This window comes from Chlorocebus sabaeus, chromosome 23, assembly GCF_047675955.1.
Source record: "Chlorocebus sabaeus isolate Y175 chromosome 23, mChlSab1.0.hap1, whole genome shotgun sequence".
Taxonomy (NCBI): domain Eukaryota; kingdom Metazoa; phylum Chordata; class Mammalia; order Primates; family Cercopithecidae; genus Chlorocebus; species Chlorocebus sabaeus.
In genome coordinates this window covers 54,951,725-55,240,082 of record NC_132926.1, presented here as the reverse complement: position 1 = coordinate 55,240,082, position 288,358 = coordinate 54,951,725, and the positions used below count along the sequence as shown (strand labels likewise).

The following is a 288,358-nucleotide window of genomic DNA, read 5'->3' as shown; positions in this document are numbered from 1 at the left end:
CAAGTTTGGGTTTGGCTGAAGCCTTATGACTAAATTTAGAGGAGGTATTTTTGGCAGAAACTTCACAGAATTCTCAGTGCATTATATCCAGTGAGCACATGACGTCAATTTCTTCTCATCTGGTGATTTCTAACTTTGATCTCAGGATAAGGATGTGTTTGCCAGTTTTCTCCACTGTAAGATAATTCTATTTTTCTCTCTATAAGTAAGACTCTATAGGGAGCCACACGTTTCAGATGCCAGGCCTGAGTTCTTCATCTTCGTGGTAGGAATATTAGTGTATATGAGGCTTTTCAGGCCATGACTCCAGCTCACATTCTCATCTGCCCTAACCCCACCTTTACCTGTGTTCTCTGCCTGGCTGGTGCTTCCCCAGCCTCTCCATCCTCAGATTCACCTGCTTTCCCAGCTCCCTGGGCGAAGTTGATTTACACAAACTATTGGAGACCTATAGTGCTTTGCCCTTACTGCTAACCAAGCCGTTCCTGGGCACTGGTGATTTGTGTTTATGTAAATACAGTTTTTCCTTGGCATTCCTGGGGGATTGGTTCTAGGAGCCCCGTAGATACCAAAATCCAAGGCTGCTGAAGTCCCTGATACAAAATGGTGACATATTTATAACCTATCCATATCCTCCCATATACTTTAAATCACCTCTGGATTACATATAATACCTAATACAATGTAAATACTATACAAATGGTTGTTATGCTGTATTGTTTATAGAATAATAAGAAAGAAATCTGTACATGTTCAAAACAGATGAATATTGTTTTCTTTCTTTTTTTTTTTTTTTTTGAAACAGAATCTGGCTCTGTTGGGCTGGAGTGCAGTAACATGATCTCAGCTCACTGCAGCCTCAACCTACCAGGCTCAAGGGATTCACCTCAGCCTCCCAATAGCTGAGTAGCTGGAGCTACAGGCATGCACCACCATTCCTAGCTAATTATTGTATTTTTTGTAGACATGGGCTTTTGCCACGTTGTCCAGGCTGGTCTTGAACTCCTGGGCTCAAGTCATCCACCCATCTCAGCCTCCCAAAATGCTGAGATTACAGCTGTGAGCCACCATGCCAAAGTATTTTCCAAATATTGTCAATCCGTAGTTGGTTGAATTCACGAATGCTGAACTCACAGAGAGGAAGGGCCAACTGTAGTTATGTAATGATCAGTGGACTGCAAACTTCTTGGGGATAGAATTGGGTTTTATTTAGTTTTGCATCTTGGAATATGTTAAATTGTTACTGTTTTCATTTTGTGTTGTGTTTGTTTGTTTGTTTTTTGAGACAGGGTCTCACTCTGTCACCCCCGCTAGAATCCAGTGGTGCAGTCATAGCTCACTGCAGCCTCAGACCCCTGGGCTCAAGGGATCCTTGCTTCTCAGCCTCCCCTGTACCTGGGACTACAGGTGTGCACCACCACATTTGGCTAATTTTTGTTTATTTTGTAGAGACAGGGTTTCGCCATGTTGCCCAGGTTGGTCTGGAGCTCAGGCGATCCGTCCACCCATTTCTGCTTCCCAAAGGGCTGGGATTATAGATGTGAGCCACAGTGTCTGGCCTTTTTGTTTCGTGTTTGTTTGTTTGGATTTTCTGGATGAATGAATACCTAGGTAAGGAGACACCAGCTTATTGCTGGCGGCCCTGAGGAGCCCATCATGGCAACGCCCCCTAAGTGGTGGGCAGTAGAGGCCACGAGGGAGAGAGTGCTGCGCCACAAGACCTTCATCAGTGACATGCTGCAGCGGGACTTGCGAAAGGTGCTGGACCATTGAGACAAGATACATGAGCAGCTGGCCAAATACCTTCGACTGAGAAATGTCATTGAGCGACTCCAGGAAGCTAAGCACTTGGAGTTATATATGCAGGTAGATTTGGCTGTAACTTCTTCACTGACACGGTGGTCCCAGATACTTCATGCATCTATGTGGCCCTGGGATATGGTTTTTTCCTGGAGTTGACACTGGCAGAAGCTCTCAAGTTCATTGATCGTAAGAGCTGTCTCCTCACAGAGCTCAGCAACAGCCTCACCAAGGACTCCATGAATATGAAAGCCCATATCCACATGTTGCTAGAGGGACTTAGAGAACTACAAGGCCTGCAGAATTTCCCAGAGAAGCCTCACCATTGACTTCTTCCCCCCATCCTCAGACATTAAAGAGCCTGAATGCCAAAATAAATAAATAAATAAATAAAAAAGAAGAGACACCAGTGAAAATGATTTGCTTGGGTTTCAATGCTTATATCAGATCACAGTCTCTAGCCTTACAGAATAATGCAGCATAGAAGGAACCCTACTGAAAGATAACAATAAAGATGTAAATCACCTCTTGATTCTAAATCAAACAGTTTACATCTGGAAGAGATCCGATATTCAAATCTGCTATTTCATAATAGAAATGGAGGCGCAGTGCCAGGCGCGGTGGCTCACGCCTGTAATCCCAGCACTTTGGGAGGCCGAGGCAGGCGGATCATGAGGTCAGGAGATCGAGACCATCCTGGCTAACACGGTGAAACTCCCAACTCTACTAAAAATACAAAAAATTAGCCAGGCCTGGTGGCAGGCACCTGTAGTCCCAGCTAGTCGGGAGGCTGAGTCAGGAGAATGGCGTGAACACAGGAGGCAGTGCTTGCAGTGAGCAGAGATCGTGCCACTGCACTCCAGCTTGGGTGACAGAGTGAGACTCTGTCTCAAAAACAAAAAAAAAAAAAAAGAAAGAAAAGAAATGGAGGCGTAGTGAGAGTAAAGAGTAAAGGATCCCCAAGATGAAGCAGAGCTGGGACCACACCTCAAACTTTGTGTCCAAGGCATCTTCACAGGGCTAAATTCTTTTCAGTTTTGATCCAGCCCTTTACAAACCCAAAACAGGATGGACAAATTTCATGACCAGGAAAGATTTTCAGAGATCCCAAATTAAGGTAGTTTTACTCATTTTTTTTGTATTGAGGTAAAATTCACAGAAATAAAATGAACCATTAACCATTTTTAAGTGTACAATTTAGTGGCATTTGCTGCACTAGTTTGTTGTTTCTTGTTCTCATATTAAAAAAATAAAAATTTCACACATGAAATTCCATTAGACCCCATCCCACTTAAGTTCTAGATAAAGAGTTATTTTCGGAAGGAGGGTGGGTGAAAGTTTATGTGGAGAAAGAATGTAATCAGTCCTCTCCTCTCTCATCCCACATAAGACTCCTGGGAAGGGGAGATGCTGAGTTAACCCTTTAGCGAACACTTGCCAAAAACAGTAACTCTTTCTTCAAGTGCACTATTTTATTGGAGAAGTTTTTTGTTTTGTTTTGTTTTCTGTTAGGCTGTAAGGGAGAAAAACAAAACAAAATAAAACAAAACCTTTCCTCGTCGGTTTAGTAAGTGAGGCCTGCAAATTAAACTCACAAAAGACATTAACAGTAGCAAAGGTATATGTTACTTCTCTTTGTTTTCTGTTGCTTAGAGCAGAATATTGGAAACTGGATAACATATAGACAAAAAATATTTTTTGTTTTTCTTTTTGAGATGGAGTCTCATTTTGTTGCCCAGGCTGGAGTGCAGTGGCACGATCTTGGCTCACTGCAACCTCTGCCTCCCGGGTTCAAGCGATTCTCCTGCCTCAGCCTCCTGAGCAGCTGGGACTACAGGTGTGTGCCACCATGCCCAGCTAATTTTTGTATTTTTAGTAGAGACGGGGTTTCACCATGTTGGCCAGGCTGGTCTCGAACTCCTGACCTCATGATCAGGGTGATCCACCCACCTCGAGCTCCCAAAGTGCTGGGGTTACAGCCGTGAGCCACCATGCTCGGCTGACAAAAAAGTTATAAAAGCTGAGAAGTCCAAGGTCAGAGGGCTGCACTTGGTGAGGGCCTTCTTGCTGGTGGAGACTCTCTACAGTGTGACAAGGCAGTGTAGGGCATTGCATGGTGATGGGGCTAGGTATGCTAGCTCAGACCTTTCTTCCTCTTCTTATAAAGCCACCAGTCCCACACTATGCCATTAATTCATTATTCACCTCTTAAAAGCCTCCCCTCCCCGGTAACATTATCACATTGAAAATTAAATTTCTTTTCTTTTTTAAAATTTTTTTGAGATGGAGTCTCCCTCTGTCATCCGGGCTGGATTGCAGTGGCGCAGTCTTGGCTCACTGCAACCTCTGCCTCCCAGGTTCAAGAGATTCTCCTGCCTTGGCCTCCAGAGTAACTGGGATTATAGGTGTGCACCATCATGCCCAGCTAATTTTTGTATTTTTACTAGAGATTGGGTTTCACCATGTTGGCTAGGCTGGTATTGAACTCCTGACCTCAGGTGATCCACCTGCCTCAGCTCCCAAAGTGCTGGGTTTACAGGCGTCAGCCACCACACCCAGCCTGAAAATTAAATTTCAACATGAGTTTTGGATGGGATAAATATTCAAATCATAGCATTTATTAATGTCAATATTTTTATGTGCACAGGGACTTTACAGAAATAAAGTGCAAATCCAGAGAGGTAGTTAGACCTAAGGGCTTATATACCATTTTATTTTATGTTATTTGTTTTGAGACGTAGTCTTGCTCTGTCAACCCAGGCTGGAGTGCAATGGCGCGATCTAGGCTCACTGCAAGCTCCGCCTCCCAGGTTCACACCATTCTCCTGCCTCAGCCTCCCACGTAGCTGGGACTACAGGCGCCTACCACCATGCCTGGCTAATTTTTTGTATTTTTAGTAGAGATGGGGTTTCACCGTGTTAGCCAGGATGGTCTCGATCTCCTGACCTCATGAACCGCCCACCTCTGCCTTCCAAAATGCTGGGATTACATGCGTGAGCCACCGTGCCGGCTATGTACCATTCTAATGAAAAGCAATAAGTGGTAGAGAAGTGACCAGACAGAGGAAAAAGAGTTTGGGCTTCTAAAAGTGGTAAATGGCAGGAAGGTGACCAGGAAATGTATAGCAGATAAGTGTTGCTTAGTAAGCCTTATTATGCAAATAAGAGTCATTTTCCCCTCTCTGATATGGAAAAAGAAAACACCTTTACAAGGAGGCTTTTATGCCCTGCTTATAGGCAGAAAGTGGGAGGACATGGAGTTCTTCTTTCATGTGCTGCTTCCTAATTGCCATCAGCTCAAACTCATCTTTATGCGGAAGTGGCATATTTAGGGGTGGCAGATTCTGATCTCCTTCAATGCCTTGAGGATTTTGTCTTGGGTCTAAAAACAGCAGGGGGCGAAAAGCCTGGCAGCTTTGATGAGAGTTTTAGTTGACTCATCATCCAACTGAAAAGAGTGGGGGTGGTGACTATTTAGGAACCCTGTGTAGGTGGAAGTGGTTGGTTTGTCGTTGTGTCTGACTCTTGCTCAGGCTTCACAGTCGGTGACTACCTCTCACTTGAGGCCCGCCCCCAGATCCCCAGCCCACCAGGATTTCCCTTCAGTGGCGCTTGCTTTGAAGCCTACTTCTTTGGCTCCAAGCACAAAATCCAGGGATTTTTAGTGGGTTGTGGTTTTCTTTTCTTCTCTTTCTCTTTCTTTCTCCTTCCTTCCTTTTTTCTTTCTTTCTTTCTCTTTCTTTCTTTCCCTCCCTCTCTTTCTCTTTCTTTCCCTCCCTCTCTTTCTTTCTTTCTTTCCCGCCCTCCTTTCCTTCCCTCCCTCCCTCCTTTCTTTCCCTTTCTTTCTCTTTCTTTCTCTCCCTTTCTTTCTCTTTCTTTCTCTTTCTTTCTTTCCCTTTCTTCCTTTCTTCCCTTCTTCCTTTCTTCCTTTCTTCCTTTCTTCCTTTCTTCCTTTCTTCCTTTCTTCCTTCCTTTCTTTCTTTCTTTCTTTCTTTCTTTCTTTCTTTCTTTCTTTCTTTCTTTCTTTCTTTCTTTCTTTCTTTCTTTCTTTCTTTCCTTTCTTTCTTTTCTCTCTCTTTTTCTTTCTCTTTCATTCTTTCTTTTCATTCCTTCTTTTTTTCTTTCTTTTTGAGACAGTCTCGCCCTGTGGCCCAGGCTGGAGTGCAATGGCATAGTCTTGGCTCACTGCAACCTCCACCTCCCGGGTTCAAGCAATTGTGCCTCAGTCTCCCGAGTAGCTGGGATTACAGGCACGCACCGCCACGTCCCGCTAATTTTTTGTATCTTTAGTAGAGATGGGGTTTCACCATGTTGGCCATGCTGGTCTCGAACTCTTGACCTCGTGATCTGCCCGCCTTGGCCCCCCAAAGTGTTGGGATTACAGGTGTGAGCCACTGTGCCTGGTTTTTTGCTTTTTTAAAATTTATTTTGATTTTTTTGTAGATATTCAGTCTTTCTATATTGCCAAAATTATTGAGCTCAAGCAATCCACCCACCTCAGCCTACCAAAGTGTCGGGATTACAGGCATAAGCCACCATGCCCACCCTGGTTGTTTTAAAAAATATATTCCTTTTTCAGTCTCTACAACTTCACTGAAGACTCTATATTTGAAATATCTTTGTTTTTTCTTAACATACTACTTTTTATTTAATTCGACAAACATATGTTAAATAAATGTTTTAAGTTCTTTCCCTGTGCATCAAATTTGTCAGATCTGTGTCCAGTCTAAAGTTTAAGTCCACGTGGCTCTTAATCTCTCTGAGAAGAAAAGCCTAGTAGGAAGGATAAATGATATGCTTATTTGATAAATATTTATTAAACTTCCTAATAGCAGGAATGATGCTAGGCACTAGGCATGTAAAGGTGAATTGGTCAGGGTTCTGGTGCTCCAGGACTCACTGGGTGTGATGAGAATTGTCAGTTTCAGTTGACAATAATGTTACCAGCGGAAGAGATCGGAGTCACCCTGAGTTACCAGCCGCCTGTCCAGCCTTAGATCTATATAGGTACGCAGTAACTTTGGTTTTTGCCTCCTCAGAAGAAAGAATTCTACTGAAGGGCATAAGGAGCGAGACAAGTTTCAGAGCAGGAGTAAAAGTTTATTTAAAACGGCTTTAGAATAGGAAAGAAGGAAAGTACACTTGGAAGAGACCCAAAGAACAAAAAGGGAGAGTCAAGTGCCCCCATTTAACTGTGATACTAGGACATTTTTTTTGAGATGGTGGCTCCCTCTGTCACAGGCTGCAGTGCAGTGGTGTGATTACAGGCATGAGCCACCGCGCGGCGATACTAGGACTTGTATAAGCTCACCTCTTTCCCATGATTCTTCCCTCAGGGTGGGCTGCCCGCATGCGCAGTGCCCTCCTTACCCTTTGGAACTGAGCACAGCGCAGTGTGTTTAGGGAGTTATAAGCATGCCCATCTGAGGCTTTCTTCCTTTTTCCGGTGGAGTTTACCTGGAAGATCACACTTCGCCATTTTTGCCTCTTAATATACATGCCTAGGAAGGAAGTTTCTTTTCCCTGGGGCTTGCATTCAATTAATATTTTGATATTAACAGGTGTGGACCATCAGGAAATGCCCTTTCCCTGGCGCTGCCAAATTATCGCACTCAGAGAGGCAATGCCGTAATTGCTGATATGCTTAGTGGGTTGGGGAGAGCCCTCTCCTGTCTGGCTCCTGCCTATCCAACTACCTGTACGTAACAATAAGACTCATTCACTGAACTTAACCAAAAAACCTCTAAGAAATGTTTGAAATTTGCATTTAGAACAGGAAATGTGTGGTCTTATAAGACATCCTCACAATGTAGGATTAAGAGTTCTCTTAAGATCTTCTCTTATAACAATTATTTGAGTAATAAAGAACACTAGGCCAGGTCCAGTGACTCATGCCTATAATCCCAGCACTTTGGGGGGCCAAGGTGGACAGATAATCTGAGGCCAGGAGTTTGAGAGGAACCTGGCCCAACATGATGAAACCCTGTCTCTAATAAAAATAAAACAATTAGCCAGGTGTCGTGGCAGGTGCATGTAATCCCAGTTACTTGGGAGGCCGAGGCAAGAGAATTGCTTGAACCCGGGAGTTGGAGGTTGCAGTGAGCTGAGATTGAGCCACTGCACTCCAGCCTGGGCAATAGAGTGAGACTCCATCTCAAAAAAAAAACAAACAAAAAAACCACACTAATTAATTGGAGTAGAGGTCAACGAAAGGATGTTCGAGTGAGTTGCAGGTTGGAATTCTAACCCAAATCACCATTTGCAATCTTACTCAATACGCCCCCAGTTTCAGGCCATTTCTTTTGGGGCACACCAGAGATCAGACAAATGCCAATAATACCTACCTCTGCCCTGAATGGGGATTTTCAGGTACAGCAAGTACAAGTATTGCTTCTTCCACAAGACGGGGGGTTGGGTGGGAGGGGCAAAATCATACGATTAATTTTCATGATAGAGATCCCAAGAGAGAAAGTGGAGGTGATTACTGTGATTTCAGTTCAATTAGAAACACATCCTGAATGTTAGACAAAACCAAAATTGTTGGTTTCATTTGAACTTGAGAAGAATTGGAGACTATAGACTTAATTATATTTTGCATTATAGGTTAAACAATAAACACCTATTATGTTCTTCCAGAGTTAACTGAGTCTATAACACAATGTAATCCAGTCCAATGAATGTGTTAGAATGGATACTACACATTTTGTGGGTGCTACTGCAGCTTGTATGTGTTGGCAACAGTTCTGCTTTATTTCCTGCTGATTTTTTTTTTTTTTTTTTTGTACCTTCACTGCCATATAATGATTTAGGACTTTTGCTTCCTGAGGAGGTCAGTGAGAACATTTATATCTGATACTTAACTCCAGAAGAAGATTCTTGTTTAGTTATAAGAAAGTGAATGGCTTTAGTGATGATTCACAGAAATCTCCCAAGTGATGATGGAATTCTGAAAGGAAGTATAACGTATTTTTACTTAAACACACACACACACACACACACACAAACTACCCAGGACCAAAAAAAAAGCATATAAGTTAAGAGACTTCATATTTCTCCCCCAGATTCCTTAAATTATTTTCTAAAACACTGCGTTAACTTACCTTCAAATAATTTAAAACACATCAGTTGTAGCTGTTTGGAGTTCTTGTACTTCAGAAAGGACAGTGGGAAGTGGCAGATGATCATATGATCTTTATTTTACCATAAACCAGAAATTCTGTGTTAGCAGTGAAATAATACCACATTAAAGATTTGTGCTGTATATTAAATTAAATATTCTCTGGTCACAAGGGACTAAAAACTAAAACAGCTTAAGCAAAAAACAAAAAACCAAGGGGTGGAGGCGCTACTAGAATACCAGAGCAACTCTGAATCCAGGGAAGAATGGGAGACCATGCCTCAAGGGGACAGAAGCCAGGGCACATCTGGAGAACTCTGTGAGCATGCACACGTGCAGAGACCTCCTCCTTAGAGTGCTGCTTCAAGGGCTTCTTCAAAATGTCTACTTCCTGGAAAAGAGAAGCTAATTGTTCCTTCTTTACTCAGGGATCACCTCTGGACCAGTGAGCCATGATGATGTGATAGGATAGAACTACACAGCAGAAACAAGGCTGAGAAGCATCCACTCCTGAGGACACATCAGGAAATTCTCAGAGAGAACTGGGGGCAGTCCATTGCCAACCACACATAGACTTTAATGTTATAATCACGTATTATAGCCAAAGGCAAGTTTTGCTTATTTTCTGTACTACAGTGATCATCACATTAAATGACATGCTCCTTCCTGACATTCTATTATCCAGCCTTTAAAAATAATAATAATAATAATTGAGGCCAGGAGCGGTGGCTCATACCTCTAATCCCAGCACTTTGGGAGGCTGAGGTGGGCGGATCACCTGAGGTCGGGAGTTGGAGACCAGCCTGACTTACATGGAGAAACCCCATCTCTGCTAAAAATACAAAATTAGCCATGCGCGGTGGCTCATGCCTGTAATCCCAGCCACTGGGAAGGCTAAGGCAGGAGAATCGCTTGAACCCGGGAGGCGGAAGTTACGGTGAGCAGAGATGGCGCCATTGCATTCCAGCCAGGGCAACAAGAGCAAAACTCCGTCTCAAAAATTAATAATAATAATAATAACAACAAAAATTAGCCAGGCATTGTGGTGCACGCCTGCTATAGCAGCCACTTGGGAGGCTGAGGCAGGAGAATCTCTTGAACCTGTGGGGCGTAGGTTGCAGTGAGCCAAGATGGCTCCACTGCACTCCAGCCTGGGTAACAGAGCCAGACTCCATCTCAAAAAAAGAAAAGCAAAAACAGCTTTGTTGAGACATAACTCACATATTATAAAATTCATCTACTTAAAGTGTACAGTTCAATGGGTTTTGGTATATAAAATTATTAATTTGTAAAAATTGTGAAAAATAAAAATTATGGTAAAACATGTGCAACAAAACTTGCCATCTTCAACATTTTTAAGTGTACAGTTCGGTGCCACTACTTACATTTATGATGTTGTGCAACCATTAGCACTATTTCCAAACTTTTTCATCACCCCAAACGAAACACTTAGAATATTGCTCTATTATAACTAGGCCTTTTTTTTTTTTTTTTTTTTTTTTTTGAGATAGGATCTCGCTGTGTGACTCAGGCTGGAGTGCAATGGTGTAATCATGGCTTCAAGGCTCGCTGCAGCCTCGACCTCCCAGGGTCAAGGAATCCTCCAACCTACCTCAGCCTCAGCTGGAACTACAGGTGAAAGTCAACAGGACTGGCTAATTTTTATTTTTATTTTTATTTTTCTAGACAGAAGGCCTCGATATATGTCTAGGCTGTATTTTCTTTCCTTTTTTTTTTTTTTTTTTTGAGACAGAGTCTCGCTCTGTCACCAGGCTGGAATGCAATGGCTGCCATCTCAGCTCACTGCAATCTCTGCCTCCTGGGTTCAAGTGATAATCCATTATCCTGCGTTGGGCTCCTGAGTAGCTGGGACTACAGGTGTGCACTACCACGCCCAGCTAATTTTTGTATTTTTAGTAGAGATGGGGCTTCCCCATGTTGGCCAGGATGGTCTTGATCTCTTGACTTCATGATCCCCCCGCTTCAGCCTCTCAAAGTGCTGGGATTACAAACATGAGCCACTGTGCCGGCCTCCAATTTTTTTTTTTTTAATGGAGGCTTCACAAATTTGCATTATATTTGCACAGGGACCATGCTAATCTTCTCTGTATCATTCCAATTTTAGTATATGTACAGCCAAAGGGAGCACTATAATCAGGCTTAGACTAAAAGAGTTTTGTTTGTAAAAGAGGTAGTCTAATATCCTCATCCTCTGCACATGGCTTTCCATTCCAGGTGTTCTTACAATCCCGCTGCCTGAGCTTGGTACCTGAGCTGACAGCCACAGCCTTGTGGTGACTCCTGGCATGACCTGCAGGCTCCATCCTGCTCTGCTCCTCTCCATGCCCAAAGAACGTGAGGCTGGAGCTCCTTTCTCTTCTGGAGATCTCAGGGACAGAGGAAATGGCAGCAGGCACACGGCCAGAGGCCTTCAGATACAAACCCTGCATTTTGCAAAAGAGTTTTGGGGCCTAGACCTTGATAAAGGGATGAGGTTTCCCTTCACTATTTCCCAACTGTCAGTGAAACCTGCATCCCCCAGCCTGGAGCCCCCTTCTCCTGCCGCCCCTCCCACCTGTCCTCCGCAGCCTCCCTGCTCCCCCATGTGTCCTCCTGGAAACACCTCCCTGGCTTACATTAAGGAAAAATACACACGTAAATTAATGATCTTATCTTCAATTAGATGTCTTTTGTGAGTACTACACAGCTTATAAGAAACTGTACTTCATGTCCTGGTTCCTCTCTCCTTTTAATTATAAGTCACTATTCCAGAGGCTCTGTGTCCCTTAGGGCTCTTTAGAATCAGTAACAGAAACTGATTCTGGCATAAGCAGAAAAGGACAGTACTGAAAACATTTTGGGTAGCTCACGGAATCACGGGAGGGCCAGAAGTCCAAGGTCAAAGGAGGCTACATCCTGGGGTCCCAGATTGTGTCTGAGCAGGTCATTGCTGCTGCCAAGGAGGAGGAGACTCTACAGCTGCCACACTCACCAGCACGTAGGATGGTGCTGTCATCACCACTCCTTTTTTTTTCAGAGATGGAGTCTTGCTCTGTCACCCAGGCTGGAGTACAGTGGTGTGATCTCCACTCGCTGCAACTTGTGCCTCACAGGTTCAAGCAATTCTCGTGATTTAGCCTCCTGACTAGCTGGGATTACAGGCGTGCACCACCATGCCTAGCTAATTTTTGTATTTTTAGTAGAGACATGGTTTCACCATATTGGCTGGGCTGGTCTCGAACTCCTGACCTCAAGTGACCCGCCCACCTTGGCCCCCAAAGTGTTGGGATTACAGGCGTGAGCCACAGCGTCTGGCCCTGACTGACTTTTGAAACTGGGTGTGTCTACCAGAATGGATGTGCCTCTCTTCCATTGCTTTGAGTGACTGACTCCAGAGTCAAAATTCTGGAGCTAGGGGTGGTGGCTCACACCTGTAATCCCAGCACTCTGGGAGGCCGAGGCAACTGGATTGCTTGAACTCAGGAGTTTGAGGCCAGCCTGGGCAACATTTTTTGTCTCTGTAAAAAATACGAAAAAATAGCTGGATGTGGTGATGCGGAGGTTGCAGTGAGCCGAGATTGTGCCACTGCACTTTCCTGCCTGGGTGACAGAGCGAGATCCTATATTAAAAAAAAAAAAAAAATCTGGAGCTGGTACACCTGATTGGCGAAACCTAGGCCTGCAAAAGAAATAGGCGGCTGACATGGGTGGATGGATTTTTAGCATCTAGAGTGGGAGCAGGACCCTGTTTCTTACTAAGACTCAAATGGTGAGGAATTCCTCAAACATAGGAAGACAGTTCAGAGGGTGAGCAGTCAAAAAAATTGCAAATGTCTCCTGTAGGTAGGAAGCATCTGGTATTCTGTTCAGATCTGGGTCACAGCATTATTTCATCTAACTTAGAAAACTATTCTAAACTACAGTCGGTTGGCCTACCTTTCCTTCTGTTATTAAAATCTAAAAAGATACACTTGGACAATTTCTTCTACCAAGTTATTATAGTGAGGTAAAAATTCTGGCATCAAAACTCCATAGTTTTTTATAGTTTGTCTTCTTTTCCAAGTTTACATTGTTGCTTCTGAAATATAACTATGGAGCAAGTCTTTTCATAGTAAGCTTAGCTACAGCTTATCTCTAAGATTCTAATCGGATTCATATTCTAAGCCAATATTTACAGTTTTGAAATTTTCAGAGTTTATTTTCTATTTTCCTATTGCCTTTCCTTTTTAAAGCTGGCACTGTTAAGTTTTTAAAAGTATATGGCTTGTATTACTATGAGTTAGAAAAAGAGAAGAAAGAAGTCAGAACAAGAAAGAAGTATAGGGAAAAAATAACGTGTTGTTTTTTAAAAAAAACTGCATCCTACGTTAGCAAGATTTTTTTTCTTTTTTTTTTCTTTTTCTTTTTTTCTTTTTTTTTAAGTGAAACAAACATCAGTTTATCCAGATAGCATTATTTCTCAGGCAAATAGGATAATCGTATTTCTTGTCTGGTGATAGCTAGTCTGATAGCTAGTCTGCATTTGTTTACTCCTTAGAAAGTTCACTGATTATTCTGTGAAATCTTAAAATCTTAGTCTGCTTAGCTGATGTCCTATTTATTCTACATCTCTTTAATGAGTAAGGGATTTGAGCTGTCACTACTGTTTCAATTAAATGTCCCCTTTCACCATTTCCTGTGGCTTTATGGTGAAATACCCTACATTTACTGAATAATTTGGCATCCCATTTTCTGCCCCCAAATCCTTAAATAAAATTGATGAGAGAGGAATTAGGTACCTAATTCCTACACTGAGGAATTAGGTACCTGTTGATCATTAGACAACTGTCAATTACAAAACAGACTGGATTCCAGACCTATTTTCCTGGATAAAGAGGAAAAGATGTTTTAGGTAAGATAACAGGGATCAGTGAAGGAGAGAGCGTTGCTGACGGAGAGAGGAGGTAATTTATGTAATCTCTTTTCAGTTTTAGAAATTCATAGCTTAAGGTGCTGCTGAAGCCTGTTCTTGCCGCTTCCTAAGAAGGCAAATGTCTCCGACCTCCTCAAGCTAGAGGGTGCAGGGAGAAACTGACGTTGGCGGCAAGGGGTGACCAGCCAGATGGTGGGGCATGGAGGCGAGAGTGGGGGTGGGGTGAGGGTGCTAATTAGCTTTTCTTGCCTCGCCAGGAGCCAGTGACAAGCAGATGGCTGCACACTTAATGCCACCCTTTTTCTGTCTAGCAGGCAGTAGTGGTTGGTCTTGTGGTCATGTAGAGAGCACGCACTTTCTTTTTTTTTTTTTCTCTTCAAAATGTGGATGTGGTGTGGGGACACACAAAGGGACAATCTAGATTATAATATTATGTGTATCTAAGAAAAATAGATCTTATCTCCTTCCATTTTTTGCAATAACTAGGTGCCTGTTTATAGTTTCACAACATCAACTGAAAGTGATTTATTCTTTCTATTACAAAAGTCAATTTAAATTAATCAAACTGTTCCAGGATATGTAAGAAATAATCACTAAAACAATACAACTGGCTATGAAATCCAAACTCAAGCCATAGCGTCTTGTGTTTGGAGAGAGGTTGGGTTACTAACAGTGCAGGTCTTTCCTGGCACACCCTGTTAGTTTCTGCATCTTGATCATTTCATAATTTCTCTAGAGCCGACTATAGTAACAGTAACTGAAAGTCTGTTAAATTGAATCAAGTTATAGTAAGTCAATCACTACACACACTATTCAATATTTGTGTAAATATTGACTCCATGCCAATATACACATTAGTGAGTATGGCAAGGTAAAACAGTTAACATTTTGAAAATGCAATGTGTAACAAGCAGTGATTTTTAGTATAATGCCTTATGGGCTAAATTAAATAGTTCCTTTCAAAATTGGGAAGCAAGGATCCTAATATCTATTTTTGTAGGGGAAGACAAAGGAATAAATATGTACTGAGTACTACCCTTGTGTCAGATACCCTTGGCATATGCTAACATATTCAAGTCTTTCAACATCCCTATATGGTAGTTCTTTCTCTGCTTTTTACAGATGAAAAAATGAAGGTTTGCAGATGTTAAGTAACTTGCTAGGGTCACAAAGGGACTGACTGAGTAGGATTTACACGTGGGTATGTCTGACTGTCCTGCTGTCCTGCTTTTATTTACCTGATCCTCAAAACCTCATTATTCTCTCAAATGCTCCCAGTTTTATCTGTCTAGTGATTGGTAAAATTAGCCCACTGTATCTCCAAAGCATTCTCCACACTTCTTGTTGCTCCCAGTCCAAAGGCCAGAATGAGATCTGTAGCCAGATTTTCTTTTTTTTTTCTGTCCCCCAGGCTGGTATGCAGTGGCACGGTCTCAGCTCACTGCAACCTCTGCCTCCTGGGTTCAAGCAATTCTCCTGCCTCAGCCTCCTGAGTAGCTAGGATTACAGGGGTGTGCCACCACTGCCGGCTAATTTTTGTACGTTTAGTAGAGATGGGGTTTCACCATGTTGGTCACGCTGGTCTCGATCTCCTGACCTCAAGTGATTCACCCACCTTGGCCTCCCCAAACGCTGGGATTACAGGCATGAGCCACCGCGCCCGGCCCAGATTTTCTTTTTTCTTTTTTTTTTCTGAGACAGAGTCTCGCTCTGTCGCCGAGGCTGGAGTGCAGTGGCACGATCTTGGCTCACTGCAACCTCAGCCTCCCAGGTTCAAGCAATTCTCTGCCTCAGCCTCCCCATGCACCCACCACCGTGCCCCACTAAGTTTTGTACTTTTAGTAGAGACGGGGTTTCACCATCTTGGCCAGGCTGGTCTTGAACTTCTGACTTCGTGAGTCACTTGCCTTGGCCTCCCAACCAGATGTCTGAAGGCTTACCTTTCCTACATTCAGATCATTTTTGGACTTTAATGGTGTATTGCCCGTGATCTATCACAGAGCAATAATTCTGTTTCTAATGTGCAATTCTGTAATCTCATTTTACCAGATTCCCAAACCTTCACATTCATCTTGTGCCTGTTAATATGTGATGCAGGTATCTTATTAGCTGTTCATCTTTTAGCTCTAGTAACATGTCTAATGTTAACTAGATTATATTTGAGGCAGCTGCTACATCCATGGCTCGCTCTCTCATTGCTTAGCATACTACACGGTATTTAAAGTATGCATTTTAATTAAGTGGTTGATTTCCTCCAGTTTCTCCATCAATTGTCATGACCAGTTGATGAAACATTTGACATGACACAGTAAACTTGAAACTGAAATAGTCTGGTGGTATTTAGAGACAGTAAGTCTTACATTACATGCTATTATATTTGGTACTATCTGAGCACGAATAGATACATGTTCACTAAAATAAACATTATAGATCAATTTCTTATTTTTAGACAAAAATAACAGGAAATAAGATACATTCCACATGTAATTATTTTTTGTTTTGAAAATGTTTATGTTTTGAAAAGTTTCAAAAGTATGTGTCTCTTGATTTGTGTCCATTACGGTGCTTTACTCAAAGGAAGTATGCACAAGTATCTCTTTGATATGGTAGATTCATTATGAGGAATAAGAGTCTGGTGAAAGATCAGGGTACTTAGATCTTCCATTGTCCTGTGTTGGTTCTACTTGCATATGGGCCCTGGCAGACAGAAAGATGACATCATTGCACCATTGCATTGTCCCCCCGGGAGACATTCTGCTGCCTTAGAGTCAAGATTTAGTTGAAAAGGTAGAAAAAAAAGCAATATGTTGGGTTCCAAATGACTGCTATAGTAGTTCATAGGAAGAATAGCATCTTTTTTTTTTTTTTTTTTGAGATGGAGTCTCGCTCTGTCACCCAGGCTGGAGTGCAGTGGCCGGATTTCAGATCACTGCAAGCTCCGCCTCCCGGGTTCACGCCATTCTCCTGCCTCAGCCTCCCGAGTAGCTGGGACTACAGGCGCCCGCCACCTTGCCCGGCTAGTTTTTTGTATTTTTTTAGTAGAGACGGGGTTTCACCGGGTTAGCCAGGATGGTCTTGATCTCCTGATCTCGTGATCCGCCCATCTTGGCCTCCCAAAGTGCTGGGATTACAGGCGTGAGCCACCGTGCCCGGCAAGAATAGCATCTTAATTCATCTGCAGTGAAGCAGATATTTTGATTCACTGTAATTTAAAAAATAAAAATGGTGGACTGACACTTCTAACTTCATGACTTCCCTTTTCCTTATGACAATAGAGAATTCATTTCTCCATCCTTCACTTTGAGATCAACCCAACTTAAATCTGTTGAAGGAAGTATATAATAAATGAAAGTAACGAAGAAGTTACTATTGGAGAAATGAAACCAATTTCTTATAAATGACAGCAGGTTCCTGAAAATCTTATGAAGAAGTTGATTCAGATTACCACAGGGTGATTTTCCCAAATGAATGCCACAGTGACTACTGAACTTTTCTTTTCTTTTCTCTTCTCTTCTTTTTTCTTTTCTTTTCTTTTTTTCCAAGTCTTGCTCTGTTGCCCAGGCTGGAGTGCAGTGGTGCTATCTCGGCTCACTGCAACCTCCACCTCCTGGGTTCAAGCGGTTCTCCTGCCTCAGCCTCCTGAGTAGCTGGGATTACAGGCGCGTGCAAGCAAGCCTGGATACTTTTTGTATTTTTAGCAGAGACAGGGTTTCGACCAGGTACGGTGGCTCATGCCTGTAAATCTAAAACTTTGGGAGGCTGAGGCAGGTGAATAGCCTGAGGTCAGTAGTTCAAGACCAGCCTGGCCAACATGGTGAAATCCCAGCCTTACTAAAAATGCAAAAATTAGCTGGGTGTGGTGGCAGGCACCTGTAATCCCAGCTACTCGGAAGGCTGAGATAGGAGAGTTGCTTGAACCCAGGAGACAGAAGTTGCAGTGAGCCTAGATCACACCACTGCACTCCAGCCTGGGCAACAGAGCAAGATTCTGCCTCAAAAAACAAAACAAAACAAAACAAAAAAACAAAAAAAAACAAAAAAAAAGAGACAGGGTTTCATTATGTTGGCCAGGCTAGTCTCGAACTCCAGACCTCAGGTGATCCACCCGCCTCAGTCTGCAAAAGTGCTGGGATTACAGGCATAAGCCAATGCACCCAGCCGATGTTTTTCTTTTTAAAGATCTGTTTCATAATACTTTATTCATATTCCAATCTTTCCAAGACAAAAAATGACAACAACCCTCTTCAAGTCACTTGTTTCACTCTTTCTTCTTCTTTTTTTTTTTTTCGAGACAGAGTCTCACTCTGCAGCCCAGGCTGGAGTGCAGTGGTGCGATCTCGGCTCACTGCAAGCTGTGCCTCCTGGGTTCACCCCATTCTCCTGCCTCAGCCTCCCGAGTAGCTGGGACTACAGGCGTGCTCCACTATGCCCAGTTAATTTTTTATTTTTAGTAGAGACGGGGTTTCAGCATATTGGTCAGGCTGGTCTTGCACTCCTGACCTTATGATCTGCCCGCCTCAGCCTCCCAATATTTTCATTTTTTATCATGGTGGAATGTATTGTACATATAGTAAAATCCACAGATCTTAAGTGTACAATTTAATGTCTTGGTAATTGTATGTACCCATGTACCCATGACTTCATTCAAGGTATAGAACATTCCTGTGGTTCCAAAAGTTTTTTTTTTATTTTCTTCTTTTCTTTTCTTTTTAATTTTTTTAAATTTATTTTTATTTTTATTTTTTTGAGGAGTCTCACTCACTCCATTACCCAGGCTGGAGTGGAGTGGCACGATGTCAGCTCACTGAAACCTCTGCCTCCAAGGCTCAAGCGATTCTCCTGCCTCAGCCTTCCAAGCAGCTGGGATTACAGGCATGCGCAAGCACGCCCGGCTAATTTTTGTTATTTTTAGTAGAAACGGAGTTTCACCATGTTGGTTAGGCTGTTCTCGAACTACTGATTTCAAGTTATCCGCCCACTTTGGCCTCCCAAAGTGCTAAGATTACAGGCGTGAACCACCGTACCCGGTCAATTTTTTTTAGTAGGAACGGGGTTTTACCATGTTGGCCAGTCTGATCTTGAACTCCTGATGTCAAATGATACTCCCACCTCGGCCTACCAAAGTGCTGGGATTATAGGCATAAGCTACTGCACCAACCATTTTATTTGTTTTCTTTTTTTCTTTTTTATTTATTTATTTTTTTCCAAGACCAAGTCTCACTCTTGTTGCCCAGGCTGGAGTGCAATGGCACGATCTCCGTGCGCTCACTGCAACCTCTGCCTCCCGGGTTCAAGCGATTCCCCTGCCTCAGCCTCTGGAGTAGCTGGGACTACAGGCGCGTGCCACCTCGCCCAGCTAATTTTTGTATTTTTAGTAGAGACGGGGTTTCACCATATTGGCCGCCTCGCCCTCCCAAAGTGCTGGGATTACAGGAGTGAGCCACTGCACCGGACCTTTATTTTTATTTTTATTTTTGAGTCGGAGTTACCCTCTTGTTGCCCAGGTTGGAGTGCAGTGATGCGATCGTGGCTCACTACAATTTCCACCCCGCGGGTTCAAGCGATTCTCCTGCCCCAGCCTCCCCAGTAGCTGGGATTACAGGCATGCACCACCACGCCAGGCTCATTTTGTACTTTATCAGTAGAGACCGGGTTTCTCCATGTTGGTCACGCTGGCCTTAAACTCCCGACCCTCAGGTTATCCTCCCCACCTCAGGTTATCAGCCCGCCTTGGCCTCTCAAAGTGTTGGGATTACAGGCGTGAGCCACCACACCCAGGACTTTTTTTTTTTTTTTTAGACGTTGTTTTGCTGTTGTCGGCAAAACTGGAGTGCTATGGCCTGATCTCAGCTCACAACAACCTCCACTTCCTGGGTTCAAGCGATTCTCCAGTCTCAGCCTCCTGAGTCGCTAGGGCTACCAGTGCCCCACCAAGCCCAGCTAATTTTTGTATTTTCAGTAGAGATGGGGTTTCACCATGTTGGCCAGGCTGGGCTGCAACTCATGACCTCAGGTGATCCACCCACCTCAGCCTCCCAAAGTGCTGGAAGCCACTACTCCTGGCCTTTTTTTTTTTTTTTTTTTTTAAATAGAGATGGGGGTCTCACCATATTGCCCAGGCTGGTTTTGAACTCCTGAGCTCAAGCCATCCTCCCACCTCAGCCACCCAAAGTGCTGGGATTGTAGGTGTGAGCTAACACGTTGGGCCCAGAGAGTTTCCTAATGACCCCTTCCAGTCAATTCTCAACCCTGTAGGAAATCACTGTTCTGATTTCTTTCACCATAAATTAGATTTATTTGTTCTTAAACTTAAATAAGTAAATCTTACAAGATGTACCCTTTAATACCTGGCTTCTATGGCTCATTATAATGTTTATGAGATTCAACCACGTGGTTGGTGTACCTGCTATTCCTTTTTTTGAATTGCTAAATAGTACTTATACCACAATCCATTTTTCTATTCTCCTGTTGAGGAACATTTGAATCTTTTTCAGTTGTGGCTATGTAGGGAGTAAAAACTTTCCCCTACTCTTAGCTTCTGTGGCTGGGCCTGAGAATTAAACTGACCTGATACATTTCTTCGTGGCGCAATCTCAGCTCACTGCAACTTCCGCCTCCCGGGTTCAAGCAATTCTCTGCCTCAGCCTCCTGAGTAGCTGGGATTACAGGCACCTGTCCCCACACCTGGCTAATTTTTATATTTTTAGTAGAGATGGGGTTTCACCATGTTGACCAGGCTGGTCTCAAACTCCTGACCTTGTGATCCACCCGCCTCAGCCTCCCAAAGTGCTGGGATTATAGGCGTGAGCCACTGCGCCCAGCCAACCTGAGACATTTCAATAGGATAAAAGTATACAAATTTTACTTAATTTTTTTTAGTGTACCAGAGGCTTCATAAGAAAAAACGAAGACTGAAGAAGTGGTTAGGACTGAGAGTTTATATACATTTCTTTTCTTTTCTTTTTTTTTGAGATGGAGTCGCACTCTGTTGCCCAGGCAGGAGTGCAGTGGTGTGATCTCACATTGCAACCTCCATCTCCTGGGTTTAAGCAGTTCTCCTGCCTCAGCCTACTGAGTAGCTGGGATTACAGGTGCCCGCTACCATGCCCAGCGAATTTTCGTATTTTTAGTAGAGATGGGGTTTCGCCATGTTGACCAGGCTGGTCTCGAACTCCTGACCTCGTGATGCACCCGCCTTGGCCTCCCGAAGTGCTGGGATTACAGGCGTGAGCCACTGCGCCAGGCCGAGAGTCTTTTCTACATCTGCTGTAATTCCCAATTGGCTTCAGCTCAAAATAATCAATATGCCAACATATTCTGGGGTGGCATGTTCTGAACCCCTTCAGCTCTTACGAGCAAAGCTACTATAAACTTCTTGTTCAAGTCTTTTAGCGTACTTATGCTTTCATTTGTCTTGGGAGTGGAACTGCTGGACTACAGGACCCATTTTTACCTTTATAAAGAACTGTCAAACAATTCCTTCCTTCCTTCCTTCCTTCCTTCCTTCCTTCCTTCCTTCCTTCCTTCCTTCCTTCCTTCCTTCCTTCCTTCCCTCCCTCCCTCCCTCCTTCCTTCCTTCCTTCCTTTCCTTCTCTCTCTCTCTCTCTTTCTCTCTTTCTTTCTTTCATAGGGAGTCTGGCTGTATTGCCCAGGCTGGAGTGCAGTGGTGTGATCTCGGCTCACTGCAACTTCTGCCTCCTGGGTTCAAGAGATTCTCCTATCTCAGCCTCCACAGTAGCTGAGATTACAGGCACCCACCACCATGCTTGGCTAATTTTTTTTTTTTTTTTTTTTTTTTAAGTAGAGATGGGCTTTCACCATGTTGGTCAGGCTGGAGAACTGTCAAACAATTTCTGAAGTGGTTGTACTATTTTACACTCCCATCAATAGTATATAAAAGTTTCAGTTGCTCCTATACTCTGTATGTAAATTGGAGAAGTCCCTATTTACTTTTCAGTGTCATCTCTTTTCAGAGACTTTAACAGAATATATTTTGTAGCATTAAATTCCAAGTATGTGGGCAACCAAATCCTGGATAATTCTTGCCCAGTTACCAATATAAATTCTCAACATGGCTGGGCGTGGCGGCTCATGGCTGTAATCCCAGCACTTTGGGAGGCCGAGGCGGGCGGATCACAAGGTCAGGAGATATAGACCATCCTGGCTAACACGGTGAAACCCCGTCGCTACTAAAAATACAATAAATAAATAAATAAATAAAATTAGCTGGGCGTGGCAGCGTGCGCCTGTAGTCCCAGCTGTTGGGGAGGCTGAGGCAGGAGAATGGCATGAACCTGAGAGGCGGAGCTTGCAGTGAGCCGAGATCGCGTCACTGCACTCCAGCCTGGGTGACAGAGCAAGACTCCGTCTCAAAAAAAAAAAAAAAATTCTCAACGTACACAAATACAAATATTTCATACAAAATATAGTCATCTCATTTTACATAGTTTTATTCCTGAAAAACTTATACAGCTAATTTGTGTAATTCAAATCATTAACTGAATACATTTTCCCCTACTTCCATGTCCAGTTCAAATGGTCCTCTTGCAGGATGTTCTATCATGTTGTCCTTAACTGAAGTGAGTCCTTCTTTAAATTTTAGCAGTTTCAGTGATTTGACACTTGTCATCAATGTCAATCCCTTGGGCCTTCATAATTTATGGCATCATTGCTTACCCTATTTAATCACATGTAAACATATTTTATTTCCACACACACACAGAAAAAAAAAAAATTCAGTGCCTTCACTGAGGGAAGGAACTATCTTATACATAAAAACAAACAAACAAACAAAACAAAAAACTCCTAGGCCAGGCATGGTGGCTTACGCCTATAATCGCAGCACTTTGGGAGGCTAAGGCAGAGGACTGCCTGAGCCCAGGAGTTGGAGACCAGCCTGGGCAACATGGCAAGACCTCGTTTCTTTTTAAATTTGAAACAAAACAAAACAAAACAAAACTCAATCATCCAGTGGAGTGCCTTGCACATAGGAGGTACTCTAGCATTTCCTGCTTCATTGGTTTTTCTGTTTTTGTTTTGCTTTAGGCAAGGCATAACTGTTATGATAGCTTAAGTAACTTACTTTTTAAAAATTATATGGTAATTTTATCAATTTTCCATTTTTCTTGACTAATGTAAGCCAGGCCTAAATTAAGATTATTGACTAAAATACACTTATCTTACTACTTTACAAATCCCTAGTTTAAAGCACCTCCTGCTTGGTGTGGTTTGAAATAAAACCATGGGGAATTAGAGATTCTGTCTGGGTTTCCCTCTAATTCTCCCTGGGGGCTGTGGGTTGCCATTTACAGCCCTCCACAAGGTTCTGAGTCCTTTTGCCAGTCCCTGGAGGCTGACATTCTTAGAAGCCCAGCTTAGAGATCATCTTGTCTGCTCCCTCCTCCTGCACACAGAAACTTGCTCCATCCTTGACATGCCTACACCGCTTTGTTCATGCCTGTTTAGTACTTGACACTTCGAGGCATAATTTATTATATACATGTTTGCCTGCCTGTAGCTGGGCCTTTGAGCTTCTCCAAGCAGGGATCATGTACCTTAGACATTCCTTGCTTGGCATGTAGTAAGTGTTCAACAAATGTTTGTTGAATAAATGCACGGATTAATGAGTGAGCAAATAAATAAGACACTTTTTTTTTTTGAGTCAGAGCTCTTGTTGCCCAGGCTGGAGTGCAGTGGCATGATCTCGTCCCACTAATTTTAGCCCCGGCTAATTTTTATATTTTTAGTAGAGACGGGGTTTCACCATGTTGGCCAGGCTGGTCTTGAGCTCCTGACCTCAGGTGATCTGCCCACCTTGGCCTCCCAAAGTGCTGGGATTACAGGTGTGAACCACCGCATCCAGCCGGTTTTTCTAAAATATGTGAATCTCTGGGCATTTAGGCCTGAAGGAGACTCGTTTCTTACTCAAGCTCCATGAAGTACATATACATATGCCGTGTTGTTTTTGTTTGTTCAGCCTCTCCTTATCCCTTTTTAGGATGAATTCCTCATTCTTGTGGGAATCCCATCTGGTTTACTGTCACTCGACTCTCCTTCACCCATATATTTTTTTTTTTTCTTTGAGACGGAGTCTTGCTTCATTGCCCAGGCTGGAGTACAATGGCATGATCTCAGCTTACTGCAACCTCTGCCTCCTGGGTTCAAGTGATTCTCCTGCCTCAGCCTCCTGAGTGTCTGGGATTACAGTCGCCCACCACCGCACCCAGCTAATTTTTGTATTTTTAGTAGAGATGGGGATTTGCCATGTTGGCCAGGCTGCTCTTGAACTCCTGACCTCAGGTGATCCGCCCGCCTCGGCCTCCCAAAGTCATGGGATTACAAGTGTGAGCCACCACTCCCAGTCATTCACCCCTATTTTTTTTTTAATTTTAAAATTTTTGTTCTTATTTTCAAAATTTAAAACCCCTACCTATATATATACATTTAAAAAAATAACAATTTTGAGCAGTATAAAACCTTCAGGTGGCTGTTCTATAAGAACAATCCTCTTAAAGATGGTAAATATACTTTAAAACTCCTAAGATTCTTTTTTTAAACACAAAAATCAAAATCAGACTTGGAAGACATTCTGGATAATCACTCAACCTTCTAAAACATAATGCCTACACTTTTATAATAACTGGAAAAAGTACCAAGTTTGTAAAATATATTTAGTCAAACAATCTGTTCCAGGACATCATGTATTCAGTTATTTTTTCATTCATCCATTCAGCAAACATATATTGAAGAGATATCATTTAGCAATTTTTTGTTTCATTTTGTGTCACAGTCCCAGCTATCCTATTTGTTTGCAATGTATACTCAGTTATCTGCCAGCTGTCGCTCCCCTCTCCGGAGACAAAAGTGGGTTACTGCTAAGCTTTCAGTCTGTCCTCCCCCTTTCTTCTCACCCAATCCTAGTATGGCCCCTTCTCCCCAGATGTCTTATGTATCCTATATTTTTCTGTCCCAGATCCAAATGACATACATAAAGTAGGACAAATGTCAATTGAGTTCTTTATATGTAGTGAGGTAGTTGTGGGAGGAGTATGGGCGAGGGAAATGATGGCATGGCATGTTGAGACTTGGTGGGGTTATATATGGTCTAACCAATAATGAGGACATGTGCCCTGACAAGTAAATGGAGGTGTGTAGTGAAAACAAAGGCAGGAGATTTGAAATCACCACTATCCTGGTAAATGCAGAAAGGTTGTCACTTACAAACTTACAACTTGTTTCTTCCAATTCATTGGGGAAACTTTGGAGGGATAAGATTTCAGGAATTACTTGAATAAAGGGAGCTTGACTCACTTAGTATGAGAGTACAGAAGGCCATATTCCAGGTTTAGCTTTAGGTATGGGAAACACCTAGAGAATAAGGAAAGTGTATATTTTGTAAAGTACCTGACCAAAAATGTGCACGACTGTCTAATTCTTGTGTGTGTGTGTTTCTGGTTTTTTTTTTTTTTTTTTTTTTTTTTTTTTTGCTACAGTTTTTTGCTCTTGTTGCCACGCTGGAATACAATGGCGCTACCCGGGCCCACTGCGACCTCCAGCTCCTAGGATCAAACGATTCTCCGGCCTCAGCCTCCCAAGTCGCTGTGATTACAGGTGCCTGCCACCACGCCCAGCTAATTTTTTGTATTTTTAGTAGAGATGGAGTTTCACCATATTGGCCAGGTTGGTCTCAAACTCATGGCCTCAAGTGATCCACCTGCCTCATCCTCCCAAAGTGCTGGGATTACAAATATGAGCCACTATGCCTGGCCACAATTACCTAATGCTAAGGCTTCAAGATTTTCCATTATTTTTTCTTGGTTTTTTTTTTTTTTTTTTTTTTTTTTTTTTTTTGAGACGGAGTCTCGCTCTGTCGCCCAGGCTGGAGTGCAGTGGCCGGATCTCAGCTCACTGCAAGCTCCGCCTCCCGGGTTTACGCCATTCTCCTGCCTCAGCCTCCCGAGTAGCTGGGACTACAGGCGCCCGCCACCTCGCCCGGCTAGTTTTTTGTATTTTTAGTAGAGACGGGGTTTCACTGTGTTAGCCAGGATGGTCTCGATCTCCTGACCTCGTGATCCACCCGTCTCGGCCTCCCAATGTGCTGGGATTACAGGCTTGAGCCACCGCGCCCGGCCTTTTTCTTGGTTTTGACTGGAAACACATGATTACTATTAGTAAGAGTTACTATTTAGCCTTCACATGTTATATGTCTAACGCACTGCATGAATTGTTTTATTAAATCTATACAAATCCCGTGCAAGTAGAAATCATTCCCATTTTCTTTTCTTCTCTTTTCTTTCTTTTTTTTTGTTTTGAGATGAGTTTCGCTTCTGGAGCGCAATGGCACGATCTCAGCTCACGGCGACCTCCACCTCCCAGGTTAAAGCGATTCTTCTGCCTGAGTCTCCCAAGTACCTGGGATTACAGGCATGTGCCACCAGTCCCGGCTAATTTTATAGTCTTAGTAGAGACGGGGTTTCTTCAGGTTGGTCAGGCTGGTCTCAAACTCCCAACCTCAGGTGATCGGCCCGCCTCCGCCTCCCAAAGTGCTGGGATTACAGGCTGAGCCACCACCCTGGCTGGTTTTCTCATCAGTAATTTAGATTTTAAAGTTCCTTTTAAGATTACTTGAATACTTAAAGTCGAAGCTTTTCGATTCTTAAATTCTCAACGAGGTTAAGAAAGGAGGTATTTCATGGCCGGGCGCGGTGGCTCACGGCTGTAATTCTAGCACTTTGGGAGGCCGAGGCGGACGGATTGCCTGAGCTCAGGAGTTCGAGACCAGCCTGGGCAACACGTTGAAACATCGTCTCTACTAAAATACAAAAAATTAGCCGAGTGTCGTGGCGCTGGTCCCAGCTACTCAGGAGGTTGAGGCAGGAGAATCGCTTCAACCCAGGAGGTGGAAGTTGCAGTGAGCCGAGATTGTACCATTGCACTCCAGCCTGGGCGACAAAGCAAGACTCCGTTTCCCTGCCACCCTTCCCCCACCCCCCCCCAAAAAAAGAAAGAAGATATTTCAGGAAACCGGACAGGAAATAGAACCATTAATAAGGAGAATGGTTATAATTCACAGAGTGCCAGAAATTCATCTGTGATGAATATGCAGCTCCCAGTGTTCTTCACTAATTCTTATGTACATGACTTGATTAACAGTTAAAAGAATATCCTGGCCTTCATTTCTGCCATTTTTAAAGTAAGTAACCATTAATTACAGAAGCGTTCCTAACAGTTGGTAAGGTGGCCATCTAGGGTATAGTTAAGGGCCAGACTCGAATTAGAATCCTGGGACCTGTCAAAAGCAGTCCCGTCTGTCGCCTGCTGGGCAGCTATAAAATGGATGGTTTTTTTTTTTTTTTCCAGACGGTGTCTCTGTCACCCAAGCTGGAGTGCAATGGTGCCATTTCGGCTCACTGCAACTTCCCCTTCCCGGATTCGAGGGAATCTCCCACCTCAGTCTCCCAAGTAGCTGGGATTACAGGCACCCGCCATCATGCCCGGCTAATTTTTGTATTTTTGTAGAGACGGGGTTTCACCATCTTGGTCAGGCTGGTCTTGAACTCCTGACCTCAGGTGATCCTCCCACGTCTCCGCCTCCCAAAGTGTTGAGATTACAGGCGTGAGCCACCGCGCCCGCCCGGATGAATTTTCAAATAGAAACAATCCAGTTTCCTACATCACACGGCGGTTGTGTGGATGGGTAATCCATGAAAAGCCTAGTGCTGGCACTGAGTCCCAATAAACGTTAGCCTAAAAATTAGGAACTTTTCAAAGGGATGAAATGTGCTTTCTAGCTGCCAGTGACATCTTGGGAGCCTCTTTTTAAAAGCAAAAAATTATTTCATCTTAAATTTCCACATGTTCAGATTTTTATGCATCTAAGAGTGTGAAACAGCTTGCGCTCGTACTCACCGTCATATGTTAATCGTATCATTTCTGAACTGTTTTTGATTTTACAAACCCTTAAATTAAGAAACAAACGGATTAGGAACCGCCCATTAACACTGGTAGCAAATGATTTAAAATCAGGGTTGCTGGTTTTTCTGTGATAATCTGTCGGCTTCAAGTCGCACGATCTCAATTTCATGGAAAGAAGTTGCCTGATATAATTTTCCACCAGAGAGAAAAATAAAGGCTGGCACTTGGAACCTGCAAGCCGTGCATTTGGAACCTCGGACTCAAGTGCCTATTACGTAATTCCACAGAGTTCCAGCCTCCAAGCCGTTTCCCGAGCCCTCCAGAGAAACAGGGGATAAGGTTACCACGCCCGCGGTGGCCGGGGACTCTGAGTTTCGCGTGTGGCTTTTAGGAACGTTTATATTTGAATTTCCCTGAACCGCCGAGTGTGGGCGGTGGCGCAGATCCGCCCCGGAAACCTCCGGGCTCCTTCCCGCCTTTCGCAGGCCCGGCCCCTCCAAGGGGTCCCCGCGGGGCGGCGGGAGGGCCCGGAGGGCGCTGGGCCCAGGGCCGCGCGGGTGGGCAGTCCCGGGCGTCCTTCCTTGCCGCCCTGAGTCCCGTCCGGGCACCGCCCAGGCGGGCGTGCCGAGAGGACGGTTGCCCGAGGGCCAGATTTTAAATTTACAGGCCCGGCCTCCGGGCCGCCGAAGCACGCTGCCCGTTCCCCATTGGCCGATGACGGTCACGTGGAGGCGCCAGGGCGCGCCGGCCATGTTGGGGTGTGCGGCGCCGCGGCCCGCGCCACCTCCGCCCCCCGCGGCTTGCCTCCAGCCCGCCCCTCCCGGCCCTCCTCCCCCCGCCCGCCGCTCCGTGCAGCCTGAGAGGAAACAAAGTGCTGCGAGCAGGAGACGGCGGCGGCGCGGACCCTGCTTGGCCTCCAGTCACCCTCATCTTGCATTTTCCCGCGTGCGTGTGTGAGTGGGTGTGTGTGTTTTCTTACAAAGGGCATTTCGCGATCGATCGATTGATTCGTAGTTCCACCCCCCGCGCGCCTTTGCCCTTTGTGCTGTAATCGAGCTCCCGCCATCCCAGGTGCTTCTCCGTTCCTCTAAACGCCGGCGTCTAGACGCGAGCTCAGGTCGCGGGTTTGTGCCTTCGGTCCCCGCTTCGCCCCCTGCCGTCCCCTTCTTGTCACGGTCCCGCTCGCGGCCTCCCCTCCCCGCTGTCTCCGCCGCCCGCCATGGCGACTGCGACCCCCGTGCCGCCGCGGACGGGCAGCCGCGCTGGCGGCCCCACCACGCCGCTGAGCCCCACGCGGCTGTCGCGGCTCCAGGAGAAGGAGGAGCTGCGCGAGCTCAATGACCGGCTGGCGGTGTACATCGACAAGGTGCGCAGCCTGGAGACGGAAAACAGCGCGCTGCAGCTGCAGGTGACGGAGCGCGAGGAGGTGCGCGGCCGCGAGCTCACTGGCCTCAAGGCGCTCTACGAGACCGAGCTGGCCGACGCGCGACGCGCGCTCGACGACACGGCCCGCGAGCGCGCCAAGCTGCAGATCGAGCTGGGCAAGTGCAAGGCGGAACACGACCAGCTGCTCCTCAAGTGAGTGCTAGCTGGCTGCCGCGTTAGCGCCAAGGAGGGTCGGGGGCGCAGTCGCGGCGGCCAGTTCACCGGGTTGTGCCCTTGGGAGGGAGTGCAGAGGCCAGGATGCACGCGTCCTTCGGAAGGAATAGGGTCTCGGTCTCCGGAAAGAAAAGGAAAAAGAATCTAGAGTTCATAGTGGGGCAGGGGTCGCGGAGGGGGCTCGAGCTGTAGCGATGGGGGCCGTGATGCCGATTTCTAGGTTTTGGATACCCGCTGGGACGTGGTAAGTGCGCGCCTGGGACTGCTGAGAACGAGCGCCCGCTTTCGCACCTCGAACCCGGGGAGCCGGCGCGGAGAGGCGGCCCGCAGGCCCCAGGTGCAGGGAGCTGGAGCGCGGACGCGCGCTCGAGTGCGCGCCCGGGTTTCCGGCCGGCCCGAGACAAAGCGTCTAGCGGATTTGCAGTGCCGGGATGGCCGGCCGGGGAGGACAGGCAGCCCGCCTCTAGAATGAATGAGCTTCGCGCGGGCAGAGGGAGGAAGGGGAGGGACCTTCCCGGAGCATCCGCGTCTCCTGGGGGTGGGTCCCGCTTTGGCGCGCTCAGTCTTGGCCCTGTGACATTTTGCGAAGGTTCTACGCCTGCTTTGGGCGGCAGAGAGAGGCGGGGCTTGATCCGCGCGCCTCCAGCCCGCCTCAGGGAAGTTAGGTTTGCTAGCTGGTTAGCTTTCTCAGGGGAAAGGTGTCCTGTCTCAGCGGGGATGGTGCGAGCCCTCAGGTGGTTCTGCGCAGGGAAGGAAAGCCGGGTTTGTGCATGTTACGGCCACTGTTCTTCGAGTTGCGGTTTGCCTACCCCTCAGGCAGCGGCCCCCTCTCCCCAGCTTTTGTCGCCTCATAGTATAGTCGGCCTTTCGGGTAGGGACCGTGCTTAGTACCCCTTAGTCCGCCCTTGTGCAGATAGTGTACCAGGGCAGGTGACAGGGTGCTGTGTAAATGCTGAGTGTTTGAGCGAAGGAGAGTTTGTAATTATTCACCTAAGCGAGTGTGAGTTTTCATTCCAGTGCACAAGAATACACTTGCAGACCTTTGCAGGCCTTATTTTGATTTTCTGATAAGCAAAATGGCCTGTCATCAGTAGGCAACAAGTGTTGATGTCATGCTTTAGAGATTTGCAAAATTTGGGTCTGGAATTCGTGCTCGCCATTAGCACTGCCAACTGAAATTTCTGGAGGTACCTTATTCTCACTTTGACACTCTTTGTCCCTGCTTCTTGGATTTACTAAGCCTTGGTTTCATCTTTTTAAATGAGCGGTCAGCTCACTCACACTGTTATTTCCATGTTTCTCCAACTTTTTGCCACTGAATTCCTTCAAGTCTTAGATATCATTGCTTGTAAGACTTGCCATTAGATGTGTACCACTAAGAAGATAAAAACACCAGAACCAACTGTGTAGGAACCATCCTGTTGGACCCATCATGATTTCATAGATATTAAAATGTCACACAGGACCGGGCATGGTGGCTCACACCTGTAATCCCAGCACTTTGGGAGGCGAGGTGAGCGAATCACTTGAAGTCAGGAGTTCGAGACCAGCCTAATTGGTGAAACCCCGTCTCTACTAAAAATACAAAAAATTACCCAGGCGTGGTAGCACGCATCTGTAGTCCCAGCTACTCGGGAGGCTGAGGCAGGAGAATCGCTTGAACCCAGGAGGCGGATGTTGCAGTGAGCCGAGATTGCGCGTTGCACCCCAGCCTGGAGACAGAGTGAGACCCTGTCTCAAATTAAAAAAAAAAAAAAAAAAAAGATATATATATATATCTGGGCGTCGTGGTGGGCGCCTGTAATCCCAGCTACTGGGGAGGCTGAGGCAGGAGAATCGCTTGATATCCAGGAGGCAGAGGCTGCAGATGGTCCACTGCACTCCAGCCTGGGTGACAGAGTGAGACTCCGTCTAAAAAAAAGATTCACACATATCAATTATCTGTTGTGTACCAGTCACCGTTCTATGTTAGAGGGTACGAAGATTTTTTAAAAAAATGAATTACTATTCTTTGTTGCTGAGAGTGTACTGGGGGAGCTATATCCCAGCAAGCAAAAAAAGATTGTCTTTTGTCTGATGTGAAGCATTTTGATGCTGGCGCTTTTGTAATCTTTCCAGGAGTTATCCACAGGTTTTTCACACAGTAACAAGGCTGCCACCTGGCTGACACTAGTTGTAAATGTATGGATTCTAAAATGCATGCTGGTTTCAGTGGGGTTAAAAAATGAGAATAATGTGTATTAGAACCAATGAAATAATGTATGTGATACAGTTTAGGTAATAGCAGATGCTAAGTGAATAAAAATGAAGCAGAGTGAAGGGTTAGTGTGATTAAGGAAGGCCTGTCTGAGGGATTGACAGTATCTATTCTCCCAGGGTAAGTAGTGTTCTGGGATTATATTTTTCTTAGGTCTCTGCTACTGTATGTATATTCCTATTGCCAGGATTAGGTGTACTCTTCTCCCCCCCCCCCCAACATACCATCATTTGCTCAAAACATGCCACGTTTTAGTTTGCTCCTCATTTGAATTATGACTTTTTTATATGGATTTATTCCTCAGTAGCCTTTTGTTTTTCTTGTTAAGAAAAATTTGCCCTCAGTGTGTTTGCAGACTTTTTGAAGTTATCTAATCATATTATCTATCACATGAATCTACTTTCTTCCCTAGAGTTCTCTTTGCTTAAGGTATGCTGTGTACTGATGTCCTGTAACTTTTTTTTTTTTTTTTTTTTTGAGCTGGAGTCTTGCTCTGTCGCCCAGGCTGGAGTGCAGTGGCGCAATCTTGGCTCACTGCAACCCCCGCCTCCTGGGTGCACGCCATTCTCCTGCCTCAACCTCCCGAGTAGCTGGGACTGTAGGCGCTCACCACTATGCCCAGTTAATTTTTTGTATTCTTTAGTAGAGACAGGGTTTCACCATGTTAGCCAGGATGGTCTGGATCCCCTGACCTCGTAATCTGCCTGCCTCGGCCTCCTAAAGTGCTGGGATTACAGGCGTGAGCCACCGCGCCTGGCCGTCCTGTGACTTATTAAAGACAGCTTCCTGGCTGGGCATGGTGGCTCATGCCTATAAAGCACTTTGAGAGACCTAGACAGGTGGATCACCTGAAGTCAGGAGTTTGAGACTAGCCTGGCCAACATGGCAAGACCCCGTCTCTACTAAAAATACACAAATTAGCCGGGTGTGGTGGTGGACGCCTGCAATCCCAGTTACTCTGGAGGCTGAGGCAGGAGGCTTCGCTTGAACCCGGAAGGCGGAGGTTGCAGTGAGCTGAGATCACACTACTGCTCTCCACCCTGGGTGTATTTTCCTTTTCCTTGGTTTCTTCATATTTTGTTGAAGAACATCCTTAAGTAATTTATTCGGAAAGGGTGGCAGGAGGTAAACTTTCTGAGTCCTGTATGTCTGAAAATAGCTTTGTTAGTCTCATGCTTGATTGGCTGTTGGGCTAGGTATAGAATACTAGGTTAACATTTTTCCAGAACTTGGAAAGTGTTATTTTGCCCTATTGTCTTCTGGCATCCAGGGTTGTTAATGTGTTTCTTTTTTTTTGTTTGTTTGAGACAGAGCTTGGCTCACTGCAACCTCCGCCTCCCAGGTTCAAGCGATGCTCCTGACCCAGCCTCCCAAGTAGCTGGGATTATAGGTGTGCACCACGACACCCCACTTATTTTGTATTTTTAGTAGAGACGGGATTTCACCATGTTTGCCAGGCTGGTCTCAAACTCCTGACCTCAGGTGATCCACCCACCTTGGCTTCCCAAGGTGCTGAGATTACAGGTGTGAGCCACCATGCCTGGCCTATATTTAATTTTTTATTTGGAACCAGAGTGTTTGTAATTAAGTATAATCATCATTTAGGTAGATTTAGATTAAGAAAACAGCCTTGAGAGAATTATAGATTCCAAGTTGCTTAGTTTCTTTTTGGTTCCTCAGCACACAAAATACCTTAGAAGCAGAGCATGGAAATGCTTGTTCTAAAGAGAATTTGGCAATAGTTTCCATGCATGTGGTGTCTGAATCCATAGGAATACAGATCTCATATGCAAGGTACAGTTACTCTGATTCAGTCCAAGCCTAGTTATATTTTGCTGAAAGCTTTTTTGGGAGAACAGTTTCCAAGAATGATGATGAATGCCATCACTCAAAACTTTAAACAAAAAGTACAGAGAAATTGACTTGTTTCAGAATTTCACTGTTAACTATATGGGAAAAACAGATGTAACAGAAAGTTAAGTGTTTATATCAATCTTCAATAACTGGTTTTGTGGATTCAGACATTTATTTTCCTTCAGTGATACAGGTCCCCTATCTTCTCTGTAAAACCCTGGGGGCCATGTGCTTTGGAAGTAAAAGCAATTCCAATTTAAGACGGTAATATGATGTACATACTGAATATGACACCCCCAGTGGGGTTTATAGATAGAGTTAGGGTAGATAAGAGTTAGCACTCTATCATGAAACATTTCTGAGGGAGAGATATTGTCACGGCAGGTGGAGAAAGACAGATTGAAAATAGACCTAGTTTCAGGTCAGGTTTTGCCACTAAATGTGTTAACAAAATTTTAGGTTTTCAAACTCTGAAAGTATAGATAAAAGATTATGGATTTTTGTATGTATGTAGGTATTTATTTATTTATTGAGACAGAGTCTCACTCTCTTGTCCAGGCTGGAGTGCAGTGGCACGATCTCAGCTCACTGCAACCTCCGCCTCTTGGGTTCAAGCAATTCGCCTGCCTCAGCCTTATGGGTAGCTGGGATTACAGGCACCTGCTACCACACCTGGCTAATTTTTGTATGTTTAGGAGAGATGAAGTTTCGCCATGTTGACAAGGCTGGTTTCGAACTCCAGAGATCAGGTGATCCACCCATCTTGGTCTTCCAGAGTGCTGGGATTACAGGCATGAACCACCGTACCCCACCAGTACTTTTAAGTCCTTTAGCCTTTATTTCCTCATCTGTGTAATTATGATATAAATAGTAGTTTTCTGAATCTCAGGGAGAGTTAAGAAATTTAGACCTTTTTCTGGCTTGTTATTAGCTGAAATTATGCAACCTACTGATATGTAAATCTGATAAACTATTTTTTAATATTTTTTAATGAAGGGGTTGAGAGTTTATCCTATATTTTATATATTTACTCTGTTGGCTTTCTCCATATTTTGGTCATTCATAGAAGGAACTTTAGGAAATGCCCATAGGTGAAACAAAATCTTCAGGGTTGTTTTAACACTCATGTACTTTGGTTTTCATACCTAAAATAATAAAAAATGCTAATTTTTTTTTTGAGATGGAGTCTCACTCTGTCACCAGGCTGGAGTGCAGTGGCACAATCTCAGCTCACTGCAACCTCCGCCTCTTGGGTTCAAGCAATTCCTCTGCCTCAGCTTCCAAGTAGCTGGGATTACAGGCACCTGCCACCATGCCCAGCTAATTTTTGTATTTTTAGTAGAGATGGGGTTTCACCATGTTGTCCAGGAAGGTCTCCATCTCTTGACCTTGTGATCCGCGCGCCTCTGCCTCCCAAAGTGCTGGGATTACAGGCGTGAGCCACTGTGCCCAGTCAAAAACATGCTAATCTTTTTTAGGAGCGTTTTCTTTGTACATAGGATGAGTAATTGAAAAACAAAGACCTTTGCCGGGCGCCTTGGCTCACACCTGTAATCCCAGCACTTTGGGAGGCTGAGGCGGGCAGATCACTAGGTCAGGAGTTCGAGACCAGCCTGACCAACACAGTGCAACCCCATCTCTACTAAAAATACAAAAATCAGCTGGGCGTGGTGGCACACGCCTGTAATCCCAGCTACTCGGGAGGCTGAGGCGGGAGAATCTCTTGAACCCAGCAGGCGGAGGTTTTAGTGAGCCGAGATCGCACCACTGCACTCTAGCCTGGGTGACAGAGTAAGACTCTGTCTCAAAAACAAAAACAAACAAACAAAAAAACCACAAAAAACAAACCTTCATCATCCTGTGTATTACTATATCTTTTTTTAATGTACTGATTTTGCCCTGTTTGAAGCAGATTGACAGTATACACCCTAGCCTTAATATGAATTATCAAACTTTTATATTTTTATAACTCTTAAAATATAAGAGTTAAAATATAACTAGTTAAACTGCTTTTTATAGTTATTTTATAACAGAGTTATGTTAAATGTTACTTTAATTTTCAAGGGAACACTTGGAAGGACCAAACCCCTAAAACTGATTTAAAAGTCTAGGAAGCAGGTCCCAAATAGTTAAACTGTCATGACATTTCCTTCCCATGCTTTCAAAAGATGTTTGATAAAGCAAGATCTTTTGGAGTTGTTTATTTAACTTAGGGGATGAGACTAGGTAATATTTTGCATACCCAGATTCAAGGAAGTAAACAGGCGGAATGAAAGATAAAGCACTATGAAAATATAATGGGTCTTTTCTTTTTCCTGTCTTTACACAGTTGCTGGTTATATTTATTCTTTCATTTGTGTAGATGGTGTCACCTCTGATATATCTGAGTTAGAAATTCTTTAGACTTTTTTTTTTATACCATTAGTCTAAGTCTCCTTCATGTACAGATGTTGAGAATGAGCCTCAGGTATCAGTTAAGTCATGGGACCCTGTATAGCTGAAGTTCCCAATTATTTTTAGGATCAGGGAAGTTTTTAAAATCAGTTTTAAACCCTTTTTCCAGTGTACCTCTTTGATAAGGAGATTGTGCTTTGGCTGTCATTTGAATTTCTTTTTTTTTTTTTTTTTTTGAGACGGAGTTTCACTCTTGTTGCCCAGGCTGGAGTGCAATGGTGCGATCTTGGCTCACTGCAACCTCTGTCTCCCGGATTCAAGCAATTCTCCTGCCTCAGCCTCCCAAATATCTGGAATTATAGGCACCTGCCACTGTGCCCAGCTAATTTTTTAATTTTTATTTTTAGTAGAAACGGGGTTTCACCGTGTTGGCCAGGATCATCTCTTATCTCCTGACCTTGTGATCCGCCCACCTTGGCCTCCCAAAGTACTGGGATTACAGGTGTGAGCCACCGTGCCCGGCCTAAAAATTATTATTATTATTATTTTTAATAGACTGAGTCTCGCTGTGTCGCCACGCTGGAGTGCAGTGGCACGATCTCAGCTCACTACAGCCTCTGCCTCCCATGTTCAAGCAATTCTCCTGCCTCAGCCTCCTGATTAGCTGGGACTACAGACACATGCCACCATGCTGGCTAATTTTTTTGTTTTCTTGTTTTTTTTTTTTTGTATTTTAGTAGAGACGAGGTTTCACCATGTTGCCCAGGCTTGTCTAGAACTCCTGAGCTCAGGCAATCTGCCCACCTTGGTCTCCCAAAGTGCTAGGATTACAGGCGTGAGCCACGGCGCCAGGCCAAAAATTAAAATTTTTTTCACAGGAAATGTATATTTATTATAGGAAAGGAGAAAACACAAACACCAAGAAAAAAAATTAAAAAATCACCCTTAGGTTGGGCCTGGTGGTTCATGCTTGTAATCCCAACGCTTTGGGAGGCCGAGGTGGGCGGATCACCTGAGGTCAGGAGTTCAAGACCAGCCTGGCCACCATGGCGAAACCCTGTATCTACTAAAAATAAAAAAATTAACCGGGCATGGTGGTGGGCGCCTGTAATCCTGGCTACTCAGGAGGCTGAGGCAGGAGAACCACTTGAACCCGGGAGGCAGAGGTTGCAGTGAGCCAAGGTTGCGACACTGTACTCCAGCCTGAGTGACAAAGCAAGACTCCCTTTTGGGGTGTGGGGGAAAAGATGCAGGAATAAAAGAGCTGATATTTATTTTGTGCCAATTCTGTTTGCCAGGCATTACAGTAGATGCTTTACAGACATTGTGGTTTTTTTTTTTTTTTTTTTTTTTTTTTTGAGACAGAGTCTCCCTCTGTCACCCAGGCTGGAGTGCTGGAGTGCTGGAGTGCAGCGACGCGATCTGGGCTCGCTGCAAGCTCCGCCTCCCAGGTTCAGGCCATTCTCCTGCCTCAGCCTCCCGAGTAGCTGGGACTACAGGCACCCGCCACTATGCCCAGCTAAGTTTTTGTAATTTTTAGTAGAGACGGGGTTTCACTGTGTTAGCCAGGATGGTCGATCTCCTGACCTTGTGATCTGCCTGCCTTGGCCTCCCAGAGTGCTGGGATTACAGGCATGAGCCACCGCGCCCGGCCAGACATTATCTTTTAAGCTTATGATAACTTTTGATGAGTGAGGAAACTTCAGGCTCAGAGAGGTTAAATATTTTGCCTGGGATTACTTAGCAGAGTAATGGAAGCTACAAAGGATGGAGCCTGATTTCTAGCATTGTGATAGGGTTTTCACATACATAACCTTATTTCATCCATACAACAATGTTCTACAGGTATTACCCTAGTTTACCGACGTGAAGCAGGCTCACAGAGCATCATCATCTATGGTTGGTACTTGAAGTCTCAGATAGGATAGTTGATTTTCAGATCCCTTTGGGTGCTACTTTTGGAAATGCTACTAGTTGCATGTTTTTCACGTTGATAGTTTGTAGCCTTCAAGGAAGGTAATTTTGGATTTGTCAGAAGGGTAGTCATCAGTGGTTGAAATAGCTGTTTGAAATACTGAGGGCTTCATTTGCTAAAGAAAGGTGAAGATGAATTACTGAAAGAGATCGCTTTTATCTTTTTTCTCTTCTTAAAAAGCTACTTTCCCACTTTATTCCACGCCTTAATAATTTAAAAGAAATTAAAACCTCGAAATAAATATTTAATACTCATGACAGAGTGTTCTTTCATTTTTTATTCAAGACACATTTTTGTGGAACAGGTACTATATGCCAGGTCTTGAATCAGATGCTGGGAATAGAGAGATGGGATACTCAGTCCCCATTATCAAGTTACTTGCAGTCTAGTGGGGAAGACAGAAAACCAACACTACAGGATTGTGCTACTGTAAGTGCAGTATACTAATAAAATGTATCAAGTGGGGGCCGGGTGCGGTGGCTCAAGCCTGTAATCCCAGCACTTTGGGAGGCCGAGACGGGCGGATCACGAGGTCAGGAGATCGAGACCATCCTGGCTAACACGGTGAAACCCCGTCTCTACTAAAAAATACAAAAAACTAGCCGGGCGAGGTGGCGGGCGCCTGTAGTCCCCGCTACTCAGGAGGCTGAGGCAGGAGAATGGCGTGAACCCGGGAGGCGGAGCTTGCAGTGAGCTGAGATCCGGCCACTGCACTCCAGCCCGGGCTACAGAGCAAGACTCCGTCTCAAAAAAAAAAAAAAAAAAAAAAAAAAATGTATCAAGTGCTATGACACCAGTATCCAGGTGTTGCTGTGGAGCAACAAGGACTGCTACCTAAGGCAGGCTAGGAGCCTTGTGAAATTTTGAAAGACATACCAGGGGAATCTGAGCTAAGTGTTGGGAGGTAAGTAGGCGTTTGCTTCTAAATGAAAAATGTTAGGAGAGTGAGTTGTCCTGAATGTCAAATAATTCATATAACTGGAGCCATATATATGTGTGTATGTATATATACATATACATATATTTATATATATATATACACACACATAGATATTCTTTTTTTTTGAGACGGAGTTTCACTCCTGTTGCCCAGGCTGGAGTGCAATGGTATGGTCTCAGCTCACTGCAACCTCTACCTCCTGGGTTCAAGTGATTGTTTTGCCTCAGCCTCCCAAGTAGCTGGGATTACAGGCGCCTGCCACCACACCTGGCTAATTTTTGTATTTTTAGTAGAGATGGGGTTTCAGTATGTTTGCCAAACTGGTCGTGAACTCCTGACCTCAGGTGATCCACCCACCTCGGAGTGCTGGAGTGTTGGAGTGCTGGAGTGCTGGAGTGCTGGAGTGCAGGAGTGCAGGAGTGCAGTGGCGCAGTGGCGCAATCTCAGCTCACTGCAAGCTCCGCCTCCTGGGTTCATGCCATTCTCCTGCCTCAGCCTCAGCGTGGCCATTCTTCTGCCACGCCCACCACTACGCCCAGCCACTAATCCCAAAGTGCTAGGATTACAGGTGTGAGCCACTGCACCTGGCCTACTGGAGCCATATATATATGTAACATATGGGGTGGGGAAGGGGATTGCATTTTAAGTAATGAGTAGACCCAAGAGTTTAAGGCAGAATTGTGACGTGATCATTCTGGCTATGGTGTGGAGGGAAAAAAAGAGGAGAGGTACAAACAGTAGTAAGAACACTTGGGGAGTAACAAGGCAGCCCTTGAACTGAGGCAGGTGGAAGAAAGGAGAGAAGGTGGATTTAAGAGATACTGAACATAAGGGACTAGGGAGAAGAGTCTAGGGTGACTGCTTCCATGCTTGGGTGCCTGGGTAGACAATATTGCTCTTAACCGAAATTGGTGGAGAAGGAACAGGTTTGGAGGACTCTAAGTCAGTGAATTAGTGGTGTTTGCCAGACTTTAGGTAGCAATGTCAGTTGGCAATTTGAAGTACTCAAGAGATATGGAAAACACGTGCATAGGAGGACTGGTTAGAGAAAGGAAAACCCACAGTGGGGATGATAAGTAATAAAGAGGTGAGGCCGGGCGTGGTGGCTCATGTCTGTAATCCCAGCACTTTGGGAGGCTGAGCGTATAGATCACTTGAGGCCAGGAGTTTGAGACCAGCGTGGGCAACATGGCGAAACCCTGTCTCTACTAAAAATACATAAATTAGCCAGGCGTCGTAGCGCATGCCTTTAATCTCAACTACTGTGGAGGCTGAGGTAGGAGAATCACTTGAACCTGGGAGGCAGAGGTTGCAGTGGGAGGAGGTTGCAGTGAGCTGAGATTGTGCATCTGCACTCCAGCCTGGGTGACAGAGGGACACTTCGTCTTTTTTTTTTGTTTTGTTTTGAGACGGAGTCTGGCTCTGTCGCCCAGGCTGGAGTGCAGTGGCCGGATCTCAGCTCACTGCAAGCTCCGCCTCCCAGGTTTACGCCATTCTCCTGCCTCAGCCTCCCGAGTAGCTGGGACTACAGGCGCCCGCCACGTCGCCCGGCTAGGTTTTTGTATTTTTTTTAGTAGAAACGGGGTTTCAACGTGTTAGCCAGGATAGTCTCGATCTCCTGACCTCGTGATCCGCCCATCTCGGCCTCCCAAAGTGCTGGGATTACAGGCTTGAGCCACAGCTCCCGGCCTGACACTTCGTCTTAAAAGGTGAGAAAAGAGAGTTGAGTCATGGAACAAGAGTTTTTTGTTTGACGAAGCCTAAAAATCATCCGTTGTCATTGGTGTCTTTGGTGCCTTAGGTGATTGTTGACTGAGAGGAGAGCCTTTGGTTAATAGAGGAAACCCCTGGCCATAATTAAAGGGAGAGTGAGAGGAAAAAGATTATGAGTTTAGAACACTTGTTCAAGAGTGTTGGCAGTGAAGGGAAGGATACATGGGTTTTTTTGTTTGTTTGTTTGTTTTTTGAGACAAGGTCTCGTTCTGTGGCCCGTGCTGGATTGCAGCGGTGCATGGTTCACTATAACCTGGACTTCCCCAGGCTCAAGTGATCCTCCCACCTCAGCCTCTGGAGTAGCTGGGACTACAGGCACACGCCACCACACCTGGCTAATTTTTTGTGGGGAGAGGGTTTTGCCATGTTTCCCAGGCTGGTCTTGAACTTTGAGCTCAAGCAATCTGCCTGCCTTGGCCTCTCAAAGTGTTGGGATTACAGGTGTGAGCCACCATGTCTGGCAGGAAGGAGGCATTCTTAAGGGTCAATTTAAACTAGATTCTTACTCAGTGTTTATGTAACAAAACACTGGGCAGGGGACCAGAACTCTTATCCGTCTAAGATTCTGTACTAAAATGTGATCATTTCACCCCCTTTGGTTAAAACAGTAGCTTCTAGGGTAAAGACTAAGACCCTACTAATAGTAGGGTGACCATATAATTTAGCATCTAAATTGGGATACTTTTGTGTGTGAAAGAGGGAGCTGTTAATAATTATGCAGTAACAGCTCGCATAAACGGAACTTGTCCTGGGCAATCTGGGACATATTTGCCCAGGTTATCCTACCTAAAAGTTCTTTCCCTGCATGGGCTGGCCCCCGTCTGACCCTCCAGCTTCATCTCATACCACAGTTGAACTTGTTTACACCTCTTTAGCCATGAAATCCTTTATTCAGTCCCTTTTACTGTGCTCCTCTTAAAATAGGGCCTTTGCATTTGGGGTTTCCTTCGGATATTTTTTTTTTTTGAGAGTGAGTATTGGCTGTGTCTCCTTGGCTGGCGTTCAGTGGTGTGACCTTGGCTCTCTGCAACCTCCGCCTTCCAGGTTCAAGTGATTCTCCTGCCTCAGCCTCCTGAGTCGCTGGGATTACAGGCACCTGCACTACACCCAGCTAATTTTTTTTTGTATTTTTAGTAGAGATGGGGTTTCACCATGCTGGCCAGGACTGGTCTTGAACTCTTGACCTCAAGTAATCCACCTGCCTTGGCCTCCCAAAGTGCTGGGATTACAGGCATGAGCCATCGCATCCGGCCTCCTTTGTTTGGATTTCCGTCATCATTGGGTTACTTATCCCTCAGGTTTCCTCTCAATATTCATTTCTTTAGAGATGTCTTCCCTGACTTCCCTGATTCAGAGTTTTCTAATATGTATGTACCTTGGGAAAAAAACCAAAACCTATAACTTTCTAGCAGTGGTTGTGTGTGTGTGTGTGTGTGTGTGTACACATAATTTAAGGACTCAAGAGTTTTCCAAGACTGCTCATGAGAAGAATTACTTTCAGCTATTTTCAGTGCTCCTTTGCTATTTATTCTTGTATCTAGATGATAGTGCGACAGTGTTGCCTTTGTACTATGGACAGCAAGGAATTGAGCTCTTTTATTCTATTGTCTTCATAACACATTTTTCTTCTTATCCTCCCAATAGTCATATATTACATTTTAGTTTAGGTCAGTGTTTGGTATCTAAAGTATTGATTCAGTGTGTTCTGAAACAAATACTTCTATAATTAGCTCATATGTGACAGGTAAATAGAGAGATGATATTATTGTAATTGGAAGTTGTATTGCATTATATGTGCCTTGTCCTAGTAAATCCTAGTAAAGGTGAGCCAGAATAGCTAGAGTATAGTATTAATCTTCAGAAGGAAAGACGATCCTCAGCTCTGCTTTCACCTCTGTTTTAAGAAAATTAAAAGTGAGTGCCCGTGCCCAGGGTTCTGTCCCCCAGAGAAGTACACCTCTAGCTTTGCTTTTGTAGCCAGTCTTATTCTTGTGTTCAGAGCTCTGTTTCTCTATTGTCTAAATTTTTCCAAACCAGCATTTCCACTCTGTTGTTTTTGTGCATTTTATTTTTTATTTTATTTTATTTTGAGACGGAGTCTTGCTCTGTCACCCAGGCTGGAGTGCAGTGGCGTGATCTTGGCTTACTGCAACCTCCACCTCCTGGGTTCAAGCGATTCTCTGGCCTCAGCTTCCTGAGTAACTGGGATTACAGGCATGCGCCACCATGCCCGGCTAATTTTGTATTTTTAGTAGAGACGGGGGTTTCACCATGTTGGCCTGAACTCCTGACCTCAAGTGATCCACCTGGCTCGGCCTCCCAAAGTGCTGGGATTACAGGTGTGAGGCACTGTGCCCGGCCTTTTTTTGTGTATTTTAAAACATCTTTTGACGCAGCTCTAGCCACACTAAACTGACTGCCTGGGCTGTCCAGATTACCTCCTGGGATACTAATTCTTTTTTTTTTTTTTTTTTTTTTTTTTAGCAGAGACGGGGTTTCTCCGTGTTGGTCAGGCTGGTCTCGAACTCCTGACCTCGGGTGATCCACCCACCTCGGTCCCCCAAAGTGCTGGGATTATAGGCGTGAGCCACTGCCCGGCCGAAATACTAATTCTTTGTTATTGCTGGTGCTCTGTTTCAGAGTGCATAGGTTTTGAGTGATCTATTTATTTCAACATTATTTTTTCTACTTGCTCTGTTATTTTTATTTTTATTTTATTTTATTTTGAGACGGAGTTTCGCCCTTGTTGCCCAGGCTGGAGTGCAATGGTGCAATCTTGGCTTACCGCAACCTCTACCTCCTGGGTTCAAGCGATTCTCCTGCCTCAGCCTCCCGAGTAGCTGGGATTACAGTCATGTGCCACCACACCCGGCTAATTTTATATTTTTAGTAGAGATGGGATTTCTCCATGTTAGGCTGATCTCGAACTCCTGACCTCAGATGATCCGCCTGCCTCAGCCTCCTACAGTGTTGGGATTACAGACATGAGCCACTGTGCCCGGCCTTATTTTATTTTATTTTATTTTTGAGACAGTCTTGCTCTGTTGCCCAGACTGGAGTGTAGTGAGTGGTGTGATCTCTGCTCACTATAACCTCCACCTCGCAGGTTCAAGTGATTCTTGTGCTTCAGCCGCTCCAGTAGCTGGGATTACAGGCGTGCACCACCACGCCCTGCAAATTTTTGTATTTTTAGTAGAGGTGGGTTTTGCCATGTTGGCCAGGCTGATCTCGAACTCCTGACCTCACATGATCTGCCTGCCTCAGCCTCCAGAAGTGATGGGATTACAGATATGAGCCACCACATCTGGTCTGCTGTGTTATTTTAAATCTGTACAGAATGCAAGAGTTGTCAGAAGCACATATGTTATAGCAGAAATACTTATAAATACAGTCCCCAGCAAAACTCAGTCATATACTGTGATTAGTTTTTCTTCCCTATCACACCTTTTGATCACCTGTAAAAGTAGTGTTTTTTCCCACTTTTTTTTTTTGTATAATTATATAGCGTCTATGCCAGTTGTTAAAACATCAAATCATTTAGGATCATTTTTTAAATTAATTTTATCTCATTAAATAAATAATTACCTTTGGATACCTTATGTTTTTTTCCAGTCTAGTTGTATTGTATAAGCATTGATAGTTTGGGTATAGAATTCTAGGTGATAAATGCTATTTTCTTAGACTTTTGAAGGCATGTTTTGGCTGAGGCGGGTGAATCACCTGAGGTCAGGAGTTCATGGTGAAAGAGAGAGAGAGAGAGAGAGAGAGAGAGAGAGAGAGAGGAGAAAGAGAGAGAGAAAGAGAAAGAAAATGAAGCCATGTTCTTTAGTTTTCTAGCTCTCATTGGCTACAGAAGTAATGATGAGTGAAAAATTTAAAAGCTTGTAGGATCTTCTTTTGGTCCGGTTCTAAAATTTCACAGGGATGTTCCTTGTTGTAGATCTCTTTTCATCCATTGTGTTGATCATGTGATTAATTCTTTTGATCTTGAAATTTATGTCCTTCAGTTGTTGGAAATTTTCTTGAATTATTTCCTTCTCTTTTATTACCATATGAAACTCCTGTTACTCAAATGTTGGATCTCTTACCAAATCCTTTGGTTTTCCCTTTTTTAAAAAGTATTTAAAAAAATATTTTAAAAAATATTTTTTCTCTACTAAGAGATGTTCTCAATTTTGTTTTCCAATTTTTGCTATTGTATTTTAAATTTCTAATGGCTTCTTTTTATTCTCTTTCTCTCTCTCTCTTTATTTAAAGATAGGGTGTTACCCTTGCCCAGGCTGGAGTGCAGTGGCATGATCTTGGCTCACTACAGCCTCAACCTCCTAGGCTCAAGTGATCCTCTCACCTCAGCCTCTGGAGTAGTTGGGACTAAAGGTGTGTGCCACTACACCCAGCTAATTTTTTGATTTTTTTCACAGAGACAAGGTCTTACTATGTTACTGGTCTCAAACTCCTGAGCTCAAGTAGTCCTTCTGCCTCAGCCTCCCAAAGTGTTGGGATTACAGGTGTGAACCATCGTGCCTAGCCTTTTTTATTCCCTTGATGTCTCTTTTTTTGTTTTTGAGTCTGGGTCTTGCTGTGTTGCCCAGGCTGGAGTGCAGTGGCGCGATCTCGGCTCACTGCAACCTCTGCCTCTGCGTTCAGGTGATTCTCATGCCCCAGCCTCCCAGGCAGCTGGGATTACAGGTGCCCGCCATGACACCAGGCTGATTTTCATATTTTTAGTAGAGACGGGGTTTCACCATGTTGGTCAGGCTGTTCTCGAACTCCTGACCTCAAGTGATCCGCCTATCGCTGCCTCCCAAAGTGCTGGGTTAACAGGTGTGAGCCACTGCACCTAGCCTATTCTCTTGATAGCTCTATAGCATTGTTTTCGTCTAAATTTGATGGATTTGGTACTTTTTTTTTTTTTTTGAGATGGAGTCTTACTCTGTCGCCCAAACTGGAGTGCAGTGGCATGATCCCAGCTCACTGCAACCTCCACCTCCTGTGTTTAAGCGATTCTCCTGCCTCAGCCTCCTGAGTAGCTGGGATTACAGATGCGTGCCATTATGCCTGGCTAACTTTTGTATTTTTAGTAGAGATGGGGTTTTGCCATGTTGACCAGGCTGGTCTTGAACTCCTGACCTCAGGTGATTCGCCTGCCTCCCAAAGTGCTGGGATTACAGGCGTGAGCCACTGTGCCTGGTGAATTTGATACTTTCTCTTATCCTTGCAGAAGTCTTCATTGTCCTTCATAACCCCTCTTTGCTAAGTTAATTTCTTTTTCTGTTCAGGTCTTTGTGTCATCACTCAGTGCAGGGAACAGAAAGCACTAGGGTTTTTTTTTTTAGATGGAGTTTCACTCTTGTTGCCCAGGCTGGAGTGCAACGGCGCAATCTCAGCTCACCGCAACCTCTACCTCCCAGGTTCAAGCGATTCTCCTGTCTCAGCCTCCCTGGTAGCTGGGATTACAGGCATGTGTCACCATACCCAGCCAATTTGTGTTTTTAGTAGAGATGAGGTTTCTCCATGTTGGTCAGGCTGGTCTCAAACTCCCAACCTCAGGCGATCCACCTGCCTTGGCCTCCCAAAGTGCTGAGATTACAGGCATGAGCCACTGCGCCTGGCAACACTTGGGAATTTTAAGCAGAAAGGGAAACAATATGAGATTTAGGTGCTTAGAAACTATTTTTAGAGAGGCTGGGGGAGCAGTAATGATGCTCAGAACGTTGTAGAACTGACCTTCTTTGGGAGTTTTTATGTGTGAGGCCACCAATGGAACCAGTGAACTGTTTTAAAAACAGTATATAGCTACTATTCAGGACCAGGAAGCTGCCACTTCTATTGCTTTAGGAATAGCTGCCTTATAACACCCAGCAAACTGGAGAATGGATATTGGAACACTGTTTCAGAAATATTTTACACCCAGGTCAGTGCCTAGCACATTGTGGATGAGTGACAAAGGTAGTGGTTATTGGTTTTTCTTTTTCTTTTTAAATGAATCAGTCATTTTAATTAAGACTTAATCTGTAAGAGTCTGCTCCACACTCCTGTGCCTGTTTATGTTACAGTGAATTTTTTGTTTGTTTCAAAGAAGTGATTTTGTGGTCCAGTTTCAATCTCATTTAGCATTTTTCCTAATTTTACCTGAGTTTCAGCTAGGGTTTGCCTGAGTCTGATTAGGTTGTTGCTAATTCATTGACAGATTAGTTTATTCAGTGAGTAGCAGTGTTATTGACACTGGAAACTATCCTTTGTAGCTTTGAGTTTATGCAAAAGCATAAACTCTTAGTCTTTTTGTATATGCCAGAGGAGACCCTTGTTGATAGAAATTGTCATCACAAGGCCGGGCATGGTGACTCACGCCTATAATCCTAGCACTTTGGGAGGCTGAGACGGGCAGATCACCTGAGGTCAGGGGTTCAAGACCAGCCTGGCCACCATGGTGAAACCCCGTCTCTACTAAAAATACCAAAAATCAGCTAGGTGTAGTGGCAAACGCCTGTAATCCCAGTTACTCAGGAGGCTGAGACAGCAGAATCACTGGAACCCAGGAGGCGGAGGTTGCTGAGATCGCACCATTGCACTGTGGCCTGGGCAACAGGAGTGAAACTCCATCTCGAGAGAGAGAAAGAGAGGGAGGGAGGGAAAAGAAAAGAGAAAAGAAGAAAAGAGAAATAAATTGTGATCATAAGACCTTCTAGAGTTTTTGTGTAATTTTTTTTTGAGATGGAATCTCGCTTTGTTGTGCACGCTGGAGTGCAATGGAGTGAGCTTGACTCACTGCTACCCTATCTCCCGGGTTCAAGCGATTCTCCTGCCTCAGCCTCCCGAGTAGCTGGGATTACAGGCATGAGCTGCCATGCCCAGCTAATTTTTGTGTTTTTAGTAGAGACGGGGTTTCACCATGTTGACCAGGCTGGTCTCTAACTCCTGACGTTAGGTGATCTGCCCGCCTTGGCCCCCTAAAGTGCTGGGATTACAGGAAAGAACCACCGTGCCTGGCCGAGTTTTTGTGTATTAAGTTATATTAATTTTAATTTTGGGGAAGTTCATTACTTTTCCTTAGGAAAAATACTGTGGATCACATCCTTTTTCCCTTTGGAAGGGACGTTAACATGAGGACAGTGTTGAAGCTGATGAGTGACTGTTGGAGCAAATGCATGCTTGACATGTAGTTTGAGCCTGTTATGAAATAAAATTACCAAGTTTTAGGACAAGGTTTTTATGTGGGCATATTTTACTTTAAATTGAAAATAAGGTTTATTTTTTTCTCTAAAGGTCTGGAGCATGGCTAGATGATAAAAGACATGGCATATTGATGCTGAGCTCTGGGTGTGAAGAGATCCCCAGACACGGATTTGTGTGATAGTCACTTGAATACTGCACTATAGTGGTGTTGAGTTGCTACCAGACAGCTGTTCAGAAGAACCTTACAGTATATGAAAGCAGGAACAGAGCCTAGCCAGCTGGGCTAATTGGCTTGGCTCTCTATATACAGTGGGTCTGTTTTAAGGGATTTAAAAATCCTTGTTTTGTGGCTTTGATTAGAAATAACAGTTTTGTATAGAATGATTTCTGTTAGCTGATTACACTTAAAAAACTAAATGGCTTTTCTCTTTCATCTCCTATAATATATTTGTTTTTCTGAATAAGCATGGGCCTGAAGTGAAATGTTAGGGATAGGTACTGATGCACACTGACCGAGAGAATGTTAACAGGTGGGCAGTAATTTGCCATTACCCAAATTAATTAAAACTATTCTGTAATGAGCTTCAGATTATGTTGTATTTGTCCCTGCAAGTTTACTTATTGATTTGTTTCACACTAATTCTTTGTTCCCTGTTTAAGTGTACAGTCTTAATTTTTTCAAGTGTTTATGGTTGGAATATGCTTACTAATTCCCTTTCCTTTTTTTTTTTTTTTTTAAGATAAGGATCTTGCTCTGTTGCCCAGAGCGATAGTGGCTGGAGTGCAGTGGCACGACCATAGCTCACTGCAGCCTTAACCTCCCTGGCCCAAGCAATCTTCCCATCTCAATCTCTCTAGTAGCTGGGACTACAGCCGCAGGCCACTACACCCAGCTAATTTTTGTATTCTTTGTAGAAGTGGTGTTTCACCATGTTGCCCGGGGTGGTCTTGAAGTCCTGGACTCAAGCATTCTGTCCATTTTGGCCTCCAAAAGTGCTAGGATTACAGACATGAACCACCGGGCCTGGTCCCCTATTTCATTTTCAAGTAGTTATTGTTACTGCAGGCCTGGAATGACTTTCTGCATGTTATGTGTATGGTTTGAGTTTTAGAGATTATAGAAGCATCCGTTATTAATATTTTTTTCTTCTTGGAAGAGACATGATATTTTATATAGGATGAAAAAAGAGAAGTTGTGTGTGTCTGTGTGTGTGATTTTTTTTCCTTCCTGGGAATGACATGATACATTTTACATAGGATGAAAAAAGAGAAGTTGTGTGTGTGTGTGCGTGTGCACTTGTGACCTTTACCAAAATAGTCATTATCTGAATTTTCTGTGTAGAAGATGTAGGAATAATAAGTCATGGGCCTTGCCCTGAAAGGGTTTTCAGTCTCTTGAGGTAGCTCAGCACGTCCTCAAGTAAGGGATTTGTATGATCAATACACTGTAAGTGCTGTATATGCAAGAGGTAGAGATAGTAGTCAATTCTTCTCTCTTTATTAGCCACTTTATGAAGTGTTGACTTTTTCACTGTTAATATTGTGGCCTAAGGAGGAAGAGGAAAAACATGAACGCAGGACAATTTGTTTGTGGAGTTAAAGGGCTCACGATGTAAGGACAGCTGCAAGAACTGTCTGCCCTGAGCTCCCAGTGCAGGTAGCCTCACAAGTCCCTTTTCATCAATTTACTTCAGCATCTGCAAGATAAGCCTTTATGCCACCTAGACAGCTACACACATGTGTGGTGACATGGCCTAGTGCCTAACCCTGAGCAGTAAAGATACTGAGGGTCCAGAAGAAGGAAGGGAAAAATGAAAAAATGCACTTAGCTGGGACCCTGTCTTATTTATTTATCTTTCTGTTTCTGGTAGTACATAGTAGATACTCAGTATTGTCTGCTGAATTAAGTAAATATATCTCAAAATTAAGGACCTGGGCTGAGCCTCTCCCCCTGTCCCTAAACTCCTGTGCACTTGTGTATAAGAGTGCATATAAATGCCACTGTACATTTGTGTGGGTTAGAAAAAGCAAAAGTGTGTTCATAACCTCCTATGAGAAGAGACTATAAATTACTTTGCACCAAGGACGGTAGCTGACTCTTGAATTCTCTTCAGTGCCTGGTACAATGCCTGCCGCCCACCTGCTTGTGAAGGCTGTGGTGGCTTGCACAGGCATTGCAGGGCAGATCTAGATTGACTGTTTGGGTCTCAGAATAACCTTGGTCCTCTATAACAGAGGCTGAGTACTTATCTTTTCATGAGTTGTTACACTAAAGTAAAATTGTAAGTACTGCTTTCCTGTGGTTTGCTTCTTTCATTTTTTAACACAGAATTTTATTGAGTATTCCCACCCTATACCAGACATTGTCAAGCACTGAGGATCTGAAGGTAATCTCATTTTACCCACATTCCAGTGTAGGAGACAGACTTGGAATCTTAAATCTTAGAAAGATGTATGTACCATGCACCATATGAGAATGACGCACAAAGTGCTGTGGAGCCCAGAAAGGTAAATGACTTTTTTCTGCTAGGAGAGGTAAAGCAGGGAGCATTATAGAGGAAGGATGACATTTGTTCCATCCTTGGTCTTAGTTTTGAATGGCAGTTGGTTAGGAATTAGATGGAGTTAGGAGTGGGAATAGATGGCATGGAGCAGGGGAGAGTGAAGTCCCAGGCTCAGAAGGTCTTTAGCACTTAGACCTGAAGGGCTTTGTAGGGGGACATGCCATGCCATGCCATGCCAAGGAGCTTGAATATTGCTTGATGGTCAGGAGTTTTCAAACTGTTTTGCAGAAAACTAGGACTGTTGGGATGGGGATTGATGGGATACTGGACCCTACACTGTATCTTCTTTTGAGACGAAGTTTCACTCTTGTTGCCCAGGCTGGAGTGCAATGGCACAATCTCGGTTCGCCACAACCTCCGCCTCCCAGGTTCAAGCAATTCTCCTGCCTCAGCCTCCGGAGTAGCCGGGATTACAGGCATGTGCCATCATGCCTGGCTAATTTTTTATTTTTAGTAGAGACAGGGTTTCTCCATGTTGGTCAGGCTGGTCTCAAACTTCTGACCTCAGGTGGTCTGCCTGCCTCAACCTCCCAAAGTGTTGGGATTACAGGTGTGAGCCACTGCAGCTAGCATATATATATATATATATATATATATATATATATATTTTTTTTTTTTTTTTTTTTTTTGAGATAGGGCTTCACTCTCTCACCAAGGCTGGAGTGCAGTGGCACAATCAGGGCTCACTGCAGCCTCGACCTCCTGGGATCAAGTGATTCTCCCGCCTCAGCCCCTCTAGTAGCTGGGACTACAGACATGTGCTGCCACGCCTGGCTATTTTTTTTTATTTTTAGTATAGATGGGGTCTCACCATGTTGCCCAGGCTAGTCTCCCTTCCAAAGTGCTGGGATTATAGACGTGAGCCACGGCACTTTGCCAGGAAATAATTTATAACAGAACAATTTATATTTTCATAGAATAGTGTTTTACGTGACTAAGAACTTGACATAAAATGAACAGTGGAAGCATTAGTCTTGACTGAAATTAAAGCTCCTATGAAATTTCCACTGGCATCATTGGGTGGCCTTCGGGGTACCACAAGTAAATACTCTCTTCATCCCCTGTCCTTATCTTCTTTGGTTTTTATTTTTATGGAATAAATCACCATATTCTAGTCATCTGGGTATACTGCCTTGGATTAATTTTTGACTTCTTGTGTTTTCTGCACTTCACAAGATGTTGCCCACAGTATCTTTCACTTGGTAGTATGACATCCTGAGTTTTGAGCTGTTTGCTTATATTACCTATTTAAGTCTGTGAAGTCAAATAAACAAGAACGATACTGCATAAAATATGCCAATTTTACAGGTTGCTGCATACAATAACTTGTAAAGTTGACATGCTGTTTTATGCAGTATGATTCTTGCTGGACCATTTTGGTCCCTGGAAGGCACAGGTCATTCTCCTGCCATGAGGCAGCGTGACATTGAGAAGTACCACATTATGACCTGAGCTTTAAAAATTACTGTTTGTAATCGTTAAGTAATTAGTTTTGAGTCAGTAGCTTTTGTAAGTATTGTGTAATACTGCATTTAAAATACGGTTTCATTTTCAAGCATATGTATTGTGACATATATCCTAGCCCATATGGTAATTTTATAGTGGGACAAAATAGAGGCTCCTTCACAAGTGTCAGTTCATTCCTGTGGAGACCCAGCAGTAGTGTGAACTAGGCATTTTGATTGTAAATTATTACAGTATGGGATTTTTTTTTAACAGTTAATTTTTCCCTCTTCTAGACTAGTCTTCAGTTAAAGCCTGCCATCTTGTGGTGTTTTAAAGCATGAGATTTAAGCATGTGACATGACTGCTGAGCTTTTATGATGAGTAAAAAGTGAAAGCTATTAAATCTTTTCATATGTGATTGTCATTTGGCCAGTTTATTTCTTCACTTTATTTTAATATTACAATATTATTTTGAGATTTTTATTAAAGATTCCTCCTTTAGCCAGTCCTCAAACATCAGTAAGTAAAAGTATTCTTCTACAGTAGCAGTTTTTTTAGTTAAATCCTATTTCTCCAAGAAAAATACAATAGCAGTTTTAAGAACAGGTATTAATAATTTTGATATTATTATTATTTTTTTGAGACAGAGTCTCCGTCACCCGGACTGGAGTGCAGTGGTAACGATCTCGGCTCACTGCAACCTCTACCTACTGGGTTCAAGCAATTCTTCTGCCTCAGCCTCCCAAGTAGCAGGGATTACAGGCACGCCCCACTATGCCCTGCTAATTTTTGTGTTTTTTGTAGAGATGGGGCTTCACCATTTTGGCCAGGCTTGTCTCAAACTCCTGACCTCAGGTGATCCACTCGCCTCGGCCTTCCAAAGTACTGGGATTACAGGCATGGGCCACCATGCCTGGCAATAATTTTTGATATTATTAAGGCTTCTCTGTGTAACCACTGTTAACAATTATTTGGATGAGAGAAGTACTTTAAAATATAATTATTGGGCAAACTATATCTAAATGAACTATAATTTTATAATGTAGAACTCCATTTTAAAAAAAGTGATATTTAGACGCTGGGTGCAGTGGCTCATGCCTGTAATCCCAGCATCTTGGGAAGCTGAGGCCCGCGGATCACTTGAGGCCAGGGGTTGGAGACCAGCCTGGCCAAAATAGACAAACCCCATCTCTACTACAAATACAAAAAATTAGTTCGGTCTAGTACCACATGCCTGTAATCCCAGCTACTTGGGAGGCTGAGGCATGAGAATCACTTGAACCCAGGAGGCGGAGGTTGCAATGAGTGGAGACCAGCCCCACTGCACTCCAGCCTAGGTGACAGTGAGATGCCGTCTCAGAAAAAAAGTGATACTTAGAGAAAAAGAAACTTCAATTTGAACCTCAGCTTGTTTTTTGTTTTTAAGACTGAGTTTTGCTCTTGTTGCCCAGACTGGAGTGCAATGGGCACAATCTCGGCTCACCGCAACCACCTCCTCTTGGGTTCAAGTGATTTTCCTTCCTCAGCCCCCCTAGTAGCTGGGATTACAGGCATGCGCCACCACGCCTGCATGCCTTTTTTGTATTTTTAGTAGAGACGGAGTTTCTCCATGTTGGTCAGGCTGGTCTTGAACTCCCAACCTCAGGTGATGCACCTGCCTCGGCCTCCCAAAGTGCTGGGATTATAGGCGTGAGCCATCGTGCCCGACCTGTTTGTTGGTTTTTTTGAGACAGGGTCTCCCTCTGTCACCCAGGCTGCAGTACAGTGGCACGATCTCGGCTCACTGCAACCACCACCTGCGAAGTTCAAGTGATTCTCCTGCCTGAACCTCCCGAGTAGGTGGGACTACAGGCGCCACCATGCCCGGCTTAAATTTTTGTATTTTTTGGTAGAGTCGAGGTTTTACCACGTTAGTGAGGCTGGTCTTGAACTCCTGACCTCGAGTGATCCGCCAGCCTTGGCCTTCCAAAGTGCTGAGATGACAGGCATGAGCCACCCCTCCCAGCCCTGAACCTCAGTTTTTTGGTAGTTAGTTGTATAAACTGAAATAATTTTTATGCAAAATATTAGGGAGGCCATTATTTATTGTTACCTCTATGTAACAAAATGGGAGGTACTTGCAAGCTTGGGGTCAATTAGTTCTTATTAATATCAAGGAAGTTTCAGTATCATGCATTGAGTTATAAAATTACTTTTTAGAATAACATTTTCTTCTCATTTAGTGTAATTTAATTTTCTTTCTTTTTTTTTTTTTTTTTTTTTTTTTGAGACTGGGTCTTGGTCTACTGCCCAGGCTGCAGTACAGTTGTACAATCATGACTCACTGCAGCCTCAACCTCCTGGGCTCAAGCGATGTTCCCACCTGAGCCTCCCGAGTAGCTGGGACTACAGGTGTGTGCCACTGTGCCGGGCTGTTTTTTTTGTGTGTGTGTAGAGTCAGGGTCTTGCTATGTTGCCTAGTCTGATCTTGAATTCCTGCTTTCAAGCGATCCTCCCTCATCGGCCTCTCAAAGTGTTGTGATTACAGATGTAAGCCACTGTGCCTAGCATGATATCCTGACTTATAGTTCCTGTACGTTTTGGCTTATAATATGCTTTGTATTAAAAAATAATGAATTTGCATTTTTTCAAAAATATTCTGTGTTAGTGTGCCTCTTTATAGAACAAGAGGGATGTGTAGTCTCACTCAGGGACAAGCAGGATTCTGGTACATTAGTCTTTATATGGACGTCTTTGACCCATAGTCATTAGTAATCACGTGACATTGAAAGAGAATGTTAGCCAACAAAAACTCTACATCCAATGCCTGTTAATCGCTTCTCTAATTTTGATAGGTGATGGGAGCCTTTATTTAAACTACTTATTTTGTTTGTCCCTTCAGCAGAGAGGGAGAAGACCTCAAGTCATCAGTATGGTTTGATATCTTATGCTTTTAAAATCTATTCCAGCTATGCTAAGAAAGAATCTGATCTTAATGGCGCCCAGATCAAACTTCGAGAATATGAAGCAGCACTGAATTCTAAAGATGCAGCTCTTGCTACTGCACTTGGTGACAAAAAAAGTTTAGAGGGAGATTTGGAGGATCTGAAGGATCAGATTGCCCAGGTAAGGTCAAGCCTACTCTTGAGCCATATGTGGCAGGTTAATTGCCTCATCTGCCTTAAGCCATAGTTTATTTGATTGATTGATTTTCAAATGTATTTTCTTTTTGAAATTTTATTTATTTCTTTTCTGATGGTTTACTTGAAGAAAAGTCTTGAGGTAGCTAACATGCAAAACATTGTCACCTCTCAGGCGTTATATCTGGATTGTCCAGATCTTGTGGCTCCTTTCTTCTTCCCTATTGTACGCACACTCGTTCTGTCTCTGCTGTCAAAGCCTATTTTGTTAGGAAATAAGTAAGAAAAGAGATGCCATAATGCTGCTGTCCACACAGGAAAAAGTGAAAGTAGTTAGCTAAAATAACTAGTTTGATTTTTGAAATGTGAGTGAGTCATACGTCTCTGTTCTGTTCCCTGTTGCCAATTAACAATTTGACGGGTGATTTGGTATGATACTCTGTGGGTGGGGCCAGCAGATGAACACCCAGTTCTGTGATAAATATTAAAATTAAGTAATTATACATTGATAAATTTATAGGAATTTTAACACTTGATTTGATCCATAGATATCTTAAGTTCATTATTAAATGATTGCCATGTAATTTTTATCACAATTCTTTTTCCTTGTAATAGTTGGAAGCCTCCTTAGCTGCTGCCAAAAAACAGTTAGCAGATGAAACTTTACTGAAAGTGGATTTGGAGAATCGTTGTCAGAGCCTTACTGAGGACTTGGAGTTTCGCAAAAACATGTATGAAGAGGTAACTATATATAATTTTACTTTGTAAAGGAATGGAGGGGTTCTAGAATGACTTTGTCATAGCTAAACATGTAATTATATTTTCTTTATGATTTCTTTGCCACAAAAATATATCAAATAAAGAAATAAGGCCAGGTGCGGTGGCTCATGCCTGTAATCCCAGCACTTTGGGAGGCTGAGGCGGGCGGATCACAAGGTCGGGAGATCGAGACCATCCTGGCTAACACAGTGAAACTTCGTCCCTACTAAAAATACAAAGAAATTAGCCGGGTGTGTTGGCATGCGCCTGTAGTCCCAGCTACTCAGGAGGCTGAGGCAGGAGAATGGTGTGAACCTGCGAGGCAGAGCTTGCAGTGAGCTGAGATTGTGCCACTGCACTCCAGCCTGGGCAACAGAGCCAGACTCTGTCTCAAAAAAAAAAGAAAAGAAAAGAAAAGAGATAATAAAGTTTGGGATGGGGAGAAATTTTGCAGGTAGATTATTCAAGCTACTGCTGCTAAAAGACCACATTTAAGAACTCAAGCTGTTACTGTAAACAGGTGTGATTTCACTTCATCTTATTTATTTATTTTTTTGTTTTTTGTTTTTTTTTGAGACGGAGTCTCGCTCTGCCGCCAGGCTGGAGTACAGTGGTATGATCTCGGCACACTTCAACTTCTGCCTCCCGGGTTCAAGCGGTTCTCCTGCCTCAGCCTCCCGAGTAGCTAGGACTACAGGCATGCGCCACCACGCCCAGCTAATTTTTGTATTTTTAGTAGAGACGGAGGTTTCACCATGTTGATCAGGATGGTCTCGACCTCCCAAAGTGTTGGGATTACAGGCGTGAGCCACCGCGTCCAGCCTCACTTCATCTTAACTTATAAAGGCTTGGTCACAGCAGCTAATTACTGTCAACATGTTTAAGCATTAGTTATCTATTCCTGCCTAACAAATTATTTCCAAAGTTCATCAACCTAAAACCAGAGACTTGTATTAATTTCTCAGTTCCTGAAGGTCAGAAATCAGAGCTGCTAAACTGGGTGGTTCTGTTTCTGGGTCCCATGAAGTTGCAGTACAGCTTTTAACCTGGCCTGGAGGAATGGCATCTGAGCTCATTCACAGGGCTGTGGGCAGGACGTGTCAGTTCCTCACCTCATGGTCTTCTCCATAGGGCTGCTCATGATATGGCCCCCCTAAGGGTCAGTGATAAGAAAGAGAGAGAGAGGGAGGGAGGGAGGGAGAGATGGAGCGAGCAAGCGAGAGAGAGAGAAACACGAGAACATCAATATATGCTACCAGCTACCAAGGCAGAAGCCACATTGTCTTCTATAAGCTAATCACAGAGGTTATATACCATCACTTTTGCCTTCTCCTATGGCTCACATCTGGAAATGTGGCTACTCAGCATTTATAGGTGTGTTAATTTTTTTTTTTTTTTTTGAGACGGAGTGCCGCTCTGTCGCCCAGGCTGGAGTGCAGTGGTGTGATCTCGGCTCACTGCAGCCTCTGCCTCCCGGGTTCAAACTGTTCTCCTGCCTTAGCCCCCCAGTAGCTGGGACTACAGGTGCATGCCACCACTCTCTGCTAATTTTTTGTATTTTTTTTTTTTTTTTTGAGACGGAGTCTCGCTCTGTTGCCCAGGCTGGAGTGCAGTGGCCGGATCTCAGCTCACTGCAAGCTCCGTCTCCCGGGTTTACGCCATTCTCCTGGCTCAGCCTCCCGAGTAGCTGGGACTACAGGCACCCGCCACCTCGCCCGGCTAGTTTTTTGTATTTTTTAGTAAAAATGGAGTTTCACCGTTTTAGCCAGGATGGTCTCGATCTCCTGACCTCGTGATCCACCCGTCTCGGCCTCCCAAAGTGCTGGGATTACAGGCTTGAGCCACTGCGCCCGGCCTAATTTTTTGTATTTTTAATAGAGACTAGGTTTCAACATGTTAGCCAGGATGGTCTTGATCTCCTGACGTTGTGATCGGCCCACCTCGGCCTCCCACAGTTCTGGGATTACAGGCATGAGCCACCGTGCCTGGCCCACTCATGTGGAAATCTTAAAATATCAGTTACAAGCCTTAACTGCTGTGGTCAAGGGACAGGGGCAAAACTGTTGTCAAACAAATAAGTAATAAAATTGAGGAAAGGGGAATGTATATTTCATGAAAATTGGAGTGGGTTGGAATCAACTCATGGGGGAAAACATGCTGTTAATCTGCTAGGCTTAATGTTTTTAGAAGTAGTGTAATTTTGAAAACAGTCACTAATAATAAAATAGGAATTCATTGTAGCAGTTAGCGAACCATTTTTTTATTTGGAGGAAAAATAATAGAAATCTGATTATTTTTTAAAATGACAAGCTTTAAACAAAATAGGTATTAGTACAAGGTACACCAGACAAGCAGTCAGACCTTGGACAACTCTTAGCATCAGTTTCTTATTTAAAATGAAATACTGATACTGCTATTTTTTTCTTCAAGGAGTGGTGAGGATCACAGTGGAATACTGTGTGTGAAAACTCTTTGGATACTGTAGCAAGTGCTGTCGTGTAATTGTTAGTAGTGTTGCTTTGTGAAAGCAGATATTTTTATATTGAGTTCAGATTGACTTGCATTTTTGTTTTGTTTTGTAAAAATTGTGATTTATCATTATTTGTGTTGTGTGTAGACAACCAGAAGTAGGGTATTTTTTTCTTTGTAAGGTCACTGGTTCTATATAAAAAATAGCATCAGTAAAAAGTAATTTAATATTTTTAGAGTGTTTGCATAGCATCTTTGAATTTTTGGCTTTTGCCTTTTTGAGAATGGATGTTAAAACAGTCCTCTTAAATTTTTTTTTTTTTTTTTTTTTTTTTTTTTTTAAACTGCTTTTGGAGGCAGAGTCCTGCTCTCTTGCCCAGGCTGGAGTGCAGTGGTGTGATCTTGGCTCACTGCAACCTCCACCTCCTGGGTTCTAGCGATTCTCCTGCCTCAGTCTCTGGAGTAGCTGGGTCTACAGGCACGCGCCACCATGACCGGCTAAGTTTTGTATTTTTAGTAGAGACAGGGTTTCACCACATTGACCAGGTTGGTCTCGAACAGCTGAACTCAAGTGAGCTGCCTGCCTCGGCCTCCCAAAGTGCTGGGAATATAGGTGGGAGCCACCACACCCGGCCTTTTTTACTTTAAAAAAAAAATGTAAAAAAATTTTTTTGAGACAGAGTCTCACTCTGTTGCCCAGGCTGGAGTGCAGTGGTACGATCTTGGCGCCCTGCAACCTGTGCCTCCCGGATTCAAGTGATTCTTGTGCCTCAGCCTCATGAGTAGCTGGGATTACAGGTGCACACCCTCACAACTGGCTAACTTTTTTTTCCTCTTGTTTTTTAGTAAGTTGCACCATGTTGGCCAGTCTGGTCTCAAACTCCTGGCCTCAGGTGATCCACTTGCCTCAGCCTCCCAAAGTGCTGGGTTTACAGGTGTGAGCCACTACGCTGGCCTTAACTTTTTTTTTTTACATTCATGATATATATTCAGTAATAATATCTAACTTCCTTATTATGAACAGTTGGGGGAAAAAGGAAGGAGAAAGACAAAAGAGGAAGGAGGAGGTAGACAAAGAGCAACTATTAGCAGTTGCTCTCTTCAGTGTTTTCATGATTTAGGTATTATTTGCTTCATGAAATAGATGTGATCTCTGGGAGGGTGATATTAGAACCTTCCTGATTTTTCTGATTTTGTCAAGTGCATACTTCTGTGTAGTAGTTAAGAGAAAGACGAAGAAATGCACAGGAAAATACCTGCACTAACATATACAAACAGCAACTTTGGTGGGTTATACTTCCCTCTTGTGGCTTCTTCAGATAATGCCATTCTTTTTTTTTTTTTTTTTTTTTTTTGGAGACAGAGTCTAGCTCAGCTCCCCAGGCTGGAGTGCAATGATACGATCTTGGCTTACTGCAACCACTGTCTCCCGGATTCAAGTGATTCTCTCATCTCAGCCTCCCTAGTAGCTGGGATTACAGGCACTCTCCATCATGCCTGGCTAGTTTTTGTATTTTAGTAGAGATGGGGTTTTACCATATTGGCCAGGCTGGTCTTGAACTCCTGACCTCAGGTGATCTGACTGCCTCGGCCTCCCAAAGTGCTAGGATTACAGGCGTGAGCCACCACACTCAGCCTTCCATTCTGATTTTATTTAGACACTTCCTTAAAACAGAGTAAAGGATCATGACAACTACTTCTATTCTTTAACGGTAAATTTTTCATATATAAGTCAACTAATATTGTTAATAAGATCCTGTGTCACTTGATAATGATAGCTTAATACCAGCTTTTAAAGGAATCACGTAAATTAGCTTGTCCTGCCTATTATTATGTCTAAGAAAATAGTTTTATGGCTGGGCACGGTGGCTCACACGTGTAATCCCAGCACTTTGAGGGGCTGAGGCCGATGGATCACCTGAGGTCAGGAGTTTGAGACCAGTCTGGCCAACATGGGGAAATCTCATCTCTACTAAAAATACAAAAATTAGCCGGGCATGGTGGTACACACCTGTAATCCCAGTTACTAGGGAGGCTGAGGCAGGAGAATTGCTTGAACCCGGGAGGCGGAGGTTGTAGTGAGCTGAGATCACACCGCTGGGTGATAGAGTGATACTCCATCTCAAAAAAGAAAAGAAAAAAGAAAATAGTTTCATTACACATAAATCTTTATTTGAATTTATCATGACTGTTAACTTCCCATGTGCTGTTTTTTCAGAGATGTTCTTAAGATTATCAGTGAAACAATTTAGAAAAATAATTTTTGCTTAGTGTTTAGTATTGTTTACTGTCTATAAATCCTTGATTGCATGGTAGTTTCAGTAGGCCACCCAGGCCTTTCCTTGGCTTCAGAAAAATAAATAGCTCTGCTCCTCAAAAGGAATAGAAAGTTCCTAAGGCTTGAGATGCTACCACTTCTGTCATTAGTTCCATTTCAAAAATCTTCTGAACTGAAAACTAAGAGGCAAAAAAGTGTTTATTCAGATGACTGCCTGAGGACAAACAGGAGGAGGTTCGTGTGTGAAACTTCAGATGGCTGTGATGTCACTCAGATGTGTACCAGTGCAGCCATGGTAAGTAACTTGGCTTTATGTTTTTTGTTTCTTTTTTCCTCAGGAGATTAACGAGACCAGAAGGAAGCATGAAACGCGCTTGGTAGAGGTGGATTCTGGGCGTCAAATTGAGTATGAGTACAAGCTGGCTCAGGCCCTTCATGAGATGAGAGAGCAACATGATGCCCAAGTGAGGCTGTATAAGGAAGAGCTGGAGCAGACTTACCATGCCAAAGTGAGCACTCTTCAGAAGATTCTTTTGAACACTTAAAATCATTACTTCACAATTCCCATGATGAACATGGCTTGATGTTTATTTTTTTCTAGTTTTTAAAAATGATTCCCCTAGTCTCCATGAAATATATAGAAAATTGGCTTTTTCTAAAAAGTGCCGTTTCTATAAACCGAATGTTACTAAAAATTACTAGAAGAATGTAGAGTTGTTCCAATTTTATTAGAGGTAAGGTTTTGTCTTTTTGTCCCAAGCCATGTGAAATAACTTTCCTCTAATAAGTACTTACTGATCATGCTGTCCTACATACACATCCATGTAGTAGTGAATGAATGTCAGACTGCATTAGATCTTATTTTCATGTCATCATTGTGCGTAGATTGAGACTACCACACTTCGGGCCTTTTTACATAAGGGCCAAATGGAAAAGTCTCTGCTATTTCTTCCTCTGTCACTATTATTCACTTAAAAAAATATTGTAGAAACTTCCCACTTACATTAGCTGACCATGAAAGAATTCATAAAAATCACCAACAAGTACAGGCTTTCTCTGGTAAATGATTTTGCCTCATGTTTTAAATTTTATATGATTTGATTAAAAAGACTTTTTCGTGGCTGACTTAGAATAGTAGAGTCACGGAGTTATTGAAAATTTTCATTGCATGGCCTTAAACTGTTCATGTTGCTTTTTATCTGTTGTATGAAGTAGTAATTAGTGAAAGTGAAAGATCTTATTATAAGCAGTAACTTCAGTTGTATAACATTGAGCTAAACAGTGAAGGAGCTAAAGTAAGGATCAGTCACAGTCTGTGGCCTCACAGGGAGCCAGGGAGGAGACACACATACACAATAGTGTTATGGGATTTGTATTTTACTCAAGGAGCTATTTTTTTTTGCTTCTGAAAGGAAGCATTTCTATCTGGTTTGAATGAATCTATAAACTAGTATTTTCTGCTTGTTGGTTTATATACTATATTGGATTTGGTGGGTTAGGGATATGTGATGTTTCTTTTCTTTACAAACATCACCACAGTCGAGTTGCTACTACTCAGTCTCCTTATCAGTGTTATCTTAGACATTAAAGGTTTAATAGATGAAATATTGAAGTAATAAGCTTTGGGTAAAGGCCTAGGTATATTAGCATTCTTAAAGCTCGTTATTTAGGAAGTGACTCTAGAAGTCACACAGAATTACCATCATTCACACCATGTTAGCAAACTGCATCATGCTTTTCCTGTGTTTCATCAACCAGTTACCAGCAGGAGTTAGGTTTGAAATGCCTTGAGGTGAATCATGCTTCCTTATTTGTTTCAGTTCTAGATAAGACTGACTATGCTTTGCTTCTTCTTTTAGCTTGAGAATGCCAGACTGTCATCAGAGATGAATACTTCTACTGTCAACAGTGCCAGGGAAGAGCTGATGGAAAGCCGCATGAGAATTGAGAGTCTTTCATCCCAGCTTTCTAATCTACAGAAAGAGGTAAATAAGCATCTTGATGTAAGAAGTTAGACTTGAAGGCTACCTTCTCCATGGGCACCTATCTGCTTTGTTCGGGCTGATGTCACTCCTCCCTCTCTTTGTCACAGAGGATGGTGTCATCCTGCGCTTTGGTCTTCACAGTACTTTTCTAGATTTGTTCATTTTGCATTACATAAACATCCTTTGAGTAGATACTGTTGCTCCTAATTAGTAGATTACACAGGGCTAAGGGACTTGCCCTTGAGGAAGGAGCCTGTTAGTTTATTCACTGGACTTACCCTAGGACCTGGGTCTTCTGACCTGTCTAATAGCTTCATCTCTACAGAGTTATTCTCAACACATTCCTTTTTTATATCATTTGAAAACCAAAATGAAGAAAAACATGCAAAAATTCTTTGTGGGCGGTGAATGCTTTGTGTTTCTAGACAAATTGTGTAGTGCTTAAAGTATATAATAATTAGGATCCAGGAAAGTAGCTTTAATTTGCATATTCCAGTAAGAATTTAGTAACTCATTCATTCGTTGGTATGCCTAAGTGACAAATGGGATTATTGCTGACTGTGTTGCCTGGCTGCCTACCAGGGTGTGATGGTGTGCTTCAGGTGCTGCTTAAGCAGGCATGGATACTACTTCAGATCAATTTTAGCCTAGGGTGATGTCAGTGTGGACACAAAGTACATATACTCCATATACTGCATTCAGAATGATTCAGCAATTAACTTGTCACCTTAATTGTTTTGGAAATAACTTCAGCTTCTGTTTTCATCAAGGGAGAAAATCTTGTTTTGAATTTTCCACATGAGAATCAACTTTATTTTACTCTTGATTAGGCTTTTCTTCCTTCCTTTTTCTTTTTACCATTTTTAGTAAAATATTTTTCTAATTATAAAACTGATGACATCTATTGCAGGAACTTAGAAATAAAGCAGAAAATGGCTGGGCGCAGTGGCTCACGCCTGTGATCCCAGCACTTTGGGAGGCTGAGGCGGGCAGATCATGAGGTCAGGAGATCAAGACCATCCTGGCTAACACGGTGAAACCCTGACTCTACTAAAAATACAAACAATTAGCTGGGCATGGTGGCGGGCGCCTGTAGTCCTAGCTACTTGGGAGGCTGAGGCAGGAGAATAGCATGAACTTGGGAGGCAGAGCTTGCAGTGAGATGAGATTGCGCCACTGCACTGCAGCCTGGGCGACACAGCAAGACTCCGTCTCAAAAAAAAAAAAAATCAGAAAATGAGTCATATAAAATGGGGTGATATAAAATAATTTAGTTAACATAGGGGCTTTTACATTGCCTATCATGTGCTTTGTTACTTACAGCACAAATTTTTAAATTATTTTAAACCTATTTTGTGCTGATAGTGTTTTGAAAATTTTCATGTAATAGCAGAGCTGGGAGCACCTCTGAGTTCATGCCATGTAACCACAGATCTAGGTGAGTTTAATGACTTGCCCAGAGGCTGCAGACTGATAAATGGGTTTCTCTGCTGGTTCCCAGTTTTTCCTTTTATACCTCATTCTCTTCGAAGAAGATTTACTTTTAGAAATTTAACAGATAATCTTTTTTTCCATTGCACCCTCTGTCTTAGTCCTTTTGGGCTGCTATAACAAACTACTATTGGTAGCTTATAAACAACAGAAATGTCAGAAATTATTTTTCACAGTTTTGGAGGCTGGAAGTCCAAGATCAAGGCACTGGCAGATTGGGTATCTGCCTGGTGAGGGCTGTTGCCCGATTTATAGACGGTGCTTTCTTGCTCTGTCCTCACACGGTTGAAGAAGCACCCAATCCCAGTCACTTAGGGCTTTCCTCTCATGATCTAATCACCACTCAAAGGCCCCACCTCTTAATGTCATCACCTTGACGGTTAGGATTTAAACATGAAATTTATGGGAACACAAACACACAGACTGTATCACTGTATTTTTTTTTTTGAGATGGAATTTCGCTTTTGTTGCTCAGGCTGGAGTGTAATGGCGCAATCTCAGCTCACTGCAACCTCCGCCTCCTGGGTTCAAACAGTTCCCCTGCCTTAGCCTCCCTAGTAGCTGGGATTACCGGCATGTGCCAGCACACCCTGCTAATTTTGTATTTTTAGCAGAGATGGGATTTCTCCATGTTGGTCAGGCCAGTCTCGAACTCCTGACCTCAGGTGATCCTCCCGCCTTGGCCTCCCAAAGTGTTGGGATTACAGGTGTGAGCCACTGCACCCAGCCTATATCACTGTCTTCACAGGTACTTTTCCAAAAATGGCCCTCTCTGTTCTTATACTGAGTTGGCATTTACTACTCTTTTCCATTTACTAATAGTAAGTTGTCTACTGGTTACTGTCTCTCCCTCGATTTTATTTTTTCCTACTATATATTTTTTTTGGCTGCTGCTCAATCCATTTGATTAGTCCAGATCTTGTCTTGAGGTTGATCTTCACTGTACTTTGGATGAGGAGACTGAGAGTAGTCTAGTGTTATTAATAAGTAGTAGTGGGCTCTGAAACTTGGTAGCTGTGTGTTCTGACCCAGGTTCAAGGCTGTTTCCCTGTTTGCCTGTTAATTGAATTCCCATTTTGCAAGTGTTTTTTTTTTTTTTGAGACAGAAGTTTGCTCTTGTTGCCCAAGCTGGAGTTCTATGGCGCGATCTCAGCTCTCTGCAACTTCCGCTTCCCAGGTTCAAGTGATTCTCCTGCCTCAGCCTCCTGAGTAGCTGGGATTACAGGCACGCGCCGCCTAGCTAATTCTTTGTATTTTTAGTAGAAATGGGGTGCACCATGTTAGCCAGGCTGGTTTCCAACTCCTGACCTCAGGTAATCTGCCCACCCTGGCCTCCCAAAATGGAAGGGATTACAGGTGTGAGCTACTGCCTTAAATGCTGGGATTACAGGTGTAAGCCACTGTGCTGGCTGCAAGTTTTTTTTTTAACCTTAGTTTAGTGGTTTTTAAGTAATGTTAGGCAGTGCACTGGGGGTTTCCAGGAGCTAACTCCTTAGCAGATAGTTCAGCCAAAATAGTTTTTAATTTCTCTTTCTGGGGGTGAATCTTTTCCTCTGTTCATTATTGGTAACAGACTTTATGGTAAACAATATATTTTGAGGAATATTTTTATTAGTTGGTAAATTTTAGCCTTAGAAAAATAATCAAAAAGAAAAATGTTATCTTTTTGAATATTTTCCTATTGTTTAATCATGTTTGTTGCTGAGTCATATCAGTTTCATCATGCTGCCTATTAAGCCAAAAGAATTTCCTTTTGGTTAAATAACTCAGGTTAGTAAAGTACTTCTTAAATTTTACTTAAAATTGACATGGCTTTTAAAATACTGGTTTTACAAGATATATTTAAATAATATATAGATGGTACCAGTGTTATGTTTTGGAATTAAAAATTTTACATTGCTTATTGCATTTCTAGATTTTTGACTTGGGGCCAAATGAATTGGTTGTTTAGAGTCTGCTTGCCTTAGAGAAAAGTACAGCATGGTACTTAAAAACACCTCTAACTTTTGTTTTTCTAACACCCAGATTCTGGAGACTTTGGTTGCAGCTAGACCTTAGTAAACCAGTACAATGATATTACATACTACAAAAAAAGTTAACCCCAAGATCATCAGAAGTCATAAAATTCAGGGTTAGTGGCAAGATCTGAGAGATAATCTAGTTAGTTAGATCTCTTCATTTTCCTTATGTGGAAACTGGTTTAGTGAGGTTAGTTATAGCTTGCTCATAGGTAGTTAATGGCAGAATTCGAAAGGAGAATCTAGGTCTAACTTCTCATACTGTGTTCCTTATATCTTACTCTACAAGCATAAGTGCAGCTACTGAAAATAGAATTTAAATATTTCTATTTAAAATATAGAATGATTCAGAGTAACTTTAAAACTTCTATACCTAGATTTTGATTTTTCCGTCTTAAAGAGCTCTACAACATCAAAGGCAGTCAAATGGAGACATCTTTGGGTTTATAAATCTCAGCTCAGGTTATCTGTGAATCTTGGGTAGTTTATATCTCTCATCAACTCTCCTTTAGATTCTACCTTTTTGCCCATTCTGTCTTCTACTTCTGATATATGAAATAAAGCAAAGAGATTGAAGGGAGGCATTTTGAACTTACATGACTTTTTAAATTTTCTTTTGGAGAAAAAGAAAATACAAGGAACATGGTAGCGGGGAAATGGATTTCTCCATTTATAGCATGATTTTTGCAAATGCAGTTAAATGCGAGTTCTCTGAGGTTCAGGGACTACCTTTGTAATATCCATCTTAAGAGGAGTGCCTGTCTAAATAGAATGTCAAGTTATATACTACTACTCTGGAATTTAATTAATTGATTGGTCAATTTTTTTTCTTTAAAAATATATTTTTGTGTGTGCACGTGAACCAGGGCACCCCTCTGCCCCCAAATAGGTTTAGAGTGACTCTTGATTATTTTTAAAATAACCTTGTTATTTTGGCATAATTTTAGATTTACAGAAAAGTTGGCAAAGTACTATAGACAGTTATTGTTTTTCTCTCACCCATTTTCCCCTATTGTTAGCATCTTATGTATTTGTCAAAACTAAGAAACTGACATTGGTCTATTACTGTGAACTCGACTCCAGACTATTTCGATTTCACCAGTTTTTCTGTTACCCTCTTTCTGTTCCAGGTTCCACATGCCTTCCGGGGTCTGTGACAGTTTCTTGGGCTTTCCTTGTTTTTTATGAGCTTGAGTCTTGAATAGGATTGTCCAGGTATCCTGTAGACTGTTTCCCAATTTGGATTTGTCTGGTGCTTTTCACGTGATTGGACTGGGGTTTGGGGTTTTAAGTGCCCGTTTTGTCACATTGTATCAGGGATTGCACATATGTGATAACCACATGACATCACTGGTGGTGTTTGGTTTAAGATAGTGTTTGTCAGGTTTCTCCACTGTCAACAGCGCTACTATTTTTCCATTTCCATACGCTGTTCATGGGAAATAGGTCACTAAGTCCAGCCTACCCTCAAGGGTGAAGGGCAGGACTTAAGCGCCACATTCTGGAGGGAGCACTTTGTTGCTTTCTGGTACTATAACATGCTCTAGGCTTATCTTGCATTTTCCCTGCTCCAGTCCTAGAATTATCCATTCTCCAAGGAGCCCTGTTTCTTGTTATTGGAGAATGGTATATAGAAATTAAGATCTGGGCACTGAATGTGCTTACTGCTTCTTGGCCCTCTCACTGATAAAAGTGGGTAACATTTTATGTATGCTAACCCATGTGTATGCATATATTTATAACTTTTTCTGTCTAATCATTTGTATTAAGATAAACATGAACTCATACAGATGTCTCTGACTTGCATCTAGTACCACGGGATTCATTTTTGGCTTCCTTTCTGACGTACCTATATCTTTACTCTCTGAGAGTGAGAAACCTGGTTTTTATCATCTGTTTACTTAATTGTTCAGCCCCAGTATATGTTAAAGCAGTTTCAAAATTTTGAACCCGTACTACTGTGAAAAGTAAATTTACCAGCAAGAGTGTAGTTTTTATGTATTGGGTAGTTCCTTTTTATCTCTAACCTTCTAGATTTAGTTTTTGCGCATTAGGTGCCCTTTCTCTCCTGCTCTGTTGCAGGTACTTGTGATTCTGAGGGCCTACGCTATCCATCAGTCTTTTTGAGTTGTCACTTTCTGAGGCTACTGAGATGAATTCTGTCATGGAGAAACACAGAAGAGTAATTACCAGCGAGCCACAAGATTTCTAAGATGAATTTTCTGGTGTAGGATGTGTGATTTTTAATTTTTTTATGCCAAATATACAACTTCTGTATTCACAGTAATACTTTACAAATCACCCTATATTGTAAGTCCTTTGTGTGCTAACTGAACATGAGATAGCCCAGCAATCCTAACGGGACAGTAGGTAGTGCCTTCCGCATAGCAACCAGAGTCCCTTTGCCTTGGTTTCTGAATATTCCTGAATATTAGCAGTCTGCTGAAACATACTTTTACCCACTCTTAGGTTTATTTTGTCAGTCAGTGTTTGTATCTTTTTAAGTTCTTTATTTAATTTTTACTTTAGGAAGTAAAGGCTTTATAAGGGAGCCAGACTTGACTTTTACCAAAACCACAGCTTAAAATTTTTTTGGCTAAGTACAGAAAAATCATATGTGTATTTACAGAACTTACATTTATGTAATAGTCTTTTATTCTTTTATCAGCCAAAACTCTCCTGAAGTCTGTGTTTTGTATTTGAGGAATTTTGGGTTTTAATTTCTTAAAATCTCTTGAATTCTAGTGAGTTACAGATTCCATAGGGTCGTACTTGTTTTCCAGTCTAGGAAATGGTTTAAAATAGCTGCCTGGTGCTAATGTTGGAATGTTCCTAGAAAGTAAGTGTGTTTCCTTGTATCTTAAGTCTAGAGCATGTTTGGAAAGGATTCAAGAATTAGAGGACATGCTTGCTAAAGAAAAAGACAACTCTCGTCGCATGCTGACAGACAAAGAGAGAGAGATGGCGGAAATAAGGGATCAAATGCAGCAACAGCTGAATGACTATGAACAGCTTCTTGATGTAAAGTTAGCCCTGGACATGGAAATCAGTGCTTACAGGAAACTCTTAGAAGGCGAAGAAGAGAGGTAAGGAACTTAAGGGTCACCCTACCTTATGGTCCACTTTTTGCCCCTCACCCTTTTTATTTAAATAAAAATAAATAGCATTTTTAAAAGAACTTTATTTTCTTGGTCCTTTCTTTTAACACCTAGGTATAGAGGTGGTAATAGATCATATTTCTACTGCAACACAGAAAATGTTGTTCAAGTACTCTTAGTTTATTGTTATTACTTTAAATGCTGAACTGCGTCAGGATGGATTTCCTTTGAGATTTTAAGTGTTTTGGTGATTTAATGTATTATAAAATACCAAATTGGCTGAAAGAGACTTTACATTTTATTTATTTATTTATTTTTGAGACAGGGTCTTACCCTGTCGCCCAGGCTAGAGTGCAGTGGTGTGATCTCGCCTCACTGCAAACCTCCACCTCCTGGATTCACGTGATTTTCCTACCTCAGCCTCCTGAGTAACTGGGATTACAGACGTGTGTCACCACACCCGGCTAATTTTGTTTTTAGTAGAGACGAGGTTTCACCATGTTGGCCAGGCTGGTCTCAAACCCCTGACTTCGTGATCCACCCGCCTCAGCCTCCCAGAGTGCTAGGATTACAGGCATGAGCCACCTCGCCCGGCTGGCTTTATATGTATTTTAAATCTGGTCAATGTATAAATCTTTTTGACGCCTGTTCTCAGAAAAGAGTTCCAAAAGGGCCAGGTGTGGTGGCTCATGCCAGCACTTTGGAAGGCTAAGGCAGGTGGATCACCTGAGGTCCGGAGTTCAAGACTGAACTCCAGACCTGGTCTGGTCAACATGGTGAAACTCCGTCTCTTCTAAAAATACAAAAATTAACTGGGCATGATGGTGGGCTCCTATAATTCCAGCTACTTGGGAGGCTGAGACAGAATTGCTTGAACCCGGGAGGTGGAGGTTGCAGTGAGCCAAGATTGTGCCATTGCACTCCAGCTTGGGTGACAAGAGTGAAACTCTGTCTCAAAAAAAGAAAAAAAAAAAGTTCCAAAAGGAAAGTGGCTGATTTAGGATAAAAAGCCAGATAATTTTAATATATATCCATTGTGATAATAAGAAAATACAGGTATGAAAAAATACAGGTACACCAACTATAACTGGCTGTGGTGGGTGGCGGTAGATCAGATGACTGTTTACCCATTTACCAGACTTCTTGCATTATGGTTATATTACTTCTGTCCCTAGAGAAAACATTCAGATTGTTATTTTTTTAAAAGGAAAATTGATGATGGGCACCTTATGAAGAAGCTTACATTAGTTAAAGTAAACTTTGGCTTTGGCTAACAGATTGTACGTAATATTTTGCTTTAGAAATGCATGGATGGGATATTATTATTCTTATTATTATTATTATTATTATTTTGAGACAGGTTTTCACTCTGTCACCCAGGCTGGAGTGCAGTGGTATGATCTCGGCTCATTACAACCTCCGCCTCTGGGGTTCAAGCCATTCTCCTGCCTCAGCCTCCCGAGTAGCTAGTATTACAGGTGCCCGCCATCAAGCCTGGCTAATTTTTGTATTTTTAGTAGAGATGGGGTTTCACCATGTTGGTCAGGCTGATTTTGAACTCCTGACCTCAAGCAATCCACCTGCCTTGGGCTCTCAAAGTGTTGTGGGATTACAGGCATGAACTTCTGTGCCCAGCCCTTGTTTTTCTTTTCTTTTCTTTTCTTTTTTTTAAAGGCAAGAAGGGCATATGTGTTTTAAAAATGAATTGTTTTATTTTTCCCATATAGGTTGAAGCTGTCTCCAAGCCCTTCTTCCCGTGTGACAGTATCCCGAGCATCCTCAAGTCGCAGTGTACGTACAACTAGAGGAAAGCGGAAGAGGGTTGATGTGGAAGAATCAGAGGCGAGTAGTAGTGTTAGCATCTCTCATTCCGCCTCAGCCACTGGGAATGTTTGCATTGAAGAAATTGATGTTGATGGAAAATTTATCCGCTTGAAGAACACTTCTGAACAGGTAATAAAATAGACCCTTTTTTTTTTTCTAGCAAGGCTTTGCGGATTGCTAGGTTCTCTTGCAATTGTGATAGCCCCTTAGTTTTTGTTTGGATTCATTTAAGTCTTCATGGAATAAGCGTTTATGTCTTTTTTACTTAAATTCATAAAATAAAATAAAAATTGGAATAGGAGGAAGAGGTGGGTACCCTAGTAGTTTAAAGATTTGCTTCATTAACCCTTCTTAAGAGGGTCAGAGCTTTTTTGAAAAGCATGTTCCTTTTATCACAGTGGTTCTGAGGATGAATTGTTATTATTCTCTGCCCTAGCCAGATTTGTGAAGAAGTTAGAGCAACTGGATGAAAATGGTGGATATTCTTTCAGTTATTAACTTAATAAAAACCTTACTGAATGAAGGAGATAAGAGCCTGGACTCAGATATTAAGGGAGTATTTTTCCCTGCAAATAAATAAATGAACAAATGCTAATACTTAATATGAAAAATAGCGTGAAGCCTTATTCCGAAATGTTTAAAAGTAAACATGAAGTATTCATAGCAGAGATTTCTGAAATTTAGGGCTGGGGCTTTCAGGAGCTCAGTAGTGTAGGCCTTCCCTAGCTCCGCATCAAGGAACTGGAGGCCACGATGGATTATGAGATGATATTAGAGGAAGGCATGGTCTGGGAGCTTGCAGGCAGCAGTGGGATGGATGTCACTTCTTGAAACATACGTTCCTGAAAAAATTAATCTTATCACAGTTACTGAAACTATCTTGCATGTGGATGAATACATAATTTGGATGAGTGAAGCACTAACAAGCACTAACAGTTTTGATGCTAAAGAGAATAAGCTCTAAGGTCTCTTTGTAGCCTTTTGTTTGTTTTTTTGAGTCTCGCTCTGTTGCCCAGATCGGAGTGCAGTGGCATGATCTTGGCTTCTCCATCTCTCGGGTTCAAGTGATTCTCCTGCCTCAGCCTCCTGAGTAGCTGGGATTACAGGTGCACGCAAGCACGCCTGCTAATTTTTGTATTTTTTCATGGTTTCACCGTGTTGGCCAGGCTGACCTCCAACTCCTGACCTCAGGTGATCCACCTGCTTCGGCCTTCTGAAGTGCTGGGATTACAGGCATGAACCACCACGCCCAGGCCCACTGACCCTTTTTTTGAGCCCCTTATGCTTTCATGTATGAGAGTTGAATGTGGCCAGAAGTGGGACAGATGCAGAAGGAAAATGACAGATTTTCTTCTGTTTCTAAGCTTATGTGTCTATTTTAAAAGCTTGAAGTAATCCAATGCTCAATGTTTAAAATTGTGATTATGACAGCTAGATAGTATTGTAAATTTGAAAGACCCACCTTATCTAGCAGTGAATTTGACAATTTAATTTGGTTCATACCCTTTTTTTCCAGTTCTGTCCTCTTTAAAGTTAAGTACCTTACTAATTAACTCGTAGTTGAAGTTACTGTTTGACAAAATGACAAAATCATGTTTTCTTTTTATAGTAGGAAAACCTGAAACGTGGGAAGATGACCATAAAGCGGTCTTAGTTTAACTGCCTGTATGGATTAATTTATTTGATTATTCCACAACTTTCTGTATTTCTGAAGTAACACCTTCCCTCCCTCCTTTCTGTGTGTAGGATCAACCAATGGGAGGCTGGGAGATGATCAGAAAAATTGGAGACACATCAGTCAGTTACAAATATACCTCAAGATATGTGCTGAAGGCAGGCCAGACTGTTACAGTAAGTGAATCTAGTCATCATTTAATTTAACTTCATTGTGTTAACTAACAAAGTAACTCAAAAAGTTTTTTGGCTAAAAGAGAAACATTTTAGAAATGGCCATTAAAGCACTTTTTATATTATTAGGTCATTACAAGTGCTATAAAAGATTTTTAAAATTCTGTCTTACTGAGAGTAGTGAAGAATTGACCTTTGAATTATTTTTATCTTGTCTGTTCCAGGAGATATAAAAGCTATCTCTTGACTGATAGTTGTAGCCCAGTGTCATTCAGGAGACACTGCTTGGCATAAAGAACTGTTAAGAATCTAGCATTAACGTATGTCTATAACAGCAATCTCCAGCCTTGGGTGAGCTTCAAAATCATCTGGGTAGTATTTTGGTGTTCAGGCCCTACTTCACCCTTAGCTATCTTTGGGGTTGGGGTAGGAACGTAGGTTTTGAATAAAAGTCCTTAGATTATAGGCACCCTTGTAAATTATCACTAAGTGGCATTCTGAGTCTTGATTTCTAATTGGTGTGTTCTGAAATACTGCATCTTTAATAGTTACTGAAATGTTATTAGCTTACTTTTTAGAGAAGTATGTTTCATTGAGTAAACAAAAGATTCTTTTGCTTTTACTTAGTAGATAGATTTAGCTAATGATAAAATATGCTAACTTTGGTATAGATTTCAAAGAAGTCACTCTTTTCGTCCTAAAAGAGTGTAGAGGTGACTGTCTCTTTCCTTTTATATATTCTTCTTTAAAAAATATTAAACATGTGTTTTAAATGTGTTTAAAATTTTATGTTGATACATACCTTACTATTGACAATCAAAGGCTCAGACTTCTCTTTCAAAAGGTATATTCGGAGAGCATGATGCCACTTTGTGAAAATATCAGATGCTAATTTGTTAATAATGGGTAAAAATAGGATCAACTATCCTAACTACAATATCCTTTCATCTCTTTAGTAATCACTATAGTGAGAGAAAATTGCTCAGTCCTATTATATGTCTTACGGAAGTTGTATACTGTGGTAAAAAGAATCTGATATTTTAGTTCAGAGGATTCAGAATTGAGTGTGCTCTCTATCTCAAAAGTAATAATATGGAAGCCTTATGCCAATCATCTACTTTTTCTACTGGGTATACTACCTCAGGGACTAAATACATGGATTCTAGAGGTCTAGTGGAGAACTCAATTATCATATAAAATAATGTGATACTTTTTTTCTTTAGCAACTGGCATTAAATGTGATAAGCAGCTCTTTGGAACATGGTAGTGCTAAGTGGTCTTTCTGTAAAATTGCAGAGGCAAAAGCAAAGATCAGTTTAAAATTCTAGAATAGAAATATGAGAACCACATGTGTAATTTTAAATTTTCTTACAGCCACATTATAATAAAGACATGAATTTTAGAACTATATTTTATTAAACCCAATATATCCAAAATATTGCTTTAACGTGTAATCAGTCTAAAAAGTCAGATATTTTTACGTTCTCTCTTTTTTTAAATTTAGCTAAGTCTTCAAAATCTTCTGTGTGTTTTACCCTTACAACACATTCATTCCAGGCTAGCCACATTTTAAGTGCTAATAAGCCACATTTTGCTGCCGTATTAAATGACATGGCTATAGGACATATTAGTTTTAGGTTAAATTAGCCAGCAAGGATATTGACATTTTATGATGATGATCATTAACATAAACCAACTATTTGATTACATATAGGCTAGTGAGAAATAATGCTTACAATAAGGAAAACACTAACATTCCACATCATCTAAATGTTGGACCAGATTCAGTTCTTTTTTTCAGTTTCATCCCAGTTAATATCTTGTGCCCCTTTCCATTTGTAATGCTGATGAAAGATCTGGATTCTTCAGGTGAACATCTTAAGAAGTAAGGGCTGTCTCCTAATCAGTAATTCGTAGATTTTTCTCCTGTTACCACCCCCACTCCCCACCCTTTCTTTTTTTTGATAGAGACAGGGTTTCACCATGTTGCCCAGGCTGGTTTTAAACTCCTTTGTTCTAGTCATCTGCCTGCCTCGGCCTCCCAAAGTGCTGGGATTACAGGCTGGAGCCACTACACCTGGCCCCCATTGAAATATACTTGTCTTTGCCATCTTCAGCTTTCCTTTTGCAGTCATAAAGTCTTTTATGTTATATAACAATGTATGAATTACAAACTTTTCTGTTTCTGTTTGTTTTTAAATGATCTTTCTAAAAGATCAGGGCTAGTAGTATCCCTGTAGCTAGAGGCATTGAGCTTCCTAGAGGTGTAGTGATTTGTCCATAATTCAAACCTAGGCTTTCTGACTGCCAGGTGTTCTTTACTGTATCCATTCTTTTTTGTCAGTAGATATATAAAAAGAATTTTCATGCTCACGAGAAGGAGAATATAATTTCTTTGTTTGGCCTATTTCAACAGCAATTATATTTTCCCTTGAACAGCGAGTGATGTATCCATTTCCAGCATTCTTTTTGGAGTGCAGCCTCAGATACTCTAGGGTATTGTGACACTGTCTCTGTTTGGAGATGTACCAGTTTCCATAAGATTATTCTAGATAGGCTGTCTGCTGCAGAAGGTCTCTTTATTTCTTGCTGTAGGCAGCCAGAGAACATTATTAGAGGGAGTCACAGAAGGCTGTCTAACATGGAAGGATGGCCCATGAAACCCACAGAGTAATAGAATGCTGAGAATACCATTCACTGAGTTAGCCAGCCACTGAGTGTGGGTTATCACTTGCTCTTTTCAATAATTCCACCTGTTACAGGTGCCATTTCTGCCCTGTTTTATGGATGACTAAAGGAAGGTAACTTGCTCAGGGTCAGCTGGTGTGTAAAGGAACTAGGATGTGAGTGTAGGCAGTTTTACTTCAGGGCCTTATGTATCATCCTCTTATCAGATGGGGAAGCTGAGGCCTTGAGAAACTCTGTGAGTTCTGGCCACATAGCTATGTATAGCACTCTGTAGCGGGGGCATAGTTCTCAGACTTTTAGAGTCAAGTGTTTGAGTCTCATTGCATTGCTGTCATTGGCATGTGGGAGAGCTGGGTTCTGGGTGTGCTGATATCCTTTGTTTTTTACAGATTTGGGCTGCAAACGCTGGTGTCACAGCCAGCCCCCCGACTGACCTCATCTGGAAGAACCAGAACTCATGGGGCACTGGCGAAGATGTGAAGGTTATACTGAAAAATTCTCAGGGAGAGGTATGACCAGTTTATCAGGACCACCACAATGTTAATTTCACTTGAAAGTTCACTGTGCAAGTATAATCAAGATCAGATTGAAACGTGCAGTAACTGATTGCATAAACAGACCAAAGCTGCTAAGTAAATTGAACTGAAGCTGTCTTTAAATTTTAGGAATAAATAGGAGTGTATTATAGATTACGGATTATTAGCACAAGCTCCAGAACAGATTGTCTATGTCCAGTTTCTGTTTTCACTGCACATTAGCTTTCTGACTTTGGGCAAGTTACTTCACCTCTCTTAGATTTCTCATTTAAAAGTGGATATTAATGACAATATCAATGAGCTAATAATAAGAATGAGACAGTACTTGGGAAATGCTTGGAATAGTGTCTGGCATAGTACATTTATCTAGTAAATGCTTACATTATTAATCTTGTTACTAGCTCTCAGAATGTTCATGAAACTGTGAGTTTGAAGACTGTGGAATGTACATCTGCTTGGAGTGTGTGTTTTCAGTGTGTCAGTCTTAGAATCCTTGTCAGAGTACCTTACCTTCCCCACTGCCATGTAAAGACACTGCATATACCCCTACCAATAGTAGTCTGAAGCAGCTAAAGTGTGCTTTGAAGCTAGTAAAACATGGCTTCCTCCTTGTCTTTCCCTAGCGAATCACCTTATCCAGGTGCTGTACAAAGCATTACTGAGCCTCTGTTTAGAGTTTGTTGCGATTGCCATAAACAAGTTAATGGAGCTTGTGTTGTGAGTTCAGGATGGTTTGTACTTCTCATTTTCCTTTTAGATGTAATACTGCTTTTTCATCTTGCCTACCATGAGAGCTGTAAGTTGCCTTGCAAGGGAGCCATTGGTCATAACCTTGTTCTGACATGCTTACTGGTTCTGACCTTTTCACCCAGTTTCCAGGCTGGTAGGCTCTGCTATTTTGTACCTTACAACCTGACTGGGTATGCATTTCAGTCTGAGTGGTGCTGAAAGGAGATATGTAGTGGGAATGTTAGGCTGGCAAACCTGGTAGGGAAGCTAAGCATATTTACAAGTGCAGGGTTATTCATTTATTTGGAAAATCCTGAGTGTCTGCTATATGCCAGCCACTTTGTGTTAGGAATAAGCAGGAAAAAAGCCACACGTGGTTTCTGGCATCATGGAGCCCACATTCTAAAGAGAGTAAGGGAGCCAGGGAATAAGATAAAGTGACTTTCTGATAAATGTAACAAAGATAAACTGTGGTATCAGGCCCGGTACGGTGGCTCATGCCTGTATTCCCAGCACTTTGGGAGGCCGAAGGTGGGTGGATCACCTGAGGTCAGGAGTTAGACACCAACCTGGCCAACTTGGTGAAACCCCGTCTCTACTAAAAACACAAGAATTAGCCAGGCACGGTGGAGCGTGCCTATAGTCCAGGCTACTCAGGAGGCTCAGGTTGTGACGAGCTGAGATTGCGCCACTGCACTCCAGTCTGGGCGACAGAGCAAGACTGTCTCAAATAAATAAAGTAAATTACAGGACTTGCTGAATAAAGTTCCTCAGAAGAGGGTCCAGAATTGAGCCCTAGAAAATAGTGACATTAGGAATAAGAGCAAAGGAGGTAGTAGATGAAGCCAGTGAAGTCAGAGGAAAATGGTATGTGATGCCAGGAAAACCAAGGGAGGAAAGTGTCTGCGAAAGATGGAGTGGTCAGTGGGTCAAATCACAGCGTCCCCTTAGGGGTTTTTTGTCTGCTTCCATAGTGCACAGGCGGGCCTCTAACCTGCGTGGTGCTCATCACATTGTTCTCGCTCACTAGAGGAAGCACACTGAGGGCAAGGGCCTGTTCTGGTACATCCTGGCATCATGCTTGGCACATAACAGGAATTCAGGAAGCATTTACTGGATGCATTTTTTTAAAAAAATCAGACATGGACCATGACTTATGTTCCGAGAAATAAAGCAATAGCAGCATTCATTATAGGAGTCTGAGGTGCCTGCATAAAAAGTTCTGTTCATGGCCATCTTCCCGTCTATCCCTTACTGTAAACATGTCTCTTGCGAAACATTGTTAAGAGTAGTGATTTGCTCAGATAAGACTGAAAAGCACTGTTATAAGGGGTACATGGCAGATTAAATGAACTTTCGTGACCCATGGAATCTAGTCATTCTTTCTTTTTTTTTTTTTTCTGTGTGAAAGTGTGTTCCAAGTTAGAGACAATGTTATAGGAGGGTATTTGGAATGGAGCAGTAGGATTAAATGCCCCAAAAAACAGATACAGTGACATGAACCAAGTAGCAGATATTATGACATAAGATGCATCTTCAGACAGTATTACTAGTATTACTAATGACATATTAGTAAAGCTAACTGAAGCTTAGCTCCACTTCATAACTCAATCATTGAATATTAGATTATTTGATTGGTTGCTTGGTCCATTCTTTTTTTTTTTTGAGAAGGAGTCTCAATTCTGTTGCCCAGGCTGGAGTGCAGTGGTGTGATCTCGACTCACTGCAACCTCCGCCTCCCAGGTTCAAGTGATTCTCCTGCCTCAGCCTCCTGAGTAGCTGGGACTACAGGCACGCACCACCACGCCTGGCTAATTTTTGTATTTTTAGTAGAGACGGGGTTTCACCATCTTGGTCAGGACGGTCTCAATCTCTTGACTTTGTGATCCACCTGCCTTGGCCTCCCAAAGTGCTGGGATTACAGGCGTGAGCCACCACGCCCGGCCAAGGTTGGTCCATTCTTTTAACAAACTTCTACTACCTTTGGCTTGCGAGGCTCTGTTTTAAGTGAGTTCTGTCAGAATTGAGGAGAGAAAGTATTATGAATACAGGTCTTATTTCATTAGACATTATTCATTTAATTCAGTAAGACCATATTTGTCAGTAGGGACCAGACCACATTAGCAACAATCTATAAACAATCCCCGCCATAAAGACTAGTTTGCTGTAAGATTATTGGTAACTGGCTTAGTCAGTTTTGTTTTTTATGTATTTTTTCCTCTTGCTGGGGCATTGGAAATATCAGAAAACCCAATTAAACTGGCTTAGAAATAATGGGAATTTTTGGGGCTCACATAATAAAAAATTTAAATAGTGGACCTGATCCAGTGGCTCACAGCGTGTCCCCGGGGATCTGTCTGTTGTCTCTCTTCTGGTTGCCTCCCTTGAGGACGCAGGATAGCTGCCAGCTACTCCCAGAGGTACGTCTTTTCTATTTGCTTTTTGTGGGAAGGTGCTCTTTCAAAAAAATGGTCTTTATGGTGGAGTTTACAGATTGTTGCTAATGTGGTCTGGTACTACTGACAGATAAACATGGTCTTACCCAATTAAATGAATCCATACCAAAAGTGACTGTCTAATGAAATAAGACCTGTATTTATACCACTTTCTCTCCTCGTTCCTGACAGAACTCTCTCACAACAGCCTAGCAAGCAGAAGGCAGTAGAAGTTTGTTAAAAGAATGGGCAATCCAGTCCACCAAACAATCTAATATTGAGTGTTTGGATTATGGAGGGAAGCTAAACTTCATCCCCTGTGAGGCACCCATCCTGGGCTTCACTCACACTGGACTAGGGTGGGTCAGGTGCCCGCCTCTAAACCAGTTTCTGGAGTTGGGAGGGTGGAATTAGAGCTGAAGCCTTCTTCCTCCCCTTTACAGCCACATCGCACTGGGCTGCTTGTAACACACATGTGCTCCATGGGGGGGTGCACCCAGGTAAACCGAGGGGCTCTTACCCAGGAGGGAAGGGGCACTGGGTAGTTAAAAACAGCAAATGTCACCATGGCAAAAAAAGAAAAGATGTTTTTTATGAGAGAAATAAAAAATTAAGCAGTCCTTCCAAACTTTCCAGAATATAGATATAATGGAAACTTTTGTATATACAAATGATTACTTATATATGTAGGGATGTAATATATAAAATATAAAAATCAAAATCATCTTTCATCCACATAAGATCGCCCTGATTTGTAGCATTTGCTGATTTCTGTGGTGTAAATACTCCTACCATGGCTGATGCCAGGCTTCCAGCATTATATGACTGAGCACAGAGCTGTGCAGGGATGAGCAGCATCAGCAGGTGCAGCCGGCTCTGGGCACCACTGCACAGATCAGAGCACCTTCAGGTGCCCAAGGCTCTGAGCAGGGGCAGACCAATGCTACATTTTATAGAGAGAGTAACGCCTGTCATATAAGATCATTTATGTGGACTTTTCAGGACACGTGGGGTAAACACATTTATTTAGTAGCATCTTGACTAATAACAATTTCCTTGGTCTAAACCTCCCAACAGCTTTTTGGTTCTAAATTATTATTATTTTTCTACCTAGATTTTTAGACATTAGCTCACGCATTTTTTATACAGGCTTTCTGTATTAGATTAGTTGGTTTTTGCATGTTTTCAAATGAAAAGTGCTTAACAGCAGAGTTACACTTAAATTAGTTATGTTAAGGTAATTCATAATAATGAAGATGGGCAAGTTGCTGTTTTTTTGAGCTTCTCATTGAGGCTAATAGTCTTAAGTTACATCATGAGCCTTAAGAGCCAGTGTTTGCATATGGGATGTATACCACGAGCTTCTAGTAGCTGGAATGTGGTAATTTTGTTATAGAAGATTTTATTTGACTCGTTCCTCATTTTAAGATGAGCTGAGAAAAGCTGGGTACTCTCAGAGTTTTTTAAGAATTTATTTTCTGCTTTATATGCTGCTGTCTCCTAGTTGATATCATGAATGGTGGTTGATCTAGGAAATCACATTTTTTTTTATTACTAATTTGGTTAAAACACTGATATTTTTGAAATGGCTATTTCTGTTTGTAAAGATAGACCAGTTTCACAAAATTGAACTTACTGGCTAATTGAGAGACTCAGAATGGTCCATCTTCCTTGGTCCTGCAAGAGTAATAAAAAATCCACAAAATACTACTCTGCCATCTTACTTTATTTACAAAACACATTCTTGGGCATATTTCAAATCGAAGTCTCATTTCTGTGACACTGGGTTTTGGTTTTCTTTCTCTGCCATTGTAAACTAGTTGATCTGAGTTAGATAAGCTTTTACTGAAGTAATATTGTGTCTTCCCCTGTAGCATTCTCTTTCTTGAGTGACCTTAGGACAGGGCACAGAATAAAATTATATGCTCTGCAGCACTCTTGAGGACACACTCATTTACTTGCTGCCAGATCGTCAGGTTAGCCTTGTACTTAAGCAAAAACACTGCTGCATTTGTGCCAAGTCAGCATTTTCCACAGGCAAGTAATCTGTATTTGACCTTTTTAGTAGAAAATGGAAATAGTTGCTTTCTGTCATACCTTTAGTGAATGATAGGAGACCTATTTCTGTACAGAATACATGGAAACCTCACTAGTCCGTTATTGGTAAATAGTGTACAGTGTTCATCTGTCTTGATTTTGTTTCATTCAAGAGGTATCAGTTGCTGAAAGGAATGAAAGGACCTTGTCCTTTCTTCTCATTCGTCAGGTGGTCCTGTTGCTGATGGTCCCTGAGATCACAGTTGGCTTCCAGCTTCTCCTAGTTGATACCTTGAATGGTGGTTGATCTAAGGAATCACATTTCTTTTTATTACTAATTTGGTTAAAACACTAATATTTGTGAAATGCCTATTTCTGTTTGTAAAGATAGACCAGTGTCACAGAATTGAAGTTATTGGCTAATTGAGAGACTCAGAATGGTCCATCTTCCTTGGTCAGCATTTATTTAGCACCTTCTCTTTGCCAGGATCTAAAATCTTTAAGCTGAATTAATGTTGAGTTGTATAAAGAATTTAGAATGTCAAATAATTTGTAGAATTCATAGTAACAGAATAGGATAAAAAGCAGTGGAAACTTCTCAGCAGGTATTTCACATTAGATGGCACTTCCTCCCCTGTAGGAAATATGGAAGGTATAAGAACTGCTACTAGTTATGCAGAAGTTTCAGTTCAATAACCAGAAAGTTACTGATATACTGCTCCCCCGACCCCTCCCCTTTAAAAATAATAAACAGGGGCCGAGTATGGAGGCTCATTCCTGTAATCCCAGCACTTTGGGAGGCTGAGGTGGGTGGATCACTTGAGGCCAGGAGTTCAAGATCAGCCTGGCCAACGTGGCAAAACCCCATCTCTACTAAAAATACATAAAAATTAGCTGCACGTGGTGATGCATGCCTGTAATCTCAGCCACTGGGGTGGCTGAGGCATGAGAATCGCTTGAACCTGGGAAGTGAAGGTTTCAATGAGCCTCCAGCCTGGGTGACAGAGTGACTGTCTCCAAAAAAAGGGATGAATAATAGTAATAATAATAAACAGAAATGCTGTCTCTTTTTGTTTTCTCTTTTGAGACAGTCTTGCTGCAACGCCCAGGCTGGAGTGCAGTGGCGCGATCTCAGCTCACTGCAATCTCTGCCTCCTGGATTCAAGCCATTCTTCTGCCGTAGTCTCCTGAGTAGCTGGGATTACAGGCACGTGCCGTCATGCACGGTTAATTTTTGTATTTTTACTAGAGACAGGGTTTCATCATGTTGGCCAGGCTGGCCTGGAACTCCTGACCTCGGGTGATCTGCCCGCCTCAGCCTCCCAAAGTGCTGGGATTACAGGTGTGAGCCACTGTGCCTGGCAAGAAATGCTATCTCTTAAGCAAAGAAAAGGTCCCTCTTCCCGCACGTGGTGATTCTAAGTGTGTTTTTTAACTTAAAATTAAACTACTATTGTTTTTAGGAGGTTGCTCAAAGAAGTACAGTCTTTAAAACAACCATACCTGAAGAAGAGGAGGAGGAGGAAGAAGCAGCTGGAGTGGTTGTTGAGGAAGAACTTTTCCACCAGCAGGTATTACTTTATTTATTTAATATATTTATTTTAAATTTTATTAACAGAATTACATGAAGACCAAGAGTGTGGTTGGGTTTTTCCCCTATCAGTTGATGAACCAGAGCAGTTATCTACCAAGTGGGGTTTGTATTCCCCAAAGGGATATTCAAGGTGATACTTTAGGGTACGGGAAGAATATGTTGACACTTTTATTTTTATTTTTTCTCATATTACCAAATTTCAGTTTTGTCTTTTGTTTTCTAATGTGCATTATGTGTTATAGTAAAACATGTCTATGGATTGGATGTTTTGCCCCCAAACTTGTTTACTCTGTGGGGTTCTATGATTAAAAAGTTCAGATCACTAATTTAGAGCAAGCATCTGCATATAAACTTTAAAAAAACAAAGGAATATTCAACTTCAGTGTGAAACACAATTCCTGCTCTATTAAGTTCCTAATCATTGTCTAATTGCAAGATAGATTTTAGCTGATGGTTGGGCTTTTGAGAGCCCTTGAAATAAAGAAACTCCAAACTTGGTTTTAATTGTAATTAAATTGGAATTATTAATAACTAATGAGCCTTCAGTTTATATTCTCAAGCTGTTTGAGTCTGATCATTAATCAAAGTGTCTGCCCTTATCCTGAGAAGACTTTGTCTCCATGGCTTCAGATTTTTAGTCTTAAGTCTGCTTTGCTTCATTAGCCTTAGTCCTGATCTAAATAAACACTGTCTCATGTATTTAATCCCCAGGGTTGAGAACCACTTGAGGTGGGTTGCATGAAGTAGCATGAATTTTTTACCTGGATGCCTTCTCGTACATTTAGGAGGAATATTTTAAAACATACACATTACACTTAGCTTACAAGAAACAAGCACAAGTTCCATTTTCTGTGCTTAAATAGGAAACATCGTAATTACTAGAAGTAAAGTAATTATGTAAGAGATAACTCACAGCGCCAGACAAGTGGCTCAGCATGAGTTATAGCATGTCAGATACTAGAGGAGGTACTCCAGGCCAGCAGAGTAGTTGAGAAGTCTGGGAGGTGATGCTTGTCCACTAATTCGAAGGATGGGTAATTATTTGAGTATTGGAGAGAAGGCAGATGATGGTGTTGTGAAGATGTTGGGATTATCTGTTGCTTCACTAAAAGACCACCCTAAAGCTTAGTGGCTTAAAACAGTTGATTTCTGACTTCCCATAATTCTGTGGTTTGACTGGGCTCAGCTGGGCAGTGTTTCTGTTCCACATGCTGCACACTGAACTCAATCAAGCAGGCTGCGTTCAGCTCAGAGGTTGACCCTGGGCTGGAATATCTTTTAGGTCTCTTTCTGTGTGGATTTCTACGATTTAAGAGTTCAGCCAAAGCTGCTTTACAGCATGGCAATTGTCTAACAGAGTAAGTGGAGAGTACCAGCTTTCTTTTTTTGTTTCTTTGAGACATAGTCTTGCTCTGTTGCCAGGCTGGAGTGCAGTGGCACAATCTCAGCTCACTGCAACCTCTGCCTCCCAGGTTCTAGAGCTACCCCTGCCTCAGTCTCCCAAGTTGCTGGGATTACAAGCATGTGCCACCACGCCTGGCTAATTTTTTATATTTTAGTAGCGATGGGGTTTCACCATGTTGGCCACGACAGTCTCGATCTCAAGAGAGTACTGGGTTTCTTAAAGGTTGGGCCCTTTGTCCCTTCTACAACATTCTCTTAGTCAAAGTTATGAGGCCAGTCCAGATTCAAAGTGGGGGTAAATAGTCTCCCCCTGTTGGTGGGAGGAATGGCAAAGAATTCATGGTGATCTTTAACTCACTACAGAGGGTGTGTAAAGACTTAACGCGGCCGGGTGGTGGCTCAATGCCTGTAATCCCAGCACTTTGGGAGGCCGAGGTGGGCGGATCACGAGGTCAGGAGATCGAGACTGTAGTGAAACCCATCTCTACTAAAAATACAAAAAGTTAACCGGGCACGGTGGCGGGTGCCTGTAGTCCCAGCTACTCGGGAGGCTGAGGCAGGAGAATGGCATGAACCTGGGAGGCGGAGCTTGCAGTGAGCCGAGATCGCGCCACTGCACTCCAGCCTGGGCTAGAGCAAGACTCTGTCTCAAAAAAAAAAAAAAAAAAAAGAAAGACTTAATGCACCAAGCATATCCATTCATTCAGTTATTTTGTAGGGTTTATGTGAGAGATAAATGAAGTTGAAAGATTGGGATTAAACTGGCATAGTCTGGAATGCTTAGGGATGTAGCTTCTGTATAATTTGGAACAAAGGAGAAATTAAAGACTGCATTTTAAAATATCACTGGCCAAGCTGAATCAGAGGGACTAACTCTGGAGGGGAGATTCCAGAGGCACTGAGGGAATATATAATGGAGATTTATTAAGGCTTAGTGACTAAACTTGAGGGTGAGAGAAGAAAAAAAATAAAGATATATGAGGTTTTTAGCTTGTGTGATCACAGAAAATAATGATACCAAGGTTCATAAGAGGGAAGATGGAAGGGTGGAACAGGTGTTTGAACTTCATATTTGAGAATGAATCCAATCGCGTTTTGAATTGATTAGAAGTATTTTGGTGACCTTCAAAAAACTAGTTTTAGTTCAATCAGTGGTGAGTCACAAGTCATATTGTGAGGTTGTACGAAATTAATGAGTGATAAAGAAATGGATAGAGGCGCCACGTTGACTTCAACTTGGAGGACAAATCCACTGCAGATGGCTTGGGGTGTGTAAGTTCAGGATCAAGCAAGCCGTAGTCTGCGATGTGGTTGTTAAAGCTGATCCACTGATCTCCTGTTTCTTAAGTTATCAAAGGAAGTTATTGAACAATGGTTTTCAAATTGAGCTGCATATTAGAATTACTTTAAAATTATATATAGATAGCTACCCTTTCCCAGTAAAGTGAGAAATTCTCATTTGACTGATCAAGGGACCTAGATCAGAATTTTTTGTTAAACTCCTCAGGATCTGAATATGTAGCCAGAGTTGACAATTACTGTTCTGGAATTTGTTGGAGAGGGGGTGGGTATTCTAGAAAAAAGTCCAAAAAGAAGGTTAGAGGCCAGACACGGTGGCTCCTGCCTGTAATCTCAGCACTTTGGGAGGCCAAGGGCAGGTGGATCACTTGAGGCCAGGAGTTCAAGACCAATTTGGCTAACATGGTGAAACCTCGCCTCTACTAAAATTATAAAAATTAGCTGGGTGTGGTGGTGATACACACCTGTAGTCCCAGCTGCTCGGGAGGCTGAAGCAGGAGAATCGCTTGAACCCAGGAGGTGGAGGTTGCAGTGAGCCAAGATCGCACCACTGCACTCCAGCCTGGGCAACAGAGTGAGACTGTGTCTCAAACAAACAAACAAAAAGAAAAAAAAGGTTAGAAAAGATGAGAGATGATAAAGGGCCCTTTTGAGGTTAGGTAATGGTTTTGTAGCATCCCTGCAGTTAAGTTTTTGTCTTATTTTAGAATACTGTCATCTGTTTCTTTAATATTAATTTTTCCTTCTATTTTCCTCATCAGGGAACCCCAAGAACATCCAATAGAAGCTGTGCAATTATGTAAAATTCTCATCAACTGTCTTCCTCAAAATAAAGAAGTATGGTAATCCTTACCTGTATACAGTGCAGAGCCTTCTCAGAAGCACAGAATATTTTTATATTTCCTTTATGTGAATTTTTAAGCTGCAAATCTGATGGCCTTAATTTCCTTTTTGACACTGAAAGTTTTGTAAAAGAAATCATGTCCATACACTTTGTTGCAAGATGTGAATTATTGACACTGAACTTAATAACTGTGTACTGTTTGGAAGGGGTTCCTCACGTTTTTTGACTTTTTTTGTACGTGTGTTTTTTCTTTTTTTTTAAGTTCTGATGAGGAGGGGGGGGTGAATAAACCACTGTGAGTCTCGGTGTAATTTGAAGATTGCTCCATCTAGACCAGCAATCTGCTCTTCATTATTCTCTGCTATATATAACGGTGCTGAGGGAAGGGGAACGCATTTTTCAATATACTGAACTTTTGTACCGAATTTTTTTGTAATAAGCAATCAAGGTTACAATTTTTTTTTAAATAGAAATTTTATAAGAAGGCAATATTACCTAATCACCATGTAAGCACTCTGGATGATGGATTCCGCAAAACTTGGTTTTATGGTTACTTCTTCTCTTAGATTCTTAATTCATGAGGGGGGTGGGGGAGGGAGGTGGAGGGAGGGAAGGGTTTCTCTATTAAAATGCATCCATTGTGTTTTTTAAGATAGTGTAACTTGCTTAAATTTCTTATGTGACATTAACAAATAAAAAAAGCTCTTTTAATATTGATGTACTGTCCTTTTTAACTCTTTAAAAACAGATTTTGAGGGGAGAAAAGTATTGTTTCAGTTTTGCGTTTGATAAAAATATAATTTGACTTGTTTGAACTGGATTTTTCTTTAAGTCTTTGCCAGTTGAGGAAGATAAGCTATTTTAGTTATGATTATTGCTATGACATTAGCAATAATCATAACTAATGTTTTTGAGTCAGATATCATGCTCAATACTTTATTACAGTTTTTAGCTTATTAACAATAAGGCCTTTTAAAATTTCTTCAGGAAAACCAAATAGGGACAGTAGAAAACACTGAGGAAGACATTCCTTTTTTTTTTTTTTTAAGACAGAGTCTCACTCACTCTGTTGGCCAGGCTGTAGTGCAGTGGCATGGTCTTAGCTCACTGCAGCCTTGGCCTCTCCTGGGCTCTGCCTCCCAAGTAGCTAGGACTATAGGCACACACCACCACGTCCAGCTAATGTTTTTGTATTCTTAGCATTTTGTCATGGTTTCCCATGCTGGACGTTCCTAGTAAAAGAAAAAATGGGGAGAATATTTTAGAATATAATTCTGTCTTTTAAAATAGGAAGGGCAGAGAAATTGATTAAAAGCCACCTTTTAGAGGAATAACATGAATACTATGAAATACAAGGGTGTTGTGTGTGCGGTAGCTTTATTATGTATGGTGCTCATTATGGTGTCAATTTTGTGTGGATTTGGGGAGGTTTTGTTTTGATTGCTTTAGTTAAGTGAATACATCTTATAAGTGCAGATACCTGAACCCTTCCTAGAATGGGCAGATTATATTTCAGAAGCTAACCCTAGTCAGTGTTTGTTTTTCTCTTAAAATATTCCTGCAGTAAGCTGCACAAAGACGACCAACTTTCACTTGAAAATAACTCACAAAGCCCCAGAATTACTGTGCTGCACAGATTTACTGCATACTTTGGTGCCGTTGCAGACACAAGATAAATGCTGGGTTAGAAATTCTGTCTGGTAAAGCAGATAAAATGATAACTTCTCAACGCAGATTTATCTTCAGAGTGAGAATGGGAATACAGTACACAGCCAAACTCAGCTGTGAAGCATTTTGCCACAAGATGGGGTTCTTGTCATCAAAATACATTCTAGGTGCTTTTATTGCTGGACAAATTAGGTTATAAAAGCCAACACTTTAATTAATTTGGGCATTAAGAAAAATTGGCAGTTGTAACATAGTAGAATAGTGTGTATGCTTCGAAAATTGAGAGTACAAACGCAGGGCTCAACATAGTTTAGTGCCCCTGGATGTGTGGCAGTAGTAGATTCCTGAGTCTGTTTAGACTGACAAACTTTGGACTAAATTGAGGTTTTCTGAAATTGAGCTGCACCTAAGCCCATTCCCGCAGAACATGAGCGAGCCAGAGGGCACGCTGCCATTCCGTGTATTAAAATCAGCATCTCTGCATGAAATTGACGTTAGGCATACAGCATATGTACACGTTTTTGGATTATTTAACTATTTGATAACAGACATGATTCACATTTTCCCCTTGTTTTGTCTTCAGTGTTTGTTTTCACCTCTGTTGAGGTATGGATTTATTTTATTTATTTATTTATTTATTTATTTATTTATTTATTTATTTATTTATTTATTTTTGAGACAGAGTCTCGCTCTTGTTGCCCAGGCTGGAGTGCAATGGCGCAATCTTGGCTCACCGCAACCTCCGTCTCCCAGGTTCAAGCGATTCTCCTGCCTCAGCCTCCTGAGTAGCTGGGATTACAGGCGCCCACTGCCACGCCTAGATACGAATTTATTTTTATTCCCTTTGTTTAGGTCTCATCTCTGTGTTCTTCATTAAGAAAATTTTGGATGTTCTTATTTTGTTGAGTATTATTTCATCCCCACTGTCTATTCTTTTCTTCTGGGGTTTCTTTTATACCTATGTTGAACCTGTCCTGTTTCATATATTTTAGGTTTCTCCATGCTATATTCTCAGTTAACTTCTTTGTATTTATCTCACTGATTCTGTTCTCAGCCCTGTCTCATCTGTTTATTTCAGTCATTGAGCTTTTTAGACTTTATTTTTGTTTCCGAAGTTATCTTTGATTCTTTCTCAAATTTATCTTTTTCATACTTTTTTATTATAGTTTTTATATTCTTTTATGAATCATTTTAACCATATTTATTTTATAGTCTCAATTCTATTTTCTTGAGTTTTGGGGAATGCTAATTTTTCTGTTAGCTGTGTCCATTGATTCTCCTAATGATAGTTGGCTTCCTCATGGAGTTTTTAGGGTTGTGAACACATCTCTAGCAAGGGCTATTTTGTGAGTGATCGGTGTCCCAGGGTTTTGATGGTATTGCTGCAGAGGAATTTGGGAGTTTCCTGTGCCAGAGTCCCAGGACCATTTTTGGGTCACTTTCGCACCTCATGGTAATACAAATCTACTGTGACACTTACGTGCATGGTTCTTCTGTTTTTCTCGTAGCTTCCTCATCCTGCCGAAAAGCGCCGCGCCCCTACCCCACCGGTAGTTTGTCTTTGCTCTGGACTGACAGGCAGTATTCTGGTAGTGTGAGGCTGCAGGGAGCAATGTAAGGTTCTGTGCTTTGTTCAACAATCTTACTTCTGGGTTTCTAGGTTCACTCCCTTGCAAGAACCCAAAGCTGTTTCCTATTTGCAACTACCAGCCCTTAAGGCCTATATTCCAGATTTTGAGTTCTTTGTGGCACCCGGACATTTCTTGTTCTTTCTTTAAAGCTTGGCTCTATTAAAACAAAAATTTCGTTCCATTTTCTCAATCTTGTCATGGGAGGAGGGGTTGTCCATGTCATTTTAATCTGCTATCATACATGAGTGTGTCTGTGTCTGTGTATATTTTTAAGAGATAGGATTATTCTAAATCATGTTCCTCCTGAGTTTCAATCTTACCCAGCATCCTTTTCATCATATCCTAAATTACAAAGACATTTATTTGGATGCCCCTTCTTGCCAAAACACATGATAAAATGAGAGAAATTGAACAGACTCTTTAAATAATCCATACCTTCTGGATCATTGGCTTCTAAACAAAATGCAGATTGTTTCTTTTTAATTCCATTGCATGAAGTAACAACATGGAATCTTAGGAGGTGCCGCCAGAGGGGAATGTTTCTTAGGGTTCAAACTTGTGAGTCCCTGAAGCAAGGTTCTTGGATCTGCTTATACAGGAAAACCCAGAATTCTGAAGTTGGGACTGACTGTCCTTCCTTGTCTACCAAATTAGGGGGAAAAAAAATTCCATGGAAAAAAAAGGTACTGAAGGAGGTAGTTTTTAGAATTTTGTGTTTCTTCTATTTGGCTGCCTTACTGGAGGGGACATTCAGAGCCAGATTGATGAAAATGAGGAAAATACGTGGCAGAATACATGCAAAACTCACAGAAGTCATATTTCAAGTTCTCAGGGAGAGAGCTTCACATTAGCAGTATTGAATGGGAAGAGGAATTAACGGGGAACGGTGCTGGAAGTGGATGCTGCTTTGCTGTCCTGGAGGGTCAGAGTGAGTGAGGACAGAGAACAATCTTAGAGGCAGATCGGTAGCCAGTTTGCCCTGGAGCCACGCATCGGATCTACACTCTGGGTCTGATGTAGAATCCCCTCACTGCCTACCTCCTACCCCTCACTTCCACAATAATGCATTTGCTTTCACTTTTAACAGCACGTAAATCCTGTCCTCTCCTGACATTTCTCCAGAGACAAAATACACCTCTCAGTTTAGGGAGACAGCCTGCTCAGTAGCTTCATTACTTAATAACAATAAAACACATATTCACCCAGATTTATGATGTGAGTGCTTCCTCTACCAATCTGAATTGGAATTCTCAGTTTAAATGCCAGCCAAGTTTGCTTTTAGAGAAATGCCGCTTCTGTTCCATTTTGGGTTTTTAAATACTTACTTTGGCTGTGTATTACTCCAAATGAGCTGCAGTCTGTGAAACCGGAAGATTTCTCTGCATTTATATGTCATTTTCTTAAATACTAGTGTTGATTTTTTTTTTTTTTTTTTTTTGATGAAAAATAAATTCCCACTTGCCTTTTAAGACTTATCTTGTGACCCACTTGGCTTCCAGCTGGTGGCCCTAATCCTCCCACTGCAGCATCTGCTGCTTTTCTGCGTGGATCTGTCTTTGGGGGCAGACCTCACTGTGTCACTGTGGTAGGGTGGAGGTCCCTTTGCTAGTGCGAGGTTTTCTTCAGTGCTTTGTGACTCAGTCTGGATAATGACTCTCAAATTGTCTGGTTTGGTCTGTTGAATACATGCGGATGTTTCCACAGCCCCTTCTCTAGTCCTGTGTCCCATGACTTCAGTTTAGCCACAAGTGCTAGTTAAAGTGTCCACTGTGACCAGAGGGACACAAATGTCTGAATGTGTTTCTCTGGCTTCCTAACGCAGTGGTTGAGAGTGATCTTCAGATGACCTGTTTTTTATCTAGTTTCACAAACAGTCCCAGATCACTTGTTTTTCTCTTCTGATTTTCTCTCCATTGTCCACATTTAGGCCAAGGAGCCTCCCTCTCACCCTGCCCTTTAGCAAGCAGTGTGACTATGACCCTGGCAGCTAGTTCATTCTCTTCCCAGGACTGGGGTCATGACCCAGCTTTCCTCTTCACTGCCAGCTTTCACTCCCTTGTTACGCTGCCTCGTCCAACCAGCAGACGCCAGGAAAGGACTCAACCCAAGCTCTTTCTGGGATCATAGAATTTTCACAGAATTTTCCTATGAACTGTTTTCCCGGCTACTGAATCAGATCATTTCTCTTTAAAAAATTGTTGTCTTGCTAAGAGGAAAATTGTTATGAAATTTGAACTCTGCAAAAAAAAAAAAAAAAAATCAGGAACTGAAAACATTCACACTGTGTCATAAAAGAAATAGTAGGCCTGGGTTCCACCCCGAGACATGTTGCATTTCATTACCAGGAAAAGTAACGCGTATTATCACAATCCTACTAGGTGGGGCCCTTCCCTGGAGAAAGAAGGGCGTGGGTGCTAGAGGTGAATGCATTGGGTCACTCAGGCTGACCTTATACGAGAAATCCCAGAGGGGACCTGAAGCTGGGCCTTTACCGGACCTTACAGCTGGGGAACACTGGGGACCTCACTGGGAGAAACCAACAGGGGCAGGGTCTGGAAACGCAGTGCTGCTCTGACATGTGAGGAGTACACACCGGCCCGTGCTGGTCTCTGACACATGGGACACTTTCACATAGGAGGGCAGAAAAGCAGCATAAGACCCATCGAGAGGAAGCGGGGTGGAAGGAAAGGGGGCAAACGTTTATTGAATATTCACTCTGCCTGAGTTGTCACATCACACGTTACCTTACAGCTCACAGTACTGTGTTATTAGTATTGCCCTTGTTTTGTAGATGGGATAACAGGCCTACAGGTTGTCATTTATTCACTTGTTCATTCTTTCACCAACCATTCACTGGGAGATTTAGTTTTGCCAGGCACTGCCGAGCAAGGCATCAAGAATACCAAGATGAGACGACAGCCAGTTCTTTTCTTGAGGAACTCAGTCTGATCACGGTTCTATTATCCTTGATGACTATGCCTATTCTGCTATCCCAGGCAGCTGTCAGAAAATAATTTACATAGCCAGTTTACTAATGAAAACGGTGCTATTCATTGTCGAAATGAATGGGAACAATTCCAACTGTCGGATAATCCCCAAATCCCCATTTAAAATCTCTGTTGTTTCTAATGTTCTTCAAATTAATGGCAAATGTAATAAATATTGTTTTCATGGTGAGGTTTAGAAAATGCTTTCTTGTATATTAGCTGATTTGCACCTCTCAGTGTATGAAGATGGACTTAGGAGCAGGAAAAAGATTCCATTTTCCACAGCTCCAGCTCTTGCTCAATCTGCCTTCCTCCCACTATTGCATCGTAAGCTCTCAGATAAGGCGGAAAGCCACAGCCCTGGTAGACCTTTCCTAAGCTGGCTGTTTGAGGATGCACTTTCCCTGACATCAGGGAGGTAGTTAAGTGTTCCGATTTGAAAGTCTCCTCTGGGGGGCTAGTCACCATTAGGTAAGCTAACACATGCCCCAGCAAGTAGGTGAAAGCAGTTTGGCCCCCAGTGATGCAATGTGTTACTGTGTCTAGGAAGTGTTGAAAACGACCCAGAGGGTATGCAAGTACATCCAAGTTATCCTGGTGGGGGGAGGGTGGGGAGGCTGTGAATAACAGGAATTATTGGAACTGGTGATTTAGCTTTGATTGGAAAGGCGATAAAATAAATGATTTTTTAATGATAGAGAATTCAATTATAGTCATGGGTTATGTCCCAAATTTGTACGTTCCCACATAGATGGGCCTTCTGCGTAGAGAGACTTCACGTAGAAAGAATAAACTGCGCATTGTTTCTGCCTTTGAACTAGTTCTGTGAATGGAAAACGCCTGATAAGAGAAGTAGTTAATGACACTAAGTTGCTGTCACTTAGTGATGTGAGCCTAAAAAAGCTAACATTCCTGCATCTCAGTTTCCTTATCTACATTGGAACTAAAGATCCTATTACAAAGACTAGATGGTGGAATAAATGAGGCCATGTAAGACGGTCATACCGACATAGTAGGTTGTAAAGAAACAGGAATTTAAAACTGATTAACTTAAAAATTTTTTGATGAGGGGAATTAAGATGGGAAGTCAGGTGAAGCTCTCCTGTTGTAGAATGGCAGGGCTGTTAATTATTGCTGGTTTCTGTAAGTCTACCAGCAAAAATAGTGCCAGTCAGAATTCACATTTTTCCTGGGTTTAGTCAACTGAGTAGTTAAACAAGGAAGGCCGTTGAGAATACTGGAAACACCACATTTTACTCATTTTATTAATAAATAGTAATATTAATTAAACTTTTTCTTTTTTTTTTTTTTTTTGAGACAGAGTCTCACCGTCGCCCAGGCTAGAGTGCAGTGCAACCTCTGCCTTCTAGTTTCAAGTGATTCTCCTGCCTCAGCCTCCCAAGTAGCTGGGATTACAGGTGTGCGCCCCCATGCCCAGCTAATTTTTGTATTTTTAGTAGAGATGGAGTTTCACCATATTGGCCAGGCTGGTCTCTAACTCCTGACCTCAGGTGATCCGCCCACCTTGGCCTCCCGAAGTGCTGGGATTCCAGGCGTGAGCCACTGTGCCTGGCGCACAACAAACATTTAGAAATGACTTCTTAAGTGCCATGCTGTGCACTGGCAACACAATGGTGAGTGAAAAGAAATCTCCGCCTGACCCTGGTTGGGGTGGCAGGGGCATCAATCAAATATTCACACAGATGTGCAGAGCAACAACTGTGGTCAAGTGCTGTTATAAAAGGAAGGCACCACACAGCAGGCTTCAGGAGCACTGGTCTCTTATGGGAAATGGTCCTTAGGAAAGAATTGTCTGGTAGGAGGCTGAGTTTCAAAGGTGAAGTTCTCACCTTTGCAGTCATGACAACAGCTCCGGGGTTGTGGATGTTAAGGGGGAGGTCCAAATTAATTATTTGACTTCCCATTAAGACGATTTGAGCTTATTAAAAACTGGCCATCATCAATCAGAGCATTAGCTAAGGGATACAGCTGGTGGTCCTGATAGGCCATTTTGCTCTGACCTTGGAAGAATCCGTCCAGACTCCAGCCAGAACTTGATTTCAGATAGAACAGTGGGGGAAGAGGGGCCACAATCCTGCAGACTCAGTCTGTTTCCCTGGTCTCCCTGAGTGGTCCTGGTTACTTACAGGCACCCAAACTCAAGAGTCCAGGTCAGTCCAGGGTGCTTTCGTGGAAACAGCATGCTGATGTGTGCCGAGACCATTGCTCAGCCAACTGCGTGGAATTCAGAGTTCCCCTGAGGTTCCCTGAGACTTGGCTCTCTCTGCTCTGATGGGGTTTGGGATAGAACGTGGGAGTGCCTGGTTAATTTGGAGTTTGAGGGCCTAGTGCTTTCAAAGAGAGATCCCCACCCGAGGGAATCATAATTCACATCCTCTTCCACCATATACCTGGTTTGGACAAGTAAAAGCAACACCTAAGTTAAATAAATGGCAAGATCTGCTTTTTTTCCTTTTGAAAATTGAATATGATATGAGGGACAATGACTATTCCCAGCTTGATGCTTTGGAAAGTGCATTTGGATTTTTCCATTTTAGACAAATGTCAGCTTTCCCCCAAAGTAGCCTCCATCGTGCTTGTTTGTTCCAAATCATTTTTCAATGCTGTGATTTCCCTTCTTTTTGCTTTAAACACTCAGTCACGTGGCTTGTCTCCACCGTGTGGAGGTGCCGGGTGCCTGTTGGGTCCCTCTGCATTTCTGGCAGGAAGGAGGCATTTGTGAATACTGTCAGTACCTGAGACAGGTGGGTCACATTGGAACCTTTGCCCCTGTTGTTAAACTGTGACTGTGGAGGTGCCCCGTGTGCTCAGCGCTCAAGTGGGAAGTGGAGAAGATTCCCGGAACGTGTTTGGCAGTCACTTCTGAGTTTTCCATTGAGACCCAAACATGAAGAAAATCTTCTGGCTCCTGCCAGTTGGCCAACCTCTGTCCACCTTCCCCAGCTCACAGGGCTGCACGGGGCTGTCCTCTGCTGCTGGAAAATCCCGCCTGTGCTCTGCACAAACACTGAACACTGACCCTCTGCGTGATCCATGGAACCAAGATGACAGGATCTCCTGCCTGTTCTTGATGATGGCTGTAGTTTTATTTCAGATTTTCATTTAAACAAATAGTTTAAGGCCTCAGCTGGGACTGAAGCATCCCCAGCGGACAAAGCCTCTGGCACGCCAGAGCAACATGTGACCCAGCCCGAGTTGGCTTTCCTCCCTTCCCCACCCAGGTTGCTGGGAGAAATAACTATGGGTTTTTGGCAACTCTTTCCCAAAATGCACAGTGGAAGGTTGGGAAACACTGAATAATGAAATAAAGGAAGGCGGTTCCTTTTGTCATCCTTGGCACCTGAATCCTAAACTACGGTAATGAGATCAACCCCTTAATGGTGGACTCCAGGGCACCTTGCTCTTAGGCAATTTGTTTTTCTGTGTGCGCTCTTCAACAGACTCTGGAGGAAATGGATGACCTGATGCAAATGACTTTTTGGTTTTGTTTTGTTTGAGACAGAGTCTCACTCTTGCCCAGGCTGGAGTGCAGTGGCATGATCTCAGCTCACTGCAACCTTCACCTCCTGGGTTCAAGAGATTCTCCTGCCTCAGCCTCCTGTAATCCCGGGATTACAGGTGCATGCCAGCACGCCTGGCTAGTTTGTATTTTCAGTAGAGAGGGGGTTTCACCATGCTGGCCAGGCTGGCCTTGAACTCTGACCTGAAGTGATCTGCCTGCCTCAGCCTCGCAAAGTGCTGGGATGACAGGCGTGAGCCACCGCGCCCGGCCTGATTTTGGATGGTTATAGTTGGGAAATAAGTTAGTGCGTGGATACTGTCTCTGGGGAAAACGAGGAAACTGACAGGATTCCAGAAGGCTGCTGTTTGAAGGGGCTCATTCAGTTCCAAGAAGAGATGGGAGAGGCAGGAAATGTGAGCATATGTGCTGCCTGCCCTCCGTTGATTTGTTTCATAACAAATTGACCCTGTCTGGGCTTGTGACCCTCTTATGTTCAGAAGAGCTACTGGGGGGTTGTAGAGACAAATGAGTCTTTTTCTCAGCTCTACTCCTGACCCGAGAGGGGCATGTGGCCACTTCTCCCCGACTTCTCCTGGGGGTGACTTGCTTCTGACACCTGCCGCCTTATTGTTTTTCCTCCTCAAGCAAGCTTGTTGCAGGCACTTCTTTACGTGGTGCTGAACTTAGCCACAAGGAGCTGTCATCAGGGGTGTGGGAGAGGGAAGAGAGGGGATCGCAGGGGTTTCAGAGGGCTCACTTAGACACTTGCTGAGACTGACAACAGAGTTGACCTGGCCCAGGATTCTTCTAATGCTGCGTGTGACTGTGTGTCTGTACCACAGGAGGTTTTCAGTGTGGATGCATGCATGATGTATGTGTGCGGGGTGGGGGCGCGGGAGGGCAAGAGGGTTATTTTCTGGGTCAGAATAACCTTTAAAATGAAGTTTTTAAGTTTTTAAGTTTAAAGTTTTTCACTAGGAGAGGAACCACATTTTGCTCATCTGTCTAGATGTTTTTCTTCACCTGGGCCACGGAGGGCTTTGTTTCACAAGCTTTTCTCCTTTTTCGTCGTTTGGGTGGCAAAGGACTCTGCTCCGCCCTGTGACACAGGGTCCACCCTCCATGTCCCACGTTGGGATGGATTGCAGAGCATGTGCCCTCCTAGTGGCCCCCATCAGCCACCAGAGTGAAGTAGATGCTTGGGTGCTATGAAAAATTGGCAGGACAGTCATGGTGTGGACCCGGGGAAGCTTTGGTCAGGGCTGACCTGCCCACAAGCAGCTGCTCCTGGCAGTCTGAGCGCCTTTCATATTTCCTGTATTAACCTTGTGGTGCACAAAGACAGCCTCGAGAACAAGCTAATGAGAATCATCCCTCTCATCACAGAACCTGCATCCCCTGCCTCAAACTAAGCCATGTGCGCACGCACACTTGATAACAGCAGAATCGAGGCTTCAGAGGATCTGTTGACATTTGTCTTCTTTTTGTTTCTAGAGTGTGGTAGGATGCCTCCATCACTGTAGCACTGTCAGATGGGTGACAGCCTCATTGGCACCCTCCAATCTCAGCAGGATGTGAGTTTTCTTTTTTAACGGGATGCTCTGAAGCCCTTCTGTCCGTGACCAAAAGCATCATTCTTGGCACTGAGCCTGAGGCCCCTTCTCTGACCTCTGCTTCCCTTCCCCTACCTATAGTTACTGCACAGTCAGCCCACTGCCTTACTGTACTACCCTGATCATGTTTGACTTCATATACTTAACATCTCTATGTAAAATGACCAGCCTTGAGCCTACAACCTGTGAGCTACAGGCTCCGCTCTGCTCAGCTCCCTGTCCCTGCAGAGCAGTGAGTTCTTTTACAGAGAACGTGTATCAGGCAGTGGTGCCCAACTCTCTCTCTCTTTTTTTAATACAAGTGACTTCACAAATGGAAAACCTAAGCCTATGTGAAACTGGAGAGTAGTATAATGAACACCATATACTTATCACCGGAATTCAACAATTACCTCATATGGCCAATCTTATTTCATCCATACTTTCACCCTCTACTCTGTCATCCACTGGATTATTTTAAAGTGAATCCCAGACATAGCATTATAACGTGACTTTTTTTTTTTTAGTTTGTAATACAATTTTACTCTTCAGAATATACTAAAGATAATATTTACATATGCGGTGTATGTCACATAATATTCTTTTTTCTCCCATTCCCTTTATTGAGGTATAACGGACAAAAATTAGATGTATTTATGATGTGAAACGTGATGTTTTGACCTGTGTATACATTATGAAATGATTACATCAAGCTAGCTTTCTTGTGGTGAAAACATTTAACATCTACTTTTTAAAGCAACTTTCAAGTGCACAGTACATATTTTATTTTATTTTATTTTATTTTATTTTATTTTATTTTATGCTTGAGACAGAGTCTTGATCTACTGCTGGTGTGCAGTGGTGAGATCTCCACTTTGAGAACAACCTGAGCAACATGGCAAAACCCAGTCTCTACACACATATACACACAAAATTAGTCAAGCTTGGTGTTACACACCTGTAGTCCCAGCTACTCGGGAGGCTGAGGTAGGAGGATCACCTGAGCCCAGGAGGCTGAGGCTGCAGTGAGCTGTGATCTCACCACTGCACTCCAGCCTGGGCAACAGAGCAAGACCCTGTCTTTAAAAAAAAAACCAAAAAACCAAAAAAACCGAAAACAAGAAAACTGAAGTCCCTTGTCTTTTGCAGACCATGGCTGAGACTGATTCTTAGTCCTTCTCATCTGGGTTGAAGCAGATTTACTAACAAATGTTAGATTTTTTTCCTTTTCCTCCTAATGCCAAGAGTCTGTGGAGCTGCAAAGGTTGACCCGGCCAGAGCTGCCCCGTGACCCTGGCGTACTGTCCAGAATGGTGCATGCTTTTGGGGAATCTCTCCTCACACAGCAGACCTCCTAACTCAGGACTGCTAATTTTGCTGTAAGATGTTGCCCACGAGGACTGAGTCCCGGACCCTCACACAGACTCTGGAATAGAGCCACCAATACCCAGATGATAGAGACTTAGATGGCTTCCCTAGACTCTCCTTATCTCATCTCCATGTCTGGGCCAGCTCAGCCTGGTCTCTCTGGGGTCCTAGTGGCTGAGAGGTCCTTATAGAGGCAAACCTTGAGTGAGCAGGGCACCTACTATGTGACATCTTATGGACATGGCTGAGCCGTGGGCACCCTCAGCTGCCAAACCAGAGGCATCTAACAAAGTTTCATCCCTGCAGTTACCAGACAGGGGGAGTGACAAAGAAGGTCAATGATGGAGAAAACCCAGTGACATTTTATACGTTAGCAAAGTTAATTGCGAAGTGCTCAAAAGCCTGTCTGAGTGTACTGTTTAACGGCCAGGAAAACACAGTCCCAGTTCTTACATTGTAAAAGTAATGCAGCTGACCCTTTGCTGGGGACATCCCCACCGCAGGCCTTCTTGCCGCCTGCCTGGCCTCCCTGGCACCCGCTGCGCTGGGACCGGTGTTCTGCAGAGCTGCCCTCACGGTGGCTTCCAGACATTGTCTCTCACAAATCTCAAGACTGACTTAAAAAAAATTCCTAACATCAGCAGTCTTTAAGCCCTATCTGAGAGTAAAACACAGTTCAGATGTCTACTGAGCGTTACTTATTTGCAGCTGGGTGAAAGTCAAGGCTGCCTCCTTTCTGGCACTGGGGAAGGGATGCGAGCCAGGAGAGCTGTGTGGGTGTCATTTTTATGTAAGACAGACCCGTGCGGTGCAGGCTTTTTCCTACCAAGCACTTCACTGCCTTTTGGTAAACACAGAGTTCCCATGAACCAGGGAGCCAGATGAGGCTACCTAGAATTTTAAAATAAAAAAGGACTTAACAAATTTCAACATTATCATTTTTAAGAGCGCAATCCTTTTCCTCCCAATGAAATCTAGCCCAGATCCCCACTCTATAAAGCAGAGAGAAACTGGCTGAATGGGGCTGAGGCACCAGAGCCAAGGTTATTGGTCTCTTTCCCATGGCCTGTCCCCATAGCAACTGCAGGATTCCAAGAAGGACTTTTGGAGAAGTGCTGATGGCAGAAAGTATGGCAAACTTACCCTGACTTTTGGCCCCCTTCCCCAGTCACCCGTGCAAGCGCTGAATAAGTGAGATAATGGTTGGTGAGTCTGAGAAAAAAAACCAAACAAAAGAGGGAACACGGGGGCTACAGAAGGTGCGGGTGGAGAACAGGACACCACAGCCAGGGGACGGTATGGGCAGAGAGCAGCGTCCTCGTCTCCCTCCTGTGAAATGCTTCTCCGTGGAGGCATCACACCCCAGAAAACAACAGATAGCAACAGCAGCCCGGTAGCTTCCGGGCAGTGGGGTAAGATTAGGGCTGCATTCCGCGCACACTCGGGTAGGTGCATACAAAATATGTGCAGGCAGATCTGCCAGCCGCACGGAATTTCCTCTTCCCCAGCCTTCTCCTCTTCAAAGGCGAGCTGACTGCGATTCAGGGAGATGGAACTTCCGCCAGGATGGAGGTATGTGGAAGTTCCCTGAGGGCAGGGTCACGTGCTAACCTGTGGCAAATGGGGAGTGGCTGAGTCCAAATGGCAACACCAGAGGATCTCCCACCCTCGGTGGGTGCCCCGCCCTCCCTGCTGATCCACCAGGGATTCAGCTCTTCTCACCGTGAACACTCATCACTAGCCAAGGTAGTCAAGATCCCCAGGAGAATATGAGATCACAGGGAAAATATGAGACATGAAAAAAGGTGGTAGTGGGCAGGGCGCGGTGGCTCACGCTTGTAATCCCAGCAATTTGGGAGACCAAGACGGGAGGATCACTTGAAGTCAGGGGTTTGAGACCAGCCTGGCTAACGTGGTGAAACCCCGTCTCTACTAAAAATACAAAAATCAGCAGGGTGTGGTGGCAGCTGCCTGTAATCCCAGCTACTTGGGAGGCTGAGGCAGAAGAATCGCTGGAATCCGGGAGACAGAGGTTGCAGTGAGCCGATTGTACCATTGCACTCCAGCCTGGGAAACAGAGTGAGACTCTATCTCAGAAAAAAGAAAAAAAGAAAGAAAGAAAGAAAGAAAAAAGGTGGTAGAATTAATACCAACATGATAGTAAAATAAATGTAAGTGGATTAAACTCATCAATCACAAGACAAATATTTGCCAATGAAATTTTAAAAATAATATTTAACAGTATGTTGTCTATAGGAGATTTAAGAGGTTATAGAAATGTTTATTAATTTTTTTCCTAGTATTCCTTTATCTTTTTTTATTTTTTATTTTTCCATAGGTTCTTAGGGTACAGGCGGTGTTTGGTTACATGAGTAAGTTCTTTAGTGGTGATTTGTGCGATTTTGGTGCACCCATCGCCCGAGCAGTGTATTTGTAGTCTTTTATTCCTCGCCCCCTCACCCTTCCCTGCAAATCCCCAAAGTCCATTGTATCATTCTTACACCTTTGAGTCTTCATAGCTTAGCTCTCACATATCAGTGAGAACATACAATGTTTGGTTTTCTATTCCTGAGTTAGAAAGGTTATAGAAATATTTAATATTAATATCAGACAAAACAGAATTTTAAAACATCAAAGTGGACAAGCAGAATATTAGGATATTGTATTTTGGTAAGAGGAACAATATGTCAAGAAGATATAATAATAAAGATAAACACATCAATATAGCTTCAAATACATAAAGTAGCTACTAACAGGACTAAAGGGAGAAATAAATAAATCAGCAATTGTAATCAGAAAATGTTATATGCGCCTTTCAGAGTTTGATAGATAAAGCATGAAAAAAGTGAAGATAGATAAAGCATGAAAAAGTGAAGATGTAAACTACCCAATAAACTGTAGTTTATTTATAGACACATATATGTAGCATATATAGTATATATGCATATATATGTAGCGCATATATTTGCAACAATCAATCCTGTATTAAGCCACAAAAATGCCATACTTTCAAAGAATCTACATCATAGAGATCATAGTTCTTTGATCATCGTGTAATAATTAAAATAATTAAAGCACGAAAGAATAACATCCTCCCTTCTGTTCATTTGCTGGACGCTAAAAAACTCGCTACTAAAGCATTCTTGGGTTAAAGAAGGAAGAAAGACAAACTTAAAAAACATACTTTGAACTAAAATTTAAACAATGAAAACTTTAAAAAATTGTGTGAGATAAAGTAGTACTTAGAAGAAAATTTGTAGCTTTAAATCACTCATCCAAATGTTAAAAAAAGAAAGACTGAAACAAGAGTGAATTAAAAGAAGAAAGGAGGAAAACATAAAGATAAAGCTAAAATCAATGAGATAGAGGACAAAAGAGGGTGAGAGAAAGAGAAGATTAAGAAAGTTCTAAATTTACTCTTCAAAAAGATTAGTGGCTCCACCATTAATCCTCCCCTCCTAGACAAAAAGTAAAAGAGAGGATGGAAATAAAACATCAGATGAAGAAGAGGATAACTGCAGGCTGAATGAAGGTGAGGAACACTCACTGGGTGCTCCAGAGTTGGACTGGGATGAGGAGGGTGTCCTCATAGTGGGTTGGGGGTAGCCTGGTCAGGGTGTCAGAGCTCGAGAGCGGTGAGGAGGCCTTCTGTGCTGGGGAGGGGATGGCTATGAAGCCGGGCGATGGTTTACACACAGAGGAATTGATTAAATAGGCAAGTAAATCAAAGACAATGAAAGTCAAGTTTTCTCACTGTTAGGAAAAGGGGATAGAAATACGGAAATGGCAAAAAAGTTCACTTTTGTGGTATTGAATTGGAATTGGTGGTGTCACTGTGAACTCTTGGTTTTCCATATATGAATATAGATAGATGTAGAAAATTTTATTAAGTAAGATTTATCCAGGAATGAAAGGATGGTGCAATGTTAATGTATCATACTACATTGGCAAATGAAAAGTAGAGAGTCACACAACTTTCTCAATGTTTTGTGAATTATACATAATTGATTATAATTATACAGTTGTATAAACAGCTATTGATTATACATAATAATTATTATTGAATGTTCTTGAAAAGAATTTTTAAAACACAGAGTATTAGAATACAAAGGAAATAGAATATAGGAAAAATGAAAAAAAAATCACACTGGCAGAGAAACAGAACACACTCTTTAAGACTGGAAAACCAGCAAATACAACTGCTAACTGGACAGCAATGGGAGAGCTGTGGAGAGCCTGGTCACTACGTTAACACAGGAGAGAGCAGACCTAGCCGGGTGTAAACAAACTGTCAGGATCAACAAACTATGAGACTCCTGCAGAGTTCAACAAAGATACAGCATAACTAGTGTACATCTACAATGGCACTAACTAACTAGAAAATGTAATGGAAGATAGATATTATTTATTTATTTATTTAGAGATGGAGTCTCGCTTTGTTGCCAGGCTGGAGTGCAGTGGTGTGATCTCAGCTCACTGCAACCTCCACCTCCTGGTTCAAGCAATTCTTCTGTCTCAGCCTCCCAAGTAGCTGGGACTACAGGCGCATGCCAAAACACCCGACTAATTTTTGTATTTTTAGTAGAGATGAAGTTTCATCATATTAGCTATGCTGGTCTGGAACTCCTGACCTCGTGGTCCGCCCTCCTCGGCCTCACAAAGTGCTGGGATTACAGGTGTGAGCCACCGCACCCGGCCAATATCATTTATAATAGCAGCACCAACTATAAAATTTGGGAATCAAGTTAACAAAGAACACACAAGAATTTTATTGGAAAAGATTAAAACGCTATTACAGGACACAGAAAGCAGTTGAATATGTGGTGATATGCTATGATCATTATATGGGATTACTAAAAATTGTAAAGATGTCAATTTTAATGAAATGAATTATAAATTCACTACAACGCCAATAAAAATTCCATTAAGACCTTTTCAACTACTTAACAATTCTAAAATTTATACACAAGAATAAAAAGCTTGATCATAAATAACTAAGTCAATTCTGAAAAAAAGAAGAGTGAAGTTGTAACGGGGTTGGGGAGGAGTTGGTCACTCCACTAGGTACTGAGACATGCTGTAAAGCCACAGTAAAGGCCGGGCGCAGTGACTCACGCCTGTAATCCCAGCACTCTGGGAGGCTGAGGTGGGTGGATCACCTGAGGTTGGGAGTTTGAGACCAGTCTGGCCAACATAGGGAAACCCCGTCTCTACTAAAAATACAAAAATTAGCTGGGTGTGGTGGTGGATGCCTGTAGTCCCAGCTACTCCGGAGACTGAGGCAGGAGAATCGCTTGAATCCGGAAGGCAGAGGCTGCAGTGAGCCAAGATCACACCACTGCACTCCAGCCTGGGCAAGACAGAGGGAGACCCCGTCTCAGGAAAAAAAAAAACCAAAAAACAACAACACAGTAAGATAAATGGTGAGATAATGCAGGAACAGACAAAAAAGACTGAAGCCATAACTGAATGCTCAAAAAGAGACCCATGTTTATATGGAATTGGATATATGATACAGGTGACACTACAAATGAATGAGCAAAGGGTAGATTGTTTAGTGGATGATAATGAAAAAACTGTCTGCTTTAGGGAGATAACAATGGATCCCTATCTTATACCATATACAAAGGTGAACTCCAGACAGATTAGAGGCCTAAGGGTGAAAGATAAGACTAAAGCTAAAGGAAGAAAATATGAGAGAATAACTTTGTGCTTCAGGAATGAGAAAAGACTTCTTAAATTTAAATAAGACTACCCATAGTACAAACTACATAGCAAAACTCACAATTGACTATGTCAAAATTAAGGATTTCTGTTCAACGAAGAATACCATAGACAAAATTAAGAGAGGGTTGAACAAATGAGAGATGACTTTGTCTGACATCAAACTGACTAGGGAGACTAAAAAGGAAAGGATCGGGAACCCAACAGGAAAAAATCAGAAATGTAAGTTTGAACAAATAAGCGATATAACAATAAAACACAGATTTATACTATCAGATTGGCGACAATGAACAAATAAATAATAGCTTGTGCTGGAAAGGATATGGAGACAAGGGAAAACTCAGCTACTACTGCAGGGAGGGGTGTCTAAAGTGAAATACTCCTGGAGAACAATACCAAAATAGTGAAGTTAAGTATGTCTGCGTCCAATAACCCAGCACTCCCACTGATGGATACTGATGCACTGAAACTCTCTGACAGGCTCATATGCTGATGAGTACGAGGATGTCCATCACAGCACTGCTGGCTGGGTCAGGGAGCTGGAGGTAACATTAAGGGAATGGAAAAGTAAAATGGAATCCCAAGCAGCCATTAGCAATGAGGTAGTACACGCAGCAACATGGAGGCATCTTAGAAACACTGTTCAGTGAAAAAAGATAGTTGTAATATCGTTGATGTAAATTAAGACATATACTCACAAAACAATACGTTTTGCAAAGATGCATACATATTCAATTTATAATATCAAACATATTAGTGGGTGCCAAATGGAGGAAGGAAGGAGATAGGAGTGGAGATTAGAAGTGAAAGAGAAAATTTTTAAAACTAGTGGCTGAGTCCGTGCTCTGATTGCATGGGTCTGAATCCCAGCTGTGCCTCTTACTAGCTCTGTTACCTTGGGCAATTAGCAACCTCTTTAGCTAAGTGTCCCCGTCCCTAAAATGGGCTGGTAACTGACAGACAAAGACTGTCTCCAAAAAATTCTGTCCCGCTCTCTCTGCATGTAGCTCCTCCCACAAGAGGCGGGCCTGTGACTGCTTTGACCAATAGGATACAGAGTAAGTGCTGCCCTGGGACTGCCTAGTTCCGTGTTTAAGCAGGAGCCCTGGGCCGCCACAGCCGTTTCAAGGGATCCTAGGAACAGATGCCACGTGGAGAGGCAGGCCACGTGGAGCAGCACTGTGCCATCGGACTGTGTAAGACACCTGGCAGAGGCACTGCCCAGCTGTGGCCAGATCAACCCATGGAATAATAAGATACAATAAAGTGGTTGTTTTGGACCACTAAGTTCTGTTACGTGGCACTAGATAAGGTTATGAGGATTAAATAAGGTAATTTTATTTTTTTCTCTTTTGACACAGGGTCTCGCTCTATGAACCAGGCAGGAAGTTCAGTGGTGCGATCTCGGCTCATGCAGCCTCGACCTCCGGGGCTGAAGTGATCCTCCCACCTCAGCCTCTTGAGTAGCTGGGACCATAGGTGCGCACAGACACACCTGGCTAATATTTGTATTTTGTGGAGAGCCGGGGTCTCACCATGTTGCCCAGGGTGGCCTTGAACTCTTGGGTCAAGCCATCTGCCTACCTCAGGCTTCCAAAGTGCTGGGACTACAGGCGTGAGCCAAAGCGCCTGGCCAGGAGGTAATTTTTAAAGTGTTGGATAGGGCTGGGCTCGTTGGCTTGCGCCTGTAATCCCAGCACTTTGGGAGGCCAAGGCGGGCGGTTCACGAGGTCAGGAGTTTGAGACCAGCCTGATCAACATGGTGAAACCCCGCCTCTACTAAAAAATAATACAAAAATTAGCCAGGTATGATGGTCGCGCGCCTGTAATCCCAGCTACTCAGGAGGCTAAGGAAGGAGACTTGGGCCCCCATAGCTGTTTCAAGGGGCCCTAGAAACAGATGCCACGGACTGAACCCCAGAGGTGGAGGTTACAGTGAGCCAAGATCCCCCCACTGCACTCCAGCCTGGACGACAGAGCAAGATTGGGTCTAAAAAAAAAAGAAAAAAAAAAAATCAAAGTGCTGGATAGTGCATGGCTCATGGGAAGGGCCTGGCACTATATACGTATTTGTGGAATAAAAAACAAGGACCTAATGGTCACAGAAATAGTGTCATGACCAAGAATGTAAGATTAACTTAATTCTTTGCACATGATGTTCACAGATAAGCTAAAACCTCTGATAAAGACTCATACATTCATTTCCTTGATGGGAAAACTATGGCCCTGACTGATAGATGAAAAGTGTATTCCAAAAAAGAGAGTGTCTCATAACGAAGCAGGGCTCCCTGAGCCAACTCTCCTTCTGTTGTCTTTGTGCAGAGAATTCAGAGCCTCAAGAAAGCACTGGATGTATGAGCTCAGTGACTCACGAATGTCTCATTTCTGGGAACACAGACAACTGATGGGCTATATTCGTTTTCCTCTGTAGCACTAGACCCAGAACTAGTACATTTTTATCTGTAATGAATTCTCAATTAACCCTAGGTCTGGGTATCAGGAAATACAAGGAAAACAAAAATCTACCCATAATTCAAAGATCTCAATCAAGTCAGTAATTTCAACCTCCAGAAAAGTTATCTTAATAGTTCTTTTTATTCCCAAGCACAGTACACAATAAGTATCGGCTGATTATTTTACATTAATCCCACTTCCTTTTGAATAAGAGTTAAAACAATTTGTTTATGGTCTTTCAAATTGATTATTGAAATTGTTCTTTGAAATCCTGGCTAGGGCAAAATAACCTAGACGGTAGCAATAGTGAGTGGAAGGATAGAAAGGGAATGGCACCACTGTTCATTTGTGAAGGGGGAGCTAAGCCTTGTGAATCTTACAAGGACTATATGAGGTAGATACTATCCCCATTTTACAGAAGCAAAAACTGAGGCTTAGATAGATGGGGTCACTTGTACACAATCTGCAGCTGGGACACTGTGGAGACAGGATTCAAACTCATGTAGTCTTGGCTGCGCATGGTGACTCATGCCTGTAATCCCAGCACTTTGGGAAGCTGAGGCAGATGGATTGCTTGAGGTCAGGAGTTTGAGACCAGCCTGGCCAACATGGTGATACCCTGTCTCTAGTAAAAATACAAAAATTAGCCAGGCGTGTTGGTGGGCACTTGTAATCCCAGCTACTTGGGAGGTGGAGGTGGGAGAATCTCTTGAACCTGGGAGGCGGAGGTTGCAGTGAGCCGAGATTGCGCCCCTGCACTTCAGCCTGGGTGACAGAGCGAGACCCTGTCTCAAAAAAAGCCACACAAAAAACCTTCATGTAGCCTTACTCCCTAGCTGGTTCTCTTCTACTCTATCATGTTGGGAAGAGGAGCCAGGATCACCCCAGAATGACTGAAATAGCAAGAGGAAGGCAAAATGTCCTAAAGCCAATTCCTATACACTGAGACTTTTGTGAAACCATTAAAAAAAAAAAAAAAAAAGAGTGTATCATCTGAGGGCATCGATAAAAAAAGAAAAATCCCAGCACTTTGGGAGGCTGAGGTGGGCGGATCATGAGGTCAGGAGTCCAAGATCAGCCTGACCAACATGGCGAAACCCTGTCTCTACTAAAAAATACAAAAATTAGCTGGGCGTGGTGGCACACACCTGTAATCCCAGCTACTTGGGAGGCTGGGGCAGGAGAATCGCTTGAACCCAGGACCTGGAGGTTGCAGTGAGCCGAGATATCATGCCATTGCACTCCAGCCTGGGTGACAGAGTCAAAAACAAACAAACAAAAAAAGAAAATAACAAAATCGGTGGATCGTAGCCCATGTATTTCTGCAGAACTGACACATTTCGAGAGAGTTAGCAGCTGTCCAGATATCACAAGCCATAAGACCAACTTCTCATGACTCCAACCTCAGCAGCACCAGACTTCACGTGGTCCGTCTGCAGAAAGCAGGTCCTCATATGCTTGGCTGGGAAGAATGATGTCAAGCCAAGTCCATCATGTTCCCTAACTTCTTGTCCTAAAATAAGCCTGAACCTTGTCCCCATGCACTGGCTCAACTCCCATTCTACTTCAGGCATCAGAATGACAACTCTACATTTCTCATCTAGCACTAGGGACTACAAGTTGTGTGGTAGACCTTCAGGCAGCTTCTAGGAACACTCTGGATTGAAGTGGAAAGGAAGCATTTCCTGATTTCATTTCTTAGCTGTCTTTCCTTCTCAGGTTCTTTGGGCCATGGGGCATTTCCTAGTGTGGGCAGCTCCATAAGCTGTGTGGAGTGTCAGGCAAGGCTGAGGGGATTCAAATATGGGAGAAAGATGCACGGTGCAGGCGCAGACCCAGAGCCCAGCCAGGGTCAGTGTCCCGAGGGGTACGATAAGGACCTAGGAGGAAGTGGAACCAGAAGCTGGCTGCCTCCCCAAGTGTGGGGTCATTTGGGCTGCGATTTCAATTCCGTTTTCTCCTTTGGCTCCTCCATGCCCCAGATGAATTATTTTCACTGAAAATGAAATGCCTATGGCTACAGCCCCACTGAAAGTGTCAATCCATGGCAGGGCCCAGGCACTTGGGGCAGGGGAGACTAGGACAATGAAAGACAAATCAAAGTAACTTCCAAATCATGCCATTTATTTTTCCTTAATGGATTTTACAGCTCATCTGAGTCTCTGCTCTGTTCTCTGAGGAGCTGTAGAATTTGTGTCGATGCCCTGTGTCCTCCGTCCTTCCCCAAATGAGCACACATGCAGGGCAGGCAAGAGCATGCTGGATTTGTCTTAGTTGTTAATTCACCTTCTGGCTTCACTGTGACACACATTTATCTCTACATGATATTCTCAAGAAAAATGATTAGGACAGAATCACAGCAAGGAGTATGGAAGAGAGGGAGTTTAAAAAAAGTCTGTGGAAGAGAAGCAATGAACAACCAGGGCCCTTTAGGTAAAGGACCCCCACTCCTCATCTCTTCCTCTTCATTCTTGATCTTTCAAAAAGAAGTACAGGAAGAGGTCTAGGCTAGCAAGGGTGCTGGTAAGCTGCACCGTGCCTCTGTACCCATGAACAAAAGGCACCCCTTCCTGCAGGAAGCGTAGCCCTTTCCATGGGGCATGGCTTGGAGGGGATGAAATATCCTCCAAGAGTTCAGAATCCCCTATGGGCCCTGATGCCTATGGAGATCAGAGCCTCTCACAAGGAGGTCCCAAGCTGGTGACCTGGGAAGGGAGGCACTGATGCTCTGCCTGGCTGCCAGGGGTGTCCTGCCACCATCCCACATGCAATCTACTCCTTGCACCTTGGACTCTGCTTTGCTTCATAGGGCAGGGATGCAAACACGAAGGAAAGAGGTGTGGCACAGGCACAGTATTAATGTGCAAACCCTTCCTAACGCAGGATCCCCACTGACTGCCTGGGACCTGGCTGCCTTTGATGGTGTTATGTCTCATCTCATGAACCAAGATGGCAGGAATTCTCTGCAACCAACCTTGACAGGAAATCATACTGGAAATCTGCTGCTTCCTTAATTCATGGAAGAAGCAGGGAGGAGAAGGGAGATGGTCCTCTCATGAATGTTGTGCCATTCAGTTGAGAGGCGTCACGGTTCGTTCACCTGACAGTTCAGGGACTAAGGCTGGGTGGACGTCATTTATCAAGTATATTACAGGGCTGCAATTCACCAGCTACCAAGCTGGACTCTTTGCTCTGGAAATTTAATGTGTGGCAGCTGTGTGCAGCCGGTGGTGTCCAGCATTTTAAAAAGGTCAATTAAGAAACTGTTGGTGGTGATGCAGCTAATGACAGCCCAGGGGGGTGAGCAGGGCGGAGTAAACAGAAGGGCTGAGACGTATATTACTGGAATTGAAGTGTCCAAGTGAAGCGTGGTGGGGAGGAAATCTATTGTCACAAGCCATAAAGCACATCTGAGTTTTGCAGCGGAGAGCAGTACAGCTGTTTCCCTCCCCAGGCAGCGCTGGGGGCAGCCAGTGAATGGAGGGCTCCCCGACAAAGGGGACACCTGCATCAGCTCCATCAATTTGCAGACAAAAATCGCTACCCTCCTCGCTGCCTGTTCCTTTGCACTTCTCGTTTTCCCACGTGGGGAGCACAAGGCAGATGCTGGAGTGATACTCAGAATGTGGGTCATGTTCTAGAATTCCATATTTTAAGCATTCCCGAAGCAGGGCTCCGCCCCTCCTCGCTGCGTGTGGGCGGGCGGACAGCCGGGAGCCTGAGAGTCAACCCCGGCCAGCGCGCTCCTCAGAAGACATCCGCTCCTGCCTCGGCGCGCGCACAATGCAGGCTGCGGATCAGACCCTTTACCCTGCGACGGATAAAAGAGGGACGCGAAACCCTTAGAAAAAGTCTATTTCGGACTGTGACAGAATTGGCTCATGGTTGGGGGAAGGCACTGTGTGGGGCTCTTTTTAAAGAATCAGACAAAGGGGTCTTAGAATAAGTGCAGGGCTGCTAGGACAGGCTTTTTTTTTTTTTTTTTTTTTTTTGCCACATCTACCTGTCAAGCTAGAAATTCAATAGAGCAATGGGAATGCTAATTGATATGCAAAACAGGTCTAGGGTTCCTAGAAATGTCTAATGATCCTCCAATTCATTATGAATGCAGAATTAAGACATGCACTAAATGAGATGGGAGTAAGAACACCAACCTTTTTGCTTTTCCTTTTAAAACCTGCTTTGAGAAACTTCACAGGTTTTACGATTTAAAAAAGAGTATTGCAATCAGTGGGTTTTGTCTTTCACACACTGGATTATTTATTATTAGAAAATAGCTTCTATCAGCTGTCAGTACCAAACAAGTTGAAAGGAGTGAGCGTCTCACCATATTTTTTTTCTCCTTAATGATATTTAAATAAACAGCTCACTATGTGGAGAGTTGCCACGCCTTTTTTCCCTTTAAAAACTGAATAAATGAAGTTTAGTAGAAAACATTCTTCAAATAAGACTTGTTCTGCATCTGTTATGCTGTCTCCTTGAGTAACGGACGGAAAAAGATGACAAAGACCACTCAGGCTACCAAAGTACTCCAAAGAATCCATAAGAGAAACTGAGAAACAAATAAACTAACTCAAATAAGACCCAACCAAACCAAGAAACCAGTTTTTATGTTGGCTTTTTGATTTTGATTATCATCTAAGTTTAATATATATATATATATATATATGTATGTTTGAAATAGTAATAAAAAAGGAAGAATTGAATTGCATCCGTAGCAGGACAACCTTCCTCATACGTTAAAGAGGTGTTCAGAAAATTCCATACAGTATCTGCTAAATAAACATGTTTGGCAGCTTAGCAAATATCATATGATTGCAGCATCCATGATTTGAAGTAAAACAGCATTTGCTTTCTTCTGGCGGAGGTCGTTGCTCGGGGCAATGTGCTAACGCGCTCTGGATGTTCTCAGACCCACAGGCTTAAGGAAGGGCTTGGGGGTGGCTCAGTGCATGACCCCAGGGCAGACACTTCCAAACCCCAAACAATGAATCAACCAACCAACCACACAAACGTCAAACAACTGTCTCCTTCGAGTTCCTCTTGACCGAATGGAGGCCCAGCAAGGACTGCTGGTTAGAAGGTACACTGACAGACTTTGGAATGAGGAGAATCACCCTCTGATTGGTCCGACGCCACTCATTGTACAATCGACAGTGGTACCTAAATGACACCTGGGGGTGGGAGAGGAAAAGGAAGAGAAAAGAATTCTGGTGAGCAGAAGTGGATAATCAATACAAGAAACAAATACGTCATTTGAAAGAGCTTCAAAGAGCTGGCAGCACTAAAGCAGGGCAAGAACCCTGGGCAAAATGGCTCTGGCATGCAGTGAGTGTTGAGAGATTGGGCAGCAGCCAAAGAGCACCCTATGTGTGGACACATGGGCAGGGCTTGCATGGTGGCTTCCTTTGTTCCTCCTCATACTGGGTAAATTCAGGATATAAATGGGAAAATGAGGTTCTTTCTGAGTTTGGATTTATTTTTGGACTAGTGGTGGATACAATGCCAGCCCTTGCCCAGCTGTGTGACCTCGGCAATGTGCCTATCAGGTGCCTAGGTTCTTCTCCATTAAATGAGTGGGATGCTAGGGCTTCACGTACCTTCCTGCAAGTTAGACTCTGCATAACTCAAAGGATCCCATTCATACTATGATATGAAGAACACCCTTTGTACTGTCCTGTGGACAACCTGCACAACAGCTTGATGGCCCCAATAGGTGATTCCTGATTGCATCCAGCTCTAGCATTCTACAGCTTCCAGTAAGGAAATTGCAGCATGGGCACTAACTCCCCTAATAAATCTTCTTGAGGGGGTGGGGCATGACTCCCTTGGGTGCCCACTGTGCCTCAAGCTTACCCACATGGCACTGAGTGTCCTGAACAGCACCGTGCATGTTTTTCTTTCCCCCTGCACTAGAAGCATCTTGAGAGCAGGGGTTGTGTTGTGTTCATCTTTGCATGCCCAGCACCTGTTACAGTGCCTGGCACTTAGGAAGTTGCTCAAAAGAGTTTGCTGAGTAAATGAATGAGTGAATAAGCATCCTATATTTTCTGATTGCAACACTGCTTCAAACTTAAGCCTCTCCTTTTTTCTTTTTCTTAGATGGAGTCTTGCTCTGTCACCCAGGCTCGAGTGCGGTGACATGATCTCAGCTCACTGCGACCTCCGCCTCACAGGTTCGAGTGATTCCTGTGCCTCAGCCTCCTGAGAAGCTGAGATTACAGGCATACGCCACCATGCCTGGCAAATTTTTGTATTAGTGGAGACGGGGTTTCACCATGTTGGTCAGGCTGGTTTCGAACTCCTGACCTCAGGTGATCCACCCACCTCGGCCTCCCAAAGTGCTGGGATTATAGGTGTGAACCACCGTGCCCGGCCGAGGTGCTCGCTTTTTATGTACATACATTGGAATGAGATGCTTAAACCTGTAGTCTGTTTTGGAGAAGGCCGGCATAAAACACTGATGGACTGTCCAAGAAATTCAGAGTCTGATGTGTAGGTAAGTGCTGGAAAGCAAGGAGCCCATGAGCTTGGAGTGACAAATCAGGTCTGGGCTGTTTAATTATCTGGGAGTGGATGGGTTGTGTTGATCCCACTAAAGGTCTGTGGTGGTCAGAAAGTAGGCTGGCCTGATGACTTGGGCTCGAGTTTCTGGAAGTAGATGAAAGTGCAGGCCCTTGATCAGAATGGGCTTTTTAGTCTTCATGGCAGGGTCATGAAATTCAAGGCCCCTTATTCAAATTTCTGAGGCTAGAAAGCAGATGTCATGGGCTGAGTGCCAGAGAGAGTTGAGTATGAAAATATACGCTTTTAAACTCACACAGATGTGCTTTTCTTCAAAAGTCCCTAAACATGCCAAAGTGGATCATTTTGGTTTTTTTTTCAAGCTTGATTCTCTTGTATCTATTCTGTCCTGCTGCTGCTTGGTGTCACTCACGAATGTAGGAGAGGCAGGCTGGGAAGCCAGCTGTTCAGGGCCAATGGCAGGAAAGAGGTGGAATGCAGACAACTATTATACTAATAAGGAACTCTGGCAATATAAGAAGTCTGGAATCTGGGAACATTACAGGAAAGCTAGATTTCAAATAAAGAGTCCCCTTTTCCATGATGCTGAGAGCTGCGCACACTGGCATCAGTAATTGGAGAAGTAGCTATGAGTGCAGGCCGCAGGCTCCAGAGCCAGGCACACGGGCCTGGAATCTGCATCCTCTACTTAGTGGTTGCATGACTTGGGGAAGTTATTTGCTGTCAACAAGCTTCAGTTTCCTTGTTTGTAAGATGTGAATAATGATACTTGATGTAATGCATATAAAACACCTAGCACAGGGCACAGAGCATACATTTTAGTGTTCTTGGGCTGTTATTTTGTGTGTCTTAAATATAAGAAAGAATTTTGTGACACCCTTTAGATACAGGGTAACAGAAAAAAAAAGAAGAAGAAGAAGAAGAAGAAAAAGAGAGACAGAGAGGGATTGGGCTATTTTCTTTAAGGCTCTGCTCTCAGTGTGGTCCTGGACCAGCAGCAGGCTGCATCACCTGGGAGCTTGTTAGAATATCAGAATTTCAGGCCCCACCCAGACCTAAGGAATTAGAGAGTGCATTTTAACAAGATCCCCAGGTGATCTGCATGTGCATTCAAGCCTGAGACGCACTGCTTCAAGGAACACAGGGAGTCAACGACTTAGCAGGTCTCCTGGTTCTTTGGCCAGGAAATTTAAAACTTCAGCCCACTTGTGTAGACAAACAGATGAGATCTTATTATACATTAATCTATTTTAATTGTGCTTAATCACCACAGTCTACAGGCAAATTCAATCAATAAAAAGCCAGCATCATAAGAAGACGCTTCTTTGTCAGGGAAAATAAAGGCAGTTGAGCACAACGCCAAGGAGACCACAGGTTTGCATTGCCCTGGGTTAATGCTACTTCTCTAGATGCTCCAAGACGCTGCATCCCTGCAATGCAATATAATTGGAAAGAAAGGAGGTCTAATTTAGAAGAAGAATAAGGCAGCGAGGAAAAAGAAAACATAAAATAAAAAGATGCTAAAACAATAATGTCAGGAATTTCACTTAGATATTTCTTAAAGTTTTGAGTTTAGGAGAGAGGAGGAAGAGAGTATAGGCCCACTATTCTAAAAATACTACTTATGGGATGGGCTTCCTGAAGTTTCTTAGTTTATTCATCTCACTAACCTCCTATCATGGGCAAGTCTGCTGTACAAAGAGCTGTGATTACATGAATATTATCAGAAGGGTTAGAAAATGTTAGCATCTACTCTTACCATAAGGGAGGTGACTGCGGCTGGGGCAAAGGTGTGCTATAAAGTCACAGCAGGCGGCCGGGCGCAGTGGCTCACGCCTGTAATTCCAGCACTTTGGGAGGCCGAGGCGCGCGGATCAGCTGAGGTTGGGAGTTCGAGACCTCCTGACCAACATGGAGAAACCCTGTCTCTACTAAAAATACAAAATTAGCTGGGCGTGGTGGTCTATGCCTGTAATCCCAGCTACTCGGGAAGCTGCGGCAGGATAATCGCTGGAACTCGGGAGGTGGAGGTTGCGGTGAGCCGAGATCACGCCACTGCACTGCAGCCTGGGCAACAAGAGCAAAACTCCCTCTCAAAAAAAAAAAAAAAAAAAAAAAAAAAAGCCACAGAAGGCTTTGGGATATCTGATTACATATTTTGATTTTGCCCTTTCTCTCTGGAAGTGATGGTGTGACTTAGGGATGTAGGGATATCAATGGGACGAGGCCTTGGCAAACGGCCTCCGCAGCAATGTGCCCAGCTCACCTATCTATCTCTGACTGCACCGGGGAAAGGAGTATAGGAGTGAATTGGTCATGGGGAAATACCGCTGAATACCCTCAGGCTGCTCGTAGGCCTTGTGGGGGATGTGTCTAAAGCAGCCCCACAGTGAGCCTTGTTGGGACAGCATTCCATTGGCGGTTCCCCTTTTATAAGAAGAATTTAAACAATCAAACCATGGGACCAGCAGTCAGCCTTTGAGGAACCAGGTTGCTCATTCATTCCCTTCTGTGCTGGACACTGGTTGCACCAGTGATGCAGTGAGTGGAAAGACTTCCTATACACGGTGCCTCAATTCTCCTCCAAACTCCAAACTGGGGCTAATACCAAGTCCATTACCGACAATTTCTTCATGTTTAATGTGGACTCAGTTCTCAGCCAGCTGTCTTTGTGTCTGTCCACGGGCTTCAAATCACTTGTGACATGGACAGTGATGTTTCTGGGACGCCTCTATCTGAGGTCTTAGGGTGGAGCTGGCCAAGGCCCTGGCCTCCTGGGCCCAGGTGTGCTCCTGGAACACAGCAGGTTCCAGAAGGTGGGACTCCCTGAGGGTGTGTCAAGGCTGGACCCGCATCGCCATGTGTGCCTGCGAAAAACTCCGAGGCACTCTGAGGTGTGCAGCATGAGCGCTTGTCCTTCTTCACAGTACCAGGGAGGCCCTTCCAGGAACGGCTCCTCTGAGGAGCCAGGCTTGGACTGACACCGTGTTTGTTTATCTAAGACATTTTCACAGCATATTCTCCTTAAGCTTGACAGCTTGTTTACAATGGGTTTCTGCTGCAGGGCAGTTTCCAAGTGCTGTCAGCTTCTGAATTACGGCTCTTGCCAGGGCTGCTCAGTACAGCATTTATCTGGGATGGAGTTATTCTATGTTCAGTAACCTATTGCTGAGCTGACTCCACAGCACGTTTTTCACACCAGTCAAAGGGGAGAGATGCCTTCTTTCCCTGCCCTAACTTTGCATTCTATAAAGGCAGGGGGAGGGTGGAAGCTGGCAGAGCAGGGAAGCCGCAGGAAGGAGCCTGGGGTCAACACTCTGCTAGGTGCTTGCACGTATGTTCTCAGACGTTATCTCACTTACTCTTTGCAATAACCCATTGACCCAGTGGTTATCAATTATTTCCTGTATTTTTTTTTTTCGTATAAGAGGAAGGATGAACAGAGAGGTTAAGTATCCTATTTGAATTTACACTGTTATTAGGATGCTAAATCTTGGGTTTAAACACAGGGCCCTTGGATTCTAAATGCATGCCTAGAACTGCCCGTGAGAAATATTTCTGGAATGAAGTATGTTACCATTTTCCTGAAAGAGCCTAGTCTAGGTACCTTTTCCACCCAAACCTTTCTTTCACCTGAGATGGGAGATGAAACAAGGTCACATCCATTTTTTCTCAAGATAACCTTCTTTCTTTTCTTTCTTCCTTCCTTCCTTTCCAGCCACCTATCACCCTGTTTCTTTCTTGTTAGATAAGTGTATGCTTTACAAAGCAGGATTTCAGAAAGGCCTTACATTGGTTTTGAAAGCCCAGCATTTAAGTTCACTTCATCCATCCTTCATCATAGGCACTCTTCTAAAAAAATTGTAGACTAGAAAACCTCTAAACATGGCAAGAACTTGTATTATTCTCCAAAGTACTTTCCCATATACACGTTGACTTAAATCTCATAACACCAGGGGAATTTGGCAGGATGGGCATTACCAGTATTTCCACTTGACAGATGAGGACACTGAGCCTCACAGAGGTCAGATGACTTTCCCAGGGTGGTGCTGTGGACCAAGAGTTAGATGGTGCTGCTTAGACTCCTTCATTTCTTATTTCTAACCCTCCTTCCATCACAATGGAAGCTTCTGGAACAGCTTCATTGCCTGATTAAAAATGAACCAGGACGTACTTTGGAAGCATAGACTTTTTTTTTTTTTTTTTTGAGGTGGAGTCTCACTCTGTCGCCAAGGCTGGAGTACAGTGGCATGATCTCGGCTCACTGCAACCTCTGCCTTCTGGGTTCAAGCAATTCTCCTGCCTCGGCCTCCCAAATAGCTGATATTATAGACAAGCACCACCACACCTGGCTAATTTTTGTATTTTTAGTAGAGACAGGGTTTCCCCATGTTGGCCAGGCTGGTCTCGAACTTCTGACCTCAAGTGATCCGCCCACCTCAGCCTCCCAAAATGCTGGGATTATAGGCATGAGCCACTGCGCCTGGCCGAACTGTAGACTTCTAAAGGAGGCAATAATAGTTTTACTTGGGGCTTCATTAGCCTGGGAACAGAATGTCTAAATCAACCATAAGACTCAGGTAGGTTCTTAGCATGAGAACACTCCCTCTTTACTGAAACTGAAATGTATCTCCTTACTGTTTGAACACTCTCACTGGAGGGGAGGCGCAGAGCTGGAAGAGCCATATGATGAAGAAGAGGGAAATGAACAGGGTCTTGGGAGTGGCAGCTGGAGGAACAGGGTCTGGGAGACAGAGAAAAGGAGGAAGTGTATGCTAGAAGCAGCTTCCACATGCTGACGCTGTGCTATGGGATATGGGAATGTTACATTTTAGACAGGAAATACATATTGAATAACAATGGAACGTGCTCAGATTAGAAATGAGCAGGCACAGGAGAGTAATGCCAGGAAGCAGGGGGCCCAGCTTCTGAAAATATTCTAGGAGACTGTGATGTCCTTCCCTGCAGCTCCCAGAGGAAAGCATAAAGAGAGAGATCAAATGTTGCATTTTGTGGGTGCTGTCAACTAGTACTCAAGCAATCAACCTACTGCATGAAGTTAAAAGTTAAAAGGATGTAAAAAGGGATATTTAAAAATTCTTCCTCATACACAGCGAGAACAATTATTGGGAAATGGCCTTTCTTTGGTGGCAGCTTCTCAGCTAGATAAATTAGTGCTTTTATGGGCAGCAGAGTCAATATCCCAACACACAGAATAATCATCAGGCAAAGTGCGCCTCCACGTCCAACAAAGACTTTAGGCTGTGTCAGGACGTAAGAAGAAAATAACCAGCAGGGAGGATTCATGGTCTGTGCAGGCAGTGACAGCAACAGCGGCCAAGTGCATCATTCATAATATACTACAATCCCAGCAAAAGTGAGAAATATAAACAAGAGAAAGAAAATGCCATGCCTCATAACAGATGGAGTCCTAGAGTACTAGAGGAGGGAAACGTCCAAGGTGTGTCTGTGTCTTTGACTGATGGACACCCAGAAGCTGAGCTTTTTCTTTATGTGATCTGCCTTAGCATCACAGACACACACACAGACAAAGGCACACACACACATAGTCATAAACCAAATCTCACGCTCCCGCCAGCATTTGAAGGTCTGCTTTCTACCAGGCAGGTGAGTGTGTTACAGACAAGAAGAAAGGCCTGTGCCAGCGGTGAGGCTGCCAGCTCCAAATGGCCTGAACCCCAGCCACGGCCCATACTTACTAGTGTCCAAAAGAGGTAAATAGTGAAGAGTGCGACAGTGAGTGCAATCAGCCCGACGGCTTCTAGCCGACTACTAAAGTGCAGGTGGTCCACGGCGCCCCGCAGGCATAGCCAGCCCGAGATGGTGGCCAGGGGAGTTATAAACAAGAAGCACACCATGTCGCCAAACAGAGTCCGCTTCTCATGCTGGGGGCCAGGATTTCTCAGCCACTGCCAGGTAAAGGGAGACAGAGAAGAGAAGGGAGAAGGTTAAATGCCAGTGTGGAGTGGAGAAACACTGCTCTGAAGTTATCTTTGCCTTCAGAACCTTGGGAAAAGGCATTTCTGTCTTGTTATGAGATAACAAGGAAGCGTTCAGGGCTCATTCCTATGCCCCACCCCCTGAATAATAATGGTATGATACAAATAACAATAATAATTTATAGTCTCCTTGCTGTAGATGACCTACTTTTTGTGAAAATAGTCGTTACTATTCTGAATCACAATGATCCCATGTGGAAGGAAGAGAGAATGTTACTGTTGGAAGGTAACAGCTGAGGTAGGATAAGCTCAGTCATGTGTCCAAAGCCTTCCAGTGTCTTGACCCTGGGAATGTGTGCAGGAAAGGGTTGGGTTGCTCAACCCCTGCACATTCCCAAGACAGGCCTATTTTTAGGACTGGCTCTTGACCAGCTCCTGAGAGATGAGCTTTGAGTCCTAGTAATATTTTGCCTCATAAGAGTATTTTGCATGCCAGAGGCCTTGGGCCACAATACTAGTATGATCAGATACTTTATGTCAACAATGTGATTTATGGTGAACACCTATTTTTGCCCTGGGAGGCTGGAGTTTGAGTAGCTGAGGTCAGTCATGCAGATATTGCATGTCTGTGTGACTGATCCCAGTCAAAACCCTGAATACTAAGGCTCAGGTGAGCTTCCCAGATTGGCAAATACTTCGCACACGTTGTCACAAATCATTGCTGGAAAAATTAAGCATATTTGTTTGACTCCACTAGGAAAGGACACCTGGAAGCCTGTGTCTTGTTTATCCTGGACTTCGCCCCATGCACCTTCACCCTTTTCTGCTTTTAATCTGTATCCCTTTGCTGTAATAAACCAAAACCAAGAGTATAACAGTTTTTTTCTGAGTCCTGTGAGTCCTTTTAGTGAATAACTGAGCCTGAAGATGGTCTTGGGGAGAGCCAACATAGAATAAGACTCACCTGACGCCATGAACTCATTAATGCCCTCTCTTGGCTTTTGGATCCTGAACCTCCTCACTTAGGAACATCTCTGACATCTTGATTATGCTACCATCTTGACTGAACCAATCCCCAAAAGGATGAGGAAAACCTCATGCTTGTTGAAAGACTAAAGATAATTTCTACAGTTAGGAAAATAGGATGGCTGTCCTCCCATTTGGGTACCTGCTTAATGCCTGCTATAATGCTTTCCAAAATCCATTCGACAATATATTTAATTCAGTGCTTACATACTGGTGTCAATTCACATGGGTAATGAGGCCTAATAGCTTTTCTTCAGATTAGCATTGAAACACTCTACAGATAATTTGACATTCCCATCTCACTGTTCCATGTAGTAACAACAGAGGCCAAGTTGTCCAGAGAAGGAGTGGGGTCAAACACAGACGATGGGGCTGGGGTGAGGAGAGACACTAGCACACTCTGTCTTCCATTTTGTCCCTACCAACAAACAGGGACCTAGCACTGACTGTCTGCTGATGTGTGCCCAGCAGTGCCACACAGCTGGCTTGCCAAACAGGAGCACTGGCCACCGAGGAGACAGCCCAAGCGGCCAGGGCAGCAAATCCTACAAAACCACCGGGAGGAAGGGAAGGGCCATGATGGGTGAGACAAGAGTGGGTGGGGCTGACAGGAGAGGGAGGGGAAGGCCATGCTCCAGGATGGAAGGACAAAATAGAAAAGCTGCAAAGAGGGAAACAAGTTGAGGAAAGAGCAGTGTAAGACCTGGCAAAACCCCAATGACTGAGTAAAAGAGGCAGGTGGTAAAAGGCACCAAAGAAGGTTTTCTGGGAGGTGTCCTTCCTCAAATGTTTGCATGAATCCCCAACATTCCACATTTCAGAGACAATCCACCTTAAACATGGGCTGAGATGGTGAATACAGTCAGTTTCACCTCAAAAGTGGACAGAAATAACTATTAAAACATAGATAATGGGGAGCTAACTTGTCTGTGAATTTAAATACTGCATTATAAATATTTAATGTAAATACCAAAGTAAGTGCAGATGATATTAATCCTGCATGTGTTGTCATGCCACCTCAGACATCTCAGCAGCTTCAAAGAAGTTCAAAGAGCTCTTATTAATTAACATGTTCTTGCCTAAGTACTGGGAATATCACTATCAAGTGGAGAGTAGAAATAGGGCATTATTGTATCTTAATTTTACAGAGGCTCAGTAAAGTTAAATGTTGGTGCCAGGTGATTGAGAAGCTGAACTGAGAAGAGGATCGAGATCTCTACTCTTATTTAGATGTTAGTGAATATTCAAAAATTAAAATTGCAAGACATTCAGACATCCAGATTCTTAAACAATGGTGACCAAATTATAGCAAACCAACCCAATTCTCCTCATGGTTTGGGTTTTCCCTGGAAGCAGATAGACATCTGGTGTACTCTTCTCTGTACCTCCATTTTGGAACAGTAGGCCCTGAATACATACGCTACCTATGTACACAGAAACGCTGACCTCATTAGCTAAGACTTCCCTTCCTTTCTTTTGCTTGGGAATTCTAGATGCATTTTATTAAAACTAATTCAGTACTTTACTTATTTATGTGGCCCTTGACATTACCCAATGAAATGACTTAGATATGGAAGGAGGGGAGGAGGTAATTATGAATCAATGTTTATCTCTGCCTGATGCAAAATAAATGTGCAAAGACAAACTAGAGATTATAATTGCTTGTTCCCAGTTTCCTGTTTTCTAATTGTTCTTTGATCTTCCGTATTTATGTGCCCATGATCACCCAATAAGATGAATTCTGCACCTTGTTAACTCTAGTTTTGGGGAGTTCAGCTTACTCTTTGTGCTGTTTGCTGCTGGTTGTATTTAGGTATGGAGTACTTTACATGGTACTATTATGTTAAATTATGTATCTTCTGCAGAGCTCCAAATGTTATCTATTATACAAAGGCAGGTTTGTGAGCGAGATCAGTAGCAATCATCCATCCTCATCGAGGAAAAGAGAAAACTACCCTTGGCTATGGTAAGAGCCACTAAGTATTCAGATATATCCATAAATCAACATAGAATATTAATATAAGCAAAGTTTATAACAGAGAAAAATTTGAATACAGTTTATGTTTCTAGCAATATGGAATTGTCTAAATAAATTATGGAATTTACTTAACATAGAATACTATATATTAATAGCAATTTCAAATGCTAATGTACATTTTATATTTACTGGCATGACATATTGCTGAGCAGAAAAAAATTCTAGTGGACAGAATGTATAGTATGATCCTATATATGTAAGACATATTTACACAGAGACAGACATTTACATTTACACACACATAGTGTATTCACATAAAGAACAGGGGGACACCTAGCAAAATAATAGCTATTCTTGGTGGTGGCACTGTGAGTGGTTTAAAATTTTTTTTGTACATTATTTTCTTGTTTTTGTAAAATGAACATGGATTCCTTGTATAAATATATGTGTATATATTACTTGTGTACAAAACAGGGAGAGAGACAGACACACACAGAGTGAGAGAGAGGGACAGACAAGGCTGTCAGGGGAGGTAGATGTCTAGCTAGCGCACAGCAAACTAAAACAGCAAAACAGCTATTACTGAGAGAAGGCTGGGGCAGGCTCAGTGCTGCAGCTTGGAGTTTATTATGCAATATCTCACTGAGTCCTCACAACAGTCCTATAGTAGGTGATAACAGTATCCCCAGCCCATAGATATAAACACCAGGGAGGAGAAAGTTTAATAACTCACCTAAGGAGAGATAGCAAGTGGGTATCAGAGGTGAGATTTAAAGACATGTGAGGAAGAGCCTCACATGTGTCTTCCTTGTTTTCCTAGTAACATTTTCTTTTTGTACCAAATGGCATTTGTGTGTGTATGCTTGTGTGTGCAAGGTTTTTTAACTTTTCAGTTAGGTGGGACATATTTAAGTCCTGCTGTTTTATTGAGTACATCTGCTAACTGAATGTTTATTTGGCTGGCCAGGATGTGATCATGGTACTTTTAGAAAATTTTCTTAGGCTCTTGTTCTGGTCTGTGTCAAATCTTTTGCCAAACCACGATGAGGTCTAATTTCTGGGTGTTTAATCTCAGCTACATTATCATGCATTGTGACCTAATTCATAATAGACAAGGGGTTGACCTCCTCAATTATTGTTCTATTGCATTTTTGGCTCTTATACCTTCTACCTTTCTTATCAGTTATGGGGTATATACATTGACTATTATACCTGTTCTGTAGTAGTATCCTCGTCTCCTAAGCATTAATAAAGAACAGGAAGAGGCAGAAGGCAGGCTTGTTCATGTGTCTGTCTTCCTATTCAAACTTACCTTTATATCACTGGTGTCTAGCACAGGGCCTGCCTCATAGCAGGCACCTCATGCTAAATGAGTGAGAAGAGCTTATATCTCTTCAGCCCCTACTATATGCCAAGCACTATCTTATATGCTACATCTAATAATTCATTTACTCCTCAATAATCTTAGAATCATTATCATTGCCATTTTATAGATAGGGGAAATGAGACACAGAGAATTTAAATAACTTACACAAGATTGGTCGTGGCTTTGGTTCATGAAGTCTAGCTCCAAAGACTGTGCCCCTAACTATTCTATATCATAGTTCTTAGTAAAGCATGGGGTCAGGAAGTAGCTGGATGGAAGGGGAGGAAAAAGGTTACACCTTAACTGTACTTATCAGTACAAGAAGGAATATTTACTTACCGAAGTTCCTCTGGTGTGAGATACCAATTAACTTATCCTGCCCACTTGTGGACAGCTTTGGCAGCTCAAATGCCATTCTTGAAGGGTCTTAAGTTTGATCTTAGTCCTTGGCTTATACTTGGTGGTTAACTATATTTTAAAAGGCAAGGTCAATGATTGAGACTAGTAATTTTTGTGGCATTTTTCTCTGGGTGGACCCACCCATACGGCTGCCAGGGGTTCTGTGGGCAGCCAAGGGCACCCTTCTGGCATCTTGTTCTCTGGTTCTATCAAAACCATGCAGTACAGAGATCATGCTGTTGAAAGCCCCAGCAGCTGCCTATTTTTCTGTAGAAATCTCATTCTAATCATTTAGCTTGTTTCTGAACCATGAGGTTGATCACTTCTTGGAAATAAGTACAACAAATAAACCAGAAAGCCCTATCATAATCAACACTGAAGGGCCTGAGACAGAAGAGGGGATTAAAGCAGCACTCTACTACCTTGCCGCAGCATCATTCACTGGCTGTGAATGTACATCTAAGGTAAGCCAGGTACCAGTGGCTACTTTCAAGGTGGGTTAAGTGTGGATTTGGATTTAATTACAGTGTCAATATGTTAAATCCCCTACTGGTTGGTGGGCAAGAGGGGGTGCTGGAGGTTCTGAGTTATAGAACTTTAGACTCTGCCTCCCAGGCTCTGAGTTAATCAGCTTAAATCCCAAAGGTAGACAGGACACTGTGCAGGTCAGTTTGTACTAGAACCAGATTACACTCTGGTGGCTAATAGCTCTGATCGATTACAACCTTCCCCATGAATCTCCTTAATGAGAAACCACCACAAGAATGAAAGAAACTGATAGAAAGGAAACCATAATAAATTTATGGAGCTGGAAGAAAAAAAAGAGAAGGCATGGTCTCACAATGTTTACTCACTTGGGTTTATCTGCCCGAGTCTCCTGTTAAGCTGACACTTGGCAGAGTTATTAACCTTGCCTTTCTTGAGATGGGTCTTATTCTGCAAGCCCAACACATTCTACACTAAATTCTCGCTTATCTGGGGAGCCGGAATGTGAGGGCGGCAGTGTAACGATCAGAAGGTAAGTGATAGGTCTCTTGCATGATTTAAAATTCAAGATGAAAGATGAAAATCATGCTTTACAGTTAACTTGAAACAAAGCAGAGAATAAAAACAAACTCCTACTAGTGTTTTAAATCCCTGAACTCCACAGTCTGTCAATGAGTTTCCAGGACAGCTGAAGACGCACAGAAGGAAATTCTCACTCCAGGGGACCTTAGGAGATGCATGCTTCAGATGTCCATCAAACCAGGCTTATAACAATGCATCTCAAAGGAGAACTTTACAGAGTATTTGCTCATGCCTTGGCCTCTCTCCAAACCTCTAGACGTGCACATTCAATGACCCAGTCAACATCTCTGCTTAGATGACTAATAGACAACTCAAACTTAATCTGTCCAAAACAGAACTCCTGATTAGCACGTACCTCGTAACTCCGTTCCCCTAAGTCTCCTCCATATCAGTAAATGACCATCCACCCCCGCCGCTTAGTCATCCTGTTCCATTCTGTGTCTTTCCTCCTGGGCTAAGGGACTTGCCCAGGACATGGTAAGTCCTATTGCTACTGCCTACAACATATACCTGGAATCTGGCTGCTTCTCTCTGCCCCACTACTGACATCCCAGGCTAGGTCACCATCTCCTACTTGGGAGGCAATAGCCTCCCTGCTTCCACTCTGGCCACCCTACTGTCCAGTCCCAAAACAACAGTCAGGGTGAGCTTCTAGAAATACAAATCAAATTAGGTTGCTTCCTTGCTCAAAACTCTCCAATGGTCATAATAAAATCCAAACTGTCTACCTGGTGCTATAAGCCCTGACTTCATCCCTTCCTACCAGTTCCCATGTCTCCTGCTATCTCTCCCTTCATTTTCAGCCTTTGTGCATATTCTTTTTCAGCTTCTCGTTATTTAGGACTCAGCTCAAACGGCACCTTCTCATGGAAAACACTCCCAGTACCTGTGAATATTACTCAGCTATATTTTCAAGAGCACAGAACGCTCTCTGAAATGATGCTATTTCTTTAGTTGTTTATTTGGTTGCCCATGTATTGCTACCCACTTCAATTTTGTTTATTTTAATATGCCTTGATCTAAGAACAGCACTGGAACATAGGAGATGCTTAACAAAAATGAATGAATAGGCCGGGTGTGGTGGTTTATGCCTGTAATCCCAGCATTTTGGGAGGCTGAGGCAGGTGGATTGCCTGAGGTCAGGAGTTTGAGACCAGTCTAACCAACATGGTAAAACCCCATCACTACTAAAAATACAAAATGAGCCAGATATGGTGGTACATGCCTGTAACCCCAGCTACTTGGGAGGTTGAGGCAGGAGAATTGCTTGAACCCAGGAGGCGGAGGTTGCAGTGAGCTGAGATTGCTCCATTGCACTCCAGCCTGGGCAACAAGAGTATTGATTTTAAAAAAATCTTGATTTAAAAAATAAGTCTTGATTAAAAAAAGAAAAATGAATGAACAAACATCTGAGATGCTACTAGGCCTGACCAGAAATGATCTTACAGTATTAGTTAGACTAGTTAAACTGATTGGAAAGAAGAAACTTTGTTGGCATATAAACATCAAATTGTCAAGCTAATTGCTTTTAGCCTTCTAGACTAGAGATAGCATTTCTTACATATTGCTCTTCTTAGGTTCCCAAGAGAAATATCTATACACTGTTTTGTTGCTACAAGATGAAAAACCTGTAGTTTCGATGCAAGCTTTTTTTCCTAAGATGTAAGTAACCATGGAACATCTATTTTTCCATAGGTCATGAAGTCATATGAGAAACCCAATAAATTATTCAAGACCCCTTGTGCTGTTTTAGTCACAATTACTATATATATATATATATATTTTTTTTTTTTTCTAGAAGAAACCTACCTTGAAATAATTGAGAAGTGTACATACCACATGTCCTCTTAAAAGTTATACAACTCCAATTCAACCAATTCGACCACTCAGTACATTCAACAATATGTACTGAGTGCCTATGATGTACCAGATATTTGTACTGAATTTGGTAACACCAGGTGTTGTTATTGTTCCCATTTTGGATTAGGATATGAAGGCTCAGTGAGGTTAAGTTCCTTGTTCAAGGTCACATGGTGAGGAGCCAGTATTTGAAACCTCTAGCCTAATGCTCTTTCAATTCTTTCTTTTCACTTACTTTCACACTACATAAAATCTTGATCCCAATTTTTGTTCCCTTCTGCAACGGATAAAGTTCAAGAAGCAGCACCTTGCTGGGGATAAGATATGGGCTCGGAGGCAGGGGACAGGATACCACTTCCAGTTGCCCCACATTCTGGTTCCCCCAAATGCTGTGTGGCTTTATGAAGTTCTTTAGCTCTGTTGTGGAGTCAAAAATGGGAGTCTACCTCAACAGAGTAAGCATGCGGTGGCTTTATGGAGTGGTGAAGCAGCCTCTCTTGTTGTCAGAGCAATGCTATAGAACTCTTAAGGTCTCATTTTAGTTCAAAACATCAGGCTTAACTAAAGGATTTCAGGTCAATCCTTTTCTAGGCTTCAAGTTTGTGTGCCCAGTTGCTTACTTGATATGTCTCCATTTGTGCAGCGAACATGACAAGCTTTACAAGATCCACCGCAGAACATGAGATTCACCATCCACCATTCCAACTCCCCCACAAACAGATTCCTCTCTCAGGGTGGCCCATACCAGCATGTGGGAACACCAACACCTGGTGGCTCTCATAAACAACCTCAGTCCCATCCTTATTTCTCCCTTTCTTCATTCCTCTTCCCCCTATATCCAGTCTATCAGCAAATGCTGTCAATTCTTCCAGAATACATCTTGAGTATGTTTGCATTGCTCTCCCTGGTCACCACTATTCCCTTCCAAACCCTCCTCATTTTTTACCTAAAAGATGGTACCATGTAATAGTCTCCTTACTTTTTCACCCTTCCACTCCTGTTATCCTAGAATCCAGTTTCTATAAAGCAGTAAATCATGACACTTGTCTAGTTTAAAATTTCCCAATGGCTCCCCATCACCCTTACCTAACACCTTACCATGGCCTACAGAGCCCTGTGTAATTTAGCCCAGGTGTTTGTACCCTGGAGTCCTATCCACAGATAGGATTCACAGGATCTATGGTTTTGAATGGGAAATAAGAATCACGTCTTTATTTTCACAAACTCTAATTGAAATAGAACATTCCACTGAGCGATGCAGAAAATCTAGGTGGCATCAGCAGTACCTGCGACTTTGTCACTGGTAGAAATAGAAATATGGATATTTCATATCACATTACAATTGTTGCAGATATCTTGAAATATCATTATTTTAATGTTATTAGATCTGCTACAAAACATGCTAAAGCATCATTTACATTTTATATTACAACTGTGTCTTTTACATATTTTGATACCTGTATTTTAGTGTAAATGGCTTCCTTTGCATTCCTGTGTATTTTATCTTATGCAATTAAGAACATGATTCTGAGAAGGGATCCATGCGCTTCAACACATTGCCAAAGGGTCCAGAAAAGTTTAAGCACCTGGTGCCTAGCTCCTCTGTGCTCTCATGCAATGCTCTCCTGCAGTGTTTCTTTCTGCCTCAGAAACACCAGACTAGCTCCTACATCAGAGCCTTTACAGTGGCCATTCCTCTGCCTGGAACTCCTTTACCCATGGCAGGTTCCTTCTTATCAGCTGTACCTTTGCTTGAATGACACCTCTTCAGATGGGCCTTCACAAACCAGCACACATAAACCCTCACCCCAGTTCTTCTTTGCCACAAAGCCTCGATTATTCCTTTATCACTTTTACCACCACTAGCAGAGACAATCTTGTTTATTTATTCACTTGTTAATTCTGTTCCTTCCTCCCCAGCAGGGAAGCTCTGTTAGTACATGAGATTCTTCTGGCCTGTCCACAGCTACATTCCTATTTCTTAAATATCTAATTTGTTCTTGATAAATATTAGCTGAAGAAATACACAAATCCTTCTAAGCCAGAGGATCACTTTGGGTAGACATCAAATGAATATAACTGAAATGCATATATAAGACCATTTGCTTGGACTCTTCCCATTAAACACAGTAATTTTTGCCACACACATGTGCATAGCAGTTACTTTGGCACTCACAGCTGTGATCTGGCTGAAGCATAAAGTCATATTCAAGGACACCTTAGAGATTTGTGATGCTCCCTGGAGGACTTAGGCCAATAAGCCAATTAATAGGCTATAATGCTCCATAAATACTATGCTTATGCCTGGGACATTATAATTTGGCTCTGACATTATTTAAACAATGCTACACACACTCACACCAATGGTTTATTTTTCCAAAGATTAAATCAGTGGCACAACAGGATTAGATGGCAAATAATTTTATATATTCACTTGTAACTTCAGACATACACAAAATAAAAATAATCTCTCTCTAATTATTTTAGATCATTACAGCATAGGAGTGATCAACAGCCAAATGGAGATTGCTTATCTGAAATATGAGAAGATACTTCAGAATTATGTGGCATATCTGATCAATGTAAAGCAAGAAACATGAGATAACCAAGATAGAATGGAGAGTAAGGAAACAGAAGTTTTTAGAAGAAATTGATAAAATGCATAGTACCAAAAGTAGATATTATTTATTTTGGGAACAACAAATTCATACTGTGTGGTTTTTCTTTTTTTGAGATGGAGTCTCACTCTGTCACCCAGGCTGGAGTGCAGTGGCACAATCTTGGCTCACTGCAACCTCCACCTCCCAGGTTCAAGCTATTCTCGTGCCTCAGCCTCCTGAGTATCTGAGATTACACACATGCACCACCACGCCCGGGTAATTTTTGTACTTTTAGTAGAGATGGGGTTTTGCCATGTTGGCCAGGCTGTTCTTGAATTCCTGACTTCAAGCGATCCACCTGCCTTGGCCTCCCAAAGTGCTGGGATTACAGGTGTGAGCCACTGTGGCTGGCCCTGTATGGTCTTTTATAAACACAAATAGCTCTCATTCCCCTGATCTTGCTTCATTTTAATTCTCACTGGCCTCCAGACTGGAAGGTTACTGTTGTCTAATGACCACTCTGTCAGACTGCTGTTGGAGTCTGGGTTTCTGAACATTTGAATAATTACTTCCAGCAGAAGTACATGATCATGGGATACACTGTACCAGGACAGTGTACCAAATAAGAGCTCCCGCTGCAGCACTAGACAAAAGATGAGAATATGATAAATAACAGGAATATGAACAATAAATTTCTATTTTGATAATATGGATGTTTGAAGGAATAGAGAGGAAGAAATAACATTCAAAACCAGGTTTTCAAAATGGTACTACACTTACATATCTGTGTCCCTCAGGTGTAGTGAGAATGTGAGTAAGAAAACTATCCAAGCAGAGTATGGTGGAGGGATTTCAAGGAAATACAATGCACATGTAAAATAGACGACAGAGCAGACAATGTCACCACATGCTCCCAAAGTAAGCAAGAATGGGAACACTTTGAAAAAGGGGAAATTTCTTCTAAATAGAAGGACCATGAAAACAGAGGAACTCTTGGATTTGCAGTCCCTGTAGTCCAATGTTTTGCTGCCTAAAAGGGCTCTACATATTTAGGAGGGCCTGGCTGACTTGGCTGACACTAGATACATCCCAGCAACTAATGGAATAGGAATCACTCAAGGCTCCACTTGAGGCAGTGGCTTAAGTTCATGCACCACAATGGAGGAGATTAGAAGAAAAATCTCCTCATTTTTGTTCTAAACTCTGTCTTTGAATTTCAAAGGGAGTCTACCACCATTTAAGTAATTTGGAATGTGTGAGGCACTCCCTGTTCACATTGTCTAAGCTGTTCATGATTTTCAAGATTTCAGACATGCCCCTCAGTAGCATCCTCACATCTAGATTAGTAGCATCCTCATTATCTCTCACTTTCTGTCCAGTCATCTGTGCTTACCACTCCCCTGGACATTTTGGATATCTTTCACTGGGTATGGGGCCCAGAATACCAGATTACCAGGTGAAGACACCTCGCTGTGTTATCTGAGCTGACGGCAATGGTCTCTATTTTGCTGGCCTTACTTCCTTTGATTATGTTTAATGTTTGTAGATCACTTTGCTATAAAACAGACTTGTCTTCAGAAAAGACATTCTTAAGGGGTAAGGGGCAACAGCTCAAATGACATGATTCATGACATCAGGGACTGGCATTTATAGAAGGGCAGGCAGGAAACCAGCTGGATGAATAGAGTTGCGGTCTTTGGGAAAGCTCTACTCCAACTGGGAAACACATACACAGTTTTAGCTTGAGTGATCCTGAGACATGCAACCCCTAGGTGTCCCTATGGCAGTACCAAGCCAACCATTAAGGAACCCAAGTTAATAACTAGCCCAGTGTCTGTATATATGTATAACTGAATCACCAGCTCTCCCTTTAAGACTAACAAATCATATCCACTGTCATGGTACCCACAGAAGTACACTATGGCCTTCTCATGGAAGAAGGAAAATGCAGTGAAGTGTTGAGACCTTCTCTCACTTTTCATACTTAAGGCATTTTAAGAGTGCAAGAGACACTTTTAGAAAAATCTCTGTTTTATAGTTTACATAATTACCTTTCTAGGTTAGGGGTACTCGACTTAGGGTATAGGCCTTCAGAAAATCTGTGAATCAAAATCCCTTTGAACCCGTATTTGGACAATGGATGTGTGTATATTTTGGGGGAGATGGTTCAAGCTTTTATCAGATTCTCACACATATCTGAGATACAGGAAAGGGTAAGAGGCACTGTTCTGGAGCATTTCCCTAAACTGCCTTGAGACAATCCTTGGTTCAATCGAATTTCTGAAGTTTGAGAATTTTTTTTTTTTTTTTTTGAGTTTCGCTTTTGTTGCCTGGACTGGAGTGCGCAATGGTGCAATCTCGGCTCAACGCAACCTCTGTCCCCCAGGTTCAAGCGATTCTCCTGCCTCAGCCTCTCGAGTAGCTGGGATTACAGGCATGCACCACCATGCCCGGCTAATTTTGTATTTTTAGTAAAGACGGAGTTTCTCCAGGTTGGTCAGGTTGGTCTCGAACTCCCAACCTCAGGTGATCTGCCTGCCTCAGCCTCCCAAAGTGCTGGGATTACAGGCGTGAGCCACTGCACCTGGCCAAGAAATTTAAGAATACAGACACGGTTGCCTTCTGAGAATCATCATTTATCCTTAGACCCTGACCTTCTCCTTATTCCTCAAATAAAAATAAAAAAATCAACCTTGGGTGCAAAATGTGAGATTAAAAAATTAACTGTATAGTTTTAGATAACACAGGACAGCAGAATCAAGAAAGCATCCAAATTAAATTAATGGGCTTAAAGGAAGGAGAGGGCTCTTACTGAGCAAGAATGGCAAAAATTCAGATAATATAAAAAGTTCAGTGTGCAAATGATATCCATAAAAGAAGAAAGTAAAAGATGAACAGTGATAGGGAGAAAGCCAAAGTTTAAGAGGGGAAGGAACCATTGACACCTCTGGGTGAGCTTCCTCATTTATATCCACAAATAGGAGACCATTAGAGCACCCAGAACAGTGCACAGGGTAAGGCCTCAGGAAATAATTACTAGTAATAGTAGTAGGAGGAGTATATTAAGGTAACCAGGATGTTGAGGAAAATAAAATCAGAAATAAAAAATATAGCCAGGAAGGTATACCTTTTCTATAAAATCTGAGACTGGACCTTGTAAACATTATGTTAAGTGAAGGAAGTCAACCACAAAGGTCCACATACTGTAGGATTCCATTCATAGGAAATGTCCAGAACACGCAAATCCATAGAGACTGAAGATAGATTAGTGGCTGCCTAGGCTGGGGGTCGGGGACATAGAAGGGATGGCTGGAGAGTGAAGGCTGCAGTGTATGAGGTTTCTTTTTGGGTGATGAAAATGTTCTGAAATCAACTGTGGTGACGACTATACAACCGTGAAAACACAAAATACCATGAAATTGTACACTTTAAATGGTGAATTGTACGGTATGTGAATTTTTATATCTCGATAAAGCTGAGACTGGAAGACCCTTTAGTTAAGGAAAATCTGAAGTATCCTATAGATTTCCCTAAAGAAACCCTCCATCTTGCATAGATTCCCTTATGTAGGTATTTCCTTTATCTTGCCACATCTTCATCTAATAGAGTGATTTTTCAGATACATATAAGGCATGTCTTAGAAACAGCTGAAGTAGGTATATTTTGATAAATGAATTCAACATTAAAGTCATAGATTTTTAGCAGATAAATCAGTGTTTAGAAAAATATTGGAGCCATTTATTACCTCCATCTCTCATGCCTATTCTCCCATCACCTACCAGCTACATAATGCAAAGAGCAAAGCCTTTGGAAGTGGTGAATTGTGAGGAAGGGCCACCTTATTTTCTAGGATGGTGCATATTTTCCCTTCATCTCCCAATTTCTGCTTTACTGACTCTTCCCAGATGTAAGTCCTTAAATGCCTATAAATTCTATTTTACAACTTTCCTGCTGCTCCTACGTGCCAGCATTTCATATAAGCTCTATTAGCCATTTTCCCTCAGAGCCCTAAAAGACTTTGAACCTCACTACTTATTCCAACTTTCTATTTATAATAGCATCGCTAGAGGTGAAGCAATGATGAAATAATGAGTAGAAAACATTTCATTTTTTTCTTGTAATCTGACCTCAATCTTAACAAACAGATCTTTATACATTTTCATAAGTGGCACATCTAAGAATTAAACTTTTTTTTTTTTTTTTTTTAGTATTCCAAACTAAAAGCTTCAAAAGCATATTTTTTCTCTTTCGTGTTATACAAGCACAACATAACCTTCTTCTCATATATCCATCACAGTGTAAATCTATCCCTCTAACTCTGTAATAATGGGTTGCAAAGAAACTGTTTTATCCCAAACAATCTCACAGGGTTCCTATCTCTTCAAGAAAGGAGGCGGGCAGTGATGAGGCACGCCACAGAAACACACATTCCGTGAAGAATGAGGAGGAAGGCAAAGCCTGAAGACCTGACAGGGGTCTTTTCTTATCTTCCCCCAAATCTGCTGCACCTGTCAAAAAAAGTGAAGCAAAGAATTGAGGGAAAGCCACAAATAATTGAAGAGAAACATCAATGTTTTCCTTTATGGGTTGCAAAATAAGGTTTACCAATCTGAATTATCTTGATGGTAGTTTTTAAAGAAATTTGTCTCACAAGTGTGTACAGCCACATGAGGACTGATTAACCTTCACAACCATTCGTGAAAAGAGGGAAAGGTTTCTGATAATTTTGGGTTAAAAGATTCCTCCTAAGGAATTGGTGACATAATGACTCAGTAAAATGAAGACTCAGACGCAGAGGAAGAGTAACTAAATGAGAAGAAAAAAAGAAAGGCTATGTAAAGTCACTTGGAAATGAAGAATGATTTTTCTGGCTTCTGATAGGGTGCTGTAGCCAAAAGCTTTGCTTTCCAACTAGAGTACAAAGAGGCACAGGAAAGAAGTGCCACTCTACTCTTCCAGCACTTGATCTGGCACAGCTCAGGGTGTTTTTTAAAACAGACTTTATTTTTCAGAGCAGTTTTTGGTTCACAGAAAAATTGAATGGAAAGTACAGAGGGTTCTCATATATCCCTGTCTCCCCCTGCCCCCTACAGTCCCCTCTACTGTCAGCAGCCCACACCAGAGTGGTACGTGTCACTAGCGATGAACCTACCTTGACATATCGTCACCAAAGTTCATAGCTTACATTAGAACTAACTCTTGTGTTGAACATTCTATGGGTTTTGATAAACGTATAATGACATGAATCCACCATTATGGTGCAGACTGGTTTCACTGCCCTAAAAATCCTCTGTGCTCCACCTTTTCATCCTTCCCTCCCTGCTAACTCTCTGACTTAATAGACAAATCTGGTGTCAAGAGGAAACAAGGGCTTTACTCATAATTTTTTTTCCATCTTCCCCCTTCTGAAGCACATCTAGTTTCTTGGAAAGGCTGGGTATTGGCAAAGAAACCCTCAGCTCTGTGTGTGCATAGGTTCATACCAATGAGCAAATGAAAGAAAGTACTTTAGAGCCAGGAAGGAAGCCAGGTGCAATGGTCTGAATGTTTGTGTCTCCCAAAATTCATACATTGAAATCCTAACCCTCAAGGTGATGGTATTAGGAAGTGGGGCCTTTGGGAGGTGATCAGGTCAGGAGGATGGAGCACCCATGACTGACAGTTGTGCCCTTACAAAAGAGACTCCAGAGAACTAGCTCTTCCTGTCTACCACATGAGGACATAGTCAGAAGTTGGCAGTCTGCAACCAAGGAAGAGGACCCTCACTAGAACCCAACTATGTCGGCACCCCGACCTCGGACTTCCAGCCTCCAGGACTGTGAGAAATACATTTCTGTTGTTTCTATGCCACTCAGTTTATGGTATTTCGTTATAGTAGCCAGAATGGACTAGGACACTAGGTGTGGTGGAAAGAATGTGGGCTTTGGAGACAGACCTGGATTCTTCTTGAATTTTTTTTTTTTTTTTTTTTGAGATGGAGTCTCACTCTGTTGCCCAGGCTGGAGTGCAATGGCACGATCTGGGCTCACTGCAACCTCAGCCTCCTGTTTTCAAGTGATTCTCCTGCCTTAGCGTCTCAAATACCTGGGATAACAGGCACGCACCACCACACCCAGCTAACTTTTGTGTTTTCAGTAGAGACGGGGTTTCACCATGTTGGTCAGACTGGTCTCAAACTTCTGACCTCAGGTGATCCACCCGCCTCAGACTTCCAAAGTGCTGGGATAACAGGGGTGAGCCACCGTGCCTGGACCACCTGGATTATTCTTTTGCCTTCTCCGCTTACTAGCCCTGAGGCTGAAAGTATTTAAGATCAATGAAGAGTGACCTAGGTCTGAGTTGCAGCTTCCTTATCTATAGAATAGGATAATATCTGCTATGAGAAGGATACCTGAGACATTGAAATAAGATGATTATATAAAGTGTATACAAGCACAACATAACTTCCTTCTCACATATCCATCACAGTGTAAATCTACCCCCCTAACTCTATAAAACTAGATTGCAAAGAATATTGCATGTAATATTTTTCCTTTGCCTCAGAAATGGGTAAACAAAATTTAAGAAGAAGAAAACTCCAGGGTGTGAACATCTTGATAAACATAGATGGACTCACATTAATAATGCCACTGGACTGGAATCAAAATCTGTGCCTATTCTGGAAAGTAAAATTATTTGCACAAACAGGCATAGCAGGTCTCATTCAGTGAATAAACAGCCACTGATCTCCCTGTGCCTAACTGAAGATACTTCTCTCTGCTCAGTCGTTTACAACTGATCATTAGGCGGTGTGAGGGATTAGCTATAATCATGTATTGTTCACAACATTTCACACATTATTCATTTAAAACTATGTATTCTTTCTTTGGAGTTAAAAGTCAGTTGTCGACACTTAAAACTGAAGATGCTTGTGGAGGGCTGGCAGGAGCCCCCAGCAGGGAGCATTATGCGTATTCTATAACTCTGCTTCTGAAATCTGCACCAGGCTTCTGCAATTTATGTTTCCCTTCAGCTCAACCAGGTGCCTTGTACCCAACACAGGGCAATTCCTGAGAGTTAATCGCGCCTTGTTATTTCAGCAGGACTTAGGATAAAGGTGATTACCAGCTGTAGTTATTCAGCGACATTTCACTTCTCCTCTCTCAGACTCTCCTTTACAAAGCTTTCTGCCAGCAGCCCATGACACCTTCACCTCCACCATCCCAACTCCCGTGGAGTAACTTCTAATTGTGTGCCTTTCAAAGAAGTGAACTCCATAGCTGTCAATGTTTGCTGTACTAATTGTTTGTACATTTGGAGTTAGCTGAAAGGGTCCGGAATCTTGCAAGATGATCTGTCTCTTTTGTTAACTTCCTCTCATTCTTGGCCCAGATGTGCTTAAGGAAAACCTGGCTGAATTTCCTCTCCTATTTGAGAACACCTAGGGATGAATCGGTGAAGACCACAGTTTTCTTCCTGGCCCCAACAGGCTATTCCTTTGAAGGGTATGTCATTCACAAAATGCTAATGTTTGTTAATTCTGCATAGTGAATACACACCTGTTTGTTATATTATTCTTTGTCCTCTTCTGTATTTTTTAAAACATAGATTAAAATGAACATGTTATATGAAGCAATTCTTGGTGTTTTGCATCTTTGTGCCTCTGCTCATAGAAGTCCTCGCAAAGACGAAGAGGGCTGCTATCAAGGTGGACAGAGGTCCTCTTGAGAATGTGGGTTCTCATTTGTATCCAACCCAAGTTCACGGCAAGGATCAGAATCATTGAAAATAATAGAATCTGGTCATGTAATTCTTTTTATACACAGAACTGGATTTTCCCTCCAAATTAATCCTTTACCAGCAGTGGATGGGCTGAAAACACAGACACTGAACAGTTAGCTCACTTCCATCTGGCACGGCCATGTGAACACTTCGGTTGGCTTGCTTTTTTAATGAAGTGATTTTTAATGAAGCAAGCTGTGAATTTAATGGATACCTTCAAACAGCTTCTTTGTATCTAAGCTTTAAGTAACAAAGCAACTGCCAAATTAGCCACCAAAACAAGAAACAAATTCGAGACTGGACGACTGCAGGGTCAAGGATTGCTGGGGTGTGGTCATCAGACATGTCATCTCCACTGCTGGCACAATGTATGGTTCCACGAGTACACGTGGAGGCAGGTGGCCCGAGGGATGGCCTGCTCAGCGACCTTGTCAGAGGTCAAGAAAGTGCTTAGCTGACACTAAAGCATACTCAGGTGCAAGATGTTATAATTGTACTCTCACCACCGTACATGCTGGTACACCGTCTCTTAGAGGTTCATTTCCCTTGTGATTTTGAAACAATCATTTCAGCTCACTTATAATGTGGGCACAATGGGAAGGAGATCATTAGGTTTGGTCTATAATACCCTGAAAGGAAGATGAGGTGTTGGTAGAAAGAAATGCACAGGGTATTAGAGAACTCTTTTATTTTTTACTTATTTATTTTTTTTTTTGAGACAGAGTCTCGCTCTGTCGCCCAGGCTGGAGTGCAGTGGCCGGATCTCAGCTCACTGCAAGCTCCGCCTCCCGGGTTCACGCCATTCTCCTGCCTCAGCCTCCCGAGTAGCTGGGACTACAGGCGCCCGCCACCTCGCCCGGCTAGTTTTTTTTGTAGTTTTAGTAGAGACGGGGTTTCACCGTGTTAGCCAGGATGGTCTCGATCTTCTGACCTTGTGATCCGCCCGTCTCGGCCTCCCAAAGTGCTGGGATTACAGGCTTGAGCCACTGCGCCCGGCCGAGAACTCTTTTAAAGGTGAGAAAAGTCACCCAGTCCTGGAACCTCAACTGTAAATGCAGGAAGGAATGCAAGATGGTGGAGGGCTGGGTGTGTGCAAGCAAAAGGCAAGGCCTGGGGAACTGGAGAGAGCACGTCCCATCCAAAGGCATTCAAATTTCTCAATACAAGTACTGATCCAATACAATGCACTTATGACATGCTATGATACTGGTCCAACTAACTCACTAGGCTGCGTTAATGGGTTAGAATGAACAAAGGGGCTTGTCTGCCTTCATGTAAAGAATGGAGTGGGGTCCTCATGCCTATAAATCTTCTTGAAGCACTTTATATCCCTTATGACATAATTGCCTAATTACCCCAATGCCACAAGTGTTTGCTGATGAAAGTGAATACTCTGAAACCAAAACTCGTATTTTTACTTCAATGAATATTAAAAATCAAAACCAAACCAAACTAACTATAATAAGAGTCCAGCAATGTCCCCACCTAAGTCTCATGTGTGTACATATATGTGCATGTGTATATATATATAATCTCTATATAATCTATCTGTATATATTAGGAGCTAAGTGAATTCTTGAATCTATTAAATAGCAAGTGCCAAGGTACAAAGTAGTTTCTTCATATCTCTTCAACTCTGCTCCCCATGGTATACCTGGAGATTACGCTGAATCCTGGGCACACTTTAAAACCATTGTCCTCCAGTGACTTCATAAAAAAGATTAACAAATAAATAAGTTTGAAAAAAAAATCCTTAATCCTCATCTCCCTAGCTTTATATCTCATTATTCTGGGTAACTGCTATGTGTGAAAACATGCTCAGTTTCAATTTAGCTAAACCTCTGACTCACAGGGAACAGCTTTTAAATTGTTCATACAATTCTTAACAATCAACTGGTTGTGTGTAAAGGAAATAGGAATACGGAAACTTAATCACTTTCACTGTGAAAAATCACTGTGTCTCCCTGATCAGAGGAAAATCAGATCCTAGAAGGCCTTTTCTCCAGATTCCCACTATTTCCTGGCTGTTTCATTTAAATCACAACATTGTTGAGCTGATCTATAACTTCATGAGTTTTCCGGGCAAGGGTGGATGTTATGAATACATGTCTTAGGAAAGCCTAGTGGCAAATATTCCATCACTAAAAACTGACGTTATATGCATGCTATTTGCTCGTTGTAAGATGGGCTTCCTTGGCAAACTGGTCAATCAGAAATGCATTAATGGCAAAAGGCTGGAGTCAAAGCACATATTTCAGGGGAACAAGTCATGGTATGTTTATGTGTGTTACATTTGCCCTTCCTTTTTGCTATCTTTTTGCTATCTACATTTTGAATGCTTTTCTTTCAAGCTTTCTGTGATTGGACACAGACCTTATGAGATTTGCATTAGTTGGACTTTATCAGAAACTCATCCACATCTGACTAATATAGATGATTGCAATGTAGTGTTCTTGGGTTGAAACTAGGTCTTGTTATACTGGCTTACCTTGCACCAAGAAAATATGAATAATGATCCAGTAGAATGTAGTAAATAGATATCTACTAACCATGAAAGGATTCACCAATATTTAGGGTAAAAGAGACTAAAAGATTTAGACTGGCCATGTAGGTAGGTAGGTAAGGTAGGTAGAGAGGTAAGTAGACACATACAGTCAACTCACTGAGGTCTAATTATACGTCATACAATATATCCATTTCAAGTGTAGAATACACATTTTTTGAACAATAACTTTTAGTCTTAAATAGAGACCAAAAGATGTCATGGAGCTCTTTGCTCACTCTCTTTCACAGGGAAGCTCAGAGAAGTTGAACCAACCCACACAGATGGCCAGTGGCTAAGTGAGGAGGGCATGCCCAGTTTGGAGGTTCCAATGAAAATCAGCCTATTGATTTGCCATCATGAGTAGAAACTCACCCTTACGGGCAGAAAAAAAGACTTCACATAGCAGCCACTGTATATACAACAGCCCTGGGTTCCTGCCCAGTTAAAAATGAATATCCAGCTGTGGGCTGCAGAGATAAGAAAAGGAAGTGAAGAAATGTCTTAGGAATGGTGGCATGAAGGGGGATGAACAGTTATGCAGAACGAAGGACTGAGAGGGTTTACTGACAACTGGAAGTCTGAGGTGTTAAAAGTAATTCCAACCAACGTTAGCGTTTAGATGCTGACAAATAAAATTTATAAATGACTTTTTAAACTGCCTCCTCGAGCAACAAGAGCTGTTATTGTCACATCGATTTTGAAATTAAATGTTATGGAATTTCCTTGCTTTAATGAGAAGGCAGATCCAACTGGTAAACAAAGTAATGATTAAGCAATTAAAACAGTAAAACTGAGAAATAAAGTAACACTACTCCTAATCCTTAACCCAAATAGGCAGGTTTTGCTGATTCGCTTAAAAAAAAGATGCATGTTTATCTTGAGGTGAAAGTATTGAGAAGAGATGCTCACTAGGAATAAACTGTCCTCTGATAAGAGGGGAAAAGTCAATTAGTAATGTCATTTGTTTAAAACCCTGCCTGCACCTGGTTCTCATTTGTCCTCCAGCTGAGAAACCAAAGACAACTTCTTTTTATTGCTTGTGGTCAAACAGCAAGTTCATTTCGCCATGGGATGATCAAACGGCCAGCCTCCCCCAGCTTGGGAAGGTTTGCCTTTCACTTTCAACTTGTTCAATCATCATTAACTCTGAAAATTGTCACATTCCATTTGTGCAATGAAAATTTCATCACTGGTGACCGTTTGGGTGAAGTTTTTGTAGGCGAGGCCCTGAATCTTGTAGAGCACCTCACACATTCTCAAGGTCATTTGCCTTGTTTCCTTGTTTAATGGCAGTTGCCTAAGATCCAGGAATGAGTCTGTGACCTGACATCAGCAACTCTGAAGACCCCTGTGTGTGGGTACATGTTACCCTCTCTGAGACTGAGACAGATCACTGGGTGATTTGCCACATGGATTTCATCTGAGAAAAATTAGGGTATGTACATGCATGTGTGCACACACAGATACACACACACCCTACTTTGTTATATATTGCGTGCATATACACTGGGATTTTTACCGGGGAAGTGCTAGTTAAAAAGATTGCTGGATGGAGTCTATTTCAAAGCAGGGCTTTCTCACTCTGGGAAACCAGCTTCCCTGCAATATCAAACTGGGGAGGTTCCACAAAGTTTCTGGAAAGGAGAAATAAGCTTCTTTTTACTTTTGCCATTAGGCTTGAGAAATCTTCAACTCCTTTGTTTATTATTTAATTATATTTCCCCCTCTGCAGATAAGTTCTAAAATGTTAAATCCCAATGAATCTGGCACAAGGCCAAATTCCCCACAGGCCCTTTCTGAATATGAATTTCTGAAAGTGGATGTCAAGTGGCAAGATGGCTAAATTAAGAGGTCACTAGATCCCGACTCTTAAGCAAAGCATGGAGTGTACTGGGGAAAGTCAAATAAGTTTTGTGCCATTTGCTAAGTAAGTCATAATAGCTAAAACAGGCCCCGGTTACAGGTCTTGATTTAATTTTCAAGGTCAAACCCAAGAGAATGTATATACAGAGCTACAGAGCTCTCTAGCATCTTAAGCCTGGGCACTAATACACTTATTAAATAGTCCACAAGAAGCACTTCTTGATTTCCAGCACTAGTTTTCATTCCAGGGCTTCACTGAGTTAGCTGTTGAAATAAGGAGGTTAGGAGCAGGTCTGAAACATAGACACAATGTCTTGGCTCCCTTTAGCTATCTCTGGCTCATAATATATTAAAATATTTACTGTTGCCAATATCCAACTTTTTTTTTTTTGAGGTGGAGTATTGCTCTGTCGCCGAGGCTGGAGTGCAGTGGCGTGATCTGGGCTCACTGCAAGCCCCACCACCTGGGTTCATGTCATTCTCCTGCCTCAGCCTCCTGAGTAGCTGGGACTACAGACACCCACCACCACGCCCGGATAAGTTTTTTGTATTTTTCGTAGAGACAGAGTTTCACCATGTTAGCCAGGATGGTCTTGATCTCCTGACCTCATGATCCGCCTGCCTCAGCCTCCCAAAGTGGTGGAATTACAGGCCTGAGCCACCGCACCTGGCCAAGAGTTCAATAATATTAGGTTATTGGCTGAAAGAAGTTTGTGTGTAATTTCCCAAGTGAGATATTTTTATTCAAACACTTGCATATGTGCCCTGTATTCTTTTAAGTGTTTTATAATATTAATTCCTTTAATCCTTATAGTAATTCCAAGAGGTAAAGTAACAAACCCGAGATCACAGAACCCAGAACGTCTAGGTCTATATCCATTAAACTACAGAGCTATACTTTTTCATGAAGACTTCTCAGGATATGCAACCCAAATGCCCATTTATCTGCTGCTTCAAGTTGGGCAGATGGTGTACAAAGAGAAAGATGTTTGATCTGTTTGTTCCATTTCACGGGGATTGAAAAATTGAGATCAAGTCTCTAAACTGGCTGTTTCTCCTTATACTGATTTCTTCTACTTTCCTTCTACTGATGGATCCCAAGTGAGCTAGCAAGCTCTCCCTTCTCCGTGTCTGCTTACATTTCTCTTTCTCAGACACACACACACACACACACTCACATAGCTATTACCGTGCTTCAGTAAAGCTGTAAAGCTGTACAGGGCTTGTGATCCAGGCATAAAAACAGACATCATTTGCTCATTAGAGCTAAGTTTTCAGGACGTGCCCCACTTACTGACCTCCACTAACGGCCTGGGTTTGCGCTCGACTGCAAACCTGAAGTGGCAGAGTTCACAGTAGCTGGTGTTTGAGGATGACAGCCAGTGCTCCAGGCAGCTCCGATGAATTGTCCCCAAGGTCCCTGTACATTCACATGGAGAGAGCAAGTCCTCTTGGCTGCTGCCCTCATGGCAGATCCTGCACATCGGCCGGTCATTGAAGGGGCTGCAAGAGAAGGAGGGGCACCTGCTGGTCACAGGGCTGGAAACCTCCACCAAGTGGATGGCCCTCTAGCTCTTGTCCTTTGGGCCCTCTGCAGAGGCAGCTGTTTTAGGACCTCTTAGATCTACACTTGACCTTGGCAGTGGGGCAAATGGTTCTGGGTACTCTAGAGCACTTGGGTCATCTACTTGTGACAACACAAAGAAATAGGGGATTGTCAATATCAAAGTAGCTGGGTGTGGCCCAGGATCAAAAGTGAGTGAAAACAAGCAATGGATATTTTTGCCTTCAATATAGATGTAGTTCAGGTCAACTACTAATCCAAAAATCAGAACCATCCTTCATCATTAAGAAGAGAAATTGTTTGAAATGCCAAATGGAATCTTTTGGACCAAACCAGGACACGTTTGTATACCCTGAGGTTCTTTTCATTTCTCTTTTCGATAGGGTGGGAAAATGAGAGGAGGGAAGTTAGCCAGCAACCAACCCCGCAGCCACTACACAGAACTGCAGTCTGAGCCACAGTACAAAGCCGAGTGGTGGATTGTCCTTTGAGCTTTCACAGGATGCTCTATGGGATGCCAAAGATACCAAACTGAAAGCTAGTAATGAGTATGTCCTACTGAGATAGCCTCAGTCTAGAGTTCTGCCTTTAATTTGGAAAAACCACTCCTATACATTTCATGAAGGCAGCTTAGTGTAGTTAGCGGTTCATGGTGCAGGGCTGGGTGGCTGGGTTCAAACCTTAACTCTGCTGTCTATCACCTGGATAACTTTGGGCAAGTAACTTCACCTCCCCGTATTTTAGTCTCCTTATCTCTAAAACGTAAACAAAAATGGTGCCTTCCTCATATGGTGACAGTGAGCAGGTGAAAAGATAGCCCAGACTGGAAACTGAGAATAGGGACCAGCATACAGCAAATGCTTAGTTAATGCTAGCTACTGTCTCTCAAGGAAAATCTCGGGCCAGAGAAAATCAAATAACTTGGCCCTTATCATGTAAGTCAGTGGCCAATGGAAAGATCACACTAAGATAGCCTCACTTCTTGGGAGGTACCCTGCCCTGGGAGAGGACCATGCCTCTCTGATGAATGTCTTATGTTGCTTCTGCTGTTCTTCATTGGGCAATAGATTTTAAAATGCGTCCTCATGATATGTGACAATCCTAGGACCAGACTCTTTACCTGCCCTCCCTTACCTCTCTGTGTGCCCCCCAAAGATGACAGTGACCCAGGCACATGCCCCTTCATCCTCCTGAACACTATCTTTGGTCCAAATGGAAACAGCCATGGAAGAACTGCTATTTCCCAAACTGCTATCTCCCAAACTGCTTTCCGAGAATGATCCTGGGAATGAGTGAAGGCCAAAAGGAGATTGAAAAAGGAAAGGATCTTCCTCCCACTAGCCTGAAAGGCCTACTTGTGCCCAGGAGTGGGAAAAGAAAGTTGACAGGTTTTTTTCAACTCATGATTCTGGGCTTCCTTCATTTACATTGAGCCTATAAAACTCTGAAACCTGGTTTACAGTACTGCATGGTGGGAGAGCAGGTAAAAATACCTGACAGACAGACAGACAGACACACACACACACAAACGGAGGCTCACAGGTCTCAGCCATGTCAACCATAGCCTGATCTTCCTGATCAAGTGAGCTGTTTGATGCCTGCAAGGGTGAGTGGGGCACATCAGTCACACAGTTTCAGTTCACAGAGGACCAAAGATAGTCACTGCCTCATCCTGAGTCCTAACCAATTGTTAAAAGTTCTCCAAGAGTCAGAAAATTACATATCAAATGTTTTTCTAGTTTTTCCTTTGCACTAGCAGCACAGATTTTAAATGGAGGGCATATGGGCAATGTTCACAACATGCATCAGAGTGTGATTCCATGTCTGGGGGCCACCACGCCCAGGGTGGGATGCCACTGGTAGTCCTGTTGCGGGCACATGGATCTGTGGGCCTGTGTCTACACCAGAGGGGTTGACTGATCACTCAGACAGAGGTAAGAGAATAAGGTGTGAATGACTGGTCCTATGTAAGAGGTCAGAAGTGTCAGCACTGACACTAGGGGGCAAGTTCAATGTTGACCCACTTTCTAGGTGCACAGGTTAGAAGTCCCACTTACCCATTCTGAGAAAAAGCTGGAGAAGCCAAGGAGTTCCTATTAGCCTGGAAGCCCATAGCTCCCTATCCAACAAGAGCACAAGAGGAGACAAAGTGCTGGTCAGGATAAGTGGTCTCCAAGCTGCTCAGAGCCTGCTCTCTGGCTTTAGTTCATCACTTGGGAAGGCTCAGGAGGTTTTCACAATAGCACTTCATAAGGCAGAGTGTGTGTGAAGGGTCAGGGATGGGGGACCATTGAGGTTGAAGGAGGGGACAGCAGAAGAGACCTCCAAGTGATGAGAAGATACATGTCCAGGAAGTAGCCCTGGACAGCGCTTCCATCAGGCAATCCCAGTCCACATGCACACCAAGAATGTCACTTCAAAAGTTTTGCCCACAAATCCAATCACTTTGACTCAGTTGCTTGAAATCAGATACCTTCTTAATCCTGTTCCAATAGGACTACCTTTGTTACCTACTGGAGACAACAAGAGAGCAATTACATAACAATGTCAAAATAACAACCCCATATCTTGTGGGCTCCTTCCCCTCCTGGCTCTTTGTAAGTATGACTTTAAGGGGAAATCTCGATAAGGTGAATTTTAGCTTTATATTCTATTGCTATAGAAACGGCAATGACAGAACTCGTGTAGTCTGTTTTTTTCCCAGCACCTCCTCTCACCTGACACAAAGACCTGAGCACTAATTACATTCCCGTTAGCATTTTCCATCTGACAAAGAGTTCTCTGGATCAATTACAGATTCATTTATTTTAATTGTGGTACTACCTCTGGGTGGCAAGAGTCCGCACTACTGTTGACAGCAGCTGCCCGTCCTTGGCTGAAACTTGCATGACATACTGCGGCTGCCCATTCACTAGGCTGCCACAATCCTCCACCGTCTTCACCACGGGCGCAGCTGAGCTGGTGCAGTCTGGCAGGACTTCGGGCAGGTGACTGCAGCGGCTGGTTGTCATGGTAACAGACAGCAATTACTCTGCTAATGGCTTCCACATTCATACAGGATTTCCATCTAAGAGAGATCAGAAAACAGTTTACTTGGGCAGGGTGGTTAATAGAAAATGGAGAATTATGGGCCACCAACATCATCATCATGTCATTATTTAATATAAATAACAGGGGTAGCCTAGATGTGGCACATTATCTTGTTACCATTTAATACAAGTGTGCACACACATACACACACACACACAGAGCCCACAAGAAACAGCAGATATGGTATGAACAAGACAGCAAGCATGTTGGTGTATATAAACATTTAGGAGCCCTGCTTTCCACGAGGGGACAGAATGATGATTCTGAGGCCCAGATCTGAAGAGAAGATAAGCAGTTCCCTGCTGTGTGCCAGAGAAGCAATAAGTCTTTGTTGACACTCTAAAAGTTACTAAAATCATTACTAAAAACATTCACAACTATTTTTTCTGGTAAGCAATTTATTCTCCATGCAGTTTCATTCTGAGATACTAAGATTAAAAAGAGAGAGAAAAAAGGAAGAAAAATAAAAATGAATTTGGCCAAGTATTAATAGTATGTTCCAGGACAATATTTGCCAAACATGAATCACGCAATGACTGTACCACCTTTCGACTTTTGTCATATCTGTTGCATAATAAAATTTTCTACTCAATACATCTTGAAATTAACTTCCTTTAAAAATGGAACCTATTTTAGCTTTGTCTTCCAGTTATTCATGAAATGAGTTTAATGAGCTTTTATTTTCTAATGAACGTGACAATAAATACATTAGCACGATGTCTTGTTTGTGTACTACCTAAAATGCAGACGTACATGCATCATTATAGAGAAACACATAGGAGAGCGTAAGAAAGTAATGAATGAAATCTCTATCACCAATTAAACATAATCCATTACTAATAAGGGCCTTACCTCCTAGGCACATGGTTTATCATATAAACTGCAAGGAATTCTGCTCCCCATCTGTGTGGTGCAGGCTTGGGTCATGACCTCAAGTTCAAAGTAGTCAGACCCACTTGAGTGAGGAACCCCACTGGATTCAATAATAGGTTTGCAAGTGACACATAAGAAATACAGGTTTTTGCCAGGCGCGGTGGCTCACGCCTGTAATCCCAGCACTTTGGGAGGCTGAGGCGGGCGGATCATGAGGTCAAGAGATCGAGACCATCCTGGCTAACACGATGAAACCCCGTCTCTACTAAAAATACAAAAAATTAGCCAGGCGTGGTGGTGCGTGCCTGTAGTCCCAGCTACTCAGAGGCTGAGGCAGGAGAATGGCGTGAACCCAGGAGGCGGAGCTTGCAGTGAGCTGAGATGGTGCCACTGCACTCCAGCCTGGGCGACAAAGTGAGACTCCGTCTCCAAAAAAAAAAAAAAAAAAAAAAAAGAAATACAGGTTTTTACAGAAACTTGAAGGAAGAATTCTGTCCAAAGGTGAGATGACACAGTTTCATGGCTAGGAGTGCTAGCCTGCTCACCTCAAGCTCCTGGGCTCGACATGGCCTGGGCTCAGTAGACAGCAGCAGGATTAGTTGATGGACTGAGCTCACATCAATAACCCATTTAGGTGGTCAAGGCTCAGACTTAAATGAATGAAATATCTTGTCATTTGCACAACCCCAAACCCCAAGAGGATTCCTGTAATTCCGCAAGGGGTTGTTTTCTCCCAGATATTTGTCTCTACTTCTTACATTTTCCTTGATCCCTGTGGTTCTGGAAAACAGGATCTTCCCAATTTCAGAACAATGTGCATCAACTGTATGTTCTCAGGGCAAGAATGCAGTGTTTCCTGATGAAACTGACAGTTTCCGTCCCAACAAGCACATGTCAAGCAGGCTCAACTGTCCAAAGCAATCGGACGTGACCGTCATCCCTTCCTTGCTGCCGAGGTGTCTGGCTGACCTTGCACCAGCAGCCTCCCTTTCCCACCCTCATTGGCTGCCTGGAGTCCTCTCATGGTCTGCGTCTGCCCTTGCCCAGCAGCCCTTCTGAACCCACAGTGGGGAGATGGCTGTGGACTCCAGTCCTTGTCTGAGACCTGATGTGGGGGCACAGGCAGGGGCTGCCCCACTCATGCCATTTTCATGAGCAGCAATACTGAACATTCAGCACAGTCAGTTAGTTGGTATAGGGTATAGTTTTGCTTCTTAAATAGGATTTTTTGCTTTTTTTAAAAAAAATCACAGTGCAATTAGTATACGGTATGTTATAAAAACTATGGAAGAACACAAAGAAGACAGTAAAAGTCACTCATAATCCCACCATTCGGATAACCCCAGTAAAGTTTTTGGGTAGATATCTTTTTATATTTTTGAAAGGGTTGGCAGGGTGGAGTTGATTTGTGACTGGGGCCAGACAGTTGTTTTGTTTTGTTTTTAAAAACTGAGATATGGTAGCTTTCAGACCGAAAAACAGAGATGTTAAAAGACCGTCCTCTTCTAAAACTGTGCATAACTCCTCTCCTCTGGCCTGCCCTTACAAAACTCCATTGACATAATTTTAAATTCTCATAATGCTTCACAGTCACAAAGTGTAACTTCCTGGCACAACTCTCTTGCTTCACAAGGCAGCCATAGATTAAGAGCCAGGGGTGTGTTGGCAGGAAAAGCAGACACAGTGACCTTCTTGCCGCATGGAATCATTATGTCTAGAAGAACTCTGAGAGTCTATTCTCGGGTTTTGCATAACTCCAGCTCAGAGGGCCAAATACTCCCTCCCTATACTTGATGGAACTGGAAGACGGTAAGGAGGGGGTGCACAGAGTAAATAATGGGACCCAGGGCTGCCAGTAGTTAAGCTACCCTCAGTGAATTGCCTGTCACCCAGGCACATAATAGCCCCAAGTTCACACACTTGTAACCTAGATTAAGTCCTCGTCAAAGGAAGTAGTTCTAAATGTGTGACCTAAATCCACAATAAAATGCCCTTAAAAATATTCTAGAAGCAGAGCTTCCCTTAAATTCATTTTATATATGTAATTTCACTTCTGGATGATTTCATTTCTTCTTTCACAGGTAAAAGGGATATTATCCACCACCTGATCAGTTTATTCCATTCATAGTGGGTGCTGGGCACTGAGTTTAGCATAAAAGAACAAAAGGAACCTCACCTTGCCTTCTTCTACAAGCAAGCCCTGGCTCTTTCTCTTGTGCCATATCTGCAGAACCCTGCATTCAAGATTCTCTAAGCCCTAGTTCAATTTAGGACCTAACTAAAATGATAGTGCAGTTCAGCATTCCCTGAAAAATATACCAGCATGTCTTATGTATACCACACATCAGAATAACCTTAAGATTCTAAGACTGGCATGCCAGCAATGAGTCCCATCAGCCCTGAAAGACCGTGGACTTGAATTAAAAATGGGGTAAGAGGGATTACACAGAGCATTAGCACTCTTGATCATGGTGAGGATGGCTGAGTTGGTTCTAATCTCAGAAGAGTGGATCTAATCACCTACTCAGAAGGAGGAGGAAGAAAGGAAGCACACTCTGCCCTGATCTCAGTGAAAGGGAAGCCCAGAGGCCTAGATGCAGCATGGCGCAGGCAGGAGCGGGCCTCACAAGCTGCATGCACCAATTGGCATGCATATGTTGCACCTGGGGCAGTGACAAATGGCCCACTGCATTTTCCTGTCTAGTTCAGAGCCACCTGGGAAAACAGCAGGCTGTTGCCGAGAATGCTAGAAAGAGCTGAGCTGTTGGTTTGCAGTCGAGCACTGGTCTTCTACTGAGCTTTCTGCAAAATTTCAAGCACTATCTGACTGCTTTCTTATCAATGCCAGTGCCCTGCTCCTGTGGTAAAGTACTTCCCAGTCTATACAAGAATTCTCTCTGGGAGGGAGTGGTGTACGTGTAAACTTAAAACATCAAATGGCACTGGTGGGATGGGTCATTTGCTGGCCAGGCTTGACACCTTGCATAATTTCTTTCTCAGGCTGAGAATAAAACATGATTTGGCACTGGCCAAACTCAGCTGCACACAGTGGGAGGAGCAGGAGTAGGTGGATGAGAGGGAGACAGTGAAAACAGAGCGGGTGGGCAAATAAATGAAAGTCTGATTAGGGAATTGTTAAAATAAAAAGTCTTGTCTGTTAAACTGCGACCCCTGAAAAGGACAGGATACAGGTTTCACAAAAGCAGGAGACCTAACCAGGTGGCAGTGATTCATTGCTGCATTTCTGAATAGGTTGCCACCGGTAAGTGATTTCCATGGGAACATGGCTGGCATCATGAGGATGCGGCCACAGGTCATGGGGGAAAGGAAGGAAAGCAGGTTCTGCTCACCTCTGCAGCCCCTCTGCCTCAGCAGCCCCAAACCTCCAGGAGAATCATAAGTTAGGGAAAAAGCTCTGTTGTTGGAGGCACAACATCAAAGCCTACACTCTGACTTTCTACTCATCAAAGTAAATCACTCAGCCTCTCAGACTTTTCCTGCGATTTCCTGAATATTTGAAATTAGGGTACTAATATATCCTGAGCCACCTCATCTGGTTGTTTGTGAGGTCTAAAACAAGATAATACATATGAATTCACTTTGTAAGTAGGAACATGCCATGTACAGAGAAGTTTGAACTTTATTATTATGTTAACCTTCACTTCTGCTCTTTTTCTAGCCTGGGATACATCTCATTTCTGTCTTTTAAAACTGTCTTTCCTCATGTCTGGTCAACCTCTGACGTACCTTTTGCATCACACCTGAACTCTGACATTGACCATGCCATCTCTCTTGGCTAGGGAGAACAGAGGGAGCCTCATCCTTGCATGCCCACTTCTCATTTTCCCTGGCCCTATCGCCTTCAGATCTGGAAGACAGGTTTCCTTCTTCTGTGAAAATGCTTAACGAAGATATATGACAGGTGATGGGATGATCTGTGCAGCAAACCACCATGGCACACATTTACCTATGTAATAAACATGCACATCCCACATATGTACCCCCGAACTTAAAATAAAAGTTGAAAAAAGAAAAATAAAGATATATGAGGAAAACCTGCTATGATGTTGGAGATACGTGGGTCTATTTGTTAGAGCAGCTACCATTATCTTAACCTTAACTAATCTAGCATGTGATAAATACACTAGAAAATAAAACACACAGGCCAATTCCAAGGCCCTTTTCAGGCCTACTTGTATCAGAACTACATTTTCAGTGCCAAGTCAACATTAGTCTCTTAGATGGAGGTCAAGAAGTGAGAGAAATCTGTTATATTGGCACTTCTGTTTAGGTAGGAAAATGACTCAAAAGGTTTAAAGGTGAAAATGAGAGCAGGAGAATGTGAGTGCTGGCTGGCACTGACGTGGTCATGTGAGCTGCCTGGACAGTGGTCTAAGCAGGCCCTAACTTGGAGGCAGTCTGGAGCAAGTCTGGACCTCCACATTCAACCTTCATACCCAATTCCAGAGATTTCAAGAAGTAATAACATACTATAGAAACGATCCCCAAAAGTAATGAGTTTAGTAACAGGAATAAAGTTTCAGTCCAGCAAGATGAATAATCTCTAGAGATCTGCTATACCTGTAGTCGGAGATAACATATTGGACACTTAAAACTTTGTTAAGAGGGTACATCTCATGTTAAGTGTTCTTACTGCAATAAAATACAACTTTTGAAAAGAAGAAGAGGTAGGCTCCTCAGGTCTCAATATGTCCTGGAAGGATCCTGTGTTACCTCTACAACCAGAGTTGGTTGACAAAGCAAATCAAAGAAGCAAATTCATTTATTCTTCCTTCCATCCATTCACTATTGTTTTTTTTGAGAACTTATTAGGTATTCCTAGGAAGTTTCTGGTGGTGCAGGGTCCAGCCTTCTCAAATCCTACTTTACATTTCCCAAGGAAATGTGGAGGCCACCAAATAGTCTGGAGAATTCCCCAGACCTTCACTGGGGTGGCAGAGCCATGAGGACCTAGCACTTTTCCACAATCAATTGTGTCCTTGCTCATTCAGGGGAAACCACCCGAAGCCCTAAGTTTGGGGACCGACACCGCACAACTGAGAATGGCTAGATGTTTTTCTGCTCCCACAGAGTTCTGCGTCATTAATGCTGGTCCAGGATCCATAAGTTGGACCTCAGTTTTACATGAGTGAATCTGCCTCAGAAAGGATGTTTAAATGTCCTCTGTGAGAGGTTGCATACGTGGGGAGCACAGCCTTCTCTAATGAGACCAATGAATGGACAATACAAGGCGGTCAGTGACTGAAATGGGAAAAAAAAAATAGCAATAATGGTCTGTCCAGGAACTTTCCTCTGTGAGTTAGATTTTTACACTTTGAATTCTAAGAACAGTCTCTGAGAATAGGGATGCTGCTCTTTGATAGAACATTCCCCTGGCTTTTCAGGCATGTGATAACCAGACAGTGCACTGCATGGCTGATGAACTGACTTAAGAGTATCTTGAATGTTCAGAGAAAATGAGGGAAGGTAGGAAATCACACAGTGACCCTCCTTTCCAATGAAAATAGGGCAAATGACTAATTTCAAAACCATTAACATGGAAAAGCGGCATATTTCTTCTGAGAACAGGACACAAAGGCTCTCCAAGGAGATTGCTGGGACATGATTACCAGCAACATTTAAGTTTTCAAAAACACGCCAAGGAGGCTATTCACTAAGAATGTGTAGCAGCAAAGTAGCTGCTTCATTAAACTTAAATAGCCACGGCAGGGCTGTGCTTACAGACTGCGCTACCAAATTATACATTTCTTTTCTGGATGCTTCACTGACCTCATTATGTGGAGCACAGAATTTGTCATTCCAAATAAAGTGACCATCCAAGTCTTTACAAACATGTCCATCAGGCGCTTGATGAGTCTGCAGAGTGAAACCCTGGCCAGCCCAATGAAGTTTAAAAATACTTTTCTTTTTGTTGCCTCATTATTTTCTGCTAGGTGCTCACTGTCACACTTACAGGGCACAGTTAAGCAGTAAGCAGGTGAAATGTCTGTTTCTTGAGCAAGAGGGAGGTTTTGATTTGGGGGTAAAGGCATATTGCTGAGAAATGTATAAACCCCAATGATGAATTAGAGGGAGAAGAAAAACCTGACCAGCATAAGACAAGTTGGATCCAGAGAGAGTTACCATAATATGTTCCTAGTGTACTACCTTAAAGTTATATTCAGAGTTACTTATCATTTCTCATTCACATGATTAATTCTGATTCTCAGTCACAAGAAGTATCCAAGGTATCAGATTTTTTTTTTTCTTTTAAAATTACTGTATTTTCTCTTCAGTCAGGTAAAATCCTCTAGTTCTGTTGAAGGCAAATCAAGTAACAATGATCATATTTAGACATATTTTTCCCTGAAGAAGTACTTATGAAATTAATTCTGATTTTGGAGGCTATACATTTTTCATTTAATTTTAATTATATAGATGAAAATGGCAATTAAAAATCCCACAACAGCCCTATGTGTTCAAAGACACAGCGACAGCTGAATTGCACTTGTAAATAACAACTGGCTCCTACACACGGATCCCCACTGAGCTGAGGGAGGGAGTTGCACAGATGAGTTCTGGGCGCTCAGGAACAATGAGGGCACATCAGAAAAGTTTAAACATCAAGTTCAAAAATTGGAAGGAGCAGGCAAAACATAATGAGACATTCATGGGACATTACTCAGGGATGAAAATTTAAAATGTACTATTCAAATGACATTCAGTGTGACCAGCAGCAAATAGCTACCTGTCCAGCATGCATAAGGAAAGGCATGAAAGGTACAGCATGCTGGCCAGGATATCTGATAATACGAGAGAAAACATCTCAGTCACAATGAACGCTAAATATGTTCTAAGGGCTGAAGGTTCCCAATTTGTTTTTGGGCTCACACACATTTTTTAAAAATCAGCATCCAAGTGAAAGCCTACCATGAAGGAAGTTGATTTGGGATTCATTTCCAAGTTGTACCTCACCTTTCTCTGCATAAGCAACCCAGTATTAGCTAGATAGATGTGCTAATTCTTAACCCAAGCCTCCAGAAGCCTAGAATAAAGCCACTTGTGAGCTTATTTTAAATCAGGATTCCTTGGAACTTTCCTCTTCCCCATTTCACCCAGACCACAGGAAGGCTGCAGTCTTGTCCTTCAGCAGGGCAGTCTAAACTCTGCATTCCATCAGCCTCAGGTAGGCTGGGCCTCCCTGTGCGTTCCCTGCAGCACTTTCAGGCCCACAAGGACCCCCAACACATTTGACTGCATTACTTTCCATTTACACACAAGGATAAGCAAAGTCACTCAGCTTGCCAAGGAATACGAAGGCAAGTGCAGATGAAAGACTAAACCTTCTTGGACTTTGCATTTCATCCCCCTCCTAGGCATGATAGATGAACTCTCTATCATATGCTACATAATACCAAACATCCTCAAAACACCAATTGTTCTTTCATGTATGTTCTACAGAAACAAATCTGTCTTGAGTGTTCCTTCATGGCCTTTTCACACATTTAGCTTTTGAGTAAGGAACTGTCTGGGACCCTTGGGGTTGAGGAGACTGAGCTCTGGTTTTGGGTCAGGGAGTCCTGGCTTTGAACCACCACCCAGCTGCTTGTCAACAGGAGAGTTACTTGATGCTGAGTCTCAGTTTCCCCCCAAGACTGATGACCAGAGGTAGGTGTGGGCCTGCCATGTAGAGGACTCTTGATAATGGGAAGTACTTAAGTCTGTAGCACATCAGGATGCACTCACAATAATGGGGCCGGGGTAGGGGTACAAGAGGCCCCTTCCAGATCCCACCTCTAGGCTCCTCACTCAGCCCACCCTCCTCTACAGTTCTCATTACCCCTGCCCCCATCTTCCCAAGCCAATAGCTCATGAAGACACAATTACTGACATCTGCTTTGACAGTCTCGTACACAGGTAAAAAAAAATCACAGAAAATCCCCCTGGAATTACTTTCCTTGGCCTTAGACGTGGCATCCCTCCTCTAAACCTCAACACACATACTCACATATATACACAAAAAAACATAGATTCTTTTTGATTGGCTCAATAAAATGGGTCCAGTCTTTTAAATAATCAAGATATCAAACAAGCACAAGAACAAAGTAACACATAGCCAAGGACCGAGTTACCCAAGATCACTTTATCACTTGCTCTCTGCACAGTCTGTATCCTGGATTCTTGTGGACCATGAAATGGATGGAGAATAGGGTCTCTCTCTTGGTGATGATACTTATTTTCTAAGTACCTCAATGCAAAGCACTTACGAACCTCTTTAGGGAACCTCTGAGGTGCTATTTTTTACTAACTGGAACACTTACCCCTCCCTGCACTTGCTCCCTGGCTGGGACCTGCCTGCCTGTATTGGCACAGCATGCATTATGGCCTGGGTGGCTGCATCAGTCCCCTGCATCTTGGTACAGGGTGGCCTCTCTTCCACATCCCCACCTTTTGAAGTATTGGCTCCATCTGGACTTTTTCAGTGGGAGGACCGGCGTGCTGTCTCCACAATCCTCCTGGGAAGCCAAGTGTGTAAGGCCTATTAGAAATGCCCGCAGTGTGTCAGCTTACACAGAACATCCCCTTAAGTCACTTAGACACTCAGAAGGAAGGTCCTGAATCAAATATCTGTGTTGTTCTGTTGGTTTTTTTCTTTTTTTTTTTTTGGTAGGCCCTGCCCTGCCAAAAATAATGGGTGAGGTTTCTTACCTGGATTCAACCTGTTTGATAGAAACAAAAACAACTATATTGAGACTGAATTAAATTATTATCCAAGGCAAAATAACTAAATAATATACAGAGGTCTAGACTTACACATTTTCATCTGATGATACTTTTCTTTCAGGACAGACAAAAAAATTACACTATTAATAGCAATAGTGTGAGTGTATTTTTCTATTTTCATAGCACTATTCATTTTCCATCTTCTAAGTACTTAATAAATACAGTGGGCCTTTACTGCCTTCTAGGGTGAAAATAACACTTATGCCCCCACGGAGCTCATTCATTTGTTTTACGGGCTAAAAAAATCTCTAGCGTGTCACAAATTAACACAGTGTTCCCGAGGACTGTGTTTTATTCTTGAATCTCCAATTTCACTAATAAATGTGAAAAATACATGTAGCTAGATAAGTCCCAGGAGACCAGTCACTGCAGATGCTGAAGAAAGCAAGTTATTCCAGCTAAGATCAGCATTAACTTCAACACCAGAGACTGTTGTTTCCCAAATTCTCCTCCAATTGCCTGTTACAAGGCAAGGAACTTGGTTTCTAGTGACCAACCAAAAAATCCAACAGAAATAGGTTTAATTTAAGTAAAGGAGATTGTCAAAACAAAATTTTTTTTTAAATGTTGAATTCTCAGATATTGACCTTTTTCTAGTCAGATCTCCTATCTTGCTTCTAGGCCATGGACCCCCCACTATTATCCCTGAGAGAGATTTTTATCATCCCAATCTAAAATTTTTTTATGCCAATATTTTTATTTCACTTTTTGCATTTCTTTCCCTTTGTTCATAAAAATTATTTACACGATTACAAGAGAATGTATATATGCCAATCTAAAAATTAATCAAGATTTTATCACATTTGTTTCACCTGTCCTTTCTTCCTTCCTTTTTAATGTGATTTTAAAGTAAATTCCAGAAATCAGTCATTTTACCCCTACATACTTCAGTATGAATTTCTAAAAATATGAACATTTCTCATATAACCACAAAGCCATTATTTTACCTAACAAACTTAATATTTCCTTGATATCATCTACTACCCAGACTATATTTAAATTTCCCCAACTGTCTTGAAAAATCTTTTGGTTGGTTTGTTTAAATGGCCCAAACAAGTTGAACACATCACATTTGGATGTTATTCATCATATGTCCCTCTCGCTCACACATGGCCTCTCCCTTTCTTCCCAAGCCATTGTCTGTTGAGGAAATTCATGTGGAGGCCCTCTAGAGCCCTGTCCTAATCTCCACTTTTTAAATTTGTCTGTCTTCTTGTGTTACCATTTCACTTGTTCCTCTCTCTTCTGTATTTTCTGGAACCCCAGGATTGGCTTGATTCATTTCAGGTTCAACTCTCAGGCAATACTAGTTCATAGGTGATACTGTCTACTTTTGGTGCATCACATCGGATGGCAAGTAATGTATGGCAGTCCCACTTTTAGTGGGCTCAGAGAAGTCCCCAGGTAGACATTTCTAAAGGTCTAATGATTGCACCCACTGATGACAGTTGCCTGAATCAATTATTTCATTTGGGGGCTATCCAATTATGTTTTTCCAATTCTAACTTCCCTTCCACATTTAATAGCTGGAATTCTTTTGGAACAAATAACTTTCCTTGATCAACCAGTACAATCTGGTTAAATATGATTTACACAAAAAAGTCATAAGCACTGCTTAATTCTTTCCTATGATAGCCAGTCTTCAGAGTATGGAATTGGTACCTTTGTTATGTTTTATCATAACTGAGTTGTATTTGTTGTTGTTTATACTATTTGATATGGTTTGGTTGTGTCCTCACCCAAATCTCATCTTGAATTGTAGCTCCCACAATTCCCATGTATTGTGGGAGGGACCTGGTGGGAGATAATTGAATCATGGGGGCAGGTCTTTCCCATGCTGTTCTCATGATAGTGAATAAGTCTCACAAGATCTGATGGTTTTATAAAGGAGAGTTCCCCTGCACATGCTCTTTTTTGTTTGCTGCCATGCAAGAGGTGACTGTGCTCCTCCTTTGCCTTCTGCCATGATTGTGAGGCCTCCCCAGCTATGTGAAACTGTGAGTCAATTAAACGTCTTTCCTTTATAAATTACCCAGCCTCAGGTATGTTTTTATTAGCAGCATAAGAACAGACTAATACACTATTCTTAAAGATCTACCTGTCTTTATCAAAATTAAAAAACGAAACAAAACAGACCACTACTCCATGAGAAACCCTTCTTAAGTATAGAGAAGATCTGGATTTGTGATTTAAAGGGACACAAAGCAAGTCAAGGGCATCATCCCTGCCATTTTGCAGTACTCTTGGAAGGAAGGCCAGCTGCTGTTTTCCTTGCCTGCGTTGGTATCTAAGACTTTTGTCCTTATGGTAGATATAGTCTTTCCTTAGGTCCAACACTCCTCAACAACTTTCTACATTTATCCATCCCTTAGGAAAAATGAGAACAATTCTAAACCATTATCTTCTTTTGCTTACTGCTGCACAGATCACTTGGTGCCACTTGCCCCTGCAGACCCCCACTGTATTTTATTTATGGGATACATGTGAAGGTGGCCCAAGGCTGTGGAGGGAAAATGCCTCCACGGGAGGAGAACTAATGCCTCTGTAGACTGACTACTTAAGGTCATCATGCCTGTATAGCTTGGGCTTTGTGATCCAGCAGGAAGCCATTCCCATCCAGAAAAGCCTGCAGGTGCCAGGTGGCAGAACCACACCCTGCTCCAGCACCATGCTGGTGGCACATTAACACTCAGCGCAAGCTTCCACTGTGGGAAGGATCTGTGTATGCATGAGAAACATCTCACCTTCCTTCTTCTCACTAATAAGGGTGAAAACATTTAGGCAGTGCATAGGTATTCCCCACAGAGGCATTTATAAGCCTTCTTGAACACTGGCTGACAAGTGTCTCTGAGACTGACAGCAATCCAGGGTCTTTCTTTTTTGTTCTCTAAGAGCAGGGGTATTTTCTGCCCACGATTGCCTTGTTTTAGTGACATGCATCTGTCAGTTAGATGTTAAAACAGAGTAATAATGGGAAGATAATATGCTGGCTCTGTCCACATACTTTGAGAGGGAAGCATTCATGAAAAATGTGTATTTTGGGTAATCTAGATGCTCATGTGCCCATCTGCATTTCTATTTAGTTTGAAATTGAGTGTTGAATAGCAAAGTGGTGAAAGAACAAATAACGTAGGGGTGGACTCTGAGGAGATTCCTAAATGGTTCTGCAGACACCAGTGTAGGACTTGCTGCTCTAAGAAGGAGGGGAATGGGTTAGGAAATGCATGCCAAGGAGGCTGGCCAGGATGGAAGTGTTTTTTTTTGTTGTTGTTGTTTTTTGTTTTTTGGCTTCCCTGGAACTCATTGAGAGCTGCTGAACCAATGAACTGGCAGGAAACAGCTTCCATGACTCTGTAAGTGGAGGACTTTCACACATTTTGAAAAAGAGCAAATACTTTCTTATAAAGCCAAGGTGAAAGGGAAGTGAACACTGTAAATAAACGAATAAAAGCAATTTGGTTCCCAAAGATCTTTCTAGTAAATGGTTCTGTGCTAGAAAGTAATATTATTACTCGATATTTGGATCTCTAGTCATATGCTTAGGTCCTGACTTCTTGGCTAGTGTAAATAAAAGCATATCCTCCAATACCCACATGAATACACACACACACGCTTATAGGCTCTACAGAAGGCCATCTTTATGCCAGCAATTCACTGTAAAATCTTATCATCCTAGACTTGACCACAGAGCCTATGGACTACTAAAGTATAATCTCTACCACAAAGTTGTAGCATGAGGATAACAGAAGGAAAATAGCTGCCATTATATTGGGTGGGGATAGTCAACCGGACTAGAATGGAAGCCAGAAATCACTAGCCTCACCAGTAAAATCTGTTACAATTTCCTTTTTAAAAAACAAAGTGGGGGAAATCTATTTGGTGTAATAATTCAGTATATGAGTGTTGGAGTTAGATACCTTGGGTTTGAATCCCATCAATTTTCCATCTATCAGTTATGCCTCCTTAAGCCAGGGATAAAATAGTGCTCATCTCAGAACATTTGAGGATTACATGAAATAATGTACATAAAGCGCCTAGCACAGAGCTTAGCACACAGCAAACACCACTGGCTGCAAGGATTGTGTTAGGGCCACAGCAGCCTCAAATGTTTCCAGGGTGCCCTGTTGCTTTTGGCATTTCTGTTCAAGCCAACAAACATTTATCACTATACTGACATTAATATGAGAGGCAACATGGTACTTTGAGAGGCAGAGTGGAGAAGTAGAAACATAAGCTCAGGAATCAGACACACGGCTTTGAGTACTGGCTTTTGCCACCAGTTACTAAAGGTTCAACCTTGGATAAGTTGTTTAACTTTTCTGTATGTCAATTTGCCCATCTGTGAAAAAGAAGGTGACTTCCTTGCAGTCATTGTAAGGCTTTAAATTGTGGTTCTAAAGTCCACAGAGTCTTTAAAGTGTCTTACCCAGTGGGTGCTTGCTGAGTGGTAGCTCTCATCATTATTAGAGTATTACAGAAGGCTCAGGAAAGGGACAGAGGTGGGCCTCATGAATCTTGCCACTGGATGGCATGATCTTGGGCTGGGGAGGATGGGCCAGAGATGGTCAGAGGAACAATGGCGTAAGTAAGACTGAGGACACATACCAAGGCACAGTGGGAACCTAAGGAAAGTAGGTGTTACTGGAAGGTGAAGTATGCAGAGAATATTATCTTAAAATACAGCAACAGTACAATACAGAGTACAAACTTGTCTCCCTTTGTTTTGGGCTTCAAGGCGTAAAATATGGGGCTCTGGGGAGCTAGGTGGGCCACTATAGCTCTAGGAGCTTTCCATTTATCCTCCCTGAGTTTTCCCAAGAGCCAGGTACCATTTTAACTCCAGAATGAGGTAGCTACTCTGAAGCATTTTGTACAGATACAGAGGAATGAATGGTCCTGTTTTTTTCTGGGGAGGAGATATCTTTTCTCCCCTTTCCTAACAACGAAGGAAAGAATCAAACTAAATTTGTACTTCCACTTTCATCTGCTGATCCCCACACTTCTAGAAACCGGGGACTCTTCATTTTGTTTACACAGAGCTCAGCACAGGACCCACTTAGATGTTTACTGGGTACACAGTGGGAAATGTATGGTTTCTGAAAAAATAAAATAAAACAGGGACATAGTAGAGGGGAAATTTACTACTTTTGGATATCTGGGTAATAAGGATCCAGACATTTGAAAGAGGCCAGAATATACTTTATCATGATTTTTATTAAGTTCTACTTTCAAGGTGACATAAAATATGCATCCTGTTCAGGAGGGGAGAAAATGCAACGAAAGCTAATCCATGATGATAGTGCATATATACACAAAGCATGCTGATGTCTCTAACCTGGTCTGTTCATAAACTGGACTCATTTCTTAGATTTACAAACAATGATCACTATGGTAAGTTCAATAACAGAATTTTCTGCTGTATGCCTGGCATTCTCTTCAGTATCTTTTTAAAGCCCTTAAATGTTTTGATTTACATAAAACTAAAAGCTGAGAGAATTAAAAATTACACAAATAATGAAGATGAGTTCCTAGGTGAATTACCCATTACTGTGGAGGTTTTTGGATATTTTCATTAAAAAGAGTAAAAAGGCCATCTAAAGATACTTGTGTATCTACAAATGATTGTAAAGTCATTCTCTTTATTTCTTTCCAACTCCCGTAAGCCTCTTTTATTAGCTTCAAGGAATGAAGCTCCAATCTGCTTCAGTAAACTGCATTATTTTTTAAACTACAAAAACATACACAATTTCTTTACATGAGCAATCTTCTTTAATGGCAATGCAGTGATTGGGAAGACTGCATTCACGGGCATAGTTTACAGAACTTCCCACCACCTGATAGCCCCTCTCTACTTTTTCCTTTCCATTTTTTTTTTTTTTAACAATATTATTAGGACCCATTGCTTTTTCACAAGTGCTTGGCATATAATGGGCACTTAAACATATTTGCTGACTCACCAAATGAATAAATAAATTCACTATCTTGATATCAAAATTTATGTCCAGGTTAAGTGACACAATCACAGGGCTAACATAGACCTCCTACTTAGAAATACAATATCTTCTATCTGACTTAACTTCTATGCAGTCTAGTATTCACTCTGCCATTTGATGGTAGCCTCTTTTTCTTTTTGCACGAATTCTGGATAATCCTTAAGTTCATTACCAAATTTGAAATCAGGCACTCTGATCTAGGGGTTATTTAGGAAAATTAAGAAGCAGGCCATGAATCTGAACTCTTAGCTTAGTATTGGCTTGCAGGCATCTCTAAAACAAAGCATCTCTAATTGCCTTCCCTACTTGCACATAAGTCTCTTTAAGTTGGTATGGAGAGTATTGTTGAAAAAGAAGATTGAGAGGAAGAAAGAATGAAGGAAGAAAGGCAGGAAGAGGGGAAGAAAGAAAAAGAAAAAAAATAAATGACGAAATGAGTGGATACAGAGCCAAAACAGTCCCATTTTTCCATCAATTCAGGACACGTTGAAAGTGTAGAAAAGGAGGATCTCAGGCCCAAAAATCTTCTCATCCTGTCTACCAGGCCCAGGTTCTGATTTGCTGTGTGAGGCAGAGCGTGAGCATGGTAGGAGCTGTGTTTCTGGCCCCCTCACCCCAATATGAAACTCATGTATATATTTTCCCACTGGGAATAAAATGGCTGGTTATAGTTGGAATGGTATCATTACTTCCATATTCAGAAATATTATTAGGTGATTGAGCTTTTATGAGTTGGTTCAAATAGTCACGTTAGCTGTTGGTTGAGACAGGCAGGCAAAGGTGGCACAGTGGTACAGGTGTGATGGCTAATTTTGTGTGTGTTCTTGACTGGGCCATAAGATGTCCATATATTTGGTCAAACATTATTCTGGGAGTTTCTGTGAGGGTGTTTTTGGATAAGTTTAACATTTAACATTTAAACTGATAGACTGAGTAAACAGTTTGCCCTCCCTAAAATGGGTAGGCCTCCTCCAATCAAGTGAAGGTCTGAATAGAACAAAAATGCTGATGCTCCCCCAAATAAGAAGGAATTCCTCCTGACTGACTGCCTTTCAGCTGGGACATCAGTTTTTCCTGCCTGCCAGAATTTGGACTAGAACCACATCAATGGCTCTCTTGGGTCTCTAGCTTGCTATAGAAACAGATATATATGTTCCTATTGGTTCTGTTTCTCTGGAGAACCCTAACTAACAGAGCAGAAAACACCAAAGAGCCAATCTAAAAAGTACAAACGTATATATGGCTTTTTTTTTTTTTTGAGACGGAGTTTTGCTCTTGTTGTCCAGGCTGGAGTGCAATGGCGTGATCTTGGCTCACTGCAACCTCCTTCTCCTGGGTTCAAGCGATTCTCCTGCCTCAGCCTTCCAAGTAGCTGGGATTACAGGCACCCGCCACCATGCCGGGCTAATTTTTGTATTTTTAGTAGAGACGGGGTTTCACCATGTGGGGCAGGCTAGTCTAGAATTCCTGACCTCAGGTGATCCACCCACCTCGGCCTCCCAAAGTGCTGGGATTACAGGCATGAGCCACCATGCCTGGCCTATATGGCTTTAATATATGTATATACAGGTGTGTATATATATTTATACATGTACATATGTCTTTAAGAGTCATAAAGTAAAATTTAAGCAAATTCTCAGTCACCTTCTTGGTGATGCTCAGGCTACACAGAAAGTAATCTATAATCCCTGCTACACACCAAAAGAGTGTTTGCTGGGGTATGCTGGGCAGAGATGACATAGGCTCTTCTGAGCATGGGTGATGAGCCTTCACACCTCGGGAAGAACAATTTGGCAGTATGTATCAATAACCTTAAGATGGTTGTGCTTTTCCTTTTAGAAACTGATTTTTAGGATATAATGTTTGAGCCTTTTTAGAAAAGGAATTTATCTTAGGGAGATAATCAGAAATGCAAACAAGGACTTATGCACGATCTGCAGTACTTTTTAATACTCTTCTACACTCCTTTCTAGTAGCACAACAAGAGATAATCATCCAACAGCCAGGTAAAGGTTAAATAAATACATAGTGTATCCATAACTTAGACTACCAGTGAGGGCACTAACATGAATTTATAACAAATGTTTAATAGTACTGGAAAACACAATATAAGGCTAGGTGAAAAAAACTGGATAAATATTTATACTTGTAATTTCAAGTATAATTCAAAGAGAGAAAGATGGTATATCAATATGTTAATAGTGGTTCTTTCTGGGTAACAAGTGATTCTTATTTTACTTTTATTGTTTCTGCTTTTTGTATTTTTGAAATTTTCTAAAATAAATTTTTATTATATTTAGAAAAACAGTTGAACAAATAGCATTTTATAACCCCAGGAGGGAATGCATATTAAACTGCCTCCTGAGAAAACAAACAATAAACACAAGTGAAACTAGAGCAAGCAACCAAAACTCAAAAAAGCATACGCCCTCGCCATAAATAATCCAAAGGCAACCACAGAATTTCCTTTATATCGTAGGTGCAGAAAGGACATTACAGATCTCCAGGGAAAGAAATTCAACAATGTTTCTTCCCAGCAGCCTGCTCCTAGAAACAGCTGGTTTAGTGGGAAGACCCCTGGGTCAGGTCCCAGAGGCCCCAGGCTCTTTGCCGTGCTGCAGACTGGCATTGGGGCCACTAGTGTGTCATTTGCTTTCCCTCAGCTTTGGGTCTCTTAATAGTAATACATAAGAACTAAATCAGCTTCTGTGAGCTACACCAGACTTTGTCAGAATAAAATGAAGTGACAAATTCACAAATGTCCCCAGCTAAAGAGCACTGCAGCAATGTAACAAACGGTCATCAGTGGTCACCACCACCAAGTTCATGCCTGAACCTTCCAGGGGTCCTTTGCCCCACTTGGGAGCAGTCACAGATGTCAACAGTAGATGGACAACGACCCAGACAGGATATACTCTTTTTTTCCTCATACATCTACAATGTGTCTAAATTAACATCTGGTTAGCTTTTTTTTTTTTTCCTTTTTAACCAGAAAGATGCCAATTGAAATTAAAAATCCATATACTTTACAGAAGTCATATTCTTGATAGAGAAGACAAATTGTAAACAGGAGCCAGCAGCAATAATCTGCCAAATTTTATAAAGCATCATTTACCATTCCTCTTTGGAATTTATATATCCAAATTGTGCAGATAGCAACTGTATATTTAAACCATGTGGCCTTATGAGAATTGGTGGGTGTTGTCACCTGTTTTATAAATGAGGAGACTAAAACAAAGGGATTTTATGATTTTCTCAGCACCACAAAGTTAGTGGAAGAACCTGATTAACTCGATTTCTGACCCAAATTTCTATGAATTGCTACCACTATTATTATTTAATATTGACTAAATGGATGTACTACGCAAGGTGACCTTGGTTGTTGTTTTTGGGGTGAGAATGGGGTGAGAAGAAAGAGTAGGGCAATTCTTTTTAATTCTTTTACAGAATCAAAAAGCTTTCTTCCCCCAAGATTAGAGTTAACAAAGTAGGTGATTTCTGCAGTTATGACAAGCATATTCCACAAAAATTTCCTGAGTTTCCTAATAACACTGAGTAGGACTGAAGCCGTAGGGAAGGTATCTGTTCTTCTGATAAGACTCAAATTTTGAAACAAGGAGAATTCTGGTGTTTAATGCTTGGGTAAGACCATGGGTAGTAGCTGCAGAATTTCATGACTAAATTTTACAATACACAGTTGTAGCAGCTATCACTGATATTGATGAGCACCTCAGATTTTTTCAATTCATATTTTATTAACTTAGGGGAGAATAGAACATAATTCTCAGCTCTGTTGATCTGATTCTTTTTTTTTTTTTTTTTTTTTTTTTTTTTGAGACAGTCTTGCTGTGCTGCCCAGGCTGGAGTGCAGTGGCTCTATCTTGGCTCATTGCAACCTCTGCCTCCCAGGTTCAAGTGATTCTGATACCTCAGCCTCCCAAGTAGCTGGGATTACAGGTGTGTGCCACCACACCTGGCTAATTTTTGTAATTTTAGTAGAGATGGAGTTTCACCATGTTGGCCAAGCTGGTCTCAAACTCCTGGCCTCATGTGATCTGCCCACCTCGGCCTCCCAAAGTGCTGGGATTACAAGTGTGAGTCACTGTGCCTGGCCTGTTGATCTGATTCTAGAGAACTCTGTAGTTGTTTGTTTTTAAAAGCTAGGAGTTAACATATAGGGCAAAAAAAAAAAAAAAAAAAAAAAAAAGCCAAAAATGAATTACCAAAAAACCCTTAAAGCCAAATCACTTTCCTTAGTATTTCCCAAGTCTCACACTGTGGATTCAATTTCTCTTCATATTTGTGAGTCATCATGCATTTTTCTAGGCATCACAACTCATTCACTTCCTATCTTGTGCAATGATTTAATTTTTCCCCCATAGCATTTGTAAGCAAGAAAGTTCTGGGAGCTGTGCTACTGAATTACAGAAAATTAGAATCTGGTTTGAAGAAAATCACTTCACATGTGCATTACAATGAAGAAAATGTAATGTTTCCTCTGATTTGCAGAAGCCAAAATAAATAATTTTCCTTATTTCTTATACATAACAAGAAAAACCATGTAATGATTTCCTTTTGCTATTAAAATCAGGTATTTGGGGAGTGGAGGAAGAGGTCTAAGCTTGTCCTGTCACTAAATGAAAATGAATTCTGTGGATACATCAGTCACTAAAGTTGCAAATGGCTCTTTTCCTTAGAAAACCTTAGAAAGATTGCCAGAGGTTTCTCCCTTCTTGGATACTGTGTAATAACAGTACACGTACAGATTCCTGTTAGCAATGACTCTGTAACAAACATAACCTTATGCTAGGGTTGATTATAACAGGTGACCTCAACTTAAATGCTAGTATTATTTATTCATTGACAACCCCACCCCCTTGAGTATACCTTCCCTAGATATGAAAAGGTTAGGATCAACATCTCACCTACATAATTCCCCTCTTCATGCCCTTTCGTTGGAAAGGAAAGGGTCCCTAAAGTGTTATAAGTTGTTTGACGAGGGTTGACAAAAGGTCCAGGAGTGGCTGGGCTGGGAGAACACTTACTAATACCCTGGCTACTACCCGTTCTTCATTTCTTTCTTATCCCTTACACCTTCTTATGTGGTCTGTCCTGGGTGATCAACCTTCACTATGATTCCTTTTGGAACACAGTACAGTATTAGTACATAAAACACAGAACTGTAGTATCTGAGAAGGACTAGAAGAAATTATTACCAGCACTTTGTAAATGTTCAGTTGTAATTTTAACACCAGAGATTCATCAGGATTAAAGGTACTTAAACCCTGAATCTAAGACTTGAATAGAAAGGAAATTTAAATGCAGTCAATACTTGTTATTTACAGTAGTTATGTTCTATACATTGCTGACAGCACTGAATTAGTGAATACTGAACCATTGCTCTTAGAGAAGATGCAGGATTAGGTTCCTGCAGACCCCTGGCCACAACATTTTCATCTACCGATCAATACATAACCTTGTTTATGCGGGTCTCTGTTTGAAGACACCTTATTTAATATATATTGTTGATTCATTAACATTGAACTCATGACCAACAGCACCGTAACTCGTGCATGAACGAAGCTTACCTAACACATGTATTTTTTCTATAAGGTATCACAAGTTTCTTGTGCTTAGGAACACTAGCCAGCACTTCAGCACTGCCTTTAGGGTCTAAACAGTGAGATCACAAACAAAATGCACAAAAATGTGGAAAATGTGGCACTAAGTGGACTACAGAAAGGGCACTTTTTAATGTGTGAGAGTTAAAACAAGAAAGCAGATCACTGCCTTGTTTGACCTCAGTTGCATGTAGGGTGACTCGAATTTTTCACCACAAGGCTGTGTGTCCATGAATGACTGTGAAACTGCTTCAAGTATTGATTTTGGGGTTACAAATAAACTTTAGCGAGTAGGTGAACTCACAAATATGGAATCCGTGAATAATGAGGATTGACTATAAATTCTACCTCTTATCCAATAGCAGATCATGCTTGTTTATCTCCTTTTCTCCTAATAGCCTCAATTAATCTTTCATGCTAAACAATGAGAAATATTTTTATGCTAGATGGCCATTACAGTTGCAGTGCAACTGTATATATGTTTTTTAATTTTTTTTTTCTGTTTGATTTTTAAGACAGAGTCTTGCTCTGTTGCCCAGGCTGGGGTGTAGTGGTGTGATCCCAGCTCACTGCAACCTCCACCTCACAGATTCAAGCAATTCTTCTGCCTCAGCCTCCCAAGTTGCTGGGATTACACACACCTGCCACCACACCCAGCTAATTTTTGTATTTTAGTAGAGATGGGGTTTCGCCATGTTGGCCAGGCTGGTCTCGAACTCCTGACCTCAAGTGATCCACCCACCTTGGCCTCCCAAAGTGCTGGAGGATCACAGGTGTGAGCCACTGTGCCCGGCCTGAAATTTTTTTTTTAATTTTTAATTTTTGTTAAAATTACTGTCCTCCACAAATATATACATAGCTGTATAAGCATATATACAGCTGTCTATGTATATATAGCTGTACATAGCTGTATATATTTGTGGAGTACATGAGATGTTTTGATACAAGCATGCAATGTGAAATAACCACATCACGGACAATGGGGTATCCATCCCCTCAAGTATTTATCTTTTGTGTTATAAACAACCCACTTATACTTTTGCAATTGTATATTATTTAATGCTTTTTGTTTTTTAAGTAAATGGAAGTCAGAAACTTTAATTTTCAAAAATTAATGAATGTGACATGGATGGTAGAAAATATAAAACCACAAGTTTACAAAATTTTCTCCATTTACCTGTTTTAGAAAGAAATAGGCAAAGTGTTGAGCCTGAGTTATCATTTGAACAGATACAAGAGTTATTTGTTATAATGTATTACAATTTAATCTGGTTCAAAGAAGGTATGTTTAGAATTTGGTAGAATGACAAACAATTATACACATTCTAGAAAAGGAGAGCTGCTGAACTGAACACATAAAAAACGAGGCCTCTGTCCTCTTAAACACTTTCGTGCTGACCTGCATTTTAGGGGCTTTCTAACCCTGCAGTAGGATTAGAAGTTCAAGCCTATTTTTTAAAAGTTATTGTATTCTCCAAAACTGTGGAGGAAAATCTTGACACCATCCATCCAACAATGAGCTGTGATAAATAGGAAAAAAAAAGGTGGGAAAATTTACACTTGTTAAAAACAGTTTTCAGAATTATGCTTGGGTTTTCAAAACTGAAGTCAAAGTATGTGTTATACGTGTTAATAGTGCCTTGTGGAGTAGAATCTGAATAAGGCAGAACTGACTTGAATCTAGGTCTAGGACTGCATTAAAGTAAGATTCTAGCAGAGCAAGTGATTACATTTGGGTCTGACCCCAGGAAAGCATATTCATTCATTTCTTGGTTTGCTGGTGAGAGCACCAGGAAAGCATCTGGAGGCCTTCTGCTGGTGGAGCTGCCAGCAGGTACCCTGACCCCATTGCCACTGTTGTTTCCATCCAAATACTTGGCATGTGGAAGAGGTCTTGGAAGGAAATGAGAGTCAGGTCCTGTAAGGTGTAAGCATACAGTGTGGGTACCTCATACCTAATAGGAATGAATGGTTCATCTCAGTTAATCTAAGCAGCCCTGGGCAGTATGTTCACTCCTGGTTTACAGAATCATGGTGCTGAGGCTCAAGTTGCAATCTTCCTGCTCAGTGCATCTTCCCTAAAATTAACTTCACAATCCCATCACAGCTATCTTGAGACACTGAAAAGAAGCCTTCTTGAGCACTTTGAGCTATTTAATCACATTGTAACTTTTTTTAAAAATGGCATTACAACACTGTTTCTCATGTGGCTTAAGAAGCAATAAAACCCTTGAAAGCCCCACTATGGCCATCATAGCATTTACCTATTACATCTTAACTTTTTAGAGAATCTATTAGTTATTCTAGGTCAGGAGTCAGCAAACCTTTTCTATAAAGGGCCAGATAGTAAATATTTTAGGCTTGGCAGACCAGTCTGTCACAAATACTCAGTTCTGCCATGGTAGCATGAAAATAGCTACAAACATTAAACAAGTATGGCTATATTTTAATAAAACTTAAATTTTGGATATTAAAATTCAAATTTCAAGTAATTCTTTGTTTTAGATTTGTAAAAAAAAAAAAATTAAGAATGCAAAAACCACTCTCTTAGTTTGAAAAAGCAGATATAATCCCTGCCCTATAGGAGTTGACCATCTAAAGCAATAAATATTGATACAGACACATAAATAAAACACAGAGAAATAACTATACACCGGACACAATATGATAACAGTTTAGGATAAACCATTTATATTAGATGTTCGACATCTCTGTAAGTTTTACTGATGACTATCTTAGGTCATTTAAAGCCACCAGTTAATTTACATGAAGAAGGGAAATCATCAGAGCATTCCATGAGAAAAATCTGAGTGGTTATTGGCTTTTATTCTAACTCTATGACTATCTTGGGACAGTTCTCTGACATGTGTTTTGAAACTTTCTCAGTAACGCCACTTACTAAAACATTCCCCAACTCAAATGCTAGATAGCCCTGTATCACTACCGTATTAACAGCACTACACTGTTGGCAAGGTTTTCTTTTTCTATGATTTACACCAATAAAGGATGCTAAAATTCCTCAGTGTCAAACACTGACAAAAAGAGAAAGTAATAAAGGATATAAAAATAATATTAAGGCCAGGTGCAGTGGCTCATGCCTGTAATCCCGGCACTCTGGGAGGCTGAGGTGGGCTGATCAGTTAGGTCAGGAGTTCGAGACCATTCTGACCAACACAGTGAAACCCCGTCTCTACTAAAAATACAAATATTAGCCTGGCCTGGTGGCAGGCACCTGTAATCCCAGCTATTCGTAAGGCTGAGTCAGAAGAATCACTTGAACCCAGGAGGCAGAGGCTGCAGTGAGCCGAGACTGTGCCACTGCACTCCAGCCTGGGCAACAGAGCTCAATAATAATATTGAGCTGTGCATGGTGGCTCACACTTGTAATCCTAGCACTTTGGGAGGCCAAGGTGGGAGGATTGTTTGAGCCCAGGAGATTGAGACCAGCTTGGGAAACATAGGGAGACCCTGTCTACACAAAACAATTAAAACAAATATTAACTGAGTGTGGTGGCACAGGCCTGTGGTCCCAGCTGCTTGGGAGGCTGAGGTGGGAGGATCACTTGAGCCCATGAGGTCGAGGCTGTAGTGTGCTGTGATTGTGCCACTGTACTCCATCCTGGGTGACAGATCTTGTCTCCAAAAAAAAAAAAAAAAAAACCCTCAAAATATATGATGAGCACTTCTCTAAGCATTTAGCCTGTATTATCTTATTGAAACCTTATAATGATCCTCTCAAGTAAGGACTATTTAAAAAAACTGTTATTAGTAGAAAACTATGTCACGTGGGCAAGTAGAGCTACTTGTAAAGGAGCAAAGCAAAGCGGCAGAACCAGAATTATTTGAACCCTGGCATCAGACTGATGAACCCCTACTCTTTTTTTTTTTGGATACGGAGTCTCATTCTGTCACCCAGGCTGGAGTGCCAGTGGTGCAATCTCGGCTCACTGCAACCTCTGCCTCCTGGGTTCAAGCAATTCTCTGCCTCAGCCTCCCGAGTAGCTGGGATTATAGGCGCCTGCCACCATGCCCAGCTAATTTTTTTTTTGTATTTTTAGTAGAGATGGGGTTTCACCATCTTGGCCAGGCTGGTCTTTAACTTCTGACCTCGTGATCCACCTGCCTCGGCCTCCCAAAGTGCTGGGATTACAAGCGTGAGCCACCCCTCCCGGCCATGAACCCCTAATCATAGCCACTCATAATCCCGCCTCTCAACACTAAGGGATTTCACCAATAACAACAGCTCTGTCACTCACTAGGCATTCCTTTCCCAAGATACTGTCAGGGGTGCATATAACATCATATCTGTACAGTATTCACACTTCTCTGAACCACTGCACTCCTTCCTCTAATTTCTGCATGTGTCTCAATGATAAATCATGATTTATCATCATCACCTGCTTTCACACCCTGAAGAGGTATGTTGACATGGGAAGCCACCTTGAAGAGTAAAGGAATGTGGGACTAGAACTCAGAGGACCTTGGTTCTAGGTCAGGTATAAATTGTATGACTCTGTAAATCACTTCACCTCTAGGACATCCAGTTTCTTAATCTACAAAATAACATGTGTCCTTGTAATCTTTCTGCTGACACAATCAAATGACACAAGGTATGAGGAGGTATTTTATATCCTGTGAGGAATAAGTAATTGTTGGTAATTATTTTTATTACATACAGCCCTTATCCTTGCCTCTTCCATTCCTTCCTTACTCATTCTGAAGAAGCAATACATTGACAATCTTAGTATTTTGCAGTATACCAGCCACTCTTTTTGCCTGCCCCTTCCTCCCTCATCCATCCCTTCTTTTTATTTGCTGAGGAGATACACAACGGTCAATAAGACAAAGATAATCCCCCCCCACCCCTGTCATCAGAGACGACGAGAGAGGCATACAGTGGTGTGCTGTGGCCAGCTCGTACTGTCTCACAGATCTCTTCTCAGGTTCACATTCAATGAAGCCATATTGATGGCTTGAAATTGGCAATAGTGGGAGTATTTACACCATGGGATTGGCAAATGCTACAAATCACCCCCCTCCTTTCCCCCAGAGAGCAGGCTTTTGAACATTTACCAGAACTCCTCTGGATAGAGAAGCAAAATATAATTTGTCACAGGTGCTAGGAATGATAGCACAGAGGAATCTGGGCACATATAGCACCTGTTTGGCTCACCAGAGTTGCTTCAGAGGTGTCCAAGCACAGACCAGCTAACCACAGAGCAGACGTACACATTCTGTACTGGAGGGGTGGTGTTGGCAGCCCTTTCCTGCCTTAAACATTAGTCTTCCGGTAGGCTAGGTCACTCTGGGTAGTGACCCAGTTGTGAGTGGTGAAATCAATTTAGTGAGTCTTGAGTGGCACTTAAAAAAATAGAATAGGGGCCGAGCACGGTGGATCACACCTGCAATCCCAGCACTTTGGGAGGCTGAGGCGGGTGGATCACTTGAGGTCAGGAGTTGGAGACCAGCCTGGCCAACATGGTGAAACCCCATCTCTACTGCAAATACAAAAATTAGCCAGGCGTCGTGGCAAATGCTTGTCACCCCAGCTACTCAGGAGGCTGAGGCAGGAGAATTGCTTGAACCCGGGAGGCAGAGGCTACAGTGAGCTGTGATTGCATCACTGCACTCCAGCCTGGGCCATAGAGTGAGATTCTGTCAAAAATAAATAAATAAATAAATAAATAAATAAATAAATAAATGGAATAGATTTAAATTTAAAAAAATGCCAGAGTGCATCACATGTTGCAAAGTTAAGTTTCGTGTTTATGTGAACACAACGGAGTTTTATGAAGTCACCATGTAAAACTTATTCCTGCATTTAAGAAGCGTGAAAGCTCTTAATTTAACAGGACATTGTGGGTGAGTCCTGGGGACTGGGAGAAGGGGTCCTACCCCACCAGGAATTGGGAATGTCTCAGGCAGTTAGTCCTTTGGGTTTCCAGTAAAAATGGATGCTCCTTGGGCCAGGTAGGACTATAGGCTTATCTGCCCTCCCAAAGTCAGGAAAGAGAAGAACCCACAGAAGTGGCCTCAGAGGTCAGAGAGGGAGAGGGACTCGTGTAAGTAGGGGTGTGTGTGTGTGTGTGTGTGTGTGTGTGTGTGTGTGTGTGTGGTGGAGGGGAAGGGGCACTGAGGACCTCCAACACCCATTTTTATTAACTCAGTAATTGGAACTATCTAAGACAAGTTGCTGCCCAACCACTTGGCACATGAAGGAAATGAGTATGTGAAACTGACTTTTAGTTTGGTGTATCCCAGAAAGATAATTCTGTATGTGAATAGATTTTAGAATAATTTCTTTTCAACATATGTCAAAACATATCCAATTTGCCCTTTGGAGTTGCAAACACCGTTTGGCATTTCTTTTTCCTTTTCAATTTAAAAAATGGAAAGTAATGACAGAGGCCTGGTCAGTGTTTGGCAGAAAAAACAAGCACCCCATGATGATTTAGTTTCCTAGAGTTTCCACAGGGCTCATTCCCCTGCATATGCAATTGGCACTAGATTAGCTGCCGACATTTATTGACAAAGGAATTAATCTTCACCAATGATGTTTTTTAAAGCCCATTCTTTACAGCAAGCTGTGACAGACATCAGGGCTCCTTCACTTTCCCCCTTTCCTCCTGATAAAAGTGGCTAAAAATAACCTCTTAAACCCTTGATTCCATGGAGGAAGGTGCAAGAGCAAAAGAATAAAAGAACATCTTGAGGGGAGGAGGATGAACAAGAGGAGCACAGAGGGTTTTCAGGACAGTGGAAATGCTCTGGATGATACTATGTAGTAGATATGTGTCATTATACATTTGTCCAAAACCTTAGATTATAGAACACCAACAGTGAACCCTTATGTGAACTTAGAGGTTCATGAATTGCAACAGATGTACCCTCTGGTGGGGGATGGTGATAATGGAGAAGGCTGTACGTGTGCACAGGGGCATGGGGAAGAGGGGAAGTCTCTGTACCTTCCTCTCAATTTTGCTGTGAACCTAAAACTGCTCTAAAAAACAAAAGTCTTTTAAAAAATTAACTCAAACAAATTGAATACATATTCATAGAAAAATATCCCCTCCCCTTCCTACCTCACCCTGGCCAATCTTTTTCTTGGTGCAGGATGTCATATGATCAGTCCAGGCAGTCACTGAAACTGCAACTGTTATGAGACTGCCTCCCATGTGGGTTTGGGAAGGGTTGGAGGTGGGGCAGCAGTGTGAGAACTGTTGTCCCAACCATGACAACTGTACTCGGTCAAAGAGGACATTCTCATTAATGATCTGCAGGTGTCTTTTCCTACCATGCCTCTCAACTCATCAAAATCATCTTCTGTTGGAAGGAAAAGGCAATATACACTTCCTACATTAATCAAGTAGGAACCAGGAAATGCCTACTTCCATTTCCCAGACATTACTGGGAGCCTCTCCCACCCCAACCCTGGGTGGGCCACTGCCAGGCTCTGTTGGGTATCTTCAATGTACCTGCCCAGTTTTCTTAACCAGTCTGCTAAGACAGTCATCCATCAGTACCCATGGGGATTGGTTCCAGAAACCCCAAGTGTGCCCAAATCTGCATACTCAAGTCCTGCAGTTTGCCCTCCCTGTATAGGTTTTACATCCTGCCAATACTGTATCTTCAATTCGCAGTTGGTTGAAAAAAATCTGCAAATACGTAGACCCTCCCAGTTCAAACTCACGTTCTTCAATGGTCAACTGTAATTTCTAAAGAACACCTACTGTGTGCACCACACCAGGGCTTGTTCAGAAACACACAAAGGTACAGGGAAAACTTTAGTGTTGATAACTTCCACACTCCATGGAGAAGCAATATGCTGATAAAAGAATGAATGGAAGAACCAAAAGCTGAAAGCGGTGTGAAGTCAGGGCACTGGAGTCTGTTACATGGAGTTCTGTATAGTGATCCTTGGGCTATGTCTTAGGGGCCTATTTCTTAAGTACTTGGGGATTTAATCACATCTGTGTCACAGGTGACACAGATTAGTGGCAGGGAACTTGGTGACAGTTACAGAAAGATTCTGGTGTACTAAGAGGATATAAGAACAACAGGGAACTAATAACTGTGGATGAAACCCCTGTATGATGGTGCTACCGTGATGCTGGAAAGGATGACTTCAATATCCGCATCTGGCAGGCACGAGCTAAGGAAGGTGAAAGCAGCCTCCTTGGAGAGATAGCATTTGCCCTGTGTGTCTTTGTGAGTGTGCCTTTGTCGGCCTGCAGTGGTGGAGGTGGGAGGGTGAACAATTTGGGCATGTGGAGAGGAGGGAGGATATTTACCATCATGAAAAAACATCTTCCTGGGTAATCAATAAAGCTTATGACATATGCATAAAGATTCTTTTGATTAGAATTTTAACTTCATTAAACGGAAATCCCAATGGAGGAAACACCTTAAAAGACATTGCTTAGGAGGCAAACACAGTTATAAATGCATTCAAGACTAAACGTCAACTCCTACATGAACATATGCTAAAGAAAACAAGGTACTAGCAAGCTAATAAATGATACAAAATCTCAAATTAATCCTCCTCAATGGATTTAATTTTCCTGTTAAACTGATTTCGCATTAAAGATCATAACACACAGATCATTTAAACCAAGAAAAATATGAGGACACCAAATGGCTGGTATACCTACAAATAACATTTCTAACAGTTCTGATGTGGAATATATCTTCTAAGGCAAAGTGACAGATCACATTCCATACAGCAAGAGGCCTCAAAATGTCGAGCTATTAATACATTCTGAAAAACCTAAACCTTTTATCTTTGCATTCCTGGACAAGGGAGCTAGAATCCTCACTGTAAAAGGAAAATACTCCATCTCTCTCCCTTTCAGCAATCCTTCATCTGAGACCCAGACCTTGACAAACTGGAATACATCCTAGGAGGCCCTGGAGAGACATGTAGCTAGTGAACTGGTTTCCCCTTACTTCCTTCCTGGTTGTCAAAGGAATTGCAGAATTCCCAGCATAATTCAAAAGCAGATGTTGCTACGGAGTTGGGATCAGAGAGGGAAAAGTGTTCACAAAGGTAGGCTGGGATTAGGTGATCTGAGAAGGAAGGAATTGAACCCTGCAGGAATTCCTGGGAACTCAGGGAGAAATATCAATGACCAAAAAATAAGGGGTGGCAGAAGTAAAAGAGATAGGTTCTGTGATCCTATCAGCTTATCTTAGAAAGGGGTCCTAGCTGTGGGATGAAATCTGTATACCGATATAATGGTATACTATATCATATGCCCCACTCTTTGTCTACTACTTACCTTTCCAGCTCACTCCCTCCAGTACCCCAACTCCAATAATCCTTTGACTCCCCCAGGACCTCCAATATATTGATCCTACCCATTTTTTGCTTTTCCTCAGCCCCTTCATGTCCTCCTGACCCTGTTTAAACAAGTGGCCCATCATTCTAATTGATCTCTTGTATGCACCCACAACTTCTTGTCTAGTTTCCTGGCAAAACCAGGATCCAACTCTTCGTCAATTCCTGCTGCTGATCATGGCTGGAGAAATATATGTGACTGTACTGAATGGCCTTACTTTAAATTCATGACCACAGACTCAGTGAGCCCTTGATGCTGCCCAGCAATCATTCTTCACTTTATTCATTTGCACATTTCACTCTTCCTGACAACAATTTCACGTTGACATTTCTCCCCTCAAATCTCCAACACCTTCTTCCCTATCCTCACACTCTCCGATGATGAGCTTGCTTTCCATTTCATGAAGAAAAGTGGAAGAATCCATAGAGAACTTCCACAGACTCTCGCCATCCCACCTCCTCACCTACTGGTGTCTGTCTCTATTGACTCTGCCTCTCCAGTTGCTATCACAAAGGAACCACTGGGTTCTTCTTTTCCCATTTGTGCACTAGATTCCATCCCTCTACACACTTATCTACTCTAAGGATTAACTCTGGTAACTGCCTCTCTTCAACATCATCAATTTCTCCTTATTAGACCATTCTCAACAGCACACAAATATCTGGTTATTTCTTCCATCTCAAAAAAGCCCCTCTTCTACTCCAGATTTTCTATAATGACCACCTCATTTTTCTTCTCCCCTTACAGCAAATCTCTCTGAAATAGAGGGTGTTTTCATTTTTGTCTCCTATTACCTTTTTCAGCTTTATTGAGGTATAACTAAAATATCCTAAATTGCACAAATATAAAGTGTAAAATTTGATCAGTTTTGACATATGTACATACCATCAGACCATTACCACAATCAAGACAATGAACTTATCCATCCCCCTCCAGATTCCTTCTACACCTTTCCCTTCTCTCTTACTCCCATTCCAATGAGGCTTCTGCCACCACCACCTCAACAAAACTGTTTTTGTTAAATCTGCTAGTTATTCCATGTTGCTAAATCCAACGGTCCTCATCTTACTTGACCTTGCCACAGCATGTGACCTCATTGTTTTCTCTTTCTATTGCGATATACTTTCTTCACTTGGCTTCCAGAACATCACACTTGATTAATTTTCCTTCTACCTCACCGATGCTCTTTACCAGTTTCTCCCATTCTCACTATCATCTTATGCTACAGGGCCCCAGGGTCCAGTCCATGGTCTTCTTTTCCTCTCAATCTAGACTCACTCCCTTCATGATCCATAATTAGTGACACGGCTAGTCCCAAATTCATATCTCCATCCCAGACTTCTCTACTCCATACTTGTATGTCCAACTGTCTATTTAACATCTCCATGTAGCCGAGTGGAGACTTCTCAAATTTAACATGTTAAAAGCTGAACTCCTGAATCCACCATCCCCAACAAAACTGTTCCACCTGCAGTCATCTTCATCTCAGTCGACGGCATCTCCATCCTTCCAAAAGCTCAGGCTGCCAAAGGCCTGAAATTATTCTTGATTCTTTTCTTTCTCTCACCACTGCCACCAAATTCAACAGAAATCTAGTTGGCTCTTCTTTCAAAACATACCCAGAAACTAACCACTTTCACTACCTCTATTGCTTCTACCCTGGAGTGTGAGGATAGGGAAGAAGGTGTTGGAAATTTGAGGGGAGAAATGTCAATGTGAAATTGTTTTTGAGAAGAGTGAAAATGTATAAATAAATGAAGTGAGGAATAGTTGCTGGGCAGCACTAAGGGCTCATTGTTCTCTTTTGCTTGGATCACAATGGTCTTCTTTCCCACCTTTCTCCTATAGTCTGTTCTCCACATGGCAGCCATATTGATTCTTTTGCACATGAAGTCAGGTCACTTCATCTCTCTGCTAAAAACCATCCAATGGTTTCCCGTTGGCATAAAAGCCGAGGTCTTTATAATGGCCTAAAGGGCCCTAAATATTCTAGCCCTTCCCCGATTATCTCTCTGAACCCATCTCTGACTCACTTGCACCACTCCACCCACACTGGCCACCCTGCTTCGTCTTTGATATGCCATTGCTCTGGCTGTTCCTCCTCAGTCAAATGCTTTCTCCCTGGTGCAGCCACTTGGGAAAACAATCTGACAGTTCCTTAACAGACTGAATATGGAGGTACCACATGACCTAGTAATTCTACTCCTAGGTATATGCCCAAGATAAGTGAAAATATATATAAAGCTTGTATACGAATGTTCATGGCAACATTGTTCATAATAGCCAAAAAGTGGAAACGACCCAAAGACCCATCAACTGATGAGTGGATAAATAAAAAGTAGTGTATCCACACAATGGACTATTATTTAGCCATAAATGAGTGAAGTACTGATACATGCTACAACATAGATGAGCTCTGAAGGCATTAAAAAAGAAGGTAGACAAAAAAGGCCACATGTTGTATGATTCTACTTCCATGAAATGTCTAGAATAGGCAAAGCTATAGAAACAGAAAGTTGATTAATGGTGTCCAGGGAGGGAAGGGGGAATAGGGTGTGATTGGTAAGGGGTACAGGGGTTTGTTTTTTGGGGAGAGGGATGATAATGTTTTGGAATTAGTGGTGTAAATATACTAAAAACCACTAAATTGTACACTCCAAGATAACTAATTTTGTGATATGTGAATTATATCTCAATTTTATAAGAGTTTCTCCCTAGATATCTGTTTGGATTACTCCTTTATCTCTCTCAAGGCTTTGCTCAAATGTCATTTTCTCAATGAAAACTGCAATTACCTCACCATCCCCTCTAACTCTCCTGATTCCTCTTATCTTGCTGCATCTTTTAATCCATGCAATATATATCAGTTTCCAACATAATATATACTTCGCTTATGATTTTTATTGTTATTTCTCCCCGCTGAAATATAAGCTCTATCAATTCAAGGATTTTTGTCTACTTGGTCACTTATACAGGTATCTAGAATAGTGCCTTATGCATTAATAAATATTGGTTGAATGAATTAATACCAAGCAGATGTTAAAATTGATATTGCAGAAGAATATTGAATCACATGAAATAATATTCATTTATTCTTAAATTTTAAAAGTGGATTACCAAACAACATATAGTAACATAGCATAATCCCCAAATTGGTAAGAAATAGAAAATGTATTACATATAGGAAATACATTGGGAGGATGAGATATATCAAAATACATCAAAATCTCTGGATGTTCAGATTGCAGTTAGTTATTAATTTATTTCTTAAAAATGTGTTCATGTTTTCTAAGCTCATAGGCTGGAATTAGGCAAATTTGAGATATAATCTATGCTCCATTTCTTATGGCTATGCAAGTCTAAGCAAGTTATTCAACCCCTGGTGACTCAGCTTCATCTTTAAATTGGAATAACATTAATAATAGTACTAACCTCATTGGACTCTCTTAGAGATTAAATGAAATAATACTCAGCACAGTATTTGGCATATAGTAGGCACTAAATAAAGTGTTAGTTATTATTATTATTATTCCTTTACAATAATTATGGAGTTCAAAATGGTGGAATATATGTTGTACTACTTGCAGAATTTTTTTCAAGAAGTATTTTGAGTCATATGTTGACTATGGTAACTTCCTTAAGTGAGGAATGAACTTGAGTGTACAGTCTCATCTTTGTTATTATATCTCTGTACCCATCCTCAAATCATTTTGAGTCAATTTATTTCTCTGCTGGCTAAGTTCATGGGACTCATCTTTTCCCTGTTGCTTTTGGGTGACGTTTCATGCATCCAGCCAAGAGTAGATTAGATGTACACAACAGCTCTGTCTGTAAGGTATTGACCTTTAATGTTTCCATTTGAGTTCTTTGGACATTTTTCTCCATTGTTCAGTGTTTCCTCTGTAGGTGTTTATTTTTTTTTGAGATGGAGTTTCACTTTTATTGCCCAGGCTGGAGTGCAATGGCACTATCTTGGCTCAGTGCAACCTCCACCTCCCTGGTTCAAGCGATTATCCTGTCTCAGCCTCCCAAGTAGCTGGGATTACAGGTGCCCGCCACCACGCCCGGCTAATTTTTGTATTTTTGTAGAGACGGGGTTTCACCATGTTGGTCAGGCTGGTCTCGAACTCCTGACCTCAAGTGATCTGCCCACCTTGGCCTCCCAAAGTGCTGGGGCTACAGATGTGAGCCATCGCGCCCAGCCCTCAGTAGGTTTTTGAGTTTTGGTACAGCTGTAATCTAGGCCCACCACCCTGTAAGAAGGATACACAAGTTACAAAACAACCAGCTTCAACAGCAAACTCTTGCATTTTTTTCTAGCCAGACTTTTTTTACTGGGGAGAGGGGAGGGAGAATGAGCAAGGCAGAGGAAACCTTACATTTTAAAAATCTCTCTTTCAAAATTTATAAAGGTAGTATATTCTCATAATAATGCAAATTCACTCATTAAAGGATGGTATAAATGGAGGCTTAACATTTCCATTTTATATACCATCCCTAGACCCAGTAACCTCTTGTAACAATTCTTGATTTTAGTTCTTTTAGTGGTGCTTTTATTTCCTCTCTTGATTTATCAGTTTTAAGTATTATCTATTAACTTCCTGTCCTTTATAAAATTTAAAATTAATAGAAACTTAGCTTTTTACCCTTGTTCCCTCCTTTCCCCATGTTTTGTTATTATTATTATTTTTTTACTTTTAAGGTCTTTGCTATCTTTATAACTTTAAATAATATGCCTAAACGTTCATTTCTTAATCCATCAATTTAGGACAGTATCTTAACCATTCTCAATTACTTCAGTTGGGGAAATTGGCCCTATTTCACTTCCCTCCATTGTTCCTCCTTCTTCCATTACCCAAATCCTCTTAGCCATATAATTAATTTTGCATTCTTAAGGTTTATAACGTGAATTGCCTATAATCTTAATTGTCTTCCACAGATTCTCTAGAAATAAATTCCAGAAAATGAAAACAAAGAGCATTTCAATATCATGATTGTATAGATATTATTTGCTTCAGAACCAAATAGTGTAATTGCACCCTGGGAGAAGGAGATGCTAAGTCCCTTAATGGTGTTGCTTGAGGAAAAATGTTCCAAACCTCAGGGTCAAGTCTGTTTTTATTTTAGTATATTCCACCAGCTGCTCAATATCAAAATATTTTCATTTGTTTCATAGTTGGACTACAGATTTCTTATGAAGGTTTTTGTTTTTTTCAGGCAGTTCTAATTGCCTTTTTTTCTTGTTGACAAAAACAGTATATTATTTCACTTTAATTTCATTGAACTGTTTAATCAAATCATGACAGAAAATCCATGTTCTTCTTGAAGACATGCTTCCTATTGCTTCCAAACTTCATGTTGTAATTCACACATACTGTTTTCTAAACCTGCCACTACCCTAGGATTTTTTAAAATTGTATTCTGTGAGATTAGGATGAATGTTTGCTTGAATAACGTTCTTTCTCTCTTTTGGGTTCCCTGTTTTCTTTGTTAGAGAACATTCTTCCAAAAAAAAAAAAAAAAAATCACTATCTTTGATTCCAAAGATTTCCAACAATGTTTATTCTGCTTTTATATTGATGAATGGCTCAAGGGTATATATCTAGGTTCAAAAAATTTCCCTCAGAAATTTGAAGTAATTCTTTTAATGTCATATTGCTACACAATATGGAAGTAAAATGCCACTCTGATTCTTATTTCTTTGTAAGTAACTTTTTCTCTCTCTGAACACCATTAGCATCTTCTCTTTACCTTTTGTGTTCAAAATTTCATAAGGATTTGCCTTTTAATCTGAAGGCTCTTGCCTTTCCTCCACTCTGGGAAATGGTCTATTATCTCTTTAATTGCTTGTTCCTCCCCCTTGTCTTTGTCTGCTCTTTCTGAAGCTCTCATTAATCAGATGTTGGACTTCTAGGATTGGGTATCTATGCCCATTAAATCTTCTCTTGTATATTCTATCTTTTATCTTTTTGCTCTACAGTCTAGGAGATTTACTTGACTTTATTTTAAACCTAGTAAATGAATTTTTAATATAATCCATCATATTTTTAATTTCCACTCTTTTATTACTTAGTCCCATTTATGTAGTAATTTCTTCTAATTTTATGGATACAATTTTTTTTTTTTTTTTTTTTTTGAGACAGGGTCTCATTCTGTCTCTGAGACTGGAGTGCAGCGGCATGGCCATAGGTCACTGCAGCCTCCAACTCCTGCGTTCAAGCAATCCCTCTGCCTCAGCTTCCTGGATAGGTAGGACTGCAGGTATGCACCACCATGCCCAGCTAATATTAAAATTTGTTTGTAGAGAGGCGGTCTCTCTATGTTGCCCAGGCTGGTCTCAAACTTCAGCACTCAAGAGATTCTCCCACTTCAGCCTCCTGAATTGCTGGGATTACAGGAGTGACCCACCATGCCTGGCCATGCCTGGCCCCAGTTTTATTTTGTTTTGTTTTGTTTTGTTTTTAAGGTTTAATAAATAGAGCACACTCATGCATTTATGACTGAGAATTTAAAAAAAAGTTTACATTTTGTCATTTATACTTCAGATGAATTTTCTTATTAAAAAAAATAAGGCCACAGAGGTAAACTTAAGTCTCCTGTTTCCCAATGCCTACCCTCATTCTTCTCCTTCCCTCTTTCTCTTTCCTAGAGAAATCTTTCCTTCCTTTCCCTTCCCAGAGGCAACTGGCATTATAAATTGTGTATTTTTTCAGTACATTTTAATATTTTTACTACACATAGGCATCTATAAACAGCATATAGTATCATTTTATGCATATTGAAATTGTACCATAACATCCATACCCCAAAGTCCCTTTGTTCGCCCAGCGCTGTTTCTGAAATCTGTCCATGTTGATACATATGGATCTAATTTATTCATTTTCAGTGCTATGTGGGTTCCACCATATTCATTCATTCAACAAATATTTATGTGCATCAACAATGTTCCAAGAAATGTTCTGGTGGCTGGGAGCACAGCAATGAAGGAAACAAAATATGAACATTCTCTAATTTATTTTCTTCTCTCCATTAAGAGACATTAGGTCTCATCATGACAAAAAAAAAAAGGCTTCAGTGAACATCCTTCTGTTGCAAGTGCTTCTTTGGGAAATATTTGTTGTGGTAAAACTGCTTGGTTATGGACCACATTTCAAATTTTACCAGGTATTGCCAACTCGCTTTCCAAAGTGGTGTACCACACTACACACCCAGTTTCGTTCATCCGGCCCAATATTTGGACAGTCATGTTTCTTTATTTTTGTCATTATGAAGGGCGAGAAAGGCTAGTTTTTGTTTTAGCCAGCATTTCTCCTAATTGTTAGTAAGGTCAGCATCTCTTATGTTTATTGGTTCTTTAAATCCGCTCCACTGTGTGTTGCCTGAGGGTATCCTTTGCAACCCATTTCTGTAGTAAGTTGTCTCTTTCATACTGATTTGTAAGGATTCTCCATCTATATAGTCTGAAACATTTTTTCTGCTTTATATGTTGAAAAAATATTTTTCCAGTCCAGAGTTTGCCTTTTAGCTTTACTCATAGAGGCTTTTGCATAAAAGAGTTTTACTTAGCGTAATCGTTCCTTTATGAATTGTCCTTTTTGTGTACTGACTGAGAAATAATCTCTTTCCCACAGTTGTAAAGATATTTGCCTGCATTTCTTTCTAATAGTTTCAAAGTTTTATTTTTCACTCGGTCCCTTAACACATCTGAAATTATCCGTTTGTATGGGATGAGACATTACCTTTCTTTTTCATGAAGAGAACTAAATCACTAATTGAATAATCCTTTCTTTTCCCACTTATTTTTAATGTCTTGTCTACTCTATGACAAATTCCCACATATATTTTGGAGATTGTTTTTGGAGTTTCTACACTGTTACAATGAATAGGTCTCAGATTTTTTTTCAGAACCTGTTTTTAAACAGTTTTCTTCTGGTCCCTAAATTGTCCATCTGTAACCCAAACTTAGGATTTCTTTTGTCTTCAATTACCCTGAAGATATTTTTAAACCAAGCCTCTTTGTTTATAAATGAAGAAACAAAGATGCAGAGATCTTATATTTCCCATTCAGGTTTACGCAAGACAATTAGAAAGCTTGAACTAGGTCTGGCCGTGGTAGCTCACGCCTGTAATCCCAGCACTTTGGGAGGCCAAGGAGTGCGGATAGTTTGAGCCCAGGAGTTCGAGACCAGCCTGGAAATATAGTGAAACTCTGTCTCTACTAAAAATACAAAAAAATTAGCCAGGTATGGTGGCGGGTACCTGTAATCCTAGCTACTTGGGAGGTTGAGGCAGGGGAATCACTTGAACCTGGCAGGTGGAGGTTGCAGTGAGCCAAGATTGTGCCACTGCACTCCAGCCTGGGCAAAAGAGTAAGGCTCTGTCTCAAAAAAATAAAACCAAATAACAACAACAACAACAACCACCTCCCCCCACCTAAAAAAAACAAACAAACAATAACAACAACAAAGAAAACCCAGAAAGCTTGAACTCAGATCTTAAACTGCATTCCAATCCACTTTCCACTAATGCCCTCCTCACAGAAAGTTTCCATTTTCTGTGAAAATTTTACTTCACCGGTAGTTGAATGAAATTGCCCATTTCACCAAATCTTTGTCAAGACTAGGTTTTATCATTTAAAACATCTCTTTGAATTGGCAGGTTAAGAATGGTGTTTCTTTCTTTTTAAAATATGGGGTCTCACTATGTTGCCCAGGCTGGCCTCAAACTGCTGGGTTCAGGTGATCCTCTCACCTCAGCCTCCTGAGTAGCTGGGACTACAGGCACATGCCATGGTGCCACTGTGCCCAGCTAAGAATGGTGTTCTTTCATTAGAGTTTTTTTGACATAAACATTTTAGTAAATATATATTAAGTAATAAATATTCCTTTAAAACTTTATCATGTTTCTTGGCCATAGTATTTAGTCTTTTTTTATTTGTCTATTCATGTCTTTTCCCTCCTTCCTATTGGGTTATATTTTTTGCCTTTTTATTAGTGGTGCTTAAGAATTCCATATATATATTAAAGACAGTAATCTTTTGTCACATATGTTTAACTTTAAAAACATTCAGTTATTTGTCTTCTAATTTTGTTTACAGGCTATTTGACACACAAGTTTTAGAAGTTAAACCTACCAATCATTTTTCTGCAGTCTCTTCCATTATTCCTGTACTTCCAAGGGCAGATAAATACTCATCCTAGATTTTTCTATGGCTTTATGATTTCATAAACCCTTCAATCCATTTGTAATTTATTTTGGTGTATTGCATGATGTTAAAAGGTAACTTTCATGTTCTCCCAATGGTTTCTCAATTGGATCAATCTGATTTATTGATAACTTCTTTATTTATAGGTCAACTTTATCTGTAGAAAAGTCTTATACATACTTGAATCTGTTCCTAGATTCTGCTTCATTAATCTATTTTTGTAAAACATCACATTTAAAAATTATTATAGGCTTATAATTCATTTTAGTAACTGGTAGAAGAAGATTCCCAACATTATTGTGCTCAGACTTTACTGATCATTTCTTTTGTTTATCCTTCCTGATATTTTTTAAACCATCATCTAAAATTGTTACCTTGATAAAAATGTATTTAAGCTGAACAATAATATAGAAAGAATTGTATCATGAAAATATTTAGTCTTCTCATCTAGGAACACAGTGTTTATTCAAATTTTCTTTTATTTTGCTCAGTAAAATATTTTAGTTTTCCAAATATAGATTTATTACTGAATATTTTATACTCTTGTAAATGGGACATTTCCCATTACATGTTGTAACTACTTATTGCCCATACACAGGAAAGCTATTGATTTCAGTTTTGTTTTGTATACAGACTTTTGCTGTTCATCAAATTTTTATTGATTACATTACTTTTGTTGATTCTTTTAAGTTTCTAGGTAAACAGAAATATAACATACGAATCATGGCTATCTTTCTCCTCCTTTTCTCTGCTTCCTGTTTCTTAGATGGGCAGTAGCTTCCAGAATAATACTGAATGATCATGATGACAGGGAAAATCTTTGTCTTATTTCTGATTTTAATAAGGTGCTTCCAGTTTACCATTAACTTTCCTCTATGTTGTTTCTCTGGCCAAGACAAGTGATTATATTAAGATGTATTAGTTTAATAAATGGTCTAGCTTGCTTACTTTTTCTTGAATTACCAGCTTTTTCTTTACAGAGCTCAATTTTCTTAAACTTCTAAAAGTCCACTGCTTTTGTATTCTGTTCTTTTTCCTTTTCATGATCTAATTCTTCATATTCCATTTTAGGTCCCTAGTTACTTCTGATCTAATCTGCTCATCACTGCCTTTAAATTAATTAATCTTTGAATCCAAAAAGGGTGTCAGGACTGGGAAGTATATAGAAGAAGACAGATCAAGGGTACCAAATAATCTTCTAGCTAATAATCAAATGTGACTTTTTTTTTTTTAAAATGCCTCTTGTTTACTGGAATAGATATTGATTCCTGGTACACAGAGAAGACAAGTTGACAACTGCCATTTGACTGATTTTTGCGTGTAATGTACAATTAAAACAAACCTAACTCCGCAATGATGGGGCTATTTTAAAGTAACACATGATCCAAGTGAACGAGCTACCACTAATGACCAACAGTGGAACAACTAAGTAACGAAATAAGTGAAGTATTATATTATTGCCAAAGTATAAAACGAACATCCATTAGTCCACACTGCTTTAAATAAATGATTGCATAAATAAAGGGGAAAGGGAAGAAAAGGCAAATCTCTTGTGCAGATGAAATCCAAATAATTTATGTGGACATTGACGATAAGGAAGTGGAGCATAACTCCCTATTCCTTGAGTATAGGCTGGCCATCTCTTCCAAAGGCTATGGTATGGAAAGGGGGAAGGAATAACTTTACTATGAAGAAAGCTGACAAACACTACCTCAGCCAGGTGATCAAGGTCAACATCAACAGTGATAGGGCATGTTGGTAGTATGTTTCCTTGATATGATGTGATGAAAATAGCCCTTTACTTCTGTGGGCTTCCCCCACCAAATCCGTAACCCCAGTCTATTTATGTGAAAAACAGCAAACAAATCCCAATTCAGGGACTTTTTATAAAATAGCTGACCAGCATTTATCAAAACTATCTAGGTCATCAAGAACAAAGAAAATCTGAGAAACTATCCCAGGCAAGAGGAGCCCTAAGGACAATGAAAACTAAATGTATCATAGGCTCCTGGATGGGATCCTGGAACAGAAAAAGAATGTTAGGTAAAATCTAAGTAAATTTGAATGATGTATGGACTTTAGCTAATATCATAATAATGCATCAATCTTGGTCCTTTGCTCTAACAAATATACAATACTAATGTAAGACATTAATAATAGGGGAAAGAAGGTGCAAGGTATAGGGAAAATCCCTGTACTATCTTAGCAATTTTTTCCTGTCACTACAAAACTGTTCTAAAAAAGAGTTTATTTAGAAAATAATCACATCTTAAGTGATCATGGCCAATAATTCTTGAATGTTCTTAAAGCTGTAATTACTATACCTTCATGGAAAACAACTCAGTAACTAACAGACAGTGAGCATTGCTTGGTATTCCAACCAGCAGCACTTCCTGTACTAATTACCAATGCACCTTTGTCTCCTAGGTTATTAGTTAGTTATAGTTCCACAGAAGGCACTCAGTTATGCTCTAAGAGTTCCTCTGAGAAAACCACAGGAACAAATGGACATAAATTGCCCCAGGAGGGGTTTGAGTTAGAGTTTTGGAATGCTACGGAGTCAAGCTGCGTGATATTCCCTGCTAATTATCTTTCCAAGGGTTCATACAACGGTTTGATCCAGCCTGGTTTCAACCCATCTTGGAGTAAATCCAGTAAGAACATGAATTTCTACTGTTTCCAGGAGGGCAAGAGTTTTTGTATCTTATATAGAAAATTTCCGTAAACTAAAAGTTGGCATAAGTGGTGCCATTCACCTAGAAATTGTTCATCAAATTGTTTACGGTTTCTGCTATTCTCTCCACTGACACATGATTTATTAATTTTGTTCCAGAGATTTGAGTTCAGGCTGTATAAATCATGAATAAAGATTAGTTTAATAGTCATAATGCCCCTTGGGACAATGTTTCAAGTGAAGAAAACTCAAAATTGTCGCAATATGAAAATGACAGTTGTATCAATATTTGCAAATTGAAATGATATTCAATACCCTTACAGAAGCAGAGTATAAATCTTATTCCTGTTTATTTAACGCAAACCCTAAAACTTTTCTTTTTAATTTTTAACTAATGTTTATTAATATTTTCCCATGTGAACATTTTCTGTAAAATGAATCTAAGATCTTCCTGATCTGCCTGCCTCCAGCTATGAAGTAACATTAGACAATGACCTCCTGCTACTGTTCTGATGACTTAAATACTTAGAAAAACAATATACAGCCAGATACCAGACCCTCAAGACATTCACAGCAATGATATTTTGCCATTTTTATGCATTAAAAGAGAACTGTCTGGCAGTGTGGCAAATACCATACTTTTAATATTCAAAATTATATATAATCTTGTTTCCACTGGCTTATCTCACCTGACTTCTTAACCCTTATGAAACTCTGATTGTTCATATACACAAATATGTAACTGTGATTTAGAAAAATGATCAGACAATAAGTATTCTGATTAGAAGCTAAGTACTCACCAGAATGAATTAAAAGTAGCTAGAATTAAAGAGAAATTGCTCATTATTCAGGTAACTCCATGTTTCTATTATTTATATTATACAAATGCAGCTATGGTGTACTTAGTACAGATAATAAGATGAGGTGTTAGAGGCAATTCCAGCTATGACTTCATGTATTCAATGGCATCTTTTATTGTAAACATTTATATGTCTGAATCCCAGAAATACTGAAGAAAAGAGAGAAATGCAACAAGCACAAGCAAACACAGGTCCTTCCTACAATTCCCTTCCTTCTTCACAAAAGATATTTTGTTGAAAAGGTTTCAACACATTCTCTTTGTCAAAAATGAGGAACATTGATCTACATGCAGGATTTGCATAGAGGTTATCAAAATAAAATTTTAGAGAATCGTGAGAGGGCAGAATTTGGGGTGTTCAATCCCTAATCAGAGATGCCCAAACTCAGACATCTGTCTTTCAGAAGCAACCACCATAAGGCTGATGAAAGAGGGTTCATGGAAAGGGCAGGAATAAATGCCAACAGTTACGCTTATGCTTATAAAAAATATTAACGATAAGCAATACAATTTGTTCCTTTTTTGTCCTATGCTGTCCCCTATTCATTTGTGTAACTACAGTATTGAATTTATTTCATCAGTCAGAATTTGGAAATGAACAAACGATTAAAATTCAAATTATAATTCCATTGCAATGTAGTCTGCCTTGGTATTCTTTGGATCTAATAAGAAATCGTGCCTCATCAAACATATATAATTTGGCTTGAAGTAATAATAGTATGAAGTCAAATTTATAGTCATAATAAAGTTGTCTACACTGGATATTTTCATTTCCGAGTGCAATATGCATGGGGCAACTGGCCCCCAGGCAGTCACTGAGTCATTTGAGCTCGCTCTAGGTGGAGCTTGTTTACATCCTATAATCACACCATTAACAGTCACTACTAAATATAAACACAAAGAAGAATATTACTGGTTGTTTCACAACCCCCGTGATAACACTATACAATTATACAGACAAGCTTGAGAGTGACAATGCTGAAGCAACCATGGTTACCCATTCACAGTGTAAACAAACAGGCACCTGCAAAACTTAACATAAATATGTAGCATGTTTCTTTGTCCTACAGAGTTAGGGAGGCAGCAACAAGTGAAGAAACAAGTATATGGGTCTATGACATTAACATGATAGTTTTACAATGTGAGAACTTAGGGAAGAAATTTTTGGTCAACATTCATGGAACTCAGGAGGCACACACACACAATCTCTCTCTCTCTCTCTCTCTCTCTCTATATATATATATATCTATCTCTATATCTCTCTCTATATATAGATATATATATAGAGATATCTATATATATATAGAGATATATACATCTGTAGATTGATTTTTGAAATTCAGTTAACTGGCTGTGTCCCTGTGGGCTAGTCATTTCACTTCTGTGGCCCTTAATTTCTTCATTTGAAAAATGAGGGGATTAATGTGCTACGGTCATTCCCTTCCAGTCTAACGTTCTATTAACAATAATCGTGTGTGTGTGTGTGTGTGTGTGTGTGTGTAGGTGGGTGGGTGTATGTGTGTGTGTTTAGATATACTTATTTATATACAGGTTGAGCTTTCCTAATCTGAAAATACAAAATACAAAATGTTCCAAAATAGGAAACTTTTTGAATGTTGACATGATGCCACAGGTGGGAAATATACCTGACATTTTGTATTCTGATAGTTCAATATACAGAACTTTGTTTCATGTACAAAATTATTTAAAATATTATGTGAAGTTAACATCAGGCTATGTGTATAAAGTATATATGAAACATGAGTGAATTTCATGTTTAGACTTAGATCTCATCCCCAAGATATCTCATTATGTATATGCAAATATTCCAGAAACTGAAAAAAATCTGAAATCCAAAACATTTCTGGTCCCAGCATTTTGAATATGGAATACTCAACCTGTGAGAGTGTGTGTGTGTGTGTGTGTGTAACTATATGTTTTCAAGAGTAGCAACAGTAATAAAACAAATATGCACTTGTGATGCTGTAACCTGTTACTGACTCCATTTTATAATGATTTTTTCATGAGAAAGTGTTTTCTTTCTGCCTATGTAACTGTGGGCAACTTGATGTTCTCTAAGCTTTATTTTCCTTATATACAAAATTAAGATGATAACAACACCTATCACTGCTTATAGCATGTTGTAAGCCTTAACAGATAATGTATGTAATGTTTAGCCTAGTATGCCACACTCAGTAGGCACTCAATAGAGTTTTTCTATTATTTTCTAACCCTCTTTATTTAGCTTATGAAACAAGTGAGCAAAGAATGACCAGTCTTACAGTTTGTCTCCTTGGAAGATAAGCCATTTTTATTGTTACAAAAATATTTTTGATGAATTATAAGAAGAGACCCTAAAATAATGCAATTCTTCTTTAAAAGATAGAGTAATTATACATCATGTTTGATATTTTTGTAGTAAAAATTCAGACAATATTAATGGTAATACCCATATAAACCAAAATAGAAGATTTGACCAACTTAAATAGTCAACGTTTTCAAGGAGAAAAAAATCATTAAAAAGTTAGTGCTATAAAAAAAATGCTACATTCAGAAGAAAATTTAAAAAAACAAAAAAACCAAGCACTTATGTCATATTCTGCATGACATAAGAGATATTTGCTACAGAGGTTTGTTTATACTTTGAGCTAAGACAGGATTAATTGGATCTAAGATACTAAGCATTTTTTAGAAATAGAAGCTGACAAAAATTTAAACTTAGTTTTATAATTGCTAAATTAAGAAAAAATCTGGTGAGTTTTTAAGCAGCTGAAAAAGAGCAAGTAGAGGATTGTGATTCTTCTTTAATTGGTATACACTATTCTGTTAGAAAAACAAACAAAAAGATTAGGATGCCACAATATCAAGAGTACTGATGTTAAACTCTTAAAGCCTATTCACATAATTCACTGAAATCTCTGTCATTGTTTCTTAGTCTCCATGTAACAGAGAACCCACCTAAGGGGAAGCATCAGGGGCTGAGAGAGTCATAAGCACTCCTACCGTGGGCCATATTTTCAGTATTAATAAAAACTTGGACTGTCTCATATGTTCACCAGTTCTAGCTAAGGGGACTGAGTGAGCTAGCAGCTTGCTTGGGTCATGTGGTCAGAGTTGACAGCCTGTCTTCAGTTGATACTTTGTAGGGTATTTGACAAAGTCAGAAAGATCTTGAGCTAAGGTTAGCTTTACTTCATCCCAACACTGCCAGACCATAACCTCTGCATTCTTTTTCTCTTCCCCCTCCTTGCTATGCCTCATCTGTCCTTGGCCTGAAGGTGGAACTAAATTCACAGATCAAAAAACACAACACACACAAAGGTGAGGATAACAAAATTTGCCTCAATAGGATGTTCAAATGAGTGGTCTGATGTCACAAGGCTGGTTCATCCTGAGTTTCCCTGGTTACTCTATTTGCTGGATATACATAAACACATTACATTTCTTAATTAGCTTATTTATTGGTTTGATTCTTTCACCTCCTGACAGACTTCAATTTCTCCAGATTCAGTACTTGGGGAAGATATAATACTAGCAGCTCCATAAAGGCCCTAAGTGCAAGTGCAAAGAGACATATTTACAAAATGGTCTTTAAATGGAAGGCCTAAGCCTCGGCAATTTCCCTTTCTTATGGTACATGCTTTGGAAAATTAAAAACGATATTCTGAAATTTTAAGATATGAGTCCAGTGAGTTTTTTTCTTGTTGTCCTGCTATGGTTGTTTTTCAAGAGAAAAGAGGTCAGGGAAATTTCACAGCCTAGGCTGGGGTCCACATTGCAGATACATCTTAATCCCTCAACCCAGAGGTAAGTCTCCTGAGCATATGGGAGGGCAAGCTAAGTTCTGGAAAGAAGCAGGATGTTTCAGTGTGAGACCAGATGAACCAGCTGAGGCAGACAACAACATGGTGAGCCAGTTTTGGGTACAGGCATCTGGACAAGTGAGCAAGACTAGACCCTGGTGAGGGAAGAATCACATTCCTCCCTCCTAATAGCCAGCCCTGCAGGTAGGGAGGAGGGAACAACCTTAAGAAAGATAGGGCTTATTAGAAGCTAATGAAATGGAAGCCTTCTTGACTTCTGAAAGGAGAGAAGAAACATGCTCTTGGTAAAAAACAAAAAAAAAGAGGGAATTTAGATCCTAGAACACATGTGTTCTAGGAGGGAATTTACATCCTAGAAACAAGTGTTCTAGGATGTGTTTCTAATGACGACTCCTCTCTTAAGGCTTCCATTTCTTGAACAATAAATATGGACCAGGAACATTGCCAAAGGCTTTACATAAATGAGATCATCATCTTCATAACAATCATGAGACATGGATAATAATGACCCCTACTCTCCAGATTACAGATGAGGAAACCAATGCTCTATTAAAGTAAAGAATGGGCCCATGGAAGGAAGCCAAGGCTCTCACACTGGTCTGACCACTTCTTCAAGCTAGAGCTCTTTATCACTGAACTGTATTGTTCCTCTTTCATGAACAGTGGCACTGACTTCCACAGAAAGCTGACATTCAAAAGAGTAAACCACAAAAACTGCCAAGATATTGAATGGTCAAGTACTCAATCACTTTCATTGCCTACTTACTAGAAACATAAACAAATGCTGCTTTAGAGACAGTTTTTAGCTATCAGTGTTTGGGTAAATTTTTTTAGGCTTAAAACTTTAGCTGCACTATTAACAGCATATTAATATTAATGCTGATTGAAGCTTAAAATGAGTTTGGAAACATATGGGAGAAGGTTTACGTAAGTACAAGGTGAAGTGCCTAAAACAGCACACAAAATAGTGAGTCAGTGATAAAAACCGTTGAGAGAGAAAAAGAGAGGATATTCTCTCTACTAATTTGTAAGTCAAGGTCATGGGTTTTAAGTGGTACTGTTGTGCATTGCTAGTGGAAGTATAAAATGGTGCAACTACCTGGGAAAGGAGTTTGGTAGTCTCTTAAAAAGTTAAACATATATTTAACATATGACCCAACACTGGTATTTGCTCAAGGGAAATAAAAACTTAGGTGTATAAAAAAGACTTCTGCATTTTTATTCATGCAAGCAGAAACAACAGGTGAATGGATAATTCATGGTATATTCATGTAACGAATTACTACTCAGTAATAAAATGGAATGAACTACTAACAACATGCACCAACATGGATGCATCTCATAGATATCATGCTGACACAAAGAAGCTGGACACAAGAAAGTTTACAGCCTGAGTCTGCTTATATGAAAGTCTAAAGGCAAAATTAATCAATAGTGACAGAAATCACATCAGTGGTTTCCTGGAGTCAAAGTGGGTGTTGGGTGGGGGACTGACTGCAAAAGGATACAGAATTCTGGGGAGCTGGAAATGTTTTATATATTTATTGGGATGGTGGTTACGCAGGAGTATACATTTGTCAAAAGCATTCAACTTATAGCCTTAAAATTTTTTATTACATGTAAATTACATAAGTTGATTTTAAAAAAAGATATGGGATTAGAAGGCAGTATACATTAAGAAACAAAAACAATCGCATCCATCTCAGTTCCCACCATCCCCCAAGTGTTTTCTGTATCCAATGCTTGTTTCAGAAAGGATGTTTATATCCTGTTATTTTTCCTTAGTTGCAAGGTAGAATTTTGTTTATAAATGTCAAGTGGAAAAATTAGAAGACTTTAAAATAAAGTTATTAAGGATTTTTAAACTATCTTTTGGGTGAATCAGATTTCCTAGATATTTGAGGTTTTAAGAAAGGAGCATATTTAAAATGCTATTTTCTAAAATAAATATTTACTTCCATATACCTTAAATACCATTAACTGAACATATTTAATCTTCTCTGAACGCCTCCAGGTCATCATTAGGAATATCAAAAATTGTGCTATAATACAGTGATGATTTCAAAGTTTATTACGGCACAGAGGCTGTTTGCTTTTACACTAACAGTGGCCTTAGAATACTGAGCTCTTTAAGTTCTTGTATTTGCTTCTTTTCTGTTTCTCTCTCGTTGGGCTCTGAGAGCCTTTTATTTTTATTTTTATTTTTTTTTTGCTATTACCTATTTTTATTTTTCTTTAATTTTATTTTATTTTCATACATTTTTGGGGAACAGGTGATTTGGTTACATGAATAAGTTCTTCAGTGGTGATTTGTGAGATTTTGGTGCACCCCTCACCCTAGGAGTATACACTCCTATTTGTTTTTTTATTGGAGTTGTTTTCCTCTCTTTTAATCTGCTAAGATAATCAAGTTAACAGAACTATATACAGAGCAGTGATCCCCAACTATTGATTTTCAATCCGGCAATTGATTGGTTTCAAAAGAATCACCTGGAAAATGGTTAAAACTTATGGATGCCCAGACCCCATCCTTGGTGATTCTATTATCTAATTTGGCATACATGATACGTGATTCTTATAAAAATATGTGCGTGTCTGAACAAACATAAAAGTAGAGAAAATAATGTAATGAACCACTACATATTCATCACCCTGCTTCAAAAACTCAACATTAGGCCGGGTGCGGTGGCTCATGCCTGTAATCCCAGCACTTCGGGAGGCCGAGGCAGGCGCATCACCTGAGGTCAAGAGTTCGAGACTAGTCTGGCCAACATGGTGAAACCCCATCTCTACTAAAAATACAAAAACTAGACAGGCATGGTGGCCAGCACCTGTAATCCCAGCTACTTGGGAGGCTGAGGTAGAATTGCTTGAACCCAGGAGGCACAGGTTGCAGCGAGTCGAGATCCTGCCAGTGTATTCCAGCCTGGGTGACAAGAGCAAGACTCTGTCTCAAACATTTTGTCAGCCTTTTTTCATCTATCTGCCCCCTCCTCTTTTTTTGCACTAGAGCTGGGATTGGCAAATTGTAACCCCATAGGCCACATCCAACCTGCTGCCTGTGTTTTAAAAATGGAGATACAATTAATATAACACATCGTAAATTTCACTCTTTTAAAATATACAATTCAGTGGTTTTTAGCATTTTACAACATTGTGCAACTGTCACCATTATCTAATTCCAGGGCATTATCATCACCCCAGAAGAAACCCCGCACCCATTAGCGGTCACTCATTCTCCCCTTCCACCAGCCCCTGGCAACCACTAATCAACTTTATCTCTCTGGCTTTACCTACTTTAGATATTTCATGTAAATGGAATTACACAATATGTGGCTTTTGGTGTCTGGCTTCTTTCACTTAGCTTAATGTTTTCAAGGTTCGTCTGTGTTGTAGAATGCACCAGTACTTTGTTCCTTTTCATGGTTGACCATTTCACATTTTGTTTATCCATTCATCAGTTGGACAGTTGGGTTGTTTCCACATACACTTTCAATTCTATTGGGTATGCACCTAGCAGTGGAATTGCTAGGTCATATGGTGACTATTGTTTAGCTTTTTGAGGAACTGCCAAACTATTTCCCAAAGTGGCCACACCATTTTACATTTCCCCCAGCAATGTATAAGGGTTCCGGTTTTTCCAGATTCTTGTCAATATTTGTTATTGTTTATCTTTTTGATTCTATCCATCTTAGTGGGTGTGAAATAGCATCTCATTGTGCTTATTTGCATTTCCCTAATGACTAAAGATGTTGAGCATCTTTTCATGTTCTTATTGGCCATATATATACCTTCTTTGGAGAAATGCCCATTCAAATCTTTTGTCCAGTTTTTAATTGGGTTATTATTATTTTTGAGACAGAGTCTCACTCTTTTGCCCATGCTGGAGTGCAGTGGTGGGTTCTTGGTTCACTGCAACCTCCATCTCCAGAGCAGCTGGGATTACAGGTGTACCCCAGCACACCCAGCTAATTTTTGCATTTTTAGTAGATACAGGGTTTCGCCACGTTGGCCAGGCTGGTCTTGAACTCCACCCAGGGCCTCCCAAAGTGCTGGGATTACCAGCGTGAGCTACCGTGCCTGGCCTATTTTTTTACTATTAAGTTGTAAGAATTCTTTATATGTTCTGGATACTAGACTCTTTTCAGATAAGTGATATGGAAATATTTCCTTTCATCCTGTGGGCTGTATTTTCACCTTCTATCTTGAAATAGTCCTTTAAAGCACAAAGTTTCAAATTTTAATTACTTTTTCTTTCGTTGCTTGTGCTTCTGGTGGCATATCTAAGAAACCATTGCCTAATCCAAGATCATGAAGATTTACACGTATTTTTTTATAAGAGTTTTATAGTTTTAGCTCTTACATTTAGTTCTTACACATCCGCATTTTTAAAAACTTTATCATGTACTTCTAAGGTACAACTAATTTTAGGAAGTAAGAGAGAGTAGATTTTGATAGCCTCCAAGAGTTTAGAAAAAGCTATGAGCTTTGATGCACAATTTTACCCAACACATATATGTTGGATGATTGGAACTTTTCTTTGTCTACTATAGGGGTTTTTGCTCTTTTGCAGCAGACAGCTGAGTTGTCCAGAGAGCTGATTCTGGAAAGGTGTATATTACTATTTAGGTAAATGGTCAGCTTTTAGTATCAGCAAAATAAGATACTCTAAACATGTTTAGGAGGAGCCCCTTACAGTCCCAAGTTTAAAAACACAGACTGTTATCTTAAGACATTTTCTATGTATAGAGCCCCATAGTTCTAACACAGGTATTTGGAAATGTAGAGAAAAGGAAGCAAAAATCAGCAGCTGGGACTTAGTTTCCAACCAAGGGAGGATGGCATGGATGGCTGCACTTCTTTCATTTGCAGGCACAACAACAAACCATCAGTTGCTGGTTGATAGTTTGTTCTGGCGATGCTGAGGCCAGTGGTTCTCAAACTTGAGCGAGCATTAGAATCACCTGGAGAGTTTAGAAAAACCCAGCTTTCCTGAGCCTCATCTGCAGAGATTCTGCTACAGGAGGCTGGGGTGGGGCCATTACTTTGCATTTCTAATAGGCTTCCAGATGATGCTGGCCCTAAGACCACACTCTGAGTAGCACTACTTTAGATACAGGGACCGACCATTTTACCCTGGTGCTTACCAAACATTGACCAAGCAAACATTAAGCTAGGTGACTCTCCTTGGGGATGAATATGATAACAATCTACTGAGAAATTCAAGAGGCTATAAGTATCCCAATTTCATTAAAATTTCTAACCACTGGTGGTGTCATTTCAGGTGTTAGGCTTACGTTCTTTTTCTTTTTTCTTTTCTTTTTTTTTTTCTTAATTTTTGAGACAGAGTCTTGCTCTGTCACCCAGAGCAAGTGCGGTGGGGTGATATCAGTTCACTGCATCCTCTGCCTCTTGGGTGCGGTGTGCAGTGGGGCGATATCAGCTCACCGCATCCTCTGCCTCCTGGGTTCAAATGATTCTCCTGCCTCAGCCTCCCACATAGCTAGGATTACAGGCACATGCCACCACACCTGGCTAACTTTTGTATTTTTAGTAGAGACAGAGTTTCGCCATGTTAGCCAGGCTGGTCTCGAACTCCTGACCTCAGGTGATCCACCCACCTCAGCCTCCCAACGTGCTGGGATTACAGGTGTGAGCAACCATGCCCAGCTGGCTTATGCTCTTTTTCTAAACATAATTTGTTCACTTAGGAAAGTGTCTTGATTTCAATAAAATTAGCATCGATTAAATTACTTTTTTTCTGTTTTTTGGTATTTGATCTTGCTTGATGAATGTGGACATCAGCTATGGGTTAGGAATGTTACTCAGGAACATCTACTGTGTTTGTGACCATGTATTTGACTTGTGGCCAAATGGTACTCTTGAGAGATGTGGTTGTGACTTTGACAGATTGAGCCAAAGTTAAATTCTGATGAAGCGCAAAGGAATTTTATCAGTCCCGGGATGGTTGCCAACTGCGCTGGGTAAAAGAGTGATTTTCCAAAAAAGTCCAGAGCAATCCACATGTATTCTGTCACCTCTACTTCCAGGTTCTTCAAAGGCCAGCCAAAAGCTTCATTTTCCTACTTCCTGTCATTTCCAAAACCACAGCTTAAACCTGAAAAACAAATGGGAAGCTGTGTTCCTGCCTCTTACAAACCAGCAAGAACAGAGCACAGCAAGCAGAGAAGAGTTCAGTCTTGCTGATGTCACATGAGGCAGAATGAGGCCTCTGCTTATTTGGCTACTGAGTTTAGAAGATAAGCAGACAATTTATTGTTGGTAGGTTGAGAAAATTCAAGAACAAAGAGAAATATGACAGTCTGGCCATAAGAAGACATTTTTGCATTTATGTTCTTATAGCCATACCTGAAGTCAACTAATTATGTTTGGAGAGAAGTAGAACACTTGCTTTAAGAAGAAAAAAACAATGTTCTATGCTGACCCTATCCCCAACATCCTTGCAGCAGGTCTATTGTACTCTAAGTTGTGCTCTAACTTCATTGGCAGGCTCCAGGCCTCTGTCCCCCAGATCACCCATGGGAGAGATCCAGCTTCCTTCACTCAGCAGCTCTTACACTGATCCCAGGAGGAAGGAAGCATCTTGTTTTAAAGAGACTGCAACACAACCCAAAGGAAAGCCAGTTATCTTAGTGTCCATATGTCCACAAGAGGAAAATGTGTGTGTAGCATTTTAATCTCAGTGAGTGATAATTAGTCATTAGGCTGCTAAGAAGTTTGACACTGTTGTTCCTCTCCCCCTTTTCTAAATTGCAAGGGTAATAACTGCATTTGCACAGAAATCATGCTAACTGGCTAGCTACTTCATTAAATTACCATATGATTCTTATTTTATGGGTACAAAGTAGTTGATCTCAGTGAACTGGCAACTTAGAAACCTAGGAGGCAAATTAGAGCAATTACTAATAAATTATACATGTGGTAACTAACAATTTGTCTATCACCTAGAAATATGAGAAAAAACTGCCAGACTCCCCGGTTGTGCAATTCTGAAAAAATCTTTTCAATTTTTTCTTTTCCAAGACCAAAAGCTGTCATTGTCCACACCAGTTACACCATTACTCTTGCTGCTTTCACAGAGCCCAACATTTATAATACGAAGTTAGGAGTTCGAGTGGGATTTGCACTTTGTTTGGAACAGAGTGTTTGACTGCTTAAAATTAAAGAGCAACAACAATAACAAAAAAATCCCTAGACCCTGAAATCACCCACTAAAAATCAGGAAGTGAGATTCATGTTAGCTTTCCCTATGTGTTTATGGAAGAGATAATGGCAAGAAGTAGGGGCAAAGTATCTGTTCATTCATAACCACTACTGTGCTTCGTTTCTGGGCGAGGCAGTGTGATGAAATTAAAGGAAGTTCTGTGTTGCCAGTCATGTGCTGTTATGGGAGAGGAGGTGAGATGAGGTCAATTAACCAGATATGATCTTTCTCTTCTCTTCCTGCTTGTCTCACCCAGGCCTCGGGTGTGCCATTCAACATGAAACGTGTTGATGCCATTCATTAATTGAGGGTCAGATTCCTCCATCAGCATATTCCTCCCATCTGAGACTGCCTTACCTCCATCTACTTCCATCCCCAGCAGGTTTCATTTTCTGCAGCTGCTGTCAAGAGCTACGTGTAGGAAGAAAGAGGTTTCAACAACTGCATGCTCAAATTTATTCTCACTGGTCTCTTGTTTGAAGGAAGTCCAATGTCTAGACCCTGGATGTTGAAACAGGATGTAAAAAAAAAAACGCAAACACCCCCCCGCCCCCGGTATATTTGAGAGAGTTTTGACACCCATCCAAAATATACTCCAGCAATGGAGAAAAACTTGATTTTGGCATAATTTATATACCACATTTCTCCCTGTACCCAACAGAAGTGTGTGCTCATGTCTCTATATCACATGATATATCAGTTTAAGATATTCTTTCTCTTTGCCTTTGTTCCTGGTCTCATTTTCACTTTCACTTATAATTTTAATATCTTCTCCCCAGGTTCTTCAGTTATTTTTGCTATATGCCTGAATATAGGACCTAATTCCATGTCACCAATATCTCCCTTGAGAAGCACTGATGTTAAGTAGAATAAAATGTAATCAACACTCATTGTTTTCTACCAGGGCAACAGCAGGGTTTAAAACAAAACCAACCTCGTTATGAATTCCAAACGCCCTTCTAAATAACTCTGGGTGTCATTTCACAACCTGACCTGCATAGTACCTTTAGGCTGCCGTGGGAGTTGTGACTATCCTGTGTACACATGTTTACATGCTAGGTCGCAGTAACCCAGTAAACACATTCTGTAGCAGCCTGTAGCTTGTGGTGGTCCAAGCACAATGCATGAAATTCCACTTCTTTGGGGCTCCTGCCAGATGGAGCAATCCAGAATTATAGTTTCCACCTGTAAGGGAGGCGCCTGCAAACCTGGCAGCTCTGAGGTCATACTGCTCTTGATTCAGGCCACATCTGAGCTCACCTAGCTAGATGCTAAAGCAGACAATTGCAGAAGTGCAGAAGGTGGCAGAGAGCATTTGGGGGCAATGATCCCCAACTCTCACGTTCCTTTTGCCTAAAATGCATTGTAATGACTCCACCTAGTTCAGTAGTGCTAGGAGACACATGTGGATTACTGCTTCTGTGCAATGATAAAGCAGTAAGTTATCTGTATTAGTAAGAACATATATATATTTTTGTAGTTCATCACCATCCAAATTGCCTAAGGTAATGGCCATAAAGAACATTATTTTCAGGCATAAATATAAGTTGGAGACTGAAGCATCTGTAAGAGGAATAAATACTTTCTATCTAGAATATTAAGCAAAATCTATTTTTTAAAGTGAGTGCCCAGAATGAAGAAAAGATGGATGGGGACCCTTCCCTCCCTCAAGTGGGTCAGATTGCTGGGAATGATGGTCCAGGCTCCTGGCCCCCATCCTTTCCTGTCAAGGCTACACCTAAGTGAGGGTGAAAAAAATCCTGGAGAAAACCACTGCAGGAGGGAGAAGCCTCCCCAGTGTGTCCTACTTCTGAATGCTGTTGCTGGACCAAAAGAGCCCTCTGCTCTCCTCCTCCATATTTTTCACTGTTGCTCTCCAGGTAATCAGAGGCAGAGGGAAAAATAAGTAACCTTTCCTGATACTCTTGCCCTTGTATTTTGTTCAAAACTCTCTGTTACCAAAGGAATGATTAGGAACTTCAGTTGGAGGTTCTGGAATCCAAATCATTGCACTGAGTTTGTCAGATGAACTCATTTAAAAGTGGATTTCAGGGAATCTCGACCAAGATTTCAGATCACCACATACAAGTTACATAGACTGTGGTTACTCAGACAATAAGAAAGTACGTCTCTTTTTGTAACCTAAACTCTGCTTCTTATTAAGTTTTTACATATTCAATCATGCTTTGAGCATTACTTTATTCCAAAAAATTAATTTTGTCTGTGACTTAACAGTCTTAACGAAAAGCTATGTAAGTTATACGTGACAGCTGAAGTAATCTGGCTACCATTCATTCTGAAATCTATTTTTAAAGTGGGATACAACATTCTTTTTTAAAAAAAATTATTTATTTTTTATTTATTGAGACAGAGTCTCGCTCTGTCACCAGGCTGGAGTGCAGTGGTACGATCTCAGCTCGCTGCAACCTCCACCTCCCAGATTCAAGTGATTCTCCTGCCTCAGCCTCCTGAGTAGCTGGGATTATAGGCATGTGCCACCACACCTAGTTAATTTTTGTATTTGTAGTACAGATGGGGTTTCACCATGTTGGCCAGGATGGTCTCAATCTCTTGACCTTGTGATCTGCCTACCTTGGGCTCCCAAAATGCTGGGATTACAGGTGTGAGCCACTGTGCCTGGCTAAAGTGGGATATAATATTGTAACAATGAAATTTTACTATTACATTTTCATGTGTTCACATATATAGTTCAATTTTTTTTAAGTTTTCTCTTTAATTGACACAAAATTATACATATTTTTGGTGTACAATGAGATGTTTTGATACATGTATACATTGTGCAGTGATCAAATCAAGGTAATTAATAAATCCATCACCTCAACCATGAATCATTTCGTTGTAGTAAAAACATTCAAAATCCTCTCTTCTAGCTATCAAATTATTTTGTAATTTGTGTAATATTCTGGTAAAATAGCCTAAACTGGGGTCATATTTTCTCATCAGCCACATTCTGCTAATGCCAGATGCCCTGGGAAGCTCTTCACTGCCATCCTGGAAGGATGTAGAATGTGGTGATGAGGAAGCCATTCTCCCAGGTACAGCAAAGGCAGAGTCTGTTAGCAACCCACATGAAGGGCAATAGACTTCTAAATAGTGGGTCGGGGTCCATGTGGGTGAAGCTAAAATACAGAACACTTTTATTGGCTAAAAATCATGATGATTCAAAATTTAAACCTTCACATGGATGTACCCAAAGAGAATCAACAAAATTTAAAGTCCTTTGAATAGATCAATCTTCTCTAACTAGAAAACATACCTCATTTTCTCCCTTTGCATATCATATTCCCAGTAGGCCTGTGCCAATGCCTCTTTGGGTTTCTTTTACTCCCTTTGCAGCTGTTCTTTTGTTCCTGTCTCTCTTTTTGTGGCTCCCCAGGGTGATGTGCAAAAAAGCTCCTTCAATCAGGTTTCCACTGTCTTTTTTTCCTCCTTAGGATAATGTTCTCCTGCTATCACCCAGGGAATGACATAGAGGGATACTTCTCCTTCTATATTCGTGGGGCTGAGACACATGTTCATTCTTTTTGTTAACCTTTTTTTCCCAGTTAAGATACATTTTTGTTATGTCCTCTATGGGACACATCTGGGTGTCCATACTACAGTGTGGAGGACCTTGAGGGTAAATTACCCATGGCCCAATGGAGTTTGGACACAAAATCTTACATGACTCAATCAATTTCACTCTGCATTTTGCCAGCCCTGAACCTGGGAATCATTCTGTCTTCTTGTTAGCTTACTCTGGTTTCAAATATAGGTCCAAGTCAAACTCTCTTTCGGCTCCTCTGCTACTTGGTCTCCAGGTTCATTGCCTCTGCTTTGGGCCACCCTGGCTTCCTTGCAGAACTATCTGACCCTCTGCTGGGGCACTCAGCCCCTTTGTGATTTCCACAAAGCTGAGCCTCTGTATTTCCTTTCTATCTATTGAGACCTCTTCACATCCTTGACCTACCTTGGGGCCACCTCAGACCTGGGGCGGCTGATTAGTTGTCTCCCCACTCAGCTGAGGTTACCATGGCTTCCTCCTATTTCCTGTCCCTGAGGTCAAGAGCTGAAATGACCCAATCTCCTTCAGGAGCCCACTCTGGCATCTGCAGTTGCACACATGGCGCCTGGCTCTCTCTCCCTCTGGGAATCCTCGTCCCGATCCCGGCAGCAGGGAGAGCCCCATTGGGCCCTCCACCTGCTCACCTGGCAGGCAGCCCACACATCCTGCCTGGGAATGCCCCCACAGTGGTGCTTTCCTGATCTGGTTTACATCCACTGATCCTGGGTTTGCTTCTTGGTCCCATCCTCTAAGACAATTCCTAGGAGCTTTGAAGAGAAAGGAAGGTCTATGTATATGAGAGGTGATGCCTGCTCTGAATGCCCTGCTATCTGGCCACATTTGGAGGCACAGGTTTTATCAGTTTTGGCCAGACTGCTGTCCACCCAACATAATCAGCACGTACATGACTGAAAGCAGAGCTCTGCTCTAGGGCAACATGTTTTGGGTCCGAGGCAAATAGAAGATACAGAGGTGCTGTGGGGATCACATGAAGTCATGCTGCTGAGGTTACTCGTGCCCTGTACAAAGTCGTTTTTCCTTTTCATAAGGACCCCAAGGCACAGCCTTGTTTTAGTAGTGGCTTATATAATTGATTCCTTTCTTTGCCTTGGCTGCTGGAAAGCTTAGCACCAAACCTGAAGGTCACCTAGGGCATAGAATAAACCGAATGAATTTTTTAATAATCTTAATCACTGGTCCATTTTATATTCATACCTTTCATTTTTCACTTCTCCCCCCAACCCATCTACCTCTAATGTATATTTCCTTGCCAGCCACCTTAAGCCCTTCCTAAATCAAGGAATCAACAAACATAAAATAAGGTAAACAAACACAAAAATGAGGTTTTATGGAAAATTGAAACAGGATCTCTTTCACACCATTGCTTGGAAGATAAATTTCTAGAGAGCAATAACTACTAAATGTTACAATGCATATATTCACGACAGAGAAATACCAATTCCAGAAATTTATCCTACAGTCATACTCATATAAGTGTGCAATATATATTTGATTGCAGCATTGTTTATAATAGAAAAAAGAAAAAGAAGTAAGGTAAATGTCCAGGAATGGCTAAACACAGCATATTGCATGTATACAAAGCAACACTATTCAGCCATTCAGAAATGACTGATATACATGTCCTAACATCAAGGATGCCTTCAATGTATTAAGTAAAAAACAAAGACATTTGTGATTGGGGTACAAACAAAAATTGTCATCCTTAGCACAGAAGATTTCTCATAATTCAAGGCAGTATTAAGTAATAACAGATATGAGAAAGCAAAATTGCAGAAGCGGAGGGAGCTATATTCTCTGAATTAGCACAAGTACAGAGCAAGAGTATGGGGAAGGCAGGTAGAGCCGAGGAAAGATGGGGGGCTGGCCCCCAAGAGAAAGGTTTTGGCAGTTGAGGATTGTATAATGCGAGTCTTGTGATGTTTTGTCTTCATGTGGCGAGTTTTCTTTTCACTCCACCCCCAAAACCCTCAGTAAAACCTACCTTATTTTCCAATACTTTTGCAGCTGGATTTGTTTTGGAGGGAACTGATAAAGTGCTACATGTGACCTAAAGGCCAGGAAAAGCCAAGGACAGAGACTGCCCAGAATGACCAGCCCCATTCAGGTCACCAACAGATAATTAGGTCCCAGGCAGAATCAGTTCTGGAAATACTGGGAACAGAACGTTGAAGAGGAGGAAAACAGTGGGGGGAAAAGAACAAAAAGCCAAATCAACCCTATGTGAAAGGATGCTCTGGCTTAGTAGATATTAAGACTTCTTTTCACACCTAGATAACAGAGATTTATGAAAAAGGCGAAAGGATTACAGGAGAGAAGATAATGTGTCAGAGTGGCCACAAGTAAACATGTGACAGATATATGAAGTACTGGTTCTGACTACATTAGTTGTTATAGCGATATCTTCATTATCTAAGAAAAGAAAATAGATGTTTTCTTCATTCAACATTCCCCTCACTGCCCACTTGACCTCTATGCAACTCAGCTTTTTGCTCTCACACAGAACTGCCCTGTTTCTATGAGCGGCTCTTTCTTCTGTAACTGAGCACCTTTTTTGGAGCCACTGCTTTTATGTCTTGTGTGACCAGCCCAGTGAGGAACTACATGGAGCAGGCCCCATGGATGGGCTTCCAGGGCTCTCAGATCCCTGGAATATTATGTAAATTATTGTGTGCATACATTTTCTGGAGTGAGGGCTCTGGCTAAACTATCAATGGGAAGACTCCACTCCAGATGTCAAGAACCTCGGATTTAGAAGTCTGATGTGGAACTCCTCTAAGAAAAATCCTATTATTGAAAACTTTTGTTACCTCTGTCATATTTAGATATGTATATACATGTTTATTTCTCAATGTAGGTGTTGCACATGAACTTTCCTTAATTTAATATGATGTTGTAACAACCTGGGGTTTTATCAACCCTATTTACATTTCAACAGTACAGTCATTCTGCGGGGCTTTTCTTTAGGTTACTGACTCCACTTGTTAGCCCAGAATTTACTTCCTCAACCAGACTGTAGCTCTTTAGGACATGGACCATGTGTTTCTGCGTTTTTGTATTTCCAAGACCTAGCACAAAGCTTGGCAAACAGCTGGTACTTAATAAATAATAAGAGCTCACAATAACTGGGTATTCAGAGTATGTCACACACTGAGGTGTTTGTGATTTCATTCCTTACTTGATAGGTGAGGAAAATGAAGTCTTAAACGCAGATCCATTTTGGGAAGACTCTAAACCCTTGATGTCAACCACTCTATAAATCTTGTTAAGGGAATGAATGCTGAGTGACGGTTAACACTTTCCATTATGTAGGTAAAGACACTAGGTATCAGCATGGGGGCAGGGCAGCTGCAACAGGAACTCAGGTTACCTGTCTTCCATTTAAGTGTGTTTTTCCTTAGACTTTTCTAATTTTGAAATGGTCTTCATTCCTTACTAGAAATGCAAGTGAGGCCGGGCACAGTGGCTCACACCTGCAATCCCAGCACTTTGGGAGGCCGAGGCGGGCAGATCACCTGAGGTCAGGAGTTCGAGATCAGCCTGACCAACATGGAGAAATCTTGTCTCTACTAAAAATACAAAATTAGCCAGGCTTGGTGGTACATGCCTGTAATCTCAGCTACTCGGGAGGCTGAGGCAGAAGAACTCTTGAACTGGGGAGGCGGAGGTTGCAGTGAGCCAAGATTGCACCATTGCTCTCCAGCCTGGACAACAAGAGAGAAACTCCATCTCAAAAACAAACAAACAAACCAATCAAAACAAAGCAAAAACAAAAACAACAAATTAAAGTGAAATCCTGTATACTAATTGAGCTTATTTCACCTGTCTCTGATTCCAGAACTCTTGTGTATAATAATCTTATTCATTAGTGGATCAAATTTCTTATTGACACAGAGATGTCACCAGGAACATCTATAAGGAAAGCAAAATCTTTCCTCTTCTGTGCACCTTCTTTTGTTGGGGATGCCAAACTCAAATGCCTGCAGGGACTAGTAGATACTGGAAGTGACAAGTGGGCTGGGTGTGAACTGGGGCAGCCAGACGGGAGCCCTAATCCATTATGAAGGGAATAGCCACTCCTTGGCCTTACTTCATCATTATCACTTGAGAATGTGGGCCCAGGGTGACTAGATCTTTAGAATTTTAAGAGAAGCCAGAAATACAGATTTTATGTAGAATCTCTAGAGTTTTAGATGTTGATGATTCATTCAAAAAAAATTGTTTTTTGAGACGGAGTCTCACTCTGTTGCCAGGCTGGAGTGCAGTGGCGCGACCTTGGTTCACTGCAATCTCTGCCTCCCGGGTTCAAGTGATTCCCCTGCCTTAGCCTCCCGAATAGCTGGGACTACAGGCGTACACCACCACACTTGGCTAATTTTTTGTATTTTAGTAGAGACACGATTTCACCACGTGGGCCAGGATGGTCTCAATCTCCTGACCTCATGATCTGCCTGCCTTGGCCTTCCAAAGTGCTGGGATTACAGGCATGAGCCATAGCACCTGGTCTCAAATATTTTTTAAAACCCCAGTGCAGGTCAAATAAAACACATCTATGGTTGGGTGGGCCTGTGGGCCACCAGTTTACAAACTTAGTTTCATCTGGGGAACATCCAGAACCATCTTCTGCCCAGTGTGGCATATTATAGGCATGGAGGAGAGGTAAGATTAGTATTTTAAGTTTTTGTTTGTTAGCATCTCTACAACAAAGTTTAGTGAGGGAAGTGGTGGACAGAGATGTTAAAATCGTTTTTAGACTATCTGTGGATTTCAACTATTCCATCCATGGCCCCAGACTGAAAGTCAAGAGCAGTTGTATGTGGCTACCTCCCTTAAGCCACCATTCAATCTTTGTGCCACACAAAGAATCAGCCTGGTGAGCACTGACATACAACTTCAGCCTTCTTCAAACTGATTGTTAGTGTGCAGCACTCTGTTGAATTTGCAGAAAAATCCACAGCCTACGTTTGCTCTCTTACATTGCATATACTTCTGATAGGCAGCAAATTGGCCTCCAGCAATAAACAATGAATGACTACTTCCCAGGCATCTCTGGATAGTCACTCTCCGGTGACGAAGTAAAGCTTCTCAGAATAATGTAACCTCTCCTAGTAGGGGGACTCTACCAGGCCTTTTACTCAAGCAAGGCTGTGCAAAACACTGACTAAACTTGCATCCATTCAGGGATCAACTAATCCAGCCCATGAGCACCTTGTGCTCTTGGCCTGCTTCTTGGACCGCACAACCTCAGAGGCTTCGGTGGAGGAAGCTGTGAAAAGCCTAACTTAGCAAGACGAGACTTCGGAGACCTTCAAGAATTTGTTCCCACTCCAGACGTAAGTATGTTTGGAGATAACTTCCTTGAGCCTTACTTTCTTTAAATACATTAGAGAAATGGTTGTAGGATATTAATGTACCTTGCAAGGCTTTAGGAAATACTAAACACAGTGTTCTCTTCAAAGTGAAGGTGTTACATACACGTTTAGTTTGAAGAGAGATTTATGCTTGTGCATGCACAAAATTTCCCTCTCACTATACCAGCAAATTGAGAACTGTTCAACCTTTTTTCTTAAACAACAAAGGAAAATATTACATCAAATACCTAAGCCAACAGTAACAGAGTGTACTGAAGTGGGATAATATCAAATATTATGTTCGGAGTGAAATTTAGTTCTTCATATGCTGCCAGGCATGCTCTTTTTAATTTTACCAGAAGAACACATTACTTGACTACTATGGTATTTAGAATCCCTATACTGGAATATTCCCAAGGCTTTTTTGGAAAATATCTAGGGCTGTTTCCAAAACAGCACTTTCTAATTTTGTTAACACCTTCCTTTCCTTTTAAGTTAACTTGATAGATTGTGCCTTTCTAAGCTTCAGATTACCTTAGACTTTTCAATACCTAGTTCCAACATGTTATGAGGACAACCCAAAGACCATGAAACCTGGTTCTGCTGTCCAAACATTTGCTTCTGTGCTTCATTCAAATCAAATTCATTCATTGTTGTGCTAGAATAACTCTCTCTCTCCTGCCTCCCCAGCTTCTCTCACCTGCCTGCCTGCCTCCTGGTGCATCCTCAGTGACACCCTCTGGCCTTGTCATACAGCGCAGCAGTTCATGTCTTTCCCTGCTCCCATCTTCCCTACACCATGTCTGAGCCCTTGAGCCATAACATGGATGGACGGCAGCAAATGACTCCGCCTTGAGGGCAGGGATGGGGAAGGAACAGCAAAGGAGCTGGTGATTCTGCTTAGACCCACAGTGGGCCCCGGGATGACTGACAGTGAGAGGCTGTCCCAGTACTACTGGAGAGGAAGCTGACCTGCTCTGCAGCTCTTCCCAAGGCAATCTGGGCCCCATCTGCAGAGAGTCTGACTTAATTATTTTCAGAGTCCCCCAGATGACCTAATGAGCAGTCCTAGGATCTACTAGACGGCCACAGTAGCAAGGGGTAGTAGGACAAGCAAGGGCTTTCACGTCAGATGACCTGGGTTCAAACCTTGGTCTACTAACGGCTAGCTGTAACATCTGGGGCACATCAACTCTCTACTCTACATTTTCACATTTGTATCATGGGATAAATGCACCTTCACAGAAATACTCTGAGCACTAATTAGATCAAATGTGAAGTATAAAGTAGAGTACAAAGTTCAGAGATGGGAGTTGAATTGGGGTATATATGCCTTGTTCTGAATTGTTTTTGTTATACCACTAATATGGTTGTCTCCCACAAGGTCCACGTTAGGGTGACTCCTTTGATGAAAGGCAAAATGGCTGAGCTGGCTGAGCGTACGGGGGACCTTACAGCTAATCCTGACATAGGTACACAGCCGGGCCCCAGCATTTTATGTTGTTTTCATTTCTTAAAAGATAGGAGGAGCAGTGGTGCATGGAGGGAGTGTGGGGCCAGCTGTCCACTCCTCCGCTGTGCTTCTACCTTCCCTCTGCAAGAGAAGAGCTGGCTTAACCACGCAGAGGAATCACATCGCTGGATGCCACCGGACACTGCTTCAGCAGCCCCCACAGGTCCCAGAAGGGGGTTGGCTTTGGCTTCACGAGAATGCTGCCTATTTTTCAGTTAATGAAGGGACAGATGATCGCTCTTAAAAATCGGCTCCAGGAGGGCAGGGAAAGGGTAGGCAGGCAATCTGGTGGGCCTTGGTGCCTCCGTCCCTATCAGGCAATCTGGTGGGCCTTGGTGCCTCCGTCCCTACCAGGGGACAGGAACTAGCCCTCTGCCCATGGCCAGACTTTCCTGTGTCTGTGAGGCCACAGGCTGGTCACTTCCTCAGCCTAAGATCATGTATCAGAAACAGTGACAGAGCAGCTCAGAACTTTGACTTAGGGCAGGGATCTAAATATGGCAGGGCTCGAATTCTCTCTTTTGGATATCAGCAAAGGCTCTCGGAACTGTCAGCAGGCTCAGAATGCAGACCTCATGAAGAGCTAACTTTGGACTAGAACAGCAGTTTACTCAGGGCCTTGAATCCACCCTTGCTACCAATTTATGATTTATGATGCTGAATTCAGTCCACTGGGGCTCAGAGGGCTGAGAAGCCAGGTACCTCACTTTCCAACTTTTCCCTTCCCGCATCCCTGACACTTAACAGGAGCCAAATCAGAAGGCGTACAGGATGCAAAGCGTTCTCTCAGAAGAGGCCTATACCAAAGCAAACGTGCAACCAAAGCAGAGCATTGGAAGTCTGTGTTCCTCTATCTTTTTCTTATCTCCAGCTTCCTTGATCTTTTTCATGTTTAGTGTTGGCTATTTTTTCCCAACTCCAACATTGAGAAATTAACTGGAAAATACAGAAAACACTATCATACAACTAAGAGAGAAAAGTTATTAAGCCAGGTTGTAGTAAAAGATTAAAACCTGCTTGTGATCTACAGCTAACTGGATAGGACTGGGGTGGGGGATATTCTGCAATGCTAATGTGGGATCTTGCAATTTTAGGGAGTTGGGGGAAAAGACAATGCCAGGATTTCCGAGGGCATGGGGGTGCTACTGTCTTTTGAGCCATGCCATTCCCTGAGAAGGCAATGTGCCACCCTTTAAGAGGACAGTGGCTCTAGGACAGGCCAGATGGACTGATGAGGGGGAAAGGGATTGAGGAAAACTCCTGGAGATACTCTATATTCAGAGAAACTCTAGAATAAACCAAACCAGCATAAAGGTGCTTGGGAAACAAGCAGGACAGGAACCCCTTCTACAGCGGGACAGGCGGATGCGGAAGGGAGTAAGGAAAGCTAAGCAAGTTAGGTCCAGCTAAGGGGGTAGTATACTGGAGAAAGAGTACAGGAGGTAACGCCCCACAGGTTGAGGCCCACAGGGGAACGAGTGGGAAACAGGATCAGCACAGAATCCAGCCTAAGCCTCAAAAACAGAAGGAGCTGGCGAGAGCTGGGCTTCCAGGGTGGGGCCTCTGAGAGCCAGCCACTCTCTTTAAACATTCTTGGGTCATGGGTCTCTTCTAGGATACAAGAAAAGCTACAGAGTCACCCCCGGCCAAGAAAATGCACTGATGCCCACATAATTCTACTTTTCACTTCTGGGGATTCACAGGTCCCTGAAAGCCAAGCCACAGACTGGAGGTTATGAATCCCAGGTCCAGAGGATACTCCTATGCACTGAAGAAAGAGGAGTGATAACAGGAAATACTTGGAGGATTATTTAATTCTTTAAGCCTCTGGAAAACTAAGTGGAATAATATGAGGCCTGGCCTGAAACTGGTCTGAATAATACATAATTTGCTGCAAAGATTAGTTAGGCACTTAAGCTGTCAGTGAACGCATGACTCTAGTGGAAAGGCGGGGGCTGGAAGGCTGGGTGGGAGGCCTCTGAGGCAGCCCTGGAAAGAAGAGGAATTAAGAAAAATTGAGAAGTCAAAGGTGGGGGTGAGTGGTGAGGAAACTGTCTTCCTACTCTCCCCCAGGTGGTAGTGGGAGAAAGTTAATTCAGAACAATGGTGAATGGCCCTGGATGATGGGGATTTCCTTTGGGGGACTACTCTTGGCTTTTGTAACATGCGTTTCATACTAAATTAAGGCATATGGTATGTCTACAAAAAAAGGAAAATAAAAAATTATATTTGTGACAGTGAGCCAGGACTTACATTGAAATGCTGCTCTTTTTCCATTTCTTAAACAGAGGCATTGTTATTTTTCATCTGGTCATTTAATTAAACCAGTCTGATTTTTGAAAAGATACATCTTGGGAAGAATGAGACGGACAGGGTTACAGTTCTGTGCACTCTTAGTGAATTATATGATGGGTTTAATTTGATGTTTTTGCATTAATACTAGAGCATGTCTTTTTTTTAATCTGGATGAATTTTTTTTTGTTTTTTTTAGGGGGATGAAGTCTCACTCTGTCGCCCAGGCTGGAGTGAAGTGGCACGATCTTGGCTCACTGCAACCTCCCCATCCCGGGTTCAAGCGATTCCCCTGCCTCAGCCTCCCAAATAGCTGGGACTACAGGCACCCGCTACCATGCCCGGCTATTTTTTTTTGGTATTTTTTAGTAGAGACGGGGTTTCGCCATGTTGGCCAGGATGGTCTCGATCTCTTGACCTTGTGATCTACCCGCCTTGGCCTCCCAAAATGCTGGGATTACAGGCGTGAGCCACTGCGCCCGGCCTACCTGGATTAATTTTTAGAGGTAGTGGGGATACTTGGGTTCTGAAAACACAAAGTTGTTTTTGATTCTTAAATACATGTTTGCAGGGAGAGAACCTGACCTTGAGAGTATTTTTCATGCATGACTCAATTTGGTCCCTGGTTATAGAACACACAAGGAACACAGTGGGGTGGTTGATCATCCAAGGAAACTCACCTCTTACAAAAGAGTTAAAATCATTAACAGAACATGCTTTGCATGTGAATCCATTGCAACCATATCTAACAGTACCAGGATTTACAGAAATATGCTCATTGTCAAATATTCCCCGAGGATATGTACAGCATAGTGTAACATATGCAAAATAAAGAGCACAGAAGTAGGAGTTAAAAGACCTGGAGTTTGTAGCAGGCTTGAAACTGTAAGGAAAATGACCTCAGGCAAATTATTAAACATTTCAGACACTGCCCAAGTGTGCTACCCAAGAAACTAAAAATGCCTGCCACCTCCCTACCTTATAAGAGGCATCAAATGTGGGCAGGGAATTAAATACCCACAATTAAAGCATTCAAAATCTCTAAGTATCATATTAACTTATGCCTTTATTATACAAAGCTAAATAATTTTTTGAAAATGTAAGCAATTTTTTGAGCACCTAATTTGGACAAAGTATTGTTAAGGTAATGTGAATAAACCCTTTAAAAATCTTAGTTTATTATTTTAAAATTAAACTCACAGTATGAAGATTTTAAAAAATATTTCAAATTGGATGGACTTACTTCCAAATAAATAGGAAAACAAACAGTTTCATTTAAATAGGTCAGAGTAAATAACATGAATATATAAAAAATTCTAAATAAGTACAGTGAGATAGATACCCAAAAATGAACACTGATGAAAATGTCTAGAGTAATATGTAAGGCAAATAAATTTGAGCTAAATCATGTGATGACTTTTTTTCTTTTTTAACCTCAAAAAGACTGCTGACCTCGGTTGACATGCCAATGTTTGGGAGAGGCACCTGTATGAAAAACTGGGTTCTCTTTAACAAATGAACTTTGGTTCCCTGGACTCTAAGAGAATAATACTAAAAGGAAAAAGACATGAGAGTGATGCAATTGGGAGATATACATCATGAAAAGATTTCAATAAATTTCTGGAGGCCAGGAAGAAAATGGCAAATAGAATAGAATGTATGACAGTTAGTTTTATGTGTCAACATGGCTAGGCTATGGTGGCCAGTTGTTTGGTCAAACACTAGTCGATATGTTGCTGTGAGGGGATTTGGGGATGTGATGAACTCTTACAATCATCTGAATTAAAGTCAATCAGATTACCCGCCATCATATGGGTGGGCCTCATCTAATCAGGTGAAGGCCATAAGGGCAAAAACTGAGCTTTCTTGGAGAAGAAGGAATTCTGCTTTAAGACTGTAACATAGAAAGTGAGGAGTTATTCATTAGTGGGTATAAAGTTTCAGTCAAACAAGATGAATATGCCCTAGAGATCCACTGTCATTCTCGTCTTGACAATATCAAGAATAATATAGGGTGTACTTAAACATTTGATAAGAGGTTAAATCTCATGTTCTGTTCTTATCACAAAAAAAAGAAAGAAAAAGAAAAGACTGTAACAGAATTCCTGCCTGAGTTTCCAGTCTGCTGGCCTGTGCTATGGATTTGGGACTCAAGACTGCAACATCAACGCTTACCTGAATTTCTGGTATGTCTACCTGCCCCATGGGTTTTGGACTTCCCAGCCCCCACGACTGCATGAGCCAATTCCTTAAAACAAATATTTCTCTGTCTTTCTTTCACCCCTCTGCCACTTCCCCATCCCCCAATCCCCACCATGGAGAACGCTACCTGATACAAAGCAAGAATGGAAGAGTCTAGAATATACAGGAGAAAACTTCAGAAGAGTCAGAGGGTGGGCGTGAGATGCCTGGCAACATACCAACAAAACCCCAGGCCCACCGAGAAGCTGTAACAGAGACTGGGATTTCAAGTCCAGGTGGAGAAGAGAGAAGTGAACTGAAGTCTGCCTAAGGGACACTGTGGGTACCCCTCACTCTCCTCTGCTACTCCCTGCCTTAGGTCCATGCACTGCACTAGAAACCCATGATTTTACTCGGGGGCCAAATATCAGAGGACTCTTGATCTATAAAGAAATTGAAAAACTACCTGGAACGTATATAGTAGATAACACATTAACATTATGGGAAGCCACATGAGGGACATACAGAAACTCTGTATTATTTTAGTAACTTGTCTCTAAGTCTAAAATTAGTTCAAAATAAAAAGTTAAAAAAAAAACTGTCTAGAAAGAACTAGGAGGGCCAGATTATATGCAAACACTCTAGAGCAAAGCACACCCCGTCCCCGCCAAATCCCCAGGTATTTGAACCCTTTGAATCCCCTTACCACATACACATAAACTCCTGATTAAAATCCAGCCCATTCTCAGTCTTGATCTTAAAGTGAAACTTCCAGGAGACAAGCCCCCAACCCAACATCAAGGTTCCATGCAGACTTCCTATTCATAGGCAGCAATAACAGGAAACCAGATCTACATATATAAGAGCAGGGGAAACCCACACCATCTGTGAAGAAAAATAAAACTCAGCCCCTTGCTCTTAAATACAGATGGATAACCAAAGTTCACCACTCATATCTAAAAACAAAACAGAAACACCAAAAAGAAAAGCCAAGTAATTAAACATGGCCTCTGACTCCTGAAGACACAGACAATTCAGACCACAGAAGAGAAGTTTAAAGAGAACTCATGCTCTGTTTTCACACGGATTATTAACATCTTGATCTAACAGGCAGGAGACTCAAGATTTACTACATAAATTGGGACAAGAAATTGAGGTTTAAAACTATGATTTTAAGGTACAAAGATAATCACTAGAAAAGTTAAAATAATAACTATCTATTGAGGAAGGGAGAAGGAAAATGAACAAATAGCAAAAAGGCAAGAGTATAAGCTTATTATTATTACTATTACTACTATTACATCAGGCAAGTAAACTACTATTATGTCAGTGAGCATCTATTACCACAGAGAAATGTTGTCCTTCGAAGGGAACCATGGCTTTTCATTATAAGCACTTCTGTGCGATTTTATTTCCTAACCTATGCATATACTATTTTCACAAAAACTTTAAAAGGGAATAAAGAAAAGATGTTTCTTCAAAAATATTCTCTCAGAGATGAAACAGGAGATTTTAAAATGTAGGTAACTCCCACTGACATCAACACACTTCATTGAAGAAAAAAAGTCTACAATAGGACTAGGCTGAGGTGGGAGGATCACTTGAAGCCAGGAGTTTGAGACTAGCCTGAGAAACATAGTGAACCTCATCTCAACAAAAATTAAAAAATTAGCAGAGTGTGGTGGTGCACACCTGTACTCCCAGCTACTCAGGAAGCTGAGGTGGGATGATTGCTTGAGCCTAGGTGTTTGAGCCTGCAGTTGGCTATGATGGTACCACTGCACTTCAGCCTGGGTGACAGAGATAGACCCTGTCTCTAAAATACCACTACTACTACTAGTACTACTACTAGTACTACTACTAGTACTACTACTACTACTACTACTACTACAACTACAACAACAACTACTACTAGGACTAAAGAGAATCATTTCAAATGCAGGTTTAGAGGCTAAAGCAGTAAGACAATTTGGAAATTTCTACACTAACCACTTTGTTAGAAGTAAAGGAAGTTTTTTTTAAAGAAGAAAATTAAGCCACAATTTAGTTTCCCCTCCCCTCCCTAGATGCCATGAATCTTGTTCGTGTATAAGTGCCAGTGCAATGTAAATCTAAGTGAAAAAATGGATAATAGCTCCACAAGCAGGGGCACAGATTCATCTGAACACCTTCCCTCAGCTGGGGAGCAAGATTTGTAGAGTGTTCAGCACTACTGTGATCTGGTGAACCATAAATTGTAACACATGTAGAAGAAAGGAGTAGTATCAACATGTATATATTAACCACAATACTTACAGCACATCAATTATAATTATGAACAGCTTCCTATTATATTACACTCTGATCCTCAGTGTCTCTTGCAGCAATATCAAGTTGCTTTTATTAAAAATGAAATCTGGATGGGTGCGGTGGCTCACGCCTGTAATCCCAGCACTTTGGGAGGCCGAGGTGGGCGAATCACCTGAAGTCAGGAGTTTGAGACCAGCCTGGCCAATATGGCAAAACCTCATCTCTACTAAAAATACAAAAATTAATTTATAGATTCAATGTCATCCCCATCAAGCTACAAATGATTTTCTTCACAGAATTAGAAAAAACTACTTTGAAGTTCATATGGAACCAAAAAAGAGCCCGCATTGCCAAGACAATCCTAAGCAAAAAGAACAACGCTGGAGGCATCCTGTTACCTGACTTCAAACTATACTACAAGGCTACAGTAACCAAAACAGCATGGTACTGGTACCAAAACAGATATATAGACCAATGGAACAGAACAGAGGCCTCAGAAATAACACCACACATCTACAACCATCTGATCTTTGACAAACTTGACAAAAACAAGAAAAGGGGAAAGGATTCCCTATTTAATAAATGGTGCTGGGAAAACTGGCCAGCCATATGTAGAAAGCTGAAACTGGATCCCTTCCTTATGCCTTATACAAAAATTAATTCAAGATGGATTACAGACTTAAATGTTAGACCTAAAACCATAAAAGCCCCTAGAAGAAAATCTAGGCAATACCATTCAGGACATAGGCATGGGCAAGGGCTTCATGACTAAAACACCAAAAGCAATGGCAACAAAAGCCAAAATAGACAAATGGGATCTAATTAAACTAAAGAGCTTCTGCACAGCAAAAGAAACTACCATCAGAGTGAAGAGGCAACCTACAGAATGGGAGAAAAATTTTGCAATCTACCCATCTGACAAAGGGCTAATATCCAGAATCTACAAAGAACTTACACAAATTAACAAGAAAAAGAAACTCCATCAAAAAGTGGTCAAATGATATGAACAGACACTTCTCAAAAGAAGACATCTATGCAATCAATAGACACATGAAAGAATGCTCATCATTACTGGTCATCAGAGAACTGTAAATCAAAACCACAATGAGATACCATCTCACACCAGTCAGAATGGCGATCATTAAAAAGGCAGGAAACAATAGATGCTGGAGAGGATGTGGAGAAATAGGAACGCTTTTACACTCTTGGTGGGAGTGTAAATTAATTCAACCACTGTGGAAGACAATGTGGCGATTCCTCAAGGATCTAGATCTAGAAATACCATTTGACCTAGTGATCCCATTACTGGATATATACCCAAAGGATTATAAATCATGCTACTATAAAGACACATGTACATGTATGTTTATTGCGGCACTATTCACAATAGCAAAGACTTGGAACCAACCCAAATGTCCATCAATGATAGACTGGATTAAGAAAATGTGGCACATATACACCGTGGAATACTATGCAGCCATAACAAAAGATGAGTTCATGTCCTTTGCAGGGACATGGATGAAGCTGGAAACCACCATTCTCACCAAACTATCACAAGGACAGAAAACCAAACACTGTATGTTCTCACTCTTAGTTGGGAATTGAAAAGTGAGATCACTTGGACACAGGGAGGGGAACATCACACACCAGGGACTGTTGGGGGGTGGGGATCTAGGGGAGGGATAGCATTAGGAGAAATACCTAATGTAAATGACAAGTTGATGGGTGCAGCAAACCAACATGGCACATGTATACCTATGTAACAAACCTGCATGTTGTGCACATGTACCCTAGAACTTAAAGTATAATAATAACAGAAAAAATACCAAAATTAGCTGGGCATAGTGGTGCACACCTGTAGTCCCAGCTACTCATGGAGGCTGAGGCAGAAGAATTGCTTGAACCCAGGAGGCAGAGGTTGCAGTGAGCTCAGATAGCGCCACTGCACTTCAGCCTGGGCGACAGAGCAAGATTCCGTCTCAAAAAAAAAAAAAAAAAAAAAAAAAAAAAGAAACCTAGTGGCATGACAGCTTCTTGCATTACTGCATTTTCTTGCCCCCACATCCATTCTCACTGTATTCTTTTCCTTGGCAAATGTACGCCTCGACCTGATAAAACATCTCATTTTGTCAACTCTCCATATGCCTAGCAAGTTAGATTCTCAAAGATATTTCCATTGACTTTCTGCCTTTCTTAATTGATCAACAGGGTCTGTCAACTGGGTCTTCTTCAGGCCATGTGAAATACACAAAGCTGAACAATTCACTTGGACCACAAACACTAGCAGCTCTGGGAAAACAATTTACCTGATGATAAAAGAGAAAGGTGTCCTGTGGGCTTAGTTAATGCTGAGTAAACAGTTGCCCCAGGATATTCAGTACAATCAAAACCTGTGATTGTTTTTCCCCCAGCTTCTCTTTGCTTTCACATTCTGTTAGCTTAGCTCTAAAAAGTTACCTGCAGACAAATCTGTAGCTCGAAACAAAACAAACAACTTCTCAATACCACAGGATACCATATTTATTAGTCTTTATCACTCTGTCCAAACTGACATTCATAAGAAGAATGTCAAATCAGCCCAAAACACAAGCACCTCCCTAATGATGCTGCAAGCTCTTTTCCACTGCACCTCAGAGGAGACAGGCTCAGGGCAGGAGAATTTATAGCCCTGTGACTTATAGGCAGGCATCTGAATGGACATTCCCCTGAAGCAAAATCAGACAGAAAATAATCATTTTCCGTTTGCTTTCTCACCTCCTTTCTATTTTGTTAAAGTGGTGTCGTGAGTAAAATACAAAAACGCCATTGAATTTTGTGCCGTGGCTGAATGTCTCCCTTAGTCAGGATCTTCCAGTTAATTTCTACTTAACTACTACACATTATGGGTTCCTGGAGGTTACTGGCTTGAGTTTTAGGTCAGGGTGCTGACACAGTTACCACAGAACTCTGACAATTACAAAGGGACATCAGAAGTCTACAAGTCACCAATTTTTTTCTTCCTCTTTTTGACATCCACGTGATTTTTTTTTTTTTTTTTTTGAGATGCAGTCTTGCTCTGTTGTCCAGGCTGGAGTGCAGTGGCGCAGTCTTGGATCACTGCAAGCTCTGCCTCCCGGGTTCACGCCATTCTTCTGCCTCAGCCTCCCGAGTAGCTAGGACTACAGGCGCTAGCCACCACCCCTGGCTGATTTCTTTATATTTTTAGTAGTGACGGGATTTCACCATGTTAGCCAGGATGGTCTCGATCTCCTGACCTCATGATCCACCCACCTCGGCCTCCCAAAGTGCTGGGATTACAGGTGTGAGCCACCGCGTCTGGCCGACATCCACATGATTTTAAAGCAGACCACCATGATCCACCATAGGCTACAGAAAGACGAGGCCTCCAACTCAAATAGTCCTTGCACTGATTTTTCCGTTGAGTATAAAAGGTGCTGACTACAGCAACAGGCAGACAGCACACAGATACATCCCTCCTGAGTTAGGGCCAAAGTTCCAAGGCGAGGTGTAGAGGCCAACTCAATAGCCTCCTATTTCAACCATATGAAATGTAGATGATAACAAGCCATAATTACAAGCAAAGTATCTCCAGTGGTCAGAATCTGAAAACATTCAGATGAGGAGCTAAAAGTAATCAGTTATTAGGCAATTGAGAATATACATGTTGATACTACTCCCTTCTTCTACATGTGTTACAATTTATGGAAATATTATCCTCTAAAAGATGTACCCATCTTCAGGTTCCAGATAGGCAACATTATCAGATGCCATCAATACCCCACCACTGTGCCTGGAGGACCTGGGAAATCACTATATGGCTCAGTAGATTTTCTGAGCTTATCTACAAAGCTGCTCTAATCTCCCCTGAATATCAGGGCAGACTCTTGCCAAGCAGTCAAACACTCACTTTAAACATTTTCAGGCAGGAAAAAAAAAGTGTTCTGTATATAAATAAAAAATTTAATTCTTTGAGATGGGGTCTACATACATCTCCATTCCACTTCTCTCCTTTCTTCTCAATACACCTGCAGCTGAGCCAGAACAACCCAATCAACACCTTTAAGTGACTTTCGATCTACTTGAAACAAGTAATCCTATTGAAATGATCTACAATGGTATAGATTTAACCTTAGTCTTAGACCTTTAATTTCTTGTGAATACTATAGGAATGTAAAATAGTTCAACTACTTTGGAAAATGGTTCAGTAGCATCTTAGAGAGTTGAATATACACCTGTCATTCTACCTAGTAACCTCATACCTAGATATTTAGGTAAGAGAAATAAAAACATATATACACACAAAAGATGGTATACGCATGATTATAGTGACTTTATTTATAATGACCAATACCTGGAAACAACCCAAATGTCCTTCAGCTGGTGAATGGGTAAACTGCACAGCCGCACAGCAGAAGATTACGCAGCAGTAAAAAGGAACTAACTACTGATACAACAATGTGGACAGACCTCAAATTCATTATGCTATGTCATAGGAGCTAGACTCAAAAGGCTACATATGATTCCATTTATATGACACCCTGGAAAAGGTAAAACTATAGGGTGAGAAAACAGGTCAGTAGTGGCCAGAGGCTGGAGGTGGTGAAAGGGTTGACTGTAAAAGGGGATGAGAGCACCTAGGGGGTAGGGGGGTGATGGCACTGTTCTATATCTTGACTGTAGTAGTAGTTAACAAAACTGTATGCATTTCTCAAAATGTATAGTAGTGTATGCTAAAAAATAATGAATTTTACGGCATGTAAGTTCTATCTCAGTAAACGCAATGAAAAACATAATCTCAGTGTAAAATGTTCAATGTAAGAAAGGCAGACTTCAAAACAACTGATTAACCTCCCACTTACATCAACAAGATCTGCAGGCTTTCTCCCAAGCTTGGTGTATTTAGTCAGGTTTCTCTAGAGGTAAAGAACTAATAAGATATATTTAATATGAAAGGGAGTTTATTAAGGAGAATTGACTCACATGACCACAAGGTGAAGTCCCATGATAGGCTGTCTACAAGTTGAGAAGCAAGGAAGCCAGTGGTGGCCCAGTCTGAGTCCCCAAACCTCAAAAGTAGGGAAGCCAACAGTGCAGCCTTCAGTCTGTGGCCCAAGGCCCAAGAGCTGCTGGTTTGAGTCCAAGAGTCCAAAAGCTGAAGAAACTGGAGTCTGATGTTTGAGGGCAGAAAGCATCCAGCATGGGAGAAAGATGAAGACCGGAAGACTCAGCAAGTCAAGTCCTTCCACATTCTTCTGCCTGCTTTATTCTGGCTGCACTGGCAGCTGATTAGATGGTGCCCACCCAGATTGAGGGTGGGTTTGCCTTTCCCAGTCTACTGACTCAAATGTGAATCTATTTTGGCAACACCCTCACAGACACACTCAGGAACGATACTTTGCATCCTTCAATCCAATCAAGTTGACATTCAATATTAACCAGCACTCTTGGTCTGGTAGCACTCTGGAGACAGCACCCTGTTACTCTTGGACACACAGTTTAAAAAAGCACTAATACATAAATCAATTGAGCCAATGTACCAGCATGCAACTGGATGTTTTCAAGCCTGTTCTTCATGAGGGCTTCTGGCATTCTGACATTAAGGCGCTGTTTACTTTGCAGGTTGTTGCACATGTTCCTATCTTGCTTTTCCTAGAGTTCCAACTGCCTGGGTGCCACTGTTTTCATAATCCTTGGAGTCAAGAAATTATTTGAGACTGATTATTAAAGCCTGCCCTGTGTGTTTTCTATGATGAAGCAAAGTAATCTGTTCTGACTGAACATAATACAGAAAAAAGAGACTTCCCTAATTCTGGGATATTCTCATTGATTCCTTTTACAGATTTATTTTTGGCTGAACAATATTCACATCCTGGGTATTCAAAGATTTTTGTTTAACTTTCATTTGATGTGACCATTATATACTGTTTCCACTTTCAATGTCTGTGACTTGCAACTAGGTTTTATTTTTCCCTGTTTTTCTCCCAGTAAACAAATCAGCCAAACATTTATTAAGAATTCACTAAATGGAAATGAATGCTAAGAGCAGGAAGAATGAGAAACTCAAACCCAGCCTTTTGGCATTCTACTAGACCTACTCAGATACCTAAAATGGAAGGCAATGTGTGATGTGTTATAAATATAGGCATAAATACACTGCTAAGGCAGCAAGAGGGAGAGGAAATTGGAAAAATCTGGGAAGGTGGAATTTAAGCTGTGCCCTTGAAAGACGAATAAGAAGTGAGACTCCAGACATTCCAGGCTTAGGGACTATTTTGCACACTTTTGAACGCAGATTTGTTAAAATCAGTGAACATCAGCTAGCATCCTGGAGCCTGAAAGCCATGAGTATTTGAAAATATTTTTGAATTTCAATGTCTTCAGGTCTCAGGTCTCTCCATTTCTCCACGAGTCCCACTGTACCTCTAAAGTTATAGAGGAAAGAGCAGGAGAGGGGAGGTGATAATAAATAGCTCCAAATGTCGCAGAACAGTCAAGATGCATGGAGAACAGAACCAGTTATCTGATTTAGCAATTAAGGAATCATTAAGCAGCTTTGATAGGAAAAATGTTAGTAGATAGTGGGCAAGAGATCCAGATGCAAATATGTTGGTGAGTCACTCGCACTTGCTGTAGCTTCACATATTTAGTCTCCCACTTTGTGTTGTCCATTAAAGCATTTCAGCTGGGTCCCTGGTTTAAATGTATTGCTTGTGGGCAATGATAGGGTTAGGAAGAGTTGACTGTAAGGAAGGAAAAAAAGAAAAAAAGAAAAAGAAAGGGAGAAGGCACACTGGTGGCAGGCTTTAAGAGGGGTTGCAGCTCTTCTCCAGTGGGGATATGGATCTAGGATCTTTAATCCCCTTGAGGAGTGGTATTAGCAAAAAGCACTAATAAGGAACGCAGGAGAACCGTCAGTGTAATATCATTACCGAGAAAACTGGAAAACACCTAAATGTTCATCAACAGGGAACTGATTAAATCAATAATTGATTATTTATATAATGGGGTACAACAACGCAAGTAAGAAAAAAAATAAGTGTGAAGAGAAAGAAAGATCTCTAGGATAAATTATTTAAAAATCAGAGTGCAGAAGAGTATATGTAATAGGCTCTCATTTATGTTCGCATATATATACAAACTTCTAGGAGGGTGCGTACAAACTGTTAACATTTGTTATATCCGGGGAGTGAAAAATGAGGATAAGAGAAAGCAAAGATTTTACTTTTGAATTTATACCCTTAACAAATAGTTAAAAGCAACTCATATGATGATGACGATGAGTAAGTATTAAAGAATACTTACAGTACTTCCCAGGGCTGACCTGAAATTTAGTATGAGGACTAGCAACTACTGTTGTAAAAGGACCAATAGATACCAGATGTTAAATTTAGCAACTATTAAAACATTTAATTTATTAAGCAGTTACTGAGTAGGTTATTGTCCAATCCTTAAGCAGCTGACAACAGAGTACAGCGGACAAGTTAATACAAAGAGAACAGTAACAGACATGATGTGAATGCATGGGAAAGCCAGGCAGTCAAAGGAGACTTCCTGGTGGAGGCGGGGATTAGGGTTTGGATGGGTGAAGAAAACACAGAAAGAGCAATAGAATGAGAAGACAAGAAAAAACATAGTGGGATTTTCAACGGACATGGAAGGGAAGTCAATTTGGTAAGGACTTGTCTCAAAAGGGATGGCAGAATGCTGCCTGAGGGAGGCTGGACCCCCCCTACCAGGGAGAACTTCCTCTCTAATCAACAGGCTTTCGATCTCTCCCTGTCACTGATACCCCAAGGTAGAAAGGACTGGGTCCTCAGGGCAGTCTGTCCTATAGATTCAGATCCTGTTTTGAATAGAAACAGTAGAATCATCTATTCAGCTATTTTTCTACATTCTAGTTTATTCAGAATGACTGCATACTTAATTTTTTTGATAAGGTTATGCTTTTTTTGCAAATCTCTTTCCCCCTTAAAATTACATGAGATAAACAAGAATTCTCATTGTCCATTTGGTATACCTGGTCAATCTAGGCTTGCCTGCTACCACTATTGGGGAATTAACCATTTGTGCTATAGTATTAATATAGCAAAGAAACACAGCCAGTTGTTTTGGAGAATGACCATATTAAGCCTATTGATTGTTTATCACTAGAAAGAAAATATTGAAGCACTTTTATTACAGAAGTCCATTGGAGGCTATAGGCAGTCTAAGAATAACTGAGGAAATATTAAGAGAAAAAAGAGAATATTACCCTATCACTAAAAACTCTCCTGCCTGGAATCATAAAACAATCTGTTCACTGGCAGGAAATAATATATCTCACAACATGGGAAATCTTGGGTCTTGGAGAAATTTTATCTTTTATTTTGTCACAAGTAAATCAGAAGACTCTATGTACAAAGGGAAGAGAGGATTATGAAAATACAAAGGCAGTGTCCAAGTGGCCCATGTGGCAGTCTGTGAGCTGTACAACCAGGAATCAGCCAGGCCCATCTGCTGATCAGTAAACAGAAAGTGCTGACTTATGGTGGACCAGAATTCTGCTCTAGTAGCTAAGAATAAAACACCAAGTTCCTGGTCCCTTTTCAAAGCACTCATTGGCTTTCTTCAAGTTGGAGAATATGCTCCGGTTTGGATCAAGAGTGAAACTGGAGAAGCTACACAAGATGGGTATTTGGCCTCTCACCAACACGCTTGTTCCTTGACTTGGCTCTTGGCAAACCCCATGCAAACATTCAGCATTTCACGGCTGAGGCCACACACAGAAGCCATCAGGTGGAGATGGCTGCAAATGTACTTTCTCACACTCATGCTGGGGAGAACGGGGAGGGAGATGGGGTAAGGGAAGGTCAGGAACAGGGTGAGAAGGAGGCCACCTCATGAATGCTTTAAAATCCATCCCAGGAGAAGGACAGCCCACAGATGTTTCTGTGGCTACCAACCTGAGAAAAGTCATCTTTTAAACAACAGAAATCTCACTCATTCCCCTGTCCCACTCTTTCCCTGTCAATCCCCAGGACACGCCACAATAAGTTGAGAAGCTGTAAAGATCTGTGGTAAAAAGAAAAAGCTCCAAAATATCTGTGGATGTCACCTAAAGAAGCCCTGAAGTCATGGACCAAAGTAAAAAACTGTGACTAAGAATTGGAAAAAATATTACTACATGCCACAAGACATTAGGAAGAAAGTATGTATGCCAAAAATCCAGAGAGGCTCCCAGAAAGTTCCCTCTCAGCAACCCCTCTCAAGGAGAACCAGCTTATTGTACTTTACACATAATTGCTTTTCAGGTCTGCCTCCCAAATAATTCCTTGGTGAATACCTAAGTCAGCAAAACAACAGGAATTTTTATATTGATCCTATAATACTGGCAGGTTGGTGAGCTGTAGGGCTCAGTCGGGGCAAACACATAAAAAATTGCCAACCTGCATAAGTTTTTATCTAATGTAGATGATGCAGAAAATGTGTCAATTTTCTTCCTTTTTCCAGATGGCAGACTTTTTTTTCTTATACAATACCCATTTGTATGGCAATTATGCCCAGACCAGCTTTCAGTGAGTCCATTAGAGCCAGCCAGTCCAGCACAACTTCCTGCACAGCCCGTCCCTTGGGGACATGGATTCTGTTTACAGGGCAAAGTCCTGGATGGCTTGACCCAGCTCCCGTTCCTCCAGGCTCTAGACTTCATTGTTGTTCTCTCAGGCTACTCTCTCCCTGACCTTCAGATTTGACCCTCGTTGTTCTATTTCTAGGCATAAATTTACCTTCCCTCCATTACAGCTTCACCAGTCAATCCAGTTGCATTGCAGTAATGTCTCTCAGCTGACTTGGTCGCTGGTATTCTGGCATCTGGCCACTTCAGGGGGGCAGAGAGATACATTTTCAAAACATGCTATTTGTTACCAGATGGTCAACTCTGCTACCAATCAAATACACATCATTTATTTGTTCAACAAACAATGAACACTGATTATTATAAGATTGTTAGTGCTGAAGGTACATCAAATAAGATACTGTCATCCTCAGAGCACTCAGCCATTACTAATGTACCACAATGGATAGAAATCAGCTACCCCATTGAATCCATATTATGGAATCAAAGCAAAATCATACTAATACTTCAGAGTCATTCTAAACTTTATAGCTTTCCAGTAGCTTTTCCATTAGTGAGACTCTGACTTAAGATTATTAATATTAGAATATATATTATATAGAATATATATTATTCTATAAAGTACATTAGAATATATATCATTAATATTAGAATATATATTATATATAATATATATTATTCTATAAAGTATATTATATTAATGATCTTAAGTCAGAGTCTCACTAGGGGATTGAAAGAGATCCTTCATATCATTTAACCAATCTTTGTTTGCTATCTCTAGCCCCCTCCCTTTTAGCATACCTCCCTCCTAATCAACCTCCCTCTCCCTGTAGTCTCAATAAAAATCTTTTGGAAACATGTTTCTCAGAACTTTTTGAAAAAAAAAAATGCCTGTTCTCATGCTCTGCCTCTTGATGCTAGAAGACAGAATTTTAAGGCACAAAGTGATATGACAGATCAGATCTATGTGGACAGTTCAATGGGCCTAGCATGGCTAAGTTATTTGGTCACTGAGTTAGACGGCAGCAGAGCCAAGGGGGCTCAAGGTCCCTCTCTGATCCCTTATACCCCCAGATAAACCCAACAGTACCAAGTCACCCAGTGGAAGGAGTAACAAGTAGGACCAGGGAGAACCAGATACTGCTGAAACAATCTTCACTCCACAGACTCACTAGCAAAGAACACCTGATAACCCATCCAGCTTCACATTACCAACACGGCAGAATGAAAGGAATTGCAATCACCTTTGAGCAAAGGTAGTGATCATTCATGACTCTTGAGTTTGCCCTTTTAAAAAGTTCTAGGGCTGGGTGTGGTGGCTCACGCCTGTAACCCCAGCACTTTGGGAGGCTGAGGTGGGCAGATCACGAGGTCAGAAGTTTGAGACCAGCCTGGTCAACATGGTGAAACTCCATCTCTACTAAAAATACAAAAATTAGCCAGGCATGGTGATGCATGTCTGTAGTCCCCGCTACTCGGGAGGCTGAGGCAGGAGGATTGCTTGAACCTGGGAGGCTGAGGTTGCAGTGAGCTGAGATTATGCCACTGCAATCCAGCCTGGGTGACAGAGCGAGACTTTGTCTTTAAAAAAAAAAAAAAAAAGGTTCTAGTGGTAGAACTACACAAGATTTCCAATGCCATTTGACAAAGAAGGTAGGAATTTTGTAATTCAGTCTTACTCTTGCCATCTTATAATAATGGGTCAGAAAGATTCTTATTTTGTTGAAATATCTTAGTCTAAAGCTTCTGATCTAAATTCTATATGGAACTGAACTTTACTGTCATCTGTAAAACGACACAACATAACATGGTCAATACATAATTCTTGATTCAAACTACAAAACCTGCCTCTCCCCCATGGTACCAGTGTGCACTCAGTTGCTCAGGCTAAAAATTCAGGAGTCATATTTGCTTCCTTTCCATTCCTCACCCCATAAGTGCAATTTATTATCAAGTCCTGTGTTACTGCCACCTTGAAATCATATACTTCTTTCCCTCTCCACTGTTACCCTACCTAAGCCATCATCGGATCTTCCCTGAATTACTGTGGTAACCTCCTAATTGGTTGCCTTGCTTCCACTTTTGTCCCTGTACAATCTATTCTCCACATAGCAGCCAGTGATCAGGGCGCCCACATGATGCAAGTAAGTCACAGTGAATTTGGTCCTTGCCAATAAGTCCTTGAGTGCTGGGTAGTGATACAACATGCAGGAGGATGAGGAATAATTTGGATTTGTAGTGTCAGTGATCTCACGGCATCGCTACACTCTGAAAAGGCAAGCATGAATTACTTTATAGAAGACTCAAGGAAGACAGCTGTAATCATTTGGATGCATGCCACTTAGAACACTACAGAATGGACACTACACATAGTGACACATTCCGGAGGATATGGAATGAGAAACAGAGTAAGACCAAGGATGGATTGAGTAGACTTAGTGAAGCATGACATGGCGCAAAAGGATTTAAAGAATGAAGCTGGTAAACCAACAATATCCAGCCACCAGGAAGACATTAGCCCTATCATGAGTGATGAAACCAGTTAAGAATTCCAGCCAAATGGCAAGGCCTTGAAGGGAAAAGATCTCATATTATCTCAGCCCTGACACCATTTGTCTGGTGATTATCAGAACACTAAGCAGTAGAGATGAGGGTTTTTAAAAAAATGTTTGTTAGTTTTCAAGTTCCTTTCCTACCACTTGTTTTAAGTCTGGCTTATATATAACCAGCATAGTTTTGTGACTGTGAAAGACGTACCAGCCTGTCACTATTCTTGGTGACTCCTTCATTGAAAAAAAACTGATGTCTGTTGTATTTGGATGGACAGAGAAACTTACACATATAAAATATCTACAAGGAAGGGATGGGCATAGAGATGGAAAGCAATTTCACCAGCCCAAAACTGGAGTAAATAGTTACTATGGTTACTTAGGGTTGGTTTGTTTTCTGCACTGATTTAAAAATGCTTAGTTATGTTAGCATTCCAGTGCTGCATTGGCACTAAGATCACCACATCAGAGGAAAAACTGTCAACAAGCCATTTTCCAGAGTTGGGACAACTTTGTCCTCTGGTGAAAAATCACTGCAGAACTCTCAGAAGGTGGCTGGCCATTAGCATCCCTTTGACCTGTTTAACGTACCCAGATTCCAACCCCTTCTTGGAACATTTTTCAGGTCGGGTGAACCCCCTTTCTACAAACACAGCTCCTTTCATAAATCAGACAAAATTGAGGGGTTAAGACTAAATGAATTTCTATTGGGCCAAAGCTTAGCTGTTACTACAATGGTGCATGCTGGCAGGAAACTGCCTGGAGGGAGCAATCGATAACCAGAGTGGAGAGGACAGCAAAGCAACAATCACAAGTCCCAGTGGACTGAGCAACCGGGGGACAGAGATTCTGTCTTATTTATTTCCTTAGCCCCAGATCCTAGCAGGTGCCCAGCATTCACAAAACGCTTGTTGAACTGACAGTTGTAAGAGAGAAGAAAGAAAAAAAAAAAAAAAAAAAAAAAGCCCAGAGGTGGAAGCTTGATAAGTGGGGTGTGAAACTAGAAAAATAAAGCTTATAGGGTATTAGAAGAGTAAACAACCCTGGTAGCTGTGGAGTGAAGATTAAAATTTACAAAAAATGGATAGACAATTACGTGTCATGAGAGGATCCCACAAAAACATTACATTTGTCATACACAGGTGTGCACAAATGTAATGTGGACACATTTGCACACACATGTGCACACAAACATGGCATATACTAATGGGGAACTAGAACTTGACAGAAGAATGAAGGGTGGAGGGTTCTGGGAGGGGCCCTGTTGGCTTTGGCCCCTGCCTGCAGCATGGGGAGTGGCTGAGGGAGGCTGGGGGTAGCCAGCGAGGGCAGACACCAGCTGCAGGTGGCACACAGGGTGGAGGCATGTCCTGGGCAAGGCAGCTCCAGACACCCATCTGTATGGTTCTTTCTTTGTTCCACAGGAACAAATGAGCCCTTTCCCAAATTCCAAAGGAGAGCCTGTCTAGTCCTATTTCCTAATAGAAACCAAAATTTACCTGACAATTCACCTTGTTTTTATTATCTATATATAGAAATGATCTGCTCCCTATAAATAGGCTGCAAAATGGGGCTGTGCCTTTTGCAAACATTAAAGTGGAAATGGCCCTGACACAGATCAATAATGCTTGCCCATTTCCGTGTGCTGCTCTGTTTATTTTTAGCCCTTATACAGAGCCTGATATTTGTAGGAAAAAACTCTGTATCACCTTCAGGAATATTACCAATTAATGATGAAGGCAGAAATGGAATTTAAATTTACTTCATTCCTATCATTTCTTTTTTAACAGAAATAAATTCAGACTTGGCAAGAATTTGTTCTGCTACCTCATTACATAGGTTCAGGCCTTTGGGGAAGGAGATCATGAAGCTTATGAAATTCCATACCCCCTTTATTATTCCCTGTTTTCTTCTATTTGCCAATTTAGCTAAGAGTTCAGGTCTTTATCCCATGGGCAAAGAAGTACATGTAAATGCACATAAACTCAAAGAGAGAACTTTGCTCAGACATAGGAAGGAGTATGACCCCTCTCTCAACTTCCTTTTCATGCACATCATCACTTAGTACAGGAAGGAAACAGCTGCAAAACCCCAGCGAAGAGTGCCTTCATTGGTGCTCTTTGGCAATATAAAAGGCATATTAGAAAAAGCACTAGGCACAAAAGCAAGTAACTGAGACCCAATTTACTACACGAGTTGTCTTACCATCTCTGTTTTTCCCTTGGAGTCTAGCAGAATTCCCTCACACAGCTGGTGTCAGCTGATGCTGGAGTTAGAAAAAAAAAAAAAAACAACGTTTTTCCTAAACACAAATCATATTGTGATTATTTGTTGAATACTAAAGTTCCCAGTGGACTTGTAAACTCCTTGAAAGTCCAGAAAAGAGTTCCATCCTCATGTTTGCATCTTTAGTAACTAGACCAAAGCCTGGAATGACATACATGCTCAGAAAGTCTTTTTTTTTTGTTTTTTTTTTTTGTTTTTTTTAGATGGAGTCTCACTGTGTCACTTAGGCTGGAATACAGTGGCGCGATCTCAGCTCACTCCAACCTCCACCACCCGGGTTCAAGCAATTCTCCTGCCTCAGCCTCCGAGTAGCTGGGATTACAGGCACCTGCCTCCACGTCTGGCTAATTTTTATATTTTTAGTAGAGACAGTGTTTCACCATGTTGGCCAGGCTGGTCTTGAACTTCTGGCCTCAAGTGATCCACCCGCCTTGACCTCCCAAAGTGCTGGGATTAGAGGTGTGAGCCAACACACCCGGCCAGGAAGTCCTGATCGAAAGATCAGATTATGTTACCACATGACCCTGGGTAAGTCACACAACTCCTTAGGGTATTCACATCCTCATCCAGGGGGTTTTACCTGAGTCCATAACAACAGCCATCAATAGGCATGTGACTGTCCTGAAATTCTGGGCACAATTTTATTTGGCAGAATGTGTGCCTCATTTTTTTCCGAGAAGTGAGTATATATCTTTTATTGTCTCAAAGGGGTCTGTGACTGTCCCTGTCCCAAAAAGTTTACAAATCTTTAGCCTAGAGTAGAAATCTTCAAAACTGTTAGATCATGAATCCCAACACTAAAAAGCTTTTAAGTATGCAAGTTATGTTCATGCACTACATATGTACATATGTACTATAAACAAACATTGACATTACAAAAGCATGAAATAAATACAAAATAAACCATACTTTAAAAGATTTTTGGCCAGGCGTGGTGGCACATGCCTGTAATCCCACCACTTTGGGAGGCCGAGGCGGGCAGATCACTTAAGGTCAGGAGTTTGAGAGCAGCCTGGTCAACATGGTGAAACCCCATCTCTACTAAGAAATACAAAAATTAGCTAGGCATGGTGGCATGCACTTGTAATCCCAGCTACCAGCTACTCGGGATGCTGAGGCATGAGAATCACTTGAACCCAGGAGGTGGAGGTTGCGGTGAGCTGAGATTGCGCCACTGGACTCCAGCCTGGGAGACACAGTGAGGCTCTGTCTAAAAAAAAAAAAAGAATGTGCTTCATTACGTTTAAAAATCTAGCTTTAATTATTTGTGATATGTTAATTTTGAAGTCTAGTTCTAAGTTCAATTTATTTTACATAGCTGAGTTTTAAGGGCTGTCATTGTTTTAGGCCATAAATTCACACACACTGTAAACATTTACAAACACTTTTTCACAACGTTCTCTTTAAAATCATTGTTATTTTCTTTCTTATTCTTAAAATGACACCTTTATCTTGAAAGAAAAAATTCATTACATTTAGTTTTTAAAAAAATGAGTGCTAGGTAGCATACTACTGAAATTGCTAATCACAGAAGTAGTTAACGAAATATGAAATACTTTCCTTTTCATAAAGAGAAAGATGAATTAACTATCTGTAAGCTTGACAAGTCTTCATCAAGTATTTTTCAACAAGATAACCAACAAACTTCTGTGAGTTACAAAAGACTTTCATGGTCCTTTCACAATTTACTACATAGTATTATATGGCTTCTGCTGTACAAGATATTAACAGTTTGTTTTTATAAAATTAACATTAGTAACATCCCGCAGCCTTTTGTGTACTTCTGGTTTTAACATCCTGGCTGCACTAGCTTGCTTATGAATGATGCAGTGAATGAATTTATGTTTTGTAACATTACCCTGGAATCCTTCTCAAGGAAACAACTGCTTCTTAAGAGAAAACTACTTCGTTTTAAAAAAATTTTTCATAAAGATTGTGAACAGATCTCTGGTGGTGGCTCACCAAAAAGCTCTTAGTATATTTCATCAGTGAAACAAAGTAACAAGCAAGACAGATCTAACATCTTCCAAACATAAAACAAGCCTTTTGTCTCCATGTTTTGATCTAATATAATACTTGTTTCTTCAACAAGATTTCGGCAACGTTTTCTATAATTCCTCCAACAGCATTTTTCTGACAAAGAAACTCATTTTACATAGATGTTATTTCAACATATTATCTTGTCTTGCTTTAGGAGGAAGAACAAGTGTTTCCTAAAGATACGCGGATTTTTTTTAACTTGCATAAAAGTAAAAAAAAAAAAAAAAAAAACTTAAAAGGTTTAAAAATACATATTTAGTAAAGTTTTATAAAGATTCTTATGTAAATTTAAACATTGATGCAAAAGTATAGAAGTTATTCTTCATGTTTTTCTAATCATGGTATCTTCATATTATTAGGAAATTTCTCAAGGCCAAGTATACACTTCATTCCAATATATTCATTCTTAATGATAGTAGGTATAAATCTATATTTCAATTAGTTATCTCTACAGTTTTGAGATCTGGCTAACTTATAAGATCTGATTGGATTGTTGTTGTTTTTAATTCCCAATTTGGCTAACAAAGAGTTTATTTAATGATAAAGTAGCAACTCTATTTTCATATTGTTCATTTGTGCTAGCTTGCACAAATAGTGATGACATCTTCAATCATGCTTTGTTTTTGTTTTTATTCTACTTTTGTCAGCATTCTTTTTAAGCTACTTGACCTTTTTGTTGCTGAGGGCTAGAATATTTAAAACTAATTAATATTCTGCAAATCAACATTTAAGTGGACACACATAAATACATGCAACATGCTACAGACACGAGGGAATCACAATTGAGCTTGGCATGCTGAGGAAAACCTAGTCTTCCTTCAGAACACATCATGTATCAACACATGGCCTTCTAGTCTAAAGAACAGAAGAGGTGCAAATGTCAATCCATGTATTTAATATTAGTAATTTTTTTTAAAAATTCTTTGGGTATTTAAAAAAATGCATTGAAGTTCTAGTATTTTCTTCCCATACCCCAGTGGTTTATCTTGCAAACTCCACTCTGGAAACCTTGGTCTAGATAATCTCTAGTGACGTTTCCAACTGAAAATGAAAAATTAATGAATGTATGCTAGAAGGACACTGGCCCTCATTGTTTGATTGTTCAAAGAACTCCTGGATAATCCCCAAATTCCTGTTTCTTTCCTAGTGGTTCCAGAGAAACCCTCCAACCAAAAGTTCACTGAGAGATGAATCAAGTGAGGTTACTGGGGTGAGTTTTCTCTTGCAGTCACTTAGAAGAGAGTCTGGGTGAATCCACTCAGAGCTGGGAGAAGAACTGGGTATTGTCAATAAGTCTGTCTCACAACAAAATTATTCAGCACACACAAATTGCATTTGGCCTTAACAGCTGCAAGTGGGAGGGATACGATGGGGTCATGTGTTTTCATAGTTGTTGTTCTGGACAGCTCTATTTTGTGTGGGAAGAAGAAATAAACTGTGTTCTATTATGTGGAAAGTAGAAGTTTTCTAAATTTAGAGTCTTTATCACCTGGATTATTTGCTTTGAACATAGTTTTCCATATTTCCACCCTGAGGGGCAGGAGCTCAGGAAGTCCAGTGTGTACCACTGCAGTCAGTGGTAACTAAGTCATATGGCAGGCAACGGGCCAGACAACCTGGTCCAGTGACCAAACCCTATTTTAAGAGTCTGAAAGGACAGTCACAAACATTTAGGAGACGTTATTTCTTTTAAAAATTAATTAATTAATTAATTAAATTTAACCTTGCAGCTTCAGCTTAAAGGATGAGAGAGGAGGCATTATTTTTATAGCAGCAGGATCCGGTTACCTATAAGCAAAATCTTTTTAAGGTACTAAGTTACAATAACACGAGTAGGTTTTCAAATAAGAGAAGACAAGACCAAAAGATGATCTCCAGAATCTGTCCAAATTTCCTCCACGCAAACTGCTTCTCTCCTGTTCTTATAAGGAATTCCCTGAGATTCCAAGGCCCAATTCCTTTCAGGGGTTAAGCATTCTCGTAACCAGAATCCTTTCCAAAAGCAAAGATAATAAACCCTTGGGAAATTAAATTGATTGCCTATGTCTATGTTTGAGAAAATGTAGGTGTACAGAATATAGATGTCATTCGGTATTTATTTCTTCAGAAAAAAGTTTTGTTGACAAAAACAAGAAAAAATATCCAATCTAGGTTGTTTTTCTGTATGTTAGAGATTCTGCCCATATTCTCTAGTATCAGAGAGAACTAAAGATAATAAGGGATTATTTGCATCTCATTTAAAGTTTCCACTTGTCCTTTTCAAAAATGAGAAATGGCTCTTATAAATGACATTTTTATTTGTGCTACTTCTTTACACATAGGTTTATAAGCACCTGTATTGTACTTCTTATATAAAGAGACAGAGTTAACTGTGTGAATCCCAACTGGATTCCTGCTACATGTTTGCATATGGGATTTCCCCTCTTTATTTTTCCATGAAACTGGATTCTCCCTACCAACCCCAACCGGTCAACACTTTGCCCCCCAAAATCTTGTTTCTTCTTGTATTAAAATATGAAACCTATCGGTGACTTTAACTTAGAGTTTGTGATCAGACACATTTAGTTGGTCTCTTCCATGCAACACAGGTAAAAGAAACAGCCAAAATTGCAACTTAGGCAGCCAACTAGTAACCTGGTGAGTATTACCCTTACAATGAAAAGTTACCAACTGGATGCCAACTTTACATTTCCCTACCTACAAGAAGGAATAATAAACAAACAGACTTGAAAGATGAATAGAAGCATATAGTGTTAACATTGGAACAAGTCCATACAAATGATCCAGTTTTCTGTTCCTTTCTCAGAAGAGGAATCTGGTGACTCCTGGTGACTTTCTATATCCATCTCCAGTCAGAGACAGAGCCTGGACCACTCAGGGTTCTGAGTGGGGTTGAAGCAAAATGGAAAACTAGCCATTCGGTCATTTACACTGACTTCATAGAGAAATCTTTGAAGGTCCAAGAACTCTTCAGTAACTAAAATTAGGTAACCGATTTCATAAGGTGGTAAGGGGTTACACAAGGCACATAAAGGTTTAGATATTTATTAGTTATTCATACATTTAGGAAACTAGAAAGGACAACCAAAATCAACATGTTTCATTTCAAAGCAAAAAAGTATTTTGTACACTCCTAGATATTTTCCAGCAAGTTTCCACTAACCTCTGTCAACTCACATTCCCTGACAGAAGCCTAGAAAATGAGCTAACCCTATATAGCCCACAACCAGCTCACTTTTGTGAGGGTCGAGAACCAGGCCACAGTGGCACATCCAGGTCCAACTGTCACATCTCTTGCATTTTCTCCAATCGGAAGCCAACAAGCCTCTTACTGCCAACAACCTCCAGAATGTTCATTCTGGAGGAATGTCTGTGAGAACCGAGCTTCCAATCCCTTTCCCAACATACTATCCCTGGATTAAGCAGGAAAATCTAGGCTCTGTATTTAAGCTGGAGATGGAATAAAGACTAAAAATACTGTCAAAATACTTTTCCCACTGAGGAATATTATTCAGCCTTAAAAAGGAAGGAAATTCTGACATACACTACAATATGAGTAAACCTTCAGGACATTATATCAACTGTAATGTCGGCTACAAAAGACAAATACTGTATGATTCCACCAGAATGAGGTAGAGTAGTCAAAATCACAGAGACAACAAAGAGAATGGCGGTTGCCAGGAGCTTGGGGAAGGGAGTTTTGTAAGATGAAAAGAGTTCTGTTGATGGATGGTGGCGATGGTTGTACAATATTATGAATGTATTTACTACCACTGAACTGTACACTTAAAAATGATTTAAGATGTTAAATTTTATGTTATGCAAATTTTACTACACAAAAATAATATAAATTATAAAAAATACTTTTTCCATGGAGCCTTCATACTACTCACTTCCTTTCTTAAAAGTGATAACCTGCATGAAATAATCCTAGTTCAAAATAGAATGTTTTAATCTGCATTAAAGACTTTTGAAAATATTTGAAAATGTGAACCTAGGAAGATCTCTGAGATTTAAGCAATGAAACTATCTACTCAGTGCACTGAGTCCATAAGCCAGGGTACTTCTGTGAAGGACTCTATGCTGGAAGTGAATGAATAAGGCTCTGATGACTGATCCAAATGCAATCATCGCGGCATGCCTCTATCTACTCATCCAAATAACCTCAAGCTCTTTGGGCATGTGTTCAGCTGCTCAATCTAGCATGAGGGGATGGCTATGCTCACAATCCAAGGCTCTATTTTGGTCTGGGCCCAAAAAATGAGGTATTGTCTCTCATTTGGGTATGCAGCAGAGCACTGCTTTTTTTCCCTAGTCTATTGCTTAAAAACTAGACTATGCATGTATGTTTAAAAAATTAGGTATCTTCTGTGGTAAAAATTCCTACATATAAACAACACATCTTCCTCATGTTGTCTGGAAAGAAAAGGAAAAGGAAACTGATTCCCTAAAAGTGTAGTTTTTCCCCCATTCCTATATTATCACATCTTCAAATATGGAGATAAATCTGATTTTAAGGGAATTCATTTTTAACTGGTTGGTTATTCCTTGTTAACAATTTCAAACACCAGGTGAATCTACAGTTATGACTGTATATAGTTGATTACTGCTTCCCATGGACACTTTTAGAATGTAAAAGCTGCCATTTTAATTGGCATTCGGAGGTCTGCCAATGTGCAAACCCAAGCAGCTCAATTATTTTGCCCAACTGGGAGAGTGAGTTATCTAGAAACAAATGGAATGGTAGATTAAAAGGTTGTCCTGGCTAATATTTTCCAGTTGGCCTACAGTTAGTTCAGCCCTGTTGAGTCCTTCTACTTCTTTGGACAACCAATGCAGCAAGCATGGTGAGACATAGTGCTTGGGCCTCTAATCTTAGCTGTGACATTTCCTGTCTCATGTTCTACCATCAATAGTGACCCACTTGCTATACCATGTGATTTTCCAACTGGGGCTTTTGATGCTCACACATGGGAAACACAATTATTTTTATATTTAGCACAAAATGTAGCCATGAAATGTTTCAAATGATTTCCAGTTCAAGATATCCCCACTAATCTTATTTTGTGGTAAACCTTTTTTTGCTCTGTCATTTAGAAACATTATAATAGTTATGAACCATTAAAACAAAGCTTTCACTTTTTAAAAAAAGTAACCTGTGAAAATGCCACATTATGTCAGTATCTAGTAAACTGAAAACTAACCAGCAAAAAGTGAAAGAATCATGTCCTAGTTACTTATCTTGTTTGAAGAACTGGCTACAAATGACCTTTGTTGAAAGTGATAAGAAACAATACTTCTAGTATCACTGAGGTTTGAAATCATTAGAGAAGTGATAATAACTTATTAATAATGATAAAAAAGAATAGATAAAAACTAATACTCAGAGATGGAACAGAAGTGTACAAAAAGACAGAGACCCAGGATATGTTAGGTAAAACTATGGGCAAAAACTAAAAGCTCACTAAAAACAGTGCACAATAAGATTGCAAATACCTAGCAAGAAAGCTTTACAACACAACAAAATATGCCTGAGGGCACCTCAGTAAAGCTGGTTTATTAGGCAAAGTAAAATTTTCATTCATAGTTTTCGAAATTAAGAAGAAGGCAATCCGTGCAAATTTATGTGTGTGTGTAACACAGCAAATGACTGTTCAAATTTTTAAGTATTTTCTTGTTAGACTTAATTTACAACCTTAAAGAAATGAATAGAGTCCAACACTCTCATAAAGAATAACTCATTCGATGTCACTTGTGAAAAAGCAAATACCCAACACTCAACTGAATCTCCAAAACAGATGTCAGGAGTCTGCAATACACCTATTTAAGTGAATTTTCAAAACTCTGTGGCTATACCAACTAGAAAGCAGTTGCTTTCTAGTTGAAGTGAATCATAATGGACCTTTCAAATCACAGTGTTCACACATGGAAAAGCACATGTTCCACTTTGCCTCTGCCAAAGAAGCTTCACAGCCATCCCCCGAAATACTTGAGAAATATTCCAGCAATGTGTGTGTATCCATTATGGACTCTTTCTCACTGCTACTGCTTTTGCTATACATTTTGTTATAACCTCATGCTATTTTTCACCCACATAGCTTAGAAAGCAACAACAACAACAACAAAGTAATTCAAAGGAAAGGAAAAGAAAAGCTTCTGTTAAGCCAGGGCTAAATCTACTGTATATGAAAACTGCTGTCAAAGGCAGGCTCTCAAGAGCTTACACAGACCATGTACCCATTTAACTTAATAATGATACGTTGACCCAGCCCTTTAATTACTGGTCTCATTTTCACCTGGACCCTGATGAGTTCTCACAATTATACACCCAAATCTATCCAGGTTATTAAGTGAGGAGGAAAGGGAATCCTTGCCAGGATCCGTAAGAAGGAAATACGATGCAGACAACATCATAACATCCTCTTCCTTTCTTTTTCTGACTTGTCTCTGATGCATAACATAAACACAATCTGGATGAATTAGATTAAAAATTACTCTCACATAGAGACCAATGTAACAGAACAGAAAACCCAGAAATTAATTAATTCACGTATATAAGGTCAACTGATTTTTGACAAAGGCGCCAACAACATCCACTGGGGAAAAAACAGTTTCTTCAATAAATGGTGCTAAAAGCAATGGATATCCATATGCAGAAGAATGAAACTAGATCCTGTCTTTCCCCCTATACAAAAATCAACTCAAAATGGATTAAAGGCCTAATTGTAAGACCTGAAGCTACAAAACAACTGGAAGAAAACATAGAGGAAATGCTTCAGGACATTGGTCTGAGAAAAGATTTTATGACTAAGAACTCAAAAACACAGGCAACTAATGCAAAAATAAGTAAATGGGATTACATAAAACTAAAATTCCTCTGCACAGCAAAGAAAAAAAAACTGAGTGAACCAATAACCTGAAGAGTAGAATATTTGCAAACTATTCATCTAATAAGGGATTAATATCCAGAATATACAGAGAACTCAAACAACTCAATAGCAAAAAATCAAATAATCCAATTTAAAAATGAGCCAACAGGTATATGGAAAAATGCTCAGCGTCGCTAATAGAGAAATGCAAATAAAAACCACAATGAGATAACTCACCCCAGATAGGATGGCTACTATCAAAAAGACAATCTTATACACTGCTGGTGGGAATGTAAACTAGTACAACCATTATTGAGAGCAGTATAGAGATTCCTCAAAAAACTAAAAACAGAACTACCATATGATCCAGCAATCCCACAACTGGGAATTTATCCAAAGGAAAGGAAGTTAATATACTGAGGAGATATCTGCAGCCCCATGTTTATTACAGCACTATTCACAATAGCCAAAATATGGAATCAACGTAAGTGTCCATCAATGGATGAATGGATTAAAAAATGTGGTATATACACACAATGGAATACTATCCAGCCATAAAAAAGAACTAAATTTTGTCATTTTACAGCAACATGAATGGAAATGGAGGACATTATGTTAAATAAAATAAGCCAGGAACAGAAAGCTAAACACCATATGTTCTCACTCATAAGCAGAAGCTAAAAAAGTTGATCTCACAGAAGTAAAAAGCAGAACAGCAATTGCTAGAGGTTAGAAAGGGTAGGAGGAAGTTGGGGATAGGGAGAAATTGCTTAAAGGATATAAAATTCCAGCTATGTAGGAGGAACAAGTTCCAGTTTTATAGCACTGTAGTGTTTTATAGCACTGTAGAATGACTATAGTTAACAATGATATATTATATACTTTCAGATAGCTAGAAAAGATATATTAAATGTTCCCAACACAAAGAAATGATGTTTGAAATGATAGATATGATAATTACCCTGATCTGATAACTACACATTGTATGTACTGAAACATCACTACATACCCCATAAATATGTACAATTATATGTTAAAAATAAATAAATTTGAGAAATTACTTTCAAATACAGATGTATTTTACTCACCATAAAATTCAGATATGTTTTTGAAAATATGATATGGGAAGTTTAGCTCAGAAGTATATTTCATAGTAAGCTACTCTAACAAGTTTTTCTGTAGAGGGAACACCAGAGGACTAGAAAACAATGTCAAGTAGGTTTAGACTGACACCATGTGCAGAGACAACAGAACTTTTGAGATCACGTGGGGAAAGGTCGGGGGAAGATGAGCAGGGAAGAGGGGAAAGTGAAGTTCTTGTCAACATTAAATGATGATTTATTCAGTTGAATGCGAAAGTCACACTGCAAGCCCCAGAAAATAATGCCTCACAATGTAGTTGGCAAATGACACAACCCACAGAACGACAGGGAAAGAAAAAAAACAAAAAAAGCACACACTTTAGTGGAGAAGGTCCTGAGCTGAAAGCCACAGAAAAGGACTTCGGAGGAAAGCACTCTGCTTCATTTCTGTCAACCCCTTCCAAACTAATATTTGAGGTAAAGCTGTTTTCCAACTTGTACCTTCATGATTACCTAGAATCACTAAGAACATAGTTCTAAGAATAAATCATTCTAGTGGATACAGTAGCACTCCCCCCTTATCTGTAGGTTCACTTTCTGCAGTTACAGTTACCCTTGGTCAACCATGGCCCAAAAATATAAAATGGAAAATTCCAGAAACAAAGAACTCATAAGTTTTAAACTGTGCAACATTCTGAGTAGCATGATGAAATCTCATGCTGTCCCACTCCATCCTGCTTGGACATGCATCCTCTGCTTGTCCAGCGTGTCTATGCTGTCTACACTCCCTGCCTGTCAGTCACTTAGTAGCCCTCTGCATTATCAGATCAACTGTTGGCAGATTCTAAGGAACCCTTACTTTACTTAATAATGGCCCTAAGAGTAGTGATGCTGGCATATTGCTATAATTGTTCTACTTTTATTATTAGTTATTGTTGTTAATCTCTACTGTGCCTAATTTATAAATTAAACTTTATCATAGGTATATACGTGTAGGAAAAAAACATAGTACATATAGGTTTTAGTACTAACCATAATTTCAGGTATCCACTGTGGGACTTAGAACACATTCCCTGCAGACAAGGGGAAACTACTGTTGTGAGTTCAAATGAAAAACTATGTGTATTTTACACAAAAAATTTTATTTTTTAAATGAATTTGTCACTGCACAATCCGCAGACTGGGAGAAAAGTTTTGCAATCTACCCATCTGACAAAGGGCTAATATCCAGAATCTACAAAGAACTTAAACAATTTTACAAGAAAAAGACAACCTCATAAAAAAGTGGGCAAAGGATATGAACAGACACTTCTCAAAAGAAGACATTTAAGTAGCCAACAGACACATGAAAAAATGCTCATCACCACTGTTCATCAGAGAAATGCAAATCAAAACCACAACGAGACACCATCTCACGCCAGTTAGAATGGCAATCATTAAAAGGGCAGGAAACAACAGATGCTGGGGAGGATGTGGAGAAACAGGAACGCTTTTACCCTGTTGGTGGGAGTGTAAATTAGTTCAACCACCGTGGAAGACATTGTGGTGATTTCTCAAGGATCTAGAACTAGAAATACCATTTGACCCAGTGATCCCATTATTGGGTATATACCCAAAAGATTATAAATCATGCTACTATAAAGACTACACGTACATGTATGTTTATTGCGGCACTATTCACAATAGCAAAGACTTGGAACCAACCCAAATGTCCATCAATGATAGACTGGATTAAGAAAATGTGGCACATATACACCGTGGAATACTATGCAGCCATAACAAAAGATGAGTTCATGTCCTTTGCAGGGACATGGATGAAGCTGGAAACCACCATTCTTACCAAACTATCACAAGGACAGAAAACCAAACACTGTATGTTCTCACTCTTAGTTGGGAACTGAACAGTGAGATCACTTGGACACAGGGAGGGGAACATCACACACCAGGGACTGTTGGGGGATGGGGATCTAGGGGAGGGATAGTATTAGGAGAAATACCTAATGTAAATGACGAGTTGATGGGTGCAGCAAACCAACATGGCACATGTATACCTATGTAACAAACCTGCATGTTGTGCACATGTACCCTAGAACTTAAAGTATGATAATAACAGAAAAAATACCAAAATTAGCTGGGCATAAATTAAAATTATGAATTATCCCAGTCCGCAATTTAGTCTTGTACGTACCTTCATTTTTAAAAGATATGTCAAATTAAAAATGGTGTCCTTAAAACTGCAATCAATTAAAAAAACTAAAGTTGAGTATTACTCAAATTTCCCTCTTGTACAGATGCTTCTTAGCTTACAAGGGGTTTATATATCTTTATGAACTGAACATAAGTTGAAAATATTGTATACCAAAATGCTTTAATACACCTAGAACATCACAGTTTAGCTTAGCCTATCTCAAACATGCTCAGAACACTTATATTAGCCTACCATGGGGCAAACTCATCTAATACAAAGCCTATTTATAATAAAGTGTTGAATATCTCATGTAACTTAGTGCATACTATGTTGAAAGTGAAAAACGGAATGGTTGTATGGGTACCATCACAAAGTTGAGAAAAGTCAAACCGTCATTAAGTCGAGGACTATCTGCATTAAGCTCTCTTGAAACTTTACATAATACCCCTATATCAAAGAACTTTGATATCTGTATCTTTTTTCATCCTCAAACAAAATGAAGAATTTTTTTTTAGTTTTTAAATTTTATAGGAAAAAAATCTGAGAGGGATATATTCAGCTCAAATGACAACTGGCATCCTATTTTATTCCTAGTGTAGAAGATAAAGACTGGATTATTAGAGGCCACAACTTCTAAATATTCATTCCTTCATTAACTTATTAACTCGTCTGTTCATTTGCTTTACAAAACAGCTAGGGTCTCTACCTTCATTGAGTTTATATTCTAGTAGAGGAGGCAGATAAAAACAAGTAGACAAATGAGTAAATTACATAAGATTGTGAAGCCAGGTGCGGCGGCTCATGCCTGCAATCCCAGCACTTTTGGAGGCCAAGGCGGGCAGATCACCTGAGGTCAGGAGTATAAGACCAGCCTAGCCAACATGGTGAAACCCCATCTCTACTAAAAATACGAAAATTAGCTGAGTGTGGTGGTGGGTGCCTGTAATCCTGGCTGCTAGAGAGGCTGAGGCAGGAGAATCACTAGAACCCGGGAGGTGGAGGTTGCAGTGAGCCAAGATCATGACAGTGCACTCTAGCCTGGGTGACATAGCGAGACTTCATCTCAAAAATAAATAAATAAATACAAATAAAAAAACAAATAAAATAAAAATAAAAAAAGATTATGACAAGTACCATGAAGGAAACAAAAATGGGGCAGAAACAGAAAATTGGTGGTCGTGCAGGGGATCCTAACAGATGAGATGGGGTAGTCCTGGGAGGCACCTCTGAAGAGGAGACATTCAAAGGCCTGAATGGAAAGGATGTCGCCATACAAACCGAAGATGTACAAGCCAAGTGGAGGGAACAGCAAATGCAAAGGACCAGAGGTGGAAATGGGACTGGCTCATTAGACTAACAACATGGAAGCCAGTATGGTTGGAAAATTGAGTGAGGGCCAGAGGGTAAGTAATGAGGTCACAAAGATAAGCAAGCCGATCACCCAACGCCCTGTAAGCCATGGTAGTCTTGGGATTGTCTTCCAAGCAAAGGGAAACCATGGAGAGCAAGCTGAACCTAAGTCTAATCCTAGCTTAGCCACTTTGTAGCTATGTGACCTAAGCAAATTACTAGCTCCTCTTGGATGCTAAAATGCTAATTTACAAAAGGGTACTCAATAAATAATGGCCATTTACATTCATCAGTAATTATCAGTATTGTTAATGCTATGAAATATAAAGTTAATAAAAAATTTTATATTTAAATAGCCTATACTGCAAAATAATATGAGAGAAACATAGAATTATTGAGAAATAAGCAAATTATTTAAATCTTTTTCATTCAGTAAAGATCATTCACTTATTTAGTACAAATAGATATAAATTAGTACATTCAAGTTCATTAGAGTTTATTGTGGTCCTAATCAGAATAATTATTGATTTTGGCACATTTCTCTATCCTTAATTAGTCCACATTGTGCCTTTTCTCTGGCCTTGCCATTTTGTATCCAGATAGTCATGAAGGGAATTTCATAGTTATTTTCCAAGTCAGGACAAGTAGTAGACACACTGCCTGCCAACATCTACCACTCTACCCCATCCCCCACATACCTATACATACTTCTTTCTTGCTAACAGAATCCTAATTTTGTTCAAGTTCACCCCCTCCCTCCCTCAGGCAATGATGGCAGTCCTTTGCTAGTGACACTGACAGATGGACATGCAAAGCAGTTCTGATCAGAGAGCTGAGAAATCCTCTGGGATTCTTCTTAGCAATAATTTCATATGCTTCAAAAGGAGACCTTGGAACGGGGGCAGCAGACCCATTTTATGTGCTGTAGATATTGTCTTGTCTGCAAGTAACATCTAAACTGCTGAAGCCATCTTGCAAATAAGAAAAGAACCACTTAGACTGGAATGGTCCCTGAGGACAAGAGAGGCAGAGAGATGAAAGGACCCTGTTTCCTTGATGATGTCATTGTGCCACTGAATCAACCAATCCTGCCACCTGCCTTACTTCTCACATGAGATAATACACTTCCTTACCGTTTATGTCAATTTGAGTTGGAGTCTTTTGTTTTGTATGCAGGAGATATACTATCAAGTGTATCACATTACTTCTATGTGGACATTTCCATTTGGAAACATCACTAATTTCTTTGTTTCTTAGCAGGTCTAGGACAGGAACTAGGACTCTGATTCTAGCCCAGTGATCTCAAGAATCCTGGGATAGGAGATGAGACAGCTTTTTAATTTACAACACTGGCATAGTCACCCAGAAAAGCCCAAGGGGAAATGCCCTAGAAATCACAACAGAAAGATGGTACTTTAGCATGAGTAGCCAGTACCAAATAATCTCTCTGTGGCTTTCCCTACCTGTTTAATAACTTTGACTTTTACCTCCTACCTGTCTGAGACATCTGTTCTTCTCCCATGACCTAAACAAAGCACAATTTTCATTGGTCTTCTGTTGCTATAAAGCAGCTAACTCAGCTCTTATCCAATTACAAGAGTTTCAACAGAGATCACATAGGGCTATCATAGATCCCAGGCACAGGCCAGATGTTAAGGAAGCAAAAGTAGCTTCACACTGTATAGGTACAAGAGGTTAAAGTGGAGAGGCACTCCAGAGAAGGGGTGCAATATTTTAAGGAGGTAGACTTACTTGAACAGAAAAGAGGAAAAAATCTTGACCACCTGTTATGGTCTAAATATTTATATCTCCCCAAAAAGACATCGAATCCGAATCCCCAGTGTGATAGTATTAGTACGTGGGGCCTTTGAAAATTGATTATGAGCCCTCCTGAATGGTATTAGTGCCCTTATAAAAAGAGACCCTAAGCCGGGTGTGGTGGTTCACACCTGTAATCCCAGCACTTTGGGAGGCCAAGTTGGGCAGATCGCTTGAGCTCAGGAGTTCATGATCAGACTGAGCAACATGGTGAAACCACGTCTCTACAAAAAATGCAGAAATTAGCTGGGCATGGTGGCATGCATCTGTGATTGCAGCTACTTGGGAAGCTGTGGCAGGAGAACTGCTTGAGCTCAGGAGGTTAAGGCTGCAGTGAGCCGAGACTGCCACTCCACTCTAGCCTGGGTAACACAGCAAGACCTTGTCTCAAAAAAAAAAAAAAAAAAAAAAAAAAAAAAAACCCGAAACAAACAAACAAACAAATAAATAGACCCTAGAGAGCTAGCTAGCCCTTTCTGCCATGTGAAGTTACAGTAAAAAGGCACCATCTGTGGAGAAGAAGGCCCTTCCCAGACATCAAATCTGCTGGCACCTCGATCTTGAACTTCCCAGCATCCAAAACTGTAAGTAATAAATTTCTGTTGTTTATAAGTTACTCAGTCTATTTGTTACAGCAACCCAAACAGACTAAGATATCATCAAATGACATTGGCTATTTTTTTCAGCCATGTAGAGTTTTAAAAAGTGAAAATATTAGGGACCAGAAAAAATATCCATTTACTACCCCTCTGAGTCCCCCCCCCCCGCCCCCTACACACACAAAGCATAGATGATAACTGACTATGGAGGGAAAGGATGGAGTAGGATTATTGCTTGGGGAACTGATGGTGGGGGTCAGAAATAAAAGATTACATAAATGTCTAGTGGTTCACAACAAGCAAAAAGCAGGATGGCATGAAACCAAATTAACCATTCCAGTCTAATAAGCAGTTTTCCTACAAGAAAATTATAGAATTATAAATTTTGCATGTAATAGAAAGCAGAAATTATAATACACACAGATTTCATAATTTCATACAGTATTTGAGAAACATTACTTGGAAAATGGGGTGAACATTATAACTGGTAGAAATTTGCTAAGAGACCATAATTAAAACAGAATAGTAAATGGTGCCTTAGCTCTTGAAAGGGTCACTTTAATGTCTTCGGGATTCCATTTAATGTCTTCATTGCTAATTTGCAGTGAAAGTGGAAATTCATTCAATGTAAGGAGAGTATCTAACTGTGAGATGTTGCCAGGGGCAGGAAAGTAGTAGAAAAATAAATGAAGAGGTTAGAAACAATACAACTTAATTAGGTAGATCACCCAAAACACAAAAAATAGAGTAAAATAAATGAAGAAAAACCTGAAATTCACTGGCAATAATTCTGAAGGGAATGAAAAAAGTGACAACTGTTGATATTAGCTATAAAAGTAATAACTTAGCCTCAAAAGAGAAACAGACCACAGATAGTGAAAACAACAAATTAAGAATCTATCACCAAAAGATACATCAGTCCACATGTCCTGTTTTTAAAGAAAGCAGGGTAGGCCTGTCCTTCTTCTCCATATTCTGTGTATACTTGTTTTGGTTTTATAGAAAACCTCATCTTCTTGGTTGTAATGAATATGTGTGTTGCTATTTGACTCATATGATCTTGTTTCTCAATGATAGATAAGTGAGTGGGAAGTGGTAAGAGTAATTAGACAAATAAGGGGGAGGTATCACTGGCAAGGATGGGTAAGGTTGGTGAGAACTAAGGTTTTGTGAGGTTAATCACTTTTTTTGCTGTGTGGGCTGTCAGAGCATGTAATATCCCATCAGAAAATCACACTGGAATGCTCTAAGCAAGTCCTTTGAGAATGGGCAAAAATGCATTACTCTCAAAGGGAAAAGATTAATGGTGACACTGATGGTAACAGAGCTTTTATAAAGTGGAGCTCTTACCTGAAAAGATGGGGAAAGAGAATATCACAGAAAGGAAAACATTACTGGAAGGTGGAGGCTGAATTAAGGAGTAAGTTGAAATTAGGGAAACAAAAGGTAAGAACTTTCTGGCTGAGAACCTCAGTATGTGCAAAGTGTAAGAGGAATAAGATTTAATAGTTAGGATACTGAAAAGCAGATATGGGAAAACGCCAAAGCAAATTTCCACAGGGAGAACATCTACTAGTTGCCAGAAAGGGTCTGCACATAATTGGTTCTACAACATCCCTTGAGTCCTCCCAACCCCCGGATCCAAAGGCAAAAGCACAAGCCCTAGGATATGCAGAAACAGGTGCTCCTGATTTCCAAGACCCAAGAGAAACCAGCATTTGAGTTCATGACCTAATCTGGGATTGCTCATCTTTTCTGTGGCCTCAAACATATAAGTACCTTCTAGGCTTAACCATTCAATTCTCTATTTTCTTCTTGGCAGGCAGGTATGAGAAGAAAGCACCTACATTAAGTGAGGCTCAATCTCCCAGATGAGACAGAAAACAGGGGACCTTGATCTCTTGCAATCATTTAAAGTCCCATAAGATCCAATACAAAAAGGCTATCCTAATGTCCCCTTCAGGTAGTTGGCTTAATTCAACTGATCCTTGGTCTGTACACATGGACACATGGTCCGTATACGACCTCAGCAACCCACTGCCCAGGACTAGTGTTTACCTAAGCCATCAGACCATGTGTTAAACATGACTATGTAGAGGGTGCTTTGTAAAGAAAAGGAGATTTATAAATGAAAACTACAGTCTTCCCTCAGTATACACGAGGGACTGGTTCCAGGACATCCACATATACTGAAATCCACGAATATAAGTCCCCCATTTGGTCCTAAGGAATCTATGTACATACAAAAACTCTGTCCTCCCTATATGTGGCTTTCAAATCCTGCCAATACTGTATTTTTGATCTGCTTATATAAGTGGACCTGTATAGTTCAAACCTGTGTTGTTCAAGCGTCAACTGTATTATAAAAATTAGTTTATAAAATAAAAATTTGCTGGAATTGTCTTTTTTTAAAAAAGTTTCCCTCAGGCTGGGCATGGTGGCTCACACCTGTAAGCCCAGCACTTTGGTAGGCTGAGGTGGGCAGATCACTTGAGGTCAGGAGTTCAAGACTAGCTTGGCCAACATGGCGAAACCCCATTTCTACTAAAAAATACAAAAATTAGCCAGGTGTGGTGGTGCATGCCTGTAATCCCAGCTACTTGGAAGGCCAAGGCAGGAGAATCACTTGAACTAGGAGGTGGAGGTTGCAGTGAGCCGAGATCGTGCTGTTGCACTCTAGCCTGCGCGACATAGCGAAAATCCATCTCAAAAATAAATAAATAAATAAAAATAAAAAATAAAAAAAGGTGACCTCAACAAATGTCAAACTTCCCCTTCGTGCTGAACTTCAGACATTAGCACCCTCTAGGCCAAGCACCATTTTGCTCTTCAAAGACCCCTAAACCTCCCACGGCCAAAGCTTAGTCACCTGCATTGGATGACAAAAGGAACCAAGTCATCTTCAACTTCAAATGATATTAGAGTGAAGCTGTCCCAAGTTTCAAAGTAGGACTCATGCGTCAGCTGCCTTTTCAAGATATGACAAGGGGTATGGGAACAAAAGAGAAATCAGGGGAGATGACCTAGCCTAGGGTGGGAGTTGGAGACATCCTTGAAGAAGACACACAGGAAGGTAGTGAGAGGAGGAGGCAAGGTAGAAATGAAATGGAGGGACTTTGGAGATGGATGGAGTAGGAATGGATGATATAATAGTTCTATGAAGTGTTGAGATCACTGCTAAAGTTGACCGTTGAACACTAGGATTCAGCTACTGCTACCGTTCAAACTTTTGGTGAACTATCTTTATGCATATCCTTTTAAGGCCTTGTAAATGTTCACTTGTAATTCGCGGTAGCCTCTAGTGCACCCAGCAACCGTTTCTTGAGTAACCTTGCTTGAGAAGCTACAAGATGAAAAGTGTGGTCCCTCCCCTCAAGGGTCTCCAAGAGGGAGAATACAGGAGATAAAGTTCTGCCTGAAGAAGACATCAGGTCAAACAGGGACAGGGAAAAGCTTTCCAAAGGCACTAATATTTGAACTGAATCCTGAATTGGCTAAGTAGAGAAGTACTACCCATGATAGGTACTCAGTTAGTATTTGTTAATTAATTTTAGCTCACTTTCATTTGTAATGATTACCTGAAATATCGTTTAAGGACTGGGAGCTAGTTCTTATCACCACTTTTTCATTATTGTCAATTAAAAAGATAAGTCTATCTATTTTAGTGTTCAAGGGTATAATCTGAAAAAGTATTATATCTTACCTTTGGCAGGGGTGGGGGAGTGTACTCATAATTTTCCCAATTATGAGGTCTCTTCTTGTTCTATTATTTCATAGCAAAAAGTTTTAAAAGCCTTCAAAAACAGCACATTTTGCTCACTTGAAAGATGTTTATATTTTAGCATAAAATACACTCAGCAGCTCCTAACATAATTGGATGGCTACACATTGCAAAAACTTGATTTCTTTTTAATCAAATTTTTAGAACCATACTGGGTTTCTTGCCAGTACTGCAATAGTGAGCAATAAATACATCATTAGATCAATGGTGGTCCAATGATGGATTACTCAAAAGATAGTTCCAGCCAAAAGGAATAAACCCAGAAGTAACACTGTGCAGAGATTAATAAAATATTGTTTAAAACACAGATACTAAGTTAATATAACAGGGAAGAAAACACTGCAAAATAGAACAGAACAGCCACAGGTTTATTATATAGTGATATTGATCACAGATTTTCCTAAGTACTCCAGAGCAGCCACACTATTATATATGCCTCTGATTAGACCCACAGATGAGAAGGAAAAAGTTATATATATATATAAAGAAACTAACCAGGGGAAGGCCTGCTGCTATAATAAATTATTTAAAGCAAGCAGGGTGAGCAGGTTGTGAAGACAATATAAAACAGAATCAATGCCTCCAAGAAACTCTAAACCGTCTGCACCTCTATAAATTTCTTACCACCCTGTCTGGCATTTTACTGGAGGTATTTCTTTTCCATCATGCTACCCATCCCACCCCTGACCCTTCACTTTTTGCCCAGTTCTTTTCTCAGAGCTTAACATTTGTTTGCCTTCTGTAACCCAGGATGCTGTCTTCAGTTATATTTTTCAGCTTGTATCAGGAGAGTGTCTGTGAGGCCACAGATGAGTGCATCTGTCACTTCATTCATCTGGATCTTGAATTTCCCACTGACACTGTAAGCTGGGAATATCTAATATGATACACATATCAACATGACTTCAGTATTATCCTTCATCTTTTTCTTTTTTCTTACTACCGTTATCATTAAATCCACAAGCTTAAGCTGTTGTGAAACGTTTGTAGCTCAACGACTGTCCTATATTAGAGGATATTACTAGAACCAAAAAGTTAAAGTGAAGGTTGGGAACTTAAGGTGGCATTTTGGAGGACAAATGGTAAAATGGCTAAAATGGAAGAACTGGGAGATGTTAAGAGGGCAGATTGACTTAAAAAGTGAATTTTTTACAAGTAGATTTTGCTATGGGGATAAGGGTAAGAAAAGCATAAAAACTTGAAAAGAATTTGTCAAAGGAAAGTTAGATGCCAGAAGAATGCCATAGCTAAAAAAAAATAAAAAAGTTATAATAGAATTGTTGCTTAGAAGCTTGCAATGACCTACGGCCCAGTTTCAAGAAAAGCAGCATTCTACTATAGTTTTTTTAACTGGGCAGAAATCAGTCCCATTGTATGAGCAGGGGCTGTGGATAGTATATTTTAGGCTTTTCCATTTTTCTAAGTCTGTCCAATCACACAGTAGCTAGGCAAATAAAACAAAAGCAACCCTATTTTGCCAGAGTAAAAACATTAGCAGCTTAACATGACAATAGACAAAACAGCACAGGGCTAAAACACTGGTCTAAAGGATTCTACACGTAGGCTTTGCTGCTTTTGTAATCTGGGACTTTTAGCAAATTATTTTCCTCTCTGGGTCAAGCCTGCCTGGTTAAGGTCAGGGTCACTGAACTAATTATTACATACGGTAGTTAACTTTATAAAGAAAACTATTACAAGGTCACATTCAATATAAGAAACAATTTGAAGAAAAAGGTTAAAAAAATGGTAGATAATATGAATTACTAAGCATAACCCTATCATATCACCACAATGCTAAATCAAAACAATTTAAGTTGCAAGGCCAGCTTCTCAGTTATTGGTGTCAACTTTGAATATGAAAGACAAGATCTAAATATTATCCTTTTGTAGCTGCTGTTTGCTCATCTGTAAGAAAGTGGGAAAAAAATCATTGTCCTCAAAGGATTGTTAAGATAAGTGACCTATCAACATGCCTGCCAAGTGCTTCTTTAAACAGAAATTACTCTGTAAAAGTCCCAGTGACGATCCAGTGGTCTGGAACAATCCAAGTTCAATACCCTGGCCTATCCACATCCTTTTGTTATGAGGCTACTTCTCACCTCTGAAAGAAGTCATTTGTTTTTTTAGCTACTTGGATGGTAGAAAGAGGGAAGGGTAACTTCTGATAGATCCTTTCTCTTTCAAACCTTATTTAGTAGTCTTAAATGGAGAATTATGCCAGTCTGAAATGGGAGAACAGAATCCAAATGTCAGTATCAAATGATAAATAAAAAACTAATTGACAATAATAAAAATTCACAGTGTTCTCAGTGAAAGGAGAGGTAGCAAACAATTCTCAACCCACATCTCTGTGACAATGAGAAAATCGATTTACTCAATTAATTAGGCAGCTCAAAATACTCCTAAGGTGACTTTCAGAAAGTAAGAATCTCTGGGCCTCTGGGTGGGTGGCCTGGGACACTCTTCCTGGCCACAAGCAAAATAACCACAGCTTCCCAAGGATATTATTGACCTCATATAGTCTGTAGTAGCCCAGCTGAGGTGCTGGGCTTTGTTCTAGAACAGCTTTTAAAGAGAAAAAGGGTGCCTCATGAAGATAAGGATTCTACCTTGCAGGAGGAAATGCTCAACCATGTGAATTAGGACTAGCAGTCACCCCAGAGCATCCCAGGACTCCACCGAACTCAGAGTGGGGGGTGAAGGAACTAAGAGTGGGGGGTGAAGGAACTAAGAGACTGGGATTTGGGGTTGGGTCTTAAATTCATCAGGTCTTGTTTAATCAGGCAGACTTCCTTAGAATCAGGGCCAACCTGGAATAGGGATAGTTGAAGATTCCAAAACACTTTCAGACTAAGACAAAAGGGGTCCATTGTTGAAGACAGAGAGTTAATGCATTACCTATAAATTTCATATGGCCAGTAAATGCCACCTGGACATTTCTGAACAATTATTTGTTAAATCAACTCACAGACTATAATTTTTCTTTTATGTCATTAACACCATTCCAGTGTTTCTCAAAGTACAGTGAAGGGATCCCTGGCATTAACATCACTTGGCGGTGCCTGTGAAAATGCCGATTCTTACTAAGTTCCACCCCAGACTCCTAAATTGAAACCTGGGGACTGAGGTCCAGTCCAAGAACTGAATTTCTAAGAAATAGCCTAGTTAATTCGGATGATTCATATCAAGGTGGGAAAATTATTATGTCTATATAGTCCATTAGAAATTTAAAGACACTCACAGATTAGTGTTTTGTACGTTTTCCCCAAAATGCTTATATACCATAAAATTGAAAACAATACTTCTTGTGATGAGTTCTTAAAAACCATTCCAGTTTATTCTGCCCATATTTAATGAACACCATTATTAAAATGTAATTATGAGCATAAGATTATTGGGAAAAATATGAACTATGCTTCTCAAGAATACTGCCTTTATTTTGCCACCAAAGTAATTATGCTATTAAAGGAATTTATTGTTTTTTAAAGTATCAGTCACTTGGCTGCAAGAATTTATTAAGCTATTATACTCCTCCCATACCCTTTTAGTCATCAGAATTTTTGTGATAAAGCCTTTTTATTATTTTAAAACTATAAATTGTGAACCATTGCAACTAGTGATTAGACTGACTGTGAATATATGTCCAGGTTATAAATTCCTAAAAGCATGTTTCATTAGAATTACCAAGGCAGTCTTAACTATAGCTTCTGTGATAAAGCTCTGTTTACTTCTACTAAGGTGGGGTTTTTTTGTTTTTTTGTTTTTTGTTTTTTTAGTGCAAAATGATTCAGTTTTAATGCATTCTTTTAACAAGCAAAAGCAAACGGTTTCTGATATACATGCCATACTGCGAGGCTGTAAACCAGTGTTGCATGGTGATGTGACAAGCACCACATTTCTAGAGGGATTTTTTTTTTCCTCCAAGCTCCCCCTCCCCAAGCCGTGGCTATAATTATTTCACAAAATGCACTTTGCCATTTCTAGAGACAAACATTTCCTTCTCCCTCACCTAACTGCAAGTTCAGGCCAAATATTGAATGAAAATGAACTTGAGAGGCAGCCTTTGTTTGTAGCATGTTGTTTCTGCTAAGAGTTGCCCCCTACCCCGGCTCCACCCCAGTGGTCAGACTGAAGTGTACATGTTATGTTTTAACAGATGGGCCGGCTGGCGGCTGCTGGGCTGTAAAACAGGAACGCGTAATCTGCACCCAGTGGTATTGAACTGAACGCTCGTAAAGTTCATGGACATACTCTGACCCAGACAGACCAGGCAGATGCAGACATGCTTACGCATACACACTCACTAACACCCCACAGCTCAGAGGATCCATCTCTGTGACCCAAGGGAAGTTCAAGGCTGAATTACCCCTTCATATATTTACCTCATTCACCTTTTAATTTTATATATACACACACTCACACATGTACACGTATATACGTGTGTATATGCGCATCTACATCTACATATACACATACAGAACTCTATATATCAACATTTTCATGTATTTTCAAAGGTCTAAACATCCCCAAATTCTGGACCTGTTTCTAGTATTTTCAAAAGCTCTCATTCATGTCAAATATGAATTATAAGAAAACATCGTAGTGAATTCTATTTAGTCCACACATAATATAAAGTACATGCATGTAGTTGGCCTCAGAAAAACAAGCTGCTTTTACCCCCTTACCATTAAGGCGGAAAAAACAATCTAACCCAGACCGAGTCACAAACGGAGTGTCAGGTTTAACCTTGAGTTCTCTGCTGTCAATTCCTGACTCAACTTCATTACTTAAACACGCAGGTGCTCAACCACCAACCGACCAGGCTGGCGATCCCTTTCGCAGCCTCTAGGATTCTCCAGGGCTCTGGGCACCAGAACCGACAACAGCTCCCGCCTGGTCCTAACGAAGTCCTTCGGACACCCCTTGCGGGTGGATGTGGAGGTCCGAGCACCTCAGGAGGGGCATGGATTCAAGTGCTAATAGAAAGCAATCACTTTAGAAAGTTCAAAGCCCAGCAGTGCTTCCAATTCCTCTCAGTAGCTGCAGAGCACTGAAGCACCCGCTACAGAACCCGGCTGGTACTCCAGTTCTCTGGCGCTGAGACCCCACCTTGAGCCCGATGAGCGCTCGCTCAGCCTGGGGATCCAGACGCGGACGCTGGGTCTTATCGTGCGGCACAGCGCGGGTAATTTCTCAGGAACCGCGATCCACCCGCCGCGGGCGCGGAGGCCGCCCCAGCGCTCCGTGTAGTCGCCGTAGAGAGGCAGGGGACGCGTCCCGGCCCCACCTACCCATGTCAATTATGCCAAGTTGGTGCGGACGGGAGCCCGGTCCCGGGCGGAGTTGGGATGCTTTTGACAACAAGAAGTTCGGGAGTGGGGATATTGGCACAGAGTAAATCCCGCCCAGCCCTGACCTCCCCACAGCGGTCACGCTCGGACGAACGGACCGCCGAGCGCCAGGACGCGTCCTGTCCCCTCTCGCCGGCGCCGAACCGTGCCGAGCGGAGCCGCTAGCCCGGCGCGCGGCCACTCACCCTCCTCGCCGAGTCCCGATCGCAAACCGACGTCCCTGCTGCGGGTTCTAAGTGCCAAGTTGCCCCCACTCGGTGGCTGCTCACGGCCCAGTGGACCGGGCACATTGGCTCCGGCGGGCACCTCAGCGGGAGTACGGGAAGCCTGGCGGCCGCCGCGGCTACACAGTCGCCCGGAGCGCGCTGACAATTCACAGACCTGCTCAACGAATGAGGCGGAACGCCGGGCTGAGCGGACCAGGCTCTGGAGGGGAGGCGGGGCCGCGCGGCGGGAGGGGCGGAGCCAGCCCCGGGGCGTCATCAGCCCATGACTGGCGGAGCCGGCAGCCAATCGTGGTGGCGTTGGGGCCTCCCCGTAGCCGCCGTCCAGTCGCCTGCGGCCGGGGGCCGGCTAGGGAGACGCGCCGGTGGCTGGGAAGTTGGTTATTGCGAAGGGCCGTGGCTGCCGGCGGGCGCTGCGGGGCTCTCTGCATCGGGACCCGAACGACTCTGGAGGGAGGCAGCAACCCCAGAAGGCAGTTGGCTGAGAGAGACCAGGAGCTTTCGGAGCTGCCGCGCGCATAGCGCCGTGGAGCAAGAAGCCAACCTCAGCGCGGGTCTACACGCCAGTACCTAGCGCCCGCAGCAGGCGCGGAACTTAGCTGTCCCATAGGAGCCCCGCCCGGAGGAAGCTGAGGGCCCCGAAAGGATGAGTTCCGGACCGGGTCACCCAGTCGCAGGTGGAAACCTGGGCTCCTCTGGAAAAGGTTCTGATCTCGATCTGGCTATCTGTGAAACAAAACTCCAGCCCCGCAAACCCCCCAAAGTTCAGTACACGTCCCCGTCCTCACCCCTGCCCTCCGGGCCACCGGCAGCGGGGGACTTGCCGGCGCCTCGGGTCTCCTCCTCCCGACCCAGGGCGTCGCGGGCACAGCTGGCGGCCAACAGAAGGCTTGGGCGCTCGACGGCGCCGGAAGCTGTGAGACCCTCCCTCTGGACGGACTGCCCTGCGGGGTGGCATCCTCTGCAGTGACTTCTGCTGCTGTTTTTGGGGTCCGCCAGGATTCCAAAATGCAGGGCGGGTGGCTGGAATTATCCATCTTCGTGGACAGGAAGCCCCAGAACGAACCACATCTGTCCCACTCTGCTTCCGCCCTCCTTCCCCGTCGCGAGCTCCTGGCTGAGATGGAGGCCTCGGGCGAGCTCGGAGATCCTGACCTCTCAGGGGTCACTCGCAGCCGAACAGCCTGGAATATGGCCTTGTGGGCCCTTCCCGCCCAACCCCCTAGGACCCCGCTGCTCATCTTGTCAACCAGTTTCTGAGCCCTTACCCTGGCTGCAGCACGCGCTTGCACAGGCGCGCTGAGCTACTAACATAGAATCAAAAGCAGGGGGTTGGGTGTTCTTGCTTTCCCGCTGAAGCCTAGAATGTAAGCAAGCCCTAGACCGTCAGCTCTGGGTGGGTAGGGGCCTCTCCCTGCCTAGAACTGCACTTGCCATTGCCATGGGTAGGCACCTAACCCTTAGTAAAGGGTCAAACAACCTGCTGCCCGGATACTGACCTTCACCACTTATCTCTTGCTTCCAGCCCAAGCGCACTTCAGACCATTGCCTCATTCAGGTCCCAGGAGTCCTAAGGGTTTTAGTCTCTCAGTATGGGCAACTATTCACATGTAAGGGAGCTGCAGGTGTTATTTCAATGCCATCTGGCCTCTATAAGGTCTTGCATCATAGCTGACCTCTCATGAGAAGGTTCTGATGAGGTCACCAGGGAGAAGGAATGTAAAGGGCTGGTGGCTGAAAAGGAGTGAAATGGCCCCTCTTAGGTGAGCTCTGGCTTGGTTTGAGTTTCAACTCTGTCTCTTCAGCTCCATTTCTCAATGGGAAAAGGTTCATAGGAAGGTTGTCAGAAAGGCAGGAGACTAGGCCATGGACAGCCCTTTGCAGACTCTGAAAAATTGCTCAGTAATGCAAAAATTGTCCATATTTAAGTTATTTCTTTTCTATCTCGTGAACCAAAGTACTGCTACAGGAAAGAAAGACCATCTGACTCAGTTCCAGGGGTTCCTTAGCATGCTGCTGATTGGCCTAGGAGAATGGCCTTTGCCCATAAAGTATTAGATGTAGACCACATGAATGGAATATTCACCAGGTTTCTGCCCAGGTCTGGATTGGGTAGGGACATGGCTGGAGGTGCCACACAGGAGAGCTAGAGAGAAGACTTGACTCCCAACCTGATTCTAGCAGAACTCCACTTTGATGTGTTTTTAAAATTGTGCTCTTCTGTTTGCTTTCACGGAGGCTGCCATGAAACATCATCTTTGACTAGAATTACCAGGAAATGCTCATGGAAGAAATATACTTCCTCGGATTTTTTTTTCCTACCACACTTCAGGATATAACTAGAGAAAACGTTTGCCAACAGTGCTTATCATATTAGTACCCTCTGAAGCTTTTCATAGATGCTGATTACTATTTTTAAAATCATTTTGGGAATAGGAGCCAAACACTAGGTCGTGACCATAAATTACTTTAGTATTTACATTACATGATGAAAAATGGAAATAAAGGAAATTTCCTGTCATGAAACAAGTTAGAATTAAGCAGGTGACTTTCATGTCCCGATTTCCAAAGTTTTCTGTTTGTTTCAGACAGATAAGATCATCCATGGGTTCCTGGACAAGTAACAGGTCTCATTTTCCCTTGTAGAACAGAAGACATGGAAAAGACAGCATATTCAGACTATATTCGTATTTCCATACCATCTTTTGTTGTAGTTGATTTTCAACAAGAGTCCCTAACAATCTCTTGAGTTTGGGCCATCCCCATATTCTACAAGGGAAAATGAGATCTGTTACTACTCCAGTAACCCATGCTCACACTATCTGTATGGAACAGAGAACCATGAAAATCTGGATGCAGAAGTCATTTGTTTAGTTCCAATCTATTTTGCGAAAGGAAATTTCTTTTACTCAAAGAGATGAAGAAATTTACGGAATGGCTTTGGAATGAGAAGATTCAGGTGAGACCATGGAAGCAAGGCTTGTTCTTTAGTGGATGGTAAGATTGTCTTCAGGCACTGTCACTCCTTTCTGACACTAGACAGTATTTTAGAATCTCCTAAATTTCAATAGGATGTGATTGGTAGGAATCATGGGTTCTAATCTTAACAGCTGCTGGGGTGGGTGCTCCTTGCAGTCACTCATCCTTTGTTATACTCTTGCTTCTTTGACCATAAAACAGTAGTGGTAGAATTGGCCCACTATGTGTAGCTGCGTAAAGGGGACATCATGACAGTGGTTATAAAGCACTGCAAATGCGTTGCATTTATAGTAGTACTGACTGCTAAAAAGGAGATGAAAATGATGTTGAGATGGGAAAATAGTGTGGTATGAACAATTACTATTTATATGTGCAATTTACATTTTTCTATTTACATGTGCAATTTCCTCCTTCCTTCCCTTCCCTTTCCTCCCTTCCTCTCTCCTCCTCCCTCCCTCTCTTTCTCTTTCTCTCTCTCCTGCTCTCCCTCTCTTTTTCTCTTTCCCTCTTTCTTTCTCAGACTCACACTCTGTCACCCAGGCTGGAGTGCAGTGGTGTAATCTTGGCTCACTTGCAACCTCCACCTCCCTAGTTCAAGTGATTCCCTTGCCTCAGCCATCCGAGTACCTGGGATTACAGGCATGGGCCACCACACCTGACTCATTTTTGTATTTATAGTAGAGACGGGGTTTTGCTATGTTGGTCAAGCTGGTTTCCAACTCCTGGCCTCAAGTGATCTGCCCACTGCAACCTCCCAAAGTGCTGGAATTATAGGCGTGAGCCATCACGCCCAGCCCATTTATTTTAATCTCATTAGATATTGTCCTTTCAGTATGTAAGTGGAAATGAGAGGAAAACATCTTTATTCTTTAAGGAGGAATACAGCTTCTAAAAGTTTTGGTTACCTAAAGTTTTTGAAGGTGTATTAGGGAATGAGTTACCAAAACAGGAAGAGTTGTAGAAGCAGATCTAGAGTTGAGGAAAATTTTACTTACATGGATAGTATTATTTTCTTCTCCCTGGCTCCTGCCACCTCTCTCAACACATATTTACTGAGAAAGTTGTTCACAATTTAAAGAGGTTGAGCCAAAGATCTTAGCAAAGAAATGCAGTCAGAAGCTGCAGATTTTTTTTTTTTTTTTTTTTTTTGAGACAGAGTCTCACTCCATCACTCAGGCTGGAGTGCAGTGGTGCGATCTCAGCTCACTGCAACTTCTGCCTCCCGACTTCAAGTGATTCTCCTGTCTCAGCCTCCTGAGTAGCTGGGACTATAGGCATGTGCTGCCACACCCAGCTAATTTTTGTATTTTCAGTAGGGACAGGGTTTCGCCGTGTTGGCCAGGCTGGTCTTGAGCTCCTGACCTCAAGTGATCCACCTGCCTTGGCCTCCCAAAATGCTGGGATTACAGGTATGAGCCACTGTGCCTGGCCCAGAAGCTGCAGATTCTAATATTAGCTTTGCAATGTATTTATTCTGAGACCTTGGGCATGTCATCAACCTTCCATATCTTAGTTTCCTATCTGGGAAACTGCAGTGGTACTTATGACCAATTTTGCAGAGATGACAGCAATAACTAATGATAGGCACTTAGATTTTAGACTTAATGGGAGTTAGCTCCCTTGACACAGCAGTATGGGAACAATAACCGGCCAGCCAATGAGTGAAAAAGCTGGATTATCCCTTAGAAATGAATTGTATCATTACTGATTATGAATACCCCAAATTATGACAGATTCACATGTAAGGATGCCAGGGAAAAGTAGCCGTGAGCTATATTATACAAAATTGTTTATTACCCAAGAGAATCTAGGTGCTAATACGGATGGTACTACATCTGTGAAATTCTGAAACCCATGAAGGATTTGAAGATATAAAGCCAAATAAAACATAATACAGAGGGAAATGATTTTGATTATGTAACATTTATATATAGCATTTCATTTTACATTTCAAATTGCTTTTCAGTCATTGGTTTATTCTTCACAGCACACCTGGGGAGTACATCTGTGCATTTATCCTCTGTTCACAGCTGAGACAACTGTGAATGAAACAGGCAAAGTGGTTTGTCCAAGAGCAAAGCCATGGGCAGGGTGAGAAATTGTTCATTCATTCAATCATGCATCTATTCTTGGCAAGGCACCAAAGTCTGTGTGGTGATGGTGCACGGAGATAGATATTGTCTATGTGGCCTCTACCTTGCAAAAGCCTGCAGTATGCTGAGACAATAAGTGGTTCATGAATTATGCCTCCCAGAGTGCTCAGACAGCAAGGACCAGGGTTCAGAGAAGAGGGTGAGAGTTCCCTAGGATTCCTGGAGAGAGTTGGATTCAGGGACCGTGAGGGATGGGTAGAATTTTGGAAAATAGAAGTGTGGCTAGTGGGAATGACAGACATGAAGGTGGGCAAATTTAAGATGTTTTGGAGAGTATCTGACTACAGCAGGGCCATCGTGGGGAAAGGGCAGGAGAGTGGAAAGGAGCGGGTTTCCCAAGATCCTGAATGCCCAGCCCAAACACATGGATGAATCCATGAATCCATGGATTTCAGCCTAATGGGCAATGGGGGTTGGACTTATCTCTGACTTCTCGTATTCACTCATTATTATAACATGTGCTGTACCTAGTGCTAATGCATGCTTAGTCTACAGGTATTTTTCCACACGTCAGCTTTTCTAACCTTCGCGTCACTCTGAGATACATATTATTCCTCCTTTAATGGATTAAAAAATTGATGCACTTAGAGGTTGAGACTTCCCTACGATCATGTAGCTAATAACTGACATATTTGAGATTTGAAAGTAGGATCCCTGACTTCTACATGGAGACAAATGGAAAGAACAAGTGTAGATTCTGGAGAGTGTACTTAGGATGCCCATCTAATAACATGTCCCTCACCTTAGTTCAGTGTTGCTCCAGAAAAAATAAGTACATAGGAGTGAAATATTTTTTTTTTCTTTTGAGACAGGGTCTCACTCTGTTGCCCAGGTTGGAGTGCAGTGGCATGATCTTGGCTCACTGGTTCAAGATTCTTCTGCCTCAGCCGCCCAAACAGCTGGGATGACAGGCACATGCCACCACACCTAACTTTTGTATTTTTATTTTTATTTATTTATTTATTTATTTAGTTTTTTGAGATGTAGTTTTGTTCTTGTTGCCCAGGCTGGAGTGCAGTGGTGCGATCTTGGCTCACTGCAACCTCCGCCTCCCTGGTTCAAGAGATTCTCCTGCCTCAGCCTCCCAAGTAGTTGGGATTACAGGCGCCTGCCACCATGCATGGCTAATTTTTTGTATTTTTAGGAGAGACAGGGTTCACCATGTTGGCCAGGCTGGTCTTGAACTCCTGACCTCAGGTGATCCACCTGCCTTGGCCTTCCAAAGTGTTGGGATTATAGGCGTGAACCATGGTGCCTGGCCTAATTTTTGTGTTTTTAGTAGAGATAGGGTTTCACCATGTTGGCCAGGCTGGTCTCAAACTCCTGACCTCAAGTGATCCACCTGCCTCAGCCTCCCAAAGTGCTGGGATTATAGGCGTGAGTCACTGTGCCTGGCCAAAATGGAACATTTTAAAATCCCAAATCTACTACACAACAGACTGTCCTTTACGACTGAAATCATGGAGATTTGTGAATAAAAGGTAGAATGTTTCTCCATGTTTGTTTATTTGCTCGTTTTTTTTCTTTTGTTTTTTAGGAAGTTTGAGAGAAAGAAAAATATGCCGAGATGATTAAGTTTCACCTAAGATTTTAAAGCTCCATCTAAAAGATGTGGAAAACAAGCACTGTACCAGAATATTGTACCTGATATCTGCCCTGTCTTTTTTTTTTTTTTTTTTGAGACGGAGTCTTGCTCTGTAGCCCGGACTGGAGTGCAGTGACCAGATCTCGGCTCACTGCAAGCTCCGCCTCCCGGGTTTACGCCATTCTCCTGCCTCAGCCTCCGGAGTAGCTGGGACTACAGGCGCCCGCCACCTCGCCCGGCTAGTTTTTTTTTTTCTTTTGTATTTTTTAGTAGAGACGGGGTTTCACCGTGTTCGCCAGGATGGTCTCGATCTCCTGACCTCGTGATCCGCCCGTCTCGGCCTCCCAAACTGCCCTGTCTTAAAAACACCATGACATTTTCCTTGATTTCAAGAATACAGAAAGTGAACATGGTCCTTTAAATTATGTGACTCTTTCGAAGCAAAATGGAAACAAGGAAAAACCACATTTGTTTTCTGCCTCCCTTTTCCAAAAAGCTGAAAATACAGTGCAAATGAACTCTCAGTCATGGGTCAACATCTTTACAAGACCTGCCCCTGGTTCTCAGGTTAGAGATTTCTCCTCTGCCTCCCCATTCTCACCCACACCCAACTTGAAATAGGTCTCCAGGTCCCATTTTGACCACATGTTCTTTCAGTCACATATGGGAGATGAGAAGGGGTTAAATGTAGCTATGCAAGACTAGCAAAACTCATCAGCAAACTGGAAAACAACTTCAGGCTTACTATCAACAATGGGTAGTTAGCATCAGTTTAAAGACTGTGAATGCGCACAGTTTTCCTAAGAATATTTTTCAGAAGAGTGTAATTATAGGTATAATCTCTAATTGCATTATAAATGATAAATAAGAGAAGGTTAGCAAACTATATTTCAGGGCTGTTTGCTGTACTTATCTGCTGCCATCATTGGCCCTGTCTTCCTTTGTGACTGCAGACTGTGTTTATTAGTCTTGGTGATGAGGGGGAATTGCTGTACGGTAGTTTTGTGTTAGGAAAGGATCTTACAGATGATGATGAAGGTTGCAGGAAGGACTGTTGAAGTGTTTTATTTTGGTATTTGTTTCATTTTTAAAGGCTGTGACTAGGACGTCATACCTGTCTAATAAGCATGCATGTAACATTTTTATATTTGCTGAGTGCTTTATAGTCCTCCATTAGTCCCCACAATACCCCTTGAGGGTAGGTCAGTATTACCGCCTACAGTTTACATATGAGGAAATTTAAGATACAAAGGGATTATGTGATTTGTACAAGGTCACCCAGCATGCAAGCCTAGCTAATAAAAGGCAACTGCAAAGCTCTTTCCAAATAAAAAGTACCTTATAAGTGTTAGGTAGTATTAATGGGTATGATCCCAGAATGAGTAAAATACTCTTCAGGAGTAAAGTGCTCATACATGATATATAAGATTAATTCTCTCTCTCTTTCTCTCTTTTTTTTTTAACCTCTGGGTGACTTTTGAAATAGTTATTCTTGAACCTGGCTATGCATCAAAAACGTCTCTAGAGTTTTTAGAATATGTGAGCACATAGGCTCCTACTCAGCCAATAGAATCAGAATCTGGGCAGTGGGATTTAGATAATTATGCCTTGAAAAACCTCCACGGGGGATTTGGATGCTCAGTCAGAGTTGAGAACCACTACTCTAGACTAGAAGAGTAACACTGGTCAGGCCAAGAGCAACAACGAAACACTGTGGAGTTAATTCAGAAGAGAAAGTCTGGTGTCTTCCAGGCCTCTGTCCAGCCAGTTCACAACTATTATTAGCAGAGGAACTGCCTCCCTGAAATAATCAACTGTAATAACTATGTGTGAAATTCCAGGAAATAGTGCAGAGATTAAAGTTTATTTAAGAACCACCAGTTTTTGAAAGTTATAATTTACTGGGTAAATTTACTGGTGCACCTTGGGTTATTACTGCGTTTAATGCTTTTATTCTGAATACTTTGTACTTCATAATGAACATGGTAAGAACCTATAATATCTGCCCATTCATCCATCTGCCAAACACTTATTGAATACTTGCTGTATGGAGATTTCAGAGTGAAAATAATGATCTTTTTCCAGAAGTTTATAATCAAGTGATAAAAACAGACACAGGCAAAACCAACCAACCAAACAAAAACCCGAAGCCACACATATGATAATAAAAAGTATAATCAAAGCGTTAGATGAGGCATTATTCATAATTGCTAAAAAGGGGGACTGATAATGCTACAACATGGATGGATCTTAAAAACACTATGCTAAGTGAGAGAAGCCAGTCACAAACGTGGTATTCCCATACAATGAACTATTATTATTATTATTATTATTAAACAATGAAGTGGAATATAGTACTGATACATATTACAACATGGATGGATCTTAAAAACGCTATGTTAAGTGAGAGGCACCAGTCACAAAGGACCACATATTGTATGATTCCATTTGTATGAAATGTCTTGAATAGGCAAATCTGTAGAGACAGAAAACAGATGGTTGCCTAGGGCCGGGGGTGGGGAAGGATGGAGGAAATGGGGGACTGCTAGTGGGTACAGGGTTTCTTTTTGGAGTGACGAAATGTCCTAAAATCGATTGTGGTGACAGTTGCACAACTTTGTTGACTGTACTAAAAACCATTCAATTGTAAATGGGTGAATTGTATGATATGAAAATTGTATCTCTTAATAAAGACAATAGATGATAGATAGAGCTGTATGAACTTGGAGGAAAGAGTGATTAATTAATTTGGATTGGAAGAAAGTGGTGGGAAATTTCCTGGAGGAAATGACATTTGAGCTGACTCAAAAAGGATGATTTTTGTAAGATGCTGTGGATGAAAGGAGGGAAGGTATGCTCCAAGAGACACTCAAAGTGAGGGTGCTTTCATGCAAGGGCAAGTTATCTGGAACAGACAAGATGCATGAAGATACAGTAGACAGAGGCTAGATGCATGGCTTTTACTGTCATGCTAAGTTCTGTAGTTTGGTTTTCATTTTTGTAGGCAATGGAAAGCCACGATAGGTCTGTGAGTGGATGATCAGAACTGTGATTTGGAAGGATAATTAGAAGTGGTGATGAGGTAGATGGAAGATGGTGTGGGAAGGCAGTGAGTAAGGGAGGCCATTTAGGAGGCAAAGGCATTGCAATGTGTAGGTGAGAGATGAAGAAGCCTTTGACTACTGCAACAGCAGTGAGGACTGAAACAAGGAGACAGTTTTTTTTTTTTTTAAAATAGAGTCAGGGCACTATGTTGCCCAGGGTGGTCTTGAACTCCTGGGCTCAGGCAATCCTCCTGCCTCAGCCTCCCAAAGTGTTAGGACTACAGGTGTGAGCCACTGCGCCCCGACTAAGGAGACAGATTTAAAAGATGGTTAAGAAGTAGAATCATTAAACTCACCTACTCCCTGATGGCCCTGGGGGAGTAGGTGGAAAAGCATAGAAATTGGATAGCACACTATCTGAAACCACATAAGGACATGGGTCCTTTTATGACAAATTATTTTGAATGTAAAATCTTTTGTTGAAATAATGTCCAGCAAGCAAACTGTAGCTCTTTACATCTGTTAACAAAGGTTTGATTACAGACACTCTTAAATTTCTTAACAAAGGAATGTGTATTGTGAATCAAAGGTGGATTGAAGACAGCAATGCAGTCCAACCATTCTATGAGCACTTTCCAATCAGACCTCCCCTTGTTGAAGATGAAGCAGTCATCATTTATGGATGACTAAGTATTTACCTCTTGCTCAGATAGCTTCCCTAGAAACACTTCCTTTGGTGTGAGCAACTTGGATTTACTGCCAGGGCAACACCTCCCATCCAACGCCCACACTGCCTCTTGGCTCGGTCCTCACCAGCAGGTGTTCATAAGCAGTATTTTTGTTTTGCTTCTAATAAGAGTGTAGGCTTTGAAAAGCATAGGCTGAATGTATCACTCATTATACTTTCACTTACAAGTGTTCTTATGGGGAGATTTGAAACCTTGGAGTCTCAAGGATCAGGAAGACAAAGACTGCCTTTTCTCATGCAAGGCCACACCTATGTTTTCCATTAGAAGGAGGGGCAGGCAAATCCTGGGCAAGGTCAAAATAGAAACAGTCTCTCCCAGTACATGACGGTGCACTCCCTGAGGATCTATTAAAGCCTCTTTTGTGTGTTTTGGAAGGTGTTACAGTTACACTGCCTGCTCCTAGCTGAGTTTGAGAACAGTGACCCTGATAAGTGCCTTACAGGAGTTTATCAAGTGGAGAACACCATTTAGAACACCACTTACCTAGATGCAGCTCTTATCTGTGCCAGTCAGTGAACAATGACTATGACAAGCCATGTTCAATCACAGATCACAGTTGTTAGCAGAGCTAATTACAGCAGTCTCAGGTGAGAAGAATCCCAGCAGCTGCCTTTAAGAGACTTCCATCACAGGGGCTTCGCAGGTAAGCAATGAAAACAGCCCCTTGGGGATCTTTAAACAACAGTTCTCTGCAACTCTGAACATGGACTCATCCACAGTTGGTGAGAGATCATGTTCAAAGGAGAACCACCAAAGGGAGAAGGAGGAAAGGGATGCTTAAAGCCAGGAAGGGAAATGTTCTGGATTAAATAAGAGCAGAACTGGGTATTTATTATTCCTTGGGCTGTCTGACTCACTGCATAACCTTATAAAGTCATTTCCACTTTCTGGGCCTCACTGTTCTCATCTCAAAAATAAGGATAGTAATACCTGCCCTATTTATATCATGGGATTGCCGAAAGAATAAAATATATATATTTAAAAATAAAAGCTGGGGAAAACTAGAAAATAGAACTTTAGGTAGTGTAACTGATTCCCTTTGTCTTATTTCACATTCTACTTATAAATGATGGAAGGGAACAACAACAAATATTGGTGCTATTACAGAATCCCAGATTTCATTTTCTCATGCCTCCAGTTTTTTGTGGTTTGCACATCTTCAGATTTGCCTGTCCCTCCCCAGTTTGTTCTCAGCATCAGTTCTGGGGTAAACTCATCTCCAGTTTGAGGAACAGAGGAAGATCCCAAGAATCTGAAGAGACCAAGCCCCTGTATTTATTTAGTCTCTTGTCTTTGTGTCTCCTGCTGCAGCCCAAGTCTTGAAGGCCTCCTCCCAAGTCCTGAAGGTGTATCCCACCTGTGGGACACCTGGTTTGCGGGGGACGTTGGCCCTGAATGAGAATTTCTAACGTCAAATTGGGACTTAAGAAGACACCTCTAGAAAAGAACCCAAAAGAATCTGTAATGACATGCCCTAAACATGTCTTAGGCTGGGTCTGTAACTACATTCTTGTTCCTGCTGAAAATCGTAGCATCCTTCTAACCAAGCAAGGCATGTCCACTTATCTGATGGTGCTGTCAGTGATAGAAAGGGATCATATTATGGATTTGGCAGGGAGGAAAAAGATTTATTTCCAAGTTTTGAAGATTTATCTTTTCCAGATATGCAAAACCAGTCAGAATATTTAAAACAAAATCAATGAAAAGTGATCATGTTTTGTGAGCAGAAGGAACCGTTCTTGACTTCAAAATAATGAAGACTTATAAGGATCCCAAATCCATGATAAAACAAATGATTTGACAATAGCAAGTGAGCAGGACTACCAAACCCTTAACTGCCCCCTTATGGAAAACTTTCTGAATGACTAATGGAGGCGATGTCTCCATTTAATGAATGTGTTCCGTTCAATGTTTAAATTTCCCCCTTTTTCTTTTCTCCTCTCTGCTGTTTAGTTTTTTTTTCAATGTTCAGCATAACTAAAAAGTCTTAAGTAGGGAATTGCACATAATTATAGGCTCCACACCAATGACAACGTGATGCCTCTTCTTAAGTATTCATAATCATTTTTGTACTCTTCTTTCCTCCTTTGGACAATTTAGTTAGAATGACAGCAGTGTCCTTTATTTCTCTTGAAGGCATCTGCTTGTCTCATTTTGTGTACAGGTCATAAAACATCAAGAAACACAGTAATGTATTTTTTAGGTAGTCACATATACATAATTTTTTTAAAAAAACAATGCTTTAAATTAATAGAACAAAAGTGGGAGGGAGTAACTAAATTTTATCTATTAAAGTTATTTGGTGAGGTAGGGAGGTTTAAAAGACTATCTTTCCAACTCAAAGGCTGTGACCACCCTGAACATGCTGGCTTGTGCCTGCCAGCTGACAGGTTGTTTTGTGCTGTTGGGTGTCAACTCAGTGACATCCTTTGGTCTCTCAACCTTTCCTTTATTACTGGCTTAGTGAAATCTGACATTGATAAGAACCCTAATTTGAGAATGTTTCACAGAGCAGGATCATGGCCAAATTCAGGAATCTTGCTAGTTTGCAAGACGAGAGAATCCATGCAGAACCAAAGGCTGATACTAGAAGTCAGCAATCACGATGGGAATAAATCCCACATTCTATGATTTCTAAATATCTTAATCTCCTCTGACCTTAAAAGAGTGAAACTGGCTTAATCTCGAGAATATGTTTACAAGAAAACACACGGTAAGGTGGAGTGAAATCCTAAAACATAGCTCTTCTGGCAGTTCTTTCCGACTTCTGACATCTCTTTATTACCCAGATTGTGAATTAACGCCCATTTTCTCTTTGTAGCATTAAATTCATAACAAAGAACATACAGCAATTGCCTCACTTACCTGGTCTAGGCTTAAGTCTTTCTGAATACAGGACTTTCTCAGGTGACAGTTAACCTAGTCTCATGATGCAAATGTACGTTTTAACTCATTTTTAAGGGAAGTATTTTCTAAAATTTATTTCCCTCTCTTTTGCCTTAGTGGCCAGGCCACAGGTTGACTTTGTTGTGAGGACTCAGGATCACCACTGAGGTCTTCTGTGCAAATGCAATGCTGCAACAAAGCCATCAGGGTTTCTGAGGCGAGCTGGGTCCCAGTGTATTCTAAGTAGCACAATGAGGCCATGGGCTCAATTTGCCTTTAACTTGTATCATCTAAACTTTTTGGTGTTCTCAAATCATTAACAAAAGTTCCAATTAATATTTGGCCTACAGTATTTCTAAGGATAGAAAGTTTTCCATCAGGAATTCAGTTCAAATATACCATTTCAGCATAAAGAAGGGATATAGGCCTATGACTCTCAATATAGGCCTATGGCTGGATTCTTCTTATTACTACTAGTCCATTAGCTGGCACTCCTCCTACATGCTGCTTCTCCCTCTTTTGTATGACATTAATATTAATATTTCCCCTTTCCCTGAAGCATTATGTCTTTGTAGGCTTTAGAATTCAGAGCTTTAGCTTTGGTAGTCATCTTGGAACTTGAGAGAGGAGGTAAAATGCAAAACGTCAGTGCCTAAACTGAAGCCTGACCGAATAAGGCCATTCTCTCTTGATTACGTCTCCATGTTCAACATGAATTTGTATCAGTAGAGATACTAGATTTGTTCCAGGTACAGGATTTTGGGTCACAGCATCAAAGTATCCTGTCTCTATGGTGAACAAGAGTCATGGGTCTGGTGTGCGTATCTGTGGACTACAATGGGTTACTATGGTTTACTCTCCAGTGTCAGGGTCACTTTTGAGGCTTCTGAACTCTCCTGCCCACAATTCAGCCAAAAGACAGGTAGAAGGTTATGGCTACCTCATTCTGGTACTGCCCCAACACTGCCTGCCATTTTCGGATGCTGAGCTAATCAATTACCTCTGGTCTTTAGCTCCTTTCTGGATGTCTTTTCTTAGATGGTCAAATGAGATATATAATAACTTACTAAAAAATGGATACTATGCTGTCTTTTCTGTATCTTTCAGTCATCATCCTACCGCAATTTTCTTTTAATTACTTCTTCCCTCTTCACCAAAATTGTTCTCAATAAGGTCAAGGAAACATTTGTTTTCATTTTCTATTACTGCTGTACCAAATTACCACAAACTTGGCTTAAAACAACACAAATTTATACTCTCATGGTTCTATAGGCCAGAAGTCAGAAATCAGTTTCATAGAACTAAACTCAATGTGTCAGCAGGGCTTGCTCCTTCAGGAGGCTGTAGGGGAGAATCTGTTTTCTTTTTCTTTTCTTAGCTTTTGGAGGCCATTCACATTCCTTGGCTCATGGCCGCTTTCTTGTATCACTCCAACCTTTTGCTTCCATTGTTGAATCTCCTACTCCCTTTTCCCTAGTCAAATCTCCTTCTGACTCCCTCTTATAGAAATACCTGTGATTACATTAGGACCTGCCTGGATAATCCAAGATAATTTTCCCATCTCAAGATCCTTAATTGCATCTACAAAGTCCTTTATGCATGTTAAGTAACAGGTTCCAGGAATTAGGACCTGGATATCTTTGGGGACTATTCTTCCTATAGCAGCATTGATTTTCTGATTTTCAAATCTGATGTCTTCTGTTCAGTCCTCATCCTAACTCTCTTGCTATTTGATACTGTCAGTTACTCAGGGAAAAGCTCCTCCCTGACTTTCATGAATATTTTCCACTGATATGATTTCTTTATTGTCTGTCTCTCCCCTAGAATGCAAGACTCTGAGAGTAGGAATCCTGGCTATCTTGTTTGTTGTTTTATCCCCGGTGCTTGGAATAATATCTGCCACTATCAAATCACAAAAGGCATCATGTAATGTAAATTGGGTAAACTTCTCCCATTCCTATTTCCACCACCACTCTCTTATTTTCCTTCACGGGCAACTTCATCTGTTCTCATGGGTCAAGATTAGTATTCTCCAGGGTTTGGGAATAGCTTGCTTTTCTCTTTATATGCCAGGTGGCCACAGTTCCAACCATACTCAGTGGGCTCTCAAATGTATACCTTAACCCCAGACCTTTGTTTTGCACTTCTAACTTTAATCTTTACCTTGATATCCCACAAGCATGGAGAATTCACCATGTCTTGTCTTTCCCATCCACCAAGCACAGCCAAAAACCAACTTTTCCTTCCTCTTATATTCTCTGCCTCAGGAAATAAAAAGTATCAGAATTCATCCCATAGTGTAAGCAAGAAAACTAGGAGTTATCCCAGAATCCATGCTTTCTCTCTACTCCCCTCTCCACATCACTACCCACCCATCTAGTCAGTCATTAAGTTCTGTCAACCTCACTCCTAAATATCTCCTGATATCTCTAGCTGACTCCCATTGCCTTGGTTCATGTCCTCATTACTCCTGTGGAGTAGGATATAAATGAACTCGCCAATGTGTTCCTCCTGACTTCTCTTGAGTATGGTAGAATGTCACACTCTTAAGCTTTTTGGAGGTGTGCCAGAGTTGCTGGTCATTGCCTGTCCTGCTTCTGGTCTCTGCCAGTGGGCAGTGACTGTGATTTGCATACTGCTTCCATAGCCAATTGGCCCAGGGATGGGCTTCTGTCCTAAAGGTGGCTCCTTATATAGATTTGGTCAGCCAACTTAGGTCATGGGTGCCTGGTTGTAAAATATAAGCTGAGTAAAATTCCTCTTTTAGGATTTCAGAATAGAGAAGCCTGAGAGGCTCAGGGTGCTGTATTGGTGAACAGAAAGGTCAGCAGTAATGATGGGCATGAGCAGGCTGCAGCTATGAGGAAGCAGATACTGTGTGTAAGCAGGGGAGCTGTGAGCCAGGAGAAACCAGGGAAGAAAATAAGCCAAGGCACTGTGAGAAGGGTAATGTTTCAGTTTTGGGTGGTTCTTTCATTGGACTTCTGAAGCCTGGATGTATTGTGATTCCTACTGTCAGATGTCCATGAGATTGCTGCATTATTTAAAAAACCCCAGTCTGAGTATGCCCTTGTTTCCTGCAATAAACTGGCCAAAGAGCTATGTGTTCCAGTAAGCTCATAATGTTATGAGGAGACATGTGGAAGAAAGAGGCACTATTCTAGAGCAGAAATATGAAGTTCCAAACTATTCCACTTCTTCATAAGGCATTAGGTTGAAGCGGGGGGAAAAAAGGAAGGTTGTATCACTTTTTCCTTTGGAGGTGAATGAGGAGCTTCTTATATCAAGATTAATCTTCATATAAAAGGAACAAATTGATCCTTGCAAACATAATTTCGGAAAGGAAAAGTAATTGCTGCTACAAACATCACATGAAAATCACAGTAATAGGTGACATAAAACTGATACTCGCCAGTGGGATAATCAAACCACCTTTTAGATGCCATATTTCTAGAGATCTACCTTTCATTTTGCCGACTGTTGGGACCCATGGGTTTGCTGAAGATCTCCAGGATACTTAGTCACATGACCATATTCCACTCTGAAATAAGAATTGATGAGTAAGTTTATTGAAGATCTATAGGTTAAAACCAACATTAGGTGTATGTAACTAATACTCTAAATATGAGATACCTTCAGAAAGCATCTTTCTGTCTCCCTCTATCCCTATATATTTGGTGGATGAATTTTTCGCTGTTTAGGATAAAAACAACAGGTCATTTCGGGACTCTTGAACATTCTCAGGCAATAGAATGCCCCATAGTCACTTGAAATTGTTTTTGGTGCACCTAATGTCATAATCAAAACTTAAGACTTGGTTTAAAGTTAAGTTGTATCTTTTCCCTGACTGAGAAGCCATGTCGGGGTGGGAAGCTGAGGAAGGGGAGCGTCTTCCTCTCCTTGTTCTTGGCAGCTTCTGATCCTTCTAGAGTTGCTATGGGAGAAGGAAAAAGTGGAGACGGGTGAGAATGTTCTTATTTCAGTGGTGGAGTTGTACACTGGCCTACTTTCTGGACCCGATAAATAGTTAAAGCAGACCACACTTGGCATAGGCTGTTGTGGTTTCTTGGGAGACTGTACCCATTACTGGTGATGTCTTGCCTGCAGTTCCCTGATTCGGGCAAATGGGCTCTCCATTCAAGCAGACCCCTCAGCCCCTAGGAACCCAGTGTTCCCCTCTGGGTCTCCCCTTCTGAGGCGTGCCTGCAATGAAGGTGCCCTCATACCAGTCCCCTCTCACATTTGGTTCATATTTGGTCCACGAGGACACACACACACACAGACACACACACACACACACACACACTTACTTCCCTGGGACAAACTCAGAAAAACAGCATCAGCTGCCTTCACTGTACAGCCAAAGCTGCTTGCTAAACTATCTCTTGCCTGATTCCCAGGAGAATTAGACCACTATGTTCTTCTTACCCAAGGCCATACATTCGCTTTCCAGTGAGTCCAACTTATGCCCCTACCTCTTGATATGAAGTGACTCCCAACCTTTCTACTTTGGTAGAAAATAAGTGAGAGGACATCTTATTTTTAAAAAACTCCTCCAAAGATCCTCTCTCCCAGGGTCATAATAATCCTCCACGTGATCTAGTATTTCCTTGAAATGTAGCATCTATTATTTCTTGGTGCCTCAGCCAATACTTTAGTTTGAGCATCCTATATCATGGGATTCTTGTTTGAAATTCTAGTATCAGAAATTTGTTGTTGAAAACCTGTTTCACCTTTAGTCTCTGCACTTCCTGCAAACCATAACCACGTGGTTCTACTCAGGTAAGAAGGGCTCCAAGAGAACAAATGTCTCTAGGCTTTCTGGCCAGCCGTGCTTTCTGAAGGATACCAATGGATTGTCTCCATCTTAGTTGAGCAGACACTGAAAGAAACTCTTGGAACCTTTCCAACTGGTGGTCTAGGAGAAGGATCAGCAACCTAGGACCTAGGGGCTACACAAATCTCACCCTGCCTGGAGAAGGCAGGAATGTACACAGGACACCCAGACACACAAGTGGAAGACCTTGTCTGTGGCATCCCTGGTTATATTGAGAGTGGGATTGTCCTGCAGGACTACTAGAAGGGACTGTTGAGCTCAGCAGGCTTAAGGACAAGAAGAAGGACTGCAACAGGCTGGGGCAGGGAGGTCAGACATCCCTGAGTAGTCAGGAGCCAGAAGGACTGACTATGGATAAAGGCAGAAAGCATGGGAGGCTACTGCTGCTGGGGCAAAAGCACATTAGCTAAGGCCTTCACAATATGGATCCCAATCTACCTTGCCAGTCTCATCTCCTTCACTCTCCTCCCCTTTACTCCAGCCACACAAAGCCACCTGGCATTTCCTGAATATGCTGTGTCCTTCCACACCCTCATATTTTTACATATACTGTTTCCTTATAGAATACCCTCCTCACTCCCAATCCCCATCCATTGCTTCTATTCAGCCATCAAGACCTAGCTTAAGTCTAATTTTCTGTGAATCATTCCTGCTACTTTCCCCACCTGGTACCATTTGACACATGTCAGTTCCAGCCCTCATTGCACTATGCTATGATTTATTCACTTGTCTCTCCTTGCTCCTTAACAGATAGTATCTCCAAGACAAGGACTATGATTTATTCATTTCTGTACTCCCACTACCTACTACTGTGCTTCAATGCTGTAAGGACTTGTATTCTCTACTGCTATGTAACAAATTATCATACATTTAGCAGTTTAAAACAATACATATTTACTGTCTTTCAGTTTCTGTAAACCAGAAGTCTAGACTTGGTGTGGCTGGATTCTTGGATTAGAGTCTCACTGAGCTGAAATCAAGATGTTGGTCAAGGCTGCAGTTCTCATCTGTTGTTGTGGATCCTCTTCTAAGCTTACTGATTATTGGCAGAATTCATTTCCTTGAAGCTATAGGACTGATGTCCCCATCTTCCTGCTAGTTTTTGACTGAGAACTACTCAGTTCCCAGAGGCTACCCAGTTTCTTGCCATGTGGTTCCACTAGGCAATTCACATAATGCTTGCTTTCTTCCCAGCTTGCTAGAGCACATCTCTCTATTTTCCTCTTTATAACTAAGCAGAGAGAATTCTCTGCTTTTAAAGGGCTCACCCAGTTAGGTCAGGCCCACCCAGGATAATTTGCCTTTTGCCATATAATGTAACATAATCACAGCAGTGATATTTCCACCCACACTCAAAGGGACAGGGAATTATCCAAGAGTGGGGATCACTGGGGTCATCCTAGAATTCTGTCTACCCCAGGGTTCAATATTTATGTCAAATAAATGTTCTAGAAATTTGTAAATTATAAACACTGCTATTCAATTGCTAAGATTTTGTTCTTTTCTTTTTCTTTTTTTTTTTTTTTTTAAGAGACATGGTCTCACTATGTTGCCCAGGTTGGACTCAAACTTCTGGGCTCTTCTGCCTCAGCCTCTCAAGTAGCTGGGACTACAGGCATGTACCACTGTACTCAGCTTAAAAGGCCTTTTCAGTTGCTTCCAGATTTGTGTTGAATCCAGAATGGTTGGGGATACTGTATGTGAGATAACAGGAGCCCCCTGCAATGAGTCCAGGGAGTACTGGAAATCTGGGGCTGTGGGGCAGGACCTGGCCTGCCAACTGACTGGCTGTGTGACCTTGGGTTAAGTCCCTGATATTCTCTGAATTCAGATTCCTCCTCATACATAAAATGGGAGAGTGGGACTAGATAATGTCTAAGGTCAGCTAGCTCTAATATTCTATATTAAGACTGAATCATCCTGATCAAATTAAAATCTAGTGACTCACAGTATCCAAATTCATTCAAATAGTTTAAAAAATAATTTCATTACACATGGAATTGCAGTGGTAAGATTTTAAGAGGAAAGGCAGTTTTGTTTTCAAGTGAATCCATTTCTACACTGGCTTAATCTGACTAAATATAAATAAGGGTATGCAAATACATTTGTACTCTTTACATAGAATGGCAAAGAGTATTTTATCTTTAGATGACATATTTATGAGTGATTTTTTCCAAGATATTAAAATTTGATTTTAAAAAACCTACTGTCTTAAAATAAGTTAAATTAACTCAATGGATAGTAACTGAATAACTATGAAAGGCAGTCCTCAAATATTACAAATCAATTCAATGACTGTGTAGAGAATGTTGAGATTTTTATATAAATTTTAGGGGTTTAAGTCTTTCTTTTGTTTTTCTCAAATGACGCCTTTTTGGCTAGGATAATAATTCTCTTCTACTCAACAAAAATGAACTCTAATTTTAAACAGGTATTATTAAATCCCACTGAATAGGCTTCATGCAGATGTATTCCTTAAAACATCCCTTTACTGACTGTGCACAGTTATTAACAATTCACATTTCACTTTATCTACTGAGTGGAAGAGCATTTATTCTTTCATTAAAAAGTTAAGCCCTCCGGGGCAGCAGCAGGAATGCAGAACCTTCTTCCTATAAACGGCATTGCCCAGTGAATGTGAAGTGCTTCTCTATTAATATAAAAAGGATAAATAAGACAAATGGACTTCTCTCTCCCTCCATCATCTCCCTCCCTGCCAGTATGCTCTTCTTATTTCATAAAATGCCATTAAACAAATAGTTCCCACACTGATATGTCCATCAACCAAAAGAGGAATGTCGACATTTATTTGGCACCACTGAATTCAGAACATCCTTAGGGTTTTGTACAAGTGACAAAATGAGTATCAGGCCATGGTCATTTCCTTAGGAAGATGCTTTATGGGAGGAGAGGGTGGAAAATCATGAGGACATAAGTCAGCCTCCGGTACTTTGCTGCTCAAGTTTCAGGAGCTGTTTTTCAAGTTTTGAGGTGTTTACTCGATGCATCATCAGAAACTGGCCATTCAAGTGAAAGACAGGAATGTCAAATTTATACCTTTCATACCAGACAGAGTTTTCTGGAAGTGTGATGTTTACCTCCTGTAAAATGAACTGAAACAGAGACAGACTAAAGCTCTGTAGTTTAGAGACCATGGGGTGATGTAACAACTGCAGTGATAAACGGATCCCCAGACCATTTCTTATGCTGTTTTCCTTATAGTTGCTTTTTTAGGTCCACAGTCATCTAACATCCCTGATTTCCAAAACTTGACTGGTTTCATTATATTCTCTACTTCCTGATCTTGCTGCTTTTCTGTTACCCTTGTTACATTCCGCATCAGGACAGTACTCAGTTCCAATGAAATAAAACATGTCTCAGTCAGGAAGCTGACTGAGAATCAGGACAGAAATGTTTTGGTTATACGAACTGGAAAGGTGTATGTTACATGAAAACACATTGGTGCAAACTGCAAAACAAGATAAAAGGAATGAGGCAAAAGTTTAAAGAAAACACGAATACTGCACCTGCTAGTTAACTTTGACTCATTAAGAGCCAGAGTAAGAAAACCAGTACTGCTCAGAGAAAAACACTTAGGTGTAATGAGTTTTATGGTAATAAGCACTAAACTCTCTCTGAAGAATAGAAAGAAAACTTAAATGAAAAATCATTTAATCTCTTTTCCTAAAGAAAGGATCCAGGCAAATACTTTATACCACATCTAATATTCATTCCACATACATAAAAGCCACATTGTTTTATATTACCCTGTTTTTATACGGCTTGAGTACTTCCTTGGCTTCATCACAAAGGGGGCATGGGTCCTACAGGAAGAAAAAAAAATCAAGCGATTAAACCCAAAGAATGGCATTTGCCCTTACAAAAACAAAACAAAACAAAAAACCCCTAAGAGGTAGATTATACTTATTTTAAAGAATAGTTTTCTGTCACGTTAGTTACACAGCTTTTCCAAAGTAAAACACTACCACAGAATCTTATAAATAATATTTCATAGACTCTCTGCATTTTTTTGGTTGTTTTGTTCTGATTTTTCTCCATAAATGAAGCTATGTGTATGTGTATTATACATACACATAGATGTTTCTCTTTTTCACTGATCTAAGGACTTTGTCCTTACTAGGTCAGGTGCACCCTTGTGGCCTCATACAGTTGGCCTGGATGACACCACGAGGATGGCTTAAAGTCTGTTCTGACTGAAAAGCACTGAGCCTTGCCAGCCTGTTTTTCCTAATCAGTCCACAGGAACAAACCCATTAGAATGGAGTTAGATAGTAATTGCCTCATCTTTAAAAAGGAAAACAAATCTCTATTCACTTCAACGATTATTGCACTGCCTGTTTTCTCATTACAAGTGTCAACAATAAGTTTCCTGGACAAATTCTCCACCTGAAGAGCAAACAACTTTTAGTGTCCATTGTTTGCACTCATAAACCATCTAGCAGAGAAGTCTGATGAGAATACTATGGATCGACAGATTTTATTTTTTTCTACTTTCTCCTATATTTTTATTATACGTTTATTATAGATATTATATATATGAGACTATATTTTTTTATTATACTTTAAGTTCTAGGGTACATGTGCACAACGTGCAGTTTTGTTACATATGTATACATGTGCCATGTTGGTTTGCTGCACCCATTAACTTGTCATTTACATTAGGTATTTCTCCTAATGCTATCCCTCCCGTCTCCCTCCACCCGACGACAGGCCCCAGTGTGTGATGTTCCCCACCCTGTGTTCAAGTGTTCTCATTGTTCTATTCTCACCTATGAGTGAGAACATGTGGTGTTTGGTTTTCTGTCCATGTGATAGTTTGCTCAGAATGATGGCTTCCAGCTTCATCCACGTCCCTACAAAGGACATGAACTCATCCTTTTTATGGCTGTATAGTATTCCATGGTGTATATATGCCATATTTTCTTAATCCAGTCTATCACTGATGGACATTTGGGTTGGTTCCAAGTCTTTGCTATTGTGAATAGTGCCACAATAAACATACGTGTGTGCATGTGTCTTTAGAGTAGCATGATTTATAATCCTTTGGGTATATACCCAGTAATAGGATTGCTGGGTCAAATGGTATTTCTAGTTCTAGATCCTTGAGGAGTCACCACACTGTCTTCCACAATGGTTGACCTAGTTTACACTCCCACCAACAGTGTAAAAGCATTCCTATTTCTCCACATCCTCTCCAGCACCTGTTGTTTCCTGGCTTTTTAATGATTGCCATTCTAACTGGTGTGAGATGGTATCTCATTGTGGTTTTGATTTGCATTTCTCTGATGACCAGTGATGATGAGCATTTTTTCATGTGTCTGTTGGCTGCATAGATGTCTTCTTTTGAGAAGTGTCTGTTCATATCCTTTGACCACTTTTTGATGGGGTTTCTTTTTCTTGTTAATTTGTTTGAGTTCTTTGTAGATTCTGGATATTAGCCCTTTGTCAGATGAGTAGATTGCAAAAATTTTCTCCCATTCAGTAGGTTGGCTGTTCACTCTGATGGTAGTTTCTTTTGCTGTGCAGAACCTCTTTAGTTTAATTAGATCCCATTTGTCAATTTTGGCTTTTGTTGCCATTGCTTTTGGTGTTTTAGTCATGAAGTCCTTGCCCATGCCTATGTCCTGAATGGTATTGCCTAGGTTTTCTTCTAGAGTTTTTATGATTTTAGGTCTAACATTTAAGTCTTTAATCCATCTTGAATTAATTTTTATATAAGGTATAAGGAAGGGATCCAATTTCAGCTTTTACATATGGCTAGCCAGTTTTCCCAGCACCATTTATTAAATAGGGAATCCTTTTCCCGTTTCTTGTTTTTGTCAGGTTTGTCAAAGATGGTTGTAGATGTGTGGTGTTATTTCTGAGGGCTCTGTTATTTCTGAGGGCTCTGTTCTGTTTCATTGGTCTATATCTCTGTTTTGGTACCAGTACCATGCTGTTTTGGTTACTGTAGCCTTGGAGGAAGAATCAATGTCGTGAAAATGGCCATACTGCCCAAGGTAATTTATAGATTTAATGCCATTTCCATCAAGCTACCAATGACTTTCTTCACAGAATTGGAAAAAACTACATTAAAGTTCATATGGAATCAAAAAAGAGCCCGCATTGCCAAGACAATCCCAAGCAAAAAGAACAAAGCTGGAGACATCACGCTACCTGACTTCAAACTATATTACAAGGCTACATTGGCAGATTTTAAAGGCTTCTCGGCCCTTGACTGAACAGGGACCTGCTATAGGTTCTCTTGCATGAGCTCAAAACAGACCCCAAATTACTTATGCTTATATAAAACCTTCTTTTTAACAGGACAGGAAGAGATAAGCTATTATGTAAAAGAGAGGCCTTTCCTCCAGCTTAACTCATAGCTTGTTTTGAAATAAGAACTTAGACCATTAAAGGTTCTTTCTGGCCCTAATTTCCTAGAACAGAGAATTGGCTTATCATGTTATTATTAGCATTAGCAATACATAGATTATGGATAGTTTGTAATGTTTTAAGATAAGCATCCTAAAATTTTCAGAGAAAGTTTCAAAAAGTCAACACAGGATCTTAAAAGCAAAAAAAATACTAAATTCAGAAGTACCAAATGTGCTAAACTTTTGCTTTTATATTAAAAACTTTAGAAGAATCTAGATTGGGTTTTTTGTTTTATTTTGTTTTTTAGACCTGGGGTCCACAGAAGTCTATGCAAATTATACCTGAAAATATGTGTATATATTTTTATGAGGAAAGGCTCATCAAAGTTTAAAAGGATAAAGAACCAAAAAAATATACCAGTGGGATGGACTATTCAAATATCCTTCTCTAGGATTTTCCATGACACTTGTTATTTACTCTGTCCCTAAACCATAGTGGACATTGTTGGGTTGGCTGTCCACCACCCACTCCCCTTTCTTGTAGCAAGCATGCTATAATATTGAGTCACAGGAACTACTCTCAGCATGTGGCTGATTCCATCCCAGAACAAGAAAGGTGAGAAACCTGACTTAGGCTCAGGCAATCAGTGCATCCTATCCCTCAAGAATGGGCCAATCAGAGTCAGTGGATAGCCGTAAGACTTTTGCTGGAGTTTCTGTAGATGTTTGAGATGTGAGATCTGAGGCTTGGGATGGTTGCAGTCATCAATGATGTATTAGTCCATTTTCATGCTGCTGATAAATATATGCCCAAGACTGGGCAATTTATGAAAGAAAGAGGTTTATTGGACTTACAGTTCCACATGGCAGGGGAGGCCTCACAATGATGGCGGAAGGCAAGGAGGAGCAAGTCACATCTTACATGGATGGCAGCAGGCAAAGATAGAGCTTGTGCTGAGAAACTGCCGTTTTCAAAACCATCAGATCTCATGAGACCCATTCACTATCACAAGAACAGGACAGGAAAGACTCGCCCCCATAATTCAATCACTTCCCACCGGGTCCCTCCCACAACATGTGGGAATTATGGGAGTTATAAAATGAGATTTGGGTGGGGACACAGAGCCAAACCATATCACATGAGAGGAACCAAAGAGGGATTTAACTCCGAGGATGCAAAGCTGAAGAGATTGTCAACATGTTTAGTTCCTAAATCAAGATGTTCCTGAAACCAGACCAACTCCAAAATCTTTTTGTTTAACTCACTCTAGGAAGTATGTTCTATTTTTCATAACCGATAGCAATCTGATACTATACTTTTAAGCATTTACTTCACTGGATTATAAGCTGCCGAAGGTGGGAGTGCCATCTTCTTATGTGCCTAATGGTACAGAATAAGCATTAAGTATAAATACTAAGCTGAATGGAAAATTGGTGTGTTTTTTGTTTTGTTTTTAATAAATGTTTTTGGCTATATTAGCTGCTGCACAAACTGAAGAACAGTACAGAACTGTTAGGCTGAGTGAGCAACACCAGCCTTAAGGGATTATTTAACTTCTGTGGTTTGCACATGGGTTTCCCATCATAGACTCTCAGATGATGAAATATTTTTGGTTCCATAATTTCCAACAGTGCAATATATGCTTACAGATATAAAAAGTAGTTTAGATTAAATATTTTCATCAATAAATTCATTTTAAAAACTCATTAAACTTCGTTATTAGGTAACTGTCATATATATCCAAATTGCTAAAATGCCTGAAATCTCAAAAACCTATTGAAAAGAGATCTTTGTTTGAATTGCAGTATTATTCACCAAAGTTACTTCTATTAACCTGCACTTTATTTCTTTTTTGTTAAATCACACAAAGTGATGTTAATTAGCAAAAAAGGAAATCAGTAATATCTGTATTATAATTTCAGGGACACAAAGCTGTTAAACATTTTAAAACTAGCTTTATGGCTTAAAACTAGTATTAGGGATAAGAAAACAAGTACAATCAGTCCTCAGTATTTATGGATTCCATATTTATGAATTTGCCTAATTGCTAAAACTTCTTTGCAACCCCCAAATCAATACTTGAAGTGCTTTTGCAGTATTCACAGACATGCACATGCATAGAGTGGTAAGAGATTTCAGTCACCCGAAGCACTCATTCTATGCTGAGGTCAAACAAGGTGATGCTCTGCCTTCTTGTTTTAGCTCTCATACTGCAAATGGAAGCTAGTGTCCTTTTCATCGTCTGAATAGTGCCAGGATTTTTGCATTTTTGTGCTTTTCATTGATGATTTCACTGTTTAAATAAGCCCCCAGACATAGTGCTGAAGTGCTGGCAAGTGTTCCTAAGCACAAGAAGACTGTGATGTGCCTTATGGAGAAAATACATGTGTTCGATAAGCTTCATTTAGGCATGAGTTACACACAGTTGCTATTGGCTGTGAGTTGAGTGTTAATGAATCAACAATATATATTAAATAAGGCATCTTTATTAAAACAATTTTTTTCTCAACTTTTATTTTCGGTTTGGGGGTACATGTGCAGGTTTGTCACATGGGTAAATTGCATGCCACTGGGGTTTGGTGTATAAATGATTTCGTCACCCAGGTAGTAAGCATACACCTGATAGGTAGTTTTTCGATCCTCACCCTCCACCCTCAAGTAGGCCCCGGTGTCTATCATTCCCCTCTTTGTGTCCATGTGTACTCAATGTTTAGCTCCCACTTATAAGTGAGAACATGAGGTATTTGGTTTTCTGTTCCTGTGTTAATTTGCTTAGGATAATGGCCTCTAACTGCATCCATGTTGCTGCAAAGACATGATTTCATCTATTTTATGGCTGCATAGTATTCCATGGTGCATATGTAAAAATAAAGTATCTTTAAACAGAATCACACATAAAATAAGTTTCTGTATTTGGTAGGCTGATGAAAATATGACCAGAGACTCATAGGAACCTGTGTATTTCTCCTAGGAGCAATGGTTCAATATTCACTAATTCAGGGTTCAAGGTGACTTTATAGAACATAATTACCACAAATAATTGATTGCATTTCTAAATGATACATTTTTAAACATCATATTATAACCTATACATCATTTTTTTCAATGTAGGGGCCAGATGACCATTAAATACATCAATTTACCCTCTGATAATTGGGAGATAATAAGGCATCTGGGTAGAAAACTGAGTTGCTGCTGTTGTGCTGATAGAAAAATTGAAGAGCAGGTCTGAAGAAAGTTTATTCCATTGCCTTTCCTCTCAACTTTGTCCCCTTTTCTTAAATGTACAACTTTCTTCACCCAACAATTTTACTTTTTCACTTTGTACCTTTGTGAATAAGGTCAGCACAGACAGAGTTGTCTTAGAGGCAGAGCAATTTCTCAGGAAGAGTCCAAAGGCGGATCTGGCAAGTGGCATGCTATTTCCTTGAAACCAGAGCATCTTAATTCTGCCAAAAGAAAAATAAAGCAATAAACTTATGTGCCCTAGACTTTGTTCCTTACAATATGAACAGTAATTTGCAAGCTTATGATGGAATTTGCAGGCTTTAGAAGTGTTTCTTCAAGTCCAGGAGTGCTGGAAAGACCTAGAAATTTGGCAAGTCTCTCTGATGTCTCAACATTCATTGTATTCCAAACAAAACAGAATTTAGAATAGGAAAAAACCCCTTGTTATGAATTAGCTGTGTGCCTGATCACTTGGTTTCTGTAAGTAAACTGCACAGGTTTGTTAATTTGAATACAAAATTTCATCTGCAGATTTTGCCAGCATCTTGATGATCCCCTAAAATGAGGACGTTTCCTGAAATGGTTTTTATTCTCATGGATAGCTTATTATACTGGCAAGCATTCAATAACACCTAGCCACTGTCATAGTAAAGAAAACAATGAGGGCCAGGTGCCATGGCTTACACCTGTAATCCTAGCACTTTGGGAGGCCAAAATGGGCAGATGACTTGAGCCCAGGAGTTTGAGACCAGCCTGGGCAACGTGGCAAAACCCCATCTCTACTAAAAATACAAAAAATTAGCTGGGTGTTGTGGTGTACACCTGTAGTCCCAGCTACTCAGGAGGCTGAGGTGGGACAATCACCTGAGCCTGGGAAGTTGGGGCTGCAGTGACCCATGATTGCACCACTGCACTCCAGTCTGGGCGATGGGTATGATATCTTATCTCAAAAAAAAAAAAGAAGAAAAGAAAAGAAAAAGAAAAAGAAACAATGGGTAAGCAGCGTAAGTCCCCAGGCAAAAGTTCAGACTATCCCTTATGAGACCTATGCTTCTCCACTGTGAGACATAAGAAAACACAAAGGTGGCCGGGCGCGGTGGCTCACGCCTGTAATCCCAGCACTTTGGGAGGCCGAGGCATCACCTGAGGTCAGGAGTTTGAGACCAGCCTGACCAATATGGAGAAACCCTATCTCTACTAAAAATACAAACTAGCTGGGCATGGTGGCGGGAGCCTGTAATCCCAGCTACTTGGGACCTGAGGCAGGAGAATCACTTGAACCTGGGCGGCGGAGATTGCGATGAGCCAAGATCGCACCATTGCACTCCAGCCTGGGCAACGAGAGCAAAACTCCATCTCAAAAAACCAAAACCAAAAACAAAAAACACAAAGCTATACTTACAGGAACTATAGGAGAGAATCAGGCTGAGTTACCTTGTCAGAAAAAAAAATCTACTCAACTCCTTAAGAAGTGTTTTAAAAGGAGATTATCATAACTTTTGGAAACCTTATACACAAATGTACTTGTGTTTCTACTGGAGGTATTCCAGTAAGAACAGCTTGGTGATCGCAGCATCCCAAACACTAGGCTTTGAAGCTTCCTCATCCTGCTACTTTGCTCAACATAAGACATAAATCCTCTGTGATGCTACAATCATTCTGTTTATTCCTAGTTATTCTACTATCTCCAGCTTTGTCCTTAAAACTGTAAATATTATAATTTCACTTTAAAAACACATGTGCACTGTTGGCATTGTCATTTATCAGTATTCCCAGGATGAACTAATTCCTGAGATCATAATTTTTAAACTTTGCTTTACTGTATCTCTGCAACTTCATCTATCACTTTCCCCTCCCTTACCTTGGCAAGTTGCAACTGCAAAGTTTCTCTTTCTGTTCCTTGAGTACCCAATATCATTTCTTCCTCGTTTCGCACTTGCTTTACTTCTGCATGAAAGGCTCTGAAGTAGCTTCTCCTCATTTGGCCTGGGACTCATGTCATTGCCTTGGAGATCTTAGTGACTAACTTACCAATGTTAGCCCATCACTCCCCACCCTCACATCTTGCTGTAGTATTCTTTTGCCCTTTACTATCTAAAATTATTTATGTCCCCTCCACTACAATGCAAGTTCTGTAAGAACAGGTACTTGTTCACCCCTGTATCTCTAAGTACCCACAATTAACCTGGCACATAATTGGTGCTCAAATATTTATTTGGATGTTAAGAGTATTAAAGCGAGCTTTTCTCACCTTCTTTAATCTTACCTCTAACCCTGATTAGATACTCAGTATGTACAGCAGTCACTATTTGGGCCTATTCTATATAATAACTAAAGATCAGTGCTCCTCAGGGTACCCACAAAATTTTGAGCTGAGGTACTGCTGCTGGTTCTAACCCCTTCACCACCACCTCAAACCTTGCCCTCCTCTGCTCC

The 288,358-nt window shown here is 41.4% G+C and overlaps 3 protein-coding genes, 1 long non-coding RNA gene, 1 other non-coding gene and 1 pseudogene across 7 annotated transcripts; 2 read left to right on the top strand and 4 right to left on the bottom strand.

Moving 5' to 3' along the window:
- The first annotated feature begins 1,653 nt into the window (after window positions 1-1,653).
- On the top strand, window positions 1,654-2,167 carry LOC103244453 (protein UXT pseudogene; annotated as a pseudogene).
- Window positions 2,168-8,281: 6,114 nt separating this feature from the next.
- On the bottom strand, window positions 8,282-28,315 carry LOC140709980 (uncharacterized). Its single transcript, XR_012090878.1, has 4 exons — window positions 27,738-28,315; window positions 17,065-17,151; window positions 11,187-11,361; window positions 8,282-8,746 (listed from the first exon to the last, which is right to left on the bottom strand). It is a non-coding gene; the product is annotated as an uncharacterized lncRNA (long non-coding RNA).
- LOC119618464 (U6 spliceosomal RNA) lies at window positions 10,962-11,066 on the bottom strand. The gene has a single exon (XR_005234758.2). It is a non-coding gene; the product is annotated as a U6 spliceosomal RNA (small nuclear RNA).
- Window positions 28,316-28,558: 243 nt separating the features above from the next.
- On the top strand, window positions 28,559-86,884 carry LMNB1 (lamin B1). Its single transcript, XM_008014289.3, has 11 exons — window positions 28,559-29,321; window positions 54,670-54,826; window positions 55,456-55,581; window positions 60,685-60,855; window positions 62,206-62,331; window positions 68,706-68,926; window positions 70,666-70,891; window positions 72,509-72,613; window positions 75,688-75,807; window positions 82,499-82,606; window positions 86,094-86,884. Exons 1-11 carry the CDS (start codon window positions 28,963-28,965, stop codon window positions 86,133-86,135), a joined length of 1,761 nt encoding a protein of 586 aa, XP_008012480.1. The 5' UTR covers window positions 28,559-28,962; the 3' UTR covers window positions 86,136-86,884.
- Window positions 86,885-109,230: 22,346 nt separating this feature from the next.
- MARCHF3 (membrane associated ring-CH-type finger 3) lies at window positions 109,231-286,074 on the bottom strand. Of its 3 annotated transcripts, XM_008014297.3 has the most exons (7): window positions 286,023-286,074; window positions 280,084-280,140; window positions 274,942-275,020; window positions 146,462-146,705; window positions 143,373-143,577; window positions 119,369-119,578; window positions 109,231-112,297 (listed from the first exon to the last, which is right to left on the bottom strand). In XM_008014297.3, exons 4-7 carry the CDS (start codon window positions 146,647-146,649, stop codon window positions 112,139-112,141), a joined length of 762 nt encoding a protein of 253 aa, XP_008012488.1. In that variant the 5' UTR covers window positions 146,650-146,705; window positions 274,942-275,020; window positions 280,084-280,140; window positions 286,023-286,074; the 3' UTR covers window positions 109,231-112,138. The 3 variants fall into 3 exon arrangements, with proteins under 3 accessions (XP_008012488.1, XP_008012487.1, XP_008012490.1); XM_008014296.3 differs by lacking the exons at window positions 274,942-275,020; window positions 280,084-280,140; window positions 286,023-286,074 and adding an exon at window positions 258,045-258,276; XM_008014299.3 differs by lacking the exons at window positions 274,942-275,020; window positions 280,084-280,140; window positions 286,023-286,074 and adding an exon at window positions 145,696-146,151 and having other exon boundaries at window positions 146,462-146,556.
- C23H5orf63 (chromosome 23 C5orf63 homolog) lies at window positions 279,091-286,136 on the bottom strand. The gene is made up of 3 exons (XM_008014295.3): window positions 286,023-286,136; window positions 280,084-280,140; window positions 279,091-279,429 (listed from the first exon to the last, which is right to left on the bottom strand). Exons 1-3 carry the CDS (start codon window positions 286,134-286,136, stop codon window positions 279,253-279,255), a joined length of 348 nt encoding a protein of 115 aa, XP_008012486.3. The 3' UTR covers window positions 279,091-279,252.
- Between the last annotated feature and the right edge of the window lie 2,222 nt (window positions 286,137-288,358).

What these genes read in the sequence shown, in the direction of transcription:
- C23H5orf63 (XM_008014295.3), bottom strand. Translation starts at nt 286,136, where the DNA reads ATGCTCTGGTTTCAAGGAAATAGCATGCCACTTGCCAGATCCGCCTTT. An exon ending in TGCTGACCTTATTCACAAAG is followed by an intron (nt 280,141 to 286,022) that starts GTACAAAGTGAA and finishes TTCTTCCTGTAG; the next exon opens with GACCCATGCCCCCTTTGTGA. An exon ending in TCAAGCCGTATAAAAACAGG is followed by an intron (nt 279,430 to 280,083) that starts GTAATATAAAAC and finishes TCTCTGTTTCAG; the next exon opens with TTCATTTTACAGGAGGTAAA.
- MARCHF3 (XM_008014297.3), bottom strand. Translation starts at nt 146,649, where the DNA reads ATGACAACCAGCCGCTGCAGTCACCTGCCCGAAGTCCTGCCAGACTGC. An exon ending in CGGACTCTTGCCACCCAGAG is followed by an intron (nt 143,578 to 146,461) that starts GTAGTACCACAA and finishes CTTCTCTTGCAG; the next exon opens with CCCCTTCAATGACCGGCCGA. An exon ending in AACCCAGGCCGTTAGTGGAG is followed by an intron (nt 119,579 to 143,372) that starts GTCAGTAAGTGG and finishes TTTACCTGGCAG; the next exon opens with TGGCTGAGAAATCCTGGCCC.
- LMNB1 (XM_008014289.3), top strand. Translation starts at nt 28,963, where the DNA reads ATGGCGACTGCGACCCCCGTGCCGCCGCGGACGGGCAGCCGCGCTGGC. An exon ending in TGAAGGATCAGATTGCCCAG is followed by an intron (nt 54,827 to 55,455) that starts GTAAGGTCAAGC and finishes TCCTTGTAATAG; the next exon opens with TTGGAAGCCTCCTTAGCTGC. An exon ending in TGAAGAACACTTCTGAACAG is followed by an intron (nt 70,892 to 72,508) that starts GTAATAAAATAG and finishes TTCTGTGTGTAG; the next exon opens with GATCAACCAATGGGAGGCTG.